A 288,358-nucleotide genomic window follows, 5' to 3' on the forward strand; every position below is an offset into this window, starting at 1 on the left:
GCGGGCCTCAGCAGCCCGAGCGGCTAATCCACTAACACGAGACGGGCAGGGGCTGACGGAGTGGGCAGGCGCCGCCGCCGCCGCCGGCACTGGCCGTCTATTAGTGTCAACTGTGCGTTTTTCAGCCAAGGAATTTCAGGAGATCGCAGAGTCGTTCTCCCCCGAGCTAGCTTGCTTGTAACTTTCTCGGAACTCTATACTGTTTGAAGAAACTTAGATTACACTCAAATGGTGGGGTAACTAGAAGGTGGAGTGGAGAGGGCGTGGATTAGCTAATAAATATATAGTGCTTTAAAACGCATTTCTTACATAGGAAATTTCCCAGAATTTTATTAGAGTTTTAGTTTATCACATCCGCAATGGAATTAAACAAGCAAGCATTGGAGAAGAAACTCAGTCTCAGCTTCTCGTTTAAGTCTGGAAAGGTTCAGTTAATTGTTAACTCCAGGAAATTACTGAGGCTACAAGCCAAACAATTCTTAGAGTGACAATTTACTAGCAACCAAAGTAACATAGCAAGACACTAACAAATATTTTAAAAAAAATATCTGAATGGTCCGAAAAGTGGCAGTTGACCCTAAATAACGAAAAGTGTGAGGTCAACGACATGAGTGCTGAAAGGAACTCGTTAAACTTCGGGTACACGATAAATCAGTCTAATCTAAAAGCCGTAAATTCAACTAAATACCTAGGTATTACAATTACGTACAACTTAAATTGGAATGAACACATAGAAAATGTTATGGGGAAGGCTAACCAAAGGCTGCATTTTATTGGCAGGACACTTGGAAAATGTAACTGACCTACTAAGTAGACTGCCTACACTACGCTTGTCCGCCCTCTCTTAGAATACTGCTGCGTGGTGTCGGATCCTTACGAGATACGACTGACGGAGTACATCGAAAAAGTTCAAAGAAAGGCAGCACGTTTTGTATTATCGCGAAATATGAGAGAGAGTGTCACAGATATGATACAGGATTTGGGCTGGAAATCATAAAGAAAGGCGTTTTTCGTTGCGACGGAATCTTCTCACGAAATTCAAATTACCAGCTTTCTCCTCCGAATGCGAAAATATTTTGTTGACACCGACCTAAACATGGAGGAACGATCACCTCGGTAAAATAGGTGTTCATTCTTTCCGCGCGCTATACGAGATTGGAATAATAGAGAATTGTGAAGGTGGTTCGATGAATCCCCTGCTAGGCACTTAAATGTGATTGGCATAGTATACATGTAGATGTAGATTTTAAAAAGCTAAACGCTTACACAGCATTCTATTAAATGAATTACTTTCTGAGTCACTTAAAGAACTAAATTTCACACATCAGTAAGGCTGAACGTTGTCTCAACAGTTACAGTAATAACAGACTCAGGCATATGCCTAGAACCAGTGGGCGTAGCTGCAGGCATCTGGTGACAGAATAATTACACGTAGCGGTAACAAGGGAAAACTAAGCCATGACATACGTAACGATCGTCAGCCATCAGTTCAAAATAGAGGTTTTACGAGAACAGTATTAAGCTACCTGGAACACATTAAATAAATAAATATAAGCACAGGCTCAGAACAAATGAACACAAAAACATTAACAGGAATCCATTCCAGAAGTGAACAAAATTTAACTACTTAGACTTTAGCAACAATTGTGCTGATTGAGCAACAGACTCAAAATACGTACCAACGGCTCCGACCAGAGTCTTAAGCAATTAGGTAATTAATCCTCCACTGTAAAAATCTTTTGTATGTCCATCCTTTTAGCAGAAGGTCGCTGAGAAGACGGCCGTTTACTATCGTGACAAATATATAAAAACACCTACAGCCCTCCATACGATTTTATTTTATTTTGTCGCTACCGCTGAAGCGTTGAAACTGGTAGCAACAAAATAACATAAATTCATAAGGACGGCTGTAAGTGTTTTTATGTATTTGTCCCGAGTGTAAATATCTGCACCAAATTTGCCCGCACACTTTAATATACAGGGTGTTTCAAAAATGACCGGTATATTTGAAACGGCAATAAAAACTAAACGAGCAACGATAGAAATACACCGTTTGTTGCAATATGCTTGGGACAACAATACATTTTCAGGCGGACAAACTTTCGAAATTACAGTAGTTACAATTTTCAACAATAGATGGCGCTGCAAGTGATGTGAAAGATATAGAAGACAACGCAGTCTGTGGGTGCGCCATTCTGTACGTCGTATTTCTGCTGTAAGCGTGTGCTGTTCACAACGTGCAAGTGTGCTGTAGACAACATGGTTTATTCCTTAGAACAGAGGATTTTTCTGGTGTTGGAATTCCACCGCCTAGAACACAGTGTTGTTGCAACAAGACGAAGTTTTCAACGGAGGTTTAATGTAACCAAAGGACCGAAAAGCGATACAATAAAGGATCTGTTTGAAAAATTTCAACGGACTGGGAACATGACGGATGAACGTGCTGGAAAGGTAGGGCGACCACGTACGGCAACCACAGAGGGCAACGCGCAGCTAGTGCAGCAGGTGATCCGACAGCGGCCTCGGGTTTCCGTTCGCCGTGTTGCAGCTGCGGTCCAAATGACGCCAACGTCCACGTATCGTCTCATGCGCCAGAGTATACACCTCTATCCATACAAAATTCAAACGCGGCAACCCCTCAGCGCCGCTACCATTGCTGCACGAGAGACATTCGCTAACGATATAGTGCACAGGATTGATGACGGCGATATGCATGTGGGCAGCATTTGGTTTACTGACGAAGCTTATTTTTACCTGGACGGCTTCGTCAATAAACAGAACTGGCGCATATGGGGAACCGAAAAGCCCCATGTTGCAGTCCCATCGTCCCTGCATCCACAAAAAGTACTGGTCTGGGCCATTTCTTCCAACGGAATCATTGGCCCATTTTTCAGATCCGAAACGATTACTGCATCGCGCTATCTGGACATTCTTCGTGAATTTGTGGCGGTACAAACTGCCTTAGACGACACTGCGAACACCTCGTGGTTTATGCAAGATGGTGGCCGGCCACATCGCACGGCCGACGTCTTTAATTTCCTGAATGAATATTTCGATGATCGTGTGATTGCTTTGGGCTATCCGAAACATACAGGAGGCGGCGTGGATTGGCCTCCATATTCGCCAGACATGAACCCCTGTGACTTCTTTCTGTGGGGACACTTGAAAGACCAGGTGTACCGCCAGAATCCAGAAACAATTGAACAGCTGAAGCAGTACATCTCATCTGCATGTGAAGCCATTCCGCCAGACACGTTGTAAAAGGTTTCGGGTAATTTCATTCAGGGACTACGCCATATTATTGCTACGCATGGTGGATATGTGGAAAATATCGTACTATAGAGTTTCCCAGACCGCAGCGCCATCTGTTGTTGAAAATTGTAATTACTCTAATTTCGAAAGTTTGTCTGCCTTAAAATGTACTGTTGTCCCAAGCATATTGCAACAAACGGTGTATTTCTATCGCTGCTCGTTTAGTTTTTATTGCCGTTTCAAATATACCGGTCATTTTTGAAACACCCTGTAAATGCCGTGTGGCTAGGGCCTCCCACCGGGTAGACCGTTCGCCTGGTGCAAGTCCATCGAGTTGATACCACTTCAGCGACTTGTGCGTCGGTGGGGATGAAATGATGATGATAAGGACAACACAACACCCAGTTCCTGAGCGGAGAAAATCTCCGACCTAGCCAGGAATACACTTTAATTACTTCACAAGTATCAGGACAAATTTTATAACAGCCCATATAACCACACCCAACTCATTCCCGGACTCTTTCTGTTCCTGACTGTGGCAGACAACGAGAGTGCGATAAGGCTCGTCGGCTTCCCCGTAAGAACAACAATTTCGAAATAAAATTTATCAGTGCTCACCGCTGAACAAAGGTAGTCTCCACAACACCACAATAAGCGCACAAATGAAGCCAATTATCACGATCCAGGTGAGAAGTCACCATCACACTGCCGTATTGCATCCTCCACGGTTTCTCTCAAGACGTGGAGTAGAAGTTTCCGTCCACTATCCCTCAGGCCAACGACCTCTCTCGCTGCGAAGCGCTTCCAAACACCAGGTCATACACGCATGCTCTTTCCGCTCGCCACTCAGTTACGTATCACAAGTACACAGTTACCACATAAGCCTACCAGAGGGCACGCCGTCTCAATGAACGTCTTCCAATCTAGCTTCTCTCTGCTCGTCGCTCACCATGCGTGCACACCTGAGCATCAGCTCACGTTCATCATAAACTCTGGTCGCAACCAAAGGTTTGACCACTGTGAATATACGAGGCAAGCAGTATTTTCGCGCACAGGTAAATCAGACTGCCACGTCACAGCTCACACGTGAAATGCATTGAATGATGTAGTTCAAGATATTTGAGCCAAATGACGGGAAAAATTATGGATAAAACGAGTTTTGTTTGTATCTACATTGAGAAAACCTTGAACTAAACGCGCTTTATTTACGTCTTCTTCGATGTAGACCGATAAGCCGAAACATACAAGCAAAGCAGTACGACAGCACTTCTGCTTGGCATGCTTTCGAGAGGTCCTCGGTTGGTTATCACACTTACGGGGTTTCTGGCCTTGTCTTCAGATTTACATCATTCATATACATTAAATGAATATTCAGAATAAGACCTTGTCTTTCCATTGTCGATTGTCCTGCAATAATGATCACTGTCAAACCAGGGCCGTCAATACCAGTCACGAGGTGACACCCTCGGTGGCTGGCCGCAGAATACGTATTTTTAGTGACAGATACTGAGAGTCATTGGTTTAAGAGCGAACGCTACTGCAGGACAATCGACAACATCAAGGCATGTGGAAAATATACCACATATTAAATTCATGTGTAGAGGGTGGTCCCATGATGATGTTAAACTTTAAGGGATGATGGAGAAGGGTAAATGGTGTGAAGTGAGGTAAGGGTCCATGATATCGTTTTAAGCCCAAATCGTTTTCATACCTCTCGCAGTGGAATACATGTACCGGTACTGTTGTTGCTAATACTGTGGAGCAAGCAACATTCAGAGCTGATAGTATGGAACCCAGTCCACCTTCACTTGGTTTTTAAGATATGCATTTTAGAGCCTATGCTCACTAGACCACCTTCATTGTTTAGGTCCATACACCTTTCTTTCTTTCATTCAGTGGGCCTTGTGCCGCACCAACGATGGGTCGGCCTTGGTGAATGTAAAATAAAGCCTCTCGACATCAACCACTGCTAGCAACAGAGGAAGGTGCAGACTATGTCAAGAAACACTAATGCCACACAATATACTTTGCAAATAAAAGCGAAACGCGTCTGGCGTAATTCTTTTACTTATATTGCAGTCAGCTCAAGACAGATATAATAACTTATTGATTGTGATCCAAAGGCTGCCAAAAATTACTATGTAGCTAGTGATGACACGTATGCATAAAAGGATATTTTCGTCAGTTTTTCTGATCGTTTTTTCATTTGATTAAGAAATTAGTAAGTTGGAAAGAGAGTGTTTTCCGTCAAACGCAAGAAGTTTTTGGGAAGTAGGAAGTTTCTTCGCACTTCGGTGCATCAGAGAAGCATCTTCAGCAGTTAGAAAACACCTACAGCCTATGCAGCCCTCCCAAAAGCTGTGGTAACCAACTAATGTTGGCTGTAAAAGTCAATTCCCTCAGGACTGTTCTCTTTGAGTGTAGAGCTTTGAAATAGTACCCAAGATTAGCGATCGGTCTCCGTTTACTGAACAATACTCAACAGGCTGTTAGCCTCGAGATCTCACGTACCTCTATCTTAGCTGCCATGTCGCAGTTGTTTACCGGACGTCTAAGGCTTAAGGTATTTCTAACCAAACTGACGGGTTCGCCATATAGAGCTACTAAAAGTCTCATTGCTGTCACGTCACAGCAACTGATACATCGTAAATACAATGAGAACTGGCAATGACGACTGTATCTGAATGAACAAAACCTCTCTACCACGGTTAAGTTAATCTTGGGCGTTCTGTTGCTGTACACCATTACCAAACAGATCGTCTGTCCATCGCTCTCGTTTTTTCTTTTTTTTCAGTTTTCTTATTCATATTGTTCCGTGGGTCCTTGTGTGTGGTCTTTCTCTTGTTGACCGTATGCTCTCTGAAGGATCCTTAATAGTTAATTATTTTTAGTAACAGTACTTTTGCCAATAATATCGGTGCTTCCTAATAAATTAAAATCGTGCACCATTCTGTTTCTATTTAGTTGAATATGTTGTCGACTTTCAGTCAAGCAGAGCTATGCTACCTCCTCTGTCCTTATTTTTCATTACTCCTGCCCGCCATCGCAATGGTTAAGCGTGATGCCAAAGCGAATGAAGCCTACAGCTGGTGGTGAGTTTCATGCTTTTGGTAACCTTGACCAAGTCTTCAGTTGACATTTCAGCTGAAGAGAGGGCTATTGCTCTAATTTTCTCAAGATGTCTTGAGTGAAATTTTAATGTAGATTCTCTCTGATACCTTCATCCTCCTTACGTTCCCATCATTAAATACAAGAAATGCATCATAAGTTGCAGTTCGGATAGAATTCGTCAGTAGCACAAGGAAAAACAAGACATGCTTCTTCATAAACAAAGAAGCTGGTCTGTTATTGTTTCTGAGATACGGAACAGAGTCACATATCACCTATAAAGTCAAACAGTATATATATCATAGCCATCTAGTATTATCCTGTTCAAGCTTCCTTTAAAGTAATGCACCGATCAATTCACCGGGTTAGCATAGAAACGTTGCTCAAAATGGGGCGTTGCAGGAAGGTCACTTCAAATATTTACTTATTTTTCAGGCACTTCGGGAGGTGTTTTGTCTTTTAAACTTTGGAAACTTATCATCCAAGAGTCCTACTTTTAACAAAGAATAAACTGGAAATTGACATTTTCGGTCAGTTTCATGAACGTCTGCCCATAAACAGGAACTGTATTACAAACCAGCTAGTTCACAACTCTATTCCCGCAATTCTTTCTACACCATAATGATTGCTCAAGATTCGCCTTTTCTTTAACGTCACTGAGCTTTGGCAAATGGACAGTGTTGCTTGTCAGAACTTCGCTTTCTGGTCTCCTCCCCCAAACAATCCAATCCACAATGGGATTTTCTTTCTAAGTGCATCCAATTTCTCCATGGAATCAGAAACAAGTTGGTTCTTGCATTGTAATATTTTACTGAGGAATGTCTGTTGTCAATTCTGTATGAAATATGATGTCTAATAACCATTCAGAATTTTATACTTATCATTCCTGTCTTCCATTTTCCTTCAGAAACTCAACAACAGGGAGTCTTAAATCGAAAACCCGTTCCAGGAGTATCACTGACTTGACAATTCAGTACTTAAAAACCTGTAGCAACTGACTATGTAATAATGTGTGCAATTTCATAAAATTTACTATTTGCACCTCCAATTCTGTCACGCGTTCCATTCCTACATATTTAACATAAAATGCTTCTTGATGCACAGAATAATAACACCGTAGTAGTTGTCTATCGGTAGTTACAATTTTTAGCTCTTTGACCTTCTACTAAATCTTTAAATTCCTTCTGCCTGGTGTTTCAATCATGTTTCATAGTAAATCTGTGGTACGGTCGATTTTGCGACTGCATAATGGATACTGAAACCTCTCATCCTTCCCCCCTGTGGCTCCCATTCTTTTTGAAGTATTGCGACGGCGTATCGCTAGCAGCCTCTTTTTATATATAAACATCCACTGGACCGGTGAACTTCCTTTTTACCACGAACAAGTAGCTAAACATAAACAGGGCTTCCATCATGATTCTGCTGAACTGAGGAAAGTAGTGACGGCCAAAACAAGCCACATCAAATACGCGGAGAAAGTGTCGCATCGCACTGCTAAACGAAATGTCGCGCCATAACTAGGAGGACCGAGAAAGGCCGAGACGTGCGAAGTAGTGCCGAGACAGGATGAGCGTCAGACGGCACGTGGGCATCTCATTGTGTAACGTGAAATCTTGCATGCTGTGGCCGATTCTGCCTTACATGTCAAAACTATGACCCGAAGTCGTTATTAGTTCTCCCACGGAGAAGGCAGAAGGTGGCGACCCTAGAGACGGCAGTTATCGCTTAAAACTTCAGTTTTCGGTCGTATCGGATTTTTCCACACAAGTTCAACCTTACAGTTAAAACCGCTCAAAACCAAGTGTTTCTACAATAACCGATTACAGGTTTTTTATTTCTAATATAGCCTGTAATAACTGTAGAAATCGAACAAAAACTGAAAAATTTTGACTCACTCGGGTTGAAAATACACAGAAACAAAATATTAAATAGGCGGAAAGCCTCAGTCCAACCACCGTTCCCTCTTTTCTCGAGAACTGATAACTGGTTGACTTCTACAAAAGATTACAGTATTCTCCTGCTGATTATAAGTATTTGGAACTCCGTTCAAAAATCACGTAGGAATTGGGAATGACGCCAACGTTTGGGCGTTACGAACAGTCAGTGCTAAAGGATGAAAACTAAGGTTGAAGAACTCTCTCCTAGGTGTTAATTTATCCGTTTTTAAGGTCTAAAAGCAGATAAAAGTCATATTATGTAGACACGGCCAGCAGGTCAGCTAATAACTGTTTTTATTGTTGACTCTGAACGAATTGATGTTGAGTTCTTCATTTATTACTGTTACTTTAATTTCCTTGCTCTTTTATTATTTCACAGAAATGGCAGACAATCCTTTAACCATCTAAAGCAAATGAAACATTGTACTTCTCTGCTATGTTACATCGTAACAACATTTCCAGACTAGGGTTAGTGACACTGCAACACAACTGATGCCAGAGACGACAGCGAGGAACTAACGTATAGAGCAGATGGTGGCAAGCCTTGCTAGCAGCACGTTCACGCGAACCCTAGGACATGACTCACGGCAACAGCGATGATATTGTCTCAGCAATGATGTACCAATTCTTATATCATGTGTTTGTTGCTCGTTTCTCTCGGAATTGTTATTGAAATATCACTGCTTGCTTCTCTCATTTTCTATAATAACGCAATATTTCAAACCAATTTAAATTTTACAAATAAAAGTTACTCTTTTTTAAAAAACGAATTGTTTGAAAACGAATGCTTTTAGCACTGCTGGGGTGGTTAGTTGATGTTTCGGTTCTTTACTCGGTTATTAGTAAAAAATAAAAAAAACACTTGTTATAAACGAGACCAAACGAATATTGAAAAATACCGCTTATTCAGATCTAACATCTACCTCTACATCTTCATGGATACTCTGCAAACCACATTTAAGTGCCTGGCAGAGGGTTCATCGAACCACCTTTACAATTCTCTATTATTCCAATGTCGTATAGCGCGCGGAAAGAATGAACACACATATCATTCCGTACGAGCTCTGATTTCCCTTCTTTTATCGTGATGATCGTTCCTCCCCATGTAGGTCGCTGTCAACAAAATATTTTCGCAATCGGAGGAGAAAGTTGGTGATTGGAATTTCGTGAGAAGATTCCGTCGCAACGAGAAACGCCTTTCTTTTAATGATGTCCAGCCCAAATCCTGTATCATTTCTGTGACACTCTCTCCCATATTTCGCGATAATGCAAAACGTGCTGCCATTATTTGAACTTTTTCGATGTACTCGGTCAGTCCTATATGGTAAGGATCCCACACCGCGCAGCAGTATTCTAAAAGAGGACGGACAAGCGTAGTGTCTCCTTAATATGTCTGTTACATTTTCTAAGTGTCCTGCCATTAAAACGCAGTCTTTGGTTAGCCTTCCCCATAACATTTTCTATTGTTCCTTCCATTTTAAGTTGTTCGTAATTGTAATACCTAGGTTTTTAGTTGAATTTACGGCCTTTAGATTATCGTGTAATCGCAGTTTAACGAGTTCCTTTTAGCTTTCATGTGGATGACCTCACACTTGTCGTTATTTAGGGTCAATTGCCAATTTTCGCTTCGTACGTATATCATCTCTAAATCGTTTTGCAATTCGTTTTGATCTTCTGGTGACTTTACCACTCGATGAACGACAGCGTCATCTGCAAACAACGGAGGGCGCCTGCTCACATTGTCTCCCAAATCGCTAACATAGATTATGAACAGCAAAGGGCCTATAACACTACCTTGGGGAACGCCAGAAATCACTTATGTTTTATTCGATGACTTTCCGTCAGTTACTACGAACTGTGAAATCTCTGAGAGAAAATCGCAAATCCAGTCACATAACTGAGACAATATTCCATAAGCACGCAATTTCACTACGAGCCGCTTGTGTGGTAGAGTGTCAAAAGCGTTCTGGAAAGCCAGAAATATGAAATCGATACGAAATCCCTTGTCAATAGAACTCAACTCTTAATGTGAATAAATACCTAGTTGTGTTTCAGAGGAGTGATGTTTTCTAAACCAATGTTTACTATGCGTCAATAGACCGTTTTCAAATGGCTCTGAGCACTATGCGACTTAATTCATAATGTTCGAACGCAATATACGAGGGCCGTTCAGAAAGTAACCTCCGGTTGATTTAAAAAAATACACCAAGTTAAATAAAAATATTTTAATATATACATCTTACAACTACATCTTTGCACTATTTTTCTACATAGTCTCCATAGCGATTGAGGCACTTATAGTATCTCTTCACAAGCTTTGAAATTCCTTCTGCATAAAAATCACCCGCTTGTGCCTGGAGCCAGCATGTGACCGCATCTTTGAGCTCTTCGTCGTCATCAAACCGCTGTGACCCGAGCCATTTCTTCAAATGCATGAAGAGGTGATAATCACTTGGCGCCAGGTCTGGGCTGTAAGGTGGATGGTTGATAACGTCCCACTTGAAGGACTCAAGAAGGGCCGCTGTTCTGCGAGCAGAGTGAGGACGGGCGTTATCGTGCAAAAAAACGATACCGGAAGTCAGCATACCACGGCGTTTGTTCTGTATAGCCCGTCGTAACTTTTTTATTGTTTCACAGTACACGTCTTGATTAATGGTCGTACCACGTTCCATGAATTCAACCAACAACACCCCTTTGGCATCCCAAAACACCGTTGCCATCAGTTTTCTGGCAGAAAAATCTTGCGAGGCTTTTCTTGGTTTGGTAGGCGAATTTGAATGTGCCCACATCTTTGATTGTTCTTTTGTCTCAGGGTTCACGTACTTAATCCAGGTTTCGTCACCGGTCACGATTCTGTTTAACAATGGTTCTCCTTCGTCCTCATAACGTGACAGAAAGTCTAATGCAGTGGCCATTCTTTGAGTTTTTTGGTGGTCGGTAAGAATTTTGGGCACCCATCGTGCACAGAACTCACGGTAACCCAATCTTGCTGTCACTATCTCGTACAAGAGAGTCTTAGAAATCTGTGGAAAACCAGTAGAAAACTCCGACATTGAGAAACGTCGATTTTCACGAACTTTTGCATCAACTGTCTGAACGAGTTCGTCAGTCACCAATGATGGTCTACCACTCCTCTCTTCATCATGAACGTTTTCTCGTCCACTTTTAAATAAACGTACCCATTCACGGACAACTTCTTCACTCATAACTCTTGGTCCGTACACGGCACAAAGCTCACGATGAATAGCTGCTGCAGAATATCCTTTGGCTGTAAAAAACCTTATGACAGCACGCACTTCACATTTGGCGGGGTTTTCTATTGCAGCACACATTTCAAACTGCCACAAAAACTAAACTAGCGCAGGTATGACGTTCACTCGACCACGGCTTGATGCCGACTGACCTGTTGAGTGCGTGAACGCACAGATGGCGTCGCTACTCCCCCCACAACCCGCACTGTGACCGATCGGAGGTTACTTTCTGAACCGCCCTCGTATGTTCCACAATACCGGCATCGGTTTCAACAGGTCGGTTTTTCCCATCCCTATGCGCGTCTCAACTCAGTTGAATTGTAAGGACTTTCTTCCAAGCCATATGGTGCTATTATTACTCACCAGCACAAACTAACAAGAAAAGTTATTTTAAATGTACGTTCGAGTTGCAGCAAGACCACGAGCAGACTTGAGAGGTGGCCGTGGCATTTGCCGAGCCACCGCGTCCTTTCGCTGGCGAGCCATCAGCCAGTTGCGGCAGCAGCGGACGCGGCGGCGCGGTCTCCAGCCGCCGAGGCAGCCCGCCGCCCCACGCCCTGCCGCTCCGCCGCTGCGCAAACAGCCCCCGGCGCGGCCGCGGCGGCCTACGAGCGCGCGCCTCGTGCCCACCTGTATCCACCCGGCTAACTCCAACTAAGCGCACTCCATTAAAGGCGCGCGGCACATCCTGCCCTGCCTAAGAGAGTAATTTGGCCTCCTAGCCTTAATTAATTGGTGTTTGCGGCCGACAGTGTTTAACGAACTTGACAGGTTTTCGCGCTTGAGCTGTTACGTGACGAGATGCGCTGGATACTCTAACAACCCTACCACAACAAACGACAAATATTAATGATGATTGTAGTGTTGCCCACGCTGCTGAATATTGCATTTTCGGGCAACAACAAAGTTATATTATGTAGCAGGTACCATTAGAGCACAGTTAATAGTCATTTCTTGAAATAATGGATAAACTAGGCACTCATCTTTTCGTGTTTCCCACGCTGGTCTCGTTGTGAACTCATGGCTCAATCGTCGAAAATCTAGGTGGTGATGAGTCCAAGCTCGGATGCAAAGAGGCCTAGGGGCTATTCTGCGATATTCAAAAGTTTTATAGATTCGATTCACAAATCATTCTTGAAGATTAAACTTTTACAAGTTAGGACAATGGTGGTGTAAAAAAGTAATCAGCACTCCGAATTTAAGTTACACTGCTTTTTTTTATTACTTTTGTTGCAACATCACTTCACAATATAAAAAACTTGAAAATATCTTCCTCACTGTTAAAGTTCACATTTTCATAAACTGACTACAATTCACGTCTTTTCAACATGACGACCAAGACTTGACTCTCTAATAACCGCTTACGCGCCCAAACATCAGAGTTACAAGTACGTCAAAGATCATAGTGACAAAAGAAAGAATATACATAAGAATAATATCATTGCAATATAAACATATCGATGTTTCAAAGTACCTCTACATTAATGAAATCAAATCTGAATGTTGTCTCAGAAATATGTTAACACCTTTACAGAAACACAGTAGGATATTGCTGGTATCGAGTGGTTGAGGTGAGGTGCCGCAATGGTTACGTAATTTAAGTACCATTACAATACGTACGCACATGACCGTAGCTTTCAAAATAAAACGTTATTTGTCTGGCGTACGGGCCAACAGCCATTTTAAATTAGTTATAAAACAGTCTAGAACGCAAAGGCACAATTATTACTAGCCGACCGTGAAAGCTATTCGCTCTGACTCGACCGGCCGGTGGTGAGTATTAAAATTATTTGCCTGCTTTTCTTCTCAAAACTGAATGTACTGTCCTCTGTTATAAAAGACTGAACTGAAATTACTGTTGTTAACAACGTGTCTTAGTGCGCAAATTTACATAAAGACAAAACTAACCCGCCTTAGTTGTGCAAGAAATTAAATCAGAACTGTTCCTCAAAAACCACTACCAAAATCAAACTTTGCACTGTCCAAAAAATTTGAAACACTTAAATTAGCAACACTATGAAATAAACACTGTTCACGGGCCCAATAAAAACATGAATTACAAAGAGAATGCTTAGAATTTGCTCAGTGGAAAAGTAAGAGAACAAACGAAAGAATCAACCAACAAAATATGAAAAGAAACTCACCTGAAGAATTACATCATAATCAGCAGCAACAGCACAGCATGAAGATATCGCAGCTGCTAAAATATGCTAAAATAAATGGCTCTGAGCACTATGGGACTTAACTTCTGAAGTCATCAGTCCCCTAGAACTTAGAACTACTTAAACGTAACTAACCTAAGGACATCACATACATCCATGCCCATGGCAGGATTCGAACCTGCGACCGTAGCAGTCGCGTAGTTCCAGACTGTAGCACCTAGAACGCTCGGCCACCCCGGCCGGCTATACTAAAATAAAACTAAGCTAATGGGAGAAAGACTGGGATAATTTTCTCACACAAAAAGAACCTCTTACTTTAAATGAAAATACTAATCCTTTCATTATAATGACATTCCTGTATTGTAAACTCTTTTTTCACAAGAACATAAAATCAAATACTTAACTTTCTTTAGAAAAGTCTTATAAGAAAATGCTTTTACTATTATGCAGATTGAAATTAATTAAACTGAAATGACCTAAACTTAGGTGGGGTAGTAGACTGTTCTGTTGCAAGAATCGCTAACATTATCAGTACGCGCCAACAAAAATTATCACCTTAAAAACGAATCCATAACGCAAATCCATTATTATCCTCCAATATGCACTATCCTAAAAGTTCTGCCAGCTTACTCCATGACCAATATTCGACTCACTCTGTGCCCGGCAACTGAGCAAAATACATATAACCTCAGAAATACTAATGTCACTGCCGTAACTGGATAATTTTTTAAGAATGTCGTCAGCCTTCAAACTGACTGCTGTTGGCCTGTTTTAGGAAGCGGTGTCTCTTCTCAATACGTGCCGGCTCTGGACGTCGACAGCGTGTTTCTGCAGTGGCTCCTAGTGAAGGTGTAAGCTTGGGCATGTGTGTCTCAGTGGTGTCGGCCGGTTGCTGGGTTCATGTGTATTTGATGTTGTTTTGCAGGTTCAAAATGTTTCAAATGGCTCTGAGCACTATGGGTAGTTTCAACAAACAAACTCTGTCTCGAATTCTTTCAGAAAATCTAAGGAGATTCTGATCTTAGGTGAGACGGCCGCAGCGGCCGAGCGGTTCTAGGCGCTTCAAAATGGTTCAAATGGCTCTGAGCACTATGGGACTTAACATCTGAGGTCATCAGTCCCCTAGAACTTATAACTACTTAAACCTAACTAACCTAAGAACATCACACACATCCATGCCCGAGGCAGGATTCGAACCTGCGACCGTAGCAGTCGCGCGGGTCCAGACTGACGCGCCTAGAACCGCTCGGCCACATCGGCCGGCTCTAGGCACTTCAGCCTCAAACCGCGTGACTGCTACGGTCGCAAGTTCGAATCCTGCCTCGGGCATGGATATGTGTTATGTCCTTAGGCTAGTTTGCTTTAAGTAGTTCTAAGATCTAGGGGACTCATGACCTCAGATGTTAAGTCCCATAGTGCTGTGAGCCATTTGAACCATTTTTTGATAATTTCACAGATGTCACACGCTACTGCTTTGCTTTCGTAAAATTAAATTTCCACTCATTCTGAAACTATCCGCAAATAAATGTCCAATCCATGTATATATGTTCACCTTTCAGCACGTTTCAATCATCACATAATAGTCTTCAGACTTTCAGAACTGTAATATGATACAGGATATAAATTATAAAAATACGTAAAAATAATTTAAAATTAGCTGTATTACTGCAAAACGTATTTTATACCCGTATTGGTGAGCAATGGCTACCGACGGAGCAGGAACTGCTGAAGGACTATAGTCAGGTGTTCGAAAGAATAGTGCAGATATTTATTAAATACTGGCGGCTCCACCTACTGTATAAGTCGAAAGAATTATGTACAAAAATGTAATTACTACTAAATACAAGGTCAAAACTATATAGAACAATTTTATAAAGAAGAAACAGTTGTTAGTGCAGGTACACACTGCCATCTGCACGGAAATCGCCCTGCCGCTATATCTCCGGAACGATATCCACCATCACCAAAGAAACCAACAACATAGTAATTATTTTTCCAGCATGCCCCTACAGGGCAACCTATTTACAACGAATGGGATGTTTATCTGTCACCTCTTTTAAAGTTCTTGGTGTATTTAACCGGCGGTAGCTGCATTAACAAACTGTTTCTTCTTTATAAAACATTTCAACATAATTCTGATGTTCTTTTCCCAGGTACATATTTTTGTTGCGTAACTCTTTCGACCAACACCTAATTGGACTAACGCTGATTTCATGCTGTCAGCTATTTGATTATTGTTATTAAGAAGTTCCTGCTCCGAGTACAGTCATTGTCCACCAATGTGGTTGTTATTATATTTATAGTCCATTTTAAGTTATTTCTACCTATCCCTGTCATTTCTATCCTGTATCATACTAGAATTTTGAAGGCCTCAAGATAATCATGTGATGATCGAGACCTGTCACCTAGTAATATACACTCCTGGAAATTGAAAGAAGAACACCGTGAATTCATTGTCCCAGGAAGGGGAAACTTTATTGACACATTCCTGGGGTCAGATACATCACATGATCACACTGACAGAACCACAGGCACATAGACACAGGCAACAGAGCATGCACAATGTCGGCACTAGTACAGTGTATATCCACCTTTCGCAGCAATGCAGGCTGCTATTCTACCATGGAGACGATCGTAGAGATGCTGGATGTAGTCCTGTGGAACGGCTTGCCATGCCATTTCCACCTGGCGCCTCAGTTGGACCAGCGTTCGTGCTGGACGTGCAGACCGCGTGAGACGACGCTTCATCCAATCCCAAACATGCTCAATGGGGGACAGATCCGGAGATCTTGCTGGCCAGGGTAGTTGACTTACACCTTCTAGAGGACGTTGGGTGGCACGGGATACATGCGGACGTGCATTGTCCTGTTGGAACAGCAAGTTCCCTTGCCGGTCTAGGAATGGTAAAACGATGGGTTCGATGACGGTTTGGATGTACCGTGCACTATTCAGTGTCCCCTCGACGATCACCAGTGGTGTACGGCCAGTGTAGGAGATCGCTCCCCACACCATGATGCCGGGTGTTGGCCCTGTGTGCCTCGGTCGTATGCAGTCCTGATTGTGGCGCTCACCTGCACGGCGCCAAACACGCATACGACCATCATTGGCACCAAGGCAGAAGCGACTCTCATCGCTGAAGACGACACGTCTCCATTCGTCCCTCCATTCACGCCTGTCGCGACACCACTGGAGGCGGGCTGCACGATGTTGGGGCGTGAGCGGAAGACGGCCTAACGGTGTGCGGGACCGTAGCCCAGCTTCATGGAGACGGTTGCGAATGGTCCTCGCCGATACCCCAGGGGCAACAGTGTCCCTAATTTGCTGGGAAGTGGCGGTGCGGTCCCCTACGGCACTGCGTAGGATCCTACGGTCTTGGCGTGCATCCGTGCGTCGCTGCGGTCCGGTCCCAGGTCGACGGGCACGTGCACCTTCCGCCGACCACTGGCGACAACATCGATGTACTGTGGAGGCCTCACGCCCCACGTGTTGAGCAATTCGGCGGTACGTCCACCCGGCCTCCCGCATGCCCACTATACGCCCTCGCTCAAAGTCCGTCAACTGCACATACGGTTCACGTCCACGCTGTCGCGGCATGCTACCAGTGTTAAAGACTGCGATGGAGCTCCGTATGCCACGGCAAACTGGCTGACACTGACGGCGGCGGTGCACAAATGCTGCGCAGCTAGCGCCATTCGACGGCCAACACCGCGGACATTGTGCATGCTCTGTTGCCTGTGTCTATGTGCCTGTGGTTCTGTCAGTGTGATCATGTGATGTATCTGACCCCAGGAATGTGTCAATAAAGTTTCCCCTTCCTGGGACAATGAATTCACGGTGTTCTTATTTCAATATCCAGGAGTGTATATTTGCTGCAGTCTATACGTGTCGGACGAGTTCATTGCAGGCTCTATAGGAAGCTCTTTCTCGCTCATGACAAATTTACTTCTGTAGAAGTCCGTTTTGCTTCAGTCTAGTGGAATTGGTGCATATGTGTTGGGCCATGTTGTTCTCGTTTGAACGGAATTTGCCGTTACGGTACTTTTGTATTCTTTGTCCTGACTCTGTGTGGTGTTGACGAGGCTCTGTGCTGTGTTATGATGTTGAGAGGAAGCTCCATGCTGTTATGCAGATCCTAAAGCGGATGAGGAAGCGGGTCAGATCATTACAACTTATTTGCTATTGAGGAAGTTAGAGTTCGTGGTGAGGCGAGTGTGTCTCATCTCGGTTAAAACCATTCAGCATCTAGATACTGAGTCATGTGTTCGGAATCGGTTGCTAATACGCAACTGTTTGGAAGCTACTTATTGCTTCATACATATCTTCATTGCTTCGTGATAATTTAAGACTCCATCCTCTCCTGAAGTATAGAGATTAGTATTTCATTCAGTTAGAATTATATGTTACGAAGACAATCTTTCTTCTCCTATGTAAAGTTAAATCTCGGCATTGTTTGTTGAAATATTTCTGCAGGCCTGTATAGTTACCCTTTCATATGTAGCGATAATATGTCGCTTGGTAATTAAGATCCCTCTGCTTCATTGTGAAACAAATGTCTTTGCCCATGTTCATAAGTTAAGCTACCGGATATACACATACAACTGCCTGGCTGTCGTACTCAAATTGTCTGCCGGATCCATCATGCAGCCCTGCAGCTAGCACCAGAAGAACCAACAGCATCACAGTACACACTAAGTGTGCCTCAACGGTCGTGGGCTGCCATCAAGTCACCTGCTTCAAACAAATATAAACTTGGCTGCCCATTTAATATGGCCCGACGACTAACAAGCAGCATTCCATTACGCATTCCATTGATGGATACTAGGACTGATATATTTTGTGGGATTCGATCCTGCAACTGTCTGGTTTCCCAACATTACCCTGCCCCCTTCCGGATTTTTATGCCTTGTCTGCTATTGGTGGATACTGACACGGATGGGTTATCTGGTAGTAAGTCCATTGTGTTGTAGGTAGCTGAAACTTTCACATTTCACCTCAGTTGCGTGTTATGTCCTTGGAAAGATTGCAGGAAGGGCTGGACAGATGCGTGCTTGCAATATCAACAACAGAAACAATAAATTGGACAATCAGGAATTAGAGACTGCGAATGGGGTTTTGAAGCATGATAGAATTCCTTAATTGGTTCTCCTCTCCACATTCGGAAGGAGCAGAGGATGGGCCTTCTCCGTGATGGGATAGAGACAACAGGAAATACCACTGCAAGACAAAGTTCAGTTCGATATATTGAGAAGCACTAAACTCAACACACCTAAGCCAATCTGTAGTAGCAGTAGTTTCCATGGCTACTTCCAGCACCCCAGGCGAAAGAGACACGCAGGGCTATTTGCGGCTGTGTACACATGCCTCAGCGATCGCGCCAGGTCAGCAGCAGAACTCGGCTGACGGAGAAGACGGTCTGGTTATGGAGGGCGCATGGGGATTATTGGAGTGGTAACAATTCGGATGTTGTCAATACGTCCAGCGCCGACATTTGCCAGTGATCCATACTGAATGTTCTCAAATATCCAAATAAATATAGGAGCATACCAGCAACCCAAGTGATTACGTACCCCGCCCAACACATACTGAGTATTAGTTCGCTATTCAGCTATGAAAAGAGCGCCGCCACCGGAACTGGCGCCTGCAACCGCGGGCATGAACAGACTAGGCGAACGAACGGAAGTTTTGTTTGTACCTGCCGCTCGGGAGAGCCCTAAGCCGGAAATGCCGATTAGTTCAGGCTACAGGCTACCTCTGCCACGTGCCCAGCACGCCAAACGATATCAGCCTAGGAAACCAGCCACATATATATCAGCATAATTAGAATTAAATATTGCGATTACAGCCCCAATCTGAAGGCATTCGATGATGAGTGAAGTATTGGAAATACTTCCTCCTGATGGCTGTGGCTCTGGAAACATTAATATCTATATTCTTCTTATTCCCTCAAGGCTATCTATACGCTGAAATCGCAATCTCACACGTCAAATTCATATATCCTTTACGATCGGACTTAGCCATTTTCATTGCACATGTCAGATCAATGAACACATTAACTTTAAACCCCAATACAAACTTTATAAGCCTGCTGATCTCAGCGAATCTCTCACACACCCATTACTAAGTATAATACTTCACCAATAACTGATTGGTTGTGGCACCAGAAAATACTGAGTGAATCTCCGCAATTGACGGACAAGCCCGATTTGTTTTTCTTTTGGAGGAGGTAATAGTGTGTCTTAGGAAGAGACACATAATCGTCTTGTAAGCGAAAAGATGTCAAAAACACGATAGCAACGACCATGTTGCTGTCACCCTGCATAAAAAGCAGTATTGTTTCTACAGCCACACACTTATATCGCTAACGATATCCATGTTAACTATACATGCTTTATAAATTAAGGTATGATCTTGTTTCTGAATGAAGTGATCTTCCACACGAATACCACGACACGATGGTAATTTTGGGATGTGTATTAACAGACCGAAAGCGCAGCAGCATGTCACCAGCGGTGTAAGCTCGTAATAAAATCACCCTTATCACCGACTGTAGAAAGTGTTCGGTTAACCTTAGAACGGTCGGGCGAAAAATAGTTTCAAGAATGATCAGGCTGGGTCTGTGGGACCCAATAAATTAAACACTTATAAGAAATGACAAAAGTATCTTACCATAAAATAGCGAATCATCTTGATAGAGTGATGGAATATTACCAAAACTTTCACAGCTTGGGAGGTTTACCAGGTATACACCACCTTCTTCAAGACGAAGATGTGGTTAGTGCAAATTTCTTTCTTAGTTGTAGTTATGAGGCCAGAATCGTAAAAAATCACCACAAGGGTCATGCAGTTACAGTCTAAAAATTACTTCACAGGATGTAAAGAATTCAAATTTGCATCTGCTTGAAGTCGGCAAATTGACTGCACAACAATAGTTGCGCACAGCCCTATGATTTTAAGCATGGGTACAATTGTAGTTGCAAGCATGTGAAGTTGAGGATACTTAGGGCAAGGAGAAATCTTAAAGAAATCACTGAGATCTATGTTATTACTATTCCGTCTTTGACAAGAAAACAGGAACTAACGTTCACTATCATCACAATGCGGTGAGTGGCTTTTCTTGCGACTGAGGTTACAGAACAAATTTAAACTGATAAAGCACATAATTTGTGATACATGTTGCTCACTTCTTGCCATATCACGATGCTACAGGTCGCCAAGTCGATTAGTGAAATTTCCTGATCTAGATGTGTAGCCCATGAAAGCACACTTCTCGTTAAGCTTATTATGCAATGATTCATTGTTAACGTTCATTGCGTAGTTAATCGTCACAGAATCTTAGCGATACCTTAGGCATTGGGAAATCCTACCTTTTTTTAGTTCTAAATAACCTGTATTTTTTGTGTTTTATTTTTTAGTAATAAATATGTAATAAAAACGGTATATAAATTTGCATCGCAGCTATGTGCAAATCGTGGTTTTTCAGTTTTTCTGTAAAAATGAGAAATACACGTTCGTAGATTATCTATTGTTAGAAGTGTTGGGCTCTTATAAAGAATGGGAGAAGTACTGTTTTAATAACAATGTCGACAGTGAATAACGAGAGTAAAAATATGACATAACTGTTGATACAGCATTGTTATGACAATGAAGTACCTGTTGCCGTGTGGTGTTGGCTATTAGACGGTGGGAGTGCACATACAGTGTGCAAGACTTGTCCACATGTGTTCTGCCATTGTTGAACCAATAATGTATCAGTTGGCCATGTGGAGCGGCCTATAACACATTGCGCGTGCGCGTGCAGTGTGCAAGACTTGCCTACACCTCGTCTATCAATGCTGCTCTAAGGCGTGGCCTACTTGATGCTACAAGTGTACATGAAGTATGGAAGATTTTCTTCCCCCCTCCATCCAACATATTATCGCTGTCATCATCGGACATCGATTGTATTCCAGAATGGGACCATCCGTAGTCTGGAAGTATTTACAAAGTGTAGTAACAATGAAGTACAACGCTCCATTTGACTTAAAAGAATTAAACGGCAAAAGCACAACAAACTTGCCTCATCAGACAGGTTCAAAATGGCTCTGAGCACTATGTGACTTAACATCTATGGTCAACAGTCCCCTAGAACTTAGAACTACTTAAACCTAACTAACCTAAGGACAGCACACAATACCCAGTCATCACGAGGCAGAGAAAATCCCTGACCCCGCCGGGAATCGAACCCGGGAACCTGGCCGCAGGAAGCGAGAACGCTACCGCACGACCACGAGCTGCGGACTCTCATCAGACAGGGGTTAGGTGTATGTGCATGTATTTTTATTGGGTGTCTGGGGGCAGCCACCAGTGTACTGAGAAACATTACATCAGTATTTACTTCATTAAAATAAATTTTGGTTTGAGTCTTAAGAGATATGCCTTAAGCCGATTTTTTTAAAAAAATTAGAGTTGTTTTCTCGAAAGGTATCAGATGGTTTGGGACTTCAGCCTAATCGAAAGAACTGATTTAAGATAAGGCCTACTGCCTTTTAAATTTCTGATTTTGGCTTGAGTTTTATGTTACTGGCTTTCAGCCGATTTTAAATTAAATTGGTCTTGCCCTTATGGCATGAGATTGTATGACGTATTCAGCCGGTAATTAACTACCAAAAATTTATGCGGTTTTTTTTTTAATTTTCTTGGCTCTTGTAATATTTGGTCAAATAAATAATTTTGGCCCCTTCCCACAATTTAAACTACCTTTTCTTTCTTGCGGTCTTAGCAGGGCATCTAAAATCGAATGAAAGTTTGGTAACTGTGAAATCGACTTCCATTTGTGAACTGTTTTTCTGCAATTTCTGCCATAGTTAGGCGACCATATGTTACAAATATAGCCAGATGCTATCTAAGCAGATGTTCTCAATGTAACGGCGATTCCACCGTGCGCAATGGCCAAATGATGAGTGGAATGATATATGAACTGCAAATATCTTAAATCAGTGGCTAGCGTTCGCACGGTCTATAACAAAATATTAACTCTTAAAATCCAAAGATGCTGCTAATATCACGTATGGATTCGTGAGACTACATAACTAATCTATCAAGCTGGTGTGAAGCTTCGTGCCGAATCGCTGAAACTAACAAATCACATATAAAAGGAGAGGCTCTCATCAACGCTTCCTTACTAGATGTGGTGAAGCTAGATCTAGATGTGTAACATGTGAAAACATAAACAAAATATCTCTTTTTGTGACGCTATCACAGGTCACATCAAAATCACGAGTTTGGATATTTTGGACACGAAATTAAAAAAAAAAATTAGATCAAGCTAGTCCTTTCAACTGCAGTTGCATGAATGACCCGCTGTTACACATTGATAAGGGATCCCTGTCAATGTTCGATGCACAAAATAGCACCTTCTGAAAGAAGAATCTTGTCGGAATCACTGGGCACTACCACACGCGGCACAGTGAAGAACCTTTTTGAGGCTAATGAGATGCACTTGTCGAAGTTGGTCGATGTTCGTACGGACTAAGCTTTACAGACAGGTTTACTTCCGTCGGTATCTCGTTTCCTACCTACCGGAATTCACAGAAGACGTACCTGACCCACAGCCTGCTGGTTTGTCTCCAGAATGAATTTTCACTCTGCAGCACAGAGTGAGCCGATTTGAAGTTTCCTGGCAGATTAAAATTCTGTGTCGAACCGGGATACGACCCTGAGTCTTTTACCCTCGTGACAAGTGCTCTACCGACTCAGTGTTCCAAGTAAGATCCACGATCAGTGCATTACGTCTCCCAGTATTTCATCTCCCCTTTTCCAGCTTCAACCGCCAAGTTTACTATTCATTGATGTCCCGTTATATTTGTATACTTTTGCAAGGGAGCACCACAGACATCTTCCATGGCGTAGTCTTTCCAGGAGTTTTCATCTTATCCTTGAGTGGCACAGTTAAGTGCAAAACACTGTCAATGGAGGAGCGGTTAGCTATTTTAAGGGCTCTCAAGTGGGGCTGAGATGAATACACAGAAGAATGAAAAGTAATATGATACGAACTAAAAGCCAGGCTTCCAGAGGGCGATATTACTTTGGATAAAAGAGTGCCATAATGCTACGCAGTCTTAGTTGTTAATTTTGGAAGGTTCACAGTTTTTCTTATTGGTTCCACTTAAGGTATATTTTGCTGACACTGACGTGATTACATTTCGCAAGTCAGGACTTCTACAAATGGATATTTCTTGTGGCAAATTGACAAGATATCATAACCGCTACGTGGATTGTTGGTCCGTGTGTGTGTGTGTGTGTGTGTGTGTGTGTGTGAGTAAGTGAAAGAGAGAGAGAGAGAGAGAGAGAGATGTGTACGTCATCGCATCATAAGCCTAACAATAGTGTCAATGGTGTCCTAGAAACATGATGATGATGACAATGTTCTCTTCTGACACTAATATTAGTGGTACTCACACATAGTGTATTAGAGGAAGGTACTAAACTTTTAGTAGGAATGTGCGGTTAGGTGGTAGGGCGTCCACTTATACAGAAGCCCTGCACATTTCGTGCGGACCTCCATTTGCGAGCATCACATCAGGACGAGGCATCCCTGGCGGCCCGTGGAGGCTGACAAGCGAGGGCAGAGTAATAGCGGCCAGCCTTGTTAGAGCCGCCACTCGCAGACAGACGTGATGGCGAGATCCATCGCCGCAGGCTATATTGCCGCCGTCGCCGCCGCCGCACCGCGCCAGCTAGGGAGGTTCCGTGCTGCCTCAATATTTCCGCGTCTGTTATTGCCCTTACATTTTCCAGGAAAGTCATTTCGTCATAAGTTTTAATGCAACTCAGAAGGGGAGCACGAAGTCGGCAGGCTGGCAGGAGATTGAGCTGGGTGTCGCGAGCTGGTGAAGTGTGGGTGGGGAGGGGGGGAGGGGGGGAGTAGCAGAGCAGTGTAGCTGTGTCGGTGGCAGCGTGGGGAAGCAGTGCGCGGCGGTGGCGCCACCTGCAGTAACGGTTCTGACGAAGCACTCTTTATGGGGAGCAACCCACCGCAGAAGATGAACCAGAGGAGCAGGCGACAGCGGCTAAACAGGGAAGAGTAGGGGGCTTCGAAAAGATAGTGGCACGAAATGTGCTGTATCTACGTCACAGACGAGAAGCGCCAGTGTGGATACTACCACTTACTGCTACTACTGCATGCTTTCAGAGAGCACTACTAAGCAGCGTAGAAATTTTAAATCAGGCTCAAACGTTTACGTTTTGTGTATACCTACTTTATTTTTACTGGTTTCTGACTAATTTGATACAATATACGTCTTCGACTGTTCTGCAGAAAATCCTTTAAAGCCAGTACAATTAATTCTGTCCACTGCTCGTTCTACTGTTGAGAAAATGGTTCATTGTTTACGCAGGTATACACCACTAACATGCTTCCTTTTCTAGTAGCACTGTTCATAGTCTATCTGTCTCTTTTATTCCTTCTTTTACCTTCTTTTTTCGTGCTTTCCTCGTCCTGTAACATTTTTATAACACTGTCCTACGTTCTTTCTTTAATTTTTCTTAGACTAAATTCTGCACTAAGTAGGTAATCAGTTCCATTCTAGTCCCCTCCAACTTCAAGAAAACTTTCTGCGTCAAGAATTTCATTGTCAGCGTAGCTTAGGTTTGGTATCATTTCCGTTTTCTAAATTATTCCTGCGCTGAAAATTATTTTCAGTTCCTTCGTGGCTTTCTTCACTTGAAATTAGGTAATAAGTCTATGTAATCGATTTCATTTATCGAAATGTTATTTACTTTACTCAGGGCACAGAAAGAGTACGATTTAAGCAATTAAATATCATGCATATACGCGAGATACGTTATCAGCGACTCAAATGCGTCGCATGAGCTTTGCGATTACAGTCGCTATTTCAAAAACAAATATTTTGCTGAACCTAGAATAAGACATCAGTGCAATGAAGCTGTGTAAGCCTGAAACTTTTCCTCGATGTCTCCCTCATACACAGGTGGGTGCATGGGGTACGGCCTTAGCGGCCGTTTCGTCCAGCACTTAAAAGGAAAGAGTATCGAATAAGTCAAGCAACATAAGATCCAATCACAGCGTGGTACGGGAGAGGAAGTTTCAAATATGATGACTGAATCCGTGCCCGACTGAGTGTACATTCGATAAAATAGAAAATGCGTTCAATAAAATGGGAATATGCAAAATTTCAATGTAATATAATTTTTTTCGCAATACTCTGGATCCATTGAAGTGTTGGTGAGGTACAGGACCATCCGATGGCGAAGTCAAAATAATTTTAATATCCGACAAGGAAATTGACTAAGAAAGTATCAGCATGGCGTGAATCGTTGAAGAAAGGAGATGTTGAGCTCAAATTCGCTTTAAAATCAGGGTGCAGTTAAGGAAGAACTTTCCTTCATGTGAGTACCGAGTGGCGGCATATTAGAGTGGGCCACCTAAGAACCACGGAGACACTCTCGCCTCACCACCTAAGAAACCGCAGGGGAGATCGGTGCAGTCTTCTCTGAGAATCTAATTACAAGAACTACCTTTTTACTCTTGTAAACAGTCAACCAAGCCAATAAAACTAATACAGACACAAACTCCAGCCTAACTCTAATGCGTTTTCATGACAGTGCCATTCGGTTTCTACATTGCTTGTAATAATTAGCGAGGAAGTTGCCACCATCTTTGTTACACATCTAATAACATCTGTTACATTGGAGACAATTCTGTTCAGAATAAGATCGATGAGAATCTGCTCGCGCTGCGAGAGGAATGAATGCGACTTACGCATTCGCCGAAATTACGAGCACACGTCGTCCGCACCGCGAGTTAACTCTAAAGCCTTCTTTGTGCAGGGGGTGCTGGCAGACAGCACACCGCACGCTGATACCACTTGGGTCAGAAAGTCGGGTCAACAGTATCTTCCAACTTCATGTCTTCCTGACATTATTAGTATTTAGCACTTCCTAGAGGCTGGGCGAACATTTTATTCATTTTTGATAAATTTCTCTTCCACACTCAAGAGCCAAATAAAATTGTACACCAGCCTGATACCGTGTAAGGACCCGCGAGCACGCAGAAATGCCGTAACACGATTTGTCATGGCCTCCACTAATGTCTGAATTAGTGCTGGAGGGAACTGACACCATGAATTTTGCAGGACTGCCCATAAATCTGTAAGAGTACGAGGGGCTGAAGAGCTCTTCTGAACAGCATGTTGCAAGGCATCCTAGACATGATCAATAATGTTCATGTATGGCGAGTTTGGTGCTCAGCGGAAGTGTTGAAAGTCAGAAAAGTATTCCTAGAGTCACTCTGTAGTAATTCTGGACATGTGGGATGTCGCATTGTCCTGCTGGAATTGCCCAAGTTCGTCAGAATGCACAATGGACATAAATGGATGCAGCTGATCAGACAGGATGGTACCTGTCACCTGACGTATCTAGACGTATTAGCGGTCCCATATCATTCCAACTGCACATGCCCCACATCATTACAGAGCCTCCACCAGCTTGAACAGTCCTCTGCTGACAACCAGAGTTCATGGATTCATGAGGTTGCCTCCATATCTGAACACGTCCACCGGCTCTATACAATTTGAAACGAGATTCGTCCGTCCAGGAAACATGTCTCCTGTCATCAACAATCCCATGACTTTGTTGACGGGCCCAGGTGAGGCGTAAATCTTCGTGTCATGAAATCATAAAGGGTACACGAGTGGGCTTTCGGCTCCAAAATCCGATATCGATGATGTTTCGTTGAATGGTTCGCACGCTGACACATTTTGGTAGACCAGCACTAAAATCTGGAGTAATTTGCCGACGGGTTCCACTTCTGTCACGTTGAATGATTCTCTTCAGTCGTCGATGGCCCCGTTCTTGCAGAATGTTTATGTGGCCGCCGCGATGTCGCAGACTTGATGTTTTACCGGACGCCTGATATTCATAGTATACTCGTGAAGTGGTCGTATTGGAAAATCCTCACTTCATTGGTACCTTGGAGACGCTTTTTCCCATCGCTCGTGCGCCGACTTTAACATAACGTGTAAACTCACTTAAATCCTGATAACCTGTCATTGTAGTAGCAGTAACCCATCTAACAACTGCGCCAGACACTTTTTGTCTTATACAGGGTGAGTCAGGAGGAAAGTTACATGCTTTGACAAGTGATACTAGTGGTGATTCTGAACAAATCTCCTAATAAACGTATGCCATTTTCTTAACCATTTCCGGTTAAACCAATGAAAACAACTAGGGACGCGAAACTATAGCGTCCTCCTTACTAACGTTATGAATACGCAGTTCGCTTGCGCATGATGCAGTTGTTTACCTTAAGTCTCAGCCCGACAGTGCTTGTCGTAGTACACGGTACTACAGTGTTGTTACGTGAACAACGAAGACAGTTTTGTGTAGTGAAAATGCCACGGATCTTCACACATGCAGAGTATGCTGACATTGTGTTTGTCTATGGTTTATCGAATGTGAATTCCAGAGCTGCTGATAGAGAATACCAACAACGATTTCCTAATCGCATAGTGCCAGATAGCAGGGTGTTTAGCGGGTGTTTTTCGGATTGCGTGAGCTTGGTACGATTCCCAGCTTAAATTTTGTCTCTGAATGCCCCGTACAACAACCTCTTATAGAAGTTGAGAACATACTTCAAGTAGTGGAACGGAACCCTGCTATAGTTCTAGAAGAATTCCTGCCCAAAACACGAGTGATATGCATTGTATACGAGCACGGTCTGTACCCCTTCCATCGGCAGAGTGTACATCAGTATGAAGGAGATGCTGTCGCCCGGCAAGAATCCTGTCAATGTATCATTGCCTATGATCGATTAATTCCACATATTCTGTTCATTGATGAGTCAACATTTACCCACAACGGAATCAAAAACACGCGCAACTTTCACGTATGGACATATGAAAATTTGAACGCTACTGCGGAAACGAATTTTCAACGACCTTCCTCAGTCAACGTGTGATACGGTATTATTGATGACCAAGTCTTTGGTACAGTTGTTTTAGATAACCGTCTTACTGGGACCTTTGCCAACACGAGCTCGTATGTACTTTGAGCATGACGGAGCTCCTACACATTCTGTACGACCAGTGACAGTATTGCAACTCAACGTATGCTGGTCGTTGGATCGATCGCCGAGGAGTCACTGCTTGACTAAAATTGGTATGGTTGCATAGATTATTGATGGTAGACTTCACAGCGAAGGCAGCTATTGGAAGAAGAAGAAGAAATCTGTAATGTAGCAAGGGAAGTTAAAGTCAGGAGACATCTATCTTCTAATGACTGGAGCCTGAGATGATAAATTTGCGTCGGACATACAAGGGGTACGTCGAAGCAAAGAAGAGAGGGATGCAGCAGAGAAAGAGGGCCACCAACTGGAAGAGAACAGCAGCATTAAAAGTAAATCGAAAATTTTATGAACTGGCAGTAATGTGAAAGCATTAAGCCTCGTTAGAGTTAAATGGACACATCATATACTAATATGGTAGATACTAATAACATCGAAATGTCAACTATTAAATGAATGAAAATAACAAATTTCTTTGTAGCGGATTAAATATTAAGTAATAACTGCAGACGAAGTGGGAGCACGGTACTTTATCACTCCGCTAATAATATTTCATTATACGGTTATACGATGATTCAAAAGACAGTGTTACTCAAAATGTGAAATCATGGTTAAGCGAAGGCGAAAATTTTTTGGCGGAAGCATACCGATAGAGTGCACTTCTGACAGATGCTGTCGAGTAACTTGAAGGAAATGAAGTTATTTCTACGAGGCGTTTCGTATTTTCATCCAGTATGGAAAAAAAACTAACATTATTGTAACCATAATGGCCGAAGAACCACAGAATACTTTGACAGGATACAGATACATCAGTTTCTAGAAGAATTAAGTATAGAATTAAAGTAGGACAGTTGAACATTGAGTAACAAGCTATAATGACAAAATGAAGAGATTTCGAGAGAAGAAGGGAGGAAGTACATAATGCAACTTCCTTCATTCGCCGCACCGCATCTGGGCGTAACACCACATGCGGAAGACGCAATATGCTACTGTGCTTGAATATTGCAATAGGTATGGTTACAGATGTATTATAGACTCCCTGTGAATGTCTTGGGAAATATAAGAGAGTAGTTGACCATTGAACATACGCGATCTCCATGAAAGAGAAGAGCAGCCAGGTATTTTTTACGCTTCCGCGATACTAAGACAGAATAAGGTCTTCTTATAGCAGACATGAGAGTATAAACACCGCACTAAATTCCATGATCAAGCTACTTTGTACTAATGGAAAAGAACTACTTATGAGCAATGCAGTTACATTTTCATGTTGAGAAAACTTTGGAGACTGGGACCAGAAAGGTAAGACAGAGGGAGGTAGAAGGTCGAGGACGTGTAACTAGTTAAAGCGGCTACAATACTGTCTGGTGAAATGAGTTATAATAGAGCTTACGACAATAGGAAATCATAGTATTCTTTTTTTTCCATTTTCATCGTCACCGGTCTTCTGACTAATCTGACGTGTTCCACCGATATTTTCCTCTCTTGAGCCAAACTCGCTTAATCCTAGTGTCGCGCCTATCGCCAATGTTCTCTTTTATTTGTCATATACGGTCTGATATATGATTTAAGCTAAAAATTTTGCCCTCTGCGCCTCCCTGTAGTAACATGGAAGTTATCACATGTCCTATCAACTTGTCTCTTCCTATAGCTGTGGCTTAGCAAAGTTTCATTTCTTCTACGAGCCTGCGGAGATCCTTGTCCTATCTTATGAGTCAGTTGTGAGTGCTTTCCTGTCAAACCACAACTCAGTTTCAAAAATGAGAAGGCCCAAGTTTGGCAAATACATGATAGTCGAAGATGAGATGCTTCCCTTTTCGTAGTTTCATCGTATCTGAGTCTTCAATATTTTTGTGTGCAAATATATTTGTAGAACGCATTAACCAATGTATTGCTTTATACCGTACCAGTCCAGAAATTATCTATTCATGTACGGTGGGTGGTTCAAGTTGCTGTACGAACGCTGAGCTTGAACTCCATTGGCATAATTTCAGCCACTCTTCAGTGACGTGTTGCCAGTATTTTGGTGGAAGGTGCAGCGGCTCGTTGCAGCATAATTGCTTTTTCTTTTATTTCTGACTCGCATTATCTTTCTACTCGACTGAGGATATCTTCGCATCAGTGCAAATGTCGACAACATGCCCGGTGTTTCTTGTTTGGAAACACGGTACCTGCTGTCCACCACAGTAACGACCACTTGCCGATTCGCCGTCAAGCTTGCGTACAATGCACCTAGGTTCTGCTTCGGATTTGTTTATCCCGCAGTGTCAGTTGAATTATATGATAGCAGTGATGCAAAGTAGTGTTGTTGTTATTGTTATTCTAGCCTTCAGTTCGAAGACTGGGTTGATACCGTTATTTTTGCTAGTCCGTTCTGTGAAAGCCTCTTCATCTTCGCATAATTACTGCAACCCACATGCATTTCAACTTGCTCATTGTGTTCAAGTCTTGATCTTCCTCTTACAGCTATACTACCCGTACTTCCTACTATCACTAAACTGACATACGATCATGCCTCAGGATTCTTCCTACCAAACGATCCCTTCATTTGATCCTTTTTCCCCTAATTCAGTTCAGTACTTCCTGGTCTGTTATTCGGCCTATCCATCTAATCTACGGATTTTCTCCATAGCACCACACGTTATAGATTATATTCTCTTCTTGTGTGAACTATTTATCACTTCCAAATGAACACTTTTACCTTAAAATGTCAACAAAAGCTCTTTTCTCAGAAATGATTTCCTTGCTGCAGCCAGTGTACGGTTTTGTATCCTTTCTACTTCGGCCATCATTAGCTGTTTCGCATCCTGAGTAGTAAAACTCATTTGCTACTTTATGGGTCTTGGGTCTCATTTATTATTCTGATTCCTTTAGCATCGCCTGTTTTAATTCGACTACATTTCATTTCACAACTTTTCCCTTTGTTGATCTCAAAATCTCTTTTCAAGACAAAATCCATTCCGACGCACTGCTCCTCTAGGCCATTGCCGTAACTGGCAGAATTAGTCTTCACTAAACGCGGATTTCTTACTTCTTGTTCCTGAACTACAATATCCTTTACAGATTTATCCTTGTTTTCTTCACACTTCCCCTCTATCTACAGAATGAATGACCATGCGGATAGGCTACATCCCTGCCTCACTACCTTCCCAACTGTTAAACTTCCTGGCAGATCAAAACTGTGTGCCGGACCGAGACTCGAACTCGGGACCTTTGCCTTTCGCGGCCAAGTCCTCTACCAACTGAGCTACCCAATCACGACTCACGCCCCGTTCCTCACAGCTTTACTTCTGCCAGTATCTCGTCTCCTACCTCCCAAACTTTAAAGAAGCTCTCCTGCGAAACTTGCAGAACTAGCACTCCTGAAAGAAAGGATACTGCGAAGACATGGCTTAGCCACAGCCTGGGGGATGTTTCGAGAATGAAATTTTCACTCAGCAGCAGAGTGTGCGATGATATGAAACTTCCTGGCAGATCAAAACTGTGTGCCGGACCGAGACTCGAACTCGGGACCTTTGCCTTTCGCGGGCAAGTGCTCTACCAACTGAGCTACCCAAGCACGACTCACGCCCTGTCCTCGCAGCTTTACTTCTGCCAGTACCTCGTCTCCTACCGTCCCAACTGTTGTTTCCACCTCATGTCCCTCGACTCTTATAACCGTAGTTTTATAAATGAAATTCTTCCCCTGTATTTTATCCTTGCTACCTTCGAATTCTCTAACCGTTGGTCCAGTCAAAATTGTCAAAAGGTTTCTCAAAATCTGCATGTGCTATCAACGTAGATTTCTTCAGTCTGTCTTTTAGGATAAGCCGTAGGGTCAATTCTACCTCACTTGGTCCTGCATTTCTCAAGAATCCAAACTGAGATTTTTGATATCTTTACTAAAAATAGCCAAATACCTAAATTCACTGAGCAGTAAAACACAGCAACACCACATACGACGCGTATCACAAATTTGTATGCCAAAATCATTAAATGTGAACGGAACATTGATAATAAAGTGCAGGAGAAAAATTTTGATTTTAGTATGCACTTCCGTCTGTGGTGCCTATAGACTGCTGCTGGTTGGATAACAAGGTTTCTGTCTTTGTGGTGCCTTTTTGCTGTATACGTGGTATGATGTAAACTGCCACGCAGCGACAAATTACCAGCCCCAAGATATCAATCTCTCGAGAAACAAGTTTTTCCTAAAACATGTCACTACCGGCACAGTACACAAGACAATTATGCGAATCTCTTCCGAGGCAGTAGAAAATGATGGAGTGAGCATTGGCATGATTAAGAACGTCGTAAACACTAGTATTCCACTTATCACAGACATCTTCAACCTGTCTCTTGTCAGTAGTATATTTCCTACTGATTCGAATGGTTCAAATGGCTCTGAGCACTATGGGACTTAACATCTATGGTCATCAGTCCCCTAGAACTTAGGACTACTTAAACCTAACTAACCTAAGGACAGCACACAACACCCAGTCGTCACGAGGCAGAGAAAATCCCTGACCCCGCCGGGAATCGAACCCGGGAACCCGGGAGTGGGAAGCGAGAACGCTACCGCACGACCACGAGCTGCGGACTATATCCTACTGAGTGGAAGCAAAGTTTAATTCAACCTATACCCAAGACTGACAACCCTAAGTCGCCAGGTGACTAAAGGCCGGTCAGCATACTATCTGCAATATCTAAAGCCCTAGAGTTCATCGTCCATGAACAGCTGACGGATTACCTCAAAACTCATAACATCCATGACAAATATCATTCAGGCTTTCGAAAGCACCATAGTACAGCAACTGCATTAATCAAAGTAACTGATGACATTAAACATGCTATGGACAGACGTGAAGCTACCATTCTATCACTGCTTGACATTCGCAAGGCTTTTGATACAGTTGACTTTGGTATATTACTAATTAAAATGAAACAGCTGAATTTCTCAAACAGCGCAATACACTGGTTCGACAGCTACCTCAAAAACAGAACAAGTCATTTGTGGGTCGGAAAAGTCATCATGGAAAAACGTGCACTCTGGAGTTCCCCAAGGCTCCGTCCTTGGTCCATTACTCTTCTCACTGTACATTAATGATATTTCTTCAGTGATTCACTCCTGCAACTACCATCTATATGCCGACGACATCCAACTGTACATAAGTGCAAGCCCCAAGAACATTGCTGACGCAGTAGCGAGTATGAACGCAGATCTTTGCTCTGTTTCTCGATGGGCACAGAACCTAGGTCTGAAACTAAACCCCAAGAAATCCCAGGTCATACATATATCTCATCCAAAATTAATCAGCCGGTACTTTCGCGAAACAGTCCCTCAAATACTCCTCAATGGTACCCAACTACCATAACAAAAAACAGTAAATGACCTTGGAATAATCTTGGATGAACACCTAAACTGGGAAGAACAAACAGTCACAGCTTGCCGAAAATCGCTCTCCTCCCTCGAAGCAATTCAAAAATTTAGAAAGATATTTCCAACCCATGTTAAACAAAAATTAGTCCAAACACTAGTCTTGCCTAATCTTTACTACTGTGATGTAGTTCAACACGGCACAAATAGTGAAATTTCGAGATGCCTCGAGCTAGCGATGAATGCTTGCGTTAGATACGTGTGGAATATACGGTTGTATAATCATATCAGTCCTTCATACTCCCAGCTAGGTTGGATACGCCCACATAAGGCACGCGATCTCCACACGATGTGCTTACTTCATCGATTTCCTAGCCACTGGTGCCCCCAATACTTATCTTCTCACATTAAACACCTATCATCATTCCACAACCGCAATACCAGATCGGATACGTCTAGCATCTTGGCTGTACCTTTACATAACACAAAATCTTCTCCATCTCAGCCATACGACTATGGAACGCGCTCCCCTGTGATCTGCGTCTTATCCAGAACCACTCAACATTCAAGAGGGAACTCAAAACTTACATATTAGGGACGGTATACCCACCATTGTTGTGCCCCTCTCATCTCTTTCTTTCTCCTCTCCATCATAGCTTCGAATTTTACCATTCTATTTCTCTTCCTCTAACCTAGCTACCTCTTCTATATTTCTTTCACCCCATTCTATCGTCTTATGTGTCTGCTCGATTAGAATAACTCACAAGCTGCAAGAACATAATGAGATAATTCCCAACTAGCTGACATTCATAAAAGAAAATATGTTGACTTTCATATACATAGTCATTACTACTACTATTATTATTATTATTATTGATTGTTATAATTATTTCTTTGATTGTTATAATTATCATTGTACTACTGTTATAATCTCTATTTCTTCTTTCTTTAACATTAATACTGTATAACACGTTATATGTCCTTAATGTTCTGTAGAAACTGTAACTCGTTCAATCTGAGTATGCCTGGTTAGGTGTAAGAGAGGGCTTGAAGGCCCTAGTCTTGCCAGGTGAAATAAATGCATAAATAAATAAATAAATAAATAAATATAGCAGATTATGAAGCTGAGTCTAATGGTTGTGTTGTGGTTTGGCAGGAGACCAACACCGTAATGAGAGGAAGCCGAAAGGCACGCGTTTTAGCTCACGCAGACTGGCGTGAGGTCTGGAACAGGACAAGGAAATTAGACTGTAGAAGAAACTGACGTAGCTGGTGGAATACTTAACTTTAATCCATAAATGGTGAACGTCGCTCTTGACGGTACATGTTTTACAGCATCAATAGTAACTGGTAATGGCGCCTTGCTAGGTCGTAGCAAATGACGTAGCTGAAGGCTATGCTATCGTCTCGGCAAAGGAGAGCGTATTTTGTCAGTGAACCATCGTTAGCAAATTCGGTTGTACAACTGGGGCGAGTCTCTCTAGACCTGCCGTGTGGCGGCGCTCGGTCTGCAATCACTGATAGTGGCGACACGCAAGTCCGACGTATACTAACGGACCGCGGCCGATTTAAAGGCTACCATCTAGCAAGTGTGGTGTCTTGCGCTGACACCACAGGTTGATTAAATGGTCTCCAACACTAAATTATTATAAAAATTTGTTTTGGTTCTTTTTTGTTAGCATATATTATATGTACGATTAGTACTGAGTGACATATGGTTTCTGGGATGAAGATAGTAGTTCTTATTTATTTGATTACAAAGAAAATTTGGTGAATACTCGTTTCCGGTCGAATTTCAATAATTTTCTCTCATTACCACTGGTAATACACCTAAATTCTTGCCATGTTGCCCACTTGACCCCCATTTCTTGCTCCTTCATCTTCATGGCCCCACCTCCCCTTTCGCAGCAATTCACCCTACCCCCTCCCCTTCCCAATCACCCATAATCCCTCGGCCACACTCCCATGCTACAGGCCAATGAGTATGATTATACTGTATCTTCCTTATTATGGCAAGTACACATCTGGTGCTTTGTGTTGTTGTTGTTGTGGTCTTCTGTCCTGAGACTTGTTTGATGCAGCTCACCATACTACTCTATCCTGTGCAAGCTTCTTGATCCCCCAGTACCTACTGCAGCCTACATCCTTCTGAATCTTCTTAGTGTATTCATCTCTTGGTGTCCCTCTAAGATTTTTACCCTCCACGCTGCCCTCCAATACTAAATTGGTGATCTCTTGATGCCTCAGAATATGTCCTACCAACCGATCCCTTCTTCTGGTCAAGTTGTGCCACATTCGTCTCTTCTCCCCAATCCTATTCAATACTTCCTCATTAGTTATGTGATCCACCCAACTAATCTTCAGCATTTTTCTGTAGCACCACATTTCGAAAGCTTCTGTTCACTTCTTGTCCACACTATTTATCGTCCATGTTTCACTTCAATACATGGCTACACTCTATACAAATACTTTATGAAATGACTTCCTGGCACTTAAATCTATACTCGATGTCAACAAATTTCTCTTCTTCAGAAACGCTTTCCTTCCCATTGCCAGTCTACATTTTATATCCTCTCTACTTCGACCATCATCAGTTATTTTGCTCCCCAAATAGCAAAACTCCTTTACTACTTTAAGTGTCTCATTTCCTAACTATCCATTCCGTTCAAATGCCCTTCCAAGTCCTTAGCTATCTCTGACATAATTACAATGTTATCGGCGAACCTCAAATTTTTTATTTCTTCTCCATGGATTTTAATACCAACTCCAAAATATTCTTTTGTTTCCTTCAATGCTTCCTTAATATAGAGATTGAATAACATCGGGGAGAGACTACAACCCTGTCTCACTCCCTTCCCAACCACTGCTTCACTTTCATGTCCCTCGACTCTTACAACTGCCATCTGGTTTCTGTACAAATTGTAAATAGCCTTTCGCTCCCTGTATTTTACCACTGCCACCTTCATGATTTGAAAGAGAGTATTCCAGTCAACATTGTCAAAAGCTTTCTCTAACTCTACAAATGCTAGAAACGTAGCTTATAAGATAAGTCGTAGGGTCAGTATTGCCTCGCACATTCCAACATTTCTACGAAATCCAAACTATTCTTCCCCGAGGTAGGCTTTTACTAGTTTTTCCATTCGTCTGTAAGGAATTCGTGTTAGTATTTTGCATCTGTGACTTATTAAACTGATAGTTCGGCAATGTTCACATCTGTCAACACCTGCTTTCTTTGGGATTGGAATTATTATATTCTTCTTGAAGTCTGAGGGTACTTCGCCTGTCTCAAACATCTTGCTCACCAGATGGTAGAGTTTTTTTCAGGACTGGCTCTCCCAAGGCTGTCAGTAGTTCCAATGGAAAGTTATCTACTCCGGGGGCCTTGTTTCGACTCAGGTCTTTCAGTGCTCTGTCAAACGCTTCACGCAGTATCGTATCTCCCATTTCATCTTCATCTACGTCCTCTTCCATTTCCATAATGTTGTCCTCAAGTACATCGCCCTTGTATAGACCCGCTATATACTCCTTCCACCATTCTGCTTTCCCTTCTTTGCTTAGAACTGGGTTTCCATCTGAGCTCTTGATGTACATACAAGTGGTTCTCTTATCTCCAAAGGTCTCTTTAATTTTCCTGTAGGCAGTATCCATCTTACCCCTAGTGAGATAACCCTTTACCTCCTTACATTTGTCCTCTAGCCATCCCTGCTTAGCCATTTTGAACTTCTTGTCGATCTCATTTTTGAGACGTTTGTAATGCTTTTTGCATGCTTCATTTACTGCATTTTTATATTTTCTCCTTCCTCAATTAAATTAAATGTTTCTTCTGTTACCCAAGGATTTCTTCTAGCCCTCGTTTTTTTACCTACTTGATCCTCTTCTGCCTTCACTACTTCATACCTCAAAGCTACCTATTCTTCTTCTACTGTATTTTTTCCCCCATTCCTGTCAATTGTTCCCTTATGTTCTCCCTGAAACTTTGTACAACCTCTGGTTCTTCCAGTTTATCCAGGTCCCATCTCCTTACATTTCCACCATTTTGCAATTTCTTCAGTTTCAATCTACAGGTCATAACCAATAGATTGTGGTCAGAGTCCACATCTGCCCCTGGAAATCTCTTACAATTTAAAACCTGGTTCCTAAATCTCTGGCTTACCAATATATAATCCATCTGAAACCTGTCAGTAACTCCAGGCTTCTTCCATGTATACATCCTTCTTTTATGATTATTGAACCAAGTGTTAGCTATGATTAAGTTGTGCTCTGTGCAACATTTTACCAGGCGGCTTCCTCTTTCATTTCTTAGTCCCAGTCCATATTAACCTACTACGTTTCTTCTCTCCCTTTTCCTACTACCGAATTCCAGTCACCCATGACTATTAAATTTTCGTCACTCGTCACTATCTGAATAATTTCTTTTATTTCATCATACATTTCTTCAATTTCTTCGTCATTTGCAGGGCTGCTTGGAATATAAACTTGAACTACTGTAGTAGGTGTGGGCTTCGTATCAATCTTGGCCACAATAATGCGTTCACTATGCTGTTTGTAGTAGCTTACCCGCATTCCTATTTTCCTATTCATTATTAAACCTACTCCTGCATTACCCCTATTTGATTTTGTGTTTATAACCCTGTAGTCACCTGACCATATCCCTTTTTCCTCCTGCCACCGAACTTAACTGATTAAAACTATATCTAACTTTCACCTATCCATTTCCCTTTTTAAATTTTCTAAACTACCTGCCAGATTAAGGGATCTGACATACCACGCTCCGATCCGTAGAACGCCAGTTTTCTTTCTCCTGATAACGATATCCTCTTGAGTGGTCCCCGCCCGGAGATCCGAATGGGGGACTATTTTACGTTCGGAATATTTTACCCAAGAGGAAGCCATCATCATTTAATCATACAGTAAAGCTGCATGCCCTCTGGAAAAATTACGGCCTTAGTTTCCCCTTGCTTTCAGCCGTTCGCAGTACCAGCACAGCAAGGTCGTTTGGTTAATGTTACAAGGCCAGATCAGTCAATCATCCAGAATATCGCCCTAGCAACTACTGAAAAGGCTGCTGCCCCTCTTCAGGAACCACACGTTTGTCTGGCCTCTCAACAGATACCCCTCCGTTGTGGTTGCACCTTCGGTACGGCTATCTGTATCGCTGAGGCACGCAAGCCTCCCCACCAACGGCAAGGTCCATGGTTCATGGGGGGAGACTTTGTAAATGTCCACTATGTTCAAATGATTCAAATGTCTCTGAGCGGTATGGGACTTAACATCTGTGGTCATCAGTCCCCTAGAAATTATAACTACTTAAACCTCACTAACCTAAGGACATAACACACATCCATGCCCGAGGCAGGATTCGAACCTGCGACCGTAGCAGTGGCGCGGTTTCGCACTGAAGCGCCAAGAAGCGCTCGGCCACCGTGTCCGTCTGACCACTTTGTCGTTTCATGTCTCTTTGTACGTGGGACATTTTAGAAAAAGCTGCTTTATCTTCACGTAATTTATAAAGCCTCTATGCTTGTAAATTGTCGGAATTGATGAAGGTTTATAATTTCCTATTGCTTTGATATCTTTTAATATCAACGTTGCTGTTCACATTTAATGATTTTTAGGTGCCAGTATGGCATACAACTTTTCAACATTCGGCGTATATGACGTTGCTGTGGTTTATTGTTTAATGATTTTAGGTATTTGACTGTGTTTTGTAAAGATTGTAAAAAGTATTAATTTTATTGTGGACTTGTACGGTTTTTGTATTAACTGTTGTATTCTTGATGGTTGGAGAGCATTTTAATAAATAAAATGTTTTCCTATATCCTGATAGAGTACCATCTTCCCGAGGTTTCCTTAAGGCAGCAGAAGGTGTAAACTGCCATTTATCTGTATGCTCTGTAACTGTTCGTTGCACATTTTTCACACTGTTTTGCATCTTCGCATATGCCATTTGCTACTATGTTACGTAAGTCTTGAAACGATATGTTCTGTACTTTGGCATAAGCTTCAAAATTTGGTAATACTGTAACAACAATGTACCTATAATAATTTTTTTCTTTATGCATTTAGATAAATGTTTCTTTCTGAATTTATGTAAAATAATGTAAATATTATTTTGGATTTTTTTTCCTTTTCGTGTCATGTTAAAGAAACTGTACACAACTTTTGAAATGAATGTTATTATTTATGTTAGATTTCAAGCAATTTGATAAACAAAAGGAAATGTATTTAATGTTAAAACTATTGTAAAATGTGAAAATTGTAATTTAAACACTTGGTCCATACGTAGGTAATGCATTAGGATATGTGTAGTAGAAAACCTGTGGTGAATACCCTACCTGTAGGGGCGCGGGAAAAGGTGGATACAGGCGAGCGCGGGAAAACGCACACTGGTGCGATTCGGCACAACGGGCTCAGTAAAACAGTCAGAGTTGGGCATCGGTCAGAGGAACATGTACTGTACCGAGGAGGCTATCTAGGAAAAGTGGATTCCATTGAGCCTCGGATGGGCCGATTCCGACGACTACTTGGCATGGCTATATTCTCAGGCACAAAACTGGAAAGATTACGACGCCAAGAAGAATGAAAGTGCCGATACTGTGAGAGCCTTAGCCGTGCTTGTATGTGTGCTGTGCTGCCCGCTATCTCGCTGCCCGCCATCCGCCGCACCGACGTGCACAGGTCAAACATTTATTTCATCTTTAGAAGTGTATCTGTGTGGACCAGTGTTGAAACTGTTCTGACTGTTCAATAATAACGTGACTTTTACCAGAATTGCCTTAGCCATCACTTATCCTTATCATTGACCTAGACAGGGTCCTTACCACATATTGTGCAACCCGAGTATCCCGAATTGAAAGTTTACAGTTAGTAATAAATCATCTGCAGACTAATCTATGCTATAAAGACGTTTAAATTCATGTTTGTTAACGCAGATGTTAGTAAAGAACAACAGTGGGATTAAATTGAAAGATAAATTTTGAATTGAGCTAGCAATGTTATTTAATTCATTTGAGACAGAAAGAATGTTAGTCAATTAATCCAGAAGCGTGACAAAAGAATAGTAATCCATAGGTTGATAATTTTGAGTGTTAATTTACCTTCAGGACTTACTAGTTTCAGTATAACAACCATAACAGATTTAGGGCCCCCCCCCCTTTTCTCTTGCCTATTCTTGCACATTTTGAAGTGTACTGATCAGAATTGAACAGTAAAATTAATTTCTATATTAAACCTAAGTATATAAGTATTTTTTCCAATTTTAATAGTGACATTGTATGTGTGTTTTCAAAATTGCTGATTCTAGGGTAATCTATGCCCGATTTCAGTCTGATCAATATACAAAGTGCAGCTCGTAGTAATCATTGCTGTGTGGTGTTGTGTAATTTTAGCTCGTACAAATTAGTACAAAAGAAGAAAACCTTAGTTCAGTAGATTCTTTCTGGTTCTAAATTTTGCTATAAAACGCAACAATACTACGCGTCATTATGCTTGTACATGCTACCACTTGTACAGGGAAAAACTCACTCAATGCCTAATTAGGCAGGCGACCGTATTATTAATCATTGGCGATATCTACTGTGTGTACTTCTTGTCCATGCGAACGCGTAATTATATTTCACATTTGCTTGACGTATCACTGTAGTTACTGACTGAATATAAGTCCGAATTGCTTCCATTAGGTACACGCGGTCAACTTATGTACTAAATCCTTGTTTACAAGGTGAAGCCCGTGAACTTAATACAGTACAGGCTTTATTGAGCTAACGCACGTCCGACAGGGCGGTAGTGTTACAAGTGGCTTCCCGGTGACAGGACATCCAGTTGTTGTCAGTTATAAACTAACGTAAAGACCGAACAGTGGATGTTCAGTGGCACGAACAGTAATAAAGTTTAGCAAAGTAAACTGCAGTGTGAGTCAAGTATAGTAGTGGTGTAATTGGCATTTAATATGGACAGGAACGGGGACAGGATAGATGTGCCAAGCGAAATGGAGAATGCGGCTAGTAGTAGCAGGAGTTTACGCGGCCAGATAACAGATGGCGTTAGCGGAAGACAATTGGCGTACATACAATACCATGAACACGTCAACGAACAGATTGAAATGTCACGATCGCCTCGAACACAGCAAGGGACAAAACAGGAAGAAGAGGGTGACTTTGTAGAGGATAGTGGGTACGTGAACGAATCCACTGACATATTTGATTCACCGCAAATAAAGAAAGAACCGAAAGAAACTTATGAAGTAGGACCGGAACACACGGATTCCGTAGAACAAAACAGTGTAAAAATTTTAAGCATGAATGACTTATTTGAACAATTAACCAAACAAATTGTAGGACAGAATGAGCAACTTCAAAAACAAGTCGGCAATCAGGTTAATCAGCTCAAAACGCACGTTGACGAGCAGCTCAAAACACAGGGCCATCAGATAAAAACACAGAATGAGCAACTTCAAAAACAAGTTAGTAATCAGGTTAATCAGCTTAAAACACAGAATGAGCAGCTCAAAACACACGTTGATGAGCAGCTCAAAACACAGAGTGATCAGATTAAAGCACAGGTTGAAGGACAGGGAATTAAAATTAGTAAACAAATAGAACAAGTAGAACAAAAAGTAGGTAATTTAAGTTCTGTGGTAAATACTCTGAAATTTGAAATTGATACTATTAACAAAAATATGGATACTATGCAGGAGGAAATTGGAAACATTAATAGTAGATTTGATGTTGAAATTCTCAACATCCAAGAGAAAGTAGAACCTCTGGTTGAAACTAAGGTAGACGAAAAAGTTTTCGGTCTTAAGACTGAGATCGTAAATGAATGTCAACACGGAATATCGCAATTGAAAAGGATAGTTGAAGACACTGAAAAAGAATTAGGTGAAAAAGTAACCGGATGTGTTCAAAATTGTACGAAAATTCAAGGAAAAATTTTCGATCTAGAGAGCAAAATTAAAGATAGGCCTGGTGTGATCTGTAATGGCGCACCAATTACGAAGCTGTTAGAAGGCGAGGAACGCTTCGATCCAGCCAAGAAACATAACGGGTGGCATCCGTTAGACTTCATCAAAAATTGCGAGAGAGTATTTCCTGAGCACTTGTCTGATCAGGAAAAGATAAATGTAGTAATTAGCGTCTTAGCAGGTGACGCTAAGCGCTGGGGAATAAATTTAAATACCGAACGAATGACGTTCGAAGAAATTAGGCAAAAATTTACCGAAGAATATTGGTCTTAACAAAAGCAGGACCATTTATGGCGCGAATTTATCATGGCGAAACAGCATGATAACAGGGGCAGGAATTCTTTGAAAGATTTCTGCGAGTATTGGTACCGAAAATTGACACACTTAAGAGGTAGAAGATCGGATTCAGAAATTATCTGGGAGCTGTATAAAAAGCTCCCAGAAGATTCAAAGAGGTATGTAGGAAGCAACCATCGTAGCTTCCAAGCATTTCTGGAAAGGGTCGAAGACGAAGACCATTGGCGCGCAAGTCGTGCCAATTATCAAAGTTTTGGCAACCATAATAACCGACATAATGACGAAAGAAATGACGGCGATGGGTTTCGCGTCAGTATGATACAGAGAGGAAGAGGCAGAGGAAGAGGCAGAGGAAGTTATCCAGGTCGCGGTCGAGAGTACACCGCGCAAAACAATAACGGCGCGGGAAAGTAATTTCCGCGAATGTTGCGGGCCAAACGGAAGCGGACAATACATACCGGCCCCGATTTAAGAAAAGATACCGGACCGACCGCAGTGTAATGAGACAGATTAGAGACAGGCGTGAAACGACGCAACGTGTAGTGGCGAGACAAGCGTCAGGTGCGAGCCAGCATGAGTCATATCGGCCGCACAGCATACTCCAGATTAACGGGCGAGTGGAGCATCAGAGGGCAACGGCCCAGCCTAGCGGAACATCTGTTCAGAGAGAAGCCATTAGCAATACGGCAGCAGTAGGTACGAACGTAGCCGTAAGAGATAATGAAAATTTTACGAGTGATAATTCCGTGGCAAAGGAAACAATAAATGAAACTGTGAGTGCTCAGAGAGGTGCGGTTAGCAGTGTTCGCAATGTGGTAAAGGGCGATAATGAATTAGCAGAAGTAACTGATTGGCGTGTGCAGATCGACGATCTGTACAAGGGCCTAAAGCAATGTGAGTGGGAGGATTTTAAGAAGGAGTATGAGGCGAAGAAATTAGTTGATAGAAAGGGAAATGATAGGGGCGTCAATAAAGTGACGTGGCCCAAATTTGAAAAAGGGAGAATAAATAGCGCCGCGAAAAGTACGCGTGCTGCCGATGAGAGGAAGGTTAATGAGAGGAAGGATTTGGAGGATGAAATCCTCAGCATTGATGAAGAAATAACTTCTGCTAACAATCCGCCAATAGTGCAAGTTGCTACCGAGAGGCACCGTGAAGAAGGGGCAGATGATTACATGAAAGTAATTAAAGTCCACGAGGATTACACCAAATATGAAGTCACAGTAGATGTAAATAAAGCTGATGATGAGGCCGTTTCGCCAAAAGAGGAGATTGAATTAAAATCTAAGCCTGACGACAATACCAAGGAAGAACTTAGTGCCTGTCTCAGAAAAGCCTTTATGTTAGAACCTGATAGCGATCCGGAATGGTCGGATTCTGACGATAGTTCAGATGATGAAAGATACGCTAATACAGACAAAATTGAATATACTAACTTTCCCTATTGTGCAAAAGTAGCGTACTTAAGCGAATCAGATGTGGAGGAAGGGAGTAGTGATGACTCTAGTGAAGATGTATTTTTCGGGGTAAAAGAAATTGAATATACTTTTACTGAAAGAGGGTATGAAAAAATCAGTGAAATCAAAGGGGATGCAGTTAAGTACGATATTGTACCTAACGATGACGAGGTATCAAAACAAAATCCAGATGTTGAGACCGAACAAAGAAAGAAAGAACCACCGGACGACTCAGTGTTTATTTTGCGAAGAATTCAAGTGAGCAAAGACTTTGAACTCCAGAGGCCTAAGAAGCCACCAGACTTAAGTGTCTGTTTTATGAACCATAAAAGACTGCCTTGTTAGTAAAGAGACGAGCAGGGGCAAGATGCTGTATTTGTAGATATTATTAATATTATGCATTACTTGATTGTTACTATAGCTCAGTGTTATCTGAAAATGAATTATTGTTTTGTTGAATTAGAGCCTGGGGCAGATTCATATCGGATTTTGAGAATGTCATGAACACATTACATCATGAAACTACAGGGTTCCCACCGGAAGAAATTTTGTTAGGTAAAAGTAGTAAAAGTTTAATTGAAGAAAAATTAGAGTTTCCACCTTGTACAAGTTTGGGATTGAATCAAAAGAAAGAATTGGTAATAAAAAGGGCAAAGCAAAAAGCCGAATCTAGATCTAGAAGACACGATAAAAATCTAAAAGTTTCAAAATTTAAAGTTGGAGATTATGTTCTTTTAAAAACCCAAGAAAAGTCTAGTGAACTAAACCATGAAATTTCAAAATTTAAATATATCTATAATGGACCATATATAATACAGAACATTCCACTAGAAAATGCTTACTACCTAATCTACCCAAAATCCAAAAGACCTTTAGGTGTAAGAAATATAGTGGATCTGAAACTGTATGTTCCCCGAAACGAGTAATTGTGCTGTATCTTATGCTGAACCCAAATTGTTTCAAATGTAACTATTCTTTGTAAATGTCTGTATACCATTGAAAGTTTACTAATGTAGTTATGTGAGTTTCAGATTACCAATTGTACTGTAACTATAAAAATGTATGGAGGAAAGGACTGAAAGGAAAGGATAAATGCTTTCAGACAGATAACAGATGGAACTGTCAAAAATGAAAATGGGCAGTGTATGAACCAGAATATGAAGGACTGCCAAATACCAATGAGGGCAGATATATAATCGATGGAAAATAGTAAATGTAATCCAGAGGATGTGACAATATGAAGTGACATGGACTGCCCAAATCCACATAATTGGCAGCAAATATGTGTAAATAATTTTCTGAAAATTTTGTGTGTGTGTTTTGATTAATAAGTTAAGAAACGGACTGCTATTCAAAGCGAGCAGCGACAAATTATGTTATAGAGTATAAGAAATATGCATTTGTTTTTGTAGTTAAATGTTTGCATTCCAGAACGTTAAATTATTTCTTTAAGAAATTTGGGGAAAATTGATTAAATTGCTATTTTAGTAATGTTAAAATGGGAAGTTGGACTGTGCAAAAGGCACTTAAGTAAATAACGAGAAATTGATCTTGACATATTAAAATAGTGTGAACCTATATACAGTGAGTGGAAGGAAATATGTAGTGTAAATTTTCTTGAACATTTACGTAAAGATTCAGAACCAGTGTATTATTGTTAAATTTAGTGTTCCCATAAAATTTAGACTTAAGAAAATTTTCTGGAAACAGGGGCATGTGTAACAATAATGTACCTATAATAATTTTTTTCTTTATGCATTTAGATAAATGTTTCTTTCTGAATTTATGTAAAATAATGTAAATATTATTTTGGATTTTTTTTCCTTTTCGTGTCATGTTAAAGAAACTGTACTACGCGTCATTATGCTTGTACATGCTACCACTTGTGCGTAATTATATTTCACATTTGCTTGACGTATCACTGTAGTTACTGACTGAATATAAGTCCGAATTGCTTCCATTAGGTACACGCGGTCAACTTATGTACTAAATCCTTGTTTACAAGGTGAAGCCCGTGAACTTATTACAGTACAGGCTTTATTGAGCTAACGCACGTCCGACAGGGCGGTAGTATTACAATACCAGTGTTATACATGAGTATAAATTTGGTTTTCTGCCCTGTAGGATGGTTTGAAAATGGGTCTCGGCCCGAAACTAGTCATCGAGTGAATAAAAAAATTAAAATTTTGAATTTGGACCGCTTTTTCTTTGCACTGATTAACAGAAGTTGCTGACTTACAGCTACTCCAGCATGCTTGAAGTTCGTTTAAAATTTGTTTAAGAAAACTCAGTCTTACCACTACTTAATCAGTCTGAAGCCCTCCACTGTCCCCAGGACTCTTCCACGTGTATAGCCTTCCCTCATGACTCTTAAACAAAGAATTAGCCACAGCCCGCATCTCGTGGTCGTGCGGTAGCGTTCTCGCTTCCCACGCCCGGGTTCCCGGGTTAGATTCCCGGCGGGGTCAGGGATTTTCTCTGCCTCGTGATGGCTGGGTGTTGTGTGCTGTCCTTAGGTTAGTTAGGTTTAAGTAGTTCTATGTTCTAGGGGTCTTATGACCACAGCAGTTGAGTCCCATAGTGCTCAGAGCCATTTGAGCCAATTAGCCGTAGTTGTTAGCTCACAGGACAAAAAATTAGTCTCCGCAGTGCACACGCACAAATGAGTAGCTAAGCTTTCACAGATGAATCAGTGATCGGGTCACGTGGTCAACGGCGTGCGCACTGCCTTTACGTGAGTGCAAAACAGTATGGATCACTGAGACATTCATGTTATAAGCGGATATTACACGTAAACATGGTGACTTACAAGAACGTGATAGAGGGGCTAAAAGCGGCAGACTTGTTAGGCCTTGCCAATGGCCCCACCGCGTGTGTACAGGTGGATTTGTTGGTGGTTCGCGATAGACTGTTCATTGTATGTACAAGGAGTTGTGTAACACGACGCCAGAAATGTGGTTGGGATTGAATCCTGACTGACAGTGGCCGCAGACGCGTTTCAAGGCTTGTCAATCAGAATCACTTCCAAACCTGACTCCAATTGTTGTTGCAAGCAGTGAATGAAGTTCCCTTCGCAACCATTTAATGAGAGAACATTGCGATAGGATTTTCACAAATAAACATTTGGAGCATGTAACCTAGCAAGAGGTCGTTGGCCACAGAGGCACATAAAGACAGCAGCAGCAGAGTTGATCGGGCTTGAAGAATACTTGACTGTACACTGATCCATCCTTTTACATATCAACTAGCCGGCAAAATCGCCTGGATTGAGCTCCATAGAAATTTGGGACATGTCTGAGCGGCGGGTAAAATGCTAACGCCAACATTTCCACAATTTGGTGGGCCTACGCAATCAAATTCTCAGCTAGTGGATTTACCGGTACGTGACATACCTATGCAACCTTATGGACTCATTTCCTAACCGGATCCAGGCGGTTATCAAGCCCAGCGGCGGAATTACTCGTATTGAATGATGGTTGTAATGATTTTTCTAGATGTGACTACCTTTTCGGCCTGTCAACTTGTAAGAGATCCATGACTAAGGAATTTATAGCTAGCGCACTCGAGCAGATGTAATTTCGATGGATTGCTCACGTGATGCCTGCGATATGTAAGCTGTAAGAGAATATCAGACCAGAGAGCAGTGTAGTATACAGTAGGAACTGTGTAGCAGTAGGAGGTTGTAGTTGCTAGCAGTCGTGTAATTGAAGTTGGCTGGGCCGGTCGTGGCGAGCGATGGCGGAGCCTGAGCGATATAATATAAGGTAAAAGCAGCCTCGCGCATATGTAGTATTGTTATATCAAGTCCCGTTTAAATGTTTAAAAAATCTCTTGATAATAATCTTTTTTATAAAAATTAACTTTTGACAATCATTCATCTCAATTTAAAGAATTTACTAATTTCTCCAATCCATGGTCATCCCGACTATTGTAAAGAAAAATCACTTATTTCCTTTTATACATGACAAATCTATCGGCCAGTATTGCACTGGGCTGTGCCATAAAAATGCATTATAAGAGCAGATATATATGCTATATTCGGTGACTTCATTGAGGTAAGAATTTTCAGTTTATTCAGTATGATCTTTCAAGCCCAGCACTGCTGACGTCCAAAATTTACCAGTTTAAATTCACAGACAATTTTTGAAAGATTATCTATGACTCACATTTTTTTATTAGGAGATTAGTCACATTTTATTGTTTCAAGGTTACGGAAAGCATCTGAATAATTTCTTTTATCTTATCATACATTCGTACAATGTCATCATCATCTGCGGAGGTAGCTCGCATATTAACTTCTACTACTGTGGTGGGTTTTGGCCCCATGAATTTTTTGATTACGATAATGTGTTCGCTATGCTGTTCGTAGTAGCTCACTCACGTTCGAATGTTCTTATTCATTATTAGGCCTACTTTCAATTTAATTCTATTTGGTGTTGTGCTCATAAATCTATGCTGATCAGACTTAATGTCGTGTTCTTCCTGCCACCACCCTTCACTAATTTTCACGGCATTTATCCATTGCCATTTTAATTTCTCTAGTCTTACAACTGAATTAAGGGATCCAGCATTCCATCCTGAGACACGTAGAATGCGTATAGTTTTTCTACTGATTACAATGTGCTCGCGAGTATTCCGCGTCCGGTGATCCGAATCGGGAACAACTTCATCTAGGGAACATTACGAGGGAGTTCTGAAAATTGTAATGCGTCCCAATTTTTATGGAAAAACTGTTAACGCTTTTTCAGTAAGAAAAGCGTTATTAATTTGGAAGACACATTTTCTGCAATCAGATATAAAATTTTATGTTTATTCTCTAGCGGTTTCGATTGTTACAATCATCTTCAAGGAGAAAAACAGTGTACGTTACACTTGGAGACGATTGTAGCAATCGAAACTGGTTGAGAATAAGCATAAAACTGTAAAGATGGTGACAGAAGTATGCTTCCTCCAAATAATTTAATCGTTGTAGACAATCATCTACTAGAAGCTCTATAAATTAGAACGAAGGTCAGCGTTGGTCGTAATATTAATGGTTTATTGATAGCAAAATCGATTTTCAATCACATAGTGATCATCTTCAGTGCTTAAGTTAAAAATTTCACATAGAGATCAGTGAATAAAACAAAAACACCATAAATACACCTGAGTATCAACCAACTGTTGGAAAGAACATACCTCTGGTGTACAAATTAAACTGGTAGGCACTGGTATCAAGTAATTATCAATTACCAAAGCTAAGAAACGATCACAATAACTGAAGCCGCTGTTCACATTCACCTATACAGCAGACCTCGGTGTGATAGGGTCTTGGAACGCCCTCTATGTGCTGTGAATCACGTGAAGACTTAACAATACTTGGTTTCAATGTAATATTTTACGTAAATTAAGAACTTTGTATCTCCGACTTCCTTACGCCAGATGGCGGTTACTGTGCTGTAACAAATTCTATTATATTTGATGTCATGTTATTTGTATATTTTTCTTCTTTACTAGTCCTGTAATCTGATACCATATAATTTTACCAATTGATTTTTATTCTTACATGTTTTTTACGTTGTTTGAAAATAACACGCCAGCGTTTGTTGGCAAGATATGCATTTCCTCCTTTCTTTATTGTATGCGATTCTTAATGTACAAATTTAAATTTGAAATATTTAATTAATGATTTGTAAGTGCACTTTGGTATTTTGTGGTAATTTCTTCCCAAATGAAGTATTGTTAAGTCTTCACGTGACACACACCACACAGAGGGCGTTCCAAGATCCAGTCACACCGAGATCTGCTGTATAGGTGAATGTGAACAACGGCTACAGTTATTGTGATCGTTTCTTAGCTTTGGTAACTGATAATAACTTGATACCAGTGCCTAAGAGTTAAATTTGTACACCACAGGTATGTTCTTTCCAACAGTTGGTTGATACTCATGTGTATTTGTGGTCTTTTGTTTTTAATTCACTGATTGCTATGTGAAATTTTTAACTTCCAGCACTAAAGATGATCACTTGTTGTTGTTGTTGTGGTCATCAGTCCTGAGACTTGTTTGATGCAGCTCTCCATGCTACTCTATCCTGTGCAAGCTTCTTCATCTCCCAGTACCTACTGCAGCCTACATCCTTCTGAATCTTGTTAGTGTATTCATCTCTTGGTGTCCCTCTACGATTTTTACCCTCCACGCTGCGCTCCAATACTACATTGGTGATCCCTCGATGTCTCAGAACATGTCCTACCAACCGATCCCTTCTTCTAGTCAAGTTGTGCCACAAGCTCCTCTTCTCCCCAATTCTATTCAATACCTCCTCATTAGTTATGTAATCTACCCATCTAATCTTCAGCATTCTTCTGTAGCACCACATTTCGAAAGCTTCTATTCTCTTCTTGTCTAAGCTATTTATCGTCCACGTTTCACTTCCATACATGGCTACACTCCATACAAATACTTTCAGAAACGACCTCCTGACATTTAAATCTATACTCGATGTTAACAAAATTCTCTCATTCAGAAACGCTTTCCTTGCCATTGCCAGTCTACATTTTATATCCTCTCTACATCGGTCATCATCAGTTATTTTGCTCCCCAAATAGCAAAACTCCTTTGCTACTTTAAGTGTCTCATTTCCTAATCTAATTCCCTCAGCAACACCCGACTTAATTCGGCTACATTCCACTATCCTCGTTTTGCTTTTGTTGATGTTCATCTTACAGACTCCTTTCAAGACACTGTCCATTCCATTCAACTGCTTTTCCGAGTCTTTTGCTGTCTCTGACAGGATTAGAATGTCATCGGCGAACGTCAAAGTTTTTATTTCTTCTCCATGGATTTTAATACCTGCTCCAACTTTTTTTTTTTTGTTTTCTTGTCTGCTTGCTCAATATACAGATTGAATAACATCGGGGATAGGCTACAACCATGTCTCACTCCCTTCCCAACCACTGCTTCCCTTTCATACCCCTCGACTCTTATAACTGCCATCTGCTTTCTGTACAAATTCTAAACAGCCTTTCGCTCTCTGTATTTCACCACTGCCATCTTCAGAATTCGAAAGAGAGTATTCCAATCAAGATTGTCAAAAGCTTTCTCTAAGTCTACAAATGCTAGAAACGTAGGTTTGCCTTTGCTTAATCTATCGTCTAAGATAAGTCGTAGGGTCAGTATTGCCTCACGTGTTCCAACATTTCTACGGAATCCAAACTGATCTTCCCTTAAGTCGGCTTCTATCAGTTTTTCCATTCGTCTGTAAAGAATTCGCGTTAGTATTTTGCAGCTGCGACTTATTTAACTGATAGTTCGGTAATTTTAACATCTGTCAACACCTGCTTTCTTTGGGATTGGGATCATTATATTCTTCTTGAAGTCTGAGGGTATTTCGCCAGTCTCATACATCTTGCTCACCAGATGGTAGAGTTTTGTCAGCACTGGCTCTCCCAAGGCTGTCACTATGTGATTGAAAATCGATTTTGCTATGAACAAACCATCAATATTACGGCCAATGCGGTCCTTCCTTCTAATTTCACGTTTATGGTCGTTGTGCACACAGCACTCCAGTGAGTCGCCAGTCCACAGCTCTATAAATGTTATTAACTGTTCTTGAAATTTATCTTCATGTCTACATTATCTGCAGATCTCTGCTACTAGATGGCTCCGAACTGTAGCGTATATCGTGATGGTATTAAGTAACTATATCTTTACGTGAGAAACAGTGTACTGTATTCGAGTTTCGAATTTGAAGAGTTTGTACTATGGTGATCTCAGACCATCTAATGATTTAATTAACAATCAATCAGAAAGAGATTTACTTGAGGATGCGTAAGGGCCTGGCCCCGCAGGAGTGTGTGACAAATACGACAGCTACCAGGATACTGTGAGGAAGATAATGCCACTTTAAGCTAGAGGCCACTCGTTATTTAGGCAACGAGCCAGCACACAGACACCTGAGCAGGTGTTAAGAGACTGAGAGGAAGGTCAAATAAGACAAAGGAAATATTCTACTGACACAGAGAATATACGACAACAGAAATAATCTAACATTAAGGCAGTCAAATGGAGCTGAAATTCTCCCGAAGAGAGAGTCCAATCAGGTAACACAGCAGCAATGCACGTGATGGAAAACTTCTTAGTGAACAGTACTGAGGTGACATGGGAAGGCGGTGTGCCACCAGATCAGTTACGACGGATATAAAATGGGCATTTATCAAAATCTGCTTAACGACCACACCCTGCGATACTCTTCGTATGGTCCAGTCTGTAACACGATCTGCAAATTAACGCTCAGCTACCATATGTTCAGTTCCAAACGGCTGTCCAACGTGACTGCGATATAGCGACAACCGCCTATTCCTGTTGTTGTTGTTGTTGTGGTCTTCAGTCCTGAGACTTGTTTGATGCAGCTCTCCATGCTACTCTATCCTGTGCAAGCTTCTTCATCTCCCAGTACTTACTGAAACCTACGTCCTTCTGAATCTGCTTAGTGTATTCATCTCTTGGCCTCCCTCTATGATTTTTACTCTCCACACTGCCCTCCATTGCTAAATTTGTGATTCCTTGATGCCTCAGAACATGTCCTACCAACCGATCCCTTCTTCTTGTCAAGTTGTGCCACAAATTCCTCTTCTCCCCAATTCTATTCAGTACCTCCTCATTAGTTATGTGATCTTCCCATCTAATCTTCAGCATTCTTCTGTAGCTTCTATTCTATTCTTGTCCAAACTATTTTTTGTCCATGTTTCACTTCCATACATGGCTACGCTCCATACAAATACTTTCAGGAACGACTTCCTGACACTTAAATCTATACTCGATGTTAACAAATTTCTCTTCTTCACAAACGCTTTTCTTGCCATTGCCAGCCTACATTTTATACTCTCTGTACTTCAACTACCATCAGTTATTTTGCTCCCCAAACAGCCTATTCCTGCCCAACATAATACAGCGGAACTCCACATTGTCTCCAAATATCAATACAACTCAGTACCACTCACGCTGCGCCTGCCTCTATTTCCAAGTTTTCGGCAACGCGTTTCCTTCTCAACTCAGCAAACCCCAGACCGAAATCAGGAAAAGTCACTCACACAATCGATTGATAGCTGGCAACTTGCCAGAAAACTAGCGTGTATGGTACAACCTCCCCTGCGCAATGTCGAGGAAGTCGAGAAGGGGCCAGTCGACCTAGTCGTGTCTGGCTCCCAGCATTTGGTATTTGCCTGGCACACCTGAGCTGACCTATCTGCTTCCAAACTAAATTCCAGGAGGAGGATCCTGGATAATAAAGTTTACCAGGGATGTCACCAAATGCGCCGTGTATGGGCCCAAAAATCTCGCAAACATTTTGACGTCACCTTGTCAATCCGTCGGGTGTGCCCACGAAAGTTCTTTATCTGAACAAAACTCCCAACAAGCTACGAGACAGGGTGCTTGCCTTTATTATGTCATATCACCTTCGCCAATTGGATTTTGCTACTAGCAACATCCCAGTTATTACGAACGGTCTACACCACAATTTTGACGGACATGAATTCAAGGCAAAGGAAAACATAAATTTAGACAGCGTAATCCGATGGGATTCGTGCTCGACGGTATTACAGGTGAAGCATAACCGTCCCAAATACTCATTCAACTTTGTCTGAGCTTTATGGTGGTAATTAATTAAGGCAGCCTTGCGACTGCGATTTACGCATCCTGCATACAGATGTGTGTAATAGGGAGCAGTTGTGACAAGCTTCATTCTTCTGTAAACGAGCTGTGTTAACAGGCACGGGACTCCACTGTCCATCGCCGAGTTTGAACGTAGGTTCTCTGGTGGAAGTTAGAAAGAGGATGGTGTGGGTGTGTGCACACATGGCTCCTGAAGACAGAATAACTGCATTTATTAGTCAACAGCCATACATTGGTGGTGGGCTCTTTGGACGAGGTTTGCTTGTGCTTGTAGTATTCTTAGTGGCGACGTAGGTAACCACCGGACATTCACATGTCTGTCCGCTGCTGCGACTGAAGCTGCCCCGGAGTAAGTGAAAACTGCTGTGTCAGCTGCGGTGCTAAGATCTTGCTGGGTCGTTCTGTGGTAGCTGGAACCACATTCTATGGGCCTCTGTTTTGGTGGCAGCTGGGGGGGGAGGGGGGGGGGGTTGGGCGCGCTTCGCATGGGACAGTTCATTGTCCTGTATTTGCTACTATCCCCGACTGCAGCTGCCTGGCGTCGGCAGTTCAGGATCCTTGGCTCTGGACCCAGTCAAGGGGTTTGTTGAGGCAGCGTTACAGGACGATGGCGACAGTGCGTTACCATACCCCGAAGGATAACTCCCACGTCAGGCGGCTGCCTGTTTACGGCGTACGACGATAGTCGCAGAGGTGGTGTCGCTCTGGTGCCTCCTATGCTATGACCTGCATTACGAAAGTAACTATTATGATGACGGGGGTGGCAGTCACGACTCTAAACTGGTGGCGACGCTAAGTGACACAGTCTCTGGGTCATTCCAATGCTTCACAATGGATGACAATGACGAGATGGCAGCTGGTCGTTAACTACGGCTTTTGGTTACTGATGTCTTTAATTGTTCTTCTCCAGCGGGCCGATGGAATATTCTTGTGTTGCTGGTCTGGTGTAACTGACCTGGTTACCTGTCTCGACATTGACACCCAGACTTGCGGTGAGCTGCTTCTAGTCATATCCTCTGCTGAGCTGCGACACAGCATTCTCCTTCATGTTGCTTAACTCTGCACTCCACCGATCTACTTACATCATGGTATCATACTACTGAACTGCGCAACAGAATGTAAATCGCATATGTGTTCCCGCTCCCAATATCCCTTCATATTTTAACTGACTTAATCACTTTAATAATTCGACCCTCTACGCCCCCCCCCCCCCCCCTGTACAGAAGGAATGCGTCCCCACAATCTATCTCTTCATCTATTTACACTCGACTCTGTTTACATGGTCTATCAATTGCAGACTTGAACCTTATTTACACAGATCACTTCCTTAAAATATATTGTGGTTTGTCACTAGTGATTGAAACCCATTTCTAACTTTTATACATAACCGTTCGTTATGGTCCTTGAGTACTCTTTGGCTTCACTCATTATACTGCCTCGGTGGGGAGAGAGCCACTCTCATTGTTTCGGACCCTTAGGCTGAATGATGAGAAGAGTGGCACTTGAGCAACTCTTCTCTTGAACAAGAAATACATAACTTCGATCATCGCAAGGCTAACAGAAGTTTCTGACGTTGATGAACCAGTGACGATCAGTTGCTTCTGCTGCTTACTTATGTAGCGTTTTACATGCTCTAGGAGATGTTCCATGGTAACACTCCCATGTTGTGTGGCAATCATCTGATCGACAGAGAGGTGATCAGGCCTTGTCAATAATATCGTTAAAAAACGAAATGTATTTGGGGGGGGGGGGGTGACAATACTGAGGAAGGTAGGTCAGGTATGTAAATTAACGGATGGATCATACTGAAGGCGATAGTTCCTTTTATAGTAGCTGGTAAGCGGGAAGTGGGTTCAGATATCTCACAACTAGTTCCATTGAGTATTGATCCTTGAGCTTGCACAACCGACATTTCTGAGATATGTAATCTCTGTTGCTTGTAACATGTACAAATAACGACCATAGTCTCTGCCACCGTATATAACCATTGCGGTCCAACTCGCTGGAAGTATTCCCCCTCCTCCAACAATAGTTTCTTAAAGCAATCCGCGACCAATTTCTCGGAACGAAGTCATTGGCACTATAAGCACTAACTTCGAAAGGCAGATGGCAATCAGCCCGGTGCAACAGAATAACATCTCTTGTGTAGACATTTACACATGACTGTGTATATCTGGTGCCACTAGTAAGATCTCCTAAGCCTTTAGTCAGACATACTTCCGCAAAGACTGCCATGCTACTGAGGATCCACATGCTGTATAGCACTCGACATGGCAGATTCCACAAGTTGGTGGTATTTGTATGCTAACTTCTAGGTGATTGCCTCATTCCTGGCTCCTGATTGTAGCCAAGCGATAGTACATAGTCATGTAGACAAGTCCCAAAGGCGCTGGCACAACACGCTAGATTTCTTTCAGACACATCAATAATCGTTCCAGTGGTAGTAGAACTGGTGTAAGATGCCTGTGCGTGGCATGCAAATGGATCAAATGGCTCTGAGCACTATGGGACTTAACTTCTGGGACCATCAGTCCCCTAGAACTGAGAACTACTTAAACCTAACTAACCTAAGGACATCACACACATCCATGCACGAGGCAGGATTCGAACCTGCGACCCTAGCAGTCGCGCGGTTTCGGACTGAAGCGCCTAGAACCTCTTCGTCACAGCGGCTGGTGCGTGGCATGCAACAGTGCTTACTGCAACTCCTCATTTTCAATACAATTTTGCGTCCAGAACGCAACAAAACAGTTTGTCGATACAGATATTAAAAAAGTGGACCAACAAATATACCTTTCGACACACAGGCAAGCATGTCATGGAGCTATTTTTACGCTCTCTAGAATTCACACCTATTACGTAATCAGAAACCAAGCAGGCATAACTGAAACATACAACATAGCATTTACTGAACTATTCAAAATATCGTGGTATACATTTTTCATATGAAAAGGAACAATAGAAAACAAGATAGGGCTTTGTTTCAAGTACAGGAACTTAATATTTATTTAACCTGCTACCTTGTCTGATCATGATCCGTACCAAAACCTTTTACTAATAGACACAAAACTCTTACATGTAGTCACATTCGGTGCTGTGGAGGGAAGGATGGAAGGAAGGGAGGAAGATTGGGTTTAACGTCCCGTCAACATCGAGGTCATTAGAAACAGCACAAGTTCGGATCGTGGCAAGGATGGGGAAGGAAATCGACCGTGCCCTTTCAAAAGAACCGTCCCAGCATCTGCTTTGGGCGATTTAGGGAGAGCACACAGAACCTAAATCTGGATGTTCGGACGCGGGTTTCAACTGTCGTCCGCCCGAATGTGAGTCCAGTGTACTAACCACTGCGGGAACTCATTCAGTGTGAATGGTGCAAGCCATGAGCCTTTACACATTTTAATATGGTAAACATAAACGGTACACAGTGTGCCTACAAAAGAAATAGACAGAGCACTAAATTTCAATAGCAGATCAGTACGGCAAACGGCCTAAATGCATACTGTCTGGTCTGGCTCTCAATCAAACGAACCCAAGTGCCTTGGTGAGAGAAATATAAAAATCTGGTTAATGACCAGACGCTGAGATGCTCACCTTAATTCTGCTTTTCTGTTCGGATGTATATGATTTGAAGTGGTTATAAATTTCAAAAATGTTCAAATGTGTGTGAAATCTTATGGGACTTAACTGCTAAGGTCATCAGTCCTTAAGCTTACACACTACATAACCTAAATTATCCTAAGGACAAACACACACACACACCCATGCCCGAGGGAGGACTCGAACCTCCGCCGGGACCAGCTGCACAGTCCATGACTACAGCGCCTTAGACCGCTTATAAATTTCGTTTCTTATTATTTAAATATGAAAATAATTTTATGGAATCTGGTAACTTTGTCTGCAAATGCAAGGGCAGTATAAAATATTTTATGTTAAAATAATGGCTCTGATCACTATGGGACTTAACATCTTAGGTCATCAGTCCCCTAGAACTTAGAACTACATAAACCTAACTAACCTAAGGACATCACACACAGCCATACCCAAGGCAGGATTCGAACCTGCGACCGTAGCAGTCCCGCGGTTCCGGACTGCAGCGCCTAGAACCGCACGGCCATCGCGGCCGGCTTTTAAGTCATCTGGTCATAAACCTGAAAATATGCATACGTAATGTTCGGGTCAGTGTGACCCGACACTAATATGATTACTCTAAAGTCAAATACTTTCTGATTGTGTCTTATTTTACAGTAGTAATGACTTTCATTGTTCATACTTACGCTCAACATTCAACAAATCAACGAAGGCGCTGCGTTTATAATAATGGACTTGTCATTAGAACTTTTCAACTGGTCGAAATATCCATTGTTTTTGCTCAGTTTATGTGCTCTATTGTTTGTGATCAGTCTGAATTGTGACATCATGGCAATTATATCACTGACTGACGCTGAGTTGGAACAAGTAGTAAACAGCTCAACAGACAAAGTTCGAAGATCATGTTAGTAATGCATCTGAAACCGCATGTTCTGATGACACTGACGACAGTCCGCAGGCTGTTCAGAGAAGTGTACAAACCTTTATTTCTAAAAACTTGAACACAGAATGGCAGCTGCAACCACCAACACAACACGGCCGCCTACCTGCTTCTAACGTAATCGGGAGTGCCCCGGGAGTTACCAGGTACGCGAGCAGCAGAATGAGTGATGTATAAAGTTCACTTCAGGTGTTATTTTCTGCAGCGCTTCAGAATGAAACGATAGAGATGTCAAATATTGAGGGTCAACGAGTTTATGGTAAATAATGGACAAACATTGATGATTCCCTTTTTCACTCATACTGTGGACTCCTATTCCTTGCGGGTGTATATCGCTAACGTAGGGAATCTACAAAACGTTTGTGGAATAAGGATACTGCGCGGAAAATATTTAGAGCAACCATGTCCCTAGACATGTTCTGTAAAATACTGCGCGTCATGCGATTTGATAAGAAACCCACAAAAGAGGAAAGACGTTAATCTGATAAACGTACCGCAGTTCGCAGTAGTGGTTAGAGGTCCTTCAAAACTGTATAATCTAGGGGAAAATGTTACTGTCTACAAGCAGCTTGTAGCATTTAGAGGCCGCTGTCCATCCAAGAAGCCAGACGGTGTAGCTGTGCGGTTCTAGGCACGTCAGTCTGGAACCGCGTGACCGCTACGGTGGCAAGTTCGAATCCTGCCTCGGGCATGGATGTATGTGATGTCCTTAGGTTAGTTAGGTTTAAGTAGTTCTAAGTTCTAGGGGACTGATGATCACAGATGTTGAGTCCCATAGTGCTCAGAGCCGTTTGAACCATCCAAGCACTACATCCCAGGCAAACCGGCAAAATATGGTATCAAGACATAGACTCTGTATCACAGCAAATCTTCACATGCACTGAAAGCCCTAAATTATACAGGAAAGGAGAGTGGAGCGGCATCAGAAAACAATCAGGGAACGAGAGTAGTTGCTGAACTTGCCCCTCATTTGAGAGATCATAATGTAAAGTGACAATTTTTTTTAAGTCATACAATTTGCAAGAGCTGCTCCCGAAAGGAAAACTAACAATGTTAGGAAATACACGTAAAAATAAACCAGAGTTTCTACAAAAATTATCAACAAGGAGGTTCATAGATAATGTGGAAATAAGTGACAGGGCTGATAAGAAGCCAAAATATGACTTTAGATTATAATTCAATCAAAGGTGCTGAAGACCCACTAGAACAGCTAATAGTTACCTATACACCCAAACGAAAAACCAATAGATGACCCATGAAAGTTTTCTACAATATTATAGATGTTGCTGCTTATTATGCGTATGTCTTGTGGACTTCGATTGACCCTAACTGGAATGCAAGAAAATTGACTAGAAGGAGAATATTTTTGGAGCAACATGGAAAGTTACTGGTTGCACAGTACATTGCATCAAGGAAGCATTTTCGAAGAACTGAAGACTTTTTGAGAATGGTCAGGAGCGTCCAATACCCTGAAGGAGTGACAGGTGTGGCTAAATCAGTAATAATAAGGAACTCTACTAAACGTGCACGCTGTAAGTTGTGTTGTTCAAGCAATAAGAATATATCGAACATGTTGAATGGAAAGTGTAATAAACATGTATGCATAACACGCCTCACCTATTTGTGTCGCAACTGCAGTGAGTAAGAAGGAAAGAAAGTGATATGGGCAGACGGACAGATGGTTGTTGAGAATGACCTTTCTGTGGAAATGACTGTTGTTCCGAATACAGCCAGCATGAATATTAAAATAATAAATTTTCTTTAGTGAAGTTCTGCGTATTATTATTATTATTATAACAATTATTATTCTCGCTATGATCATTAACAACAATGTCGATGGCTTGAAATTGTACGAAAGATACGTGTGGGTGAAGTTTTTTCACGATATTATTATGTCGGATCATATTGTCCTGAACAGTATGTCTGTATAGCATAAGTGAACAGAACAGCTGGTTAAGGTCTATCCTGTAACATGATCGTCAAATTAACGCTCACCCGCCATCTATTTAATTCCAAACGGCTATCCAACGTAACCGCAATGGCACACAACCGCCTATTCCAGTATCTTCCTCCTAATTACGACCTTTCTTGTCCGATGACGATCGCGCCACGCCCTTCCCAACACACTACACTGGACCTCCAAACTGTCTCCAGACGTAAACACTACTCAACCCCGCTCACGCTGTGAGAGACTGTACAACCGCGTTTTCGGCAGCTCACGGCTTTCTCTCCTCGGTAAATCCCCAGGACAAGATCAGTAAACGGCATTCGATTGACCATCGCCGGAGGATTACCAAAAAAGTAGCGTTAATATACGAGTCTTTTTGTTTGACATGTTCAAGGTGTGGATTTGGATTCTGAGTTTGGCTGGGAAACAAACGCGGATATGTTCAGGTCTGTGGGATCACTAATCGATAAGACTGGCCAGTGTGAAGTGTACAGCCCCCTACGATAAGTCAAGCGAAAGTAGCTAACATATCATTAAATGGAATGTTTCTGAATCAGCATACATTCAGACGAACAAATCAAATACCATCATGTGCTGTGGTAGAAAGTATTCTGGTGTAGGGTTCAGAGCAACGGTGACTGAACGAGAGACGAAGAGATAAAACTGAGGCTGTCAAACTTGACGGGCTACGGGGGAGCATGAGAGTGAACCGCTTGGATCCACTTAGGAATCTATACATAAGGAAAGAGATGCTTTCATTGGAACCAGTCACAGATGGAATTGATACTCGAGAACTGAGATGACATTGATGTGTCTGTCGAACTGAGAAACACTGATGGCTGCAATATTTTCTCAACTGGACTCCGCCAGGGAGAAGAAGCCGAGGGAGGCTGAGGCTAAAGTAAAGGGGAACTGCAGCTCAAACCATGGAAGGGAGGGGTCTGTTGGAAGTAGACTGGCGTTATAAAAGTTTTTGGCATCTGAGAACAGGCAGCTGCTGAAAAATGGACACCCCTGATAAAGCAAAAGTAAGTATATTTAGTCCAACAGGATGCCATCACCATTAAGCCAAACAGTAGAGATGCATCCAATCAGAGAGAACAAAAAATAACAGCAGTAGTTTTACTTCTCTTACAGTTTTTCGCAATACAACACAGCAACGCTATGTTGGCTAATATCACAGTGTCAGATTCAGTAGTCATGCTGACTGTTGCCTAGCAACAACCAAAATAATGTTGCACGAACCACAGGATCGTCAGTTATCTACACATACCCCTCCATTGTAGCTACAGTTACATTACGGCTACCTGTGTCGTTGATACAGACAAGCTACCCGTCCGCAGCTAGGTCCGCGTTCATGGTACACGATTCATGAAAAGGGCACAGCGGTATGGAAAGATCTGTTGAAGAAATATTGGTGAACATGCATCTCGAGTATAGGTTCACTCAATTGAACTGATGGGCGGCTTGACGACACTACGCTGAACTGTATTTGCAACTATGGCAACCATATCACAGTACGTTCACTCGAAGGTTTTTTGTGTTTAAATATTTTTTTGTTTCATTACTCCAAAGAGTAAAGCCAGCTGTGTGCTAGCCGGTCCATTAGAGTCGCATTTTTTCCAGCCTAAAATACAAGCAGGCCAGGAGTAAAAAGGAAGGAAGGAAAATTAGGGTTTGACGTTCCGACGACAACGAGGTCATTAGAGACGGAGCATGAACTCGGCCTCTTTCAAAGATAGGGGAGGAAATCGGACACAGCCTTTAAAGGGAATCATCCCGTCATTTTCCTGGAGCGATGTATGGAAATCAGGATAATCGGATGAGAAATTGAACCGCCAGTGCCCTGAATACTCGTTTAGTGTGCTAACCACTGCGCCATCTCATTCACTGCGCTGCAGACGAGGCAGAGGGAATCGTAATTCGCCATCTGGGACAAGATTATGAGTTTTCTGAAAGTAAGATTAATATTTAGTATGTGTGTGTGTGTTGTTGTTCTGTAGGAGTGTGTTGGTGTGTATGTGTGTGTGTGTGTGTTGTGTGTGCGCGCGCGCGCGCGCGCGCGCGCGCCTGAGTGGGCTTTGAGACGGTGACAAATGATGGAAACCGCATAAAAGTAATTATTACATATTCACCTGTTACAATGTATGCATCGTACAGGCTTTTCCACTCTAACGAAGGTATTTTTTCACAAAGGGAAGTAACTGGTCCAGCAAAACGAATAAATAATAATTACAGCGTTACTGTGTTAGAAACCACTGGAGACCACATACCTAATACTTCAAATTCACAGAAACCGTCTCTTAATAACCTATAAAATCTTGTCGGAGGAGCTCTACTTCACCCACTATAGCAGTGTTCTTAAGCTATATTAGGAAGGATGAAGCACAGTTTTGATCTTCCTATCTGTATCTTGCGAAAATATTAGATATTCGTGAATTTCTCTCGACAGTTTTATCCAGTTTACCTGCCACTGAATTTACGTGTAGTTTGCACTTCATATCCCTTAGCTATGTCAACAACTCACACACAGGGCGCGTCAGGTAAGACCTAACACCCGTTTCATTTCGTGAACGGTTCCAGGTATCGAAACGAGATTTTCGCTAACGGGCAGGTACTTCGGTATGTGATAAGAATCTGGACTCTTGTAACAATCGAGATATTAAAGCAAATATGAGTTTTTAAATTGTATGATATGTACTTTTTTAACGGCATCCGGAAATGTTTCAAAAGACGAGACAGTGACATAATGCCTGATAATGTTGAGGTTCAATTTCTTGAGAAAGGAATCTGAAAAATGTTCTAAAATTGGAATGCAGTGTGGCCACAGTCAGCTATTGCGCTGTAAAAATCGCCAAGAAGAGCTCTCAAGCGAGGCTCTGTCGTTGTATGCAGCAAGGCCGACCAACGCTGCTAAGATGAAACCTCATTTCCTATATGACGTAGATACAGCATTAGCTATAATTTTTGTATATGGAACTGTGACATATGGTAGCTTCTGGCACATCACATGGGGACTTAGGAAAACTATTTCAAATGTGTGTACGTCTCCAAGATTTTTGTAAGCAACTACAGTTTCTTCAGGCAGTTAACTCCGTTGCTGCTTACTTGTCAAATTCGATACAAAATCGCTAGCCATTCATACTTCATAATGATAAATATCCCAATATTCCAAAGAAACTATCGTATTAAATTTCCTTGATTTGAAAAAAAAAGGTAACGTATCTGAACTGTTTTGCCTGCAGATGCTTGAATTCTTCTTATTAGTAAATCACTTCCTGTTGGACAAATTTTTCTATAAATACTACTCGAAATTTTAACTAGGCGAGATACACTTAAAAAAATACAACATTTTATTCAGAATGGCTGAAGCCGTGTCACCTACAAAATATATATTTTTCCTAAAGATACGTAGTTTTATATGTTGCTGAAGTATGTGCTCAAATTGATTACTGTAACTGCTTGGCACATTTGTAATAGCCATTGAAGAGACAGATGAAGAAATGAAGATACACTGAATGATACGTCGTAGCATTCTGTGGCGATTCGACAGCGCATATCGTCTGGCGTATTTGAGGCTTTGTAACAGACCAAATCTCTCAGTGCTTCCCATGGAAAGAAATCAAAAGGCGTGAAGTCAAGAAACCTGGTCAGCTATCGTTCTGCAGCACTCTTCTCTGTCAGACAACTTCCCATTCAGTATCTACATAGTAACTCCGGATGAGTTATCTGGGCAACCGTGCAGGAACCACATACTCTGTCGCTTATCGAGTGGTACCTCTTCTAGAAGAAACCGTACAATGTTCGTAAGAAAATATGGAAACGTATTTGCATTTAACATTCCTGAGATAAAGTAAGGTCACTCAATGGAATTTCCTGTGCACCATAGGTTGACTATTCACGTTCTTGGTTCTAAATGACGAAGCCAACATGGATTTTCTACTGCCCAGTAGGGCATGTACCGTAAATTTACATTACCGCGGTCGGTAAACTTTGCTTCATAGGCAAAGAGCACGAGCTGGATAGAGGTAGTGTCGTTTCGCAACTGATGCAGAGCAAACCAAACATTCTACACGAACTCCTAAATCATTTGCTTCGAGTGTCTGATATAATGACATATGGTAAGGGAGGAATTTATGGCGATGCAAGATGTGAATGACCTTCGTCCGGCTAATCCCACATTCCTGGGTAGTAAGTCTCGTGCCACCATTCGCCGTACAAAAGTAGCATGTCTAACGTCTCCTCATTGGTCTACTTGTCTGCATAGAAGGTCCGAGATGCTACTCCAGGCGGGTGTAAAATGCTAAAGTGATGATTTGGCCCTGTCTGACTACCCCCTGAAGCAGATCATAGGATCTCTTAATGCTCTTTAACATATAAATTACAACCTCAACGTAAATGAATGATTAAGGCTACTAATACTACTAAATTATAAACGTTGTTTCTTTTGATACATTTATTGTAGATTAAAAGCAGCCCTTTATATTACAATTGTCTATATTTGCTAACTAAAAATTGCTGATCAATTTCCCAACTCTGACCCTTTTTATGGCCACGCGATCTAACATAAATAACGCGAAATGACTGACATCATCTACGTACCAAACACTAATAGACACTACTTTCAAAGATGATCTACGGTGGTGTGGAACCTCAGTGGAAGTAAACTAGCGTGATCGCTCGTGTTTAGATTTATAGCCCTAATAAGCTGAAGCAGTTAGCAATATCACCATATGTACTGCGTCAGGTTCGTCGTAGTGATGGTTCTCGTACACGTCTGCGACGGTGGAAGAACTCCAGCCACAAAATAAAACTCTTTCAAGCACTAGGACGGCAGAAGGTGGTCCTCTAACTAATACACTCTAATACTGTCTTATACTGTCTAATACCCGGAGGCGAAGTCCAGAATCGTATAAGTTCACAACAGTACAGTGCCCAGCAAGTCCGCCTGTACAAACAAAGCTGATACTGAGCGACCGTCACACATAGGCGGTCGGAAACGGAAGACCACTTCCTCTCCACCGCTGGCTTCCCAGCAAGACTCGCCTCCCCTCCCTCCTAAATGCAAAAGGCGAATCATATTCTCAATGACCGGGAATATTCTCCCTCTCTACAGATTCTTCAAAAAAATGGTTCAAATTGCTCTGAGCACTATGGGACTTAACTTCTGCGGTCATCAGTCCCCTAGAACTTAGAACTACTTATACCTAACTAACCTAAGGACATCACACACATCCATGCCCGAGGCAGGATTCGAACCTGCGACCGTAGCGGTCGCGCGGCTGCAGACTGCAGCGCCTAGAACCGCTCGGCCACCTCGGTCGGCACAGGTTCTTGCGAACGCCGACCAACAATATTTTAGTCTTTTGTCGTTCAGCGCAGAAAGTTTGCGAGGGAATACCTATACTCGTACAATGGGACGCTTCTGAGTAAAAATCCTTGGAAACAGTCCAGCCTGCATGATTTCCGAGGTGGCGCTTCCTCGTTCCTCTATGCTGCGTCCAAGATTTGCAGAGTTCCCGGTTAGCCTTCCATTCCGGCTACAACACCGGTCGGCCACGAATCTATTGTGCTCCAGCGATCAGGTGCCCCAACGTCCGTCTTGCTACTTCCTGTTCGGGCCTTCCACCCAGGGCTTCAGTTCCGCCTGCCGCTTTAATCTCGACTGGCGTTCCAACCTCTCCTAGTATAGGCAATCATTCATTATGCCGATTTGATAATAAAGACACCCAATCATCTTTCATGCAAAAGCGTTAACAATTATTTACAACGTATACATGAAAATGTCAATCTCTTTAAATATTCATATACACGATGTACAGCCTATCAAAGGATAACTAATTGTGGTTGTAGATCACGGCAAAGCATGTAAATAAGTGCTTGTAAGGTGTGAAGTTATAGCCACCTTACAAACGAATGACGAAGCAAAAGTGACCATTCGACAGACGACTGGGTTCCTGCTAGTTCTGCAATGTAGACAAATAAACAGTCGATATGCTTGATACAGTGACGTAACCTGCAATGAACGTTTCAATAACGCAATAGCCGATTCCGACCTTCTTACCTTTCAGTTTTTCGTCAACATTAACAAACATTATATCGCTGTACTCGTCCCTCGAAGGGCTTCCGTGTGCCATTACAAACGGTATATCATCATATAAAAAAAATCATAGTTGCTTGATTATCTCGATCGATACAGGATTTAAGGCCGGCCGCGGTGGCCGTGTGGTTCTGGCGCTGCAGTCCGGAACCGCGGGACTGCTACGGTCGCAGGTTCGAATCCTGTCTCGGGCATGGGTGTGTGTGATGTCCTTAGGTTAGTTAGGTTTAAGTAGTTCTAAGTTCTAGGGGACTTATGACCTAAGATGTTGAGTCCCATAGTGCTCAGAGCCATTTTTTTTTTATACAGGATCTAAGATTCTACATTCCACACTAATTGTCATGACCCTTAACGCACCATCATTTGCCGAAAACTTCGTTTCGATACTTGATACCGTTCACGAAATAAACTAATCCTGTAAAGGAAATGTTAGAATTCACAGATTTATTAGTAATAAAGTAAAACTATAAGGTTCAATTGCTTTTACTAAGCAGTTACTCGTGTTTAAACTGAAGTGCAACTCGAAACACGAAGAGTACTTTTTGCGTCATTCGCCAGGCAAGCTCACCAGTGACAAACATTTCTTGTCCTACGCGCGGATATTATAGGCCTAGATTTTTTCAAACGGAGCTCATAAGAAAGGAATGTGCTGTATGACTATATCTGTCATCTCAGTCGAACAGCTGGCGAAAATGTATGAATAAAATTTCTTGACTCAGAAAGACATTCATTTTACTGACAGTGCTTCTGTTACGGAGAAGGCCATGATGAAATAGCCCTCCATTCACATCAAAGGAATTTTTTGTAGAGATGAAGTGTACAAATGTTTTAATTTTTATTTTTTTTCAGTCGCTGTCTTAGAATGTGGAGCTACGGATCAGGTTGCTGTGTGTGAAAATTTTGGTATTTATTTAACTGAGGTCTGAAGTGCAGATGCATAACATTGCCTGGAACGAGTTCCAACGTTGAGGAAACAGTGAATAATTTGCGGCATCATTAAGCGTCGCTGGTTATTACAGTCCGTCTGAAGCTGCGTAGGCGGCGGCTAAGCGCAGATCGCTTTACATGCTCCTCCTGGCTGGATTAATCCTAACGACGGCCGCCAGCACTCGGCACAAATCTCTTTCTTCATCCCACGTTGTCTCACAAAGTCAGAGATGAAAAGAATAGGAGCTTTCCCTACTTCACGTCTCACAATGCAACTTCCCCGTTTTAATATTTCCTTCCGCTTTGTTTTGTACATTTTTTATCCACCCTTAAAAATTTCATCTCTCCCAAATCCTGCTCATCTCCTTTATGCCGCGCGTGTCACTGAGCGTTATGGGAGTGTGTGGTGGCTGGCTTCGAGTCGGTCCCGTCCCTTCCCTTCGCTACCGCCGGTGCCGTTGCCGCAGGATTTTCTTGTATATTTCTTTCTGTTCTCTCGTCGGCGCGCGAGCTGGCCAGAGCTCCCGCCCGCGGCACGAGATGGGATGCGCCTTCTCTTTTGATTCAGTGCGCTGGCCGTGTTTGAAAATGCCAAGAACAGGGAGATGGATATCTGGAACAACTTCTGTGGCTCGCCGATAAACTTTCCGTGTGCGCACGTTTCCTCGCATTTCTCAGTATTGTCAAGTTATACACTCAGTGCGTACCGGTGGAAAATGAAACACATTTCCGTCGTCTGAAATAAATTACGGAAACTAATATTGCAAATTTCTTAAATATACTCAGAGCATGTATGCTGATATTCGTGAGGGAATATAGGACATCCTGGTTGTCACTAACTTCTTCTAGTGGCACTGTTAGATGTATGGTCCTTACGAAGTATACTGTGTATATAAATTGCGTAGTACACTGACGGATAAAAAGTCGCAACATCAAAAAATAATAAATGTAGAAATAATGAAATTTCGGGAATTCTTTAAATACGTAGCACTGCAAGAACACACGTTAATGTAGGTATGAGATAATCCATTGTAAATGTGAAATGGTGGTACTTTAATAACCTGTGTACCTGCCAATATGTTGAATGCAAGTGTGCAAACGTGCATGCACTGTATAGTACAGGTGCCGAATGTCAGTTTGTGGGATGCAATTTCATGCCTGCTGCACTTGGTCGGTCAATAAAGGGACGGTTAGTGCTGTTTGTGGATGACGATGGAGTTGTCATCAAATGTGGTCTCATATGTGCTCGATAGGAGACAGATCGATGTGGCTAGCATCACCTCACCACGTCCAGTCTCAAAGTTAACTAACGCTCACGTCCGTTAGAGTGTGTATTTAAGGCAAACTTTATTTGCATCATCATAGTAGTGGTACACGCCTACTAACTTTCGTTTATGTTGCATAACTTCTTCTTGGTGATGTGAATCTCTTCCGTCAGTGTATTTATGTTAAGCAGAATATCTTGAAAATATGTTGGTTTATAATTTTATGGTTCACGTACTATTCGTTGTTGTTAATTCTGTTACAAGTGTTTGAGAACACTGGAGCAACGACGGCGGACTTGCTACAGCAAGGTATGGCGTCTTGGGAAACCAGTTACCATACGCGCTTGTCTGACGGCCATGTCGAGCTGGGAGACGTCTTCGTTGTGAACCGGCCTTTGCTCATTGTTAAAAAGACGTTGATTTGTGACATAAAACAAAAAATTAAAACGTTTTGAATGAATTCAAACCTGTAACAGGCAGTTGCATAATTGTCTTCATTGCGTTAACTTGAAACTACTATGTTCGACCAATGAGAGATACTGTTACAACGCTGAAGATGTGAAAATGTATTATGTAGACAAATAATTCATGTTATTAATGAAAATTTGAAGTGTGTTTGTGACTGACGATTATTACGATGAATGCAGTCTAGATCATTTTACTGAAATGAGGCAGGGGAATTGCTAGTTGAGGGAGTCTGAGTAAAGCGATTTGGAATACCTTTGATCTCAAAGATCTTTAGAAAAGTTGTTTATTTCAGGCGTGATGCCACGGGGTGATAGGTCTACAACTGTTCAGTACAGAGGAAATCGGATAACTATTTTGCATATATATTTCGTCCATCTCAGTTACACTGACACATTGACATACAATTTGCGCTGCAGTGGTTACCGGCTTCGGCTGACACCCCCATTCTCAAGCAACACACCTTGTTTTTAAGCGTCATCAGTCACACGATACGGTACCAACAGGCAAGAAGAGTCTTAGTGCAGAAATTTAAATTGTGGGCAATAAGTACTCTCGTAGATAGTTGTGTATATATCTACTGTTGACAGGTGCAAAAAGCCATTTACAGCAAATCAATAACTCACTATTTAGGTACATATTTTACTTAACCAGATAAGGACCTTTATCCCCACTCTTACATGTAGCATGCTAACAGACACCTTTAATGAGTTAACAAATAAATGCATCTAGTACATCAGTAGCACACAAGAACTATATACCCTTACGTGTCTGTATGTTTTTACGGATGGAGTAGTCGTTAACGAACCGAATGTTACAGGATGTCATCCATGGCGAACTCGAGTAGTCTAGAGTTTTCGCTGTTTTGTTGAAATACATCACAGGAGTAAAGATTTGTTGGAACTTACAGCTGGACGCATTTTTGTTATATTTTTAATTTTTTTCTTGAAGTTCTGCATAGCATATAAGCAATAGAGACAGTTTGTTCTTCGGTGTTTAAATGTTCATCGTTTTCTGTTCCTTGATGACGTGACTGGACACCGTAAAGGACTGTATAAAGAAAGAAGTTTTACTCACGAAAGAGTTCGCTGCTCACGTTTCACCGTGATATGAGGATGCGTTGTGACTGGTTAGAGTAAAGATTAAGACCCAGGATTTGTGCCCCTCGTGGTGTTGAACTAGTTATCATTTACAACTGACACAGCAACAGTAATGTCCTTAGGACTGGCTCTTACACAACTGTGTGCAGTTGTACGTTGCCAGTATATAAGTGGTAGTTACAATAATGAAGCACAGATGAAATATCTTTGATTTTTCTTAAAGTCATCGGCCCACTGAATGTTTTGATGCGACCCGCCATGAGTTACTCTACACTGCCAACTTCTTCATCTCAGAGTAGCACATGCAGCCTATGTCGTCAATTATTTGCTGGATGCATCCTAATGTCTGTCTTCCTGTCTGGGTCCAAGGAAGTTATTCCCTGATGCCTTAACTGATGTCCTGTCATAACGTCCCTTCTTCCTGTTAGTGTTTTCCATATATTGATTTTCTCTCCGATTCTGTGCAAAACCACTTTGTTCCTTACATTATCAGTCCATCTAATTTTAAACATTCGTCTGTAGCACTAGATCTGAAATGCTTAAGTTCTCTCCTGTTCCGGTCCATGTTTCACTACCATACAGTCCTGTGCACCAAACGTACATTCTCTGAAATTTCCCCCTCAAATGAAGACCTATATTTGCTACTAGTAGACTTCTCTTGCCCAGAAATGCCATTTTGCCACGGCTAATATACTTTTGATGTCCTCTTGCTCCTTCAGTCATTGGTTGTTGTGCTGCCTAGGTAGCAGATCTCCAAACTCCACCTACTTCGTGACTATCAACCCTGAAGTTAAGTTCTCGCTGTCCTCATTTCTGCCACTTTTCTTTACTTCCTTCTTTCATCGATTTACTGTCATTAGACTGTTCATTCCATTCAGCAGGTCCTGTAATTCTTCTTCACTTTCTCCTAGAATAGCAGTGTGGTCAGCGAATCTTATCACTGATATCCTTTCACCTTGAATTTTAATTCCGTTCTTCAGCCTTTCATTTTCATCATTACTTATTCCTGGTACAGATTGTACAATAGGAGCGAAACACTACATCCGTGCCTTACATCCTTTTTAATCAGAGCACTTCGTTCTTGGTTCTCCACTCAAATTATTCCCTCTTGAATTTTGTACACTTTCTACATCACCCTTCTCTCCGAACACCTTACCCGTCATAATTTCGAAATTTTTACACCATTTGATATTATCGAACGCTTTTCCAGGCAGACAAATCCTAAGAACCTGTCTTGATTTTTCTTTAGTCTTGCTTCCCTTATGAACCGCAACGTTAGAACCGCCGGTGTCTTTACCTTTCCTAAAGCCAAACATATCGTCTGATAACACATATTCAGTTTCTTTTCCACCCTTCTGTATACCATTCTTGTCTGAAATTTGTATGCATGAGCTGTTAAGCTGTTAGTGTGATAGTTCTCGTACTTTGATATACTGTGAGATAAAATTTGACTAAGAAATGAAACGTGACAAATGCCAGAGAGCGAATCAACAGCAATAACAGCCTCGCTTCAAGCCTGTCCACAGCATGTCTGATGCGACCAGCCACATTGATTTAAGCAGTCGTGTTATGGTGTTGCCAAACAACTGATTCATGTTTATCGTGGGTGCTATAAATTTCATGGTAGCCCATTAGTACAGTGTGAATCAGGGTATGAGATACTGCGGGTAGTGTGCTGATCCGCCTTTAGTTGCCCAGTGATTTTAAGCTATTGTTCATGGGCATCGGTCGGGTTAACCGTCGTTTCCTCTCAGTAGCGTACGTACCACTAACGAGAGAGAGGTGCAAGATGCCTTCGAGAACTGAAATAATATTATTATCGGCTGCGTTCTTCATCTTACCAATGCTCACCCCGTCACTGCGGACCGCCTCAAAAGATATTCTTTTGAATGGTTTCAGTACTCTGCTCGTAGAGACATTTTGAAGAAGAAGACATTTGCTGCAAATCGTTACACACAAACACATGAATAATTTGCAATAAATTAAATTGTCACAGATTCCAAGTTGTTTTCTGCGGCCCTTTCAGAAGATTTTGTAACATTGATTTTAGTTTTATGTGTACTTTGTGGTAGACGCTCAGCTTGTAGTAATTGCGATTTGTCTGTCTCTTGTGTTTCCCTTCTTTCTTGTCCTGACTTTCGGTTCCCACACTCTGTACCCACAAAAGTCGAAGGTAGTTGCGTCCGCCAACATTGATCTAATTTAAATTATATATAGCCTGATGACAGTCAAAAGTGGTAACAAATCCTGACTGAATGGTTTACTTTTCACACGCATCGAAAGCTTAGTTTTGATAACCTTGTCTTATTAATAACTTTAGGTATTCCTCTCTTCTCTTTCTTTCGTTCGCTGTCCCTAAATACAAACATTCACGTATTTCCAGCAGTGTAGAACTTTGTCTTCGATATATTCTACATATTAAGATTTATTTTCAGACCTGTTCTTAGACTCATGTCATTCCTTGTTGAATTTTGTGTGTTCCAGCAGCAAGCTGTAGAACGGAGATCGTTCTGGATAGTTGGTGTTAGAGCTGCACCTGTTTTAGATTGAAATCAGCTGATAGGTACACCTGCTCAAAGGAAGATTCTCTAACTAAGGGCTCACCTTCAAAGGACGACATGTTTCCAAGTAGAGAAGGAATTAGCATATTTATCAAAATACAAGAGGTAGTACAGATAAAGTTAGTGAAATGCTTATAGCTGTTGATTCTAAAATTACTGGTATATGGGAGCAACTCTTAAGTAATTTGACAACTGAGAGGCTTCCTTTACTAGGATACAGATTAGCTTGCTGTTTATCAAGGACTTCCTTGCAGGGTGGGGCAGTGGACATGTACGTAAAAAACAGTATTCCATTTGAGTCCATAGACGTATCACAGCACTTCACTGAACAGATATTTGAATGTTGTGCAGGGGCAGTTAGTGAAACTAAACTTCTAACCGTTGTTGTTTATAGGTCACCTAACTTTAACTTCAGAGCATTTCTGCTCAAGCTAGAGAGGGTTCTTGATTCATGAAATGATAATTAAATGGACACCCTAGCTGCAAGCAGGCGTTGATATACTTCATTGGGGACATGTTGAAAATGTGTGCCCCGACCAGGACTCAAACCCGGGATCTCCTGCTTACATGGCAGACGCTCTATCCATCTGAGCCACCGCGGGCACAGAGGATAGTGCGTCTGCAGAGACTTATCCCTTGCACGCTCCCCGTGAGATCGACATTCCCAACATGTCCACAACAATACATTCGTAGTGCACCTAATAGATGTTTGCCCATCATACTCATTACTCGTGGCAGATTAATCTACCAAGTCCCGTACGAGTTCGGGCATAGCGTGTGCGTTCGCACAAGAAGGTCAAAGGCCGGGAACCCATATTTTAAACTATATATGACGGTAGTATCATCTATTAGGCGCACTATGAATGTAGTGTTGTGGATCTGTTGGGAATGTGGATCTCACGGGGAGCGTGCAAGGGATAAGTCCCTGCAGACGCACTATCCTCTGTGCCCGCGGTGGCTCAGATGGATAGATCGTCTGCCATGTAAGCAGGAGATCCCGGGTTCGAGTCCCGGTCGGGGCACACATTTTCAACATGTCCCCAATGAAGTATATCAACGCCTGCTTGCAGCTAGGGTGTCCATTTAATTATCATTTCATTTCTAGCAAAGCTGCATGGTCATTGACGGTAACTGACTGTTCATTCGAGAACAGATACTACCGTCATATTTAGTTCTTGATTCACTTTATAGGAAGAACTAGTAATTAGTTACAGGAGGTGACTTCAATATAAATTAAGTATATGATGGTGCAAGAAAAAGGATGTTGACAGATCTCCTAAATTCATAATATGATCATATTATGATCTGATGCAGACTATGTTTTTCCAACAATTGTGCAGTGGAACAGTAGCACAGCCCTTGATAATATTTTTATTCATTCTTCGCTACTAGATGGGCATTGTGTTAGTAAAAGGGTAAGTGGTTTTTCAGACCATGAAGCACAAAATTTTAATACTAAAAGGCGTTTTTACCCAACGAAATGTCACATATAATTACAAACTATGCAGGAAGCTTAATCCAACAGCAAGAGAGTTTTGTAAACCTCGCCAAGGAACAAGAGTGTCATGATGTTTATAATGCCGATAAAACAGATGACTAATATAATGCTTTCCTTAACACATTCTAAACGGGGTACTAGCAGTAAAAGGCAGCCCGGGTGGCTGACTAGTGGGATAAGGATATCATGTAGAACAAAGCGGGAATTATATCAAAATGTTAGAATTGGTCACAATCAAGCTACAGTAGCCTATTACAAACAGTACTGTAAGCTACTTCTAAATGTTATTAAAAAGGCAAACAGTATGTGATATGCAAATAGAATAGCTAATTCACAGGATAAAATTAAAACCATATGGCCACTTATGAAGGAAGTGTCTGGTCAGCAGCACAATGTTGATGATATAAAATCAGTTTGTAGTAACAAATTTCTGTCTCAGATAAATCAGATGTATGTACAGCATTTAACTATCATTTTTTGAGCATTGTTGGTGAATTAAATAAAAATTTAGTTTCTTTAGGGAATCATATAACTCTCTTGGCAAATGCCTTTCTGAGACTGATGTCTGAAATACTTCGTGATACAGACAAGGGGGAGATTGAGTCAATAATTAAATCACTGAAGACTTAGGACTCTCATGGATATGATGGCGTGCCTAACAGAATATTAAACTGCTGCACTGCACATGTTAGCCCTGTATTTAGCCATACTTGTAATTTTTCCTTTAGGAATCGTCAGTTTCCTGAACGATTAAAGTACTCAATAGTAAAGCCGCCTTATAAAAAGGGAGAAAGAGATAATGTAGACAAATTTAGATCTATTTCTATCCACCAGTGTTTGCTAAAGTTATTGAAAAGATTGTGTAAATAAGGAAAATCGATAATTTTGTATCACACGATTTGCTATCAAATGTACAATTAGGCTTTAGAAGTCGTTTAACAAATGATAATGTTATATTCTCTTTTCTTTGTGAGATACTCTATGGGTTAAACAAAAGGTTTCGAAGGCTAGGCATATTTTTTGATGGAAAGTAGCTCGCAATTGGTTCATCTCTTACTTTAGCAACAGGCAGCAAAAGGTAACTAGTCTTGAGGATGGCTGTGATGTGAGGTCTAGATGGGGTATGGTCATGTGCGGGGTGCCCCAGGCATCAGTGTTGAGGCCACTCCTGTTAATTATTCATATAAGCGATATGCCCTCTAGTATTATGGGTAATTCTAAAATGTTTCTGTTTGCTGATGACACTAGCTTGGTAGTAGAGGATGTTGTGTACAACATTGCCTTCGTTTCAAATAATGCAATTCATGACATAATTTTGCAGCTTGTAGAAAATAAACTAACGCTAAATCATACTAAGACTCAGTTTTTACAGTTTCTAACACACAATTCAACAAAGCATGTCGTTTTAATTTCACAGAATGGGCACATGATTAGTGGAACTGAACAGTTCAGATTTCGATGTGTTATTTGGTTATATATTTTGGGGTAAATGTTCCCATTCTAAACGGATATTTTTGGCTCAGAAACGTGCGGTTCGGGCAATGAGTGATGTAAGTTCACAAACCTCTTGTCGACCCCTGTTCACGAGTCTGAGTATTCTGACGTTGACCTCTCAATATATATATATATATATATATATATATATATATATATATATATATATATACACTTTACTGTCACTTCTTGTTACCAATATTAGCTTATTCCCAAGAATAAGCAGCTTTCTCTCAGTTAATACTCGAAAGAAATCAAACCAGCATTTGGATCGGACTTACTTAACTCTTGTGCAGGAAGGTGTGCGGTATACTGCTGCATCCATTTTCAGTAAGCTACCACTAAAGTTAAAAAAATCTTTGCAGTAATCCATGCGCTTTCAAATAGAAACTGAAGAGTTTCCTGATGGAGCACTCCTTATATTCTGTTGAGGAGTTCCTTGAATAATTAAGCTGATTCTTGTTGTATTGTTGATTGCGTTTACTTAAAATTATGGCTTTACTTTTTTCGGGTTCATAGCATTTTATTTTTATCTGTTATTACCTTGATGTTGTAATTTCATGTACTGACACGTTCCATGACCTGTGAGATTAACTCCTCAATTTTTTCCTACGGAACTTGACTCGGAAAATAAAATAAAATAAATAAATAAATTATTTTCAATTATCGGATATTCCTTCTCACTTTCTTTGTTTATGGATTTGTGAGATTCATTTACGCCTGTTAAAAATAACTTTGTCTGAATCCTGTTTCAGTTATGGATTTCCCACTATCCTAACCTACATCCAGTTCTAAAGCTAGCGTGTTCCCCTGTCAGATTAAATTGCAGTTCCTGACATGAGAATATTCAGGGCATACTGCCATTTAAGAAAGTATTTTCCGAATATCTTCTCCGCAAACTAGACATATACTCACAAGAAGAAGAAGTGTAAGTAGGCTGTTTATGTTTTCTTATTGGCAACGTTACATAGCGTTCTGTATGAAAATCGCTGGCTGTGCTGTGTGCAGTCTGTGGCTAGTTTGCATTGTTGTCTGCCATTGTAGTGTTGGGCAGCGGCAGCTGGATGTGAACAGCGCGTAGCGTTGCGCAGTTGGAGGTGAGCCGCCAGCAGTGGTGGATGTGGGGAGAGAGATGGCGGAGTTTTGAAATTTGTAAAACTGGATGTCATGAACTACTATATATATTATGATGTTACGGTAAATACATTGTTTGTTCTCTATTAACATCTTTCAATTGCTAACTATGCCTATCAGTAGTTAGTGCCTTCTGTAGTTTGAATCTTTTATTTAGCTGGCAGTAGTGGCGCTCGCTGTATTGCAGTAGCTTGAGTAACGAAGATTTTTGTGAGGTAAGTGATTTGTGAAAGGTACAGGTTAATGTAAGTCAGGGCCATTCCTTTGTAGGGATATCTGAAAGTCAGATTGCGTTGCGCTAAAAAAATATTGTGTGTCATCTAAGCACAGTCATGAATAATTGTTGAAAGGGGACGTTTCATATGTCGACCCTTAGCCGAGAATACCTCACTGGAATCTTCTGATTTTTTCTTGTAGTTTGTGTAATTAGTGTAGATTTTGTTTATTGCTAGCGCGTAATTGTAGAGAGAATCTCCTTTGTAGTTGCAGTCTTTCATTGTTGTACAGTAAAACAGTTGTGGCATGCATGTAGATTTGCACCAAGTATTTCGCAGCTGCGCTTGCAATTAACGAGATATTATTTTCAGTGCTATGTTAATGTGTTCTCTTATTGTTGCTCTTCAAATTGTGTTTTTCTATGCTGTCGTGTGAAATATTGTGACAATAATGGCGTGTGAAAAACGTAACACTAGGCTTCAAAGTAAACTGAGAAATAATAGTGACGACGAGCGTAGCTTATCAGCACCACTGTGTAGTGAATTAACAGACATTAGAAGTACTAATTTGGTAATTGTGCATAGGGAAATGGAGCGGGCGGCAAATAATGGTGTAGACAGTGAAACAGGTAGTGAACAAGGAATCATTATCGATCGATCGGTCGGCAACAGCTCGCCTCAGGAATCCGAAATGACAGAACACAATATTGCAAATACTGTAGACTTAGGTTTTGGGTCCTCACCGTTTTCTCAAATGAGTCAAGACACATTTTCTGCTCGTCAAAATGTGAATGCTTCCGGTGAAAATGCACTGCCAAAAAGCATAGACAAACAGATTCCAGACACTTATACATTATTATTGCAATTAATGCAAAAAATGGAACAAAATCAGAAACAAACACAGCAACAGTTAGACACAATGGAACAAAATCTTCAAAAGTTAGACACAATGGAACAACACCAGAGACATACACAGCAACAGTTAGACACAATGGAACAAAATCTTCGGAAGTTAGACACCACACTTGAACAAACACGTGAAGATTTAACTACTGAGTTACATAACATTGAATCGAAATGTCAAAAAGTCTGTAATGACGGAAATACACAAATTTGTGAGCATTTTCAACCTATTTTTTCGCGGCATGAAAATGCATTGCAGAATCACGAAGCAGCCATAAAAGAACTGCAAACCATTGTTCATGAAAATCATGAGACCTTGTGGGCTAAAATTGACTCAGTTGCATCTATCGATTCGGTTACGCAACTTGCAAAAACTCAGGAAAACTTAAAGGACACAGTAGATTCGATTTCAACATAAATGGACACTCTGAAACTTGGTTCAGAAAAACACACTGAGGAAATGTGTTCACTATCGGAGAAAGTAGAGGAACTTTCGGATCAGGTCACTAACTTATCTACAAAGGTAGATGATGATCTGAATGACACAAGACCAGTAGCGTTCACTGACACAGAAGAGTATGAACAAATTAGAAAATTCAAACAAAATCAAAATCAAATCAATACACAGTACAAAAGAGAAATCCGGGAAGTACAAGATCAGTTGACGCAGGTAATACAAGAATTACATATTTCAGAGGACACTCGCGCTCCAGTACGGGAAGAGGGACATAGAAATACGGAACAACCACAAAATAATAACACAGGACACTTCGGAAATTATGAAAGAAATTGGCAAGGCGCGTTGGATTTTGAGATGGAACCGCCGAAACGAAGTAACAATGAGCGATGTGCGACTCGCTGACACGATGATTTTGACTATAAGCTGTTCATTACTACACGTAAATTCAAAACGTTTAAGAATTCTGCCAACGACATTCATCCACAAGCATGGCTTCATCAATTTTCTCATTGTTTTCCTCCCAACTGGTCATTGGAGCACAGGTTAGAATTTATGTGTGGGTACTTAGAGAATGAACCAGCTGTAAGAATGCGATCGGTCATTCACGATTGCCACAGTGAAGGAGAATTTTACCATGCCTTCCTCTCAGCATATTGGTCTCAAGCCACACAAGACCGAGTAAAACATAGCATCATAATGATGAAACATTTCGAACAATCTGAATTTTCCAGTCTTGTGAAATATTTTGAAGACATGTTGCACAAGAATCAGTACCTGTCAAACCCATACAGCCCCTCAGAACTCATCCGCATTTACTTAATCAAATTACCTGAACATTTACGGCATATTATTTTGGCAGGACGTTGCAAAGACGACATTGAAGCTTTTCAGGGACTCTTACAAGAATTAGAAATTGACACAGATAGTCGCAGGATGCGAAAACAGGAAAACAATCACTACAGGTCACATCTGTCACAATTCCGTGACGACAGAAACAATAACTAGACACGACAATCCTATTCTTACAATGTAAATCGTGACCAAAAGAGACACCACCCGTATGACAACCACTGGCAGAGTAATAGTTACAGAGAAAGATCGCATTTCCGTAGTAATGAATATGACAGAGACAATCATAGAAACAGACAATTTGGCAACCAGAACAATTATTATCACGGAAGACAGAATTACTTCAGATGCAATGGTCCACTATGCAGTGATAATTCAGGGAGAAATTCTCCACCACTTAACCGACAAGAAAGAAACTACAGGAACTACCGACATGACGACAGACGATGTGATCGTAACGACAGACGTGAATTTCATCAGAACTGGCGGGATTTAAATAGGGCTGGACCCTCTCGGCAAGGCGAATTTGTAGACGTTAGGTCTCCTAATCCCAATAACAACGCGCGCCAACAAAGAAACAGACAATGGCTCGCACCGCAGGCAGCTACTTGCGCCCGGTGGCTTAGGGAAAAATAACATTGACGCTAACCTTGAGAAAAATTCCAGTATTCTTTATGGACGAATACCGCATGATAATTGCATTCAAGTTGAAACTCTGTGTACTAAGAAGAGCAAAGGGTTACACCACATCTCACATGTAAAACCGTTTATTGAGAGAGAAACTGTTTTTTAATTTAGTCTTTGCTATAAAATTTTTCACTTCACGTTACTAGTACTCTTTGTCACACTTACAAACTGTTAACATGCAACTATGTTTTAAAGCTAACTAACTATCCAGTCAAGAACATAGGTAACTTAGACAAGTAATTGCGAATGCATTGTTATTGCGAACAGACGACACAGTGTTGTTATTTATACATTCATCCTTGTTAGTTGCACGATTATGTAACGACTATGAGGCTCACATACTTGGAACATATACCGGCACTGCTAATGAGATTTTCATGCAACATTTTGATTTGCTTGAGAGTGGATTCTGGATTTCAAGTACTTTCTGTGAAATACCAGATGACACAGTGGTTAGTTTATGTGACAGCTACACGATTTTATCACGACGCTACTAATGAGTGACAATTTACAATGTTGCTTTTGCGGTGTTTCTGTTTCATATCTGCACAGTTTTTCTGTATTATTCTGGAAAGTAAAACATGTTTTAGTAGTAACTTTTGTGGTATAGCTACAATGAGACAGCCTTTTCCGTAGCACAACAATATGTTACAGCACAGTAATTTCTTCATCACAACAATAAGTGTAATAACTAAGATATCCATACGCAATGCATTTCACTTTTGTTTATCATGAGGTAAGTACATTGACTTCTGCAGAACTTAGCTTTCGGAGGACAATAACTACGACACTTCCACAGAGATTATCTTACAGCAAGACGCACATTTAGCGCTACGGGACACGTATTTGAGTGATTAATTTTGTACTTAAATCATTTATTTTTAAAGATATTTAAAGTACAATGATACAAAGGTTTTCTGTAATACATTTCATTCCATTCTTCTAATCTGTAACACCTGAGGGTATAATTACATTAATCCTCAGGGGGGTGCATGCTTACTTTGTGTACCATGTGTGTGGCAAGCACAAGGAGCCCAAGCTAATATGGTATTTACTTATACAACTTTACACATCGGTACCATATTTCTCTAACACATAAATTACACAGCTATCTGATCATTTAACTGAGAGAGACAAACATGTTTTTTTTACTACATCAGTGACAGATGTTTACGTAATTACACCATTGTATAACTTCACACTTACAAAATTGTATTTTGTCTGTACTTTGTAAACTGTTTATATTTTTTCAGACCCATTGTGATATTATGAGAACTTTGAATGATATATTTGGTATGGGATCACGATTTTTAAAGTACGTTTGAGGCAGATGACACTTTTGACATGAGCAGAGAATTTTTTTTAGGTTTTGAAATTATTGGAGGAAGCTACGACGATTTTGAGAGTTGACTTAGGTGTTATGATGTTATTTTTATGACGACGATGTGTATTATGCTGTTACGGTATGTTTATGATCAATAAGCTGATGCTATATGAGGAATTTGATGTATTTATTATGATGAAATATTGAAGTGTCGTCGCAAGATTGACGTGTCGACAAATATATATATATGTGTGTAATAAGGTAAGGAGTAATGAATAGTGGTTAGGGACTCTGACTTGTGAAAAAGGATGTTGGAAACCAAGAATCGTACTTTAAGAGTTATGAAATGTATGTAAATGCGTGAATGTATCACAATTCCGGCGAAAATATTTTGGGCACTGTTATATTCATAAGATTTTTTTTCTACACATTTGCAACGCAAATTCTCGACCCGTGAAATTTTGTATATGGGACTGTCACTGTAGCGGAAACTGCTGTCTTAAATATTTCTGTAAGAAAGTTAAGTGACCACCTGCATGTAATGCGTCGTGGGCACCCACCTGTGTCAGATGCCTGGAGAACAAGCCATTAGGGTGTGCCTTTTCAGAGGCACAGGTAGAAAAAAAAAGGGAGGCCCTTATCCTCACTATTGACATTCCTTTGTAGAAAGCATCCCAAATACGACACGCTCAAACTTGAAAACATATGATTATACTGTGGAGGTCTTAATTTATGATATTTACTAAAATGCCTAATGAAACGATGAGAAACATTTCATGGCTATTGTCTTGCTAGTTGAGAAAAATGCCATATGGCTTGCTTTATGTACTTTATTTACTCGTTTTGTTTAATACCTATTTCTAGCTGCACTGCAGCATTGGTTAAAATAGAATTTTATAGATGCACTAATATAAATATTTTCTGTCTACAGATCCAGTAAATAATAATTTTGATGTGCTTAAAAAAGAAAAAACGAAGGAGCACAAAAACATTTCACAGGATTTGCATACAGAATTTTCCTTTCAAGTACTTGGTAATTTCTTTTGTAGAATAATTTGTGGTGCACCACTTTAATTACATAGACATTAAGATGTGAATATATATTTCCCTTGTCTGCATTATTGTCTTTAGTGTAATGTTATTTTCTGCTTGAGCTATGTCATGTTTAGATATAAGTTATTTCGTTTGCTGCTGCTGTTTGGCAGTCATAGTGTTACTGAATTTGACTTTGTGTTACTCTTCTAAGCCAGTTTACTACTGATTTATTTTTCTTGTTTGCTGCACATTGCCTTATATTAGTTGTAATATTGCAATTGCTTTGCTAATTTCTATAATGCTGCTTGCTTTGCAAATCTGCATTTTTTTTCATTGCTGTTTGCGTTAATTGTTTTGTGCTGCTGCATTGCCTCGTCCCTTAGTTTAGCATCTGAGCTCAGTAGATTTAAGTTAGCTTAAGAGGGGGTAGCCTATAAGAGAATGAGTTGCGATGAATTTGAAGAAATGCACTGAGAGGTTATACGAGAAAAATACAGAAAGCATGCTTGGATAGGATTTTTTTGGTGGAAGCAAAGGTTGAAATAAGACGAAAGATCTATGGAATGAAGTTTTGGGTTGGACTGCAGTACCAAATGTTACACTGAAAGCGAACCCTGTCCTTTCCTTTTGTGTTATCCCACTATGTGTTTGGGTGCCCTTGTGTATTTATGTTCTTCCTGTCTTTATATGTTTATCTGATAAGACTTATGTTGTAGAATTTTTCCAATACTCAGCTACATGAACTATGATGAGGAATACTGTTACCCTCAAATATAATTTGCATTAATAATCTGTTATGTACTTTGTAAAGATGTTTAGACTTTATTTATTCTGTTTTGTTTTAATGCTCATGTGTGAAGTTGATGTTTCAAAAGTTATTCTGACCTTTTATGTATGTACTTATGTCATAATTCCTGTAACACTGATGTATATGTTATTTCTATTCTTCTGTAAAGCCTGCACTACTACAAATGTTATCTGTATTGTTATGTTCTTTAATGATGTATTTTGTACCTCTGTAATTGTATTCTCATGTTATAAAATCGTAATTGACACCAGTTCATCATATTAGTAACTTGTAAGTTACATTTCACTGCACACGTTTCTGTTGGTCATAGTATATGGACAATATGTGAGAAGTAGGGACTGTTAGTGTTTCCACATGTGTTGATAATTCAGCAAGGGACTGGATAACAGCATTGCTGGTTCTAAGGACAATTCCAAAAACTTTGTGCGTGCACAAGTGGTGGTTTATGGACTTGCTATATTGTCTGCAAGACTTCTAAGGACAATTCCAAAAACTTTGTGCGTGTACAAGTGGTGGTTTATGGACTTGCTATCTTCTCTGCAAGACTCTTCGATGGTGATTGTGCACCTGCACAGTCGCAGCAGATGGCTGCTGGCCATTTCTACAAGGACTACAGTGGGTCTACACCATTGCTGACTCACCAGTACCATTATTTCTACAAGGACTGCAGTGGGTCTGCACCTCTGGTGGCCCATCTATACCATACTCTCTACCAAGACTATAGTGGGTCTACTCTGTGATGACCTACCTACCAATATTCTTCAAAACGTCGAATGACTCTGCTGTGGGTTTGCTCTGTTGTGACCCATTACCTGTCTGCATGTCAAGAGTCAGCACTGTCTTTCCGTTGGAAGGACAACACTACTTCTACAAGACTGCATGGAAATCCAGTACTTCCGTGTGCATTTTCATTTACTGCTCAGACTTTGTGCATAAAATGGTAATTAATACTCTGATGAATGATCAGGACTGTCTTTATGGGACTGTGAGAAAATTTTAGCTTTTGTCCAACATTGTATCAACAAGTGTGTGCATTTGATGTCTTTGTTATTGTAATTATGAAAAATTTTATCAAATCATTATTGGCCACTGCCCAAAACAATTTGTAAATTTTTTTGTGGGGAGCATGGGAGCTATGTAAGTAGGCTGTTTATGTTTTCTTATTGGCAACGTTACATAGCGTTCTGTATGAAAATCGCTAGCTGTGCTGTGTGCAGTCTGTGGCTAGTTTGCATTGTTGTCTGCCATTGTAGTGTTGGGCAGCAGCAGCTGGATGTGAACAGTGCGTAGCGTTGCGCAGTTGGAGGTGAGCCGCCAGCAGTGGTGGATGTGGGGAGAGAGATGGCGGAGTTTTGAAATTTGTAAAACTGGATGTCATGAACTACTATATATATTATGATGTTAAGGTAAATACATTGTTTGTTCTCTATTAACTTCTTTCAGTTGCTAACTATGCCTATCAGTAGTTAGTGCCTTCTGTAGTTTGAATCTTTTATTTAGCTGGCAGTAGTGGCGCTCGCTGTATTGCAGTAGCTTGAGTAACGAAGATTTTTGTGAGGTAAGTGATTTGTGAAAGGTACAGGTTAATGTTAGTCAGGGCCATTCCTTTGTGGGGATATCTGAAAGTCAGATTGCGTTGCGCTAAAAAAATATTGTGTGTCAGTTTAAGCACAGTCATGAATAATTGTTGAAAGGGGACGTTTCAGAAGGTACGCATTACTCACCTTGAGTGGGTGGTACGTCTTTAAAAACTAAACCAGATACTATGATGGTCATTAGGTGCAGGAGCTTAGAGAAGAAACACTAACTACACAGTGAACTGATTCGTTAAGCATCCTAAAAATAAATACACTACTGGCCATTAAAATTGCTACACCAAGAAGAAATGCAGATGATAAACTGGTATTCACTGGACAAATATATTATACTAGAACTGACATGTGATTACATTTTCACCCAATTTGGGTGCATAAGTCCTGAGAAATCAGTACCCAGAACAACAACCTCTGGCCGTAATAACGGCCATGATACGCCAGGGCATTGAGTCAAACACAGCTTGGATGGCGTGTACAGGTACAGCTGTCCATGCAGATTCAACACGATACCACAGTTCATCAAGAGTAGTGACTGGCGTATTGTGACGAGCCAGTTGCTCGGCCACCACTGACCAGACGTTTTAAAATTGTGAGAGATCTGGAGAATGTGCTGGCCAGGCCAGCAGTCGAACCTTTTCTGTATGCAGAAAGACCCGTGCAGGACCTGCAACATACAGTCGCGCATTATCCTGCTGCAATGTAGGGTTACGCAGGGATCCAATGAAGGGCAGACCCACGGGTCGTAACACATCTGAAATGTAACGTCCACTGTTCAAAGTGCCGTCAATGCGAATAAGAGGAGACCGAGACGTGTAACCAGTGGCAACGCATACCATCACGCCGGGTGATACGCCAGTATAGCGATGACAAATCACACTTCCGATGTCGCCAAACACGGATGCGATCATCATGATGCTGTAAACAGAACCTGGATTCATCTGAAAAAATGACGTTTTGCCATTCGTGCACCCAGGTTCGTCGTTGAGTACAGCATCGCACGCGCTCCTGTCTGTGATGAGCGTCAAGAGTAACCGCAGCCATGGTCTACGAGCTGATAGTCCATGCTGCTGTAAACGTCGTAGAACTGTTCGTGCAGATGGTTGTTGTCTTGCAAACGTCCCCATCTGTTGACTTAGGGATCGAGACGTGGCTGCGCGATCCGTTACAGCCATGCGGATAAGATGCCTGTCATCTCGATTGCTAGTGATACGAGGCCGTTGGGATCCAGTACGACGTTCCGTATTACCCTCCTGAACCCACCGATTCCATATTCTGCTAACAGTCATTGGATCTCGACCAACGCGAGCAGCAATGTCGCGATACGATAAACCGCAATCGCGATAGGCTACAATCCGACCTTTATCAAAGTCGGAAACGTGATGGTACGCATTTGTCCTCTTACACGATGCATCACAACAACGTTTCACCAGGCCACGCCGGTCAACTGCTGTTTGTGTATGAGAAATCGGTTGGAAACTTTCCTCATGTCAGCACGTTGTAGGTGTCGCCACCGGCGCCAACCTTGTGTGAATGCTTTGAAAAGTTAATCGTTTGCATATCACAGCGTCTTCTTCCTGTCGGTTAAATTTCGCGTCTGTAGCACGCCTTCTTCGTGGTGTAGCAATTTTAATGGCCAGTAGTGTATGTGCTGCCAATAACAAAATACTATTTGGCAACATGGTCATATAACATGAAGTTTTGGAAACGCTAGGAGCGTGAATACTGTGGAAAGGAGCGCCATTCCGACGAAATTCAATTTCGTCAGTCTATGATCTAATTTTCAAACAGAGTGAAAGTATGCAACTCCTCGATACGTCGCCAGTTTTCTCCGGCTTCCACTGAATAAATGACAGAGTCCGGAGGTGCTACAGGCACTGCCAGCGAGGGGTGATCATTCGGTGTCTTTCAGTGAGGGCTGAGGTTGTTTTGTACTTTTGGAAATGTTTCGTAAATGGAAGGTGAACGTCAGCTTGAAGTGTGCTGTAAATCACTTAGTAAGCACACAACACAACATTTTCTCTTTTTAGCAGAAAATGTCCTTAACGATAGTGATGTACTACTCATCCCACCAAGACTAAATGACAGTGTACTGCCTTCTTGATTTAGCGCCAAAAGATCACTGACTACTCGACTTAGATACGAGAAGAAAATTGGTAAATTACATTAAGAAAAACTGCTCCAGTACTTTGAGGAGAAAGTTAATCCAAACTGAAGATAGGGGTGTTAATCTCAAAGTTTTCAGTGCTTTCAGAAAACGACATTTCCGTTTCTTGAAATCAAATGGGTATGCTTTATAGTAAACATGAAAAAGACGAAAATACTGGAAAATCACACTCTGTGTTATGTTTGCCAGAACCTTTCAGCTAATATTATTTATAAAAAAACAACGTCAAATAAAATTTCTCGGAACGCACAGCTGAACAACGACGTGATGTTCGGACTCTATCGATGTAATCTTTCTCGTTATAGTAGTAACTAAACGTTACTTACTCCCAATTCATTTTAATTGATTCTGGAAGCCAATATGTGTAGGAAATAAAAAATGAACGAAGCCCTCATTTCAGAGGAAAAAAAAACAAGAGAATATTACTCTTCCGTGCCTGCTACACTTTAAAACAGATCACATATTGAATATTTTAAAAATTTATAGTGGGCTACACCGTAATGATCATGGAATCAACTAATGAAAACAGGTATCTAGCGTTAATTCCAGGTAATTAATTTAAAAATGCGCACTTCAGTGTGGCAACAGCAGTTTCTCACAAATATGTATTGAGGCGGGGTGGCTGTCTTGGACTGAACAATAAAAACAAGTTTTACTGGCCCATTATGTCTGGTGGTATCATATCTGTATAAACTTTTGTGTTTCGCCGTCCGCTGTGGTCGAGCGGTTGTAGGCGCTTCAGTCCGGAAACACGCTGCTGCTATGGCCGCAGGTTCGAATCCTGCCTCGGCCATGGATGTTTGTGATGTCCTTAGGTTAATTAGGTTTAAGTAGTTCTAAGTCTAGGGGACTGTTGACCTCAGTTGTTAAATCCCATAGTTCTTAGAGCCATTTGAACCATTTTCTTTAATTTCGGCTGTCAGACCTAATCGAAAATTACGTGTTTAGTGCACAAGAGTTAAACGTACACTGCGTTCAACTACAGTTGAAGAGATGTGAATCTACATTTCAAAGGAATTATCCACATAAGATTTGTCTTTATAATTCAATGTCCATCTTCCTTTGTTGCCATAAGCCTTTCACTAAATCCTTTACAAGAATGTCCCCAAGAGATTATCGTCATCACAAAGCAAGAGAACGAAATAACTCATCTTATTTCGCATAAGAAGTGTTTAAGATATGTAATGTACCATCATTTCTGCCAAAGTCTACAGTATCTTCTCATGGAGACAGTCTCATTGTCACTGGCCGTCGTACTATGCTCGTAGTTCTGTCATTTGAAATGTTTCTCATTAAGCATTTAGGCGTCAAATAGCTTCTGATAAAAGGTGCACACGTGCGTTTATCGCATTACCATAAGACCCTCTTTTTCAATGCATCCCATCTAAAAAATATTTCAATTCTGTCTGGAAGCATACTCTCTACATAGTTACGTGCGATACATCTGTTCTTCGAATTTTCCAAATAATGTTATCGTCACCTATCCATTGCTTCCTCTCTGCCTGATTAAAATCCTGATGGTTAATTAGAGCATATCATGGGCCACTTCCCTAAACAGGCTGTGAGCAGTTTGAATTAGCAGCCGCCTATATCTGATAAAAACTAGGGATTTTTAACGAAAAATTCCATGCCTCTGTGTACCACAGTTAAATAATGAGTCCCTGTCTTGGTTGTCCTTCAGTAAATAGATACTAAAACTTCCATTTAGTAAATCACTCAGGAGATAGTAATTTTTCGTGGTACAATCAAATTTTGTAGATCTTCATTGACAGCAGACCTCTAAGGGAACCGCTGGTTAAAATGAGCACACTACTTCAGTACAGCAAAGTATTAATGCGACATTCACTTACAACAGCAAAAATTAAGCGCTTTATAATATACATATTTAGTCAGCTATGACCCATTTAGGGTCACACTTAGCGTTTGCTAACTTGGAAAGGAAGTGGAATATTCCGCACCGCAATAAGTTGTTCCCATCGTTTCTGTCAACATCTTGAAACTGTGAAGATCCAGACTTATCAAAAAACAGATTAACCAAATATCAAACATTCCTCAAGTCAATGAAAATGATTCGTTTATTACTAAAAATAAAAATAGAGTTTTACACAAAATGTTTTGGTCTTTGTAGGTTTTCTTCATTTTTAGCTTCCAGGATTAGGTAACTATTTTCACAAGGTATGAGGTGATGTCTGCAATCTTGTGTTTTATTTTCTACTGAAAATATCTCTAAAGCATAGGAACTGATACTCCTAGACCTGAGAATAAATCAGACCTACAATTGAAAGTAAATACTGATGGTTAGAGACAGGGTTCCATCTCGGGTGTTATTCACTGCCTTACAAGCATTTTTAATGACTGCATTTTACTGCTTTTCACAGACCATTCTCGAGTTCTGTTGGTATCAAGTTGGTATCAGAACACTGCCAGCATGCACGCAAACACATTTCATAGCTCCCAACATCCACCATCTCAGATGGAAGCATAAACAGCATCGTACCCGATTGTTAGAGACACTGTCGCTTCGAAAGCGAGAGAGCTCTACTGCAAGCACCAGATTAAAATAAAAAGTGGTTATTGCAATGCAGTAAAGGTCACCGGTAGCGCATTAAAGTCACCACTTTCACACTGAAAAATAAAATGTTAAATCAACGACATTTGTTTAAATTTTAAGTCGTAAGAACGCAATACGTTTTTATAGTTTTGAAATTTGTTTGAGGCAACTTGAAGGGAAAATCTCCAGTTGTCACTATGAAAGTAGGGAGGGGTGATGAACTGCAAAAGATGTAGACGCATTTTGTCCACGCAGTTTTGCCAACCTCAAAAATAGAATCCACGTTTTGTTTTTCGAGCAGAGCATTTGGTGCTGTTAGATGTTAGAAGATCAAATAATTCCATGTTTAGTGTAGATGAATTTGAAATTCCGTTGTTATTGTTTGTGCTTATTGCTACAATGTAACTGTGAGCGAAAAAACTACAAACAACGAAACTCGTCTAGCTAGAAGGGGGAAACGAGATGGCGCTGTGGCTGGCCCGCTAGACGGCGCTGCCATAGGTCAAACGGATATCAACTGCGTTCTTTTAAATAGGGACCCCAATTTTTTATTACATCTTCGTGTAGTACGTAAAGAAATATAAATGTTTTAGTTGGACCACTTTTTTCGCTTTGTGATAGATGGGGCTGTAATAGTCACAAAAGTATAAGTACGTGGTATCACGCAACATTCCGCCAGTGCGGACGGTTTTTGCTTCGTGATACATTACCCGTGTTAAAACGGACCGTCTACCAATTGCGGAAAAGATCGATATCGTGTTGATGTATGGCTATTGCGATCAAAATGCCCAACGGGCGTGTGCTATGTATGCTGCTCGGTATCCTGGACGACATCATCCAAGTGTCTGGACCGTTCGCCGGATAGTTACGTTATTTAAGGAAACAGGAAGTGTTCAGCCACATGTGAAACTTGAAACTTCAATCACGACCTGCAACAAATGATGATGCCCAAGTAGGTGTTTTAGCTGCTGTCGCGGCTAATCCGCACAACAGTAGCAGATATATTGCGCGAAAATCGGGAATCTCAAATGCGTTGGTGTTGAGAATACTACATCAATATCGATTGCACCCGTACCATATTTCGATGCACCAGGAATTGCATGGCGATGACTTTGAACGTCGTGTATAGTTCTGCCACTGGGCAGAAGGGAAATTGCGGAACGATGACAGTTCTTTTGCACGCGTTCTATTTAGCGACGGAGCGTCATTAACCAACAGCGGTAACGTAAACCGGCATAATACACGCTATTGGGCGACGGAAAATCAACGATGGCTGCGACATGTGGAGCATTAGCGATATTGGCGGATTAATGTATGGTGCGGCATTATGGGAGGAAGGATAACTGGCCCCCATTTTATCAAAAATGTTCAAATGTGTGTGAAATCTTATGGGACTTAACTGCTAAGGTCATCAGTCAATAAGCTTACACACTACTTAACGTAAATTATCCTAAGGACTAACACGCACACCCATGCCCGAGGGAGGACTCGAAGCTCCGCCGGGACCAGCCGAGCAGTCCATGACTGCAGCGCCAATAGACCGCTCGGCTAATCCCGCGCGCCCTCCATTTCATCGATGGTATCTAAATGGTGCAATGTATGCTGATTTCCTACGTAATGTTCTACCGATGTTACTGCAAGATTTTTCACTGCATGACAGAATGGCGATGTACTTCCAACATGATGGGTGTCCGGCACATACAGGGTGTTTCAAAAATGACCGGTATATTTGAAACGGCAATAAAAACCAAACGAGCAGCGATAGAAATACACCGTTTGTTGCAGTATGCTTGGGACAACAGTACATTTTCAGGCGGACAAACTTTCGAAATTACAGTAGTTACAATTTCAACAACAGATGGCGCTGCAAGTGATGTGAAAGATATAGAAGAGAACGCAGTCTGTGGGTGCGCCATTCTGTACGTCGTCTTTCTGCTGTAAGCGTGTGCTGTTCACAACGTGCAAGTGTGCTGTAGACAACATGGTTTATTCCTTAGAACAGAGGATTATTCTGGTGTTGGAATTCCACCGCCTAGAACACAGTGTTGTTGCAACAAGACGAAGTTTTCAACGGAGGTTTAATGTAACCAAAGGACCGAAAAGCGATACAATAAAGGATCTATTTGAAAAATTTCAACGGACAGGGAACGTGACGGATGAACGTGCTGGAAAGGTAGGGCGACCGTGCACGGCAACCACAGAGGGCAACACGCAGCTAGTGCAGCAGGTGATCCAACAGCGGCCTCGGCTTTCCGTACGCCGTGTTGCAGCTGCGGTCCAAATGACGCCAACGTCCACGTATCGTCTCATGCGCCAGAGTTTACACCTCTATCCATACAAAATTCAAACGCGGCAACCCCTCAGCGCAGCTACCATTGCTGCACGAGAGACATTCGCTAACGATATAGTGCACAGGATTGATGACGGCGATATGCATGTGAGCAGCATTTGGTTTACTGACGAAGCTTATTTTTACCTGGACGGCTTCGTCAATAAACAGAACTGGCGCATATGGGGAACCGAAAAGCCCCATGTTCCAGTCCCATCGTCCCTGCATCCTCAAAAAGTACTGGTCTGGGCCGCCATTTCTTCCAAAGGAATCATTGGCCCATTTTTCAGATCCGAAACGATTACTGCATCACGCTATCTGGACATTCTTCGTGAATTTGTGGCGGTACAAACTGCCTTAGACGACACTGCGAACACCTCGTGGTTTATGCAAGATGGTGCCCGGCCACATCGCACGGCCGACGTCTTTAATTTCCTGAATGAATATTTCGATGATCGTGTGATTGCTTTGGGCTATCCCGAAACATACAGGAGGCGGCGTGGATTGGTCTCCCTATTCGCCAGACATGAACCCCTGTGACTTCTTTCTGTGGGGACACTTGAAAGACCAGGTGTACCGCCAGAATCCAGAAACAATTGAACAGCTGAAGCAGTACATCTCATCTGCATGTGAAGCCATTCCGCCAGACACGTTGTCAAAGGTTTCGGGTAATTTCATTCAGAGACTACGCCATATTATTGCTACGCATGGTGGATATGTGGAAAATATCGTACTATAGAGTTTCCCAGACTGCAGCGCCATCTGTTGTTGAAAATTGTAACTACTGTAATTTCGAAAGTTTGTCCGCCTGAAAATGTACTGTTGTCCCAAGCATATTGCAACAAACGGTGTATTTCTATCGCTGCTCGTTTAGTTTTTATTGCCGTTTCAAATATACCGGTCATTTTTGAAACACCCTGTAGCTCGCACGCCGTTGAAGCGGTATTGAATAGCATATTTCATGACAAGTGGATTGGTCGTCGAAGCACCATACCATGGCCCGCATGTTCACCGAATCTGACGTACCCGGATTACTTTCTGTGGGGAAAGTTGAAGGACGTGTGCTAACGTGATCTAGCGACAACGCCTGACAACATGCTTCAGCGCATTGTCAATGGGTGTTCGAACATTACGGAAGGCGAACTACTCACTGTTGAGAGGAATGTCGTTACACGTATTGCCAAAATCATTGAGGTTGACTGACATCATTTTGAGCGTTTATTTCACTAATGTGGTATTTACAGGTAATCACGCTGTAACAGCATGCGTTCTTAGAAATGTTAAGTTCACAAGGGTACATGTGTCACAACGGAACAACTGAAATATAAGGTTCAAACGTAGCTACGTTCTGTATTGTAATTTAAAAAACTTACCTGTTACCAACTGTTCGTCTAAAATTGTGGCCATATATTTGTGACTATTACAGCGCCATCTATCACAAAACGAAAAAAGTGGTCCAACCGAAAGATTCGTATTTCTTTACGTACTGCACGAATATGTAATAAAACAATGGGGGCTCCTATTTTTAAAAATAACGCAGTTGATATCCGTTTGACCTATGGCAGTGCCATTTAGCGGGCCAGCCACAGCTCCATCTGGTTTCCCCCTTCAAGCTAGACAAGTTTCGTTCTTTGTAGTTTTCTCGTTTGACGCTTATTTCGTGAGATATTTGGCCCAGTCGCGACCAATGGATCACCCTGTATATATGACGATGATCATTTTTATCCCCTGCATGAACCATGGACCTTGCCGTTGGTGGGGAGGCTTGCGTGCCTCCACGATACAGATAGCCGTACCGTAGGTGCAACCACAACGGAGGGGTATCTGTTGAGAGGCCAGAGAAACGTGTGGTTCCTGAAGAGGGGCAGCAGCCTTTTCAGTAGTTGCAGGGGCAACAGTCTGGATGATTGACTGATCTGGCCTTGCAAAACCAAAACGGCCTTGCTGTTGTGGTACTGCGAACGGCTGAAAGCAGGGGAAACTACAGCCGTAATTTTTCCCGAGGGCATGCAGCTTTACTGTATGGTTAAATGATGATGTCGTCCTATTGGGTAAAATATTCCGGAGGTAAAATAGTCCCCCATTCGGATCTCCGGGCGGGGACTAATCAGGAGAACGTCGTTATGAGGAGAAAGAAAATTGGCGTTCTACGGATCGGAGTGTGGAATGGCAGATCCCTTAATCCGGCAGGTAGGTTTGAAAATTTAAAAAGGGAAATGGATAGGTTAAAGTTAGATATAGTGGGAATTAGTGAAGTTCGGTGGCAGGGGGGACAAGACTTTTGGTCAGGTGAATACAGGGTTATAAATACAAAATCAAATAGGGGTAATGCAGGAGTAGGTTTAATAATGAATAGGAAAATAGGAGTGCGGGTAAGCTACTACAAAACAGCATAGTGAACGCATTATTGTGGCCAAGATAGACACGAAGCCCACGCCTACTACAGTAGTACAACGTTATATGCCAACTAGCTCTGCAGATGAAGAAGAAATTGATTAAATATATGATGAGATAAAAGAAATTATTCAGGTAGTGAAGGGAGACGAAATTTTAATAGTCATGGGTGACTGGAATTCGACAGTAGGAAAAGGAAGAGAAGGAAACGTAGTAGGTGAACATGGATTGGGGCTAAGAAATGAAAGAGGAAGCCGCCTGGTAGAATTTTGCACAGAGCATAACTCAATCATAGCTAGCACTTGGTTTAAGAATCATGAAAGAAGGTTGTATACATGGAAGAGTCCTGGAGATAATAGAAGGTTTCAGATAGACTATATAATGGTGAGACAGAGGTTTAGGAACCAGGTTTTAAATTGTAAGACATTTCCAGGGGCAGATGTGGACTCTGACCACACTCTATTGGTCATGAACTGTAGATTAAAACTGGATTTCTCCAAAAAAGGTGGGAATTTAAGGAGATGAGACCTGGATAAACTGAAAGAATCAGAGGTTGTACAGAGTCTCACGGAAAACATAAGGGAACAATTGACAGGAATGGGGGAAAGAAATGGAGTAGAAGAAGAATGGGTAGCTTTGAGGGATGAAATAGTGAAGGCAGCAGAGGATCAAGTATGTAAAAAGACGATGGATAGTAGAAATCCATGGGTAACAGAAGTGATACTGAAATTAATTGATGAAAGGAGAAAATACAAAAATGCAGTAAATGAAGCAGGCAAAAATGAGATCGACAGGAAGTGCAAAATGGCTAAGGATGACGAGGCATATCTCACGAGGGTAAGATAGATACTGCCTACAGGAAAATTAAAGAGACCTTTGGAGAAAAGAGAACCACTTGCATAAATATCAATAGCTCAGATGGAAACCCAGTTCTAAGCAAAAAAGGGAAAGCAGAAAGGTGGAAGGAGTATATAGAGGGTCTATACAGGGGCAATGTTCTTCAGGAAAATACACTCCTGGAAATTGAAATAAGAACACCGTGAATTCATTGTCCCAGGAAGGGGAAACTTTATTGACACATTCCTGGGGTCAGATACATCACATGATCAGACTGACAGAACCACAGGCACATAGACACAGGCAACAGAGCATGCACAATGTCGGCACTAGTACAGTGTGTATCCACCTTTCGCAGCAAGGCAGGCTGCTATTCTCCCATGGAGACGATCGTAGAGATGCTGGATGTAGTCCTGTGGAACGGCTTGCCATGCCATTTCCACCTGGCGCCTCAGTTGGACCAGCGTTCGTGCTGGACGTGCAGACCGCGTGAGACGACGCTTCATCCAGTCCCAAACATGCTCAATGGGGGACAGATCCGGAGATCTTGCTGGCCAGGGTAGTTGACTTGCACCTTCTAGAGCACGTTGGGTGGCACGGGATACATGCGGACGTGCATTGTCCTGTTGGAACAGCAAGTTCCCTTGCCGGTCTAGGAATGGTAGAACGATGGGTTCGATGACGGTTTGGATGTACCGTGCACTATTCAGTGTCCCCTCGACGATCACCAGTGGTGTACGGCCAGTGTAGGAGATCGCTCCCCACACCATGATGCCAGGAGTTGGCCTTGTGTGCCTCGGTCATATGCAGTCCTGATTGTGGCGCTCACCTGCACGGCGCCAAACACGCATACGACCATCATTGGCACCAAGGCAGAAGCGACTCTCATCGCTGAAGACGACACGTCTCCATTCGTCCCTCCATTCACGCCTGTCGCGACACCACTGGAGGCGGGCTGCACGATGTTGGGGCGTGAGCGGAAGACGGCCTAACGGTGTGCGGGACCGTAGCCCAGCTTCATGGAGACGGTTGCGAATGGTCCTCGCCGATACCCCAGGAGCAACAGTGTCCCTAATTTGCTGGGAAGTGGCGGTGCGGTCCCCTACGGCACTGCGTAGGATCCTACGGTCTTGGCGTGCATCCGTGCGTCGCTGCGGTCCGGTCCCAGATCGACGGGCACGTGCACCTTCCGCCGACCACTGGCGACAACATCGATGTACTGTGGACACCTCACGCCCCACGTGTTGAGCAATTCGGCGGTACGTCCACCCGGCCTCCCGCATGCCCACTATACGCCCTCGCTCAAAGTCCGTCAACTGCACATACGGTTCACGTCCACGCTGTCGCGGCATGCTACCAGTGTTAAAGACTGCGCTGGAGCTCCGTATGCCACGGCAAACTGGCTGACACTGACGGCGGCGGTGCACAAAGGCTGCGCAGCCTGCGCCATTCGACGGCCAACACCGTGGTTCCTGGTCTGTCCGCTGTGGCGTGCGTGTGATCATTGCTTGTACAGCCCTCTCGCAGTGTCCGGAGCAAGTATGGTGGGTCTGACACACCGGTGACAATGTGTTCTTTTTTCCATTTCCAGGAGTGTATTATGGAAATGGAAGAGGATGTAGATGAAGATGATATGGGAGATACTATACTGCGTGAAGAGTTCGACAGAGCACTGAAAGACTCGAGTCGAAAAAAGGCCCCAGGAGTAGACAACATTCCATCAGAACTACTGATAGCCTTGGGAGAGCCAGTCCTGACAAAACTCTACCATCTGGCGAGCAAGATGTATGAGACAGGCGAAATTCACTCAGACTTGAAGAAGAATATATTAATTCCAATCCTAAGGTAAGCAGGAGTTGACAGATGTGAAAATTACTGAACTATCAGTTTAATAAGTCACAGCAGCAAAATACTGACGTGAATTCTTTACAGACGAATGGAAAAACTGTTTGATACCGACCTCGGGGAAGATCAGTTTGGATTCCGCAGAAATATTGGGTCACGTGAGGCAATACTAAACCTACGACTTATCTTAGAAGAAAGATTATGGAAAGACAAACCTACGTTTCTAGCATTTGTAGACTTAGAGAAAGCTTTTGACAATGTTGAATACTCTCTTTCAAATTATGTAGGTGCCAGGGATAAAATACAGGGAGCGAAAGGCTATTAACAATTTGTACAGAGAGCAGATGGCAGTTATAAGAGTCGAAGGGCGTGAAAGGGAAGCGGTGGTTGGGAAGGGAGTGAGACCTGGTTGTAGCCTCTCTCCGATGTTAATCAATCTGTATATTGAGCAAACCGTAAAGGAAACAAAAGTATAATTTCGAGTTGGTATTAAAATCCATAGAGAAGAGAAGAAATAATAAGAGCTTTGAAGTTTGCCGATGACATTAAAATTCTGTCAGAGGCAGCAAAGGACTTGGAAGAGCAGTGAAACGGAATGGACAGTGTCTTGAAAGGAGGGTATAAGATGAACGTCAACAAAAGCAAAACTAGGATAATGGAATGTAGTCGAGTTAAGTCGGGTGATGCTGAGGGAATTAGATTCGGAAATGAGCACTTAAAGTAGTAAAGGAGTTTTGCTATTTGTGGAGAAAAATAACTGATGATGGTCGAAGTAGAGAGGATATAAAATGTTCACTGGCAATGGCAAGGAAAGCGTTTCTGAAGAAGAGAAATTTGTTAACATCGAGTATACATTTAAGTGTCAGGAAGTCGTTTCTGAAAGTATTTATATGGAAAGTAGCCATGTATGGAGGTGAAACATGGACGATAAATAGTTTAGACAAGAAGAGAATAGAAGCTTTCGAAATGTGGTGCTACAAAAGAATGCTGAAGATTAGATGGTAGATCACATAATTAATGAGGAGGTATTGAACAGAATTGCGGAGAAGAGGAGTTTGTGGCACAACGTGACTAGAAGAAGGGATCGCTTGGTAGGACATGTTCTGAGGCATCAAGGGATTACCAATTTAGAACTGGAGGGCAGCGTGGAGGGTAAAAATCGTAGAGGGAGACCAAGAGATGAATACACTATCAGATTCAGAAGGATGTAGGCAGCAGTAGGTACTGGGAGATGAAGATGCTTGCAGGGGATAGAGTAGCATGGAGAACTGCATCAAACCAGTCACTCGTAAATGTATGTACACTCGTATATATACATATAACCACCCGTATATATGGTACACACAGACATGATATTTCACCAAAGTGTTCCAGCTATCCCTAAATGAGAAGTAAGAAGACGTAAGGCAAAGTAGAAGTGCACAGACAAAACCGAATACTATGGTGTAGTATTCGACAAATGAATGTCGTATGTCATAACACCACCAGAGCAAGCTAGGATTTTTCGATAGCTACGAGCTTGCAGGACAATTATTTAAAATCCATGTTCAGGCAATATTTGTAAGAGAACGAAATGTAATGCTTACGTGCTGGTTGACTTTTGTTTGTCATTTATCAGCTCACGATATATACTTCAAAAACATGCCAAAACATTTTGAGGTTAAAGTTACTTATGTACTCGGAAATAAATTTTAAATTAGTTTTAGAAATTTATGGTGAAATGGTCAGCCACTTAGTGGGCTTCACAAAGAGGGAAACGCAATAGTTGCTACCAGATTGTTTGCAATGTTTAACCAAGTGCATGAGATTTTCAATAATGTCAAAGATAGTTTTCTAAGTTCAGATTCGATAAATTAGATGTGTCTCACTCATATTGATCACAAATAACAACAGCTTTAGAAAATTATATGTTAAGGCTTGAGGCCCCAACAAATCTGTGTTAGAACATAGAGGAACTCTCAGATACTCTTAACCAACCTGGGTCAATCATCCAAGACCATTTGCAGCAGAGTGGTAAAGTCAATTCTAATATATGCTCTACATTCCACTTATTGCTTCAGTGACACAGTGAAAAAGCGTTTGTTGATCGATGATCACAGGAGATAAAAAGTAGCTCGTCAATGATAATCTAATAAGCAAAAGGCAGTGGTTCTCCCCAAATAAATCGCCACGAAATATAGGTAAGCCAGGTTTATACCACAAAATGGTGGTTTAAGTGTATCATGAGTATTCATGAGGCTCAGCACGTGATACTGAAACCTCAGAAACCTGGACAAACCATGAATGCAAACTCTTTCGGTGAACAACTGAGCCGGCCTTTGGGGCCGTGCGGTTCTAGGCGCTTCAGTCTGGAACCACGTGAGCGCTACGGTCGCAGGTTCGAATCCTGCCTCGGGCATCTATGGGTGTGATGTCCTTCGGTTAGTTAGGTTTAAGTAGTTCTAAGTTCTAGGGGACCGATGACCATAGATGTTAAGTCCCATAGTGCTCAGAGCCATTTTTTGAACAACTGAATCGAGTCAGTCAATCTTTAACTGAAAAGTGCCTATCGTCTGTGAACAGCCCAAAGGTGTTATCCTGCACAATTGTAATGCAAGGTCACATAGAGGAAGACGATCCCTGTAAAAAATTTATGAAATAAGGCCTCATCGGCCATACAGGCTCGATATTGCGCCACCGGATTTCAGTTGATTCTCATCGCTACAACGTTTACTAAGTGGCAAAAAAATGTGAAAGTGTGGATGATGTCCAATACGCTAACTCCAGATATTTTGCTCAAAAACCGTATATCGATCTGACATTGAAAATTTTTAGACTGTGTGGTAAATTGTGGTTGATAAAGAGAGCGATTGGATAATTTATGAAATTTAAAAATTTGTTAACAGTTTATCTGTTTGAAATTAATATAAATAAACGACGTTACCTTCCAGTCTTCCTAATACTGCAGGTTGTCTCAATTTTGAGAGTCAATAAATGACAAACAGGAGACATTTTTATGTTACGGGATGTATCCATTTACTCCACATTTGTAATTTCTATACAGAGGTAGGTTCATAAGCTATAGTAGTCAGTTTGCAGTTAACTGCTTCTCTGCTCCTAAGAATATAGCGTGCCTTCTAATTGTAGTTTTCATATGTTGGTTCAAGATTCAGCATGAACGATAGATTGCTTGTGCTGCTGCGCTAGTATTAGTCTTAGTCTTAGTAAAGGGGAATTTGGTTAGAATTCAGTAAAGGCACGGTTGGGCGATGAAGTCTGGGGCCGCTGGCAGTGTGTGGTAATAGTCGGCAGCCAGTAGGCCAGGCAGAGTAAACATGGCGCGGAGCTGCAACGGCGTATTGCACATACGATTTGTTTGGAATGGAGCAACAGCGAGGCAGGGACCTGCAGCGTTGCTTTGTTATTGTGGTGTATGAGGTGAAGCAGTAGGCCAGAGCTGGCAGTGCGATGTGTACGTGGCTGACGTAGGGGAATTTACTCGTGCCATAGATTCTGTCTCTCTCTGACACTACATCAGAAGCGAGGGGAAAAGCAGTATAAATAATCAGGTACTTTTAGTTTCAGGGGTGCGTGCCAGGTCAGTCGAGAGTCGGGTCGGACCTGTGCTGGTCTATGCTTATAGGGGCCAGTCTGGCAGAGATGTTGTAAATATTCTGTGTAAATCTGTACTTCGTTTCTTTGTACTTGTTCGGGCTGTATTCCACCTCCTGAGACACAACACGGAGCAGGACGGAATGGCCTGGAATGGCAGCAGGATACTTGGAGATTGCAAGGTCTGCCTGAAGAAGAGCAGTGACAACGATCTGTAGCGGGTCCTACATGGGCCACGTTCGCTTTCCACCTGGAGTACTGGGGTCCGGGCGAGGCGTATGTTGCGGGAGGCGCAGCAGCGCTGAAACAGCGTTAGGGACAGCAGCGGGTGTTGCCATCCGGCAAGCACCACTAGCAGCAAGTTGCGCCTGGTTCGAGTCCGCTCCTGTCCTGGGAGCAGCAGCGGCCGAGCGAACAGGCGGCATACCGACATTACGCTCCTGTACACTAGGTGAATAAAGGAATACTTCCGAATACCGCTGTATCACTCTGCACTGCCCCTTCACGCTATTGAACTTGCTTCGCCTCCTGACGAGAAACGGCGATGTGGGCCCCGGCTTCAGCTCTACCAACTGGAGTCCGCCGCTCGTGGTCTCGCAGCAGCGTTCTCGCTTCCCGAGCACGGGGTCCCGGGTTCGATTCCCGGCGGGGTCAGGGATTTTCACCTGCCTCGAGATGACTGGGTGTTTGTGTTGTCCTCATCATTTTCATCATCATCCAGGAAAGTGGCGAAATTGGACTGAGCAAAGGTTGGGAAATTGTACGGGCGCTGATAACCTCGCAGTTGAGCGCCCCACAAACCAAACATCATCATCATCATCATCTACCAACTGGAGTCCCGGGTTCGACCATCGACTGTCCGCAACAGCGCTCACTGACATAATTATATGTTACTGATGGCCATGGAAGAGAGCTCGCCATTTCTACCGTGTAGTAAGGATGGCATGGATAAGACGTAGACTTCTTGCATTTAATTGATACGTTAAAGGAGAAGGGAGTCTTCATCCTGAAGAAATTGGTGGCTTAAGGTACGCTGTAGAACGACAAGATTTTTGAAATGCTGTAGTGGAATACCATTGTGTATTCTCTGTTGATTCATTGTGAATGCGGAACAGCGGTTGGTTAAATATTTACCAACGAAAATCGCCGAAGAGCCGTTCATTTTTGGAAGTTATTTTATTTTGACAAAGAGTTCTGGCATTTCAGTGCGCCATTGTCAGACCCCTATATACACCCGGTGGTCCTAAACTGCCAAAAATTTAAAGGCAACTAGAGGTGATCTAAACAAGCAAACTTCGTGTAGGAATGTATGTGTGGTAATGCCACATTACAACTCTAGCTTGTACAGAAGTATGAATCACAGGAAATTGTTCTGACTTCGTGGATGACGTTTTTCCGCGTTCCCTCTATGGGATTTAATCTTCGATACGGTGCATACTGAATCACCAAACACACCAGCTCCCATAGTTACGGAAGCACCCACCATACGTGCAGCAGTTCGAATCCACTGAGCTCTGACTTAATGAACTAACGACTACAAAGGAAACGGCTCTGACCATGACTGACACTTGCAATGTATTGAGGACACTGCACAGGTGCCGTTGGTGGAAAACTACTGTACAGCAGCGCAACCCGCAGGCTTCGCTAGCATCTGAAAAAACAGGCATTTCCCGCTGTGTTCCCATTTATCCACTTCCTGTGTGTATTGTGAAGTAATAGTCAAAATACTCAGTTTTCTGAAGGATGTGTGCTGGAACTTCTTGAGTTAACGCCAGATATAACCTTTACAGTATGGTTATGTGTTGTGGCGATACCGTCCCTGTATCTTGAATTTCCACAGAAAAAGATTCTGGCCGGCCGTTGTGGCCGAGCCGTTCTACACGCTTCAGTTTGGAACCGCGCGAACGCTACGGTCGCAGGTTCGAATCCTGCCTGGGGCATGGATGTTTGTGGTGTCCTTGAGTTAGTTAGGTTTAAGTAGTTCAAAGTTCTAGGGGACTGATGACCTCAGATGGTGAGTCCCATAGTGCTCACAGCCAGCCAATAAAATTCTGTAATTTATTATTCAGTGGAAAGACGCAAAATAAAGTAGATTTTGGTTAAAATTATTTAGGGTTGGTCGATATCTGTCATTTGCCGCTAGAATGTTGCCACATAGACTGCCTGCTACTGTTCGGTCATAAGTGTCACACAAATGCGGCGGGTAACTTCACAAGTGCTGTTAATGTGTAAACTTGGAGCAGGGAAAAGGGCGCTGCGAGGTACGACGGAAATGTGAGATGCTCTGTCGACAGCTGATTTTAAGTCACCAGTGACTGAACTGCGGCAGACGACGCGTATTGTAACCTTGAGTTTAAACCCTTGTTCGAACATTAGTACAACCTCGTTATGTGAGATGTATCCAAGAAAACGGAGGTTAACGAACTGCAGCAGAGCTAAAATCACAATCACTTTGCGCATAGAGATTAAAGTTAACCTCTACTAGCAAACTCAAGACAGAAAAAAATTAAGTTTAAGCGCTAAAAGCAAACTGTAATTTGTTTCTGTCATTTGTTACTATCCTCACACTGTCTACATAATCTGCCGCGTTACCAGCCGATAAGCAGTCCTCGATGGCACTTTTGCTGATTATAGACGTCACAGGCGAATTCCAAACGACAAAAGAGTAAAAGGAAGAAAAATAATAGCAAATAAAAAAGTCAATACGTAGGGGAAAATGACGCTGCAAAGTACTGCATTAGGAATAAAAAAATACGTTACACTAATTAACTGAACAAAAATAATAATCAAACACTTTTGACCAGATTTAGAAATAAAAACAAATGTCACAACATTTGACGAAATAGTAACTTAAAAACTTCGAGACGCCAGTTTTATGCGCTAACCTTGGCACTACGCCCCGGAACTGAGCAACGTTGTTCTATTTATAGCTGTGGTGTCCAATCGCAACGATGAATTGGGCCTTCAGAACTTCAGTTTCATGCAGTGTCGTGCGAAGCTTATCTAATGTAAGCGGTTATCTATGGTGTATATGACGCTGAATAACGTCTAGTGCGGCAGTATCAAGTAGAACGTGGTTAGTGCTTAGTGTGAAACGTATGTATTTCATTAGCATCGCTGTATGTGTGTGTTGTTTCTGGTAAGATTTTTATGTCTGATGAAATACAGAATAAAAGGGCCAAACTCAGAGTGCAGACACATCAAGAAAGAAACCCACATAAGGGATAGGAACTCAACTGGCCACCTGCCGTGGCAGTTTGGCAGCGGCGAACGGCTCGGGAGTAAAGCTGAGCGCTCTGATGGGAGGAACCCAGTTCCAAGCGTGAAGTGTCAACTATCATGTAATTTTAATCTTACCATAGTTTCTTCATTTTTAAATCGTCTACAGCAGTAATCATACGTAATGCGTAGGTACTGGGTTCTCCAGCTGAGGCCGTCATGTTTGGTTTTAAATTTTCAGAAAACACGTTACGTTATTCGAAAGGATGAGACTGCGGCCTCAGTCCGGATCACAAACAGTTTCGAACCGGGAAACGCCTCGCTAGCTGTTTGGCGCCGATGAGACACCCTCGCGATGTACTCGAGCCTCGCGCTGAAATATGACGTAAGACCCGGGACGCGCCCCGCAGTGCTAGGTCAGCCAGCGTCAATTAGCTGCGCGCGACGCCCGCGTAGGTGCTCTCGACTGCGGTGACGTCATAAGAACGGCGTCAGCAGCTGACCTCAGCGCAGGCGCACATGTCACACGGCGCAGCACGGCGCGCCGTTAATGGCCAATCTCAGCTAACAGCCGCTGGCGGCCTCTGGCGGCGCAAACACCTGCCGTGGGCGCGCTCCATCACACGGCGGCGGCACCTGCTCCACTGGCTGCTGGCTGCCCCGGGACGCTGCGTTGGCACCCCTTCCCTCCCCCCGGCAACCCACCGCCCATACCCTCACCAACATCCTTCCGTAGCACCCGCACCATCACCGGCGCCGTTAGCGCCCCTGGAATGGCCTTCCGAAGTGCTGCGGAACTACCGCCGAATGCAAGCGCGCGACTGTTGCATTTCCTGCGCAGAATGTGCACCGGTCGACTACGAGCCCGGCGGCGTGGCTTATTGATACTTTGGCGCTGCTTCCGACCGGCAACTTCCATGAATAAATTTGTGTTCCGCTCCGGCACGCGGCACTTTACTGCCAATTCCGCGGAGCTCTTATTCCGCGCGGTGGCTACTCGCGCCGAGGTGGAATATATAAGCTTCGCTCTAAATGAAACGTAATAAAACATAAATGCCAAGTTAGAACAAAGGTCTGGTCATTGCACTTGGAACTACTTTGAGACTAGCGGCAAGTAAAGTAAGCGACGTGAAGTGAGCGTTTCACACAAGAGTAATTTCAGGAAAACCATTACAAACCGTCTACATCTGCTTCTACACACCACAAGTGCGTGGAGAAGTGTACCTTTAGTACGACTATTTTTCCACCCTTTCCCTGTTGCATTCACGACTGTCCATAAACCTCCACATGAACTTAAATTTTTCTGATTATACCGTCGTGGTCATTTCATGAGGCGTATAAGGGAGTAAAAAATACGGCATGTTCAGCTGCCGTTCCGGGTCAACCGTAGTATTTTGTCCTCAGATGTCCATATTCTAGTAGCACATTTCGCATCTCAGGACGAAAAAAAAAAAAAAATGTTTACACTTTCAAGCAAGAAGCATTACGTTATAGAGACTCTTTGGGTCAGTTATTTCAGTCACCATCCAGATTCAGATTTTCTTTTCTAAACTAATCTGAATCATACCACACGAATAACGATACGGATTTATTTGAAAAGGCCGCAGAAGACTTCCTTCTCCACCCTTGGCCACAGTCTGAGAGAAATCCATTCAAATATGTGTGGTCGAAACCCTGATAACGGATATATGTTGTCTCGACAGATGGCTATACGGTGATAGTCAAATGCTAATTACGGTTCTAAAATATAAAATCTATCTTGCTATCTAACTGCAGTGAACCTCAAGAATTTGAAATGAGATGCATCATAACCCAGTGGGCACATTGCCCATTTAAGTCGCACTCCTCAGCCAGCATAACAACACAGAATTGCACCAGGCGATATTAATGTCCTTGCTGTGGTTAATTTTTTGCACAAACGACGCTACTACTCTCTCGCCAGTGGAGCGCAATATTGTCGACCCATGCACCATTGTTGTTAGGCGAAGATGTGACTTCCATGACATTCCACTCAACAGGATGTATGTAACCGAAAAGATATAATTAATAAATAATTAAAATGAAAAGAACTCCCTTAACTCGACGTGTGAAAATACTGAAACATCACAACCTTCTTTATCTAGATCAAAAATCGACCTACATTAAGATACGAGCATCCGTTAACTGAATCTAAAGAACGAAAGGGACTAGATGTGAGCAAGTCTTTCGGCCAAGGAAATGACAAAGCATACTCAACGAGTCGTGTATACAATGATATGCAAAAAAGAATCAAGTCGTTAGAGCCGCTGTAGAGGCTAAGAGTTTAATCATGAAACGGTCCTGTATTCAGAAACAGTTGGGAACATCCACACCTTTTTTTCTCAGCAGGCCATGGTGGTGGGATTTAAAGACCTGTTCCGCGAGTACTTCCAAGATCAGGCTGAAGATATCAAATCCCCCGCGTCGGGCTAGCAGATAAGAAACCAGCTCGATACTTCCTTATCATCAACACTCTCAAGAAACTATCAAACTTAATTAGTAAGAGTAAGAAATTTAACGAGTGAAATGCACCAATAGGCCCTAAAACATAACAGCGTCCTTTTCAGGCTAAATATAATCACCAAAGAGAATCAATACCCACCTCCGGCCTTTGCGGCCTGTGAATATGAACGATGCCGTTGTATATGACTTTTTAGGAACGGCGCTCTCGGAAAGTAAGATGGATGATCAATTTCTGGGTCGGGGGATCATCTTAGTGGGGCAGATATGGATCTAAAACACCGTCGCGCAGAATGTGAGTCTAGTGCGACATATCGTTCGGTTCCTCTCAAAAATAGGGCCTTGCGAAGAACTACCTGACAGAAAATTTTCATCTCGTATGAAAGAGGGTTCACTCAGCGTAAAATGCGCAACAAACAAATTAAATCAGTAGAGAAGCTCTTCGTTGAGCTTCACGAGGCTGATAGGCTGACAAAGCCTATAAATGGACTTAAAGAAACACTTCTTTTTATCCAATGGTTGATAATATTTACTTGGAACTTAATATCTAGTTTTAAGGATTGAAGTTTATTATAAATATAACTTATTCTTCATGTCTACCAGCTGTTTAAAAGATCTTAAAAATAAATCTCTTGAGTTTGAAGTGACATTTACACACGACAGTTACCTTCGACGACAATCATTTCGAAAATTCTTTGTACCATATAATTCTTGTTATAATTTTTCTGTTATTTCACGGACTTTATAGACCTTCAATGTAATGAAACATTCTTCTCAATAAGAGCGAACCGGTATTTCAGCTACGTTACATCAACTTTGTTGTTATGTCTGATTACTCGGGTCACTACATCAGCAGCCTCCTCAATAGTTTGAAAACGTTTCCTTCAGACAGATTTATTGAAATATGGAAACAAATAGAAGTCATGTGGGCTCATGTCAATAATTTAGGGTGAATGGTGGAGGCTTTCCTGTCGATAATTCTCCAGCCCTCTGCTTATTGGTTCGGCCATATGCGGTCGTGCGTTATTAAGCAGAACGGCGACCCAGGCTGCGAAAGTGTCGGACCATCTATGACGAATTTTTGACCGCGCAACATTTCGCAGAATGTCTGTTGAGTATTGCCCTGATACAATGGTCTCCTAGAGCCCTCTACCAGTTGCTATCACTCCTTTATAGCCGCATCCCATAATCATCATCAGATGAACTTTGGATTGTTGGTGACGGCATTTTTTTGGCCGAGTGGAACGAGGAGATTCAGGATACCAGGTCAGTTGAAAAAATTCCACAACTTTGCCCACAAAATTTTTCTACGCTGACCTTTTACTTATAGTGCATAATCTCCTTCGGAATACTCTCATCCATAATTGATACATGGCTCCCAACGCCGTTTCTACTTCCGGGATCAGTCACTGTATGACTCTTGCTGGATCGCATGGAACGCCGTCTGCGAAATTTCTTTTACTTCATCTATCGTTGCAAACGCACAAACTCGTTGACATTCTTTCCGGACATGAACGTTGTCGGCAGAAGTCGAATGGCATCCTGAACTAGGGTCGAGCCAGGATAGCTCACGCTTAGGGCACATTCCAGCAAACGCCAACGGCACAACTTTCGAATACCGGTCTGCCACACAGATCTGATGTGCCACGATGTTTCAAATCAGTACCTACTCCGCAACAGAGTGAACATTCATTCTCGTAAGAAGGTTTTACAGCTAGTTACAAAAAAGAGACTCAGTAAATTAAGGGTTTGTTCACAAGTTTACTGGTAAAAGCCCTGCCGTGGAAAGTAGTTCCTGGGAAAGGCATCACAAAGAATGACGCAAGCGTTGTGCGACTCGCATTTTATTCGAAGACTGGAGGAGACAAAATTTAATTAGGCTTCCACATCTAGACATCTCACAAATTTAAGATAAACGAGACAAATTTTAAATACTGTAGACAGAAATGAGCATAAAACATGAATAACTGAATCAGCACTTGAGGATTGCTCTTCAGAATGAGCAACACTTACATTTTCCAAATGGGGTGAGTGGGTGCCACTCAAGATGAGATGACAGGAGGGAATCAGATAGTTACCAAATGCAAGTCCTTTCTCCAGAACTGCCTACTATTCTCAGCCCAAATTTCGAAGAATATCTGAACGCTGGTGCCAATGTGACGAATGATAATGTGCGGAGACATACATAGAAACAACAAAACGTGGCAGAAAATTCACACTCAGGCTATAAAAAATGCCTATTATATGATTCATAATTTGATACTGGTGCCGTTCAGTCTCTCTCCATTTTAGCATCATTCCGCCTCGTCTGGTGCCAGAGGTGCTACGTTGGATTGCACACGCCATTAGTTGGAGGGAAAGCAAGAATGTGTCATGCGGTAAGAGCAGTGCCGGTAAGCGGCTGTTTTAAATGTGCAGACAGAAAGGCAAATCTGAAGCTCAAGTACCCGCAAGGGAGCTCTGCGGTATCCGGCAGCGTTGTGCCCGTTGCCATGGATTAGCACCAGAAATTGACCACAGTAACATTTCGAAAACCAGGACCTCTCCACAATAACTAGGCACTCCTCAGGAGGCTGTTGTTCCCTGACTTTGAGACACAGACATCTGTCGACCAAAAGGTACACTTCTGTGCTACCTAATTCGCTCCCTCCCCGCAAGAAAGAAAATAAGTTTTGACTCCCAGCAAAAGTACCAAGACCACACAAGAAATTTTCATTTAATCGTAAGGTCGAATAGTAGTTTCATGTACTGATAAACTGCAGAAAATGGTTAAGATTACAATTCGGTTCACCAAAATATTGAAAACGAAATAAATTCTTTAATGGTTTTCCTCACTTTGAAGAGGATAGAGGGAATGGGAATGGCACGCGCGCGTGTGTGTGAGTGAGTGAGTACGGAGTGAGGAGTGTGAGGAGGGGAGGGAAACCTGCAAGGTCAGTTGTGTGGGCAACGTTCATTGAGTCTGAGATGGGGAGAAGGCGTTTTGGAACGGGAAGGGACGCCACTTTATACTTACGGCCACTGTGCTTAACTGTAGTAAATATGTAGGTTGTATGTGGCGGTAACTATGTCGAGGTAAAAAGACTTCCACGAGATAGAGCAGCATGGACACTGAGCCGTTACGGTTTCCTTCTTCCAACTCTCCCACCGTGCACTCCAGACAACTAGCGATTCCTCGCCACAGACAGAGGTTTCCGACAAGAGGGCGTGGCTGAATATCCACGTGCAGATCGTTGGTTTCTCTCAGCGACTGTGTGATTTGCGGCATCAAGTCGGACAAGGCTACGCTCGGAGTAACGGGCTGTGTGGGACCGGGCTTTGGTCACTTTTGCCGTTATGATATGGTACAAGGCCTGTTCTCTGACGTTATCTCGAGTGTGCATTATTGTTAAGTGATCTTGGCCCTGTGTGTTCCTTGAGCGCCAAACATTCTTTCATTTGTATGTTGCAGTCATTTTGCACTCGTTTGTATGAACAAAACTACGGAGATGCTGTGCGAAATCAAGGCTACAACATGAAACAATGTCCTGTCGAATTATAGATTACTAGAAGCTGTTGGCATATTTCCAATACTAAAAGCTGATGTAGAAGAAATAAAGGACAAGTACTTGTATAATGCTGAATCATTATCATCTCGTACAGCTTGACGCGGCATGTTGTGAGACTGGCAGGTGAATCAGATCCGGACCGATCCAAGTGGCGGATTGACGACCATGTCGGGTGCTGCGGTACCTGTGTTTTTAGGCTGTTCCCCACACTCGTTTTCGCCGGACTGGTCCCCACTTGGATACATCGACATTTAAAATAAGTTAAGCACAGAACAAAGTGTACGCAGTTTACAGACAGGGGGAGCATACGGCTTCCTTCCCTTAGGTAACTGACAGCTGCGGCGAAGGTAAGGGGTTCCAGGCGAAAAGTTAAATAAAAATGAATTTGCCAGAACTTAAATACAGCAGAGCCCACATTAAAATACGATGTAGACGCTAACAAAATGGATGGGGTGAATTCTGTTGAGTAAGTATTGACTAATATGGAGGTCCGATAAGTAAATACAGGCTGCATGAGGAAGTTCAGGAACATCATAGTGTTACAGAGCCTGTATGATATCTGAGAACGATAGAGAAAACGGATTTTCAGACTGCATTTTCAAACTGTCTACTGGCACCTCCGCAATATACATATGATGCCAAACAATTAATACGAGGATTGCCCTGAAAGTAATGCAGTGCATTTTTTCTTCAACAGTTCGTTATTGAACATAATGAAAATTACACACGCGAAAGAATAGTGTTTTACCTGACCACCCTATTTTTCCACGTAATCTTTAACCCGTTGTATGTCCTTCCTCCAGCTGTGTATGCCCTGTCAGTACCAATCCTTGTCCCGGTGGCGGAGGCAGTGCTTCACTGTGTAAACCACCTCCTCATCATCATCAAAATGTTTTCCACGAATGACACTCTTTAATGGCCGAAACAAATGGAAGTCCAAAGCGGCGTGACAGCCTTCGATGTTCTACCCGCAAATCATAGATCTTCACCGAATCCCCTTCTCATGACCTTCCAAGTTTGCCTATGATGGCGGCAGTTCTCCGTCTGCCAAAGGACTAAAAACTCGTAACCACCATACCCAAGAGGTGCCACATTTATCGACAGTGCTAGAAAATCTGACATAATAGTGGTACCTGTGAGGATCACCTAGTGATTAACTAGCCTGATATAAAATTAACTTAATTCCTTCAAACCCACAACAAAATAAATTACATCCTAGGATTTGAGAACGGGTGTCGTTAAAAACTTGATAACATGAATCTGTGGAGTCACAAAGAGATTTATTAACTAATATCAAGGTCAAAAGAGAACAAACATATAAACAGAAACTTCAGCTGTATAACATTTCATTAACACGAACTCAGGTTGATCGGTAGTATACTTGGGGAACATAACTGGATTTTATGGGTAGATGAGACTGGCTACTGTGAGTGGAAAAATGCCCCTCTGGTCAATTACCCTCTGCGGTATCGTTCCACGGATTGGTCTTTCGCATCAAATTATAATTAAGCATGTAATGGGCACTGAGAGAGACTACCGTGAGTACAAGGCCGCTACAAAAAAAAAACGAAGCCGTAAAAACGATTGATAAGCAGCTGCTGAATTTGTTGAAGCTGCACAATGTTGCCGATGTCGCCGGTGAAAGACGAGATGGTGTTGTCTGCATGCATGTGCTGCTGAAGCTGCTAGGTTCAGTGGCGCGTCGTACTGCGGGAAATGACCCCACGTCTGCCGGTGATTGTCTCATGTCCGCGAAAATAGAAAGTTTCGTCCGGGTGTCAGGACGTGTTTACAACTAACTTCCCTCTCCATAGAAACGGAAGAGCTGTAGCGCCTGTACTCCACGAAGATCGAGAAGCAATTCCACGCCTCTCCTGTTGCTCAAAACGTTCCAAAAAAACAGCCGTTCCTCCCCCTTGTTCTTGAATAAACCTATCATGGCCCAGCAGTGGTTACCGTATCAATCATGTTTTCTGTCAAGGAGCCCCAATCTTCCTCAACCAATCACTGCAGTGCAGTACACCTTCTGTTCTCCAAAAAAAAACAGCACACACTGCCTGGAGATCCTGCAGCCAAACGCCCAGCACATTTCATAAGATGAGGGAAGCTTCCCAGTGAAAACAAAATCCGTATCGTCCAGAAAACGATTTAGTGAGCGCCGATTTGCCAAGGAGCGACGGCATCCAAGAATCGCGACATCCAGAGAAACTCGTCATCCTGTCTCACAAGGTACGCAGTTCTTGTAATAAACACATCAGTCGGGCGCCAGCGCGACGCCACTTTACCCGGACCCACACGCGGGATACGGAGACTAGTCTCCCACACCATGTCCACTCGCTAATAAAGCGTTTAGGCCGGCGCCAGGATGCGCGGCACCGCCAGCTTCTAAAGAAGTGTCATTTCGCATTCAGCCATTGCTTTCCCACCCTTTTGTTTGGCCCCTAGCGGAACAAGGGCATCCGCCAGAATGGCGGCCTATTAACCACTACCCTGCAGGGACCACGGCCATTTTCAGTAACTACAAAGGAATCTGTGAACTCGCTTGCTGCTCGGAAAATGTTCAGAAGCAGGCCCTAATGCAATGTTCACCTACAGTGTCCAAAAATTTAGCCGATTTTAATTCTATTACTGCTACTCAATGAGACGTCCCCTCTCCCCTTTTGTTGCCGTTGTTGATGTTGGGCCGCTACTCCTACAGCTAGGTCAGTGGAATGGAGAGGTGACGCGCAGTGATGGTTGTCCCCATCGGATAACGTGGAACAGCACCTGAAAATCTCTAAAGAAAATTGTTCCTCGCGTAATGTATGAAAGTCCGTTTGCGAGGTCGCACAGTCTTCTCAGCGATGCAAACTGCTGATTTTAATTGTATGTTATGGTTTTATGATTTCTTATGTCCGGTTAGTTATTTATTGCAGTACTGAGTGAATCATTCATCACCGGCGTCGTTTCACACAACTGAAGCGAGGAAAAATTCATTGCAGTTCAGTATCAGTAGTTGTTACGTTGCTGGGGAGAATTGTTCACTACCGCACGACGCAAATCCAGAGATAATCTATAATGCTATCTTGCTTTCTTGGGTCGAGGTATTATTTCGGCAAAACACACCTTTCAATGCTCAAAGTTCGTCATGTCACTCTTTCAATTAAAATGTTCACAGTTAATTAATTTTGATAATCAACTATCACACAGTTCAATGGATGATGGAGCCAACACGTAAGGTTTCCATTACTGACGAATAATTTTATTGTTCCTACTTAGCAATTAGTTTAAAATCATCACACCACACGCACACCGATGGATCAGATCAATTACGATTCTTTTCAATTCGGTGATGGTGACAAATAGACAACTCTTACAACTGGCGTATTTGTATTATCTTCGTATGGTCGTATTAATGTGTCCTACTCTAGGCTAATCTGGTATTGCAGTCTTCGATACTACGTCCTTTCTTCGTTGTGACTGTTCACTTTGATGAAGACTGAGTCCAACAATAATATCTCCCATAATTAAAGTTCATTAACTCGTCGTACACTATCACAATATCACTTCAGTTCAAGTTCTCAAGTCAGAATAACTCAGAACAAAGTTCACGCATCTCTGTCACACAATATTACTTCTTTTTGAAAAGAAACTATCTCGTAGCGTTCCGTTTGTAGTACTATAACAAACGGTGCTCTCTTATGACTTGATAGCAAGCAAGCTAGCAAGCGAGTAACATTTCCATGATCGAGCATTGTAGAAGCATTGAATTTCCCTTTTGACGCGTATACACCTCTCTTTCACAATAAATGTTATCTCTGACCGACATATTACTTTGGACTTAACTTTCGTCGTACTAATTGCCAGTTATTACTGAGATGTTTGATAGCTAATTATAAATAAACTTTCTTTCTTTCTACCTTTATATCATGACATACTCAGTAATTATTGAAATTGGTGTTCATCAAAGCTTTAAGGTGTTATATTATTGTCAGAGTTCTCGTCAGGATAACATTATTCCCTACTTTAAATTATCATGACATTCTTGTTTGGGTTTTCGGGTTTCTTGGGGTGTTACATCAAGTCTTGCAAGTACTGTGAGATCAGTCAGTGGTTTACCCTAACCCTTATAGTCCATCAGATTAATATCAATCAGGGAACATTTTGATACACCAAACGTGAATGAAATTGTATGATAATCACCGAAACAAAATGTAAGGGGAAGTGCCTGACAGATATTACCACAGCAGGGGTATGCCCGGAAGGCTCCGCTGTCTTTCGAACTCATCCTCTGTGCCCAGCGACTAACTGTACTTCTGTCGACAGCAGAGCTCCATAGACTTTGCGCAAGTGTTTGTGAATATTCCCCACAATTTCTTTCTATGCAGTGAGAAACTCGATGACGGCACATTGCTTGTAACGTACATCAGCTACAGACGCCATTTTCAAACTGTCCTGCAGCAACGCTATCTGACAGAACTGATGAAAACTTGGAGTGCTCACTAAGGTGACTTCAGATAATACATACGTACCGTTTCGCATTCATAGCATTGTTTTCGACTGAGATAAAAAATGCTGTGCGTTACTTTATGGGCGATCTTAGTATATAGTTACATCGTGGCACACCATTTCAGAAACACCTGTATTATGAGTTCATGACAATGCACGGTTAAGGAAATATGTGCTGAGATGCATTAATATGTTATGTTATTTTATCATGGAACGTTAGGGATTGTTAACATCAATAGGAGTTTTCGATAGAAAAGTTGAGGTAACTTCCTGGGAATGTAGGATGAGTCAGACACCAACTGGCGAAAGAAACGGGACAAGTCTCGTGGAAGAGCCGATGCATGGACATCCTTAGATGCCGGAGGATTTGATAAGATTTACGAGACGTCGCTAAATCTAGGTATATGTAACTATTAGAGATATTTTCTTTGAATTAGGATTACTGGGGAATTCAGATAAAGTAAAGTGCGCAAAATGTAACATTTACGTATAAAAAGTGATTAGCTAATTGTTAAAAGTATTGAGTGCAAGACGAGCCTGCGTCAGATGCATTTCTCCAGGATGTGATGTTCTGGAAAGCGACTGTGGGACGAGTTACACGATCGGAATGTATGACCAAGAAGAAGTAGATGTATCGGTTGTGTGCAAATAACCAGTGACAACAGAATCAGGTTGCTTTAGAATTTGAGTGTGTTCCACAGACTGGATGATGGTATGGAAGACTTCAGAAATGCCAAAGCTAATAATCTAAAACAAACATTTCAGCAGAGAAATTAACTACATAGATTTGTGTTTACAATGCAGTCAACACAATTTCACAATACGTCTCTAAGGGTAACCGTTCTCCTGCGGAATTGGATCGTGGGTCACTACTCTTGAAATTAGCGAAATGAAGGACCTTCACATGTCAAGCGTTAGAACAGTGCTTAGTCTTGGGAGAACGCTATCGACTATAATGTGGTACTGTCTTTCCATGAATGTGGTGAGATGTTCTCAAAGATTCTATGGATGAATTCTACCACACAGAGATTCTATTTTACCCAAAAAACCAATAGAGCTATATAAATCTATAGCTGGCTAATTCAATAAACCCACTCCATTTCAGATTAGTGTTCCACCGTTGTCTAAAATGCTTTCAACCTATTATACCCTCAAAAAATTGAGGATATGTTAGATGATGGTCAGTTCGCCTTTACGAAAGGTAAAAGCATCAGGTTCAAATGGCTCTGAGCACTATGGGACTTAACATCTATGGTCATCAGTCCCCTAGAACTTGGAATTACTTAAACCTAACTAACCTAAGGAAATCACACAACACCCAGTCATCACGAGGCAGAGAAAATCCCTGACCCCGCCGGGAATCGAACCCGGGAACCCGGGCGTGGGAACCGAGACCGCTACCGCACTACCACGAGCTGCGGACTAAAAGTATCAGATAGGAAGATCTGATGTTGTGGTTGATAATGGAAGCACTACTAAAGAAAAGTCAAGACACGTTCATGGGAATCTGTTAATATTTGGAACTCAGCCTACGACCTGCTTTGATACAGAAGCGTTGACACTTTCTGCAGGACCTGACCATCATTTTGCAGGACAATGCTCATGCACGTACAGTACAAGCTGTTACTGATTTGTTTGACTAATGGGGCTGCTAAGTGCTATACCACTTAATGCACTCACCTGACTTAAGCCCTCGTGAGTTCAACTCGATTTCTAACTTGAAGGAAACACTTCACGGCATTCGCTTTAGAACTGCTAGAAATCAGTCGGGTAATCGACCGTGTCGCTCTAACTGTCAACACAACTGGCACTGCTAAAAGTATCCTACGACATCCACATCGCTGGCTACGCGTTATACACAATGCTGGTGACTACTTTGAAAGTCAATAAAACTTTGACACTTCTATCTATTTTGTACGAGCTGTAAATAAATAGCGGCCAGTATTAAAGTTCCAACCCTCGTATTTTCATTTCCTTGTTGCATTTTTTGTAGTTGTTAAGACAGTAATAATTTTCGAAAATGTTTATTATACAGAAAGTTGATTCTGACTATCAGTGCAATTGTACTGAGTATTTCTATTTTGTTCAATAGTATTATGGACATAACTTTGGGTAAGTAACTAAACGACATTACATATTTTAGACCGGTTCAAGCCGAATGAAGCAGCGGCTCCAGTCCCGTAAACTGAGATGTGGCTGGGAGAGCGGTGTGCTGACCACATGTCCCTCCATATCCGCATCCAGTGATGCCTCTGAGCTGAGGATGACACGGCGGCCGGTCGGTACCGTTGGGGCCTTCATTGCCTGATTGAGCGGAGCTAAGGTGTCTTTCTTTCTTTTCTAGCTGAATAACTTAACAAAAATGTTTCAATTCTGTTTTTTGGTGCCTTTAATGCTTAGAAATTTTGACAGAGTTAAAACACCATATTACTTGTCCAGTTTAGCCGCAAAATCAAAAGGTCCAAAAATTTACTTTTTCTTCAAGACCTTCTGTGATAATTGTCAATCACCCAACCACAATCATAGCACCATGAGACCGTTGTCGACGCCAGTCGAAAAGCAACTTTTGCAAAAATTTTGTGTGAACCTATCGGGCAAATTCAACCAATCAGATCGTTCCTACCCTTAACTATAAGTTCCAGAAACGTGTTACCTCTCCCTATATGTGAGTTTTATGGGTTTTACGGAAGGGGAAAGGATTTTGCAGTCTAGCGGGTGTTACAAATTTTCATTTTTGTTTTTAATGTTCCACCTAGATTTTCATCTGCAACGTCCAAGTGAACTACTTGTAGCCTACACGCCACACAATATAGTCGCTTCAACGAAAGTTGTTTGTTCCTGTGCAACGTGCTGGCATCAAACCACAATGCACCACTGTGAGTAGCCAGTAGTGAACGAGGGACTGGAGTCACGTGTTGGTTACCGGCCTGGAGTATTGGGTCCAGACGGAGGAGGAGGAAGATATTAGTGTGTAACGTCCCGTCGACAACGAGGTCATTAGAGACGGATCAAAAGCTCGGATCATGGAAGGATGGGGAAGGAAATCTACCGTGCCCTTTCAAAGGAACAATCCCGGCATTTGCCTGAAACGATTTAGGGAAATCACAAAAAACCTAAATCAGGATGGCCGGAGACGGAATTGAACCGTTGTCCTCCCGAATGCGAGTCCAGTGTGCTAACTACTGCGCCACCTCACTCAGTAGATCCAGACGGGACACATCCTCTCTCTGGTGTCGGCCTTCAGTAACCAATGACGTGAACCATCACCCTGCAGTTTTTGTTTCTCGGGCTTCGTTCTGACACTAAACTTAACATCTTGTCGTGGCCACGCTGACTGGATTACGGCCTCACAGGTCGGTCTGGGTGCACTCATATGTGTTCTGTGTGAAACAATATAGAGGACTGCAATTTAATTACATCTTTCATTATGAAACTGCCATGCCCTGAAGGCACTCGGACACGGCACGGTAAATCAAGGCTGATGCACCACTTGTCTTAAGTCAATGAGGGTTTTTGATGAACCAAAAACAGATGTTCTGTCTAATTATCTATTCTTGCTTGAAAAGGAACACGTATTGACGAACTTATTGCCTTATGCACTCTTATGTTTGAGGGTGTTGGAAGCCAGCGACGACATCCCAAGGAAGGAAACCTGAGACACATAGCAGAAGGCAGTGGCAAGTTGTAGCGTTTAGGTTACAAGAGGTAAACTGTAAAGGAAGGTGCATGCGACCTGGAAGAAGCTCTTGGCAACTATCCCACGTAAGAGTTTCACTTCAGAGAACTAACTGGTAACTTCATAAACCGTGTAGCCTCTGTTGTAAGGTATCACAGTAGATAATGGAAGCGAATAGACACATCTTATGGTATTTAGCAAGCTTGATAATTGCTCCTGATAAAAGCAACGTCAGTGGATTTACACAGGTTACAGTGGGATGGGAAATGCGTAAAGCTGCTGGAACAGCAGTACCCATTTTCGAGAGAGAGTCTCCACCCACATGACTGGGTTAAATGACGTAAAACCTGGTTATTGCTAAATATATTGAAATATGACATTTAGTTTCCAGCTGAACGTTGTTTCTGCCAAACATGAAGTCCGTTAGTGTAAAGTCCAGCAACATTTCAACCTACAGAGTACGAGAAGGGAAAGGACATTAGCGTTGTGGGCCAAGGGCACAGGGATATTGGCCAACTTCCGTAAATTTCCTCTGGACTGAGGGCCGACTACAGCTGGGGAGAAACAGTACAGCACCACGATGCTTATAAACTCCGGGTTTTCGTATGCAAAATAGTTCTCAGTCAGAAGGCTGCGACTCGAAATCCGTGTCGCTCGGCGCCAACCTTGTGCAAGCTGTAACCTAAGTCTGTTCACTCACTTGAAGTGATGCTCTCAAATATTTGTACCTCTGGATGCTGACAGTGACAGCTAATTATCTTAGCTCTCACTTCACAGACCCAGCCACTCATTTCTGTTCTGGAAACAGTGGAATTATTTGCCTTTTTTTAATGCTCAGAATTAGCCATTAGTGTAGTAATTAGTCTGAATGAAATAAATACGTTTTATTCAGACTCTTGAAATCCGTGAGTATCTTGCAAGTAGCCTTATAGACCCAGCAATCCGCGCCTATTATAGGACCCCTACGACAGTGCTTGGCGGTGATCGCAGCAATCATCTGCTGTCACTGCATTTTGTCTTTCTGCATCTGCCCCAAACTGCTCAGAAAATGCAGACTTACCTGAGCCCCCTTTGAATTCTCATTCGCTTCAAGTCAGGACATGACACAAGGAAGTAATTTCTGGTGTTAGACGCGGGGTAGTTTAATGGTTTTTGAGTCATGTAGGTCCTTCGCATATATCCACCCCGTCTTCATGACTGGACTGACTGACTGTCTCTTAACAGAAACTGTGGTGTTCTGCCCACTCTTCTCTTATAGGATGCCTAAAGGATGCTGCTTTCTCGGATAGCTACACAACAATTCAAGCAAATCATATTAATGTTTCTTATTACCATAAAGTAGATTGACAATACTTAAGTTTGGTTTACAACGGTGTCGCAAGCGATGGACGACATGCAAATAATTAGCGTCTTTCGCTATATGCGATTCCATGCAAGTAATGGATATGGATCACTACTAGCAGGTCTTGTAATGCTCTCTTCTATTCCGGGTCTGCTAATGCCCGTCTTCTGTCCGGGTACGCTAGTGCAGGTCTATTACTGTCCGGCCGAGGCTGGCAGGAGCAGATATTATATTCTCTTCGGCTAGAGTCCGCTCCTGTCGTGGTGCGGTCCTAGTCAGCGAACTATTGGCTGACGTTGTCTCACAACCTTCTCTGCTTTTGAGTTCTTTAACTTCGAGCCATCACTTGTCGTTATGTCGGAACAGAAAAAGCAAATGCACACTAGTGAGAACAGACGGAGCGAGAAGAGCGGAAGAAAGACACAAAGGTCCAGCGCTCGATGTAAAACGACTGCTCACACTGCCCGATCATCCTGTCTTCACAACCGCATGACATTGGGGAGGTCGCGGGAACGGCCAGGCGACAATGTACCACAACGGGGATCATGGTCACGAGAGGACCGCCAGGGTAACGACTTAGCCGCGACGGCGGCAGAGGCAGCACGGTCCACAGGCGGAGATTGCAAGGCGCCATTGCGAATGCCAGCGGCGGCCATGCGGGCTGCGAGCAACGGGCAATGGCACGGAGTAACAAAGCTGAGGGCATGCGACATCGTGGGAGCTGCACAAGTCATGTACCACACTGAAGCGACGGCAATTTCTCGACTCTTGTTGGTACAACTCACCAGTAAGCAATGTAGGTCATGGCCTCGTCTAACACTGCAGTTGCTGTGAGTGGAGCAGCAGCTATTGCGTAGTATTAGTGATCATCTGAAACTCATTTCCCAAACTTTTGATGGTACGAAACGTTTATGAATGTGTAAATAATGTTGGCATACATTTTGAACTAGCGCGTGCGGCGAATCATCCAACACAAATTTATGAAAACCCGTATTCAGGGTCCAGCATGGAGTAAATTCCTCGTGCGTGAATTATCGTCCACATTGGAAGAAGTCAGAAATATTATTCTGTAGAAAACACTGCAACCAATCACAAATTTTCTTAAAATGACTTTGTTATACTATTACTAGTTTCGGGCCTGAGCCCATCGTCGGATGGTAGACCTGCCTTCTTCTAAATTTTGCATTTCTGTCCTAAAATATAACTAAGTTTTTGTGAAGCATAGCTTACAAAAGATTTTTATTTTACACTTTAGTCCTACAATGTAACGAAGTTTTTTGGTTACATAGCATTACACTTATATACTCTCTATACATTACACTTACTTCCTGACTGCCCTCCTTTACATATTGGAAGACATAGGTTTGGTTTTCTTTTACAGTCCGTACTGATATAAGAACTCAATTAAATACAAGATATTGGATATATTTGTTTACATTGGCTGCTGACATGATGTCCCAAAGAATGTTATATGTGTACAGATATGTTACACTTCTGGCGTTACTTCGAAGATACTTCTACATAGTACAGACAATTTTATATACTTAGATATGTAATAATTTAATTTAGAAACCTGCTTGTACTGGCCAATGAAAAACCTTTACCTCTGTCAATCAATTGTTTCTATCGTTTGGAGTATAAAAGTTGTAAGAAATTCTGGATGTAGATTTGGTTTTTTAACTCTGTACTGCAGTCAGTGTGGCTCTTTATGAATGTGCCTGTATATTTGCAATTCCTCTAAGAAATTCATCTGTACTCCTTTTTTGGCAAAATGTATTATTTACAAGTTCTCTTTGACGATTATGTCTGAGTTTCCGTGTTGGTTCAAGTGAGTAGCGACAGCTGACTTATTTAAGTTATTGTGCTAGGGAGCATTCATGTGTTCCCGGAATCGTACATTGAAACTCCTACCATTCTGGCCAATGTAAAATTTGGGGCCCACCACGAATTCCAGGCCTGTGATGTACTTCACTTTTTAAATATAATCTGAGAATAATTTTGTGTTTCATTTTATCACTCGTGCAAAAACGAATTTTGATATTTTTGACATGGAGTAAGTTTGCAGTCTGATATGGCAATTTACCAATAAACGGTGTGCAGACTTATACCACAGAGTTTTGAGAAGCTATTTATGTAAAACTGCTATTTATTTTGGACGTAGAGCTACCTTCGTTACTGTATTTCATTCTGATTCAATTGTGAGGTCTAGTGAAGGTGTAAGACATGTAACCATTATGTGGGCTACTAGTTTGGTTGTTTTCAGTTCTTGTAATTTTTCTTCCGTGTCCAAATACATTTTCTCCATTCTGTTGGGCATTGTCCTATAATTTGCAACTTTCTATTGCTCGGGGTGACATGAAGAGCTGTTCAGTGTGACATCAGTTGTTGTGGGTTTTCTGTTTACTCTAAATTTATGTTCACCTTTATATTTACTAATTGTGAGATCCAAGAAATTTATGTCATTATCAGTGTCATGTTCAAAAGTAAATTTTTATGTTTTGGTGGAGTCCTTTTAGCACTTTTGCAAACTGATCAATTTCTTCTTCTGTTCTGCCAAACAAGATAAGCATGTACCGTACATAGTATTTATAATATATTATAATTTTTTATTTGTTGTCAAATTGGTATTGAAAAAGAATGTTTCTAAGCAGTTTACGTAAATATTGGATAGGCAACTGCCCACTGGAAGACCACCTTCCTGTCCATACAAAGAAAGCTGAAGTAGTTGTTCAAAATGGCTCTGAACACTATGGGACTTAACTTCTGCGGTCATCAATCCCTTACAACTTAGAACTACTTAAACCTCACTAACCTAAGGACATCATACACATCTATGCCCGAGGCAGGATTCGAACCTGCGACGCAGTGGTCGCGCGGTTCCAGACTGTGGCGCCTAGAAGTAGTTGTGAGATGGCATTAAGGTTAGAGGTTCAACAAGCGCATCTACAGTCTACCTAAAATTTTTGTGCTTGTTGAACTTCTAAATTTAGTGTTATCACCTAACAAGTTATCTTTAAAGTAACTCAAGCAGTGTAACATATCTATACACGTATCATGTTCTTAGGAACATCATATCACCAGCCGATGCAAACAAATGCACCCGCTGTCTTGTTTTTAGTTCCGTTCATGAATAAGTGCGGCTTGTAAAAGGGAACCAAAATTCTGACCTCCGTCTTATAGTACGTAAAGGAGACTTTTTCTGGAAATATGTGCAATGTATAGAGCGTATATAAGTGTAAGATTATGCAATCCTAAAAACTTTTAAATTCTGGGATGAAAATGTAAGGCGAAAAATCTTTCGTTAATTATGCATCTCAAAAACTTTGTCATATTTTAGCACAGATGTAAAACTTACAAGACGTCAACGCTACCAACTGACGATGGGCTCAAGTCCGAAACAAGTAAGGTTATAATAAGATCATTTCAAGATGTCTTGCGGCTTTCCTCGTCGAAGGTTCAAGTCCTCCCTCGGGCATGGGTGTGTGTGTTGTCCTTAGCCTAAGTTAAAGTTTGATTAAACAGTGTGCAAACTACAGACCGATGACCTCAGTAGTTTGGTCCCATACGAACTTACCACCACCGCCGCTGCAGTATTGCATACAGTGTAATGTACGAAAATAGTTGTTGTGTTCTCCAACCAATTTAGATATAGTATGTAAGAAATATTTTGTTAGAAAATAAAGCAAGTAAGCGTACTTTGGAAATCTACACTTGTAAAACGTTTTCCAGTAGACAATCGAAGGGGGAATCGATCGCAGAGTGAGAAAGTAAAGTGGATTCACCTCAGTATAAATTACTCGAAGCTGCCCATGCTACAATGTCAGCTTCAGAACTGGTGGGAAGTTTGCCGTTAGCAGGAAAATTAAGGCGAGCAGTATTCATTCGTGGTATCTATGACAAGCACAGACAGATAGTTGTGCTGTGTAATGGACGAAAACATTGCGCTAACTGGGCTGTTGAGTTATCTTTGATGGAGGAACCAGCAGTTATTTGTATTAAAGAAAAATAATTTAATGATTAAAATCACCAGGATAAATTGGGAAAGGTACCATTAAGTATTTCTCTTGTGGGCATGTAAAGCACGATATTTCATAAGTAACGCTGACTGTAAAACGTCTGGCAAATCAGAGGATTTAAAGCGGACTGTTGTCTTGAGACAAGGATTGATACATTTCAATCTGCTCAAACATGTCTACAGTCAGAGACTCCAAAGCGAGTCAAGTGCGAAAGTTACAGTTCACTGCGGTGTAGAGTTCCATGTAAGAAAGTGGAGCCAACTGTATGTTTCATGTGCCATAGACCAGGCCACATGGCCAGAGAATGTACCGACAATAATGAGTTATTTGTGAAAACCATACTATTACAATAAAATTATGTTGAGCCGTGAAAAGTATTTCAAGTCGACTGTGAAAGCAAAAATGAGTTTGTAGATTTGAATTGCCCGTAGAGTACTGAAAGACCGTTAAAACTGCTTCTAGACAATGGAGAACAGATTGGGTTGTTTAATATGAACTATCTGCGAAGCCAGGTCAGGCATAGATCAGAAGAAAGCATAAAAATGAAAGGTATTACATCTCCATCACACATACGGCAGCTTTAGATCTAGGACTTGACTGGAATTAGAAGTGAAATGTAAGTAGGAGAGGAAAGGAATAAGTAGGAAGAGAGCTGGATATTCCCTATGCCACTTTTATTGGTAAGGACTTCCTTACGAAACATGGTACGTAGTAACTGATTGCATTAATAGCTCCCTGTGGATTGGGGGCAGAAGCGATAAAATGTGTACAGAGATAGAAGCTCAAGGCGAAATCACACTGGAGCAGCAGCCTAGAAAGCCACAAACAGATTTTGAAACTACAGAGAGTGAATGCAGTAGAGAGAGTAGTTCTCTGAGTCTCTCAGAGGAAGCAGTAATCGAAATTAAGCCGAAGGAGTGACGAAGTAAACAAGGCAACTGTAGGCAGACGTGCCACCGATGGTAAAATGAAGCTAGGGAGCCCAAGGCAGACTAGATGGCCAAAATTTAGTTAGGTCCTCATGAGGTGAGGGTTTTCAAGATAAAGTATGGATATCAAATCCTAAGAGATGTCATTATGGACAAACAAGTGCAAGAAACTGTGTACCTACCAGAGGCGCTGGAGAGACTGCGAAATAGCTCTTGTTTAATTTGTATGTTAAATACACGAGAGGAAGCTATTTCTATAGCCATGCCTAAACGAAGAAGTTCCGCAGTTCAGTACAAGTGCGATGTAGACAGTGTGTATGGTAGAAAAGGGGCTCTGGTGGCAAAATATCAAGAATAATTTATTAAAAGAGAATTTACTATTTGATCATTTCAATGCCATAGACGAGCAGTCAATATAGAGGGGTGTTCTGCACATAGTCATACATTTCATCTTCCAGAAGATATAGTGACGTGTACGGATACAATATGGTATCAAACAAAATGGATAGCCATCGCAGAGGGATGAGTAATTTACTCTCGCCCAAGCAGAATTCCAAAACCGCAGAAGAGAGCGATATAAAAAAGATAAATGGCGTGTTAGAGGACGATATAATAGTACCCTCAACAAGCCCTTGGAATTTTCCATTAACCATGATCGCAAGAAACATGGTTGCATGTGCGAAAAAGCAATGGGGAGAAGTAGCTGATTACAGGAAAGTAAATGACGTTACTGTCAACAGTCTTCCCACTCCCACTTATTGATGAAATTCTGGACAGGTTAATAAGGCAAAATGGTTTTCAACGCTTGACTTGGAGAAAGGTTTTATTAGATGAAAACGATTGAAAACTGCGGTATTCGGTACACCGTACTCTCATTACGTGTGTAAGAGAATGCCAATGGGATTCCATTCTGAACCATCCACATTGCAAAAGTTGATGAATTTGGGTACTACTGGGTTTACAGGAAGAAAAAATATTTACTTATTTAGTCGATGCAGTAGTTTTCGGTCCATCTCTATGAGACACAATGCCTGTTTGGGCGAGACTATCGAGAAACTAAGGCAAATCAATTCGAAGCTGCAGGTGGATAAATGCGAACTTTTAAGGAAAGAGGTCACATGTCAGATACATATCTTAACCAAAGATGCGTTAAAGTCGGATTCAAACAAGCTGAAAGCAATGGCTGAGTACCCCCAGCAAAATACAATAAAAATCTTCAAGTATTAATTTGGTAATATAGATACTTTCTTAGTGACATAAGTAAGGTGGAAAACCCACTAGGCTACTAGAGTTGCTGAAAAAAAGGGGGCAAATACAATAAGAACACCATGCAAGACAATACGTTCCAAGTGCTTCTCAATACCTGTATATTATAGTACCCAGATGTTTCTAATAAGTTTATAATAACGACTTACGCTAGCCAGGATATGATTGTCACTGTTGTTAGCCTAAGGGAGGTAGCTGTGGACCTTTGGTTGCATACGTGTCCAAAACTCTGAGGAAAGCAGAACTAAGTTATAGAACAGATGATAGAGAGCTGTTTTCCATAGTAAGGCTGTCAAACATTTCAGACTGTATGTGTTCCTTCATAAGTTTACCAATTGTGAGTTGGAAATATTAGTGATATCTCCCCACATTTAATGAAGTTCAGATTGAAATTAGATGTGTATGATTACGATACTGTATACAGAAGAGAAAAAAAATCAGATGGTTGATGCGCTGTCGAAAATAAGGGAAATACAGTTACCTCATTCCAAAAATGGGTCAAGTAAAAGCAAGGAAAAGCGAATTGTTGAGGAAGAAGAGCTGCACGAGATAAATTATAAACAAACATCGTAAATTTTGCAGCGGTTCAATGAGGTACCAATAGGTGGTCATCAAGGAATCGTGAGAGCATACAATTGAATTAAGAAATACCAAACATTGTCCAATACGAAAAAGGATATTGGAGATACCAGAAAATATGTTAGTTGTCATAAAAACAACATAACACAAAATAAACAAAAACTCCATTGGTTACAATGCCAATTGTAGGAGGAGTGTTTAATATGTATGACATTGATATCGTCGGCCCATTGACAGTACCATATACACCAACATTCCAGGATGCTCAAACAAAGTTCATAATAACAAAACTTTTAGGAAAGCAGGACGCAGATACAGTGCATCATATCCTTGTGAAAATATTGATTTTGAGATTAAGGAGAGCCTCGGTATTAGTGAGTGAACATGGCAGCAATGTTTCCTGAGTGACATACTAAATATTTTGCAGACTGTTAAAGACTGGTAGGATAGAGACCTTCTGCTATTGTCCCCAGTCGAATGGACCACTGGAACGATCGCACCGCGCTATAATGGAACTCTTTAGATATATATCAGCAGAGCACAATCAGACTGGGACTATTTCCTCCAATTTGCAATATTTGTGTACAGTACCATACTCCATAGTGCAACGAATTACACACTATAATTATCATTTTTCAGTAGTAAATGTGACACACCGAGTGTATTTCAAACAGAAACTACAGGTGCTACTTACAATTATGATCAGTCCGTATTCAAATAGAAAGAGAAAATGAGACACATTCATCAGCGCACCAATAATTATAACAAACAGTTTAAGGAGACGAGTAATGGAAAATCCAAAACATTTTAAAACGACTAATGAAGTTCCGTTATATGATAAAAGTGTTGGAAGACGCTGAAGCTTGACAGACAGTGGCACGGCCCACACGCTGTAGCAAGAACCATCGACCAAAATGTGGTCATTCATATAAAGAGAAACAAATTTTATATGGTGCATGGCAAAAGGTTAAAAGTGTTATAATAAAATAGGACTTTTCCTTGAAATTGAAATGACTAAACTGACAGGAGTATGTTATCTGATAAGATGTATTTCACCAGTGTAGACCTTTTGATAGTATCAAGGTTTTAGCATAGAGCAGTGCCAGGCTTATACTGTAAGAGTAATGACTAAGTACAAATCCACAAAGTGACACTGAAAAACGTTAGCTGCCTTTATTTAGGTAAACATCAGGAAAATGTTGATTATCATGGATGGTTACAATACTTCCGTTTACAAAGTGTGTGTAAATTCACATCAAAATTTCCTTCAGACATGCATGCATGTCTCAAGAAACGGAAACTGCTCTAACTATTAAAGCTGTGATAAATTCTATAAACGGGCTGTCATTTCGCTTATCCATAATGACAACAGCTGTCTCGTATAATGCTGATATATAGCACCACCGTTCGAACGTGAAGACGCGCAGGATCAAGTCCACTCCTACTAAGACGTAGGGCAAGGGCATCGTATCTTACTATAAATGGTAGACCTGCGCTCACGAAGGAACCGAAAGCCGTCAGTATTCGTCGTGCTATGATCACCGGCATCAGGAGTACTTGGGCAAAGTGCGGAATCCGTGACGTCACGTTGGTGTTAACGTATGTGCCCTACTCGATCATGTCTAATGCCCGTGTATGTTCCCTTTAACGTCCGTCCGGAGTGACTGCCGTAGTCTCTTATAGTTGTACGTTGCTGTGCGACTTAGGTCATTTCTAAAAGCAATCGCTACGTATTCCAAGGTATCCAAGAAGCGCATAGGTGCTACAAATTCGTCCGCAGCTCGTGGTCGTGCGGTAGCGTTCTCGCTTCCCACGCCCGGGTTCCCGGGTTCGATTCCCGGCAGGGTTAGGGATTTTCTCTACCTCGTGATGATTGGGTGTTGTGTGATGTCCTTAGGTTAGTTAGGTTTAAGTAGTTCTAAGTTCTAGGGGACTGATGACGATAGATGTTAAGTCCCATAGTGCTCAGAGCCATTTGAACCATTTTTTGATTGCTACACATTCTTCGGTTAGGCGGACACCAGTATTCATCGCTAGAGACTTTTCCACGTTTATACGCCTGCCAGTGGCCGTTCCACATTTCCGTATCCAATCTAAAGCCACGCTCATATAGTTTTAATTCCGCACTATCTGCACTAGGTCATCCGCATATATCTAGCACGTAAATGTATATCCTAGCAAAGTCAACACTGTCAAGCCGTGCCGAAGGCCACATAGTAATGGGTTGAGGGTCAGTTCATGTAATATGGGACATCCTTGTCTGACCGATCTCGTTACGATTAGAGAATTTGGCGAACGTTCATTAATGGGCACTTTGGAGGAGGCATTGCTGAGCAGCCGCATGACGACAAGGATGAATGGTCGCGGAAACAGCATATGTGTCAGGACTTTTGCAAGATAGATATGGCTTACTCTATCAAAGGCTTGATCAAAATCGATCGACGCTATTGCTGCGCAGAGGCGGGGCGTATTTGCTAGGGTGATCAAATCACGATATGCAAACAGCGCCGTCACGATGTTATTATCTCCTACGAGCGAAGTTTGGTCGAGTGTGATAACTTGGCGCAATACTCTTCGGTGGAGTGCTGCTAATAATCTGGTGAATATTTTTAAGTCGCAGTTAAGGATCATAAGTGGTCGGCAGTCCCGTATCCGTGAACCGCCCGAGGGGTTTGTGTATCGGAATCATCAGCCCTTCTACGAAAACCGGCGGTAAGCGCACGTCTGCAGATAGTAATTGGTGGCTGATCATAGTTCATCGAGGTGCTATCAGATAGCTAGAGGTCCTATAGAATTCCAAAGGGAGACCATCTGGTCCCGGTGATTTGTTCACCTTTCCCTTACCAATGGTCTGCATCACTTACTCTTCTGTAGTTTCCTCTATTTGTATTTCCGCGTGTAGTTCAATGGTGTCGAAAATCGCGTATGTAACTTCGGTAATGGCCACCATATCGGTATCCGTTGCAGTATAAAGCTTAGTGTAACGCTCTACAAAGACTACAAAGGCATTTCAAGTTTGTTGTTGTGATATTAGGTGTCTTCCATCATCCATATCCACGGCATGTAGCAGGCCTCCTCGTTGTCTTTTGCCTTCGTTGATGATTGATGGAAGTTGGGTCAACAACTCCGTGAGTAAGCTCCAATATAAGTATGTTTTCTATCTCCAATCTAAGTCTGTTTTCTCAGTTGGAGTGCTGCTCTCAAATATTTGTACCAAACGACGCTGCTAGTGATTTCTACTTCTGTTAGCTCTCATCCCACAGATTCAGCCACTGACTTCTTTTGTGAAGCTACTTGAATCATTTGTTTCTTCTAAAGCTTAGAATTAGCCATGTGATAAGCAGTCAGTCTGAACGAAAGAAATACACTCCCGGAAATTGAAATAAGAACACCGTGAATTCATTGTCCCAGGAAGGGGAAACTTTATTGACACATTCCTGGGGTCAGATACATCACATGATCACACTGACAGAACCACAGGCACATAGACACAGGCAACAGAGCATGCACAATGTCGGCACTAGTACAGTGTATATCCACCTTTCGCAGCAATGCAGGCTGCTATTCTCCCATGGAGACGATCCTAGAGATGCTGGATGTAGTCCTGTGGAACGGCTTGCCATACCATTTCCACCTGGCGCCTCAGTTGGACCAGCGTTCGTGCTGGACGTGCAGACCGCGTGAGACGACGCTTCATCCAGTCCCAAACATGCTCAATGGGGGACAGATCCGGAGATCTTGCTGGCCAGGGTAGTTGACTTACACCTTCTAGAGCACGTTGGGTGGCACGGGATACATGCGGACGTGCATTGTCCTGTTGGAACAGCAAGTTCCCTTGCCGGTCTAGGAATGGTAGAACGATGGGTTCGATGACGGTTTGGATGTACCGTGCACTATTCAGTGTCCCCTCGACGATCACCAGTGGTGTACGGCCAGTGTAGCAGATCGCTTCCCACACCATGATGCCAGGTGTTGGCCCTGTGTGCCTCGGTCGTATGCAGTCCTGATTGTGGCGCTCACCTGCACGGCGCCAAACACGCATACGACCATCATTGGCACCAAGGCAGAAGCGACTCTCATCGCTGAAGACGACACGTCTCCATTCGTCCCTCCATTCACGCCTGTCGCGACACCACTGGAGGCGGGCTGCACGATGTTGGGGCGTGAGCGGAAGACGGCCTCACGGTGTGCGGGACCGTAGCCCAGCTTCATGGAGACGGTTGCGAATGGTCCTCGCCGATACCCCAGGAGCAACAGTGTCCCTAATTTGCTGGGAAGTGGCGGTGCGGTCCCCTACGGCACTGCGTAGGATCCTACGGTCTTGGCGTGCATCCGTGCGTCGCTGCGGTCCGGTCCCAGGTCGACGGGCACGTGCACCTTCCGCCGACCACTGGCGACAACATCGATGTACTGTGGACACCTCACGCCCCACGTGTTGAGCAATTCGACGGTACGTCCACCCGGCCTCCCGCATGCCCACTATACGCCCTCGCTCAAAGTCCGTCAACTGCACATACGGTTCACGTCCACGCTGTCGCGGCATGCTACCAGTGTTAAAGACTGCGATGGAGCTCCGTATGCCACGGCAAACTGGCTGACACTGACGGCGGCGGTGCACAAATGCTGCGCAGCTAGCGCCATTCGACGGCCAACACCGCGGTTCCTGGTGTGTCCGCTGTGCCGTGCGTGTGATCATTGCTTGTACAGCCCTCTCGCAGTGTCCGGAGCAAGTATGGTGGGTCTGACACACCGGTGTCAATGTGTTCTTTTTTCCATTTCCAGGAGTGTATGTTATATTCAGGCGCTAGAACTCCCTGAGTCTCCTGAAAGTATCCGAACCTCTCGTAGATGCCCTGTGATGGCGTTATTTGGCTGTTGTCCTCGCGGTCACTGAATTTTGTCTTCTTGCATTTGCTCCTAAACGCTCGGAATTGCAGACTGACCTGAACCCCCTTTGTGTTCTCATACGCTTACTCTTTCCTGTGCCAAAACGCGATAAACATTCGTCGGTAAAAAGGAACATCGAAGAAAATGTTCTGTTTGCTTCCGTACCTAATGACAGAGCTCTACCGATTCTGAAAGTCGCTTCCATGCAATTCTTTGAGCAAGTGTAGAGGATAACAATGGAATTGGCGACGTGTTAGAATGCAATTTACAGTGGTTTGGGAATTCTAATTTCCTGTTCAAGCTGTCGTGTGCTCACGAGTATGTTTGTTGCAGGAGGAACGATAACACTAACTTCGCTGTTTGAGTGTGCGAGTTCTATGACCATTGCGTTGCGTTGTGTTGAAGCTTCACAAGAACACGACACATCGGGGAGGGAGGGTGAATTCTTGTCAGTGTATCTCTGTTCGGTTCGCTTGACTGAGTTGTGTTATGCCTACCTTTAAGCACAATAAATGAAAAGTAACGGTGGTCTAACATTCAGTGAAAGACTGCCTTGGTACTATTTGTACCCTAATTATAATAAGAGAATATTATGGTAATAATTGTTTTTCTCACTGACATTCGCCTCAGATGACTGTAATTTTTAGCCTCTCTTCGTTAGCGTACATTGAACTCATACGAACATTCAACTGAAGACAGTTGATTGAATGACCGGTGAGCATTTCCCCTTTGCTCCCATTTCTTTACTATCAACTCCAGCAAATATATGAGTTATGTTAACTCCAAGTACCGCCTTATGTGCTAGTACAGGGGAGTCAAAGTAAGTTTCTGAGTTATGTTTTTAAAATCGTCACAGTCACTTGGATCGTACACGATGGTACATTTTGGAATATGTATTGAGGAGAGGACGTTGATTACCGAATAAATTTTTAGGGTGCTATTTAAAAAGTATTTATGCATGTTTGCAGGTGAGGATTTTCAGCCGCCAAGTAATTGTTACAATTCATGTTGAAACCTTAAGCTGTCCTTTATTTTGCCCAATTCACTACTCATTTTGGTCAAATTACTATTATCAAGTTAAACCTAAAACGAATAAATCTAGTCATTGGTGATTAGACAGTTTACACGGAAATATAATGTTAAATAGTGTATCACTTACTGGGGTAAACGGCTGGAATGTCATACCATAATTCCGAACAAAAGTAATTTACACTTTTGAGTCCACAATAGTGCGTAAAAGCTTTTTACAGTAATAACAGTGTACAATAGTTTTCGTCAAGAAGCATAGTCCATATCGACAGCTAGTAACACACTCACAGGTGTACTTACACCACACATTCGAGGATACAGTCAAAGACAACGCCATATCAGAGACAGCATAGGTCCTTTGGTAACTTTTCATTTTCTACTTCATATCCAGTTATTTGTTTAGGTCTTGGACAACAGATCCTTCACGTTATTTGTAATTTTTATCAGAAAGTACAGAAAAGAAAAATAAATAAATAAAACAATTTAAATTGTCCTACTGTTTTAAAGGTTCTCGCCTCGCTCCCCCCCCCCCCACCCTCACCCCACACATCCTTCTTTGGATATGTGGGATTAAAAGTGTGATAATGTTATAATCTCTATGTTCGAGAAGAATGGATGTTACTGTTAAGATTTATTTTGGTATAGGGTACTGTGTGAAGTTAACTTTCTTGTTACTAGCATTGTACGTGATAGACTACGATACATCATTTTCGTTTCCATCCATTAGCATAACAGCATCCTAGCCTAATAATATGACCTAGCGGACTAATTTTTCGGCAACTACGACGTCTTCTAATATGGAAAATTTGACCAATGTCGGTTTACCTCATGTAAATCTCAATAAATGGATTTCTGTAGTTTTATGTTAGACAGTTACAATGTATTTTTCTGTAAACTGTGTAATCTGTAATGGTTTGAATTATTCGTCTTAGGCTTAGCTTGAAAATGGTCATTTGACAGAAATAAATGATACCTGTCAGTTTCATCATGAATTTTAACAATTTATGAAGGACCTACTGCCGTTATTTCTGCGTAACCAACAAAGTTACAAGAGAGGCAACTATGGTTAGTGTCCATGTGGTAGCTTAACAACATTTGCTTGATGCTCTTTTCACTCGGATTCTGGACTAATGAAAGAGTTTTGGTCTACTCAAGGTAAGAAGGACGCTCTATACGCGAGCACTGACTTCCGCAGTCATAAACTTGAGACTTACTTTCTATTTTTTTTCAAACCGGGAAAGTGCACGGCGGTGGACAACAATGTGGAAAATACGAACCCACAATACATTTTCATACCTAATGCGGTGTGGGAAAACGTGTCGGAACCCAAAACTGCTTCCAGACGTCTCGGACTGGACAAATACAGATCCTTTACGGTTTTGAAGGGAATCTTATAGAATTTTCCTGCAAAATAGTGGCAAGTTCAGGTTGACAGCTACCATGTACACCTCTCTTCAAAGTACAGCACAAAAATTCAGTAGTACTGAGGTTTGGTGACAGTGGTCATTAGGGACGATGTGACAATTCATCCCCGGCTCACATAACCAGCCCTGGGTGATAATAGATGTACCGTAGTATGAGCCTTAGGGAACAAACATACTATGGCGCAGGCCTAAATGGCCACATAATTTTTTACTGTAAAGCGAACTTGCAGAGTAACTATGGTGTGAATGGAGTATAACACTATGGCTGCCTAAATCATCACCGAATCAGCGCCAAGTTTCGCTCTTGAGGCATAAATTCGGCCACAAGTTGGAAACAGTGTTCAATAAGACTTGTTCCGATCAAGTAACATCCTTCTATTGCTTCTTAAGCGATGTTTTATGTTTGCAGCACCGTGTTTTCCCATGTTTTCTCGTTAAGAGCATTTGCATCACTGATCAATGGATTTGGCAATCCAACTCGCCTTGTAATTCCCTGTTTATGGAGCTTCCTCTTATGTTGCATCACAAACGTCTTCAATATCACTCAACACACAGTTTCGCACGCGTTGTAGGCTAGCAGATGATGTTTTTCCACTTTCTCTTGGTGCTGCATAAATCTTCCGTATGTTTCCTAGCGAAACACTTAATATTTGGGCTCCCTTGGTTACGGAAACACCCATCATACGAGCGCCAATAATTTTCCCACGTTCGAATTCACTTCGCTTCGACGTAATATCCTTATCACCAGTCTTCTGACCACGACTGACACTTCCGACGTATTGAGGACTTGGCGTAGTTGCCGTTAGTAGTCAAATACAACAACACAACCTGCAGGCTCGGCTACCGTTTTAATTTATGTTCCAGCCTGCATATCTCAAAGTGTTTCCATGGTTTTGACCAATCCCTGTATATGGATAATCAGCAGACGGCCAATAAACCTCACCCAGAAACTCGGGCGCTGGGTTCAATAATTAAAACAGGTATTTTATTTCCAGCACGGAAGTTGTGCTCGTACTGACGAAACACAGATGTTACATGGAAAAGAGTTTTTGAGGTGTTCTCAGTAATGAGAAACTCCTGAAGAATTTTTCTAGAGCCAAATAACTAATTTTTAAGACACACCGCCAGCAATTTTCCTGTTTCTCTTCAAGCAAGAATGCCACGGAAGGGCTGCAGTAGTTTCGAAGAAAGGACATAGTACTTTCTGCGGAACGGTAATTAGCTTACAAGAACTTCCCCCCGCCTTGCACTACACGTCTCTCGGTCGTTTCCGAGTTAATTAAATTTTTCGCAAGTTCCCTTTATAGGGGTGCCAGGGAGTTGAAACCGTAGAACTCGGCTCGCGAATATTTTCTTTCCGGTTCAAGACACAGATTCATGAGGCGGCATGTCGTCCGTTCCAGCGAGTGAGGGAAAGTGCCTTCATTTCGGTCGGTACAAAATGGAGTTGTTCCGCGAGGCGGCTCCAATTTATTTAGTTGTCATGTACTTTAATATAGGACGTAAGATAAATCCCGGGTCGTCGGGATTTTGCCGCTCGACAGCGGCGCGGAGGCGGGCAGCGACCCAGAAGCAGCGGGGCCACGGGCGCCGGCGGGCGGTCCGCCCGGCCACTGCGCGCAAGACAAACGCCGGCGGATACCAGATAAATCATCTGCGGGGCCCGGCGTCGGCCGGCGCAGCTTACAAGTCAGCCGGCTGCGTTCCGCACAGACCCGCACCGCGCCGCGTCTCCTGCGACAACCCATCTGCGGCTCCTCGCACTACTCCGTAATGAGAAAACTTGCGCCTATCAATTTGGCTTACGATCTGGGTCGCGAGCTGATCGATATTTCATAAGTCTCAGACAATTATTCTTAAGCGGACGCGTCACATACGTCAAATCGTTTGTTCCTAAGGTCAGAATAGTTGGCGCTCCTGAGTTCGCTTATAATCTAAGTCCATCGACAAGTTGGAGAGTACGGGCTGCTATAGGAGGGTAATGGTGTACTTGGGAGATTTAAAACTTACGGGCAGCCAAAACGAGTTCTCAGAGAGACTTCCTTGAGCTTCACATGACTGGGAGAGGTCTATTATTTTATTCTGTCCAGCACTCACGTATGAGTGGAGGAAAGGTGCCTATTATGCAATAGTTCCCTAATATGAGACACCCCAATTGTGCTCATGTTAGAGGCTGCACTCTGGTGGAGAGTTTCTTAAACACGTCTATTGCGTGCCAGACGACGACACTGCGAGTAGGACGCCGTAGTTGAGCCGGACACAGTACGTAGAGGCTGATACAAAATTTCTTGTGTTTGGAGTTTTAGCGACATCGGTGTTAAGACAATATTTCAGCTTAGAGGTGAGTGTATATTACTGCACTCTTTTATTGTTGTTATTTGTGACGGTATTACCTATAATTATTGACAATTAGGTTCATTTTTCAACAAACGTTGTTAACAAGTGCCTGATTCTTTGTGTAACATGGTGAAATTCCTAATATTCGATAGTATGGGGATCCAAATATGCGACAGTGTCGCATATTTGTGAGGGAACATTATTCCCACACAAAGAATCTCAATGTGTTAGATAAAGGACGTGGAAACAATGTTCATATCGTATGTTTGCCACCTCACTCAACGCATAAAATGCAGATACTAGACGTCGGATTCATGGGGCCTTCAAAAACCTACTATGCCCAAGTGATAGAAACGTGGCTGGCAAGTAACCCAGGTCGTGTTATCACCCCGTTATTAATAGCCAGGTTATTTGGGGTAGCTTACAACCGAGCAGCAGCAATGGAAGCATCTGTGAATGCCTTCAGAAAAACAGGTCTCATCACATGCAACAGAAACATCTTTAGGGAACATGAATTTTCAATTCATCGCCATGCTGACCCTCTTCGAGAAAGAGATGCCGAAAACGAAAAGGAAACTACTGATGGTGAAGGTCAAGCTGTCAGCCGGGCAGACATCAGACCTCTCCCACACATCGCAAAACCACCTATTGACAGTCAAATAAGACAAACATCACGTTCGTGCTCTGCTGCGTTACTAACTTCAACTCCTTATGTGAAGCAGTTGCAAGAATCTAAACAGAAGAGGCTGAAGGTAAGAAAGCAGCCAGAAAGTTATTCGGCGAGAAGAGTGGAAAACCTTCAAATCGTAGACCTAAAGCAGAGGAATCGTCTAGTGACTCGGCATACGATGTCCATCTTGATGACAGTGCGGATTCAGGCAGCAGTGATGACGATGACGCAGTGTCTGTTCTGTACTGGGCGCTTTTTTGAAGACAAACTCGGGGAGAAATGGGCACAGCGCACGAAATGTTGTCGCTGGGCTCATGAAGAGCGCGGTATCACAGAAGACAATATTGTTTGCCCCGGATGTCGTAAATATAAACCTAAGTAGTGTGAAATGAGTGAAGGATAACAGAAATGAATGAACATATAAAAATTGTATATTCATATGTCATTATTCTGTAATAAAATAATTATTTAGGAAACCTTGATGTCATTTGTACGAAATGCCTTGTTTGTAAAGATTTAATAACTACTCTGAAAGATTATTTATTATTGCAAATACGATAACTGTATGATAAAATTAAATAATGCAAGATATTATTGCCATAAAAAATACAATTGCACTTACTTTTAGGTCTTTCAAATGGATTTACAAAAGTGTCTCTCATATTAGGCACCTTTCCTCTACTGTATTAAACACTTTACTGTCGGCCGATGTGGCCGAGCGGTTCTAGGCACTTCAGTCGGGAACCGCGCGACCGATACGGTCGCAGGTTCGAATCCTGCCTCAGGCATGGATGTGTGTGATGTTCTTAGGTTAGTTAGGTTTAAGTGTTTCTAAGTTATAGGGGACTGATAACCTCAGATGGTAAGTCCCATAGTGCTCAGAGCCATTTGAACCATTTTGAAAAGCGTAACTACAGGTAAGATGCAACAGAGGGCTCTTACGCGTTTTCAGGGCGGTTATATGAAAACCACGCCATGTGAAATTTGCATGCATACAAAAATTTGTGGAATTTGTGTCCACTATTCCTAGAAACTATCTGCTCACAAAGTCACGGCCTACATGCACTTTGAGAGTCCTCACCCATCGGAAACGCTCCGTACGGTCGTAATGAGGAGTTACGTTGCTATGCCGTGTCGGCGGCGCCTTGCAAATGACTGACAAGAAGAGCACCGCCCATGATCGACATAACGTTCCACGATAAGTCGTCTTGCACGCATATTGCATTAGTTTGTAGTGTTGCTCATGGGGGGGGGGGCGAAAAGAAAAAGAATTGTTATTTTATATTTTTTGAAAAATGTTGAAAAAGTGAATGTTTCGGTGGGCCATGAAGTGTTGGCAGAAGTGCCAACACCTTGTAGTTTGAGGAGACCGAAATGCACGCTAAGCTCACGCAGGATGGCGTGAGGTCTGGAACAGGTCAATGTAATTTAATGTAGCAAATAAAGTACGGAGTTGAAGTAATACTTAACTTTATTCCATAATTGGAGAACATAGGTCTTGATTATACAGGCATCCATAGATAAATATTAACTGATACTGGTAATGGCGCCTTGCTAAGTCGTAGCAACAGACGTAGCTGAAGGCTATGCTAACTATCGTCTCGGCAAATGAGAGCGTATTTGTCAGTGAACCATTGCTCGCTAAGTCGGCTTTACAACTGGGGCGAGTGCTAGTACGTCTCTCTAGACCCGCCGTGTGGTGGCGCTCGGTCTGCAATTACTGACAGTGGCGACACGCGGGTCCGTCGTATACTAGCGGACCGCGGCCGATTTAAAAGCTACCACCTAGCAAGTGTGGTGTCTGGCGGTGACACCACAGGCCACTTGGCAACAGAATGAGGCCAAGGACAAGATGGCAGGTGTCTTTCAAACTCCGGCTTTATCTATGACGGCGAGAATGTGACGCCCATCCACAAAGAGGTAGATGGCCAGTCATAATCATAAATTCTGCACTATGATCGATCTGCTGCCAATACGTGGGTAACCTAACTGCATTAGCCTAACTGCATCGGTATAGGACACTGTCTGGTATACTTTGGCGTGTATGACCGAATGGACCTAATGCACAGTTACCTATCTGCATCCGCAATTTAGTATATGGTACTTTCAAAGTAGTGGAGGGGTGATTAAGCGATGTTACAGATATTGGAACAATCTGTTGTGTCACTGTCTGGCGCTGAAATTACGGAACAACTGGTAATACTGCTAAAATTGATCACTCTGTCAACAGTGGTGCGTATTAAGTATATCGTTCTATATCAACGGTGCCTTTCCCATCCCATCCATCCACTAGTATACTGTTGATTACCACATAATGACTGATCAATAATTCAAGAACAGTCTTAATCGCATTTATTATTGTTATAATACCGCCAACCGGTTTCAACCCGACATAGGGGTCATCTTCTGGGCGTTTACACCATTGGTCGACTGCTGGTGGTGTCACCCCTGTCTACATAATGGCCGTTATGTAGACAAGAGTGACACCAGCAGCAGTCGACCAATGGTGTAAACGTCCAGAAGATGCTCCAATGTCGGGTTGAAACCGGTTGGCATATTATAACAATAATAAATGCGATTAAGACTGTTCTTGAATTATTGATTAATCGTACGAATCGCTGCTTCTCTCCACAACCATGTTGTCCAAAAAACATGATGACTGACTGACACAACTTGGTCGAGATGGAGAGAGCCATGGTGGAACACTGGATATCTGCTGCTTGTCACTGTGGAGCATTGGATTAAATGTAGAGGTGATCTCTTTCACACAGTTGCTTGGAAGCATTCCTGAATCCCGTAGTCTCATCTTACTTCCGTATGCAGCGGTGCTCTCCACATTTTTTTTTTCTTTTTACCAATAAAAAAAAAGTACGCCTTCTTCTTTCTATTAAATCATTCGTGTTGTGAACAGCACCTTCCAACGATGGTCAACATTACAAGAGTAATCATGTACATGACAGAAAAATGAGGAAACAGCGCTCTTCGAAACGGAACGCTGCATGTCCTTGTGGAAGAAGAGGTTAAACTGTTCTAAATTACAATGCCATAAAGTCTTCCAGTTTTTCTTATGTTGCGGTGTCTTCCACATTTTTGTCAATGAGAAACATCGCCTCTGTATTTCATTTTTACCAACCTGTGTTTTGTGGGAGCTGCTTAGTTTACACCATCATATGTTTCTAATTCACACAAACATGACATTTTATCTACAGACACTCCGTTATTTCACACTTCATAACCTCTAATTACAAAGTAGACACCACTTGAATTATAGCTCATTGTAGAACCTCGAAATGATAGTGTTTTTCCCGACATGCTCTCATGTTGTGTAATTTGTCCATCAGGCTGAAAGACATTGCTTAACACAGATTTTTTTCGGATTTTAAATTCTCGCTTTTTCTTTACTTCGATGACGGTTTCGAAATAACAAGGACATTCTGCGATTATCGGTAGTTTTTGCCGCAAACTATTGGAATTTTTTCCCCGATTTCATGCAGGGTAGGCATGTACGGGCCTCTACAGTCTGGTCCTCTGCAATCAGTGGTGATGCAGTAGCTTTTATATTTTTTACTTCATTGGATGTCGCGTTATATCCTGCAGTCAAACGTAAAAAACTATACAGATTTTGCTCATAATACTAAAAGAAAATGGACTGCTGCTATATTCGTGGAAAGGGTACGTCTATTATTGTCGTGATTGTTTTTGCATTGTTAGTAGATGCTCGGTTATAAGAGACGCATTCACATTAAATACAATTTTTACAGTAAATTTTTTTTTCGCCTTCTGGCTGGCACTAGCGGTTGCAGTGTGGGGACTGTACAGTGTATGTGTTGTGCCCCGACCAGGGGGGGCGCGTCGGGTGGCCTGGTGCTGCTACATTTTAGACGAACGAACAAGGTGCACCTGGGATGGCCCTCATTTATCATGTATTGCTTAGTTGGCTTGACATTGATTTGTGTTTGCGAAGGGCCAATGCTTGGACTGTGGCCTCAAGGCGGGGCAGGTGCCACTGGTCCACTGGTGGAATGATGGTATGCCAGTTGACTGAGGACTCTGTTTCGAGATATGATTAGGGAGGGGGGTGGAGGGAGGATGGAGCTGATGTCAGCAGAGGTGGTGGAAGCAGCTGCCTGTTCTCCAAGCAGTGGATGTTTGAAGGAACTTACCTGGAGAGCTCTCGAGAATTTCGTTGTTCCGTGGGGGTCCCGTCTTTCCAATAAATAAGTTTAACAGGTTGCATGAAGCATCCTCTTCTCGTTTTTTGTCTATCTCCGACTTATTGCGCAGACTAGAGATGGTATATCAATACCACCAGAAGAATCTCTTTGTGGACCACCAGTAGCAAGATAGAACAGGCATCTATCCCTACATGCAGTGAGGAGAGGGAGGGATGAGGTACGGTAGGGGGGAGGGGAGGATAAGATTGCCTCTAAGATCGTTAGTTCGTGAGTGGCCATCGTGGAGGACACAGCTATAGCTGCTGTCCCCTCTGCGATCTTTTGGGACTGCGATTTTCCGCAGTACATGTGTTGCATTATGTCCCATTGATTACAAGTGTTGGTTTCTTTCACAACAATTTCGATGTGAAATTAGAACAATGAAGCATTTTCCATCAGCTGTGGTAGTGTGTATTGGCTTCGATTACTTGTGCTGCAGGGTGATTGTCGAGCAACGATGTTTTAATGGTTATTGGGAAGCATACTTACCACAAAATTAATCTGTTGTTTGTGTTCCTTGGGAAGCATACTTACCACCAACTTAGGGGTATCCCAAAGCTTTCGGGAATGCGTTTTACCACTTCTGTCTATCCCAGACGTCTTGTGGTAGTACAGTGAACCAAGTCTACGGAAGCTGATACAACAATAGTTTCTGTTTGTCGTGTGATCAATATTGTGTCGGAACACATTGCATCGCTTCTGTAATATACATTATTGTGACCTAAATCAGCTCATACTTTATTGCGTGATAAAATTTCAAGGATTGTTTTCACATTGTGGTGAGTAACTTTACTATTAGTAACAGATGTTTTTAAATAAAGTAAAAGAAAACACAAAATAAAAACAGAAAACACAACTCACAATTTTTTGCTTGTAATGGTAAACCATACCGGCACACAAAAGGGGAGAGGGAAATACATTATCACCTGTTTTAATACCTCACAAAGGTGCCATGGTGACATGGGTGCCACCATGGTTTTTGGTCCTAAATCTTAAAAATTAAATTATAAAAACTTAATGTAGTCAGTTTATCACTTTTGTAATAGGATAGCAAAAAAATTATCTTCGCTGAGTTGCTACAAAAATGCCCTTGCAAAAGGGTTAAGCACGGTATGTGACCTAAATATGTTCATCTATTTTGTGGCTTAGGAATGATTCCAACACACAGTTTGCTAGCAAAAGTTAGACAACTAGTGTTAATGATTTCAATTACAGCTTCTTATATATTTTGATCTATTGCCTCATACACTCGTTATCAAGTGTATTAGGCCATTCATTATAATAACACAAAAAATTATAAACTGTCAGCAGAGAAAGTAGAAACGTAATGAGGACATGAATAGCCCCATAGATCCGTAGCGTTTTAAGCTGTATAATTTCAGAGATTCACATCATTCGAGTGAGAGGCAGGAACTTACACTTTCAAACAGCCGCAGCTACAGGGTGTTTCAAAAATGACCGGTATATTTGAAACGGCAATAAAAACTAAACGAGCAGCGATAGAAATACACCGTTTGTTGCAATATGCTTGGGACAACAGTACATTTTCAGGCGGACAAACTTTCGAAATCACAGTAGTTACAATTTTCAACAACAGATGGCGCTGCAAGTGATGTGAAAGATATAGAAGACAACGCAGTCTGTGGGTGCGCCATTCTGTACGTCGTCTTTCTGCTGTAAGCGTGTGCTGTTCACAACGTGCAAGTGTGCTGTGTGTCCCTTAGAACAGAGGATTTTTCTAGTGTTGGAATTCCACCGCCTAGAACACAGTGTTGTTGCAACAAAACGAAGTTTTCAACGGAGGTTTAATGTAACCAAAGGACCGAAAAGCGATACAATAAAGGATCTGTTTGAAAAATTTCAACGGACTGGGAACGTGACGGATGAACGTGCTGGAAAGGTAGGGCGACTGCGTACGGCAACCACAGATGGCAACAGCGCAGCTAGTGCAGCAGGTGATCCATCAGCAGCCTCGGGTTTCCGTTCGCCGTGTTGCAGCTGCGGTCCAAATGACGCCAACGTCCACGTATCGTCTCATGCGCCAGAGTTTACACCTCTATCCATACAAAATTCAAACGCGGCAGCCCCTCAGCACCGCTACCATTGCTGCACGAGAGACATTCGGTAACGATATTGTGCACAGGATTGATGACGGCGATATGCATGTGGGCAGCATTTGGTTTACTGGCGAAGCTTATTTTTACCTGGACGGCTTCGTCAATAAACAGAACTGGCGCATATGGGGAACCGAAAAGCCCCATGTTGCAGTCCCATCGTCCCTGCATCCTCAAAAAGTACTGGTCTGGGCCGCCATTTCTTCCAAAGGAATCATTGGCCCATTTTTCAGATCCGAAACGATTACTGCATCTCGCTATCTGGACATTCTTCGTGAATTTGTGGCGGTACAAACTGCCTTCGACGACACTGCGAACACCTCGTGGTTTATGCAAGATGGTGCCCGGCCACATCGCACGGCCGACGTCTTTAATTTCCTGAATGAATATTTCGATGATCGTGTGATTGCTTTGGGCTATCCGAAACATACAGGAGGCGGCGTGAATTGGCCTCCCTATTCGCCAAACATGAACCCCTGTGACTTCTTTCTGTGGGGACACGTGAAAGACCAGGTGTACCGCGAGAATCCAGAAACAATTGAACAGCTGAAGCAGTACATCTCATCTGCATGTGAAGCCATTCCGCCAGACACGTTGTCAAAGGTTTCGGGTAATTTCATTCAGAGACTACGCCATATTATTGCTACGCTTGGTGGATATGTGGAAAATATCGTACTATAGAGTTTCCCAGACCGCAGCGCCATCTGTTGTTGAAAATTGTAACTACTGTAATTTCGAAAGTTTGTCTGCCTGAAAATGTACTGTTGACCCAAGCATATTGCAACAAACGGTGTATTTCTATCGCTGCTCGTTTAGTTTGTATTGCCGTTTCAAATATACCGGTCATTTTTGAAACACCCTGTACACGCGGTTACAATGCAGTGATTTCGATGCTTTTGTTTTGTGTCGTTGGAAGCGCGCCAAGAAATCTCGTCTCAGTGGTAGAGGCTCTACAGTTTTGTGAAGCGTGTGTTCGTGTTTTTCGGAGTGCGTGTGGTCTGTGTGTGTGTGTGTGTGTGTGTGTGTGTGTGTGTGTATGTGTGTGGTGCGTGTGTGTGTGTGTGTGTGTGTGTGTGTGTGTGTGTGTGTGTGTGTGTGTTCTAGTCAATGTGAACATGTACTTTCAAACAAAAAGCCACAGATGAAACAGTATACATGAAATTTCTATCAAATAATACTTTTACTTCCACATCATTGATGAAATGTGACACTATCACAATGAAGTTAGTTTGAATAATTATTTTTTTACTCGCATTTAATAAGTGCTAAATATGAGCAATTTCCCGACAGGTGGCAATGAACTTCAGAACCCGTTATTGACGCCACATGATGTCAGAACTTGCCTTTCCTTATCTAAATTTTTAACACCGACAAAGTAGTTAAATAAGCAACGTTTTGTGTTTGACTACAGCGTTACAACGACGCTCATATCTCTAGCATATGTTGACTCACTGATTTTTGTTACTAAGTGGTAAACACTTCTATAAATTAGTAGGTTTCGAAGGCGAGTGTCAATTTGAATAAAATAATACTGGTTGCTGGGCCACGTCATTATAAAAACTAAAACAGTTATACCACCGACAGTTCGACCATCTATACAGCGACACTCTCCAGTCATGGCCTTAATTGCATACCATCCGGTTGTCAGCTGACTACCGAAATGGATGTGATGTAACTGGGCAGTTCGAAGTAAAGATCATTGTACGGCAGGCTATTGTCTGTGCTACACTGACAGGTTGTCACGAACCAACCACACGAATTTCAAATTGCAGATGTAAATAGTCAGAGAGACAAATATCTTTTCTGTAATCAGAGCATCGAACTATTCCTCCTTTGCTGTTAATGCAATTTGACGCCAAAATCGTTTTGCTCTGCTGGAGAACTGCGTAATACCTTTACTTTATTTGTGAAACTCGTGCCATTTACAGGAACTGCTGGCAACATTAAAACGATCTGTCAAATAATTGAAAAACTTGTTACTCATTTAAACACTTGAACAAACTTGAGACTAATTGTTGTCATGAATAAACAACAGTACGAGCTCCAGTCATTAAAATAATACCAGTTATATTTTTACTGTCCAGCTGACAAAAATATCATCTAGTCACAGTTACGTGACAACATATCATGACGTTACTATGTTCTATGCCACGCAGGTTAGCCGCGTGGTCTCAGGCGACCTGTCACGGTTCGCGCGGCTCCTCCCGTCGGTTGTTCGCGTCCTCCCTCGGGCATGGGTGTGTGGGTTGTCAGTAGCTTAAGTTATTTTAAGTTAGATTACGTAGTGTGTAAGCTTAGGGACGGATGACCCCAGCAGTATGGTCCCATAAGATCATACCACAAATTTCCAAGTTTCAACATGTTCTATACAAGAGAAAGTCAATCATTAAATACAGGGAGCACAGCTACAAACAAATCAGTACATATCAAGAGACACATATTATGTTTCACTATTGTTTACAGATAAGAAACAGGAATGGCTAGATAAAACTAATATTGTCCAAAATTACAATGCTCAGCTTTATTAAGCAACCCACAAAAGGACGACGGATCGCGTTGTTCAGCAGCGGCAGCCGTTGATCTCCTTATCCTCACGTACACTTACAAGAAATGAATTCAAAAAATGGAGAAATTGGGATTTATTGAACTTGTTTCGAAATGCTTTTCGTTTAAACTATAGGTTACTTTATAGAATACATTACTTGTTTTACTCTCGCCATGTAGGATATGTATAACATTCTAGTCCACTAGTACGAATCCCTTTTCATTTACTGATCCTCAGTTTCATTTCCGTTCATTAAACATATAGATAATCTGCACGAATTTAGACAGTCTGTGATCTTGATGTGTCTACAGAAATGTTGACAATAGAAGCAGTATTGATTAACATAACTCTCGTTATAAATTGAATGAGGGAGAAATATATTATATGAAATGACAAGGGATTTGGCTATAGCAGTATACCAGATTTGTCCCGAACATTTAAACTGAAATGTCCACTTAATATTACAGTACGTCATTTTATTTCAAAGTTACAGACTTTAATAAAGTGTGCATTTGTTTCAGAAATAACTCATACTCATCAAATGTAGACCTTATACAGTGAATATTCCTATTAACTTACCATCAGTTCTACTTCTGCAGCTCATACTTCACAATGCTAATCGCTTTAAAATGTAATCACTGCAAAATCGGGGGGGGGGGGTGTATTTTGTATTACTTCTTAATACAGATTTGACTTCTCAGAGTGTTTCATGGTCATTGAGCAACTATGAGCTGTAACGTAAAGCAACCACGCTTTGTAACTGGGCAAAAGAGTTGCAGCCACATTGGCAGACATCGCTGGTAACCAGGCAGGCAGCCACAATCCCTGCACAGATCATACGTGCGGTCCGTCGCACTGACTGGGATTTCCATGGTATCAGTGATCAGCGACTGATCGCTGCGATCTATGAAACACTCGATCGCCCCCTGCGACGGATTGCTGCGATCTGTCACTTGTCCATGAAGACATTTATAGACAGTGGCCGCACGGGATTAGCATAGCGGTCTAATGGTGCTGCAGTCATGGACTGTGCGGCTGGTCCCGGTGGAGGTTCGAGTCCTTCCTCGGGCATGGGTGTGTGTGTTTGTCCTTAGGATAATTTAGGTTAAGTAGTGTGTAAACTTAAGGACTGATGATCTTAGCAGTTAAATCCCATAGGATTTCACACACATTGGAACATTTGAACATAGACAGTGGAGTTTGTCGCTATTAAAAATGGATCAATTGGCTCTGAGCACTATGACACTTAAGAGCTGAGGTCATCAGTCCACTAGAACATAGAACTACTTAAACCGAACTAACCTAAGGACATCACACACAACCATGCCCGAGGCAGGATTCGAACCTGCGACCGTAGCGGTCGCGGGGTTCCAGAGTGAAGCGCCTAGAACCGTTCGGCCTCTCCGGCCGGCTGACGCTTAAGAAAAAAATATAAATAAATAAAAAAACCGGGTATGACAATTACATTATTTCTATAATTATCTTGTACTCTTTTCGTATTTTCTGAGACATTAAACAACTGCAATACTGAGAGACGAAAGAAGAAATGAAGTATTAGAATAGTGTTTTAAATGTGATAACAGGACATATGGATCTGAGAATCACTGAGGCTATAGAAACAAACAACTTTTTTTTCTCGAAACAGTTGTGGCGTACATGCTTGCAATAAGTACAGTTGACCATGTAAATTTGAAAGAGAAAGTAACAAGTTATAACCAGCTTCAGAACTTTGCATATTGGTGTTACCACACATATATTAATTAATTAGCCCTTTCAGATAAAGCAGCCCGTAATCATCAGTTACTTAGTGAGTGCAATACCAGAATTCATTAGTTAAGTCTTTGCACAACTCTAGTATGTTCAACGTACAAAGTTTAATCTTTACGTTAAAAATCCAAAAATCGCAAGCATTATTTAAAAAATTATGGAAACAAAGTATACCACGGGCAAGTCAGTTAATATCTTACGAAAAATGAAGGCGAATTCATTAAAAAGAAAAGAAAAACACACAACAACATCAAATACACGTCAACCCAGCAACCGGCCGACGCCACTGAGACACACGTGCCCAAGCTTACACCGCCACTAGGAGCCACTGCAGAAACACGCTGTCGACCTACAGAGCCGGCAAGTATTAAGAAGAGACGACGCTTCCTAAACAGGGAAGCACCAGTCAGTTTCAAGGCTGACGACATTCTTGAAAGGCACGAGTCTAAAACACAAACATGTTGCTCTCACAGCCATGTCAAAATACACTTCCTAAAACACAGAAACACTAGTCACTTTCAAAGCTGATTTCACTCTTAAGAGGCACGAGGCTAAAACGCACACATATTGCTCCCACAGCCTTTAATTTTAACCGACAACTATATTTATCATAGTCCTTTAGCGCACGGTGAAAATTACTGCATACTTGCATTTAGCAATGGTCGGCGCTTTGTCTTTGCCTTGAATAGAAATATTAATTACTAGTGTAAATATGTCCAGTGCTCGAAAAGAAATACTGCTCAGTTAATTTTACTAGCGGCGTGCCTCTTGCCTTTAGGAAATATGAGCATTAATTACCCAAAAAACGCAAACATTCATGGCACAAAAGGTACCGCGTAATTAAACTGATTACCGGCAAACGGCTTGCCTTACAACACCATAAACCGTGTTAGAGAAATTCAGCAGAGCATTCAATGACCCGATGAGAAGAACTGCATCTATAAAACTTAGGGAACAACGCCAGTGAATGGACGTAGTAAGAGAAACACCTCTAGAAGTGTTAACCATTAGTAACCCGTATCAGTTTGTAACCCAGGCTTAGAACACTTTATCGGAAAGGACGTCATTTAGCATAACGGCTCATAACCACACGTCACTGATGACCAGTTACCCAACTGTCAAGAAATTAGCAGCACGGTTTAAGATGTATGCCTAACCTTTATAAAACTGAAGTTCATACGTGTTGCTGCACCCGTAGGTAAGCAACATGGAATAGTCATGCCTCCCCCCCCCCCGCCCCCACAGACACACACACAGACTTGCTCGATCGACCCCAGACGCACCACTGTCAGCGACAGTCTTCGTGTGTTCCTCTAGCATGCCTTCCCCTTACAAGTAGCATAAAGCCGCTCTTCCCACGTTGCCCTGTCCTCCTCGCTGACTTCACATTACGTGCCTCCATTGGCATCCCGACAAACAGCAACATTCTTTTCGTCCAGCGCATCCGCTGGCCCTCTTAATTTCCTCACTCGTGCACAAGGCGCTCCCTCGTCGCGGAACTCGGAACTCTTTGCGTGAGTACCGTTGCAGCGTCATCAGCCTTATTGGCTTAAGTACAGTGTAAATTAATAGTGACAGAAATGTTGATGCGTTATCTTTTAAAGATATTTTCAGAAAATGAGATAAAATTATATAGTAATGCAATGAACACACGCGCGCCTTTCAGGGAAACAGAATGTAATTGATAAATCGTTATTAAGTCGTTACGTACATGCTCTCGCGTTGCAGCTCTCTTGCACACTTGTTCTCAGAATGTGACTGGTAGGTTCAAAATGGTTCAAATGGCTCTGAGCACTATGGGACTTAACGTCTGAGGTCATCTGTCCCCTAGAACCTAGAACTACTTAAACCTAACTAACCTAAGGACATCACACACATCCATGCCCGAGGCAGGATTCGAACCTGCGACCGTAGCGGTCTCGCGGTGCCAGAGTGTAGCGCCTAGAACCGCTCGGCCACCGTGGCCGGCGACTCGTAGGTAATGGCGTTTTATTGCAGTAAAACTTTTATGCCACTCGGCAGTTCTCATGTGGCTTTTTATTTATGCTGCTGCACCTGGGGCTGTTGGAAATGCTGGCTGGCGAACACACTCGGCCCTTTGCACTGAAACTGCTGGTAGCCACGCTGTTGCTAATTTGTAGCCATCCTCTTTGATCACACTGTTAGTGCGTCTAATTAGCTTCTTTTATTTCACTCTTCTGCCTGACGGCCTCCGACCAAGCGTGCGAGGTTCTTCAAAACCGGTAGATCAGCAACAGTCCTAGTGGTGTACAGCTACAGATGATTTGTTGTATTGCGCAAGTGCCATTTACCGTTCATGCTCCGACGCACGGTTGTTAATCGGTCTCCCGGCTTCACTTACAAAGGCTTCGCGGCATTCACGCATTCTCGTCCAAGTTTTTCCAGGCCTCCACTGTGGAGATCATCTACGGAATCAGTTTGTATACCTCAGCAGATCTCGGTTTTCATGGCCGCTCTCTTTTATTGTTTCATTCATCCGTGGCGCAGCACCCGGCCTGAACGGTCTCTCACGCCTCTCATTATACAAGCAAAGGTTTCATGCATCCTTCTGTGCGTTTTGTCTTCTCTGTGCTTCGTGCCCTAACAGCTCGAGCAAATCCAGTCAGTGACGCTAATAATCTGTAGCATGAATTAAAAGAAATCCGGGCAACATTGATGTAGCAATAAGATCGTACAACAAGCTGGGAAGTGTAGTTAAGAAAGACAGGCAAAGCACTGGAGTGACTACTTCCTGTTTAGCTTACCTGACCGATGTCAGCGGCCCTGTAGGCTAGGTGAGATTTCCACGAAGGACTCCACACAGCTGGTGTCTCTGTAGTCCGATGTGAGGTAGGGCGATCGATTATCACTCGTGAACGCTACATGTGAGTGTGGGAACATTATAAACCAGCTTCAAAACGGACACTACCAGCACTGAGGTCGATCTACGAATTTTCAGGTACCTTGTACGATTCTTGTCATGCAGCAGCATGAAATAAGAGCGTGCCCTGGGAAAATAGCTACAAGTTACAGACAACCCGCTTGCGAAAGATCCCAGTTCAACAGGCTGGGGTGTTCAGCAGCCAACATTTCGGCAGGAACCTGCTTCAGCGGAATAAATAAGAGGTAATAAGATAACTTCTGTTCTGCTGGTAGAGTCTCTGATTCGTGTTCAAAACATCTTCGGTCCTGGATACCAATCCCACCACTGCTCAGATTTTGATTAATGATTACTATTGGCGGCAGAAGACTTCCGGCATAAGAAGGCATCCACATTCTGCCAACGGCCTTGGCAAAGAGGGCGGAGGAGCGGACTGAGATTCAGGGCACTCTCTTGTCCTAGGGCTGGGAAACTGCCCCTAAAGGCGGATGAATCAGCAATTATCAACCGCATGAGGATGCATAAGGCAATGGAAACCACTGCAGTAAAGACAAGTAACGTGTATCCACAGGACATGTGGCCTGTAATTGAAGAAGTGTCATTATGATCTGTTCATTGGCAAAAGATTCCCGAATAGTCCGCCATTCGGATCTCTGGGAGGGGACTGAGAAGAGGGTGATTACCGTGAGAAAAACAGAGATTAATCAATGGAAGAATACCGTTCTACCAGTCGGGGCCTGGAATGTCAGAAGCTTAAACCTCGTAGGGAAACCAGAAAATCTCAAAAAGGAAACCCAAAGACTCAATCAAGATATAGTAGGGGTCAGTGAAGTGAAATGGAAAGATGACAAGGATTCCTGATCAGATGAGAATAGGGTAACATCAAGGGCAGCAGAAAATGGTATAACAGTAGTAGGATTCGTTATGAGTAGGGAGGTAGGGCAGAGAGTGTTTTTCTGTGAACAGTTCAGTGACAGGGTCGTTCTTATCAGAATCGACAGCAAACCAACACCGACTACGATAGTTCAGGTATACATGCCGACGTCGCTAGCTGAAGATGAAGAGATAGACAAAGTATATGAGGATATTGAAAGCGTAATACAGTATGGAAAAGGGGGATGAAAATCTAATAGTCATGTGGGACTGGAATGCAGTTGTAAGAGAAGGAGTAAAAGAATAGATTACAGGACCATAAGGGTTTGGGACAAGGAATGAGAGAGGAGGAAGAGTAACTGAGTTCTGTAACAGGTTTCAGCTAGAAATAGCAAATACCCTGTTCAAGAATAACAAGAGGAGGAGGTATATTTGGGAATGGCCGGGTGATAAGGGAAGATTTCAGTTAATAGATTACATGATGGTGAGACAGAGATTTCGGAATCAGATGCTGGATTGTAAGGCGTACACAGGAGCAGATATAGACTCAGATCACAATTAGTAGTAATGAAGAGTATGCTGAAGTTTAAGACATTAGTCAGGAAGATTCAATACGCAAAGAAGTGGCATACGGAAGTACTAAAGAATGACGAGATACATTTGAAGTTCTCTAAGGCTATAGATAGAGCAATATGGAATAGCTCTGTAGGAGGTACAGTTAAAAATGAATGGACATCTCTAAAAAGGGCCATCACAGATGTTGGAAAGAAAAACATGTGTGCAAAGAAGATAACTGTGAAGAAACCATGACTAATAGAAGAAACACTTCAGTTGATTGGTGAAAGGAGGAAGTACAGAAATGTTCCTGGAAACTCGGGAATACAGAAATACAAGTCGCTGAGGAATGAAATGAAAAGGAAGAGCAGGGCAGCTAAGACGAAATGGCTGCAGGAGAAATGTGAAGACATCGAAAAAGAATTGATTATCGGAAGGACTGACTCAGCATACAGGAAAGTCAAAACAACCTTCGGTAACATTAAAAGCAACTGTGGTAACATTAACAGTGCAACGGGAATTCCACTGTTAAATGCATAGGAGACAGCGGATAGGTGGAAAGAATACATTGAAAACCTCTATGACGGGGAAGACTTGTCTGATCTGATAGAAGAAGAAACAGGAGTCGATTTTGATGAGATAGGGGATTCAGTATTAGAATCAAAACTTAAAAGAGCTTTGAAGGACTTAAGGCCAAATGAGACAGAAGGAATAGATAACATTCCATCAGAATTTCCTGAATCATTGTGGGAAGTGGCAACAAAGCGACTATTCACGTTGGTTTGTAGAATGTGTGAGGCTGGCGATATACCATTTGACTTTCGGAAAAGCATCATCTACACAGTTCTAAAGACGGCATGAGCTGACAAGTGCGAGAATTAACCCACAATCAGCTTAACATCTCTTGCTTACAAGAATAATATACAAAAGAGGGGAAAAGAAAATTGAAGATGCGCTAGAGGACGATCAGTTTGGTTTTAGGAAAAGTAAAGGCACGAGAGTGGTAATTCTGACGTTGCGGTTAATAAGGGAAGCACGACTAAAGAAAAGTCAAGACACGTTCATAGGATTTGTCGACCTGGAGAAAGCGTTCGACAATATAAAATGGTGCAAGATGTTCGAAATTCTGAAAAAAATAGAGAGAGGCGGGCCGTATACAATATGTACAAAAGCCAAAAGGGAATAATAAGAGTGGACCACCAAGACCTAAGTGCTCGTATTGGAAAAGGTGTAAGACATTGTTCAAATGGTTCAAATGGCTCTGAGCACTATGGGACTCAACATCTTAGGTCATAAGTCCCCTAGAACTTAGAACTACCCATGTCCGAGGCAGGATTCGAACCTGCGACCGTAGCAGTCCCGCGGTTCCGGACTGCAGCGCCAGAACCGCACGGCCACCGCGGCCGGCTGTAAGACAAGGATGTAGCCTTTCGCCCCTACTGTTCAATCTGTACACTGAGGAATCAATTATGGAAAAAAAGAAAGCTTCAGGAGTGGAATTAAAGTTCCAGGTGAAAGAATATTAATGACACGATTCGCTGATGATATTTCTATCCTGAGTGAAATTGAAGAAGAATTACATGATCTGCTGATTCGAATGAACAATATAATGAGTACAGAATATAGATTGAAGAAAGACGAAAGTAATGAGAAGTAGGAGAAAAGAGAACAGCGAGAAACTTAACATCCAGATTGATGGTCACGAAGCAGATGAAGTTAGGGACCTCTGATACCTAGGCAGCAAACAACCAATGAAGGACGGAGCAAGGAGGACATCAAAAGCAGACTAGCACTGGCAAAAAGGACATTCACGACTAAGTATGAAATATTGGACTTAATTTGCGGAAGAAATTTCTGAGAATGTGTGTTTGGAGGATAACATGAGCTGTGGAAAAACTGGAAGAGAAGAGGACAGAAGCATTTGAGAAGTGGTGCTACAGACAAATGTTGAAAATTAGGTGGACCGATAGGGTAAGGGAAGAGGAGGCTCTGCGCAGAATCGGAGAGGAAAGAAATATGTGAAAAAATTGATAAGGACAAGGTAAAGGATGGTAGGACATCTGTTAAGACATGGGAGAAAGACTTCCATGGTACTAGAGAGAGCTGTATAGGACAAAAACTAGAGCAAGACTGAGACTGGAATACATTCAGCAAATAATTGAGGACGTAGGTTGCAAGTGCTTCTCTGATATGAAGAGGCTAGCACAAGAGAAGAAACAGTGACGGGCCGCATCAGACAAAACAGAAGACTAATGGAAAAAAAAGATAACTTTCACGGGACTTCAACATCTTGCTGTAAGAAAACACTGCCGTTGGGTACAAGCTGCAGACTGCTATTGCCTACTAATGAGCTGCTAGATTAGCACAAGTGATAACCTACAGCACAGCAACCACATCGCAGGTAGGAATCCTTACTTCGAACTGCCCAGTAACATCCCAGCAGGTGAAACTGCAGTCATCTGAGAATGGAAATAAGACGGTATATAGGGCAGGCCATCCTCAGAATCTAGCTGTTAATCATTCTGAAGACAGCTTCTGAAAAGGCTGTCTAATGTCTTTGGTATAGCATCTGTATTTTTTATGATGTCGCAGATTGGCAGGTGAAATAAATTTTATTTAAGGTGAGAGTTACTCGCTGTTAAGACATATTAGTTACACTAGAGTTATCCAACATCCGCAATCAGTAGAAAACGGGCATATTTGGGAAATCTCTGCGCTCGTTGATGAGGTTGTTACGTGCCACATGCCTCGCACCCCTGGACCAACAGTACACGAGGAGATTAATCCATTCGGACCAGTCGTCAGCGCCGTTTGGTCTCTCACTTACGAGTTGGTAAAGCATCTGAGCAAGCTTTTGGCACCTACAGTCATCAACCACATCCACCACATCTGGAACTCTACGGTTTTCGTTGAGGTAAGTAAAGGTGAACACTAAGTACTTAGGCGAGTGACGTTATAGTGAGTGTAGATGTGGTGCCTTTATTTACGAAAATACCTGCAGTAGTTCAGTTGGAACTTCTAGTTGACGATTTTCTCCCTGGAATCAGCACTGTTTTTAAACAAATCTCAACGACCACTTACTTTCTGTACAGTGCAATATATAGCTAAATGACCAATCGTATGTCTGTGTGTTCACCATTAGCATCAGCTAGTGATAACTTCTTCATAGTTGTTGTTGCAGACATGTAGACAACTAGTTTCAATTTGGATTAACACAAGGAATGCATTTCATCAGTTCATGGACCACATGAACTCCGTATGCCCAAACATCAAATTTACAGTGGACATAGAAATGGAAGTCAAGTTTTTGGAAGTGTTGGGGGAAAGTAAATTGAATGGAAGATTGGGTCATTCTGCGTACAGAAAGCCGGCTCATACATACCTTTGTTTAAATGAGTGCCGTTTCCTCCATCCAGCTCAAAAGCATTCACTCCTGAGAGCGCGAGTAATTTCAGATCATGATCACCTGGGATCTGAAGTGCAATACTTAATAACATCTTGAGGAAAAACGGATAAAAGCACATCATTTTTTAGCAGCATTCGCTGGTAAACCCACCCAGCAAACGGATGAAGTCGAACTCACAGCATTCCTTCCAGTCAGTCCATGCACTGAAGTGACTGAAGTCGTAGGGTAGCGATATGCACACATACATATGGCGTTAGTATCGCGTACAGAAGGTATAAAAGGGCACTGTATTGGAGGAACTACCATCTGGACTCAGTTGATGCACGTGAAAAGATGTCCGTCGTCGTTATGACCGCACTACTTGTATTGAAATACTTTAAACGTACAATAGTAGGTGGAGCTACAGGTATGGAACATTCCATTTCGGAAATCGTTGGGGAATTCAATATACGGAAATGCACATTGTCAAGAGTGTGCCGAGAATACCGAATTTCAGCCATTACCTCTCGCCACGGAAAATTCAGTGGCCGACGGCCTTCATATAGCAACTGAGAGCAGCGGTGTTTGCTTAGATTAGTCAGTGACACCAGACGAACAACACCACGTAGACAACCACAGAAATTATTCGGAACGTAGGACGAATGTATCCGTTAGGACAGTGTGGCGAAAGTTGTCGTTAATGGGCGATGACGGCAGATAACCGACGTGTGCCTCTGCGAACAGGTCGACGTCGCCAGCAACCCCTTTCCTGGGTTCGTGACCGTGTCGGTTGGACGCTAGACGACTGAAAATCCGTGGCCTTCTTAGGCGAGTCCTGACTTCATCTAGTAAGAGCTCACGGTAGGATTCGAGTATGGCGCACACCCCACGAAGGCATGGACCGAAATTGTCAGCAAGGCACTAAGCAATCTGGTGGTGCCTCTATAATGGGGTGGGCTATTTTTATATGTCCTCTGGTCCTACTGAACCGGCCCTTGACTGGAAATGGTTATATTAGGCTACTTGGACACCATTTGTAGCCATTCATGGACTTTATGCTGCCAAACAAAGATGGAAATATGGTGATGATAATGCGCCATGTCACCAGGCTACAAATGTTTGCTACTGGTTTAAAGTATTTTCTGTTCAGTTAGGACAAGTTACTTGGCCACCCAGCGAACATTTATGGCACATAATCGAGAGGTCAGTTTGTGCACAGTATCCTTCACCGACAACACTTCCGCAATTGTGGATTTTATACAGGCAGAATAGCTCAATACTTCTACAGGGGACTTCTAACGACATGTTGAGTCCATACCACTTTGAGTTGCAGCGCTGTACATCGCCAGAGAATATAAGGTCCGACACGATATTAAGCGGTATCCCATGACTTTTTTAACCTCAGTATAGAGTAATAATGGATTCGTGTTGCCTAATTCTGATATTAGACCTGTTTCCCTACCCCCGTTAAAAATTAAGTATTTGCTGCGTCCAGCGAAAGACAGCCTAGATTTGGGAGTAACTTGTGTGTACAATATAGCAGGAGAACTCTTCTTAGACCATTACCCCTGAGTGCAATCACATATTAGCTAGTCACCTACTAACCCCTCCCCCCGCCACATACTTCACATACCGTCGTCAACATTAGCGCTAATTAAATTTTAGACTGAAAAATAATGTTCTCTGAACACTTTATTTTTAAAATGATGAACAATAAATTATATCGAGTTTTTGTGGTTGTTTTATTAAGCCTTGATCTAATGAGACAAGTGGTACCTCTTATTTCTAATAACCTTTCTTTCTCGAATGGTGAAGTAGTTCTCACTGCAATCTTTAACTCCTCCTCAGAAAAGACGTTTAAAGCAGACACTTGTTACAAAACAAGATTATTCTGCATCTTTCGCCACCCTATTGACATTCCCCATGCAAAATCAACCAAGCTAAAATGTCTCCACTAATTATATTTGGAAGTCACTTGACTGCTGGAGTCCTTAGTTTTCAAACCGCAAAAATTGGAAGACAGCACACCGCCAATGCTTGGCATCTGATTACTGCCACTAATAATAAAATAATAATACTAACAATAATAATAATATGTAGGCATTACAACAGTGTAATAACCATTTCAAAGTTGGTTCATATTCGCCAGGAAAGCCTCCGATCACATAACATTTTTAAGTTGCTGTTGTGTTGTGCTGGCAATTACTTCGTTTACTGCTGCAAACCGATTAATGAACCAAAGTCTGATCAATTGGAGAACTGCCTACAACACGCATAAGGCATTTTCATGAGATATTTTGTACATTTGTCATATACATGTCTCAGTTTTACAGTCACAGATGCGTGGTACGAAGTAGAAAGTACATGGTGACAATTATTGAACTGTATGGAAAATAAATTTAAATTAGTTACAAACTACGGCGTGCACACACTTTATTCAACACGTAAACGTCACTACAGATATTCTGATTTACGTTTGATACGTTCGATTTGCGTGCCATCATTGGAGATGATGGGGGGGCAGACGAATAGCGAAATTCTGCATGACCCGCTGAAGTGTCGGAACATCGATGCTGTCGATGACCTCTGAATGGCTGTTTTCAGCTCAACGATGGTTCTGGGTTTATTGCTGCACACCTTGTCTTCTATATAGCCCCACAAAGACGTGACGCATGTGCTCACATCCGGAGAACATGGCGGCCAATCGAGGCCCATGCCAGTAGCCTCTTGGTACCCCTGAGTCAAAGTGCGGACGCCAAAGTGCTCTTCCAGGACATCAAACACCCTCCTTCTTCGATGGGGTTGAGCTCCGTCTTGCATGAACCACATCTAGTCGAAATAAGGGTCACTTTGGATCATGGGAATGAAATCATCTTCCAAAACCTTCACGTACCGTTGGGTAGTCACCGTACCTTTATAAAATATTGCACCGATTAGTCCCTGACTGGAAATTGCACACTGTACAGTCATCTGATGAGGGTGAAGAGACTTCTCGATTGCGAAATGCTGATCCTCACTCCCTCAGATGCCCTAGTTTGCTTATTGACGAAATAGTCCAAATGAATGTTGGCTTTGTCGCTAAACCAAACCATACAGCGCATACTAATTCCCAGAATGTCCCGCGGCCAACTGTGCAGGTTGAGCGTCCTACCGCAAGCCGTTCAGAAATTATGACGATTTTATTTCATTTAGTTCAATTATTGTCACCCTGAATATCTGTTGCGGTGGACTATGTGAGGAAGAATTTCATACATTCGTTTCACACGCTGTAACGTCCACCACACAGTTTCACGCGCTAATGTTAGTTTTGAAATTAAAAAAGTTATTGTTGGTAACCTATGTAATCTGTACTACACTTTTACGAAATAGTAAAAAAATCGTCATGTTTCTTTAAAAATAATATAGTTTCGTGATCGAAACACAACCGAACATTTAGTTTTTACCCCTCAGAAAAGCACATTTTATCCCTCGGGGGTCATTAGCTAGACGTCTAGAACCACTGATTTACAGGAATTTTGAGAAATCAGCGACAGTGGAACGCTGCCTTCCGAAAGGACACAAGATCGACTATAAGAAAACGACAACTGTCTCACACGCATCGATCAAACGAGATTTCGTAATGAAAGATGCAGTAGAAATATGTATGAGCAGTAACTGCTTCATAGCATATTTATTGGCTCATGAAGTTTGTTGTTAGAAATCCACCACGTTTCAAAAGGAGCAATGATGTACATAGATACAGTACCATAAGGAAAAATGACGCTCATTTCACCACACTGTTTTCTTTCGTAAAAACAGCAGTGCACAATGCTGCAACAAAAACTTCTGATCACTTATCCAGTGATATAAAATGAGAGACTGAAAAGCTAAATTTAGAAATAAACTGAGAAAGATTCTACTTGACAGTTCCTTTTTTTCGTAGAACAACGTCTATTATTGTAATATGTGAAAGGTGGTGGGTGGAAACTACTAACTCACATCTGTAAACCATTTTTTAACAAAATACCTTAAAACTTTTTGGTTTGTAACCATATGAACAGATTAATGTGGGAATGTAAAATGATTTCTTACACATTATTAAGTTTTATCGCGCAAAATGATCCATGGATAAGATACTAACTAGATAACTAACCACGGAGAAGGATGTTATATCAGTGACACTTACCGAAGAACGCATGAAACAGAGCGCCTTCAAAGAAATGCAAACCAAAACTCAGACCTTTAAGGGAAACAGGTGATGCTGGAGATGGTCTCCGTTCCCCTTCCGATCCTCAATCGCAGAACATTGTCGGAGCGGGACGTGCGAACCACCGGATTACCGATTTTCTGCAGTTGCTCATGCGAATCCCTCCTACCAAATAGCGTCTTCGCCAACAGAAGTTGGAATTCAAAGAGACGCCGAGCGTCCAATCTGAAACCTGAATGCTACTACAAAGGAAGCAGACTTCACTCCTGGCAAGCAGTCATGTTGTTATGAAGAAGATGGCCTTTACCTTTGGAAGCTTGAGTTTTTGCTCCTATTTGACTTGACCTGAACAACGAGACGATTTTATATAATGATGCAGTCGTGAAAAACTTAGAAGTCGTAGGAATACTTCTTTTGAAGGAGGTAGGGGAGACCGGGGTACATTGACCATAGTGGAGCGATGGTCAGTTGGTATTTCATTAAATTTCCTTTAGAGCGCCACCGACGACGGAGGTTGGTACCAACAACATCGTCGAATTTCTGCAAACACGTCAGTGTATTTAGGCTGCCGAACGAGGAAGGGCACGCATTTTATTTCTTCTTACTGAATGTAAATTTTGCCTCGTAAAAATATTTTGTCGTGTACTGCATGAAACCCTCTTAGGAGAACGATTAAGTCCGTAGCTTAAGGAGTAGGTTGCACAGTATAGAGTGACGAAACTTTCTTGTAAACGAACTAAAATAATTACGGTTTGGCGATGGGTCACAGTGGCTCACACAAATATGGTAATGTTGACCCACATGGCAAAACTGCACCACTGTCTTTTTGTAAGTAATAAAAATTTGATGAGTCCAACTTGGTCGATGCCCAGATCATATCCACTCTACTTTTAAGTAAGCAAATTGTGTCCTGTACTGATTTTGAACCGGTCGCATCCAAGTGTTTGATGTAGTTTCCATTTTGACTTTTAAGTTTCATCGATGCCTTCGAATATAACAGACGGACCTGATGCTAATACTGTTGTACGCGCTTTAATTCCTGAAGCATTTCTGCTGCTCAAGAACACAGTGGTGAGCCTGTGCTGTCAGCTATAACGCCTATTAAGTTACGCATTACATCACCTGAGCTGCAGTGAATCCAAACGCCTGAAGATGACAGGCCATTTGAGAATTCTAAACCAAGAAAAATGTCAGCAAATAAACGAGAAAGACCTTCAGCAATACTGGCAGACACTACAGTTAAGGATGCGTTACATTACGAGCAACAAACTCTCACAGGCAGAAAGGAAAACAGTCTAAAGAGAAATATGGTGGTCTGTGTAGACCCCTATGTTCTAAAAAATCAGGTTGGAGTAAAAAAGCTAAATCACATGATAAAATTCCTCAAATAAAATGCAGAAATTAGGTAGTGTATTAAACCATGTTATCACAGCCGTTCACGTAATGAAGGGATTCAATGTACATGTTTCAAGTGGTGCGCATAACTGTCACGTGGTAAAAATGACGTAAATGACTATTTTATTAATGCCTGAATTATGAAGTCCTATCGATAATTAAAACGAAGACCGCAAAAAATTCTGCACGTACCCTACTGTCAAACTGTTGTTATAAGAATTATAACGCAATTTATGATTATTGTTTTGTCATAAGCATATAGCAACTTATATCAAAACAAACAGTGAGTATTAAAGTCGATACTTTGTAAATTAAATAGCCAATGACGTTAATAAATCAAACGATGAAGTCATATGGGCCCATTTGCACCAATTGCTGAACAAGCTTGACCGTTTTTAGGAGTAGGTTGGCCCAAGGGGTACTATTTTACTAAATATCTTTTATGAGTAGAAAAACAGTGACAGGCCTTAATTTTTTTGTTTTAAAGGTTCTGAAACAATGTTTCAAGATTTCCACATAAAAAATAAACGTAAACGGTTAAAATACAAACTGAAAAAAAATAAACAGAAGAAAGTCGGCCAATCCACCTCGGTCTCACCTACGTTGTCTCAGAAGTCGCAGTTGCTTTGAGGTGGTAGCTAGCCGCTATCACCTTGTCCACACTGTCTACACTGCAGCTGAGGGTGCCATGTCGCTTCCGCCACGATGGTCGAAGGATGAGCACAACTAACTGAGGGCGTGGAGGTCATGGACAGCCCTGCGTGTTGAGCTTCAGCCTTCAGATCGCTGATTCCTGCTTCTGCGCAGCATGTTGTGAACTTGCCATGGAGACAGCAACTTTGTGTAGTATTATAAAACTTGTGCTGTCATAGAGAATAATGTGTAATCCAGTGTAAAATGTGTTTCTATGCACGATCAGTGCCCAACGCTAATATACTGCCACCTGGAAGTGCTGTGGGCGTGGGGCACGATAACGAAAGTGTATCACCGGATACGAGACGAATAGGGAATCTTTCTGTCGACGATACATGTCGCTGTTGAGAAAATCCACTGACTTAAGTGACTGCCAAATTGCTCTGGTCCGGCACCTGCAAACCATCTTCTCGGAAACCGTGTAGCTGCTTGGCTGTTCGCGAACTACTGTCGTTACTATCTACGAAAATTGGGTGAATGGCAGTGAATCCACAAGTAAGTGGCAAGCTGTTGGACGTGCTCGGCTCAGCCGTTATATCGCGTCGATGGTCGTTTCCATATGCGCTGTCATACAGTTGAACGGTTGCTTGAAACATGCGCTGCGCCACAGATGCAGGTTAGTAGCGGCACCTGGGCTTCCAAGGGATCTGTGGTACTAATCGGAGGCGCCATGACAACTGAGGGATACGTAAAAATTATTGTTGACATGCTTGATTCCTTCATACTTGACGTCTTCCCTGGGTGCGGTAGCATCTTTCAGCACGGTAACTATCTCTTTCAGAATGCCGGAATCGGCCTGTGCTGTTTCACGAACATGATAGCGAACATACACTACGTGATCAAAAGTATCCGGACACCCCCAAACATACGTTATTGTTATCAGGTGCACTGTGCTGCTATTATTTCCTGATACTTCACATCAGCGGCCTCACTAAACATTGGACACCGTGACAGAGCAGAAGGGGCGCTTCGCGGAGCTCACAGTCTTCGAACGTGGTCGGGTGATTGTGTGTCATTTGTGTCATACGTATGTACGCGAGATTTCCACACACCTAAACTTCCCTCAGTACACTGTTTCCGATGTGATAGTGAAGTGGAAACGACAGTTGAAGAGGGTCGTAATGTGTAATAGGCAGATATCTATGCAGACCATCACACAGGAATTCCAAACTGCACCAGGATCCACTGCAAGTATTATGACAGTTAGGCGTGAGGTGAGGAAACTGTGATTTCATGGTCGAGCGGCTGCTCATAAGCCACGAATCACGCCCGTAAATGCCAAACGACGCCTCGCTTGGTGTAAGGAGCGTAAACATTGGACGATTGAATAGTGGAAGAACGCTATGTGTAGTGACGAATCACGGTACACAATGTGGCGATCCGATGGTAGGGTGTGGGTATTGCGAAAGCCCGGGGAACGTAATCTGCCAGCGTGCGTAGTGGCAACAGTAAAACTCGGAGGCCGTGGTGTTATAGTGTGGTCGTGTTTTCGGTGGAGGGGCTTGCACCCCATGTTGTCTTGCGTGGCACTATCATAGCACAGGCCTACATTGATATTTTAAGCATCATCTTGCTTTCCACTGTTTAAGAGCAATTCGTTATGGCGATTGAATCTTTCAACACGGTCGAGCCCCTGTTCACAATGCACGGCCTGGGGCGGAGTGGTTTCACGACAATAACATCCCTGTAGTTGACTGGCCTGCACAGAGTCCTGATCTGAATCCTACAGAACACTTTTGGGATGTTTTGGAACACCGACTTCGTACCAGGTCTCACCGACCGACATCGATACATCTCGTCTGTGCAGCATTCCGAGAAGAATGGACAGCCATTCCCCAATAAACATTCCAGCACCTAATTTAACGTATGTCTGCGAGACTGGAAGTTGTCATCAAGGCTAAGGGTGGGCCAGCACTATATTGAATTCCGTCATTGCCGATGGAGGGCTCCATGAACTTGTAAGTTATTTTCAGCCTGGCGTTCGGATACTTTTTAGCACGTAGTTAACGTTGCTGTCGTGGCCGCCAAATGTCCTTGATTTTAAGTTGATGAATCACATCTTAGACGCCATCGGGCGCCATCTACGCGCCCAAACACCAATGGCCCCTCATTTACAGGAATTGCATGAATTGTTTGTAGCTGTCAGCTGACACGCTGATTCATAGACCTACTCAAGACTTGTCTAATCCATGACACACAGAATCCTTGCTGAATTACGTGCCAAACGAAGTCCAACATGCTATTAAGTAGATGATCAATACGTTTTGGTTAATCAGAGACGTTTTTTCCCGATAATACAACCTACGAGGATTATGTTCACAAGCAGTCGGTCAGTATCACTTTGTACTCGGTTGATAACACGCATTAAGGGTATTTTTTCATTATACGCACCGCTTATTTCAAATTGTCGAACTTCTGAATGCTACACTCTTACTACTTCATAATTCTTTATCACTTTCTCATCTGTTTGGCATTCTAGACTGTATATAGTATACCTGACGAGGGGAAAACATCCTGGTGACCGCGTAACTGAGTTAGTAGATCCTCTTAAGGCTAAACTTATCATTTCTATACTAACATGTAAACAGAAGTCGTTGTTTAACTTTATACTAACATATAACGATAAGGTAATTTACAAATACAAGTCGCTGTTTAATGTTTTTACCGAAAATCTTGGAAAGCAGGTGCAGATATCGTGATCATTGGTTCCATAAAACGTACCCATAGAAGTGTATTAGCTGGTTTTTTTTCTCTGCCTATAGTAGTATTTCAGGAAACACGGCATGTAATTTAATACCTCATGTTTTCTGCATGGTCGTAACTGCACCTGTCACTATATGCTGAAAATTTTGTGTCCATGTGTCCAGCTTCAGCACCTCACCAGCTGTCCAGGGCAAATTAAACATTAATGGCTTGCTTTTGCCACATGTTCTTGGAGATATTTACCAACATAGAAATATTATATATATCGCAAACATGTTGAGGTCAGGTGCGGAGCGAGCTTTCTTTGTGGTGGAGTTCGACCAAATCAGTGTGCTAAAGCTGTTCAACGGATGTTTAGAACCAAGTATGTTAAGAAGCCACCAACAAGGAAGGCCATTTACCACTGACACAACAAATTCTTTACGACGGGTTGCTTGTGCCAGGCAAAGAGAAGCGGACGTCCCAGTGTGAGTGAAGTGGATGAGGAGCGCGTACGAGACATTCATGAGGAGTCCAAAGAAATCGGTGCGTCGATCACACCGTGAACTCGAAATGGCTTCAATGACACCATTCAAATTGGAGCTAGTACAGAAGCTCAACGACGACGACAAAGACAAGCGTTTTGAGTTTTGTTCGCAGTAGCAACAGTTGAATGAGGATGGTGTGGTTCACTGTTGATCGCTTAAATTTTAGCGACGAAGCCACTTTTCACACTAATGGGAAAGTGAGCAGGCGTAATTGTCAAATCTGGGGTATAAAGGATCCACACGAATGCACTGAATTTGAGCGTGATTCTCCAAAGGTAAATGTTTTATGTGCCTTGACACGTCGAAAACTGTGCTGCCATTCTTCTTCGCCGATAGCACTGTCACTGGATTTTCCTACTTGGATATGTTGCAGCAACGACTGATGCCTGAAATGCAATCGGACTCTCCGTCCATCTTTCAGCAGGATGGGGCTCCACCCCATTTTCATCGTGAAGTTCGTGGGTACCTGAACACGCAGATGCCGTGCTACAGGACGACACAGTTGTATTATGAAATGGCCTCCTCGATCACCAGATCTAACTCCGTTTAACTTTTTGCTGTGGGAAGATCCGGTGTACGTACCGCCTCTACAACGTGTGTAGCAAAGCTCCGGGAGAGAATACAGTTGACGATGCCATGCTGGGACGGGTGTGGCAAGAATTCGGTTACTGTATTGACGTCTGCCGGGTCACTCCTGGTTCGCATATCGAATGTTTGTAAAAAAAAACATCTGTACAATGGTTAGTTCTTGTGCAGGAAATATGTGTACTTGATGTGTATATATATGAAATCCGGGAACACTTTCAAGTACACATATTTCCTGCACAAGAACTATATATATATATATATATATGGGAAAAATAGGCTACGATTATGTTAATCAACAATGTACAAGTTTTCAGTTAACAGTGGCTGCGGGATAAAGATAATGCTGTACTGCTCAGTCAAAATGTATGATCTCATTTTCTTTCTCGCCGTCTGTTTTAACTATGATTACAGAGCATGTAAAATAAGACAAATTGTTTCTCCCATGTATATATTCTTTTTCCTTAATCATCATTTTTACAAAATTGTACACTCTAAAATGCATCATTTTATCTTCTTTCACGACGTCGGTTTTACAGAAAACAGGATATTTGTATTTCTGATTTACCAGCTTATGACACTTGAGACGTAACGTCTTCTTGTTAAATGAAATTGAATTGATGTAAACTTCTTGCAGGTAAAACTCAGCGACATATAAACAGTACCGATGGGTTGTGTAACTGTGGTACTTAACTTTTGTACCTTAAGCACTGTGTTACGATGTTTTCGATATACATATGATTAGAAATTTTTATCGGTAATAATAGTAGTTCAGCCTTTCTCCATGAAAGAATCCTTTGCTGATTTTTTTGTTTATACAGGATTTCATTGTCGGCAATATCTCAAACTATTTTGAAGATTTGTGAATTTACGATAGCTACGTATATAACCTACCACCATGAACCATGGATCTTGCCTTTGGTGGGGAGGCTTGCGTACCTCAGCGATACAGACGGCCGTACGGTAGGTGCAACCACAACGGAGGGGTATCTGTTGAGAGGCCAGACAAACGTGTGGTTCCTGAAGAGTGGCAGCAGCCTTATCAGTAGCTGCAGGGGCAACACTCTGAATGATTGACTAATCTGGCCTTGTAACACTAACCAAAACGGCTTTGCTGTGCTAGTACTGCGAACGGCTGAAAGCAAGGGGAAAACTACAGCCGTAATATTTACCGAGGGCATGCAGCTTTACTGTATGGCTAAATGATGATGGTGTCCTCTTGGGTAAAATATTCCGGAGGTAAAATACTCCCCCATTCGGATCTCCGGGCGGGGACTACTCAAGAGGACGTCGTTATCAGGAGAAAGAAACCTGGCGTTCTACGGATCGGAGCGTGGAATGTCAGATCCCTTAATCGGCAAGTAGGTTAGAAAACTTGAAAAGGGAAATGGATAGGCTGAAGTTAGATTGGAAATTAGTGAAGTTCAGTGGCAGGAGAACAAGACTTTTGTTCAGGTGAATACAGGGTTATAAATACAAAATCAAATAGGGGTAATTCAGGAGTAGGTTTAATAATGAATAAAAAATAGGAGTGCAAGTAAGCGACTACTAACAGCATAGTGAAGGCATTATTGTGGCTACGATAGACACGAAGCCTATGCCTACTACAGTAGTACAAGTTTATATGCCAACTAGCTCTGCAGATGAAGAGATTGATGAAATGTATGATGAGATAAAAGAAATTATTCAGGTACTGAAGGGAGACGAAAATTTAATAGTCATTGGTGACTGGAATTCGAGAGTAGGAAAAGGGAGAGAAGGAAACATAGTGGGGGAATATGGATTGAGGGAGAGAAATGAAAGAGGAAGCCGTCTGGTAGAATTTTGCACAGAGCATAACTTAATCATAGCTAACACTTGGTTCAAGAATCATAAAACAAGGTTGTATACATGGAAGAATCCTGGAGATACTAGCAGATAACAGATTTATTATATAATGGTAAGAAAAAGATTTAGGAACCGGGTTTTAAATTGTGAGACATTTCCAGGGGCAGATGTGGACTCTGACCACAATCTATTGGTTATGAACTGTAGATTACAACTGAAGAAACTGCAAAAAAGGTGGGAATTTAAGGAGATGGGACCTGGATAAACGGACTAAACCAGAGGTTGTACAGAGTTTCAGGAAGAGCATAATGGGAACAATTGAATGGAATGGGGGAAAGAAATACAGTAGAAGAAGAATGGGTAGCTCTGACAGATGAAGTAGTGAAGGCAGCAGAGGATCAAGTAGGTAAAAAGACGAGGGCTAGTAGAAATTCTTGGGTAACAGAAGAAATATTGAATTTAATTGATAAAAGAAGAAAATATAAAAACGCAGTAAATGAAGCAGGCAAAAGGGAATACAAACGTCTCAAAAATGAGATCGACAGGAAGTTCAAAATGGCTAAGCAGGGACGGCTAGAGGACAAATGTAAGGATGTAGAGACTTATCCGAATAGGGGTAAGATAGATACTGCCTACAGGAAAATTAAAGAGACCTTTGGAGAAAAGAGTGCCACTTGTATGAATATCAAGAGCTCAGATGGAAACCCAGTTCTAATCAAAGAAGGGAAAGCAGGGAGGTGGAAGGAGTATATAGAGGGTCAATACAAGGGCGAAGTACTTGAGGACAATATTATGGAAATGGAAGGGGATGTAGATGAAGATGAAATGGTAGATACAATATTGCGTGAAAAGTTTGACAGAGCACTGAAAAACCTGAGTCGAAACTAGGCCCCGGGAGCAGACAACATTCCATTGTAACTACTGACGGCCTTGGGAGAGCCAGTCCTGATAAAACTCTACCAACTGGTGAGCAAGATGTATGAGACAGGCGAAATACCCTCAGACTTCAGGAATAATGTAATAATTCCAATCCAAAAGAAAGCAGGTGTTGACAGATGTGAAAATTACCGAACAATCAGTTTAATAAGTCACAGCTGCAAAATACTAACGCGAAATCTTTACAGACGAATGGAAAAACTGGTAAAAGCCGACCTCGGGGAAGATCAGTTTGGATTCCGCAGAAATGTTGGAACACGTGAGGCAACACTGACCCTACGACGTATCTTAGAAAATAGATTAAGGAAAGGCAAACCTACATTTCTAGCATTTGTGGACTTAGAGAAAGCTTTTGACAATGTTGACTGGAATACTCTCGATCAAATTCTAAAGGTGGCAGGGGTAATATACAGGGAGCGAAAGGCTATTTAAAATTTGTACAAAAACCAGATGGCAGTTACAAGAGCCGAGGGGCATGAAAGGGAAGCAGTGTTTGGGAAGGGAGTGAGCCGGGTTTGTAGCCTCTCCCCGATGTTATTCAATCTGTATATTGGCCAAGCAGTAAAGGAAACAAAAGAAAAATTCGGAGTAGGTATTAAAATTGATGGAGAAGAAATAAAAACTTTGAGGTTCGCCGATGACATTGTAATTCTGTCAGAGACAGCAAAGGACTTGGAAGACCGAGCGAGGTGGCGCAGTGGTTAGACACTGGACTCGCATTCGGGAGGACGACGGTTCAATCCCGCGTACAGCTATCCTGATTTAGGTTTTCCGTGATATCCCTAAATCATTCCAGGCAAATGCCGGGATGGTTCCTCTGAAAGGGCACGGCCGACTTCCTTCCCTAATCCGATGAGACCGATGACCACGCTGTCTGGTCTCCTTCCCCAACCAACCAACCAACCAACTTGGAAGAGCAGTTGAACGGAATGGACAGTGTCCTGAAAGGAGGAAATAAGATTAACATCAACAAAAGCAAAACGAGGATAATGGAATGTAGTCGAATTAAGTCGGTTGATGCTGAGGGAATTAGATTAGGAAATGAGACGCTTAAAGTAGTAAAGGAGTTTTGCTATTTTGGGAGCAAAATAACTGATAGTGGTCGAAGTAGAGAGTATATAAAATATAGACTGACAATGGCAAGGAAAGCGTTTCTGAAGAAGAAAAATTTGTTAACATCGAGTATAGATTTAAGCGTCAGGAAGTCGTTTCTGAAAGTACTTGTATGAAGTGTAGTCATGTATGGAAGTGAAACATGGACGATAAACAGTTTGGACAAGAGAATAGAAGCTTTCGAAATGTGGTGCTACAGAACAATGCTGAAGATTAGATGGGTAGATCACATAACTAATGAGGAGGTATTGAATAGAATTGGGGAGAATAGGAGTTTGTGGCACAACTTGACAAGAAGAAGGGACCGGTTTGTAGGACATGTTCTGAGGCATCAAAGGATCACAAATTTAGCATTGGAGGGCAGCGTGGAGGGTAAAAATCGGAGAGGGAGACCAAGAGATGAATACACTAATCAGATTCAGAAGGATGTAGGTTGCAGTAAGTACTGGGAGATGAAGAAGCTTGCACAGGATAGAGTAGCATGGAGAGCTGCATCAAACCAGTCTCAGGACTGTAGACAATAACAACAAACAACACGTATATAACCTATACATATGAATAATAGCTGGATATATGTTAATTCAAACTTTGTTTTAAGCATTTAGGGTGACAGACGGAAATGAGTGACATGGTATAAAACGATTCCGTTACACGCTAACCAGAACAGAATACGATATTTTCAGATGTTTGTATGAACTGAGCTAGTTCTGTAGGTTTGTTATGTTTATATTTTATAGTCATTTATTTATTATATCAGATCCAAAGTACAGATTACTTGTTCTGACCTTATAATTATCTTGTTATCCGAAATCTGGGCTATCACATGTCCATAATGAACGGAGAGCTATGATTCTGGATCGTACAATATGCTTTCAAACTGGTACGTATCATATTACTACGGAATACGGATCGTTAGAAACTTTGTAATCTTTCTCATTCTCAGATCGAAACTATGCGAAATACTGTCATTACTGATTCAGTAGCCGGAGAGGTCTTTCTCATACCCTTAGAGCAATGATTACACCCGATTTATCCACTCATTTTAAGCCAATATGACTCCCAATAATAATTTTCTTATTGAGTAATAGTAAACAAGATTCGGTGTCATAGGGAGGGGAGAAGAGGAGATGGGTAGAAATGCTCATACAGAGAGTAAGGAGACGATGGATATCGAGAGCGCGGGAAAGAAGTTTGACAGATAAAGAAGGGCAAATATTTTGGCCGCATGTCCAATTCCGATACCTATTTGGAGATTGCCGGGCATTGCCTGGTTCTCTAGTGTGATTAATAATCCCAGAAATCCAAGTCTCACTGTTTCTCTTACCCGAGCAGAACGTATTTGTCTTTCTGTAAGACGACTCAGTAAGCGCATTATTTTCAAATCAAGATATCTCACAGTTTGACAGAATTTGATACATAAAGAAATGAGTAATTAAACGACGAGATGACAGGTCAACGTATAGCTTCGTGAAAGAAAAAGCCATGTGATATACCATTCTGACATCGTTCGTAGTAAGGATAAAAAAGTACAAAACTTATAGTTTTCCTTATACATGTAAGTAGCAACTATATTCTGAACCATGGAACAAAAATAACATTCAGATCTCAGGTACAGGCAAGTGTGGTAATTTTTTTGAATCTCTTGCAATTGCTAAATACAAGGTTTTGAATGCGTTAAAGAACAACATTTTGGACTTGCAGTACGGCTATATGCAACTCTATTCATAGAAAGAAATTTAAGGCACAAAAAAGAAAAATAATACCTCTCTCCGGGAGCACCCTCAGAATTGCGTTCTAGCTGTGCTGGGAGAAAGGACGGGCTACAACTTTGTTAGCGGCGGCCGAAGGCGATACAGAACTTGGTCCGATATTTTTCTGGCGTCTACTGCAGAGGAGAATCGTGAGGGGCGAAAGGGAGGCCATTTCTTTGCCCGCTTGATGGATGTGTCTCATGTTGTCGCTCTGCCAGAGTCAAGCGACTTCATTTGTCATAATTATGTTATCTCGTGCAATCAATCTTCTTGTTGGCTAGTGGAGCACTGAGATTGAAAAACTCTGAGCTACAATTTATTTCGTTCAGTCTGCACCTCGTCTATTGGTAGATGTTAGTGCAGTTTGTTAATCATTTCCAGGTATAAATATCTCAATACTGACATTAATTTTTTGAAGAGTGATATCGTAGTACTCTCTTTGCATTAGCAGTCTCTTCTTTAAAAAAGATCTTGCCAACGAAACATCTTCGGTAAATCATAGTGGTACTTGACAATATGAACGTTACTACCAAGTAAATACGGGTAATTAACTCTAAACATAGCACAAATCAGACGGTTACATCTTATTGCTTTATTCGTAAATTGTTACGAAGATAGGACCAAAATGATCTTAAGCAAACTGTAGCAGTACTCGATCATATAGCTGATTGACTAATATAAGTAAATCATAAGCATATCAGTAATCCGTTCTAAATATTTTCATGTGATTTTGGTATAGAAATGTATTTCTATTTTAGGCGTATAATCATCGACATTCTACGTCTTGCAGGTCCTTCACTTGCGGCATCACTGCCCATAACCTCCATAAGACTTGGCATACTGCTGAAAGACACATCTTTCCTCTGTAGACATATAAATGAGTCCTGCATGTTCTGTTAATGTTTGCTTTCAAATGCCACATACGAAGATTTGAAATGTTGTAGCCCAAATATGTGCCTTCTGCGCCAGTGCACTCATCGTTGCATATAACAATTCATCATAAGGTGAAGTTGCATTTTGTTAATAGCAGACTGTAATAAAGAACGCGCAAATATATAGTTTAACAAATTTACCATTCATATGACGAAGAAAATTGCTTCTCAGACAGATATTAAATGTTATACAAACGTAAAAAAATCAGGGATTCACGCATAAGATAGCCATTTATAAGAGGGGGTATTTAGTCTCTATTTTTTGACGGCTGTAAGCAATTTAGTCAAAAATTGGGACTGACTAAGTGACCACTCTTGTTGAAGTTTCAGATTGGATTTGTCCCACACATATTATCGGTATTAGTTGGTTTACCGTCTTCATTATTTCTTCTTGTGTATTAAGAATACTGGCATCGTTATTAATAAACGGTTGAGCTTTCAGACGTCTTAGTTATGTGTGAGTACTTCTGTATGTATTGTCGTTTTGGTGTAATGTATGAAACCGAAAATCAGCAAGAAAAAACTCCACCTGTTCGTCTCGATTCAAGCATCTTCACGTGATATCAATAGGGCGAACAGTGAATTGACATTGTCCACAAGTATTTTATAACGGAGTCCACAAAACACTGACCTTAACTTTCTTACTCTAAACTCAACGAATGATTGTATTTTACACGAAACAGTTCCTCTTCATAATTCTGCCTCGCAAGCTGATAATAATTTAATCATCCACACATTTTGAACTTAGAAGAGCTCCCTTCAAAGTCGTACTGGGTCAGTAGATAAAGGTAATCTATCGAGACTTAAATTTGTTTCCTGCGAGATAGTATTACAAACATTAAACTATGCAACCTATAAACAACAGTGTCTGTATTCAGTAATGGTATGTGCTCTAGTATAGTAAGAATTTTCAAATGGTTTGCACTTTCTTATATCTATTACCCAGAGAACAGTATGCAATGCATGCATACCATAAACTGAAGGCGACAAATAAAGTCCGAATTAATTGAATCCCCCCCCCCCCCCACCCATGAACCATTGACTTGCCGTAGGTGGGGAGCCTTGCGTGCCTCAGCGATACAGATAGCCGTACCGTACCGTAGGCCAGACAAACGTGTGGTTCCTGAAGAGGGGCAGCAGCCTTTTCAGTAGTTGTAAGGGCAACAGTCTGGATGATTGACTGATCTGGCATTGTAACAATAACCAAAACGGCCTTGCCGTGCTGCTACTGCGAACGGCTGAAAGCAAGGGGAAACTACGGACGTAATTTTTCCCGAGGGCATGCAGCTCTACTGTACCATTAAATGATGATGGCGTCCTCTTGGGTAAAATATTTCGGAGGTAAAATAGTCCCCCATTCGGATCTCCGGACGGGGACTACTCAAGAGGATGTCGTTATCAGGAGAAAGAAAACTGGCGTTCTACGGATCGGAGCGTGGAATGTCAGAGCCCTTAGTCGGGCAGGTACGTTAGAAAATTTAAAAAGGGAAATGGATAGGTTAAAGTTAGATATAGTGCGAATTAGTGAAGTTCGGTGGCAGGAGGAACAAGGCTACTGGTCAGGTGACTACACGGTTATAAACAAAAAATCAAATAGGGGCAATGCAGGAGTAGGTTTAATAATGAATAGGAAAATAGGAATGCGGGTAAGCTACTACAAACAGCATAGTGAACGCATTATTGTGGCCAAGATAGATACAAAGCCCACACCTACTACAGTAGTACAAGTTTATATGCCAAATCGCTCTGCAGATGACGAAGAAATTGAAGAAATGTATGATGAAATAAAAGAAATTATTCAGGTAGCGAAGGGTGATGAAAATTTAATAGTCATGGGTGACTGGAATTCGAGTGTAGGAAAAGGGAGAGAAGGAAACGTAATAGGTGAATATGGATTGGGGCTAATAAATGAAAGAGGAAGCCGTCTGGTAGAATTTTGCACAGAGCACAACTTAATCATAGCTAACACTTGGTTTAAGAATCATGAAAGCAGGTTGTATACGTGGAAGAACCCTGGAGATACTAAAAGATATCAGATAGATTATATAAAGGTAAGACAGAGATTTAGGTACCAGGTTTTAAATTGTAAGACATTTCCAGGGGCATATGTGGACTCTGACCACAATCTATTGGTTATGAACTGTAGATTACAACTGAAGAAACTGCAGAAAGGTGGGAATTTAAGGAGATGGAACGTGGATAAACTGAAAGAACCAGAGGTTGTACAGAGTTACAGGGAGGGCATAAGGGAACAATTGACAGGAATGGGGGGAAAGAAATACAGTAGAAGAAGAATGGGTAGCTTTGAGGGATGAAGTAGTGAAGGCAGCAGAGGATCAAGTAGGTAAAACGACAAGGGCTAGTAGAAATGTAGAAATCCATGGGTAACAGAAGAAATATTGAATTTAATTGATGAAAGGAGAAAATATAAAAATGCAGTAAATGAAGCAAGCAAGGAAGAATACAAACGTCTCAACAATGAGATCGACAGGAAGTGCAAAATGGCTAAGCAAGGATGTCTAAATTTAAGGATGTAGAGGCTTATCTCACTAGGGGTTAGATAGATACTGCCTACAGGAAAATTAAAGAGACCTTTGGAGATAAGAGTACAACTTGTATGAACATCGAGAGCTCAGATGGAAACCCAGTTCTAAGCAAAGAAGGGAAGGCAGAAAGGTGGAAGGAGTATATAGAGGGTCTATACAAGGGCGATGTACTTGAGGACAATATTATGGAGATGGAAGAGGATGTAGATGAAGATGAAATGGGAGATACGATACCGTGTGAAGAGTTTGACAGAGCAGTGAAAGACTTGAGTCGAAACAAGGCCCCCGGAGTAGACAACATTCCATTGGAACTACTGACGGCCTTGGGAGAGACTGTCCTGACAAAACTATACCATCTGGTGAGCAAGACAGGCGAAATACCCTCAGACTTCAAGAAGAACATAATGATTCCAATCCCAAAAAATGGTTCAAATGGCTCTGAGCACTATGGGACTCAACATCTTAGGTCATAAGTCCCCTAGAACTTAGAACTACTTAAACCTAACTAACCTAAGGACATCACACACACCCATGCCCGAGGCAGGATTCGAACCTGCGACCGTAGCAGTCCCGCGGTTCCGAACTGCAGTGCCAGAACCGCTAGACCACCGCGGCCGGCTCCAATCACAAAGAAAGCAGGTGTTGACAGATGTTAAAATTACCGAACAATCAGATTAATAAGTTACAGCTGCAAAATACTAACGCCAATTCTATACAGACGAATGGAAAAACTAGTAGAAGCCGACCTCGGAGAAGTTCAGTTTGGATTCCGTAGAAATACTGGAACACGTGAGGCAATACTGACCTTACGACTTATCTTAGAATAAAGATTAAGGAAAGGCAAACCTACGTTTCTAGCATTTGTGGACTTAGAGAAAGCTTTCGACAATGTTGACTGGAATACTCTCTTTCAAATTCTAAAATTGGCAGGGGTAAAATACAGGGAGCGAAAGGCTATTTACAATTTGTACAGAAACCAGATGGTAGTTATAAGAGTCGAGGGGTATGAAAGGGAAGCAGTGGTTGGGAAGGGAATAAGACAGGGTTGTAGCCTCTCCCCGAAGTTATTCAATCTGTAAATTGAGCAAGCGGAGAAGGAAACAAAGAGAAATTCGGAGTAGGTATTAAAATTCATGGAGAAGAAATAAAAAGTTTGAGGTTCGCCGATGACATTGTAATTCTGTCAGAGACAGCAAAGTACTTGGAAGAGCAGTTGAATGGAATGGACAGTGTCTTGAAAGGAGGATATAAGATGAACATCAACAAAAGCAAAACGAGGATAACGGAATGTAGGCGAACTAAGTCGGGTGATGCTGAGGGATTTAGATTAGGAAATGAGACACTTAAAGTAGTAAAGGAGTTTTGCTATTTGGGGAGCAAAACACCTGATGATGGTCGAAGTAGAGAGTATATAAAATGTAGACTGGCAATGGCAAGGAAAGCGGTTGTGAAGAAAAGAAATTTGTTAATATCGAGTATAGATTTAAGTGTCAGGAAGTCATTTCTGAAAATATTTGTATGGAGTGTAGCCGTGTATGGAAGTGAAACATGGACGATAAATAGTTTGGACAAGAAGAGAATAGAAGCTTTCGAAATGTGGTGCTACAGAATAATGCTGAAGATTAGATGGGTAGATCACATAACTAATGAGGAAGTATTGAATAGGATTGTGGAGAAGAGAAGTTTGTGACACAACTTGACCAGAAGAAGGGATCGGTTGGTAGGACATGTTCTGAGGCATCAAGGAATCACCAATTTAGCATTGGAGGGCAGCGTGGAGGGTAAAAATCGTAGAGGGAGACCAAGAGATAAATACACTCCTGGAAATTGAAATAAGAACAGCGTGAATTCATTGTCCCAGGAAGGGGAAACTTTATTGACACATTCCTGGCGTCAGATACATCACATGATCACACTGACAGAACCACAGGCACATAGACACAGGCAACACAGCATGCACAATGTCGGCACTAGTACAGTGTATATCCACCTTTCGCAGCAATGCAGGCTGCTATTCTCCCATGGAGACGATCGTAGGGATGCTGGATGTAGTCCTGTGGAACGGCTTGCCATGCCATTTCCACCTGGCGCCTCAGTTGGACCAGCGTTCGTGCTGGACGTGCAGACCGCGTGAGACGACGCTTCATCCAGTCCCAAACATGCTCAATGGGGGACAGATCCGGAGATCTTGCTGGCCAGGGTGGTTGACTTACACCTTCTAGAGCACGTTGGGTGGCACGGGATACATGCGGACGTGCATTGTCCTGTTGGAACAGCAAGTTCCCTTGCCGGTCTAGGAATGGTAGAACGATGGGTTCGATGACGGTTCGGATGTACCGTGCACTATTCAGTGTCCCCTCGACGATCACCAGTGGTGTACGGCCAGTGTAGGAGATCGCTCCCCACACCATGATGCCGGGTGTTGGCCCTGTGTGCCTCGGTCGTATGCAGTCCTGATTGTGGCGCTCACCTGCACGGCGCCAAACACGCATACAACCATCATTGGCACCAAGGCAGAAGCGACTCTCATCGCTGAAGACGACACGTCTCCATTCGTCCCTCCATTCACGCCTGTCGCGACACCACTGGAGGCGGGCTGCACGATGTTGGGGCGTGAGCGGAAGACGGCCTAACGGTGTGCGGGACCGTAGCCCAGCTTCATGGAGACGGTTGCGAATGGTCCTCGCCGATACCCCAGGAGCAACAGTGTCCCTAATTTGCTGGGAAGTGGCGGTGCGGTCCCCTACGGCACTGCGTAGGGTCCTACGGTCTTGGCGTGCATCCGTGCGTCGCTGCGGTCCGGTCCCAGGTCGACGGGCACGTGCACCTTCCGCCGACCACTGGCGACAACATCGATGTACTGTGGAGACCTCACGCCCCACGTGTTGAGCAATTCGGCGGTACGTCCACCCGGCCTCCCGCATGCCCACTATACGCCCTCGCTCAAAGTCCGTCAACTCCACATACGGTTCACGTCCACGCTGTCGCGGCATGCTACCAGTGTTAAAGACTGCGATGGAGCTCCGTATGCCACGGCAAACTGGCTGACACTGACGGCGGCGGTGCACAAATGCTGCGCAGCTAGCGCCATTCGAAGGCCAACACCGCGGTTCCTGGTGTGTCCGCTGTGCCGTGCGTGTGATCATTGCTTGTACAGCCCTCTCGCAATGTCCGGAGCAAGTATGGTGGGTCTGACACACCGGTGTCAATGTGTTCTTTTTTCCATTTCCAGGAGTGTACACTATGCAGATTCAGAAGGATGTAGGTTGCAGTAAGTACTGGGAGATGAAGAAGCTTGCACAGGACAGAGTAGCATGGAGAGCTGCATCAAACCAGTCTCAGGACTGAAGACCATAACAACAACAACAGTATCCATCAGTAATGACAGATGTCATCCATCGGTCTTTCTTTCTTTCGCTTGCGCCATAGTCCCGCAGCTATAGCAGGGTCGGCGTGGTTATAACGGATCTGCAATGTTCGTTTTAGGGATGACTGGATGCCCCCCCTGCCGCCACCCAGTACCCCCCCCCCCCCCTCAGAACTGAATCAGTGTACTCCGCCTGTCAGCGTCTAGTGTAAATCCTGAAAAAGTCGGACGTGTTTCAAATGTCTGAGACGCGTGTAACTGAGGTGGAACGTGGGGACCATCCCGGTATTCACCTAGCGGGATGTAGAAAACAGCCTAAAAACAACATCCAACCTGGCCGGCACACCGGCCTTCGTCATTAATCCGCCAGGCGGATTCTCTCCGGGGCCGGCGAGATTACCCAAGTCCAGGAAGAAGCGCGTTAGCGCTCTCGACTATCCTGGCGGGTAAAGTACAACATCGGTATTTTAGGTAAACTCCAGATCATCCTTGACAGACACTATGGCAACAGTAAGTGCCCGTGCCAAAGAGATCCAGCTGTTCTACGGCGTCATGTTGTATCAGATAACGTTATTCGTTTAGTGTACTGTGTCAAAGGATGATACAGCATTTGCGTTATACACTTTAACAAAGTGCTGTGTAATTGAGCGGACAGTACGTCTGATTAGCATGCAAGGGTCTTCGGTTCGATTTCTGGAACTTCCACGGAGTTCACCGTTAATGGAGGACTAGAAACGATGTACTCAGAATCGTTAGGCAAGTTTGGGTACAGCTTGAATGACAGGTAGTGACAACGAGGACGGGATGGTGGTAACTGCTTTGAGAGCGATATGATAACCATGGGATGGTAGCACGGCCGGTCAGCAGTGACTGCGCTTCAGGGTCCGATCACTACTATATGATGCAGTCATACTTTGAAATGCACATCTTTTTAATCTTTCCTACAGAAGGAGAAACCTCTCCATAATGGAGGAAATGTGCAGGCCAACTTATATCACACAATTTATTAATCACCATTCATTAAATTTCGCCTGTTACAAAATCGTGGTCACGCAGCTAGGAGTACCTTGTGAGCTTAAAATCAAAACATTCGCTTCCATTGAATTAGGGTTTCCTATTATACTTACAACAAGGACAGGGAAGGTTCCTGAAACCAAATGAATCTCGCTCCAGTGTTCTCCGCAGACCTCCCGTGTTTCCACTTCTCGCTCCAGTAATAGATCTAACGACAGAAATCTCCGAAAGTAGTCTCGGCTTAAGAGGTGTGGAAAACATCTCTATGAGATGAACTGTTTGATCAACAAATTCACCGTGAGAAACAGAAGAACCACCATACTTAAATTGACCGATGACTGAAAAAAGAAAAAATGTGTTCAGGGAGAGTCAGAAGTAGAGAAACATAAATCTCTTATGAATGAAATAAACCGAAAGAGCAGGGAAGATTAAGCGAAATGGCTGCAAGACAAATATAAAGAAATTGAAAAAGATATGATTTCGGAAGCAATGACTCAACACAAAGAAATCTAGACAGTCATCGGTGAAACTAAAAGCAAGGGCAGTAACATTAAGAGCGCAATGCGAATTCCACTGTTAAATGCAGAGGAGGAAGCAGATAGATGGAAAAAATACACTGAAGGCCTCTATGAGACACTAGTCTGATGACGTGATAGAAGAAGAAACGTGAGTCTTTAGAGAAGAGATAGGTGATCCAGTATTAGAATCAGAATTTAAAAGATGTTTCGAAGAGATCGAATAAAGCAGAAGGGATAGGTAAAATTACAACAGGATTTCTAAAATCATTGGGGAAAGTGGCAACAGATCGACTATTCGTATTAGTGTGCAGAATCAGCCTGGCGATGTATCATCTGAGTTTCGGAAAGACATCACTCACACAATTCCGAGAAATGTAAGAGCCAGTAAGTGCGAGAATTATCACACAATCAGTTTAAAGCTCATGCACCCAAGTTGCTGAAATGAATAATCTACGGAAGAAACGAAAACAAAACTGAGGAAGTTAGATGACGATCAGTTTGGCTTTACGAAAGATACAGAGGCATTTCTGACGTGATTCGTAACGGAAGCAAGACTGAAGAAAATCCAGACACTTTCATCCGATTTGTCGATCCGTAAAAAGCGTTCGACAATGTTAAATGATACAAAGATGCTCAAAATTCTGAGAAAAGTAGGGGTAAACTCTGGGAAAAGACGGGTAATGTATATGTACACAAGCCAAGATGAAACACTAAGAGTGGATATCCAAGAACGAATTGCTCGCATTAAAGACAGGGATGTAGCCTTTCCTCCCTGGTTTTCAATCTATACACTGGGGAAGAAATGACGGAAATGAAAGAATGGTTAAAGAGTGGGATTAGAATTGTAGGTAACTGATATCAGTGATACGATTAGCTGCTGAAATTACTGTCTTCGGTGAAACCAAAGAAGAATTACTGAGTACAGCATACGTATTGACAGTAAATCTAAGAAAGACGAAAGTAATGAAAAGCAGCGAAAACAAAAACAGCAAGAAACTTAACTTCAAAACTGGTGATAACGAATTAGATGAAGTTAAGAAATTCTGTTACCTACGCAGCGACATAACCGATGACGAACTGAGCAAGGAGAACATAAAAAGCAGACTAGCACTTTCGAAAATGGCATTCCTGACCGAGAGAAGTCTGCTAGTATTAAACATAGGCCTTAATTTAAGGAAGGAATTTCTCTACACCTGGACCACATAATCGCATATAGGAAAACCGGAACAGAGGAGAATCGAAGGATTTGACTTGTGTTGCTACAGAAGAATGTTGAAAATCGGTTGGACTGATAAGGTACGGAATGAGAAGGTCCTCCAGAGAAACGGGAAGGAAAGGAATATATGGAAAACCCTGACAAGAAGGAGGGATAGGATGGTAGGACATCTGTTAAGGCGTTGCAGAATAACTTCCGTATTAATAGAGGGTACTGTAGGGGCTAAAAACTGTAGAGAAAGAGAGAGACTGGAATACATCCAGCAAGTGACTGAGGACGTGGGCTGCAAGGGCTATTCTGACACGAATAAGTTGGCAGAGTAGAGGAATTCGTGGCGGGATGCATCAAACCAATCAGAAGACTGATGACTTAAGGTAAAAAAAAATGAAGAAAAAAGGAAATTGATTGATAGATAAAAGGACAATTATCATTAAGAAAACCTTTAATGTGAAAGTCACAAAACTGTACTGTGATATTTTTTTATTAAGCGATTTGCCTCGATGACCCGCAGATACGGTGACCATTTTTGGAAGCAGGTGAAGATCTTTCCTTTCTACTGGTTCCTCTAACTTGAAGGTCAAGATGTCTTTAAAAAATTAGCTCTTTCTACGATTACTGTGATTCACAAGTTGTTTTTGTATGACCCACATATTTCCTAATTACCCAAATTATCTCCTTGGGATCGTGAAATTATCTGTTCATATTTCCTGTAGATCTTATGCCATGCAGTTTTTATGTATCTGTATATTCAGAAATCAAATTTGATCGCCTTTCTCTTTTCCCATTGTGAACATTGAATTTGAAGTAATATCAATAAGCAAATTTACAAATGCCAAGAATTTCTTTTCTCCGTGAGGCCATGTTATAAATGTGTCATCAACGTTCTGAAAACTACATCTGGGTTTCATTCCGGTGGTCTACTTCTCAAATTACTCAGTTTATAAGTTCGCTACATTCATTTTGTTCTGGTTCTCCATATGAACTCCACCAGTTTGCTCGTGAAATTTGTTGCCTCATTGAATGTAAACGGATGTTACACAATGTTTGGCGACTTTGCCGTGTCCATGCAACGATCAGTTCCAAATGTGTATTACCTTTGTAACGCCGTCGTCAAGGTAGCCCCTACGGGCCGGTAACACATCTAACACGACACAGGACCGAGGCTGCCAATTCCCAAAGGCGTAAGCAATGGTAAACATCGGCTCTTCTGGAAACGTACATTCCGCGTACTACTTCTTGCAGAGGTAGTTCGAGATGGCCTGCAGGAAGTATTACAACACCAACATCAGATTGGCTGGACAATACTATTTAAAGGCTAGTTACAGCACCGGACGTCAGTTCACGCCGAATACCGACCTCAAGGACGTCTCCACGGAAGACCTCTTCGCCATCGGAATAGGACTTGGAATTAAGTGTGTGGGTTACAATGGACTCTTGTATGAAACTTAGAAAGAATGTTTCAAATGGCTCTGAGCACTATGAGACTTAGCTTCTGAGGTCATCAGTCCCCTAGAACTTAGAACTACTGAAACCTAACTAACCTAAGGACATCACACACATCCATGCCCGAGGCAGGATTCGAACCTGCGACCGTAGCTGCCTTTCCAGACAGTAGTGCCTAGAACCGCTCGACCACTTAGGCCGGCGTGAAACTTAGAAGTTATCTTTTGTTGCCTCTAGTAGAAAATTATTACTGGCTTTGTGATTGTGACTTTTCGTCGTTATTCAGTCATTTCCATGTAGACTCACGTAAATAAAAGTTGTGTTGTAAGAAAGTTCGAATGGCCAGTTACAACAGAAATGGAGACGAGTTTGTGCCTGCGTGTGTCTTCATCGTGGTGGAAATAGTGCTTCAGCAGCTGATCCTAAGCGTGCACGTCTTACTACTAGGTTTTGAACAGTTTTGCCAGAAATCTTAGGATACACAGAACGTTTCTTTACAGAACTCTTGGAAATACCAACCGGTTCCGTCGCCCGCGCCGTTTTCCGCTTTCAATGAGGATACTGAAGACTGGGAAACATATGAGAAGCGGATTCTGCAGCATTTTCACATCCACTAGGTTGTCCAAGAAGCTTCTCGTCGTTCCTACTTTTTGTCCTGGAACCAGTCCAAAGTGTATGTTCTCTTGACGAAACTACAACGTCGACCTCCGGATTCCTTGACTGTCTCCTAGATTTATGAGGTTCTCGCAGCTTACTACCGACGACGGTTCCACATATTGGCTGCCCGGGTCGATTTCTACCAGTGTCGCAAGAAGGCAGGTCAAACCTGTCGCCAGCAGGTAGCGGAACTCCAAGGTCTCAGCTGGAAGTGTCAGTTTTCCACAGGGGTCTCCAACGAATCCTATGCCGACGAGATGGTCCGCGACCACCTTATCCAGGCCGCCCATGACGCGGCTTTCCGGCGCGACGCCCTCAGACTCGACGATCCTACTCTGGACCAGATCATTGATTTGGCATTAAGTACGAAGTCTCTACGGCGGCCGACAAGCGGAAGTGGCGCCCCTACCTGACCACGACACCTCAGAGCCAGTCGCATTGCACAGCGTCGGCAGGGAAGCCGCCCTGTCCTGGAGTTCGCACCCTCGGCCTGCTCCGAGAATCCGGCGCGGACCGTCGATGCACAGAGGCCGCCGTGCCCTTGCCAACGCTGCCAGCCCCTCCGGCTACCGTCCTGCCCAGGACGCATTCAGGACCATGCACGGAAGACAGCCCTGACAGGTGGGTATATTGTACAGTGTGTAACCGTAACGGACGTGTCAGCTCGGTCTGCCGCTCTCGGCAGGCTCCTCCTCCTCCTCCTCCTCCTCCTCCGGCCACTGACCGTCAGGAGCCGCTACCAATGGACGTAAACCAGGTGCAGTCTATTGGATCTTCCAAGCTGATGATCAACGTTCACGTCAACGTTCGGCCGCTGCAGATGCAGGTGGATACCGGAGCAGCGGTCTCACTGTTCAACTATTCCTCTTATGCGAAGATTGGGGTGCCCCCAGTGGAGCCCACACCTCGGCGCCTCCTTCCTTATAATAAGCAAGCGATCGCTCTCTTGGGTCAGTTCACGGCTTCCGTCCTGTATAAATCGGTTCTCCGGGAAGATACTTTCCATGTGGTCAACAATGCAGCCATCTCGGACCTCTTTGGGTTGGATGTCTTCCATGCCTTTGGCTTCGCTATCAACGACAACGTTCATCTGATGTCTTCCCAGGTTCTGTTTCTGGCACTCGATACCTTGTGCACGGAACTCCAGAACCTCTTTTCACCCGGCGTCGGCTGTACTCAAGATTTTCAGGCGTCGCTCCAGCTGCAACCGTCTGCACGCCCGAAGTACTTCCGGGCTCGGAAGGTCCCCCTCGCCCTTCAGCATCCCCTTAACGGGAACAGGACAGTCTCACCACGGAGGGATTCGTTAATCTGGTCATTACAGTTCGTAGGTGACACACTTGGTCGTCCTCAAGAGACCAGATGGGCGTCTTCGGGTATGTGGCGACTTCAAGGCTTCGCTAAACCCTCAGCTACAGGTTGAAGACCATCTCCTTCCTCGTCCCGCGGACCTGTTCTCCAAGCTCGCTGGGGGACAATCTTTTCTCGAAGTTCGATCTTCCCAAGGTCTACCTCCAAATACACTCCTGGAAATGGAAAAAAGAACACATTGACACCGGTGTGTCAGACCCACCATACTTGCTCTGGACACTGCGAGAGGGCTGTACAAGCAATGATCACACGCACGGCACAGCGGACACACCAGGAACCGCGGTGTTGGCCGTCGAATGGCGCTAGCTGCGCAGCATTTGTGCACCGCCGCCGTCAGTGTCAGCCAGTTTGCCGTGGCATACGGAGCTCCATCGCAGTCTTTAACACTGGTAGCATGCCGCGACAGCGTGGACGTGAACCGTATGTGCAGTTGACGGACTTTGAGCGAGGGCGTATAGTGGGCATGCGGGAGGCCGGGTGGACGTACCGCCGAATTGCTCAACACGTGGGGCGTGAGGTCTCCACAGTACATCGATGTTGTCGCCAGTGGTCGGCGGAAGGTGGGCGTGCCCGTCGACCTGGGACGGGACCGCAGCGACGCACGGATGCACGCCAAGACCGTAGGATCCTACGCAGTGCCGTAGGGGACCGCACCGCCACTTCCCAGCAAATTAGGGACACTGTTGCTCCTGGGGTATCGGCGAGGACCATTCGCAACCGTCTCCATGAAGCTGGGCTACGGTCCCGCACACCGTTAGGCCGTCTTCCGCTCACGCCCCAACATCGTGCACCCCGCCTCCAGTGGTGTCGCGACAGGCGTGAATGGAGGGACGAATGGAGACGTGTCGTCTTCAGCGATGAGAGTCGCTTCTGCCTTGGTGCCAATGATGGTCGTATGCGTGTTTGACGCCGTGCAGGTGAGCGCCACAATCAGGACTGCATACGACCGAGGCACACAGGGCCAACACCCGGCATCATGGTGTGGGGAGCGATCTCCTACACTGGCCGTACACCACTGGTGATCGTCGAGGGGACACTGAATAGTGCACGGTACATCCAAACCGTCATCGAACCCATCGTTCTACCATTCCTAGACCGGCAAGGGAACTTGCTGTTCCAACAGGACAATGCACGTCCGCATGTATCCCGTGCCACCCAACGTGCTCTAGAAGGTGTAAGTCAACTACCCTGGCCAGCAAGATCTCCGGATCTGTCCCCCATTGAGCATGTTTGGGACTGGATGAAGCGTCGTCTCACGCGGTCTGCACGTCCAGCACGAACGCTGGTCCAACTGAGGCGCCAGGTGGAAATGGCATGGCAAGCCGTTCCACAGGACTACATCCAGCATCTCTACGATCGTCTCCATGGGAGAATAGCAGCCTGCATTGCTGCGAAAGGTGGATATACACTGTACTAGTGCCGACATTGTGCATGCTCTGTTGCCTGTGTCTATGTGCCTGTGGTTCTGTCAGTGTGATCATGTGATGTATCTGACCCCAGGAATGTGTCAATAAAGTTTCCCCTTCCTGGGACAATGAATTCACGGTGTTCTTATTTCAATTCCTAGGAGTGTATGTTTTGATGAGCCTTCTACTCACTTGGGCGTCGTCGACACATCGTTTGAGCTGTTCCAGTTGAACCATCTCATGTATGGCATAGCTAGTGCATGTAACATCCACGAGATAAATTTTAGCTACAGTGCGACGAGAGGAAATTATGCCTGTAAAAAAAATAAACATTATCTATTCGACATATAAAAATTTAGTGAAAACGATGATAAATATTTATATAATATTCTATGATGTAATTGGATATATCGATGTGTATCACACAAAGACAATTGTAAATTCCTTTTATGATCTGCGTTTGTCTTCCTTTCTTTTTTACCTTTTGTTGGTTGGCCTTTGTAGGTTGCGGACGCATATCAAACTGAGGTAAATTGTAATTATTTGTTAACTATTACTTGAGAATAGAGTTCATTATTATTATAAATATGAGTGAATAATCATTTGTAACTTTAATTCCTCTCTCGGTAAGCATTATCTGTGTTAATTATTTCTTTCCGCTGCAACGAGCGCAGCCATTATGATAGCGATTTGTATCGCGTTTTTGTCTGTGTTTTCCTTAGAAACAAATCAAATGTTTGCTTGATGAAGTCTTAATAGCGCACAATGCGAAAATAGAGTTTATAGAGTTTAAAAAGCATTTCAAATACTCACTTATTTGCTCTAAGAATAGAAAGTCTCTATCAATTGTCTGCCGCCTTACGAAACTCTGCAGATATAAATGCCGAAGGTAATACAAATGTGTAAAAATAAATGTGCACCGGTGGTCCCGAAGTCGTCTTAATGAAAATGATTCGAATCCGATTGGTTCTTTAAAAACAGTGCTCATAGTACGATCGTTATAACAAACTTTTCTAGCTGACGCATGGAGCCGAAATTAATTACGCACGAGTTGCGAAGAATATTGTTTCAGGTAACATACGTCAGTGTTGTGCGTGGCTGATATTCGGTGGTTAAATATGATCATTTTGCTGAAGATAACTGTTTGCACCATAATCCATAGTTGTATAGAATCCGTTGTATGAACTGTGATTTAGTGACACTTACACAACTTATAGACAACATTTTAACACGACGTTAACTTGGATTCCTTTAGCAACTTGATCAAATATTTAGCCGGGAGAAAAATTATTTAGTAATTACAACACTTTAACACGACGTTAACTTGGATTTCTTTAGCAACTTGATCAAATCTTAAGCCGGGAGAAAAATTATTTAGTAATTACTCAATGTAATAAAATAAGATTATCGTTTCCATTTACAAACTAGTTAAATACCAAACCACTGAATAACACAGCGAACGCCACACTGGCCCCCAACGTGGGGCCACCAATGCACATTTATTCATTTTAATAATTGAAATTTTGATCTATTACAGGTACGGAGTACCAAAACAAACTATTGATCATTGTTGATTTACTTGTTTCATGAGCATTGACATCTTCCTACTGAACTGTTGTACGAATCTGTATCTGCGCCGGTGCGACAGTAACTTCATATACGCAGTGCAGTCCACCACTCTCAATCAATACAGGTATGTACAATGTTCATGTTCAGTAATTACATACTCAAACAACATAGGCGCCGGTGCGACAGTAACTTCATATACGCAGTGCAGTCCACCACTCTCAATCAATACAGGTATGTACATTGTTCGTGTTCAGTAATTACATACTCAAACAACATACGCTGCGTGTTCATGTTCAGTAATTACATACTCAAACAACATACGCTGCGTGTGCGACTTTAAATTAGAATTTTTTTTTTTTTTTTTAAATGGACTTGTAGTCCGGGGTGATATGTTACAATACAGCATCACCGGTCTATTGCGGTCTAACTGTGTTGGTGAGCCAGTAAATTTCCACTGTGCAGTGACTGCGTCACTGCAATTCACTTTGGAGGTGTGGCGGTGGGACTTGTAGTCCCGTACCACCCTCTGACGGTGATAGTACTACATGAGTCAGGCAGAATTTATTGCCTAACATGGGCAGGTGAAGGTGTGGCGGTGGGACTTGTAGTCCCGTACCGTGGTTGGTCACGAAAATTAGAAACAGTACCTCCAGCTATCAGTAGTAATAATTGAATATTCTGGCTGCGAGAATAATATTTTTAAGTGGTATTTGTGTATATGTGTTAGTTACAAGATTAATTTGTGTCAATTGGTGCTTTTCAGTGATTTATATATCTGTTGTGCTATATTGGTGATACAATGGTAAAAAAAAAAGAAACAAAATAAAGCGAATGAGCATACTGATGCAGAGATGACATCAGAGACTCTGGTAGAACAATCTACCCATATTTCTGTCGAATTATTAGAAAATTTAATTATGAATGATAATTTAGTAGCTGATGTCCCGAGTGATAGTAAAACTGAGGAGTTGCCAAAAGAAACTGACACTCCTGCATTCAACCAGTTAGGAATTAATGACAATATTTGTTCTGGGCAAGGGGCAGAAGTTAGCAATGCTCAAGCTATGTCGACACATGATATGCTAACAGCATTTTTTGAAAAAGTTTACGATTAAAGAGCAGGAGCGTGAAAGACCACGTCAGCAGGAAAAGGAAAATCGTAGACAGGAAAAGCTGATAGAAAAACAGCAACAGGAGTTCAGGGACCAAGAAAAGGAAAAGAAATTTATGGAAAATATAAACAATATTTTTCTAGAAAGCGGTAAAGAAACTGTCCGTAGTATACGAGGGCAGTTCAATAAGTAATGCAACACATTTTTTTTCTCGGCCAATTTTGGTTGAAAAAACCGGAAATTTCTTGTGGAATATTTTCAAACATTCCCGCTTCGTCTCGTATAGTTTCATTGACTTCCGACAGGTGGCAGCGCTGTACGGAGCTGTGAAAATGGCGTCTGTAACGGATGTGCGTTGCAAACAACGGGCAGTGATCGAGTTTCTTTTGGCGAAAAACCAGGGCATCTCAGATATTCATAGGCGCTTGCAGAATGTCTACGGTGATCTGGCAGTGGACAAAAGCACGGTGAGTCGTTGGGCAAAGCGTGTGTCATCATCGCCGCAAGGTCAAGCAAGACTGTCTGATCTCCCGCGTGCGGGCCGGCCGTGCACAGCTGTGACTCCTGCAATGGCGGAGCGTGCGAACACACTCGTTCGAGATGATCGACGGATCACCATCAAACAACTCAGTGCTCAACTTGTCATCTCTGTTGGTAGTGCTGTCACAATTGTTCACCAGTTGGGATATTCAAAGGTTTGTTCCCGCTGGGTCCCTCGTTGTCTAACCGAACACCATAAAGAGCAAAGGAGAACCATCTGTGCGGAATTGCTTGCTCGTCATGTGGCTGAGGGTGACAATTTCTTGTCAAAGATTGTTGCAGGCGATGAAACATGGGGGTCATCACTTCGAACCTGAAACAAAACGGCAATCAATGGAGTGGCGCCACACCCACTCCCCTACCAAGAAAAAGTTTAAAGCCATACCCTCAGCCGGTAAAGTCACGGTTACAGTCTTCTGGGACGCTGAAGGGCTTATTCTGTTCGATGCCCTTCCCCATGGTCGAACGATCAACTCTGAAGTGTATTGTGCTACTCTTCAGAAATTGAAGAAACGACTTCAGGGTGTTCGTAGGCACAAAAATCAGAACGAACTTCTCCTTCTTCATGACAACGCAAGACCTCACACAAGTCTTCGCACCCGAGAGGAGCTCCCAAAACTTGAGTGGACTGTTCTTCCTCATGCACCCTACAGCCCCGATCTCGCACCGTCGGATTTCCATATGTTTGGCCCAATGAAGGGCGCAATCCGTGGGACGCACTACGCGGATGATGAGGAAGTTATTGATGCAGTACGACGTTGGCTCCGACATCGACCAGTGGAATGGTACCGTGCAGGCATACAGGCCCTCATTTCAAGGTGGCGTAAGGCCGTAGCATTGAATGGAGATTACGTTGAAAAATAGTGTTGCGTAGCTAAAAGATTGGGGAATAACCTGGTGTATTTAAATGCTGAATAAAACAACCCCTGTTTCAGAAAAAAAAATGTGTTGCATTACTTATTGAACTGCCCTCGTACATCAAGTGTTGGTCAATCGTGATAATGCTATTACTACCCATTTTAAGCAGGAGATCGATACAGTAAAAACCACTATTGAACCATTAACAAACATTCCAGTTCAGGTCAATAGTCTTCAAACTGAAGTAGATAGACTAGAGAATCAATTCAAAGCCTAGGCTACCGCTGTGTAAACAATGCAAAAGGACATTCTCTCGGATATAAAACTTTGAAAATCTAACAGTATGCAGTAATGACAACACTGGTACTGACAGGCAAAAGATCGCAGATAATCTAACGGCGAATTTTAATGCACCACAAGGAAGACCAAATTTTGGTAATCAACTGATATTACCAGAGCAATATGTAACACCAAGGAACAATAATAGCGGAATAGAATGTACTTGTAATAAAGTAATCACACCACCTGCGAATGATAGCAATTCCATGCACTTAACTACCTTGATGCATGAAGAAAGCCTGATTAAGCATAGACAGTTTCAAATATTTAACGAAGAAGGCAAGAAAAACATACATCCAGTAGTTTTCATTCGAAACTTCAAAAGTGTTCTACCAAAATCATGGTCGGAAGAACAGAAAATACAGTTTGCGGTTTCACATATTTCTGGTGATGCGTCGCTCTGGGCATTAAATGCAGCATAAACTTGCAAGACTTTCCACGACTTTGAGAAGGCGTTCCTTGATCAATTCTGGTCAGCGTGTACTCAAGAGCGACTCCGTAAAGTTGTTTACAATGCAGAAAAGTACAATTCGAATTCAGGTTCCTTAAGAAAGTTCATTGAAAAATATATTAATATGACCCGGTACTGGGATGAGCCAGTAACCACCAGAGACTTATTGCGAGTGTTAAAAGCTAGATTACCCATTCATATTAGAGAAAAATTATTTAATGTTACAGACACCGATCTGAAAGAATTTCTGTCTGTAATTGATTCTCTGGATCTAGTACAAGAAGACGCCAGAAAAAATTCTGACGTGATCAGCAACAATAATAGTCCTAACAGAAAAAATTCATGGAATGGAAATGATGGAAATAGGGGCGAAGGTAGTCTAAAGAAAAATAAAAGTAAAGCTTATAGTAACGGAAAATACAATAATAATTATAGTAGTAGGAATCCATAGAACCAAAATTTTGGTTATACTAATAATAATAACAGTTATCATCAAGAGGCCGAAGAACACCAACAACCGAATGGTAATCAGAGGCAGTACAGCAATGAAAACCCAAAAAATAACAATAGCAACCGAAAGAGACGAAATGACAACAGGTCAGACAGTCCATATAAAGACAAACCTCAAAATATGCGGGGTGACAGTGAATATTGGTGACAGCCAGGGCCAAGTCATTGGCAGCCGCAACAAAATTCTATCAATTCAGGTCAGCCAATAAATTATGTACAGGCTATACCTATATCAAGTAATCAGTATCCACCATGGTGGGATCCAAGCTGGCCTCCTCCGACTGAAAGCTCATAAAATGTTAGAATAGTGGAGGTAACTTCAGAAGCAAAGCAAAACACTCAGATATCAAGAAACTAATTTCGGTCCGCGTGTAGGCCTTCGCCAGGTGACCGAGGCCAACAATGAAGGCAGTAGGTCGACGGAACAAAAATAAACATGATACGGTATCAGGATGGCAACAGTATCGAAGATGAGCTATATCAGGAACATGCTGTCTCTGATAAGCCACAAAGGGAAAATATCGAAGGAAGTGTCACCAGAGCTGTAAATGGTGTAACAACTACTATTATGCTTGACACAGGTGCGAATGTATCAGTTATGAACACGCAGTATTTCAAGAAGGTATCGGAGATAAGGAGATTGCCGATTTTGCCGGTTGCAAATTGTAAGGTTATAGGGGCAATGGGAAAAAAGTCACAGGTGGAAGTTTCCTTGGGAAATGATTGTTATGCACGTTCCTACTATTGGATAACTTAGCAGTACCGATGCTACTGGGTCTTAAGTTCCTTCGGGAAAGGGAAGCTGTAATTGATCTCGCCCGTGCGACATGTGCACTTAAGTACCAACAGCGACCCATAACATTAATGCTGAATCGGGAGTTCACTGCGAACCTTCCGCTGATAAGAAAAACGAATCTTCTGTCAGCAAACAGAAGTTGTTAGTGTTGGATCATAAGCACCCACAGATGTGTCACAAAAATCGAAATAACGATGCACCCAGCAACATGAGTGACATCGTCACAACAATAGAAGAGAAAGTACAGGAGGCAACTTGCGTTAATGCTTCAGAGGCTAGACAATTAACAGAATTATTATCCGGATACCTCGAAGTATTCACTGAACGCCGTGGAATCATAAAAGATTACCAGTATAATATGAAAGTGTATCCGCACAAGACCTATTGCAGAGCATCTTACTCGGTCCCCTGAACTAAGAAAAACGAAGTGAAGATAAAATGAACCAATCAGAAGTGCAAGTGCACTATCCCATAACTGTAAATATAATGTTTATGGTAAAATAATTAGCAGTAATAATATGATAATGTTATGTATGTATTAGTTTATAAGCTTTTATGTCAAGTATTACACTTTAATGTTCTTGAATTATCTGAAAAAGGAGTAGAGAATCCCCATAATAAATGTATTTTTACTCTAAAAGGGATCAATAACTTGATAAACACTTGAGTGTTATTGCATTAGATGTGAGGAATTTTACCTTTCTATACGTAGCATAGAAATGATTAAAACGCTTAAATAATATATTTGATCGTACAATGGATATAACAAAAATATTTTCATAAGATTGAGTCATGTAGTCCCACACGCGTAGCGAGTGTTGGTGGTGTGTGAGCTGTGTTGCTGAAAAAAAAATAGTTAAGTGAAATCTGAATGTGTACTGATATACGTACACGTTTTCATTACGAAGTCATTTAAAATGCTCTTATGAGCAACATTCCGGTTAGATAAACCGAACATGGACATCTGTCTCAAAATCATGATAAATAACAATCCCCATATAAAAAATAGAAATATATTAATATATGTATCTGTAATAAAAATGGAAATGTACTGTTATCTGGACAGTTCAGTAATGATCTTATGGTCAAGATAATGTAGCAGATTCTGGAAGTTTTATATTGTCTCATGTTTATGTGACAGTGTAAAATTTTAAATTTGGTTATTCAGTCATGGTAATGTGAACTTATGTGCAAGTGTACCAGACCTCATTACTTGAAAAGTATCATTTGCATATAGATTGTCTGTTAAGTACCGTGGAAAACTACTGAGAGCAATCAGAACAGTGAAACGTGTTTCGCAGGAACTAGTGGACGCGTGAAGAACTGTGATTTATATTGTGAATAATGATGAACAGTGATAAAAACTGTGATCACGTAACTTTATAAACAAACTTGCAGTGTCAAAGTTAGCAGCAACGCTATGAACGTTGAGTACTGTTGAATGTATTAATAATTAACTTGAACTGATGACCTTTAGTAGTTTGAAACGAAGCGTCTTCGCGTGCCAAATTTAATGTGGCAGACTGTACAGCCTGCCGCGCGGCAAAACAGTAATGCAACGTTGGCTAAGCAGCGCGTCGCGAAAATATTTACATTCCGCTTAAGTAAACGAAGCACACTACGGACACTTGTATGATTAACGGTGCAGTGTTCAAAATGTGCATATTGCGATAAACTTACATGTGAATCACTACATTGTGTTGAACAGTGTCGAAATACAGAACATACTCCAAAAACAGTCTAATTCCATCCGCGTGAATGCGAGTGAAATGGACACTAATAAACTTTTCCACAGGATGAGAATAGTAGTTATCTTGTCAGTGATGCTTATATTTTGACATTTCATGTACCCATTTTAAGCTGAGGGACGTGGAAAAGGAGAAGCAAGACCTGCTGCAGTGCGACTAGTAGCCAGCAGCAGATCCTAACCACGATGCAGCCGACGGCAACCGCCGCCCCACCGACTCGACCGGGGGTGGTCCAGCAGCAGCCACTACCTGTCTGCGTTCCAACGGCTCGACACGGAGGCGGTCTTACGACGTCATTGGCAAATTCTTATGACATTCGATAAATGAGTGACTTTGGAAATTTTATGATATACCACCATGAGAAAACATTCATTATCTCATATGCTTACAACAGAGTCATAAATTTGCATTTTCCACCATATTTTATGACAATCATGTCAAGCCTGACTGTTAAAAGTAGGTGTCTGTATTTTGTTGAAGCCCCTTGGACGGTTTTATTCCCGGTTTTCCGAGTCCAGTGAACCCAAATGGGGAGGATAAGTTAATCCGGGAAGTATCCGCAGCAATTTCCGAGACAATACAGTCACTAAAATCATTTAAAGTACTTGATTCAACTATAATTTTATCATGTCTAAAATAACATTTGCATCTTGAGAGTAGCAAATCTACATGGATTACGTGGACTGATAAAAAAATATACAATAGATAAACTAATTTTTTTCTCAGCCCAAGGGGCATTGTAACATCCACGAGAAAATTTTAGATACAGTGCGACGAGAGGAAATTATGCCCTTAAAAATAATAAACACTATTTATTCGACATATAAAAAAATAGTGAAAACGATGATAAATATTTATATAATATTCTATGATGTAATTGGACATATCGATTGTATCATACAAAGACAATGATAATTGTAAATTCCTTTTATGATCTGCGTTTGTCTTCCTTTCTTTTTTACCTTTTGTTGGTTGGCATTTGTAGGTTGCGGACGCATATCAAACTGAGGTCTGTTAAGAAATTGTAATTATTTGTTAATTATTATTTGAGAATAGAGTTCATTATTATTATAAATATGAGTGAATAATCATTTGTAACTTTAATTCCTCTCTCGGTAAGCATTATCTGTGGTAATTATTTCTTTCCGCTGCAACGAGCGCAGCCATTGATGATAGCGATTTGTATTGCGTTTTTGTCTGTGTTTTCCTTAGAAACAAATCAAATGTTTGCTTGATGAAGTCTAAATAGCGCACAATGCGAAAATAGAGTTTATAGAGTTTAATAAGCATTTCAAATACTCACTTATTTGCTCTAAGAATAGGAAGTCTCTATCAATTGTCTGCCGCCATCTTAACAATTATCTCAGCGGCAAATTCAAATTACGAAACTCCGCAGATATAAATGCCGAAGGTAATACAAATGTGTAAAAATAAATGTGCACCGGTGGTCCCGAACTCATTTTAATGAAAATGATTCGAATCTGATTGGTTCTTTAAAAACAGTGCTCATACCATGATCGTTATAACAAAGTTTTCTAGCTGACCTATGGAGCCGAAATTAATTATGCACGAGTTGCGAAGAATATTGTTTCAGGTAACATACGTCAGTGTTGTGCGCGGCTGATATTCGGTGGTTTTAATGATCATTTTGCTGAAGATAACTATTTCACTCATCATCAATAGTTGTATAAAATCCGTTGTATGAACTGTGATTTAGTGGCGCTTACTTAACTTACAGACAACACTTTAACACAACGATAACTTGGAGTTCTTTAGGAACTTGACCAAATCTTTAGCCGGGAGAAAAATTATATAGTAATTACTCAATGTAATAAAATAAGACTATCATTTTCATTTAAAAATTAGTTAAATACCAAACCACTGAATGAAACAGCAAACACTTGGACAGTCTCACCACGGAGGGATTCGTCAATCTGGTCCATTACAGTTCGTAGGTGACACCCTTGGTCGTCCTCAAGAGACCAGACGTTCGTCTTCGGGTTTGTGACGACTTCAAGGCTTCGCTAAACCCTCAGCTACAGGTTGAAGTCCATCTCCATCCCCGTCTCGCGGACCTGTTCTCCAATTCGCTGGGGGACAATCTTTTTCTGAAGATCGATCTTCCCGAGGTCTACCTCCAAATATGTTTTGATGAGCCTCTTACTCACTTGGCCGTCGTCGACACGTCGTTTGAGCTGTTCCGGTTGAACCATCTCATGTATGGCATAGCTAGTGCACCAGCGATCTTTCAGCGTTACTTGGAACAGCTCTTGCAGGATGCACCCGGATGTATCAACTACCTCGACGACATCGTCGTCACCGGCAGTACCGCGGATGAACATCTGTCATCCGCGACATTTGTTTCTGCGTCTGCGGCCTGCAGGCCTAAAATGCAACTATGCTAAATGCTTCTTTTTTCAACCTGCTATTTCCTACCTGGGTCACATCATTTCCCACGATGCATATCTCCTACCTCCTCCCACATCACAGCTATATCGGCCCTTCCTCGTCTGCGCGACATCCACCAATTGCGGTCTCTCGTGGGTAAAATTGCTAACTATCGGAAGTTCATTCCCTCGCCGCCCACATTGCGGCGCCCCTCCGTCACCTGTGTCGAAAGAACGTGCCTTTTCATTGGTCCCCAGCTTGTGAATTGGCTTTCCAAACCTTAAAGCGGATGTTGCACTCTGCGGAGTGTCTCATGCCATATAACCCCTCTCTTCCTCTTCTCTTGGCTTCGGACGGACGCCTCAGACTATGGTGTTGGAGGTGTCCTTTCGCATCGTCTACCCGATGGATCTGAACGGCTGGTGGCGTACATATCTAAATCTCTTACCGAGGCCCGATCCAAATATTCCCAAATTGAGAAGGAGGCCCTAGCCATCGTGTCTGCCTGTACCAAATTCCTCCCATACCTTTACGGTAAGTCTTTTCACTTAATCACTGACCATAAGCGCCTCGTGGCCTTATTTTCTACATCAGACCAGTTACCCACGGAGACGTCCCACCGCCTGCAGCAGTGGCCACTATTCGTTTCACGTTTTAGGTACACCATCCATCTTCCAGCATGGCAACACTGATGGCTTGTCTCGGCTCTCTTCCTGCCAGGATTCGGCATTCGATTCATCGGATCTCCTAATTTTTCAGCTCAGTGACGCCTTACAGGATGCGTTGGCTGCATTTCCAGTCACAGCTGAGAGGGTGGCCTCAGCGACGACCACCGATCCGCTCCTCCAGCTGGTGCGCCGCTGTGTTCTCCGCAGCTGGCCGATGGTTCCTCCACCTTGCGCCCAGGCTGCCCTCCGAGTCTTCTTCTCCATTTGCTATAAACTGGTGGCCATCAACTGGGTTTTCCTCTGTAGAACATGATGCAATCCACGAGTAATCTTATCAACTTCCCTGCGGTCCCGGATTCTCAACGTCTTACATCAAGGGCACTGGGGTATTGCCCAGACGAAAACCTTCGCAAGTCACCATGTCTTCCTGGTGAGCATGATGGCAGATGTGGAGCGCATGGTTTGGGGTTGTCAGCAGTGTACCCAGGCCCTTCCCGCTCTGCGCCGGTCCTTGCAATTTTGGCCGGCCGCTTCCCTCCCATGGGAACGCATCTATGTGGATTTTGCGGGACCCTTCCTCGGCGCTTACTAGTTGCTCATCACGGATGCCTACTCCGACTTCCCTTTCATTATCCGATGCTCCTCTATCACCACAGATACTACTATCATGGCCCTGTCCAAAATATTTTCCACTGAAGGCCTTCCCGTTACCTTGGTCACTGATAACGGTCCGCAATTTCGTCAAATTCTACCACGATAATGGTATCCACCGTGACTTTACTCCGCCTTTTCATTCACAATCCTATGGCGGGGTGGAGCGCCTTGGTCGCACATTTAAAACTCAGATGCCGAAATACACAAAGGACCGTTCTCTGGAAGACGCTCTTACCTTATTTCTCAGTTTCTGCAGGACCACGCCAGTGGGTGACAGGAGTCCAGCCGAACTGCTCCGAGGTCGCCAGCGTCGGACCCTGCTCCATCTCCTCCTGCCATGGGTGGCACCTCACACCCGGCCTGGCGATTCCAGATATTCATCTGGCTCCACGATGTGGGCGTTCGGTTTCGGATACCGGCCCCGCTGGCTGCCGTGGGTCTCGGGCCCCGTGGTCGACAACTGTTCGAAGTCCGCCTGCACGACTGGGTGGTTTCGCGTCACGCCAACGAACTTCATCCTAGTTTCCTCGACCAGCTTCAGCCCCAAACTCCGGCTTCTCTCTCTCTCCCGTTGCCGGCCCCTTGCGTGAGGAATTTGTTTCTGCCCTCTCGTCCATTAGTGGGGGATCTTGTAGGAAACGGCCAACAGCAACAGGCTGCTAGCCGCGCGCCGCCACCCCCTCCTCCGGCCCTGGGGCAACCCAGGGACCTTCCTCGGGATCCACTTCCCGGCCCCTCTTCGGCCCCGTCACAGCTGAACGACACAAACGTTCCCATGCCGCTTGCCCAGCCTACATCGCCTCACAACCACCACCGCTTCGACGTTCCCTCCGCATCGCACGGAAGACGGTGCCCTACTCACCGGTGGCCGTTTTCCACCGCCTCCTTCAGGACGACTCAGCTGCCGATCGGCCTACGGCACCGGGCTACATTGGTGCTCTTTCTCCCGCGGTCACCCGTGCCACTTCTGCTCTCCCAAGCGGTGAGGGGTGTTACGCCGTCGCCCAGGTAGCCCCTGAGGGCCGGCAACACATCTTACACGACACAGGACTGAGGTTGCCGATTTCCAAAGGCGTAAGCAATGGTAAGCGTTGGCTTATTTGGAGACAGACATTCCGCTTACTACTTCCTGCAGAAGCAGTTCGAGATGGCCTGCAGTACGTATTACTACCCCAACATCGGACTGGCTGATCAATACTATTTAAAGTCTAGAAACAGCACCGGACGTAACTTCACGCCGATTACCGACGTTAAGGACGTTATCACGGAAGACTACGTCTTCGCTATCGGAATAGGAATAGGAATTGGAATTAACTGTATGTGTGTTACCACGGACTCTTGTGGGAAACTTAGAAGTTATCTTTTGTTGCCTCTAGTAGGAAATTCTTACTGGCTTTGTGATTGTGCCTTTTCATTGTTATTCAGTCATTTCCATGTAGACTCACGTAAATAAAAGTTGTGTTGTAAAAACGTTCCAGTTGTCAGTTGCAACAAACTTATTCAAAGCAAGTATTGGTAACACGTCAGAATTGACCTTACCTCTAGTACTCAACTTGACTGATTACAGTTTACTATTTTAAATATATAATAAGTGTTGCATACGAGTGGCCACGTCTTTCGCAAACCATATGTCGTAACCGTAACAACAGGTCTTCGTGGATTGCACGGTACACGAATTTTTTGACTGAAACATCATTGTTACGGGAAGTATGTTCTATCACATTTTCAGATTGGCCCTTCTACAGTCAAATAATAGGATTGAATCAAATAGCATGGTGAATCTGTAGTTTCAGTCTACTTCAGCATATTATATATTCTGGAGAAAACTGTGAATTGCGTGGCAGAGGATACTTAGTGTCAAATATTATGGTTTTCTTCCCATTCCGTTTGATTATGGGGCGTGGTATGAATGACTGCTTAAAAGTCTCTGTACTTACTCTAATTAGTCTAATAATGTCTGGACGGTCTCTGTAAGTGATACACAGGGGTGTGAAGAATTTCATTTAATAGTTCTTCTTCAAACTTGGTAAATAGGCGTTCACTCGAAAACTGGCGTCTGTCTTCGAGCATCTAGCAGTTAAGGCTTCCGCCATTTATGTGACGTTCTCCCATTAGTCAAAGAAACATTCTTTGTAATCGTTCAGTATTCCCTTTCAGTCTTCTTTACTATGGATCCCACACAATTGTACAATACTCTAAAATTGGAGGCCTAAGTGGTTTGTAAGCAGTCTTCTTTGTAGATCGACTGATTTTGCCAATGAACCGTATTCAACCTCCTGTCTTATCTTCGACTTGGTCCAAGTGATCATTTCATATAATATTCCCACAGACAGTTACACCAGTGTTGTATGAGTCGACTGATTCCCGTTCTGAGTCATTGACTTTGCTGTCACAGGATAACATTTTTCTGCATTGTGTGAAGTGTAGTGTTCTATATCTCTGACATTTAAAACACGTTGCCAGTCATTGTACCAGTTTTAAATCTTACCAAGGTCTGCCTCTATACTGTTCAGCTTTTTTCAGACAGTACACCTATGCAGAAAACTGCATCATCTGCAAAAAGTCTAAGGCTATTTTTAATATTGTGTGTCAAGTTTTTAATATACAACATGAATAGCATAGTTCGTAATAGACTAAACTGTGGGACGACTGGAGTTACTTTTTTTATCTATCGATGATTCTCCTTCCTACCAAGATATCCACAATCCAGTCACAAGCTATGTTCGATACCTCACGAAATGGTACCTCTGCCCAAAAAAAAGTTGGTGTGATTGCGAGTCAAATAATTTTCGGGTCAAGAAATTTTACATCTGTCTGGTTAACCTAACCAATTGCTTTCAGGGTGTCATGTGAGGTAAGCATCAGTTGGGTTTCGCATAATCAGTGTTTCCGAAATCAATTCTGGTTGGCTTAGAGGAGCTCATTCATTATGTTTGGCCTCAAAACATGCTCGGGGATTCTACAGGGATTCTACTTCTGCTTCCATTTTTGTAAAGAACGGTGATCCCTGCTTTCTTGCAACCACACAGCGAAGTGCTTTGATCGATGGATTTGCGGAGTATCATGATTAAAACGACCACTGACTCATCAGAAAACTTTGTATGGGATCCGAAAAGTATTCCGTCAGGGCCTGAATCGTTGTTTAACTTTAATTCTAACTAGCGCTAAAAGAGATAGTATTCAATGGGTGTTAGATAAAAACCATAATAAAATGAATCGAGTACTTTGTGTTTAGACAGAATGGGCAACAATCAAGATCATGACACAGAAAAGACTTGCAGCAAATTTTGTAGCTTGGAAATATTATGCAATTAGGAATTAAATAAGGGGAATCATAGCAGAGTCTTTGGAAGTACTGGAAGAGTATCTTCTACCAGAACACGTACAGAATTTCTGTGACGGTCTCGTACTGGCTGTACACAACCTTTAAAAACTACCCATTTGTTGCTTGGTTTTTCTCTGTCTCAACTACTTCCATATTCTTCTTGTACGAGCAGTCTCTACAGCATTTTGATTTATGTTGTGTTCGCTTCGTACCTCTCTGTGGCCAATTAATACCATAAATTTCCCGGTTGCTTGGACGTGGTCGTTGTCCTCTATTGGTTTGTAAGGGAGTTAAGCGAAGTGACTGATATATTTGGCAAAATTGGCCTTTGGCATTTTCGAACAAAGTGATTGCCAAAAGTAGACAATGATTGCACCACATCTATTTACAGAAACCAGAGACCACACTCCATAAAACCTTTTTAATAGCGTCTCGTTCTAGAGACTGATCACCGATCGTTCAGTGAAATGTTACTGACCGTGTGTGCTACCATCAAACGTACGATAGTGTCTAATCAACCAGTTCTCCGATAACGTAACGGCACTCACATAATGCCAGTGAGAAATTGAGAAAATTTTAAAATTGGTGATAGAAATACACGATGAATGTGCCGCACACTGAAATATACACAACTGCTCTGAATCAATGAGAACTACAATACAAGGCCCCTTCAGAAAACAAAACAAGTCTGTAACAGCGATCTGAAGATGAATTTGTAAGAAATTCGTAACGGTAACAATTTGATTTAAATAAATCTTTCTCGTGCAATAGCGATACCAATCGACAATCAGCCTCTGGAGGTCATGCTTTCAATAAGATTTTATATCGATATGACTTTCGTGTATGCCAAGGCAACGTCTGCTACAGCCTCAGAATACTTTTCGGATCCCATACAAAGTTTTCTGATGAGTCAGTTGTCATTTTAATCATGGTACTCCGCAAATCCATCGATTTGTCCAATGAATACCCGTTTATCATCTGCATATCTTCTTGGTGTAGTAATTTTGATGGCCAATAGTGTATTTTTAACACGTATGTAAGGTGCGTCTCACGTAATATGATGAAAGAATAAAATGAAGCGCTATCGTGCAACCCAACTACAAAACCCCTTCTCCAGCTCACACAATTCCGGCATCGGTCCGGCGTCTGCTGAACGCAGCTCCATTTGCGTCTCCCAGTTAGATTCACGCGAACGTTCTTTGCCGGAATTACTGCAAGTCGCCGCAGAGCTAAATTCGCAGTCCGTGTTTGCGGTTCTGTCGACGCAGTATACGGCCGTACCTCGCGGGGCGCCGAGAATTGAACGCCTTGTGAAGTTCGCGAGCTGCTCTGCTGCGGTGGAGTTAGCGGAGCGCCAATAAATGAGACAGCCTCGCAAGCAGCGCTATGAGCATACGCTGCACGCTGCGAGCAGCTCCCCAACACACACACACACACACACACACACACACACACACATACACACACACGTACATGCGCTCCCGCAGAGGTGGCTAATTCTTGTTGTGCTATGTTAGTTGGGAACTGAAAGTCTCCAGGGAACATTAGAACTTTATTAGGTACACTGCAAGATACGTAAAATTTTATGAACTCTAGCATAAAAAGAAATCTGCATTATGTAACACAGTACGATTTGAAGTAGACAAAGACATTGTAATAACGCTTTTTTGTCGAAAACTGACATTTTGAGGCTGTGTGTAAGTGTATGGAATATCTGTTGATCCTCGTAAAGAAGAAAGCCAACCACTGTTGATAATGCAGTTTATTTACACAAATTGTGTCGATACCGATTCCGAACAGACAGGTTTATCTGCATTTCACACCTAGATACACGTTTTATATGTTTACATTAAATTTGTTCTTTATTCTCCCTTGCAGTGAAAGTTCCTTGCGATGGTGGTCTTCTACAGCGTAAAACGATGTTAGAGACGGCTTGTTTAGACATAGCTACACCTAATAAGGATTAAACATTATGTATTGTATGTATTGTATTGTATGTTAACCGGGAACCTAGAAACGACGGAGAGGCTCCGTCCCCGCCGCAGCCGCAGTGGTCCACAACCCCACGACGACTACCGCAGTTCACTTGACCCCTCCGCCGCCCTACACCGAACACAGGGTTATTGTCCGATTCGGTCCCCGGTGGACTCCCCAGGGAACGTCTCACACCAGACGAGTGTAACCCCTATGTTTGCGTGGTAGAGTAACGGTGGTGTACGCGTACATGGAGAACTTGTTTGCGCAGGAATCGCCGACATAATGTAACTCAGGGGGAATAAGGGGAACCAGCCCGCATTCGCCGAGGCAGATGGAAAACCGCCTAAAAACCATCCACAGACTGGCCGGTTCACCGGACCTCGACGCAAATCCGCAAGGCGGATTCGTGCCGGGGACCAGGCGCTCCTTCCCGCCCGGAAAGCCGAGCGTTAGACCGCACGGCCAAATGGGCGGGCTAAACATTATGTAAACAAATATTTACGGTTGATTTGTTGCACTTATAGTTCACTTACGCCGATAATAGCCGACGTCTGAACTTTAACTGCAACAGCACTTCCTTGTAATTGTAGGTTACGTATGACGACAACTTCGGATAAGTAAACTCTTGACTACTACAACTCATGCTTAATATTTGTTTTCATTGTGTTCAGTCATTATTAGGAGTAGTTGAGTTTAAGCAGGGCGTTCTTAGAGGCCGACAGTTCTTTAAGTTTCAGCTTCATCTGTATTCATTCTTGCGAAGTAATATAATCATAGCAATCTTCCTACGCAGACATTTGCTAAATAATTTCACAAGCCTTTTTTTTTTTTTTTTTTTTGATTAGACTGGTTGGCACAACCACTCAAAGAAACTTTCACCACAAACGGGAAATTAATACAGAAACATTAATTTCAACAACAGGAAATGAGTATCTAGAGGTGATCATCCGTCTGAATGTGCACCTGACGGTTGGAAAGTGGTAGCTGCTCTATTTATGTAAATTAATAACATTATGAGTAGTTAAAAACGCATATGCACAGTCACAGCCACAAGAATTTTTTTTTTTTTTTTTTTTTTTTTAGGAGGTTACCGGTAGAGTTTTTCCATGCAAGAGCAACCTCTGGTCCGTTTACCGCCATCGTAGAATCATGGTGGTCTCAAGATGGTCTAAAGCAGACCGAAACAGGTAACCTCCTACAAAAAAGAATTTACTCGCACTGTGCATGTGCATTTTTAAATACACTCCTGGAAATTGAAATAAGAACACCGTGAATTCATTGTCCCAGGAAGGGGAAACTTTATTGACACATTCCTGGGGTCAGATACATCACATGATAACACTGACAGAACCACAGGCACATAGACACAGGCAACAGAGCATGCACAATGTCGGCACTAGTACAGTGTATATCCACCTTTCGCAGCAATGCAGGCTGCTATTCTCCCATGGAGACGATCGTAGAGATGCTGGATGTAGTCCTGTGGAACGGCTTGCCATGCCATTTCCACCTGGCGCCTCAGTTGGACCAGCGTTCGTGCTGGACGTGCAGACCGCGTGAGACGACGCTTCATCCAGTCCCAAACATGCTCAATGGGGGACAGATCCGGAGATCTTGCTGGCCAGGGTAGTTGACTTACACCTTCTAGAGCACGTTGGGTGGCACGGGATACATGCGGACGTGCATTGTCCTGTTGGAACAGCAAGTTCCCTTGCCGGTCTAGGAATGGTAGAACGATGGGTTCGATGACGGTTTGGATGTACCGTGCACTATTCAGTGTCCCCTCGACGATCACCAGTGGTGTACGGCCAGTGTAGGAGATCGCTCCCCACACCATGATGCCGGGTGTTGGCCCTGTGTGCCTCGGTCGTATGCAGTCCTGATTGTGGCGCTCACCTGCACGGCGCCAAACACGCATACGACCATCATTGGCACCAAGGCAGAAGCGACTCTCATCGCTGAAGACGACACGTCTCCATTCGTCCCTCCATTCACGCCTGTCGCGACACCACTGGAGGCGGGCTGCACGATGTTGGGGCGTGAGCGGAAGACGGCCTAACGGTGTGCGGGACCGTAGCCCAGCTTCATGGAGACGGTTGCGAATGGTCCTCGCCGATACCCCAGGAGCAACAGTGTCCCTAATTTGCTGGGAAGTGGCGGTGCGGTCCCCTACGGCACTGCGTAGGATCCTACGGTCTTGGCGTGCATCCGTGCGTCGCTGCGGTCCGGTCCCAGGTCGACGGGCACGTGCACCTTCCGCCGACCACTGGTGACAACATCGATGTACTGTGGAGACATCACGCCCCACGTGTTGAGCAATTCGGCGGTACGTCCACCCGGCCTCCCGCATGCCCACTATACGCCCTCGCTCAAAGTCCGTCAACTGCACATACGGTTCACGTCCACGCTGTCGCGGCATACTACCAGTGTTAAAGACTGCGATGGAGCTCCGTATGCCACGGCAAACTGGCTGACACTGACGGCGGCGGTGCACAAATGCTGCGCAGCTAACGCCATTCGACGGCCAACACCGCGGTTCCTGGTGTGTCCGCTGTGCCGTGCGTGTGATCATTGCTTGTACAGCCCTCTCGCAGTGTCCGGAGCAAGTATGGTGGGTCTGACACACCGGTGTCAATGTGTTCTTTTTTCCATTTCCAGGAGTGTAACAATAAAAGTGCCCCTGTTCTCCACGAGACGAGAAACGTTCTCAAACATTCCATTATCAATAGTGGTTGGTTGCTGTTTTCTTTCTTGCAAGAATCAGCCTCCACACTGTAATGACCTTTGAAAAGAGACTCAAGGACCAGTAGATGATTTCCGATACACTTCTTGCATTGGCAGTAACATAAAGAGGAAGAGGAAGGAACACGACATGTGAACGGTGACATGAAACCAACATACAAAGATCTACCAGAAAAATATGATTAATAATGGTTCTCATTAACTAATCTGGCTCAACACTTACTCTACATCACGAGTCTTTGATAAATTGAGTTTTAGGTGGCTTACGAATAACTACCTCCTGTAGCTGACTGTGATACGTTCTTTCAATAGTTTGTGACAATAAAAGAAAAGAAACCTGGAAGTCGACTCCTCACGTACGGTGCCCAACGCGCCTCAAGCTACATTTCCCCCTTCGACGCACCGATCACGGTCAGAAGTGTCACATGTCCTCACTGTACGAGACACAGCATAGGGTTTGGGAATTAGCGACAGGGCACTAGCGCAATGACTAATGGTTACAACATACCCGTTCTCGACTCCACGCTGCCAAATGACGGGGCTAAAATCTCTTTCATTGACAGGGTTCAAAACTGCTGTCCCCGGGTCGAGTAACACAAACGTGGATCAGAGTTGTCTTTTACGGAAACGTGTATTAATGACGGAATAATGGTGTGCTGAAAATAGCTCAAGATGATAAGAAGGCATTGGATGCATAAAAAAGAGAAAGTCTTAGTAGATGTGTCAGAAAAGAAATGACCAAAAATTCCGGAATAGAAATAAAAAAACTTGTCAGATTATCCAGCAAATGTCTGCAGAACATTTCTATGACTACGTTACTTCGCTGGAACGAATACAGATGAAGTTAAAAATTAAAGAGCTGTCGGCCTGTACCCTGTACGGCAGAAGATGTACCCTAAAATCATCACCCATCATAATGTTTTGTTTTCGCCAGACAGGACTCTCCTTGTGTAGACTGTATGTGAATACTTTGCGACCTCTCCAGGATCGCTCTCCACGCAGGTGAGAAAAGTCACGAGATACCTTCCAATATCGTGTTGGACCTGATTCGTCCCAGTGTAGCGCAGCATCTCGGCGTGGACTGACCTCAAAATTTTATTGGAAGTATACTGCAGAAGTATTGAGTCATCTTGCCTCTGTAGCTGTCCATAATAGGAAAATTGTGGCCAGTGCAGGATTCTGTGCACAAATCGCCCTCTCTATTGTGTCGCATAATGTTTGACGGGATTCATGTCGGGCCATCTGGGTGGGCAAACATTTACTCGAACTGTCCAGAATGTTCTTCAAACTGGTGACATGACGCATTGCCATCCACAAAAGTTACGTAGTTGCTTGCGAACATGAAATCAATGAATGGCAGCAAGTAGCCGAACATCTAGAGGATCCATCCCATTTTGTGTAAACACAGGCTACACCATTATGGAGGCATCGTCAGCTTGGACGCTGCGTTGTTGGCAACTTGGATCCATGGCTTCGGGGGTCTGTGCCACATTCGAAGCCTGCTATCAGATCTTACCAACTGCAATCGGAATTCATCTGTCCAGGCCACGATTTTCCATTTGTCCAGTGTCCAGCCAACAGGACCACGAGCCGAGGAGAGGCGTTTCAGGCGACGTCCTGCTGTTAGCAAAGGCACTCGCGTCGGTCCCCTGCTGCCATAGCCAATTAACCCCAAAGTCACCGTACTATCCTAACAGAAACGTTCGTCGTATGTCACACGTTGATTCCTGTGGTAATTTCATGCAGTTCTGTTTCTCTATTAGCACTGCCAACTCTACGCAAACGCCGCTGCACTCGTTTCTTAAATGAATCCCGTCGGCCACTGCATTTTCCGTGGTCAGCGGTAATGCCTGAAATTTGATATTCACGGCATTCTCTTGACACTGTCGATCTCGTAATATTAAATTCCCTGATGATTTCCAAAACTGAATGTCCCTTGCGACTAGCTCTAAAAAACATTCCCTGTTCGAGGTTGTGAATTTCTGTCATGCGGCCATGATCACGTCGGGAACCTTTCCTCATGAATCGTCCGAGTCCACGTGTCAGCTCCGCCAATGCACTGCCCTCGTATACCGCACGTACACGGTACTGCCGCTATCTGTATATGTGCATATCGCTATCCCACGAGTTTTGTCTACTCAGCGCATGTGTCCACTCTCTTCTATCTGCTCTGGATTTCGTCGCCATCACGCGCACTTTCGGGCATTCAGCCTATGCCAGTTCTACACTACAACCTACTTAATTAAACGAGTTGTTCATACCTCACTATCTAAAATATTCTCTTCCCATTGGTTGTACAAATGTCTGCCTGCAGCTGGTAGTATGATACCACCTGATCGCTCAGGATACTTAAATTCTACTTTCGTGTAATCACGAAACATTATATTTCTCCTCAGGCGGTCGGCGCTCTTTCGGGATTGGTAAATGGGGGCGACGGGCCTCTGGGATACAGGACGACGGTCACAGTCGTATCGCACTGACATTAAAATGCCTGCATGGGTAAAATTTCCAGGCTATATAAAACTCAACCGTAACTTCCAGAGAATTTAGATACAGGCACCTCAATAACAGTAGTGCAAGACGATTTCTATTGCTAAACGCAGAGGATAGAGTGGATCAGTGGAGGACTTGTACCAAGGGGTGGAAGTATATACTAATGTGATAGAAAACAATGAATGTTGATTTGGTGGTCATGGAAATCAAATATGGCAGACAAACTTTTACAGATTGTAATTTATAAAACCAATTGGGTAATGGTCATTAAACTACGATTTCAGTGAGTGAGTGAAATCTTTAGGACTGGAGTTTTACGGTCGAATTTTGAAAAGACTCTCATACAACCAGTGCCGGAAGTATCAGATAAATACGAGAGCTATTGTACGATCAGAGTGACAGAGCAAATCAAATATTGAAGTTGTTGAGCAGAAGCATACACAGAGGAATAGAAAAGAAGATTGAAGACCTTTGATGACGAACAATAGGGCTTTAGGAAAGGCAAAGGCCCCAGAGCAGCAGTTCTGATATCGCGCTTGACAGCAGAAGCAAGACTTAATAAAACTTTCATTGGATTATAAGGCATACACAAAGCGTCAAGCAGTGTAAAGTAGAGCAGGGCGTTCCGGATCAGCAGAAATATTGATATCCGGAACAGGGAATGAATGCTTAAAGATAAGTTCCGAGATTTAAAATGGCGTACGGCGATATCACTGTCGATCCCGACTACTATTTTCTCTGAACACCAAAGAAGAAATAGAAGAAATGATAGAAATGTGAACATTGACAGTAATAGGGTAGCAATTATAAGATATGCAGATGACATACTTATCCCCTTTGAAAGTGCGGAAAAATAGGGGCTATATTGTGAGTCATGAATAGTATAATGAGTACGGAATACTGACTGACAGCCACAAATTTTATACGTAATTGGGGATTGCGTAATAGACGTAGGAATTCTTCTATAATGGAAGCAGATTAACGTATAACAAACGTACCAAGGAGGCTATTGCAAGTAGATTAATAGGACTAAAGGGAGCGTTCCTCACTAAAAGAGTTATATTACCATGAAAAAGCTATTAACTTAAGAAATAAATTTCCAAGAAAAAAGTCTGTTGCACATAGCTGTATGGAAGTGGATCACGGAGAGGAGGAAACCCGGAGATTGATAGAACAAAAGAAAATGAGGTAAGTGTTACAGAATGACATTGAAAATTAACTGGACTAATACGATAATAAATGACGTATTTTTCAGCAGGACGGTCGAGGAAATGAATATGTTTCAGTGCAAACTATAGAAGGGTCAGGATGACAACAAACCTTGTTAACACGACAGGATATAACATCCGTGGTACAGAAGGATAAGGTATAATTCAGACCAAAAAGGAGAAAAAGTGTTGTAGCTGTTTAATCTCGAAGATGAGGGAACGAAATTTTGCAGTAATTTTCTTTCGCGTTCCTTTCCACCACATTGTTTTCATTCCTGTCTTCCACAATATAAAATATAGTTGCTTTGCTGTGTATGCTACTTTGGTATTTGCATGATATACGTACGAAGCCGAGGAAGAAGCGATGACTTTTGAGAGCTCCAATAATGCGTATTGCCTGTCGTGGTCTTTTCGACTGCCCAGTCACGCCACCCTCAGACACCCCTGTGTGACCAAGGTACACAGCACTATCAATACAAATAAATGCATGAAGCACTACAGTTAACTTACAGATAGCCTGCAATTTTAACACCACTGCAAGTCTAACATATGGGTCTATAAGTTACCTTCAGTTGTGAGTTCATTTATTTTACAGTCCACATGGGTATTTAAGGTGAGCTCGTAAGAGATGGAGAGGATCTCCGCAGAATCGACCAGTAAAGGAACTTATGGGTCATGCTGACAGGCAGAAGGAGAATGATGACAGGACATGTGTTAAGACATTAGTGGATACGTACAGCAGAAGACTATTAGAGAGAACTACAGAGGGCGAGAATTCTAGGGGCAGACATGTAATTGAGGGAATGGGGTACAAGTGCAACAGTGAGATGAAGATGTTGGAACAGGAGAAGAATTTGTAGTGGGCAGCATCAAATCAGTCAGAAGACAAGTACACAGGAAGATAATTATATGTCTGCACCATAGAATTAGCTCTACCTTGGTTCCATCCTACAGATTGCGAAGTCCATTGACCCAACTAGTGCTTTTTTTGCATTTTCACGGATAATCATATTAATATTTACTTACAGAGTGTAATTGCTAATAGGTATGAGCTGCACTTTCTCTCATGTTTCGGGAGGTATTTTCAATTTAGTTTTTGGAGTGTGAAGCTGGAGTCTGCTCATCACGTGAATCCAGACAGACGCAAGGCATTGGTCTGCTTCCCATTACAGACAAAATGATTTTTAATAGATATAGCGATCCCATTTGAGTCTAGTGCGACATTCGTTTTGTTGATTTGTATAAACAGGGACACTGAAAACCGTAGAATAACCAGTCCGCCAGCAACGAGTGTGCAGTGCCGCTGCCTGGTGGTAGCGGTCAATGTGGGCCAATATACATTACATCAGGAGCAGCTTGTTAGAGGCGTCGAGCTGAGAGCGGGGCTCAGTATGGCATTACTTAAAAGCCACTGCCAGAGATATCTGAGGCTGCAACCATCACGACAGCGGACCCAGTACTGCGTTCCAGGATGTCGCTCCGAGTGTCACAGGCTGGTAGTGTAGGCTGATGTTGAGACGAGAATGTCTTAGTACATTAACAGCTGAGTACTTATAAGCTGAAGACTATGTTCACTCAGGGCTTAATTATGGCATATACTCTAAACACTTCCAAGGTGGAATGCGAGGAAAGGCTTCCACTATTATATTGAAGCACCAGCTGTGACACCCACCTCGCTCTGCTTTCCAACACCTATCGGTCGTGTTTTGCTTCAAAATAATGACACTCTTGCCTGACTGCGGATGGCTCTGTTGCAACTCGCTTTGGCTCTTTCGTATTTTTTAACAGAGTACCGTCGATATGTACAATATTCTAAAATGTTCCTGGATGCATTTCGTGCTGCCACTACTGCTTTTCCTAATACGATCGGTCATCCCGGTGTTATGCCATGGGGAGGCATAATGTTGCATGGGCATAATGATCTCCAAATTTTCGATCACGGTGTACTCACCAGTTAACGTTATTGTGACATTGCACTCCTTTCGCATGTGCGTCTTTTCGGATGTGCATTCAGGTTCGACTTCACTTTCATGAATGAAAATGTTCGACCGCATCAGATACCGCAGTTGGAGGAACTCCTGGAACGAGAGGGTATTCGCCGAACGGAAACGCCTGCCGGTTTTTCCAACATAGCTCCCATCGCGCACTTATTGGATGCTGTGCGAAGACGTATTGTAGCATGTCCACATGCACCAACAACCATCCAACATCTGTCAGCCCTGCTGGTCTACACCATACCACAAGAATCCGTTGACAGCATTACGGTTACCACGGAAGAACGTTGCAGCGCATGCGTTTGCATGCATGGTGATACAGCGTTTTAAGAACCATGTCGTTTGTAATGTCCAGGAGATCATCATAAATCACTGTGATATCAAAGTCTCTGAATTAAAACTGTCATTTGTGTTCTCCTCATTAGGAATTTGTTCAGTTACCTTCTGTAATATACTGTAGAGCTTCTTTCTATGTGTTTTCCAAGTTCCATTTAGTTACGTTACTTGGCAGGACACATCGAGTGTCGCTTTTCTCCTCAAGGTTTGGCCACCAGTCTACATAATGGGGGGTGGGGGAGGGGCAGAGATGATTTATTCAAAAATATAAACTGATATGGATATGGACATGTCCGAAAGAGCAGGCGCCATATCCATATAAGTACGGTATATAGTTCTGGCAATACCTGCTATGACCTTCTTCTTCTTTGCTGATGCACACATATCCCCCGAACTCCTACGGGACTTGGTAAAAATGTCTTCCACGAGTAATGAGTGTGTTGGGGTGGGACACTACGAATGTAGTGTGTGGACATACAACGTGAGAATGTGGGTCTCGCGGGAGGCGTGCGTGAGACAGTCCGTGCAGTCGTCCTATCCTCTGTGTCCTCGGTGGCTCAGGTGGGTAGAGAGTCTGCCATGTAAGCAGTAGATCCCAGGTTCGAGTCCCGGTGGGGGCACACATTTTCACCTGTCCCCGTTGATATATTTCAACGCCCGTCAACAGCTGAAGGTATTCAATTAAGTCTCATTTATTCAAAAATGTTGACGACTGCAGTGTCCACGTCATCCCGAAGTGACGGTACACTGTGATTTCTAAAATATACTCATCAACGAACTTAAGACACCATGTACAACAACAGTTACAAGTCGACCTGCACTTTTCAACTCAGAGTTTACAAGAAAATATGATAAACAGGAAAAGAGCGTACTCCATGATAACAAGTAAAATGAGTTATTATAATTACCCTCTCACGGAGGTGTAGCTCCTTCCGTCTTTGAAGAGAATAGTGTACGTACACTGATTGAGATGGAAATTGTTACACTATGAACACCTTGACCGAACGTTATCAAATTGATATTCCAGGATTTCCATACCTATGAGATAGGTTAAACAAATTTTCCTTTTGTGTACCCTAATGCATGTGGATTTAAAAGGCAGAGAAATGATAAATGCAGTGGAATGTCATGTACTAAGCCGTCTAAGACCATTTGCAAATGTGTGAAAGATACTAATCTTAGGATGAAGAACGGACTTGCATGAAGTTAATTAAACGTAATAGAAATTACTACAATTTTGTGTAGAAATGTGAACATATAAATTCTATTAAAAATCGTTTCAGATAGAAAATATACCCACCACATTGTAGGCGACAGAACGCTGATGAAAACAGGGCATCACACTAAGGAAACGTCCTCGAATAGTTCTTAGTTTTCCTTTTTCTTTTATTGATGATACTGCGGATTCAATTAAAAACGTGTGGTGCCATACTCACTACAAAATGTTTCCCAATGATTAGCCTATATGTAACGTAGTACATTGGGAATTTAGATGATTTGGAAACAAATTAAAAGCACACATTATTCAGAAGTGACAGAAATATCTAAAATATGTTTCAGAGCTCTGTGCTAACTGAGCTGTTGAAAATTTTCCTTTCCCTTAAAATATTAATTCTCTTCCATAGTTAGGCTAGGATCGAATAAAAAATTAGGGAAACAATACACATCACGTAAATACCTTCGTCTGAATATCTATAATTCTTTCCGTTGCGGAGACATCCTAACGTGAGATCGATTACTTTTTATTTTTGTATAGGTTATCGAAGAAATCAGCGAGTGAGTTGATACGCTATGCATGAAAAGTTAGCATAAAGTGGAAAGCAAGTGGTTCTTGAAATATAATTTTCTTCTGCTCACAGTTCTATTTGAGTTTTCTCAACCATGGTACATAATTTTATACAATACGTTTATTATCACTATTTTATAATTTCATTAATAAATCGTATATTGACACTGCAAAAATATTGGTAACTTTGAGCGTGTCTGGCTGTTAACGTGATTTGTGTTGTCAGTTTCTCACATGTAATAGCATTTTTGTTTTCTACAGCCATTTACTTTATATCTCCTAATGCTTAGTGCTATTAGTCTGTTGTGAATGTTGCAGATCCTTCACTTGGTGACCTAGAGGAATTGATTCCAGAACTGTTTCTAGCTTAGGCTTCTGGTACTTTGACTACGTTAGCTACGGTCAGTGAATGTTGTTCTGTTATTAAAAAATCATGATGAGTTAATTAAACACTATGATTTAAACATATTTTGCATATGATCCATAGGAACTGTGCACTCATCTTTCCGAACAAACGATATTTCAGTGGATTCTGTCTTGTGATAACAACCACTGCTGCAATATCACAGACTTATTCTAAGGGGAATAATTAATGGAAGGTGTTCAGTGAAGGAAATGTTTATTTTGTTCATGGAGGTATGATACGTCTTTGCAACTAGATGAAAGACAGTTCATATTGTGCTTACAAAAGAAATCGTTTCGTTCTCTGTGTGTTGGAATACAGGTCCATTAAATTATTTTAGTTCTCATACTATCTACACTATTAATTTAAGCGATTTCCACGTATGACCCTTGAAGCATCCTCGGTTTGGTTTATTACGAACATGCAAGGAGCCTCCTTTTGTTACTGTTCATATATAATAGACTCCTAGTGCCAGAAATTACGATGAAAAAGACTGAATTAGGAGAAAAAGAACTCTGGAGCATCTTTCAGCAACAGTGGCTCCGACCATCTGATTTCTCTCAACCTGAAAATGGAAAGAAAAGTTTTCATCAAAGAGTGGTCCGCAACTTTTGTGATTCGTTAAGTGTGGCAGAAGTTACTCCAGAGACAATCACTTTTAACTGTGATTGTAGAGCTGCGGCCGTGACGTGGATGAGAGCCAGTCTAACCGAAATCCCTTGTCCTGTATTTTAATTTAGAAAGTTGCGAGTACTTCAAGAGCAGATTGCTTCAGTCAGTGAACTTGATCGAAGTTTCAATGCAAAGGGCGCAAGTAATCTAACTTCAGAAAGAAGTTTTTGATTAAGGCTGCTCTCGCCGTGGAACAGTGACAGAGGTTTACAATAACAAACGTCTCGTTTTCTATGGTATTCAGCGTGGAATTAATAGTTCGATGTCCGTTTTCCACACACACAAAATTTTATAATCGAAAGTGGCAGCCAGAGATCCGAAATATATTGAGTGCGTTTGTTCGCACCTTCAATATGTCAATTTTTCTTTCGTTTGTTTATTCCTAAGGCTTTACTTAAAAGTAATTTTCGAGATATTTTAAGTCAGCCTTAGACAATGTACTCTTTAACTAAATTTGTGAAAGAGACACTGTGATATATTCGAACAGAAATTATGTCACTAGGAGCAACTTTAATTTCTCGTTTTCGCAGTGTTCTATTTGTTAAGACTGCTTATGTCAATGTTCTTACTGTATGTCTTTGTCCGAGCAGCAAACATTGTGAACTGTTCGGTTTAAGCAACGTTATACTTCACATAGTTACTATGCGATCTTGCAGTGACAAGTACGAGAAATCTCTTAAAACAGGAATAAAGTCGGCAACAATAATCTGACGGCAGCACTGAAATAAGTACTTTTGATAAGAACTAATGTACGAAAATCCTTTGTCTTGATTGTACATCATTGTCAATTCCGTATCGAGTCTGGACATCAAAGGAAATTTCAGTGGCTTCTAATAACATTCAAATGAATTTCAACTTACCGCTCAAGGCAATTAAGTCATGACAATAAATTATTCATCTGACGCATTACTACCTCAAATAGAGAAAATACCATGTCAGACGCATATAATAAACGTCTTCTTTCCGACAGTAATAACCTCGACACTGGTGATACTCAAACACCGCTTGATTAATGCAAGTGAACAATAAAGTCAGCGGAAAGTAGGTAAATACAACACGTCATATCTGGTAAAGGCAGCGGAAAGTAGGTAAACCCAAGACTAGCACCTGCCTTTAATATGTAACTATTTGAGCTACGTGTAAAACGTATGTGCTAGTCTTGGGTTTACCTCCTCTCGGCTGACTTTGTCAGATATGACATATTTTTATAATGTGCTGCATTCCTACAAGACGTCAATTTTATAGCACTTATATTAATGTTAAATAAATGTGTAGAATTGTGCATTTATCTTCCTGCACAGTACACAGCAAAATGACGTTAATGGCGTAAGAATAATGTATTTTAAAATGATGTGTAAGCCGAAATATAGATTGTACGGAAGAAAAATACAGTAATTTACAGTCAAAGGGCGGTATATCCTTTAAAAAAGTATCGGAACAGATTTCGTACGTCTAAAATAGTAAACAGTCTTGTCAAAATTTTCATTTCGGGAGTGCTTTTTATTTATTACTTAATACTTTACTGACGACCAGTTAATGACGAGGCCATTTAAGCCCCAGGTGGTACTAGCCGTCGCTTGGGGCAGCAAGCTAAAAGGGGCGCCAGAGGGGTCACAAATATTAGATTTCTGTACAATTAGTAACGGTCACTTGGGACTCCAAGCTTAGATGGAAGCCTGTGGCACTATTGTTTACAGCTGCTGATCACAGTTAGCAACGAAAATTGACACGTATTGAAGTGTATGAGGGAAAACGTCAGCAGTATGCTATGGTGCCAAAATATATCTTCTCCATTCGCTGTATGTAAATCCACCGGCAGTCGCAAGTTATATTAATCACGTAACAAATGATATTATTCTTCTCCTGAAATAATAAACACAGGAAGAACTCTTCCCACTTAATACGTGAAGCTGCTACCATCGTCACTGCCAACGTACGGCGACAGGAGCATCAGAAAGCAGCTCTGCAAGTGGAAGGACGTGTGGAGATTGCAACAAGCGTTGGTGTTTGTAAAGAACAATTCAAAAATTGTGAAACTAGATATTCTGAATACATAGACAACAAATGCGTCCACGAATCCATGACGTATTAAAGCACCCCGCTGGAAAAATCCATGAAAAATGGACGCAGAACCAAAACCTCTTCTACACTGCGGGAGTCTTCAAAACATTCATTGGCCAGGTACATGCCCATTACAGTACCTTACAGCAGAGACGAGAAATCCGGATTACACTGTTATCAATAAACAACAAATTTGAAGTGAAAGTGTGTAAATTCCATGGTTTTGAGTTAGTTATGTTCATTTCAGTATAAAATTATACAAAATCATCATCTTCATAAATATTTAGCTAGTTTTTTAAAAAAATAATCTACATTTTTGTATAAATAACTCAGTAACTAGATATGCATTCATGTTCGAGGATTCAGCATAACAAATTTTAAGTGAATAATTACTTTAATTACGTTATGTGTTATGCATTTATAAATTTCAGTGCCATTATAGAAGTAGAAAAGTAAAATATTAAGAAAAAATGAAGATAATATTGCATGGATGAAAATACTTTGTAAGTCTACTTTGTACCATAACTATGTAAAGGACAAAAGAAAATAAATAAATTGACTGGTCAAAAATGTATATAATGATTATAAATGTTAAATGTCCATATGTACAGTCTATACTATTACATATTTTGTTCAGAGATAAATTCATCAGATGGCCGTTTTCGCTTGGCTTCACATTTATACATATGCTAGGGGACATCCCTTATGATAGTCCAGTAGTAATCTGCTAAAATAGTCGGACTCAACTTTCCGGCATACCTCTTGTCAACTGTGGCAATATCTTGATGAAATCGCTCCCCATGTTTATCACTCACTGCACTACAATCTTTGGGGAAGAAGTCAAGATGAGTATGTAAGAAATGCATTTTCAATGACATGTTGCAACGAAGTTTTTCATAAGATGACAACATGTTATCTACAATCTCCTTGTAATCTATTGCTCGTTTGTTCCCTAAGAACTGTAAACAGAATTTCTTAAAACATTCCCATGCATGCTTCTCATCGCTTAGTATGATTCCATCAAAAATATGGTCTCCCAAAGGCTTTCGAATCTGTGGGCCTACAAATGCCTTCCTTTACTTTGACATCACCTAAGTAAGGGAATTTTGGCCTTAAGTACTTAAACGTGTCAACTTCTTTGTTAATTCCCTTAACAAAGTTTTTCATGAGAACAAGCTTGATGTGTAAGGGGGGCAGCAGAATCTTTTTAGGGACTACAAGAGGTTCACTCTTAATGTTCTTTATACCTGGTTGAAGAGATTTTATGGTGGGACAATCATGTTTACTGTGACCAGATGCACGAGCTCGGTAATTCCATTCACAGAGATAGCAGCAAAATTTAGTGTACCTTAACTGCATACCTATTAGCAGTGCAGCCACTTTCAAGTCACAAAAAAATCTGTCATTGAGAGTCATTATACTTGATGGCTTCTAGTAATATTTTCATGTTTTGATATGACTCTCTCATATGCACACTATGCCCAACTGGAATAGAAGGAAGCTCATTACCAATCTGTAAAAGCGCTGCTTTTAAGCTCAACTTTGACGAATCAATAACAAGTCTCCACTCATCACAGTTGTAATTAATTCTGAGAGCCTTCATTACACCATTTATATCTATACGTGCCACAAACTATCTTGCATATTAAAAGAACGAGTGAATCGTTGATCTCTTCTGCGGTAGAAAGAAACATTTACATTGCTATCCAAGAAATTGCGATGCTGCAATCTTGATGCTAAAATCTCAACCTTAGCTTTCGGGAGCTCTATATCTCTAATGAGATCACTTAACTCATTTTGAGACAATTTTTGTGGATCATCAGTTGATGATATATTTGGAAGAAACTATGGATCTTGTGATATACATGGTTCAGGACATTCAGAATCCCCATCGGAAGCAATCTCGTACTCTGTCAGTGGTTCAGGTATTGGCAATACTTCCCCATGTACAACTGGGCATATGGCAGATGGAATGTTAGGATGGATCACTGGTCACTTCTTCTTCTTAGATATTCCCTTATTCATAGGAGGAACTGTACAAAAGTAGCTGTCACTGACTAGGTCACTTCGCTCACGCCAGATCATACGCACTGCAAAGGGGCTTTTCCATGCATCCAATTCCTGAGGTTACTGGCACATGTGTTTCAGATCACATGTGGAGCCCAAGGTGCATCCTATTCACCTATTTGGACCCAAAATAACATCTGTAAGCTCTTTTAATCAATGGAGTAATTTGCTGTCTTTGTGAAGCAAATGTCACTTCTCCACACACATAGCAAATTGTGTCAGCACTGTTAATACAAACTCGAGACATTTTTGTTTACTTAAATAGCAGTCAATTTGAAGAACTAGTAGTTAATCTGGAAACAAATGTGCAAAAATTGTTACATGCAATAATAAATTAACTAAAGTTGAAGAGGAGGCAGACAAAAAGATGACTAAAATTGGTGTCAAAATGTTTATATCCAAAGTATTGCACACTAGTTGGACAAGGGACAGTAATATAACCCATTGTTACTAGTTATTATTACTCTGACAAACCATTATAGTATTTGATTTTAAACTTAACATAAAAATCTACATATAAATATCTCATCGTAATAAAACAATGAAATCTAGAGCTAATTTTGAATTGTCTTTGTGATATTCGCGATCAGCACATTAGAATTGATAGAAATTGGCTATTACCATTCGATTTACATTTTCATTATTGCACAGTGTAATCATAAAAAGGAAAATAAGGAAATGAAATCGCGCCAATCTCTTTGCTGCATGTCAAGAGTTTTCATGAGCTGCAAGAAAAGAACGGCTAGCAACATATTGTACCCCATGCGGACGGACCACCAGACCCATTGGAAGATGCCAATCTTCGAATGTGCAATAGGAAGCAATGATACTTGGACGCAGAATCATATGGATGATGTTCAAAAGGCTTGTGTTATGCACCTAGACAAATGGGACACAAATCAATATGTGAAAACCATTTATACTTTTTCTTGTTCATGTGACTATCTCCATCGTGAAAGTAAGTGCCGGTAATTAACGATTTCAAAAATATCATGTTGTATTTAAAGAGCCCTTAAATTTTATCTGTTTTTTTTGAGCGCCAAAGTTGTCTTTTCCCTTCAGTTTTTTTTTATTCTTATGAATTTATATTACCCTAGAATATTCTTAACGTTCCAATGACTCGAATTTTTCAGTTCATTCTAAAGGTAGTTCAGTGTTCTTCTAATCATAATTGTTTTACTAGTGTATAGCCTGTGGATGCCCAATATTAAAATGTAGTTACAGGTAATGGCGTGAACGAATAATAAAATATGTCATCAATAACATTTCTTTAAGAAAGTTATTTGCTTAGTGGCCACATATATGTGTTGCGTGAGGCTCAAATGTTTTATCACAGACGTATGGTATTGTTATGGTACTGACTCCTTAAGAGGCTTAGACGTAAAAGCTTGACGTGTGGTTGCATAGTTTGTATGCCTTAATAGCTGTATGACTATCCTAAAAAGTAAATAAATGATTTTAATATTTAAAAAATGGATGATGTTGAGATGGCTTTGTTTTGTGCACTGAGAGAAACGGAACGCGAGTAAATGTGTGACAGACTCAACAGTGAATGTAAACGTTAGAAATAAAATGTTTCGAGAGCATCATATTGGATATTTATACTGATATTGTGATTGAGTGGAAGTACTATTTTTCCTTTTGCTTTTGACTTCCAAATCGCGTTGTTGACAAGCACGTACATGTAACGGCATGAACGTTTCAAGTACTGTGATATGTTATCAATCACTTTCCTTAAAACATTTTTATTTGCTTAGAGACCAAACCGATATTTAGGGTGGGGATCAAATGTTTAATCATAGACATGATGGGGGGTCTTTCTTGTTACTGTACGGTTTCTCATATCTGTATAAGATTTATGAAGTAATAACGGCATTTATATCCTAAAATCTAAAAATATGTTTTTAATAAAAATGGTCTGGTGTCAGAGGATGTGGTTAGAAAACAGTAGGTTATAGTCTAGAGTGCTGGCTGCCTTTTAACATAGCATGTGGAGATTGGCCAGCAAATAAACGTGGCATACATTCCACATTCCAAACATACAAAATAATCAGTCTTCTTTAGAACAGACAAACGCAAGGCTGTACTGTGTAGATAGTGATAATGACAGAGGCTATGATGCGTTGGCTAACCAAGTGGCTAAAGGTTGAAGTTGCTGTCGAAGAGGGATGCTACCAATCAGGCGTGACAGTTATGTATTCTTCTGCTGTTGTGTTGTCATCCTGGAGGGAGGTCGGTCTGCGTGTGATTTTCTGACCTCTTCTTGCAGCCGTCTCTTCTCTGTCGTTCCCGACTGGTGTGCCAGCTCTGAGTTCACCCCGTAGCAGGAATAGCACCTTACAATGAGTGAAATGGGGTTAATCCTGCCTGTAGATGATATACAGTATTAATAATATACAGTTGATGTTCCTGAGGTCTAATGAGTCTTACCTTCATATACGATAATAATGTAGCGAAGTAATGAATTAAAATATATACCAGCTCTGGTGATGGTGTGTGCTCCTTACATTGTGTAAGTTATATGAAAGTTGTGATATTTACTTACTAAACGTTGTTCCCTAAATTTTGTTCGTGGCCCCCAAACAAAGTGCGCTAAGATGGCATAGTCTCCTAGCTACGGATCCATAACGCTACGTATGTGAAACCACTCCGCGTTGCTAGCTCTCTGATGAATGTTTCATAGAGTTCCTGCCATGTCAGATTTGTTATTAACGAGCTTGGGACGACTTCTCACGTCATCGTTCAAAATGGTTCAAATGTCTCTGAGCACTATGGGACTTAACATTTTAGGTCATCAGTCCCCTAGAACTTAGAATTACTTAAACCTAATTAACGTAAGGACATCACACACATCCATGCCCGACGCAGGATTCGAACCTGCGACCGTAGCAGTCCCGCGGTACCGGACTGCAGCGCCTAGAACCGCAAGACCACCGCGGCCGACTCACGTCATCGTCATCAGCCGATATATGTCATGGAGATGTCACATAGTCTTGACAATTCCATACCCTACTAGAGATAATTTCGAGTTTCGTGACAAGTGCACTGGAAGTCACGATGATTTCCTCAGATGGTAGATGATTCAGGTGATTTTTCTATTGCACCTGTTTTCATGCACCACAAAGGGTGTATTCGCTGTCTCAATTAAAGTTGTTGCTATACATTCTCGTTTCAACGGCTTGTTTGATGACAGAATTCCGAGAGGTAGATGTGTAAACCCAGTTACAATTACGTTTGATGACACGCAATTATCATCCCAGGCATTTACCAACGACATGTTTCATCAGAGGAGCCGTTGAACTCAGAATGTGTAACAAGAACATTAACCGAGACTGTGGCTACACACTTAGTGGGGCATGGAAATGGGCACATGATGCTAAAGACAACAGAGATCTCAACTGAACTACACCACAACCAACGAAATCAGCATCAGCATTTTCTGTCACAGGTATCAGTATTACATCTGGTGGCATTGGTAGCATACGGAAGTACCATACTCCCTGACGCCTTCAGAATTAGACAAACTGAAGTACATAACAGTCTACTGAAATGTCTCCTGACGATGAAGTTGGAGGATACCGTGGGGAACTCACACTGACAAATTAGACCTTTCAAGGATTCCGTGAAGCATTTATTCCACTCCTGACGCATAACGTCTTGGCTTTCGCCTCCGGATGTTCGGCTGAGCATTAGGAGAAGAAAGCCTGCAGGCTATACGTAAAGAAATGGCCATGAAACCCTAAAAAGATTGTTTAAAATTTTCTTTCACGAGGGATCCCACTAAGCACTTTTTAAAATATGAAGAAACTTTTGAAGCAGACTTTGCACTTCTTAAAGATTATAAAACTATTCAAGAAAACGGGTGAATATGTACAAAATTATTAGAACATTATTTAGCTTTATTACTTTTCTACATGAACACCAGAAAATTAAATAAAATAATAAAATGGTTCAAATGGCTCTGAGCACTGTGGGACTTAACTGCTGAGGTCATGAGTCCCCTAGAACTTAGAACTACTTAAACCTAACTAACCTAAGGACATCACACACAGCCATGCCCGAGGCAGGATTCGAACCTGCGACCGTAGCGGTCGTGCGGTTCCAGACTGTAGCGCCTAGAACCGCTCGGCCACTCCGGCCGGCTAAATAAAATAATACATCCTGGTCCTGTACCTACAATATCTTGTAGCTCAGGAAGAATATACAAAGAAATTTATGACACTTCATATTAGAATTATGATTCAATAATCAATGCGAAGCTCTCATTTGACTTTCCACTTTTACAGCGCAAAATATGTGGACGAAAATGCACTGTACAGTCACATTAGTATGACAAGCTTTCAAAAGCCTCAACAACCACGATTAGCAGTACGGACCACTGTTTGACGTTCAGGAAAATAGTGAGATTTTGGAACTCCAGTGCTATTGCCAGTTGCGCTAGGTTTCTCGGTTGAGGATCCATGGGGCAATCAGTCTGATCAAGGAAGCCCCACGCATTCTCGATTGGGTCTTAGAGCAGGGAGTTCGGTAGTCTGGTGCGTACGGTAAAGCCATCCTGGTGCGCTTCGAACAACGTACGTACAAGTACAATGTGCGCTGAGTCACACGTTGCATTGTCTTCCTGGTAGATGCTATCTTGCAGAGGAAATACAAAAGGCATATAGGGCTGGAAGTGGTCCCCAAGGAAAGATGAATTCTTGTGTTAGCCAGTCGACATTCCAGAACGACTAGGTACCAGGAAGTGCCATGAAAGCGTTCCCCAAACCATAATGGTACCTCCTCCGGCATGAAGTCTTCAGACGATTGTTGCAGCGTGTTGCTTTCAGACGTTTCACGCCGCACATGCCAACAGACATGCGTCCAGTGGAGCCTAACACGTGATTCATTTGGAAAGGCCTCCAGCTGTGACTCAGTGAACGTCCAGTTGCTGTACTGGCGTGCAAATTCCAGCCATTGTCACCGATGAACAGTAGTCAGTGCAAGGCACCTTCTGTGGAGGTCCAAATGCAGCGACGTTCGCTGAATGGTCGTTGAGGACACACTGTTGATAGTCCCTTAGTTCACATGGGTTGTCAGGTGCTCAACATCTGTACGTCTGTTTGCCTGTACACATCTCTGCAGCTGTCTTCACCCCAGTCATGTATGGCCCGTGGTGCGCCACAGTTTTCTCGGCGCCGCTTTTAGACAGCACCATTTCGTTATGCACAGTTTACTTCAACCACTTGCACAGTTAATAATCTTAGCTGTTTCGGAAATGCGTCCACCCTTGGCCCGAAAGGCAATGATGGTGCCTTTTTAGTGTTAGACAAATCTCTCCATTCATTCCCACATTACAACTACTGCACTGTTGTCCGCGTCTCCCCGACGCGCTTTATATGTTCTTCACTCTGTTAGTGCTTTCACATGCCATCTGTGAGTGGTTGTCGTACGTTGACGTCAGATGTAGGCGGTGATCATACTAATGTGGCTGGACCGTATTGTCGTACATGTAGCAGATATAGGACATGAAATTGATACAGATGAACACGGATTTATATTACGTAAGATTTAGTACCTGTCGCCCACGCAGGGAAACAGCACTAACAATATCGGGGCAGTTATACAGCTGTGCAGCAGTGGGTGGTTGAGTAATCACTGGTACTGTTACCTGACAGCGGACAGAATATAGATTTTGCTGTGCAACACTGAAAATATGCCACACTTCGATACGTCAAGACTGAATAGCGATAAGGTAAAACCTCACGGCGAGCAGTGATGAGCCTGCACAAGTAGTGGTGTGTCAGCAGTAAGGTTCCAGTAAAAGCACTCTCTGAGCTTTCTGTGTCAGTAAATTTCCTACAGTCCACGACAAACATTTTGATAGGTCGCACCGAATGCTAGCAATCAAACGACTATTGCGGACAAGTAATACATGCTTATTCTACCCGGGGACCACGTAAATGCTGTCACATAAACTGTACTGTGCTTACGTGGGCAGCTATAGAAGCAGACTACTTACCTATTAGCTTTGCGTTCACAGTCGGAGCTCTGACTCCTGGTAACCTTAACGATGTCGTTTTAAAATATAAATTGTCAGACTTAGTGTGAATCTTAATGTTTTATATCTCTGCTACATCTTTTAGTTATAATCCGACTCACGTTTTCAGATGATTGCATTTAGAGTCAAAAAATAAATATTTTCTGAAATTGTACCATTTTTACGGTGGTGTCAGCGCCAGACACCACACTTGCTAGGTGGTAGCCTTTAAATCTGCCGCGGTCCGTAGTATACGTCGGACCCGCATGTCGGCACTATCAGTGATTGCATACCAAGCGCCGCCACACGGCAGGTCTAGAGAGACTTCCTAGCACTCGCCCCAGTTGTACAGCCGACTTTTCTAGCGATGGTTCACTGACAAAATATGCTCTCATTTGCCGAGACGATAGTTAGCATAGCCTTCAGCTACGTCATTTGCTACGACCTAGCAAGGCGCCATTACCAGTTACTATTGATGCTGTAAAACATGTACCGTCAAGAGCGATGTTCACCATTTATGGATTAAAGTTAAGTATTCCACAGCTACGTCCTTTTTTGCTAGTTAATTTCCTTGACCTGTTCCAGACCTCACGCCAGCCTGCGTGAGCTAAAACGCGTGCCTTTCGGCTTCCTCTCATACCGGGTTGGCTCACTTGCCAATCCACAACATTTACAGCATATTCACGGTGTAATTGCTATTTGTAAATCGTAATGACTACTAGAAGGAGAGTCAATTTCCGTCACTTTCCTTAAAACACACCCCTACATCTGTCGAAAACCGCCAATATGTTTTGAAAGCATTTAGCGCCTTTCAGTTAAATGAGGAACATGTTCACAGGCACATGCTTTAGGAAGCTGAAATTTTATGATGTAACAGAACACTGCAAGAAACTTTTCCTCCGATCATTTGACAGGTAACTAGTCCGCATCTTTAGTGACTTTATAATAATGCAAAGAAAAATTGATTCGTTTTAAAATAGCCGAAAAACCAAATGACACGATATTCATTTACATCAACAGAGGAAATTTAGGCAAAATGCTTCGTGTTCCCAAATCATTTTCAAACTACTGGAAATATCGCAGTCTTTCAGAAAGCGCTTACTAAAGATTATTATTGTGGCCCACTGATGTCCATCCGAGACCACTGCAAAATTTTCACAATCTACAAAATCTCTCAAATTCTATTCACTGATCACATTTAAAATTTTATCTACAGTAAGGAAAATTACCAGACATTTTGTTCGTAAGCTCTATGAATCTTCTTCCTGTTACTGTTATCCACGTTGTTGTACAGCAAATCCAATTCCTAGGAGAACATATAGATTTTAAAAAACTGTTACTTAAACCAGACGGCAGGGAATCAGTTCCAGCTCATATGCGGTCTTTCGAAATTGTATCTGGAGAACGCACGGGAGTTGTAGAAGACAGGGCGCCGCTAAAAACACATTGCCACATCGATTCCAACCGTAATCAAGAAGGGCAAATGGCACAGTGCGACAACTCTCAATACGTGATTCTGCAAGCCTTGCAGTACAGAGCTATTACATGTAATCTCTGAGGTCAGCCGCTCCACAGCGTCCTAGCAATGGTGTAATGTGCGAAGCAAGGGAAACTGTCAGTAACTAGGAACTACGCTGGGGACCTCACACATTTTCAGATAATGAGCTAAAGCCACATCGCCTCATGCCTTCAGATAATGTCCACGTTAAATACAAATTTTTCAGGAGCTTCCGTCTTAGTTTCTGGCCATCCAGTCTGTACCTCTGACCTTGAAGAAATGATAGTTTCTCTAGTTATATGATAACTTGGTGGGTGAATCATGATGTGCTGCCTGTAGCCTGAGAGAACTCTGCTCCTCCAGGACTGCGACCAGGCGGCTGCAAGCTGCCACCGGGGGCTCGTCACCTCCGTGACTTATGAGAGATGCAGGCGAGCGCAAGTCTTCACCTGGTCAAGGGGTGCTCTAGGTACTGCGAAATATAGCCTTAAGGATGTTGGGCATTGCACGAAAGTACCATCTCCCTGACTGGAAGTGGTACTGCCACGAGCTGTACGTGTTACTGACTTGGGTCCTTTGCTTCCACTCTCAAGTCCCCCTGTCCCCCTCCCCTCTGTGCTAAGATGTAGGCACACGCCTAAGTGTCCGTCCGTCTTCAGTATCGCGCGCTGCACGAGTTGCTGGTGAACCACAGTAGATTCGCGCCTGCAGATTTCTGATCCGGCTATCTGCACGACATGTCTGTTGTGTCCTAGTCTTCGCAGCACCAACGTGCTGCGTCCACATTCCTTGTCGCACACGAATGTGTGGCACTCCTCGCCTTCTGGTACACGGGAGAAGACAATCCATACTGTAAAATCACTGCTAATAAATGTAATTCCAGACAATCACGTGTAACTGACGCTTACAGGCACATGGCAGCTGCAGCTCGTGAGCTCGGCATCCTGCTGCTGTACCGCCACCACCCACCTGCTCAACCTCCACTTAAAACCCTGACCTGAAGGGTGTCTTCTACAGTAATTTTGCTCGGATACAACGAAAGAAAGAGGTAATGTGCTAGTAAGTGAATATGATGTAACACTTAAAGGACTGAAACAAAATAAAGCTTGTAGTCCAGATGAGCTTTCAGCGGAGCTCTGGTAGAATTGTGGAGGAAAATTGACATACGAACTTCCCCAAATCATTGTAAAATACACTCCTGGAAATGGAAAAAAGAACACATTGACACCGGTGTGTCAGACCCACCATACTTGCTCCGGACACTGCGAGAGGGCTGTACAAGCAATGATCACACGCACGGCACAGCGGACACACCAGGAACCGCGGTGTTGGCCGTCGAATGGCGCTAGCTGCGCAGCATTTGTGCACCGCCGCCGTCAGTGTCAGCCAGTTTGCCGTGTCATACGGAGCTCCATCGCAGTCTTTAACACTGGTAGCATGCCGCGACAGCGTGGACGTGAACCGTATGTGCAGTTGACGGACTTTGAGCGAGGGCGTATAGTGGGCATGCGGGAGGCCGGGTGGACGTACCGCCGAATTGCTCAACACGTGGGGCGTGAGGTCTCCACAGTACATCGATGTTGTCGCCAGTGGTCGGCGGAAGGTGCACGTGCCCGTCGACCTGAGACCGAACCGCAGCGACGCACGGATGCACGCCAAGACCGTAGGATCCTACGCAGTGCCGTAGGGGACCGCACCGCCACTTCCCAGCAAATTAGGGACACTGTTGCTCCTGGGGTATCGGCGAGGACCATTCGCAACCGTCTCCATGAAGCTGGGCTACGGTCCCGCACACCGTTAGGCCGTCTTCCGCTCACGCCCCAACATCGTGCAGCCCGCCTCCAGTGGTGTCGCGACAGGCGTGAATGGAAGGACGAATGGAGACGTGTCGTCTTCAGCGATGAGAGTCGCTTCTGCCTTGGTGCCAATGATGGTCGTATGCGTGTTTGGCGCCGTGCAGGTGAGCGCCACAATCAGGACTGCATACGACCGAGGCACACAGGGCCAACACCCGGCATCATGGTGTGGGGAGCGATCTCCTACACTGGCCGTACACCACTGGTGATCGTCGAGGGGACACTGAATAGTGCACGGTACATCCAAACCGTCATCGAACCCATCGTTCTACCATTCCTAGACCGGCAAGGGAACTTGCTGTTCCAACAGGACAATGCACGTCCGCATGTATCCCGTGCCACCCAACGTGCTCTAGAAGGTGTAAGTCAACTACCCTGGCCAGCAAGATCTCCGGATCTGTCCCCCATTGAGCATGTTTGGGACTGGATGAAGCGTCGTCTCACGCGGTCTGCACGTCCAGCACGAACGCTGGTCCAACTGAGGCGCCAGGTGGAAATGGCATGGCAAGCCGTTCCACAGGACTACATCCAGTATCTCTACGATCGTCTCCATGGGAGAATAGCAGCCTGCATTGCTGCGAAAGGTGGATATACGCTGTACTAGTGCCGACATTGTGCATGCTCTGTTGCCTGTGTCTATATGCCTGTGGTTCTGTCAGTGTGATCATGTGATGTATCTGACCCCAGGAATGTGTCAATAAAGTTTCCCCTTCCTGGGACAATGAATTCACGGTGTTCTTATTTCAATTTCCAGGAGTGTAAGTTGCAATTACATGGCCCTTCAAGATTTTTTTTTATAAATCAAGACAATACTCATTCATGACAAAGAGAAACGACAGACTGCGCCTGTTAGAAGTCGCTAAGCATAGTTTTGCAAGCATCATTACTCATACCCATAGCAAAACAAAAAGAAAAACTGAATAAAATGCGAAGTTGAACTAGAACTTGAAGAGCATCAGTTCACTTTTAGATCGAAAATAGGGACCATATAAGCCTTCACTGCATTCAGGAGCATGCTAGATAAGATCAGAATTTAAAAGGTATTAGCATAGCATGTATTGACCTAGAAGAGCTCTTTGGTATTACTAACTAGAAGAAGCTCTTCAAACCCTCGAAGATACAGAGCTAGTCTGGAAAGACGTATCAATGTCAAACGTACTGGTATACAAAAACCAAACAATTAGTTCGAAGAGTAGTGCAGAGCAATGTGAATCCAAAATTAGAAAAAAATGGTAAGACAAAGACGTTCATTATGTTCTTGTTTGTAAAATCTTTTCATCGGAAAGCTTATGTCAATCTTCAATAAAGAAAGTTTTGGAGTTAAGATAAATGAAACCCGCAATCACTGCATAAGATTTGCTCATGATATTCCTGTAATAGATGATAGTAAAAAAATATGCAGTATATGCTTCCTAAATTTTCCAAAATTATGGTATTTTCTAATGTACAGTAGTTAAATATCTACAGAAAGTCCGTTTTCTAAACTAAGCTGGTTGTTTTTATAAAGTAAGATGCAGCTAGTCTGCATATCATTATTTTTGAAAAATATTTACATGCTGTAAATCACCACCTCCGTAAAATAATTATGCAGATGTCTGAACTAGTAAGAAAATAAAAGATCAGTAGGACAACTCATATCTAAATTCCAAAAGTCTTAGCTATAGAAGACATCACATGCAGCATGGAAATCAGAAAAATAATTTCGACAGCTGAACGTGCTTTCAGTGAACGAAGAAATCTACTAGCGTACAAGCCGTTTAGTATAATAGGAAATAAACAGTTTGTCAAGACTTTCATTTGGATTGTACTTCTATATGGCTGTGAAAGCCGATGTCCGTTGAAGAGAAAGTGAGAGCGCTTAGAGATGTTTGAAATTTGGCTTTGTAGAGGCTAACGAGGTCAAGTTGAACAGAGGAAAAATCTAATGCAGATTTTCTTAAGCAGATCAGTGGACAGATATCTGGAAAAGAAAAAAAAAAGTTCTAGGACCTTTATATAGCAACAATAAGTATTTAGTGATACGCTGGAATGTAAAATGGGGAAAATCATGGTGAAGAAATAAAATAATCGAAGGACGACTCGAACCTTCAGCGGGAGGGGCAGCGCGATCTGTGGCTTGGCGCCTCTGACAGCGCGGCCACTCCGCGTTCTTAACCCATTACATAACGCTTGATGTGCTCAATTTCTTTTGTTGGTACTGATAGGAGTACATCAGGTGTTTAGTAACTGGTTAACGGCGTTAAGGATGACCTCTACTTCCAGGAAACACCCTCACTTTTTTAATTATTCTTGACGGTTACAAGACTATGTTGTTGCTTTCAGTGATGATGGTTCAGATGGCTCCAAGCAGTATGGCACTTAACATCTGAGGTCATCAGTCCTCTGGACTTAGAACTACTTAAACCTAACTAACCTAAGGTCATCACACACATCCATGTCCGAGGCAGGATTCGAACCTGCATGGGTAACAGCAACGCGGTTCCGGACTGAAGCGCCTAGAACGGCTCGGCCACAGCGGCCGGCTCAGTGACGATGATTACTAAAATTATTATTATTATTAATATTGTTGTCGTTCTTACTATTAGTGTTTCATGGTGTTAAACGGCGAGGCCGTCAGCGTCCCGGCACGAAATAAGCAGAGATGAGGGTGGTGATACTCTGTTAAAAATAACAGTAATCTTTAAACCCAAGCTGTATCAATGAACAAGAATTTACATAAAAACATTGAAATTTTGAGTTTCATGAAAGAGCAACCATAAAACTCAGATAAAACACATAAGGGTAATAAGATCAAGAGTAAAATACCAGTACAGTGAGGTTAGAAAGATCCAACGTTATTTTGTCGGAGGAACTACTTCGAAACAATGGGCGGCCCAACCACTTTGTGACACATTAAAATCTCACAAAGAATATTTTAGGAAGAAATCGTGACATCACGCAGGACCTTAAAATGCGAGACGCACTGGTATCATCATCAATTAAAATAGAGGTCAGACCTTGTGGGAGACAAAAGTCTGCCACAGGCCGCCATATAAATCTCACTCAATTAAAATTCGTCGTGTCGGCCACTGTATTCCAAATTTGTGATTTACTGGCGGCTTCTGGCGACGTAGGAGAAAACCATGTGTCAAACGGCAATGCCCCAGTCAAAGTATTGTAAGGGCTGCTTCTTCAGCTTGTCGTGATGAGTGGGAGGTAAGTCACGGTGGCACTGAAAGATTCGCTAGTAACTGCTTCCTACTCCTCACCTCCAAGCAACACATGGTTTTTCTGGAAATGCATGTGGTAACAGCCTGCAAGGGGACTGAACAGCGAGCACGAGGTGGAAGTCAGCAGTTTGTTTACCACGATTCCTCTGTTTCTTTGAACCAACTAGAAAGTTATTTCCATTTCCTGCCTTTGCAAGAGAAGAAGGGAATTTTGAACTTCTTGCACGATTCTATAAACCAGGTACATCTGACCAAGTAATATCTTGCCACAGTGCAGTGTCTGCTCTTCCAGCGCTCTCAGGACAGCAAACAATTCCGCATAGTAAACGCCAAAGTGCCTTTCAAGTCCTCTCCTAAGGGTAAATTTGAGGGACTCGACAAAGCAGCTGAGAAAGTCCTCTGCTTAGACCTACCAGTATAAAGAGCAATAAAATCTGGTAGGAAATTTAAATTTACGGAAAATTTCGTTTTCAAAATGCGATTTGATGTACAGTTCTTCCTATACCCGTTCAATTCAAAAAAAAACCTAGCCCTCTTTAGTAGTCAGCGGGACCTCACAGTCTACCCCTGGTCTTAGGATTAAATGCCCTCAACCTCCGATATCTTAAGAATCACAAGGAACGAAATGGACACTTTGCCTACGGACGCTTACATGTCCGAAGATCCATTGGCGGCTGGGTAAGGGGGATGGGTCTCATACTGCTACCTGAATGCTTACATACTGTCGGTGTTTCGATACCTACTGCATTGAGAACTAGCTAATCGTATCAAATGCCGTATACGAAAATACTGTAGCAGTAACATCCGTATGAAACCATATCTCTAATATTTCAATAATGTATGAAAGGTGGTTACACTGAGCCACAGCGCCAAAGATCGCGCCAGAGAGTATTGTTCCGCCGCCTCCACTGGCAGTGCTTATTGAGACGTAGCGGCAAGCAGTTCTTACCGAGAAGTTGTGGTGGACACTGCATGTCGTGAGTCAGAGTGAGATGTGGTAGTGGAGAGTGTTGTTCCATGTTTTTGCAGTGGTTTGATGGGAGAGATAGCAGATGTTGTTCTAATGGAGATATTGTAATGATCAGAGTGCATTTCGTCAATATAAATTAAGGTAACAAACTACTTTTATTTTTCTCTCTCATTATTTCAGTGACCTAAATAATGCATCATTACAGGTTCAGTCAACAAAGCATCTGGCTTGTGTTCTTGTATTAGAGTGTAATTTTGGTTTTCTTGCACAATTATAGTATTTCTAATTTTCTTTTATCACGTCAGTATAATTGGTATTTAAAAATTCTTGTCTTGTTGAAGAAGAACCGTGCCAGATGTGCGTTGAGTCATACTACCACATACAGAACAGCTACACTTGTGCTTTGTTGGTTTCGTAGGTTTTATAGTTGCTGGGGACTTCATTAATTAATTGTATTAACTGAAATTTTCATTTCATTCTTTGTTGTTGTTCTATGCAGTCAGATTGCGTACTAGTACTAGTCAGGGCCAGCCGTTTACGAAACAGCGTAATCGGACATACAGCGACAGAAAATTAAAAAGTATTTGCATTGCATTCATATATCTTTATTTAATTAAGCCCCCATGCACGTGGCGACCCTGCCAGGATCGTCCCTTGGAATTCTTCTGATTGGAAAAATAGTAGACAGTAGTATTGTTGTAGTAATTTGTAGTTTAGTAATTGTAGTTTGTATTGCATGTGTAGATTTGGTGATTGTCATTCTTCTATTGTTCGTTAATCGTGTTTAAAGGAAGCATTTCGTGTGATTGATATTGTTGGTGATAAAGTGTCATTGTGTATAAATTTCATGTAGTGACGAGTTTTGTACATTTAGTAAATGATTACGCGATCAATGAAAAAGGCAAAAATGATGAATAGTGAGAATGACGAAATTGTTAACATGGCGAACTCGCCAACACAGGACAACAGTGTGATGAATAATGAAGTTGAAAACAATTTAATAAGTCGGGAGAATAGTCCGGAATCAATTCAAAACTTTTCACAACTAGAAAATTTTCAGAATTCGAGATTAACGACAGAAGATTCTGGAATAGTATCGAACACAGATAGTCTTACAGCTATGACAAAGGAAGCTGGTTTTGCGGGAAACGTTATGGGCGAAAAGAATTTCGAACCAGTTACTATGGAGCGGTTGATGAGTGCTATATTAAATATGGGATCACAGTTGCGATCTGAAATTAAAACTGATATGGGAACAATGGGATCACAGTTACGATCTGAATTAAAAACAGATAGGGGAACAATGGAAACACGGTTAGACTCACTGGGATCACAGATGGAAACTTTGGCAACACGATTAGAAACTGATATGGAAACAATGGAAACACGGTTAGACTCATGAATAGGGACATGTTTCAAAAATATGAAAGATGAATTAAAGAAAGAAATCAGAGAAGAAGTACAACCGATTTTGAATTCTCACAATAATAGATTAATTGCAGTAGAGATTAGACAAAGGGAACAGGATAAAGAACAGGAAGAAAGAGATCGCGTGATAGTACAGAAATTTTCAGAGTTAAATTTACAACGTGCAAAGGATAAGGAAGAAATATTTGAGAGAATCGAGGAATCCGTACCAAATGACAGATTAAATAACCTAACACAACAATATGAACAGCTAGCTACCAAATGTGTCAATACTGAAACCCGAGTCGCGACACTTACGGAAGACGTAAATAAACAGAAAGAACAATTAGGTGACTTATCGGAAAGAGTTGAGGAAATTTCAGATAAACTGACAAATCTTAGTTTACATGGGGACAGAGATTCGGATGATACAGCACCATTGCCATTTGCAGAAACCGAAGAGTATCAGAACATAAATAAACATGTTGAAAATCAGGGAAAATTTAATGAACGCGTTAAAAGGGAAGTTGAGGCATTACGAAAGCAAGTCAAACAAATTGAAGGCGAAATCGTAGGAAAAGACGGCAAAAGAAATTTAGAATCACAGATAGCAGAAGGGTTTGAAGAAAGTAATTTGTTTCATTTACAGGATGCAACAGGAGAGCGCCAGGCGCGCGAACTTGACAATAATCGACATTCGTACTGGGACAGACGCGGTAGGTCTTTGTCGCCACGAGGCGAAAACTTTGACTATAAACACTTTTTGACTGTTCGGAAATTTAAGATCTTCCGCAATTCTAAGAATGACATACATCCATGTGCATGGTTAGATCAATTTATGTACGCACTCCCACCAAATTGGCCACTAAGTCACAAACTGGAATTTATGTGTGGATATTTAGAAAACGAACCGGCGACGCGGATGCGCGCACTCATTAGAGATTGTAATAATCTGAATGATTTTTATCATGCATTTCTATCGGCATATTGGTCCGAAAACACGCAAGACAGAGTCAAACACAGTCTTATTATGCAGCGTAATTTCAAACAGTCTGAGTTCCGCACGCCAGCGGAATATTTTGAAGACATGATTCGAAAGAATCAGTTCCTTTCCAACCCTTATAGCCCGACTGAATTAATTCGCATTTGTTTAACTAAGCTGCCACAATCCATAAGACAAATTGCGTTAGCCGGAAGATGTAAAGACGACATTGAGACTTTTAAGACTTTGTTGCAAGAACTTGAGTATGACAACGACGACGGGACTTCTTGTAACTTTTTCAGTAACAGTAATTACAATAGATTTTCAGAGAAAAGGGATAGTGATCGGAACGGGCGTTATATGGGTAACTTTGAGAATGACAGACGTAACAGACAGGACAATAGATACCAGCCTTATGACAATAACAGACGTTCTAACAGAAATTACACAGACTATTATAGTAACGGTAATTCGTACCGGAATGATCAATCATACGGAAACAGTAATCGGTATCATCAAGACAGAAATTATTCAAACAGTAATAGAAATTCTTACTACAGAAATAATCAGAGTAGTAGATACAACAATAATTTCAGAAGTGACAGTCGAAATTACACAAGAAGTAGTTATGCAGGCATACAGGAAAACAGAAATTTTAATAACAGACACAACCAAGAATTTGTATCTAACAGACAGGAGGGACCTAATTGGCATCCTCCACGTGACAGAACTTCAGAGAGACAAGTGCAAATCGTAGAAATGGATCCGCGAAATGACGCGAATAATCAAAGAAGTGACGCAAACAATCGACAATGACTAGCAGCTTCGGCTTCTGGCAGCAATATAGACGGTTCAGAGAGTAATGACACTACGGCTTTACACTACGTACGCATGGAAGACATGAGAGACATTTTGTTAGACGAAAAGGATAATAATGTTGACGCATTTTTACATCCTGTTATTGAAGTACGTGTGGGTAAGAATAAGTTCACTGCAGTTTTAGATTCTGGGAGCCCATTGAACGTCATTAGTGAATCAGTTTTTCGTATATGTGAAAGGACTATTGCCTGTCCTGTGTTACCTGTTTCTAAAACTACAATTCGAGGAGCGATTTCTGGAAAAGGTGTAGAAGTTAAACAACAGACCAACCTAAATTTCAATTGTCAAGGATACGAATTTTCTGCTAATTTTATTATTGTTCCATTACTCAGTACACAAATTATATTAGGTATGGAGTTTCTTAACGCACATAAGGCAATTTTGAACTTTAAAGAGGGAAGTGTGAATTTGACTGTTGCCGGAATGCCGAAATGTTTGAAATTTTTCGAGTGTTTAACAAGATCTGTCAGATACAAAATGTTTAAGGTTTCTTACTTCTGATGTTTTCGTTGAGCATTATGACGACAATGTGTTTATTCATGACAATGACAATAGATACAGAGACGCGATGGATGATATAATTAATAGCGAAGAACTGATTAATGAAAAGGTTAAGAAAGCTGAAGTGCCAGATGACGTTGCAAGAGAAGAGCTGCACCAAATTTTGACTTCACATGCTACAGTGTTTAGTCATCACACGGGAACTATACAAGGCTTACAATATTTATTTAAAGTAAAAGAACACACACCATTTCGGGGGAAAACGTACGCTATTCCTTTGGTTTACAGAGACAAGGTTAAGAATGAACTTCAGTACATGTTAGATCAGGGCATTATTGAGCCTGCAGTCAGTCCTTATACTAGCCCATTACACGTTGTTCTTAAAAAGGATGGGTCAATTCGTTTGGTTCTGGATTCCAGACAGATAAATAATATCATCATTCCTGAAACTGACCGCCCACAAAATTTAGATGAACTTCTTCAACATTTCCATGGAATTAAAGTTTTATCCACGATTGACACGCGCGCAAGTTTTTGGCAAATAGAACTCCACCCTGCTTGTAGAAAATATACTGCCTTTTTAGCCTTTGGTAACTGTTACCAGTTTCGGAAATTACCGTTTGGACTTACTGTGTCTTCGGCAGCATTCATTCGTAGCTTAAATGAAATTTTACCTGTTTATCTTCGTGACAATATTACTTCATATGTTGACGATATTCTTATTGCTAAACATTCTTGGAGGGAGCACAACAAAATTTTGGATTCATTATTACGTATTTTTGCAAGAGTTGGCATTACGGTGAACTTAGAAAAATCTGAATTTGGTCGTTCTCAGGTGAAATTTCTCGGTCACATTATTTCTACAGAAGGTATTCTTCCTGATCCAGAGAAACTAGACGCTATTCGTAATTATGCTGTTCCTACTACAAAACGTGATGTTCGTAGTTTCCTTGGTGTCTGTAATTTTCTTAGACGCTTTGTTAGATTGGACAATTTGGCCACACCTCGTTTATGTGAACTATCTGGAAAGAAATCTGATTGGTGTTGGGATGAGGAAGCTCAGTCAGAATTTGAACAACTCCGTGATGCTTTAGTTGCTGCTCCACTTCTTTCACACCCGGATTTATCTAAAGATTTTTGTTTGGCGACGGATTCATCATACAAAGGCCTAGGTGCACATTTATTTCAAGAGATAGAAGAAAACGGCGTTGTAGTCCAGAAAACTATTGCATTTGGAAGTCGTGTTCTCTCTAAATCAGAAAAGAATTATTCGATTACGGAACTTGAAGCTTTGGCGGTTGTTTGGGCTTTTACAAAATTTCGGACATTCTTGTTTGGCAGACATACTAAGGTTTACACCGATCATCGAGCTCTGGAGTTTCTTATGTCGACAAAATTAACTCATGGCAGATTGTCACGATGGGCGTTGTACCTACAGGAATTTGATTTTAGTATTGTTTACATACAGGGTTCTTCAAATATTGTTGCTGATGCTCTATCACGTGCACCTATGGGTTTGAAACAAAGTGCTGAAGAGGACTGCAAGGAAAACAATTATTGTTTGATGTATATTCAAGGTGTTGCGTTTGAGAACTTTATTTCGTCTTCGCTCCAGGACATCGCTAAGGAGCAAAATAAGGATCCAATCTGGAAGGACATTAAGGAGAAGTGGAGGAGAAAGGAAAGCGTAGCGATTAGACAGCATTATTTAGTTCGCAATGACATTCTTTTTAAACGAAAATCGGTCGACAACTCTGTTTGGTTAGTTTGTATTCCTGATGAGTGGGTTAATAAGCTGATTTGGTATACGCATTTCAGTTATGCACACTTTGGTCCCAGAAAATGCTTTCATAAATTACGAGAAAATTGCTACTTCAATAATATGGAAAAACGTATTCGATTTGTTCTTGCCAAATGCAAATTATGTCAAAAGGCTAAGCCGCCAACAGTTTCTCACAGAGCACCGTTGTTTCCTATCATTCCAGCAAAATTAAAGGACATGGCTGCAGTTGATTTGTTCGGTCCAGTGGTTCGTTCTACTAATGGTTTTGCGTACATTTTCGTAGCAGTGGAGTTGACATCAAAATATGTGTGTTTTACACCTTTACGCAAAGCAACAGCTCGTTCAGTATCTAACGCTTTCATCAAACATTTTCTTAAAGAAGTGGGTCATGTTGATAAGGTTATATCAGATAATGGATCACAGTTTCGTTCTAAAATTTGGCTTCGTACTCTACGGCGTCGTAAAATTAAACCAATTTTCATTTCACTTTTTCACCCTCAATCTAACGCTTCAGAGAGATGGATGAAGGAAATCAATAAATTGTGTCGTCTTTATTGTCATCAGAATCACAGAACTTGGGATCAGTATCTTCATATTTTTCAAAATATTCTGAATGAACTTCCTAATGACTCAACTTCTTTACCGCCTATACTGATATTAAAAAACAAAGCACCGACAAATCGCATATCTGAAATCGTTCCTTTTCCGCCTTCACGGAAACATTCTGAAGTTGTGAACCTGGCTTTGCAAAATATTGCATCTGCTGCTGCTAGAAGAGAGAAATCAGCTAAACATCCTGGTCGTTTAAAAATTTTGTCAGTTGGTCAGAAAATGTTATTAAGTCTCATCGTTTGTCTCACAAAGGAAAAGGCTTGTGTCGGAAATTTTTTCTGCTTTATAACGGTCCATATAGAATTCGCAAAATTATTCATGATAACACTGTTGAAGTAGAAACTCTTAAATCACGACGCTCTAAGGGAATACATCATATATCTAACGTTAAAATTTTTGTGGAATGATATACTTTTGAAAAATTTTTGCAGAATGACATACTTTTGAGAAACTAACAGTTGTATGTAAACACACGGAGAATGCAAGGATACCGCGCCGCGTTCCGGCGGCGGCAGATACTCAAAGCAACAGTCAAGTCTGCGCGCCGCACAAGGCAGTGGTTGACCGCAAACAATCACTTCCTACGTCACGCGCCTACAGCTGATCGAGCGCTCAGTGCAAATGCACTGACAGCCGTAAACAAATACACAGTCTTTCTCCGAATAAAATCAGTATAAAGCTATAATGACTTGATGAATTATGTTATTAACATTCAGTATTTTTCAGGATACGGTTCTATAAAATATTTAAGAACTTCAGGTAAATTCTGTGCGTGTCCGACGTTAAGACGACTTGCTATCGAGAAAATTTCAGGAAAAATGTCATTTCGAAGAAGAAAGTAATAAACTAAAAGGTAATTATTAATTGAGTTTATTTTTCAGGTAACATATTTCCACTTAGGTACGTACTTTAGACGTAATTTACTGCTCGCGATTACGTGATTCATACTTTGTGCTAATTACATGTTCAATGAAATTACTTGTGAAGCGACGTGCTTGCGTACGTTAACTGATTTTGACAATGATTATTAATGAACTGGATTGTTACTTGTGTATATTATGCATCGCTTGGCTGCACTGCTTTTTCACTGATGTCATATTTTTAATTATGTGCCTGCTGTGCTTATTTATTTAAATTATAGTTGTCACCTGATTAGTTGTGCTGATATGTATGTAAGTTATACTTTGTGATTTATCTGCTTGCGCCTTCATGTTTACTTATTAAGATTACATATGAACATTTATTTGCTTATGATGATATAATGCTAATGACCTGTTTAGTACATAAGATATATGTTTGCTGCTATGCGTATGGATTGCATATTTATACATCTCTGTTTGTCGTCACAACTACTCTTTAATTTGGTATATAGAAATGCTGATATACTGTGAATGAACATAGAGTTTAGGTTACACTATGGTATTAGTTACAGATTGTTCGCTTGGCAGATCCTCGTTGTAAGAATTGTGCTGCATCCACTTGTTGACATTCTGTTCACTACTGGTATATCTACTCGCTATTGCTTGTTTTGCTTACGCTCAGTGCCTTATATTTTTAAGATAGGAAAATTAACTGCTATAATTCGACGAACGACATTAGTACAAGAAACTTCATAGAAGTCACATGAGCTGGAGATTTTATGAAAGCTGTATAAATGTATGCCAATAGGAAGGAAGCTCACGACATGACATACCAACACAGTTATTACACTGCATATTTCGTGAGCAATTGAAATAGGAAGTGACACTTGACACAAAAAATACTCCACATGTTTGCTTCTGTTTGCCATAATTCTTGAAGTGGTGTACACACTGTGAAATATTAGGATCATTCACACTCCGTAATCGTACTTAATTACTGAGAGTTATTCGAACTAAGTCTGTTAGAGGTCATGTATGCATTCTTTGTTTATAATTCATAATGAGTGGAAGATTTGAGTCAGATGGATTACACAGAGGTTGTGTGTTGACAGTGTGTCTTCGGATTGTATGGGATGTGGAGGTTTGCTTTAGGATTTTATCTGTACTTATTCGAGGAGACTGACTAGAGGAAAGAGTTGTTATGGAAGTGGAATGATACTGGCAATAAGGTTTATATGTATCGACGTATTGAAGAGGTATTATTGAGGTATTGAGATTATATGAAGTTGATTGGAGTTTTGGTGTATAAGAGGTAAAGTAAGTGAGGTGCATTTTTTTTTTTTTTTTTGTTGGTCTATATGGAACAAGGAGGATGAAGATAGCAGACTAGAACACTAAAATGGAAGGAAGATTGTCTACACACACTTTGTTAAATCACTAAGCAGTATGTACTTTTTTTTTTTTTTTTTTTTTTTTTTGGAGAAAGGAAGTTGCATATCTTGGCACACTGACAGTTGTTCAGCAACTGTACATTTTGATCTGGCTTGGCAAACATTGGTCTTGACATGATGACTATGACGTTGACTTTATTATTGACTGTTATACATTGCTGCCACTATTACTTGATACACATGATGAACATGATATTTTGACAGAATTGCATTTAAACAGTTAACACTATTCAATTACACAGTAGTACTTAATGTGGATGAAAGATGAGTAAGTGCGTTTTGTGTGTTTTCCTTTCCTAATCCTACCCACCTATCTCCTAAATATTATTTTATTTGTTTGTCGTGGCTTGCACTGACACTCATAAATATTATAGGTTTACTGATATTTGAGTATTTGTAATAGTAATATGACAATTATCTGATATCATTTGTGTGTTTATTAGAAATTGTATGTTTAGTGTAAGAGCATTGTAAAAGCATTTGTATGTGTATTCAAACTATTGTTCATGCTTGAACTGTCTGAGTAGTGATAGTGAATATTATGAACTGTTACCTGCACTTTTCAACATGATGTGTGACACTTAGAAATGTTTAATTTCTGCTGATGAACAGTGTGATCAGTGATAGTGAATATTATGGACTGTTACTTGTACTTTTTATACATGATTGGTGCCACTAGGACATGTTTAATTTCTGCTGATGAACTGTGTGATCAGTGATAGTGAATATTATGGACTGTTACTTGTACTTTTTCTACATGATTGGTGCCAATAGGACATGTTTACTTTCTGCTAATAAACGCTGATGAACAGTGTGATCAGTGATAGTGAATATTATGGACTGCTGTCTGCACCTACTCAACATTGCTGGGTGCCACTGATGGACTGCTTCTACTGAAATGATGTCACCTGATGGAGTCTGCACCTGTTCCACAATGCTGGGTGCCACTGATGAACTGCTTCTACTGAAATGATGTCACCTGATGGTGTCTGCACCTACTCAACATTGCTGGGTGCCACTGATGGACTGCTTCTACTGAAATGATGTCACCTGATGGAGTCCGCACCTGTTCCACAATGCTGGGTGCCACTGATGAACTGCTTCTACTGAAATGATGTCACCTGATGGTGCCTGCACCTACTCAACATTGCTGGGTGCCACTGATGGACTGCTTCTACTAAAATGATGTCACCTGATGGTGTCTGCACCTACTCAACATTGCTTGGTGCCACTGATGGACTGCTTCTACTAAAATGATGTAACCTGATGGTGTCTGCACCTACTCAACATTGCTGGGTGCCACTGATGGACTGCTTCTACTGAAATGATGTCACCTGATGGAGTCTGCACCTGTTCCACAATGCTGGGTGCCACTGATGGACTGCTTCTACTGAAATGATGTCACCTGATGGTGTCTGCACGTACTCAACATTGCTGGGTGCCGCTGATGGACTGCTTCTACTGAAATGATGCCACCTGTTGGAGTCTGCACCTGTTCCACAATGCTGGGTGCCACTGATGGACTGCTTCTACTGAAATGATGTCACCTGTTGGAGTCTGCACCTGTTCCACAATGCTGGGTGCCACTGATGGACTGCTTCTACTGAAATGATGTCACCTGATGGTGTCTGCACTTACTCAACATTGCTGGGTGCTACTGCTGGAACTGTCAACCACTTGTTATGAAAACATTTTATGTGAATATTTGTATAAACTGATTTTTTGTGTATTACTGTTTGTGAAAAGTTATAAGACTCTTACCTGCTCATATTCGTCATTGCTGATGCTATCGATTGAATTGTTTATCCACATGATATTTGTGTAAACTATTATGTAAAGTCATATGTATGAAAGAATTTGTATTCCTTACTGTATTTTATACAGGGCGTTTCAAAAAGAAAGAGCAGATTTCAAACATTTATTTCTCAAAAACTACAAATGATAGAAACACAATTCAAACGTTTCTTGTCAGAGAAAGGTTCAAAGTTTTTCAATGGTCCGCGCAGAAGTTCCATGCAAATCCGCAGTGGCGCTGGCGTTTGTTTGTAGGAAAATGGCGACGACACCACAGGAACGATCATTTTGTGTGCTGCAATTTGCAAAGTTAGAGTCCATTGTTGGTGTGCAACGTGCATTCCGCCGTCAATTCAACAAACAGCCGCCTCGTCATAAGCAAATTTATGAGTGGCATCACAGATTCGTAGAAGATGGTTGCATCTGCAAGCGAAAAAGCACGGGTCGTCCACGCACATCGGATGAAAATGTCGAGCGTGTCCGTGCAGCTTACGAAAGGAGCCCTAGAAAATCCACGACACGGGCAAGTCACGAACTAAACATGTCTAAAACAACGGTATGGCGCGTTCTGAGTAACCGTCTGCACATGAAGCCGTACAAACTGCAGTTATTGCAAGCATTGCGTCCTGACGACCACAACAAAAGGTTCGAATTTTCAACTGCAATTCTACAGGACATGGAAGAGGACAATTTTGCCGAACGATTAATTTTTTCAGATGAATCAACGTTTCACATTTCTGGTAAAGTTAATCGGCATAACGTACGAATTTGGGCGAGTGAAACTCCGAGGGACGTTATTCAACATGAAAGAGACTCACCAAAGGTTAACGTCTTTTGTGCAATTTCGGTAAACAAAGTTTATGGACCTTTCTTTTTCATGGAGAAAACTATCACAGGAACCATTTACCTGGACATGTTAGAAAACTGGCTATTTCCTCAACTTCAGGAAGATTCAAATCACTTCATCTTCATGCAAGATGGCGCCCCACCACACTTCTCTGAACCTGTACGACGGTACCTAAATAACACCATTCCAGGACGGTGGATTGGAAGAGCAGGAGCACAAGATCAATGTCATCGTCTGTGGCCTCCCAGGTCACCAGACCTTACTCCCTGCGATTTTTATTTGTGGGGGTACATAAAGGACTGTGTTTATGTCCCACCTATGCCCGCTACTCTTCAAGAGGTACGACATCGAATTGTTGCGGCCGTGAATTCGGTAACTAAAGACCAGTTGCGTCGTGTGTGGCAAGAAATGAGATACCGGTTTGATATTTGTCGTGTAACAAATGGTGCTCATATTGAGGTACAGTTTTGATATTTGTTGTGTAACATTTGGTACTCATATTGAGTGAAGGACCGTTGGAATTGTGTTTCTATCATTTGTAGTTTTTGAGAAATAAATGTTTGAAATCTGCTCTTTCTTTTTGAAACGCCCTGTATATTAGGCTATTGTAAGGTCAGTGCAAAGCCAAAATTTTATCTAGTTATATGATATTTACGTATTAATATTATCTTTTATTTTTGTCTGTATTTTTTTGACGAATTTGGTGGTATTTCTCACCACCAATGCTGGCAAAAATACCATCAAATTCTAGCCCGTGGAGGAAGGGCATATGAAAGGTGGCTACACTGAGCCACAGCGCCAAAGATCGCGCCAGAGAGTATTGTTCCGCCGCCTCCACTGGCAGTGCTTATTGAGACGTAGCGGCAAGCAGTTCTTACCGAGAAGTTGTGGTGGACACTGCATGTCGTGAAGTCAGAGTGAGATGTGGTAGTGGAGAGTGTTGTTCCATGTTTTTGCAGTGGTTTGATGGGAGAGATAGCAGATGTTGTTCTAATGGAGATATTGTAATGATCAGAGTGCATTTCGTCAATATAAATTAAGGTAACAAACTACTTTTATTTTTCTCTCTCATTATTTCAGTGACCTAAATAATGCATCATTACAGGTTCAGTCAACAAAGCATCTGGCTTGTGTTCTTGTATTAGAGTGTAATTTTGGTTTTCTTGCACAATTATAGTATTTCTAATTTTCTTTTATCACGTCAGTATAATTGGTATTTAAAAATTCTTGTCTTGTTGAAGAAGAACCGTGCCAGATGTGCGTTGAGTCATACTACCACATACAGAACAGCTACACTTGTGCTTTGTTGGTTTCGTAGGTTTTATAGTTGCTGGGGACTTCATTAATTAATTGTATTAACTGAAATTTTCATTTCATTCTTTGTTGTTGTTCTATGCAGTCAGATTGCGTACTAATACTAGTCAGGGCCAGCCGTTTACGAAACAGCGTAATCGGACATACAGCGACAGAAAATTAAAAAGTATTTGCATTGCATTCATATATCTTTATTTAATTAAGCCCCCATGCATGTAAACTGCGTACTTCATGTTCCTCAAGTCAGGACGGGTACTCTATCGGACAGTAATGTGAAGCGACATCTTTTCTTCGGTTAAATTTGATTGCCGGCAGTCGGTAATTTCGTTCACTGGTATCTAAGGTACTACGTGGCCTAGTCTTGTTTCATCGAAGCATTTTTTAAGTTACGTAATATGGATGAGAAGAGTTCTGTATAGCGTTCGTCGCCCCTTGTACGACGCTTGTGCGCCGGCAGGGCGCTGATGACCTCGATGTTGAGCGCCCATAAACCCCACACACACACACACACACACACACGCATCTCGGTTCTCGCGCGTCAGCGGCGGCGGCAGCAGCGGGCAAGGCGACTCCTTCGCAGCCGCGTCACGACCCACGAGCAGTCTTCCGACTGCTAGCCAAGCCCACCGCGCGAGACTACTTCAGCGAACAGCGCCTAAGCGACGGTCTCCGAAACATTTTGACGACGCGTCGTTCCTCAGGGGCCAACTGAGCTACGTGACTGCTCCATGCAGCCGGCGTTGCGACAGACAAATGCGGCGTGTTGAGACAGGTAACTGCGCAGTCACAAAGATGACTCACCCACCAAAATGACGGAGCACAGTACTAAAGACGTCACCTTGACACACATATCCTACAGGAATGCACAACAATGGATAAACAAAACAGAGACTCGAATCTTTATAAGTTAGAACCTCATACTTGACAACTTAGATCACAAAGGCAAACTTCCCGCCGTTATAGATTCAGAGAAAGTTTCTGATGATGATGGACGACACTCCATGAATTTATGTAGGCAGCTGGTATATATTCGGGGAGCGAAAGGTTATATGCGAGCTAATCAGAAATCAGGTGGCAGATATAAGAGTCGAAGCACATAAAAGGAAGGGAGTAGTGGGATGGTAGGGATAGAACATTGTAGCCTTTCCCCATGTTATTTAATTTGTACGCCGAAGAAGAATTAAAGCAAACCAGTGAGATATTTATTAAGGAAATTAGAGTACAGGAAAAATTAACTGACACTTTGAAGTTAGTCAGTACTTGTATCAGAATGGTTAAGATTTTGGAAGAGAAGCTGAAAAAAATGTATAATACCTAAATAAGAGATTATATAACTTAATAAGTGATTATATCGTAACACGTGAGGCAATACTGACCCTACGAATTAACTTAGAAGCTAGATTAAGGAAAGGCAAACCTACGTTTGTAGCATTTGTAGACTTAGGAAAGCTTTTGACAATGTTGACTGGAATACTCTCTATCAAATTCTGAAGATGGCAGGGGTGAAATACAGGGAGCGAAAGGCTATTTGCAGTTTGTACAGAAACAGATGGCAGTTATAAGAGTCGAGGGACACGACAGGGTTCAAATGGTTCAAATGGCTCTGAGCACTATGGGACTTAACATCTATGGTTATCAGTCCCCTAGAACTTAGAACTACTAAAACCTAACTAACCTAAGGACATCACACAACACCCAGTCATCACGAGGCAGAGAAAATCCCTGACCCCGCCGGGAATCGGACATGACAGGGAATCAGTGGTTGGGAAGGGAGTGAGACAGGGTTGTAGCCTCCCTCCGATGTTATTCAAACTGTATGTTGAGCAAGTAGACAAGAAAACAAAAAACAAATCGAAGTAGGTATTAAAATCCATGGAGAAGAAATAAAAACTTTGAGGTTCGCCGATGACATTGTAATTCTGTCAGAGACAGCAAAGGACTTGGAAGAGCAGTTGAAAGGAATGGACAGTGTCTTGAAGGGAGAATATAAAATGAACATCAACAAAAGCAAAACGAGAATAATGGAATGTATTCCAATTAAGTCAGGTGATGCTGAGGGAATTAGATTAGGAAATGAGACACTTAAAGTAGTAAAGGAGTTTTGCTATTTGGGGAGCAAAATAACTGATGATGGTCGAAGTAGAGAAGATATAAAATGTAGACTGCCAATAGCTAGGAAAGCGTATCTGAAGAAGAGAAATTTGTTAAAATCCAGTACAGATTTAAGTGTCAGGAAATCGTTTCTGAAAGTATTTGTATGGAGTGTAGCCATGTTTGGAAGTGAAACATGGACGATAAATAGTTTAGACAAGAAGAGAATAGAAGCTTTCGAAATGTGGTGCTACAGAAGAATGCTGAAGATTAGATGGGCAGATCACATAACTAATGATGAGGTATTGAACAGGATTGGGGAGAAGAGAAGTTTGTGGCACAACTTGACTAGAAGAGGGATCGATTGGTAGGATATGTTCTGAGGCATCAAGGGATCACAAATTTAGTATTGGAGGAGCGCAGCGTGGAGGGTAAAAATCGTAGAGGGAGACCAAGAGATGAATACACTAAGCAGATTCAGTAGGTACTGGGAGATGTAGAAGCTTGCAGAGGAAACAGTAGCATGGAAAGCTGCATCAAACCAGTTTCAGGACTGAAGATCACAACAACAACAACAACAAGAGATTATAAGCTAAACAATAGTAAAAGGAAAACAAGTGTAATAGAAGGAAGTGATGCTGTGAGAATCGGATAAGGAAATGTGTCACTGAAACTACGACAGTGTATTAATTTTGCTCTTTGGGAAACCAGGCGTGAAACCTCCAACACTCAGTCTGCATAGGCAGATGCCGTTTGTCACCGTATTTCGCCACTAGCAAAATAAATGTAGGGATACCCTACAAGAAACCTACACTACGCTAATGTCTGAGAAAGTATGACTTACATAAATCAATCAAACCTAAAATTAATGAAAAACACCTGTAAAACACTTATTTTATGAGACAGATATTTTTCTTGTTTTTGCACTAGCGAACTCATGTACGACTTCGTTCAAATCCAAAGCTTCAGAAAGCTCATGTTCAATCGACACCGTTGCCAGCCCACTCAGTCGTGCCTGGCGCATTGTTGATCTAAGCTGCGGGGTTTCTGTCAGTTTAAGCTTCGAAAAACTTCGTTCTCCACTTGCCATTGTCACCAGTTGCGCCAGCAAACTTCGTAACGCTACACTTAACGTTGGGCGCGAAGCCACACTTATGAGTTTAAACGTTTCAATTGGCTTTCTACCAGGCTTCACCAACGTTGACACTACTTTAAGTTTACCTTTAAAATTGACAAGACTGATGTCCATAGCCTGTCCGTGACTGAAACTATAACACAGCTTGCAACACTTTCACTTAGAACGTCAGCTGACGTGTCCTCAGTTTCACTAATGTCATACAAAAAATCAAAAAGCTCACTGTGCCCTCTGAGCTGTTGAAATATCTTACCGAGAGCGTATATTATAACATCCACTACTTTAAAATAAAAATCTACTTTGCATTGCAATTCTGGATCTTCATTTTTTGCATCTTCTCCGTCATATTGAAACTATTTCTTCTTCCTTCGCTTTCGTATCTGCCAACTATAAGTGAACTTCCTATATCGAGTTGGGTTGCCAATTCCTTAGCGCGAAGAAGATAATCTTGGAATTTGGTGTCCTTCCTGCAGATTCTGAAATGCGCTGTTATGTTTCCGAATAAGTCAACAGCTTTCGACATATCCGTGGTAATATTTTGTAGGTGTTTGCTGACAACATTGATATGGGGTAATACTTCATACCATATTACCAATGAACAAAGGAACGTAAAATCACGAAGAAGGTTTGCCAAACTACAAGGCTCATGTGCAACCGTTCTGTCTGTAGTTTCGCCCGCTTTTTTCAACTAGGGCATGACAGACCTCCCCTATGCTATAGTTGAGGGGAGTGACTGCATCGATCCTACTTTCCCATCGTGTCGTACTTAGTGACTTCAACGTTAGGGCATATATATGATCATTCAGGACTACCCAGCGCCACATAGACGCAGAAAAGAAATCATAAATTTTTCTCACCAAACAAAGGAATGAAACCGCGTATTCTGATGTCTTCGCAGCACCATTCACAACTATGTCTAAGGAATGACTACTGCGGGGAACATAATATGCCTCACGATTGATATCTGAAAACCTCTTTCGCATCCCTACGTTCTTGCCTTTCATGTTAGAACCGCTATCATAGCCCTGACCCCTCATGTCTTCCAAAGGTATTTTCATTTCTTCTAACTGTTTTAAGACTACCTCTGTAAGTCACAAACCACACATATTTCTTACAGGTAGAAATCCAAGAAAATGTTCACTAATATTTACATCGCACATGTTAAGATAAGTAGAAGTCACATGCACAAATCGCTCTATCATTGTTATTTGCTCAACACTAGAAATTTCTGGTGTACAGTCCGAAATTAAACTATAATACTTAGCAGATCTCAATAAAGCCAATATTTTGCTTTTAATTTTTGATGGAGACTGTGAATTATTTCATTTTGTATGTTTTTACTCAGATAATGACGAGACTAATTTTCACCACGCGTTGTTCTCCTTGCATGTTCGCCGAGAACTGAATCAAATTTACCAAATATTTCGACCAATTATAAGAAATTCCCATTGTTGTGAGTCTGAAGTTCCTCTTAGGGAAGGCACTTTCTAGCCAAAACTTGGTAACTACTATACGGCGTTCTATTACATCTTTCGAATGCCAGGTTTCAGCGTTTAATATCTGCAGGATTCCTGCATCGACAGTATTGCCAGATTTTAATCTTCTGGCGAGCCCCTCCCTCTTTAGGTGTGGTTCTAAGTGGCTATGTAATGTCTCGGGAATGTACCGCCAGTTATTATAACCACCTGAAGTCAATAATATTTTAATTTTCAAAAGAGTTTACAGCTGAAACAAGAAACAGCATTTGAATAAACTGACCATTTTCTCTTACAAATTTCACCATTACACAATCAGTAACTGTTACTAATTTTTAGAGGTAAGGCGACGATATGAATGATGCTTAGGGCAGCGTTCAAATTTCGTTAACTTTTATGGAGGCCCTCTTTAGACTAGCGCTGTCGTAACAAAATCATCTATTTTGTTTGGCCACTTTGTGGAATCTGAATAAAAAACATCGCTGATACTTTGAGCATCAGATATGCACTTGCTGGAATCAGCTAGGACAATTTTACATTCATCAGAGAGCTTGCATACGTCATGTTAACCCTGCAAAGGATACATCTTCATCTACCGGAGGATTACCCTGATTTACGTCTACAACTGCATCTGTGCTTCGATCATTCTGATCAAAATTTTCTATAGGTTGGAAAAACTTATCTAACGAAAATTTCAATTTTTTGTCCACATTTTCTCTTTCCGCTCGTCTTTTCGTTTACTGGCTGCCTGAAAGGCGCTTCCTTGCGTCAGACGTTGCAAGAGTTTGTAATATTCGCGGTAAGTTATAGTCTAATAGTCGCGTTACAGAGAGGAAGTGTTTCCACACAAAACTAATAATACGATTGCATTGTCAGTGGAATGTTCAATTAACAACTTTTAACGCAATCGTTATTGTCTTTACTGCACAGCTTCCAAAAGGAATGATACGGCCGGTGATAGAACTGTCTTTACCTACATCATTTTTGTTCGAAGTTGATAGACAAAAGCAAATTGTGTCTGGCAAACAAAATATGTTTCTAATAAGTACACCGCATACAACTGATCAAAAATTTTTTTCAGGCGACTGTAAACCGCATCGATAGACTTGGAGAATGCGTCGTAATATCTGCGCTGTCTTGTAAGGCAACACAGTTTTTAACATGCATTCCTCCAAGAACACTAACTGAGATGGTAATTAAATTAGATGCCTATGTGGATATGTGTCGTGTCAGACGGCGCTGCAAACAGTCTCATCCAGGTATGTCCTTCGGTTCCTTCTTTCCTCCCGTTTGCGTTATCCGTTTGTTACATCGTTTAATTCAAAACTAAGGCAACACATCAATTAAATAAATATTTGAGCTATCTAACTATTAATTACCAGTAAGCACTGAGTCAAAGAAAACAACAAAATCGTAAGCAATTAAGAAGCCCTAATGCACACCGTCAATTGTTGTCATCAGTTAAAGAGAGAAAATTATGCATTGAACAAAATGGACCGTTTACTGAGCACACAATGAAAACTTACAGTAAACAAAAGAAAGCTGAAGCTGTTAAGGAATGGCAGAAATGAGTTACGCCACTCACTTGGCGCTGAAACCCACTGACACGGCCTAGAAATTATGGACTGTGTAACAGACGAAGTGAAGGAAATCTGGTACGATGGGAGCAGAATAGCGAATTGTTAGTTATTTAGCTAGTTAGTTGTTTTCATGTTCCATGGATCATTTCGCACGATAAATTTTCGTGATCTGGAGCAAGTTAGTTTACATTCATATTGCAAATTAATTTTTACATATATTTGTGCTCTAAACGTCAACATTTAATTATTCTTCTCCCTCTTCCCTCCCCCCACGCAATGAAAACAAGATATACAGACTGAGTTAGCAATTCCTACCCACCACCTTTTACACGTTAAAAACGTAAAATTCTTCTACGGAATAGAAGGAGTTGTCAAGGAGGTGTATTTTCAATTTATTTTCGAATTTTACCTTGTTTAATTTGTACATCTATTTGTACTCTAAACATCACCATGCAATTATTCTTATTACTTTTGTATAACTATGTATACCCTGTATATTACATAGAATTATTAAACGCAATGATAGTGGAAAGAATTACACTGAACTATTTTCACAAACAGTGTCTCGTAATAGGTACTGAATACCATAAGTAGTTCGCCCTCAATATAAACAATAACGCTTGTTTAGTTACGTCACAGGTGCCGTAAATACTGAAAAAATTAGGAAATACATTGCACAGAAATTTAAACACGGCCAGTGGATGTTCTGTTCTCTGTTTCGTAAAGCATCTCATGGAACATGCTTCCGCACACAGTCAAATTTAACGGAAGCGATTTCGTACACGTAACAAATGAGCTACACATTTACAGGTAAAAACGGAGCAGCGGTAACTGCAATACGTTGCAGTACCGAAGGACAGCGCGCCCACCATCTACATAACCTACCATAGGGATACGCAACAGTTCTCAGCCCCCCTCCCCCCCTCCCCCTTTCCACGAAATCTCTTCCGTGCGCACCAGGAGAGATGTTGAATCGAATATTTCCGCGCGGCTGCATGAGAAACGCATTGTGGATTTCGGCAGCAGCCGACCGTGGCTGCCTTTCGCGTTCCCCCCGGGCTCCGCCCACCGCCTTTGGACGGCCACCGCCGCCGCGGCCGCCGCAAGAAGCCCGGGGTCACAGGAGGCGGGGCGCATGATAACGGCCATCGGGCCTGAGTTATGGCAAGTGCCCCATAAACTGCGATAGCCACTGCGCTGCGCTCGGCTTTCTCTCCATAAGCGACCCTAATATTTTTGGTCTATCTTTTTATTGTTTGTCGTTGAGTACTTCATCTCTACGAACAATAAATAATCCTCACAACTACGCCGGCATCTTAATTTGATATGAAATCAGGAACGTTCTATAAATACATTTAGATAATGCATTACTCTTACTGCCTTATCATCTCTGATGTTACGAGTATCCGAACATATTCGCATCTGTGGGCTGACGAGTTCTTACAGTTATCTCGCTGTTCTCATTTTTAATATCAGTAGACGTACAATCCAAAAATAGCTATGTATCCTGGTTGCTTGTCAACACACCACATCTCCCTTTTTTTGACCTTCTCATAATTCTGTTCAATTATGTCGACCTCCAGTAGCTGGAGTGAACCAAACGTCAACTCGTCTAAAGATGAACAATGGAAATCACCCACAAAACTGCCGTCTAATATCCTTGAAATCTTTTTGTTGTGTAGTGAGTAATATGGAACAGAAATACCTGGCCCATGCTAACCAGCATGAACCCTGAAACCATCGAGAAACACAAATCAAGCTTACATCAAACGACTCCAGAAATCCATAGATAGCGGCAGCCGGTTAGATGCAGTGTTTCTTAACTTACGCTATGCATTCGATTCACTAAAACTCACCCGCCTACTAATGAAAGTACGATCGTAAAAGGGATCAAGCAGACTGGATAAAGAATTCCTTGGTAGGGAGAGCGCAGCAGATATAAACGGCAGGCAAATGAAAAGAAAACAGATGGGGAAAAAGTAAATAAACCGTTTATTATTTCAAACGTAATCGTCAAAACTGTTAAACCATTTAACCTTCGACCAGAGAAGACGGCAAATGTCTTCATGGAAAAAGTTTGGGTTTGCCTACGAAACCATGATTGAACCTATGTGTACACATCTTCGTGCGAAGCAAGAACGCCTTTCATCAGAGCTCCAAACGTCTGGGAACCGTGTCGGGAGGGATAGGGTTTGTACAGGGAATGTGTTAAGGCTTCCCTGCCAAATTTCTACAACGTAGTCGAATCAACCTTGGTAACATATGGGCGCGCTCTTTCGTCTACGCTGCAGAAGTTTTGCTGGGAAGCCCTTCCACAAAAACTGTCCCGATCTCTCACAAAGTAGTTTCCGTATTCTTGGAGCCCTGAAGAATGACATTCGTGGCAGTCAGTTTGGTTTGGACGAAGAGGTGTTCGCTTAGGTACAGGCGTGGTTTACCGTGGTTTCTTAGACAACAACAAACAGTTTTTCCATTATTGCGTTGACCATCTCATGACACAGAGGGATGCATTTCTAAGAATTATGAAGATTGAATCTTCCTAACAGAAACTGTGTGCCGGGCCAAGACTCGAATTCGGGACCTTTGCCTTTCGCGGGAAAGTGCTCATCAACTTTAAATTCGCAGCTACATAAAATAAATTAAAAAAATGCTCGCACACGCTGGCCCTTACCACGGTTATAACTGACGACTCTTTTTTTTATTGTAAGGAAGAAATGATTGCCAGCGTATGGATTAGACCTGGCGACTTGTAACACAGTAGCCAGGATGCTAAGGAAGTTTGTTTTATGCTCTGACCACTTTTCTGTGTTACGAAAAAGGCGTCTTTCAGTTATGACAAGCCTAATTAAAGTTTACATACATATCAATAACATACCGAAACTATGAAATAGGATTTGAAACTAATAGTAAAATGATAGGTAATAGAGAAAGAAATGCAAGCAAATCTTGCACGCCATTCATTGTGCATGGCCCATCTGCACACAAATGCCATGTTCCAAGTTGATCAACATTTCGCAGCGTGTGGAGCTTCATGACGACGGTCATCCTCTGCCCGGTACTCCCCAACTTTGAGGGGGGTTATCGAAAGACACTGCGCAAATAGTTCGCAAATAGCTGTCCGTATCGGGGTGTACGCTCGAGTGTACTATGACTGTCCTGGAGAAATTGCCAGTAATCGAGGACCATCTTTTCATCATCTCGAAAGAGGTAGTATATGGAGATGCCTTTAAACCATGTAAGAGCATGTGTCTTCGCAGGCGGGAAATAAGTATCCTCCGGACAAAGGAGAAGCCCTGGCTCAATTGTGCGAGGCGCGATGCGTAGGTAGCAGGCGAGGATCTTCTGCACTAGCAGCTATACCTCTAACACCGATCCACATGCGAAACGGTGTTCGTCAGTATCCACGAGGTGTCAACGTGGGCAAAGGGGGGAATCCGCCATCCCAATAGCATGCAGCCTTTGTCGTGTTACAACTTTCCCGTTCACAACTTGGTCCCACGTGACTAATACCCGCGTGGTGAGGAACGGCTTATGGACCGCTCTCCACATTGGAGGCCATAGGGTGGTCGGGCTTTTCCTCTCAATCACATTGCGTGGGATGGACCTTAGCAGCAACCTGTAAATATCGCTCGCCTTGGGAGTGCGAGTGTTGGGAAGGTCTGGGTGTACGTAACTGTACTCAAGAATAAATTCCGAGAGGTGCGAGAGTGAGGGAGAAATATGCGCAATTGTGACAGGTAACAGAAGAGACGCCGGCAGAAATTCCTCTAATAGACGTCCCGTAAGGGAAGCACCTTGATGGGTCCACAATTTCAGCATTGTGCACAAGTATAACGCTGTAGCTCTCGCTCGTACATTTATAAGTCCCAGTCCACCATCACGCGGAGGGAGGGTGAGTGTTTCGTAGCGGACTTTGAATAGAAGTCCAGTGGTAAGGTAATATCCAAATGCTGCTTGCAGTCTGTGTGCCATCGCTGTCGATATTGGTAGAACCTGAGCCATGTGGATCATCTTAGTCGCCACCTAAAGGTTGAGGTATTGCACACGCTGTAGAAGGTCCATCCCTCGGAGTAGGTTCCGGCGAACTTCTGTGCGTATCGCCTGTAGTAATCGCTTATAGTTCATGGCAGCTGTGCGTCGCACATCCTGTGTGAATGTTATGCCCAAGAAACGTATCTCGTTGACTAGTGGGAGTGGGGCTAAAGCTCCCTCCTGTAGACCTCTCCCAATAGGCATCGCTGCCGACTTGGTCACATTCATGACAATCCGTATCGATTGATCCATTGCATCACCGAGCGTACCTCCTCACCAGATCGGACAAGTAATAGAAGGTCATCAGCGTATATCCTGCAGTGAAAGGTGTAATCCCTCAATGACATGACCGAGAGCCTGTTTTTCAACCCTCCGACAAGTGTTTCTAGTAAAGGATCATGGAGAGCGGGCATTCTTGGCGAACTGACCGTCGGATCGGCAAAGGACCCGCAATCCGTCCATTCACCAGTACACGGGATGCAGCTCTACGGAAAAGGCGCTGAAAGATGTCGAGAAAGTCAGGCGGGAAGCCCATGCGGGTCATAACTGGCAGAAGGAACTTGTGGTGAACTCTGTCGAAGGCGTGGTCGAAATCAACGGAGACCAGAGCAGCTCGAAGGCGACAGGATGTGGCGATGGCTATTAAATCCCTGCATTCGCTGGTTGCCGTTTGCATGTTGGTCACTCCACCCTGTATCGTTTGCTCGAGAGATAGGGTAGTGGCAGAACATTCTTTATGTGGCCGGCGAGTAGTCGGGCGAAGATTTTATAGTCCGAATTGAGCAATGTAATTGGTCTTTAGGCCTCGACCCTCCGACATCTGGATGGCTTGTGTATCGGTATCAGGAGACCTTCGACGAATGTAGGTGACACGTGGAAACCGGGGTTCTTCAGTTCCTGGTACATGGTGATCCATCGGGGCATCATTAGATCGCGGAAAGTCCGATAAAACTCGAGCGGCAGTCCATCTGGTCCGGGCGACTTGTTGAGGGCTCCCTTGTTAAGCGCGTCCTCGATGTCGTCCCGTGTAAGTTCACTTAAAAGCGACGCCGCTGCTTCGTTGTCGAGGGTGTGCGACACGTGCTACAGCATGTCGTGATCGTCCGCTTCCTCCGTAGTCACCTCTTCGTAAAACCGGCGACAGTGGTCTGAAAAGGCTTCTGCAACCGCCGCCTGAGTCATTACGACCCTACCATCGGGGAAAATGAGGTCCGTGATCAGCTGCTGGTGGCGTCGGCGGCTGTCGAGCACGATATGATGCATAGACGGATTTTCTCCTTCCGCTCGGTCTTGACGTCTCGACCGCACGACGACCCCCTCCAAACGTTGCCTCGTAAGAGACAATATTTTACCTTTAATTCGGTGGCTTTCCATTTGTCGGTCTGGTGACGATGGTTGCGTGGCGAGTTCACGGAGCATTGTGTGTTAAAAGTCCAATGTGTGACGATGCCACGGTGCAATGTCTTTCCCATATTGTGTTAGCACACGCCGAAACGCTGGTTTTGTACATTCCATCGCCGGCCGCGGTGGCCTTGCGGTTCTAGGCGCTCCAGTCCGGAGCCGCGCTGCTGCTACGGTCGCAGGTTCGAATCCTGCCGTGGCCATGGGTGTGTGTGATGTCCTTAGGTTAGTTAGGTTTAAGTAGTTCTAAGTTCTAGGGGACTAATGACCACAGCAGTTGAGTCCCATAGTGCTCAGAGCCATTTGAACTATTTTGTACATCCAATCCACCTTGTTAGAGTCGAAGGACATCGGGGAAGACGACGTTCGCAATCCATCCATGTGCTGGATATAATCCGACGGCATTTCGGGTCTTGAAGGTGTGCCACATTCAGCTTCCAAGGTCCACGGCTGCAGCGTCGGCTGCGATAGCGGGTCCGCGTCAGCCGGCGACAGTTGAGAGATTCGACGTTGTATACATTCGGATCTGAGGTGGCCCTCCTCCCCACAACCAGAGCAGGTCTTCGGTTGCCCGTCGTAGATGACGATGGCACGGCAACCGGCGATATTAGGATATGGAGGTACATGTCTTTTAAGTTCTATTCGGACCTGGTCGTCTCCGTTTAGTACAGGATATGTCTCGAATTGCGTCCATTTTTCCACAATATGAGTATGCACCGTGCCGTTGGGGCGCAGGAATACCACGACGTCCTGCGCCGGTAGTTCGAATGGAAGTTCGAAAAGTCGGATCGTGCGGAGTCCCATGCCAGAATAATCGAAGTGCACCGCCCCCCATTGCCATCAGCATGGAGGCCCTGTTGCGACTCCCGAAGGATCAGTTCACATGTTGCGTCGTTGATGAGCTTGACATATACGATGCTACTCACAATGGACAAGTAGACGCCAAGAATGTCGGTCGCCGGATTTTTGCCTCTTCTCGTAGGAATCGTTCGACTTCAAGTGCTTTGGGTCGTGCAGATTCGTTGCGGAACGTAAATTTGAGCGTCGATTTTCTGTATTGGTGCCCCATTGTGATCTATATGCTGAGTACGATGTAAACAAACACGAGCGCTCGCTCCGCGGCAGGAACACAGCGTGCCCTTACCGCAGCACTGCCAAAGGCCAACTGTGACCAACTGAGCTACTCACGCACGACCCACACCCCGTCCTCACAGCTTCACTTCTGCCAGTACCTCCGCTGCAGAGTGAAAATCTCATTCTGGAAACATCCCCCAGGCTGTGGCTAAGTCATATCTCCGCGATATCCTTTCTTTCAGGAGTGCTAGTTTCAAATGGCTCTGAGCACTATTGGACTTAACATGTGAGGTCATCAGTCCCCTAGAACATAGAACTACTTAAACCTAACTAACCTAAGGACATCACACACATCCATGCCCGAGGCAGGATTCGAACCAGCGAACGTAGCAGTCGCGCGGTCCCAAACTCAAGCGTCTAGAACCGCTCGGTCTCCGAGGTCGGCCAGAAGTGCTAGTTCAGCAAGGTTCGCAGGAGAGCTTATGTAGAGTTAGGAAGGTAGGAGATGAGATACTGGCAGGAGTGAAGCTGTGAGAACGGGGCGTGTGTCGTGCTTGGGTGACTCATTTGGTAGAGCACTTGCCCGCGGAAGGCAAAGGTCCCGAGTTCGAGTCTCGGCCCGGCACACAGTTTTAATCTGCCGGAAAGTTTCATGTCAGCGCACACTCCGCTGCAGAGTGAAAATCTCATTCTGGTTATGACGATTACTTCTGAAATAATCAACTGCTTCCTACTTACTTCATTCTTGTTCATTTGAATTCCCCTTATAGATATAACTTAAGGTGTGCGCCAGGGAAGTGTATTGGGGCTCTCGCTGTTTACGTTGAATATTAATGATTGTGCAGGGAATTTAATAAACTGGTGTGTAGAGCTGAAGGACGAAAGCAACTTTGACACGGTGTGTCATTCCCAAGTAGCATAACTTGAGGGAACTTAGAGAACTACATTGAAAGAACTACTACAGTACACAAGGTAACTGAAAGAAATACGCAGCGAGACGAATAGAAATAACATCTTAATTCAAAGGCAATAATTACGATGACCTCACCGTCGCTTATGATGGTCTCTCCGATATTGCGTAAAATGAATACTTGGTGGGGAAAATGCCACATTAGTACTAAATCATCGAAAATTTTACTACTTCACATTTTATTCAAGGACGTCATTATTTGTAGTTTATTAACTAGTTAATTATAATTAAAAGGTCTCGAAAGGTATTTCACATACAAAACAAGTACATAAGTTCGTGTCTTATTCTTAGAATAGCAGATGGACTGGAACTGCGATCTAGTACCGACTGCAATTGTAAATTTTACGACCGTTTAGTAATCTAGGCTGTACTACTAGGCGTGATTACCATGGACGGTAGTGCCATCACTGCTTCACTCTCCCATAAGGCTGCTAACGAATTCTTATACTAAGGGATACTGCCCTCCACCAGTCGTTGTTAAATACTAGATGGTCATTGGTGCATACGGATATGGTGCAATATGTCTTCCCAACGCTACACACACTTGCTCGATGAGATTCAAGTCCAGAGAAGGGGCAAATAAGTCCATTCATCGAATATCCGCTCGTTCCAGGAGTTCCTCCACCGTAGTTTGTTCGAAGGGGTCACGCATTGTAATCCATAACAATGAAGTCTCGGCCGAATGTCCCCCTGAAAAGATAGACATGGGGAACGAGTACAGTGTCCCAACAATGCTGACTGGTGAGCGTACTGTTACGTGTCTGTATGCCCATGTAGAAATATGCTTGCTCACACCACATAACTATTGTTTTATACCATGTTTCTGGGCGCATTACGAACCCTTAAACAGCGTGAGGCGTAAATTCAAATGGTTCAAATGGCTCTGAGCACTGTGGGACTTAACAGCTATGGTCATCAGTCCCCTAGAACTTAGAACTACTTAAACCTAACTAACCTAAGGACAGCACAAAACACCCAGTCATCACGAGGCAGAGAAAATCCCTGACCCCTCCGGGAATCGAACCCGAGAAACCCGGGCGTGGGAAGCGAGAGAGGCGTAAATATTAAATCACCCAGAAACATTGTTAAACATGATAGTTTTGGTGGTCGAAGTCTTTTGCTGGGAGGAGACATAATGTTGTGTGGGCGTACTGACCGCCAAATACACTCCTGGAAATGGAAAAAAGAACACATTGACACCGGTGTGTCAGACCCACCATACTTGCTCCGGACACTGCGAGAGGGCTGTACAAGCAATGATCACACGCACGGCACAGCGGACACACCAGGAACCGCGGTGTTGGCCGTCGAATGGCGCTAGCTGCGCAGCATTTGTGCACCGCCGCCGTCAGTGTCAGCCAGTTTGCCGTGGCATACGGAGCTCCATCGCAGTCTTTAACACTGGTAGCATGCCGCGACAGCGTGGACGTGAACCGTATGTGCAGTTGACGGACTTTGAGCGAGGGCGTATAGTGGGCATGCGGGAGGCCGGGTGGATGTATCGCCGAATTGCTCAACACGTGGGGCGTGAGGTCTCCACAGTACATCGATGTTGTCGCCAGTGGTCGGGGGAAGGTGCACGTGCCCGTCGACCTGGGACCGGACCGCAGCGACGCTCGGATGCACGCCAAGACCGTAGGATCCTACGCAGTGCCGTAGGGGACTGCACCGCCAATTCCCAGCAAATTAGGGACACTGTTGCTCCTGGGGTATCGGCGAGGACCATTCGCAACCGTCTCCATGAAGCTGGGCTACGGTCCCGCACACCGTTAGGCCGTCTTCCGCTCACGCCCCAACATCGTGCAGCCCGCCTCCAGTGGTGTCGCGACAGGCGTGAATGGAGGGACGAATGGAGACGTGTCGTCTTCAGCGATGAGAGTCGCTTCTGCCTTGGTGCCAATGATGGTCGTATGCGTGTTTGGCGCCGTGCAGGTGAGCGCCACAATCAGGACTCCATACGACCGAGGCACACAGGGCCAACACCCGGCCTCATGGTGTGGGGAGCGATCTCCTACACTGGCCGTACACCACTGGTGATCGTCGAGGGGACACTGAATAGTGCACGGTACATCCAAACCGTCATCGAACCCATCGTTCTACCATTCCTAGACCGGCAAGGGAACTTGCTGTTCCAACAGGACAATGCACGTCCGCATGTATCCCGTGCCACCCAACGTGCTCTAGAAGGTGTAAGTCAACTACCCTGGCCAGCAAGATCTCCGGATCTGTCCCCCATTGAGCATGTTTGGGACTGGATGAAGCGTCGTCTCACGCGGTCTGCACGTCCAGCACGAACGCTGGTCCAACTGAGGCGGCAGGTGGAAATGGCATGGCAAGCCGTTCCACAGGACTACATCCAGCATCTCTACGATCGTCTCCATGGGAGAATAGCAGCCTGCATTGCTGCGAAAGGTGGATATACACTGTACTAGTGCCGACATTGTGCATGCTCTGTTGCCTGTGTCTATGTGCCTGTGGTTCTGTCAGTGTGATCATGTGATGTATCTGACCCCAGGAATGTGTCAATAAAGTTTCCCCTTCCTGGGACAATGAATTCACGGTGTTCTTATTTCAATTTCCAGGAGTGTATTTGAACACTGCACACTTACCGATCAACGTTAGTGTGGCACGCTACTCCTTTCTCATGAGCGTCTTTTTAGGGGTGCATTCATTTTTATGGATGTTAATGAGTGACAGCATCCAACAGCGCATGAGGAGTAGCTTTTGGAACGAGAGGGAATTCAGCGAATGGACTGACCCGCCCGTTGCCCCGACCTAAATCCCATCGAACCGTTGTGCAAACGTATTGCTGCCTGTCTACAAACTGTAATGACATCAAGCAGTTGTCAACAGCACTAGGGTGGCGAGGAACGCTCTACCACAAGAATTGCCGGCCGTAATGGCCGTGCGGTTCTAGGCGCTGCAGTCTGGAACCGCGAGACCGCTACGGTCGCAGGTTCGAATCCTGCCTCGGGCATGGATGTGTGTGATGTCCTTAGGTTAGTTAGGTTCAACTAGTTCTAAGTTCTAGGGGACTAATGACCTCAGAAGTTGAGTCCCATACTGCTTAGAGCCATTTGAACGATTTGAACTACAAGAATTCGTTACCAAATTTGTGACTAGGATGGAAGCACGTTACAAAGGGTGCATTTATATCAATGGGTATACCCTACTAAGAACCTAGTACCTCCTTTCACAGGGTCCAGGGAACACATCATGTCGAAGTTACTTTCATCCTTCTGATTTCCTCACCGATATAGTAATGTCAAACGTTTTGCAGATGATGCAGCTGTCTGAAAAAAGCTGCACATATACTGAGTCATATCTTGATAAGATTTCAATGTGGTGGAATGACAGGCATCTTACACTAAATGTAAAATTGTGTACTTCTCAAAACCCAAAAACTTAGTATCCTATGATTACAGCATCAGTGAGTGACAGATGGAATTGCCAAACTAATATAATACCTGGTTGTAACGATTTGTTGAAATCTGACAGGGATGATGACATAGGCTCAGCCGTAGGTAGAGCATGTGACATATCTTCGATATGGTGACCCTCTGTCCATGTCTGCTCCGTTTAAATTCTTTTGTTACTGCGTCATGTTACCCAAACGCCAGAGGTGGCATCCAACATCGCGTTGAGCAGTATTCATAATGATCAGTGTATCTACAACTTGACAGTATGAAAAACTACGTACCCGCCGTTCGCCTGTATGGATCGGCAACCCATCACAAACAGGTTTGTCTATGGACAAGGCATTGCCCTCCCGGACTGCGTCGATCACAAGGACGACAGACTGCAAGACAAGCGTCACCAGAGATCCTCTGTGCCAGGGACCTATTTTCTCCTCTGTGCCATGCGTGCATAATTGTATCGGCACGAATTCTTCGGCGGACCGGCTATAGAGTGCGATGCAAGCCAAAACGTCTGCAGATCGCTCCCCCCACCCCACCCCACCCCACCCCCATCTCTTCCCTGGAGCTCTAGGGGCCATTTCATGCGCAGGCCATTTTATGCGCAGTGGGACATCTTGTAAGTAGGCTGTTTAGGTCTTTTATATTGGTAACGCCACATAGCGCATGTATGAAAATCACTGGGTGTGCTGTGTGCAGTCAGTGGCTGGTTGGCATTGTTGTAATACTTGCCATTGTAGTGTTGGGCAGCTGTATGTTAACAGCGCGTAGCATTGTGCAGTTGGAGGTGAGCCGCCAGCAGTGGTGGATGTGGGCAGTGAGATGGCGGAGTTCTGAGACCGGATGATCTGGACAGAGACAGTAAATTTGTAATATTGGATATCATGTACTGATGTATTTATTATGACATTTGAACACTATTAAGGTAAATACATTGTTTGTTCTCTATCAAAGTCTTTCATTTGCTAACTATGCCTATCAGTAGTTAGTGCCTTCAGTAGTTAGAATATACTATTTAGCTGGCAGTAGTGGCGCTCGCTGTATTGCAGTAGTTCGAGTAACGAAGATTTTTGTGAGGTAAGTGATTTGTGAAACGTATACGTTAATTTAGTCAGGGCCATTCTCTTGTAGGGATTATTGAAAGTCAGATTGCGTTGCGCTAAAAAATATTGTATGTCAGTTTAGTGTTCATCAGAATAGGTAAAGAGCGAAATGTCTGAGTGCGTTCAGTTCTGCTCAGCTGTTTGAAAATCAAATAATGTAAGAGGTTTAGCAGCACAGTAATTAATTATTTTTTCTAAGGGGACGTTTCATATGTCGACCCTTAGCCGAGGATACCTCACTGGAACCTTCTGATTTTTTTCTTGTAGTTTGTGCAATTAGTGCAGCCTTTGTTTATTGCTAGCGCATAATTGTTGAGAGACTTTCCTTTGTAGTTGTAGTTTTTCATTCTTGTACAGTAAAACAGTTGTGGCATGCATGTAGATTTGCAACAAGTATTTCGCAGCTGCGCTTGCAATTAACGAGATATCATTTTCAATGCTACGTTAATGTGTTTTCTTATTTTGCTCTTCAAATTGTGTTTTTTGTGTTGTGGTGTGAAATATTGTGACAATAATAGCGTGTGAAAAACGTAATACTAAGCTCCAAAGTAAACTGAGAAATGACAGTGAAGACGAAAGCAGTGTGTTAGCGCCACCGTATACTGAATTAACTAATGTTCAAATTAGTAATTTGGTAATTGTGCATAGGGAAATGGAGCGGGTTGCAAATAATGGTGTAGGCAGTGAAACAATTAGTGAACAGGGAAGCATTATCGATCGATCGGTCAGCAACAGCTTGCCTCAGGAATCCGAAATGACAGGACTCAATCTTGCAAATACTGTAGATTCAGGTTTTGCGTCCTCGCCGTTTTCTCAAATATGTCAAGACACTGTTTCTGATTTTCAACATTACCGGTTCAAATGCATTGCCGAATAGCACTGAGGAACATGTTTCAGACACCAGTGCATTGCTATTACAATTAATGCAACAAATGGGACAAAAGCTTCAAAAGTTAGACACGATGGAACAAAATCTTCAAAAGTTAGACACAATGGAACAACACCAGAGACAAACACAGCAACAGTTAGACACAATGGAACAAAATCAGAGACAAACACAGCAAATGCTTCGAAAGTTAGACACAATGGAACAAAATCAGAGACAAACACAGCAAAAGCTTTAAAAGTAAGGTACCACACTTGAACAAACACGTGAAGATTTAACTACTGAGTTACATAACATTGAATCGAAATGTCAAAAAGTCTGTAATGACGTAAAAACACAAATTTGTGAGCATTTTCAACCTACTTTTTCGCGTTATGAATATGCATTACAGAATCACGAAGCAGCCATAAAAGAACTGCAAACCATTGTTCATGAAAATCATGAGACCTTGTGGGCTAAAACTGACTCAGTTGCATCTACCGATTCCGTTACGCTACTTGCAAAAACTCATGGAAACTTAAAGGACACAGTAGATACGATTTCAACACAAATGGACACTCTGAAACTTGGTTCAGAAAAACACACTGAGGAAATAAGTACACTATCGGAGTAAGTAGCCGAACTTTCGGATCAGTTCACTAACTTATCTGCAAAGGTAGATGATGATCTGAATGACACAAGACCTGTAACCATCACTGACACAGAAGAGTATGAACAAATTAAGAAATTCAAACAAAATCAGAATCAAATTAATACGCAACACAAAAAAGAAATCTGGGAAGCATAAGATCAGCTGGCACAAGTAATACAAAAATTACATATTTCAGAGGACACTCGCGCTCCAGCACGGGAAGAGGGACTTAGAAATACGGAAAAGCCGCAAAATAGTAACACAGGGCATTTCGGAAATTATGAAAGAAGTTGGCAAGGTGCACTGAATTTTGAGATGGAACCACCGACACGACGTAACAATGACCGTTCTGCGGCTCGCCGACACGTTGATTTTGATTATAAGCTGTTCTTTACTACACGTAAATTCAAAACATTTAAGAATTCTGGCAACGACATTCATCCAGAAGTGTGGCTTCATCAATTCTCTCATTGTTTTCCTCCCAACTTGTCATTAGAGCACAGATTAGAATTTATGTGTGGCTACTTAGAGAATGAAACAGCTGAAAGAATGCGATCGGTCATTCACGATTGTCACAGTGAAGGAGAATTTTATCATGCCTTCCTGTCAGCATATTGGTCTCAAGCTACACAAGACCGAGTAAAACATAGCATCATAATGATGAAACATTTCGAACAATCTGAATTTTCCAGTCTTGTGAAATATTTTGAAGACATGTTGCACAAGAATATGTACCTGTCAAACCCTTACAGCCCCTCAGAACTCATCTGCATTTACTTAATCAAATTGCCTGTACATTTACGACATATTATTTTGGCAGGACGTTGCAAAGACGACATTGAAGCTTTTCAGGGAGTCTTACAAGAATTGGAAATTGACACTGACAATCGCGCGACGCGAAAACAGGAACACAACAATTATAGGTCACATCCATCATAATTCCGCGACGACAGAAATAATAACTGGACACAACAAGGCTATTCTTATAACGCAAATCGTGACCAAAACAGACACCACCCGTATGACAGCCGTTGGCAGAGTAGTATTAGTTACAGAGAAAGATCGCATTTCCGTAGTAAAGAGTATGACAGAGGCAATCATAGAAACAGACAATATGGCAACCAGAACTTTTATTATCAAGGGAGACAGAATAACTTCGTACACAAAGGTCCTCCGCACAGTTACGATTCAGGGAGAAATTCTCCACCACATAACCGACAAGAAAGAAACTATGGAATCTACTGACATGACGACGGATGATATGATCATAACGACAGACCTGAACTGCATCAGAACTGGCGGGATTCAAACAGGGCTGCGCCCTCTCGGCAAGGTGAATTTGTAGAAGTTAGGTCTCCTAATCCCAATAACGATGCACACCAGCAAAGAGATAGCAGACAATGACTCGCACCGCTGGCAGCCACGTGCGCCGGCTGGCTCAGAGAAAAATAGCATAGACACTAACCTTGAAAAAAAATTTGAAAATTCTTTACCGATGTACCATATACCACATGATAATTCTGTTGAAGCTGGAGCTCTGCATAGTAGGAAGAGTAAAGGGTTGCACCACATTTCACATGTAAAACCGTTTATTGAAAGATAATCTGCAATATTTGAAGTTAAATATCCAGTCAAGAACCAAGAGAACTTATTTAAACAGAAATTACGAATGCATTGTTATTGTGAACAGACGACACAGTGTTATTGTGTGTGTACATTCTTGCTTGTTAGTAGCACGATTACGTAACGACTATAAGGCTCACATACTTAGAACATTTACCAGTAATGCTAATGAGATTTTAATGCAACATTTTGGTTTACTTGAAAATACATTCTGGATTTAAAGTACTTTCTGTGAGATGCCAGATGACATAGTGGTTAGTTTATGTGACAGCTACACGAATTTATCACGACGCTACTAATGAGTGACAATTTACAATGTTGGTTTTGTGGTGCTTCGGCTTTATATTTGCACAGTTATTCTGAATTATTCTGGAAAGTAAAACATGTTTTAGTAGTAACTTTTGTGGTATAGCTACAATGAGACAGCCTTTTTCGTAGCACAACAATATGTTAGAGCACAGTACTTTCTTCATCACAGCAATAAGCGTAATAACTAAGATATCTATACGCAAAGCATTTCACTTTTGTTTATCATGAGGTAAGTACATTGACTTCTGCAGAACTTAGCTTTCGGAGGACGATAACTATGACACTTCCATAGAGATTATCTTACAACAAGACGCACAGTTTAGCGCTACTGTACACGTATTTGAGCGATTAATTTTGTGCTTAAAACATTTCATTTAAAGATATTTGAAGTACAATGATACAAAGGTTTTCCGTGATACATTTCATTCCATTGCTGTAACCTGTAACACCTGAGGGTATAATTACATTAATCCTCAGGGGGGTACATGCTTACTTTGTGCACCATGTGTGTGGCAAGCACAAAGAGCCCTAGCTAATTAGTTATTTGCTTATACAACTTTACACATCGGTACCGTATTCCTCGAACACACAAATTACACAGCTATCTGATCACTTAACTGAGAGATAAACTTTTTTTTTATTACATCAGTGACAAATGTTTATGTAATTACACAGTTGGATAACTTCACACTTATGAAACTGTATTTGGTCTGTACTTTGTGAACTGTTCATATTTTTTCGGAACCATTGTGGTACTATGAGAGCTTTGAATGATGTGTATGGTATGGGATCATGATTTTTAAAGTACGTTTGAGGTAGATGACACTATTGAAAAGAGCAGAGAATTCTTTTTAGGTTTTGAAATTATTGCAGAAAGCTACGATGTTTTTGAGATTTTGCTGAGTTTTTATGATATTATTATGATGACGATGTGTATTATGCTGTTGAGTTATGTTTATGATCAACAAGATGATGCTACCATATATGAGGAATGTGATTACATGTTTATATGTATATGAATAATGAATAGAAGTTAGGGACTCTGGTTTGTGAAAAAGATGTTGGAAACCAAGAATCGTACTTGAAGAGTTATGAAATGTGTGTAAATGTGTAATGTATCACAATGCCGAGGAAAATTTTTTGCACACTGTTATATTCATAGGATTTTGTTTCTACACATTTGCAACGCAAATTCTCGGCCTGTGAAATTGTTTATATGAGACTATCACTGTAGCGGAAACTGCTGTCATAAATATTTCGGTAAGAAAGGTAAGTGACCTTGATGTAATGCATTTTGGGCGCCCAGCTGAGAGATAGTTGTCTGACAAAAGAAAGCCATTAGGTGGAGAAAAAAAAGGGGCCACTATCCTCGCTATTGACATTTCTTTGTTGAAAGCATTGGAAATATGACACACTCAAACTTGAAAACATATGAATACACTGTGGAGCTCTTAATTTATGATATTTACTAAAATGCCTAATGAAATTATGAGAAACATTTTACATCTACTGTCTCTGTAGTTGAGAGATTGCTCATTTTGCTTAATATCTAGTTTCTAGCTGAACAGCAGCATTGGTTAATAGATGTACTAATATAGTTATTTTATGCCTACGGATCCAGTAGATAATAATTTTATGATGTATTTCCAAGAAAACGAGGGAAAATAAATAGACATTTCCCTTTACAGGAATTGTATAAATAATTTTTGTACGATCTGGTAACTTGTTTGCTAGAGTAAGTTCTCGTGATGCATCACTCTAGTGTTAAGATCTGACATAGGTATTAGACATGGCCATTTTTACTGTAATTTTTTTTTCTGCTTGAGCTTTGTCATGTTTAGATATAAGTTATTGCATTTGCTGCTGCTGTTTGCCAGGCATAATGTTACTGAATTTGACTTTGTATTACTCTGTTAAGCCAGTTTTACTACGGATTTATTTTTCTTGTTTGCTGTGCATTCCCTTATATTAGTTGTCTGATGGACGTTTCACACGAGCCACATAAGTATTAGCGGAAGAGGGCTCAGTAACGGTAGATTAAGACAGTTATTAATTAAACCATAAGTTTCAAATCCAATTAAATACGAGAAACATCGATTAAAATGAAAAATTATAATATTATTCATGTTATCATATCTGTGGTTGAAGTAACTCAAATCAACATTCAAATGACTGAGACAGTGATCAACCACTAACCATCCCGCTTGATTGCATTAATATCACAATTATTGTATTGAACAGAAGTGGTCTGAACCGCCTGCTTCTGATATAAAATGATACAAAAATGTCTTTTTGTTAATAACATGATGATAGTTTGGCTATCAGACTTCTTTCAGTAACGATTGCGTCTGATAAGAATATCGTAATACCGACGTCATCTTGGTCATAAGGTTGTTAAACAGAGAAACGCGCATTTTATTCCATATGTGCTGGTGTAGCTAGATTTACTGCCAGCCGCTGTTGCTTGCTCGCACAGCTGCACCACGCAGGAAGTCGCTGTTACCTACGACGAACGCGCAGCAGATCTATTACAAATAAACTTGTACGTTCTCAGGTGAGTTGACGATAATATACAGTAGTGGCCACAGTTAGCAGTGGAATATAAAATTGAATCGTTGACGCAGCAAACCTTAATATAATGTCACTTAGGAGAAGGTGTAATTAGATGAATGGCGAACACTAACTTCACTTACGAAGGTTTATTCAGCACTTGCACATACAAGAGCACGGTGCGAACTGAGTCCAGCCAGAACACATACAGTATATATATAGCTACAGAACATTCCACTACAGTGATTCTTAACGTTTTTGGATACTTCTATAATGTATTCGAACCGAATATAGAAATTAAAATCCCACAGTCCAGGATAGCTTTGAACTCACGATCCTCCATGCGGTAATTTAGTATCATAACCACTACAGTACCTTTTTTTTTCATTTTGTTCGTTGTTGATCGTTGAGTTTGGTGGCTGCAGACGTCACATGCCATCCGTTCAAGTTCGTTGTTGATCCTTTCACTCAGTTTTTTTATTACAGAGGCCAACTAGCTCTCTTACCGAACACGCTGAGATACCGTGCCGGCGACCACTGAGCTACTCAGCTTCTTCTGCGACATTGCTCCCTCCTTAAGAGTAGAGCGTCTCGGTGTTACGTCCTCCTAGACCGGGAACGAGTCATCTGTCCTGCATACTCCGATTTCTGATGACTGATTGTCGCCCTGGCGGTGATCTTCTTAAAACTTCTTTTGCCGCTACGCTCTTTGTCACCTTTCCGCTAGTTGCCTGTCACTGAAGCTTCGAATTTATCCTGGGTTGCCGGATCCTTATAGGGCTTCATTCGAAAGACGTGCGCTGTATCTCTGATCTTTTGTTGACTTGTGTCAGGGTCGAAATCTTCAGCTTCGTACTGTCTTACAACCTTATATGGTCCAAAGCAACGCCTGAGGAGCTTCCCAGAGAGAGCAACCTTCCGAACAGGAGTGAAGATGCAGACCAGGTCGCCAGGCTGGTAGACAACAGGGCGGTGGCTCGCGTCAAACCTTCGGCGATCTTTTTCTTGAGCCTGCAGCGTGCAGAGTTGAGCTAACTGCCAAGCTTCCTCAGCTCTGGTTAACACCTGGCCGATGTAGTCGTCGTCCACGTCATCAGGATGTAACTGAAACACCGTATCCATCGTCGTAGTCGCCTCACGCCCATGCGCCAGGAAAAAGGCGTAAATCCTGTGGTGTCTTGTTTGGCGGTGTTGTGGGCAAACGTCATCCCTGTTTCTCTGCTCAGCATTGACGAATATTGATAGCATGTCGGCCAAGGTCTTATTAAGGCGTTCAGTGAGCCCGTTAGTTTGCGGATGGCAGGCTGTCGTCATGTGATGTGTAATGTTGCACCGACGGTTTATCTCTGTCACAAGATTCGATCCGTAATTAACGACCTAGGCGCACTGTGTTTTAATACAATGTCTTCCACGATGAACTTGGCTACCTCGGATGCTTCGGCTGTTTTCACGGCTTCTGTATTGGCTTAGCGTGTCACATAATTAGTGCAATCAATAATCCATTGCCGGCCGAAGTGGCCGTGCGGTTAAAGGCGATGCAGTCTGGAACAGCAAGACCGCTACGGTCGCAGGTTCAAATCCTGCCTTAGGCATGGATGTTTGTGATGTCCTTAGGTTAGTTAGGTTTAACTAGTTCTAAGTTCTAGGGGACTAATGACCTCAGCAGTTGAATCCCATAGTGCTCAGAGCCATTTGAATAATCCATCTATTGCCATTTTCAGACGTTGGAATTATCCGAGGAGGTCAGTCCCAACACGCTGGAAAGGCGTTTCGGCTAGTGGATTTGGTATCAGTCGGCCAGGTGGTTTCTGAGGAACTGCCTTTCTCCTCTGGCACTCTCGACACTGCGACACACAATGACGGACACTCCTAAATAAACCTGGCCAAAAAAATCTCTTGCGGATTGAACGTCTTAATAAATCCTAGATGTCCGGCCTCAGGTGTGTTATGGAATTTCTGTAGAGCATCTAAGTGCATGTGTTTAGGAATCACTGATAGCAACCTCTTTCCAAACGGATCAAAGTTTTTCTTGCAAAGTAATCCATTAACTACCTTAAACTGTTCTTGCACTTCCTCTGACCGATTTAAGGCAAGCATAGTTTGAGATATTTTGGCGTCCTTCTTATGCTCAGCAGAGAGATCCTGAAGTGCAGCGAGACAGTCACTATCTTCATCAAAGTCTTGCACAGGGTTTCTTGAGAGACAGTCGCTATCTTGGTGTTTTCTTCCACTTTTGTACACTATGGTAATGTCATACTCTTGAAGACGTAGTGCCCACCTGGAGAGTCGTCCTGTTGGATCCTTAATACCTCTCATCAACAAAGTGAGTGATGGTCTGCAACAACTGTGAATGGCCTTCCATAGAGATACTGTCGAAATTGCACATGGCCCACATGACAGCAAGACATTCTCTTTCTGTAATTGAGTAGCTTCTCTCGGCTTTCGTTAGTGTCCTAGAAGCATAGGCTATAATCTTCTCTTTTCCATCCGAAATTTGCACCAGAACAGCACCGATCCCATACCCGCTGGCATCTGGCATCTGCGTGTAGTTCTGTAGTTGCTCTCTCACCATACAGATTAAGTGCAGAGTAAGTCGTCAGAGATTTTCGCAGCACATCGAAAGAGTCTTGTTGAGCAGACCCCCGATAAATTTAGCATCAGCTTTTAACAACTCTTGGAGTGGCCTGGCTTTGATACAAAAGTCTTTGATAAAACGACTGTAATAATAACATAATCCGAGGAAGCTTCTCAAATCTCTAATACTTTTAGGAATAGGAAATTCCGTTATAGATTTCATCTTTTCTGGGTCTGGCCGCACACCTTCGTTTGACAGAAGGTGTCCAAGTATTTTGACTTCTTTTGCTCCAAAGAGACACTTTCTGGGATTAAGTTTCAGTCCACCTTGCTGGAGACAAGTCTTTTCATATCTTCATCAAATGTCTCTAAGAACACTACAATGTCATCTAAGTAAAAAAGACACATCTTCCACTTCAGGTACCTTAGAAGATTACCACCATCCATTCAAAAGTTTCTGGTGCATTACACAAATGAAACGGCATTACCTTAAACCCATACAGGCCCGTAGGAGTGACGAATGCAGTTTTCTCGCGATCAGCCTCATCTACTTCGATTTGCCTGTATCCCGAGTACATGGCCATGGTTGAGGAAAACTTAGCCCCCTTCAGACAATCTAGTGTATCGTCAGTAAGTGGAAGGGGGAAAACGTCCTTTTTAGTTATCTTATTAAGCATCCTGTAATCAACAGAAGAGCGCCAACGACCATCCTTGTTCCTGACGAGGAACACTGGTGACGACCATGGGCTCTGCGAAGGCTGAATCATGTCATTCTTCATCATTTTCTCTACCTCGTCGCGAATTATTCGACGTTGCGTTGCTGACACGCGGTATGCTCTCTGGCTTATTGGTGATGGTCTCCAGTGTTAATCTGGTGCTGCATCGTCGATTTGGCTAATTTACTCTTCACCTGTGGAGTGAAGCATTCAGAGAACTCTTGAAGAAAGGCAAGTAGTTTCTTCTGTTGTTCCTTAGTGAGATCTGGTGATAGTCGAGCTAGAAGATCTGTCTCGTAGTGGTAGCGCTAATTTCACCCACAGACTCGGTATGGGAGGTTTCTATGATGCTCAGCTGTTCTTCAATTAACGGCTCAGCATTTGCTACGCACATGCGTCTTGGAAGGATCTGCGGTTCTCGGTGACAGTTAACTATCCACAGTTCACCGACTCCGTTCTTAAACGTGACGATACAGGCTTGGATAACAAAGTTGTTTTTCAGTGGTATGCTTCTCTTACATTCCAATACAAGATCCATGGGTTGATGCATGGCATGGCACGTGACACTTACTTTTCTAGCGCTAACTGCAGGAATGATCAGTTCATCCAGCACACATAGACTCCACACATTCCGATGCGGATCTTCCTGTCCACAGTATCTCATATCGTCTATCATAATCTTCTAGCCACCACAATCTATAATTCCCTGAGAAGCTTTCAAAAAGTCCCATCCGTGAATGGCGTCATGACTACACTCTTGTAAGACGATGAATTCTAACGGCTGTTTATGGCCACTCATACCCACACGAATGGTACATCTTCCTGTAGGTTTTACATATTTCCCATCATCCACCTTCAAAAGAGATGTTTTGTTGTCGATGAACACGGTTTTCTGCAACTGGCGACGGTACTTCTCCGAAATGACTGAATCTGACACTACAGAGTCCACAAGAGCTTGGGCAGGTCGGCCATCCATGAGGATATCGACTTCGTTTCCTATCATTTTTGTAGTGACTGACGGCGGAGAATTTTGCTTTTCTGGGGCCTCACTCCTTTAAATTTCCAGGTTGCGGCGGCTAGGTGATCGGCTGGAGCTTCTAAACGACGATAGAGACCTTGATCGGCATGTTGGGGAACGTCCTCTCCGACGGCTAGCTTGCGCCGATGATGACCAATGATGTCCTGCAGTCACACCTTCTTCCTCATCTTCGTCGTCCCGGAGTTGGCGTCGGCTAAGATCGGTCTGCTGCCTTCTGGCGCGGGCGCCATCAAATATCCGCCGCCTTCTCGACAACAGTGCACCACATGTCCCGGTCGTCCACAGTGGAAACATACTGGTTGGTTATCCTGGGTCCTCTACACGTCAGTCTTCCTTGGTGCCCAAACAGGTTCCTCATGCGGCATTGTAGGAACGTAACTCCGCCTGGGTCTCGATTTTTTCAACCTTTTAAAGGGAAATGAAGAACAGGAGATTCGTTTCAATGTCTGTCCCACTTCCTCCATTATGACCTCTTGAAGCGTCTTGGTTTTTTGCTCACCGCGCAATCCAGGAGCCTTCTGAACTTCCTCTCTCACTATCTGACGAAGAACACTTGTGAAATCAGTTGCTTCGTCCATCACAGACATCGATACGATGATTGGAAGCCGTTTAAACTTCTTGCGTGTAATTCTTTTTTGATGTATTGTTTCGGTATACTGGCACCATTTCATGAAGTCGTCTGCTGTCGAAACCTCCATCAGGTGTAGGGCTTGATACATGTCCTCGGCAACACCCTTCATGAAATGTGCTACCTTATCTTCCTCCTTCCTTCTAGGATCCACTATTTTACACACCTCTAAAACGTCATGAATGTAGGATGCTGTAGTTTCTCCTGGACGCTGTGCCCTGCACTTTAATTTATCTTCAGCCTCGCACTTATGTCGTTGTGTGTCGCCGAAATAGTTGCGCAGTTTCACCTGGAATACTTCCCAGATTGTGAACTTCTCCTAGTTGTCCTCATACCATTGCTTGGCTGTGCCCTCCAAGTAGAAAAATTTATTAGTCAAACACATGGTGTCATCCCATTTGTTAAATTACGCTATACCCTCATATTCCTTCAGCCACTTGTTTGGATCTTGACCATCGTCACCAGAGAACATGGAAGGATGTCCCATGGCCAGCCTTGTGGCCAAGCGGTTCTCGGCGCTTCAGTCCGGAACCGCGTGACTGCTACGGTCACAGGTTCGAATCCTGACTCGGCCATGGATGTGTGTGATGTCCTTAGGTTAGTTTGGTTTAATTAGTTCTAAGTTCTAGGGGACTGATGACCTTGGATGTTATGTCCCATAGTGCTCAGAGCCATTTGAACCATTTGATGTTTCATGTAGTGGCACACAGTTGCTGTCATCGTAACGTCCTCTTCTTCTTTTGTCTCCTGTAGTTTGCGGTCTGGTGAATATGGCTGTAACTCGGGTTTGTCGCCACGTAAACGGTTTCTCTGTCGTGGCCTGATGGGAGCCACTGTATCGTCGATAATGTGCGCTATCACAAGTTCCAATACTCAGCATCTCAACCAGAGTTTCACGTGGGAGAAGGTGTAATTAGATGATCGGCTAACATTAACTTTACTTATTCGGCACTTGGACAAGGAAGAGCGTGAGACTCCCTCCAGCCAGACACAAAGAGTATATATACATCCGTTGAACATTGCAGTACACTGATTCTTGACATTAGTGGACAGTTCTAGAATGTAGTCGAACCGAATATAGAAATTAAAGATGTACAGTCCAGGTGAAGTTTGAATTCACGACCCTCCATGCAACAGTTTAGTATCATAACCACTACACAACGGAGCTACTCAGCTTCTTCTGCGACAATATTTATTCCACCACTTCAGATCAAGTAGAGCATGAGTACGACTCACTCGACAACAGCACTGGGAGACAGCTCTTGACCGATTACAAGTAACGAAGCCTATTTTGTATTGGACCAAGAAATTCTCTGTTCTACTCAAAATATTATATTTACTGTTGCAAGCCTCTGAAGGATATAAACCAATCAAATTTTACTTAATGTGCGTATGCTAATCAGTAGCAAAAGTACAAAAATTTGTAGGTTCTTTGGCGGATACAGTGCACGAAGTTCAGTACTTCGAGGTGTCGCCTGTGGCGACAACATTGGTGGTAACCGACCCGGGCATCGAGACGGTCTGCGCTTGGATGACATAAACAAGTACGTCATTCCATGCTGCTTCATATCTCTGCTAGGGGTCATTAATGGTTAAGGTTAGTGAGTGAGTAACGTGCCACTCTCTTGGCAATTCGTGACGGAAGTTTTCAGTGGGTGAGGGATCTGTATGGCACACATCGAGCACCCACTACATTAAAGTAGGTCAGGCTACCGTGGAATATATAAGATACTCCGTTATAGATGAAAGATGGAGACGTCGAGGCCATCGGCCTCAACACGTCAGAAATATGCGAGGATTGCAACTTTAATAGTGGCAACTATTTATTTATAGCTCGTACAAAATAGATACGTGTTTCAAAGTTTTACTGCCCTTCAAAGTAGTCACCAGCATTGTTTACAACCCGTTGCCGGCGATGTGGAAGTCGTAGAATACTCTTAGCAGTGCCAGTTGTGTTGACAGTTCGAGCGGTGCGGTATATTGCCCGTCGAATTTGTAGCAGTTGATTTTTGGAACACAATCTACTACCAGCTTAGAGACAGAAGTGATGACACTTTCTGCAGGACCTGACCATAATTTGGCAGGAAAATGCTCAAGCACGTACAGTGCAAGCTGTTACTGATTTGTTTGACTGATAGCGCTGCTAAGTGCTGTACCACCTACAGTGAGATCTACTCGATTTTCAAACTGAAGGAAACACTTCAAGGCATTCGCATCAGAATTGCTACAAATTCGTGGGGCAATAAACCGCGCCGCTCTTACTGTCAACACAACTGGCACTGCTGAGAGTATCCTACTACTTCCACATCGCTGGCAACGGATTATACACAATGCTGGTGACCACTTTGAAGGTCAGTAAAACTTTGAAACACGTATTTATTCTGTACGAACTGCAAATAAATACTAGCGACTGTTAAAGTTACCCCCTCGTAGTTGCAGCAGGCGCAGATTAACGGCTTAGCGAACCAGAGGACTCCATTTTGGGTACTCAGTACACTGTACATCATTAGCTCAGGTGTTCCGATCGTATGATGGTGACGAATTCAAACTGGTAACTTTCGTTGTCCTCGGAGTATGAACGCACGTATAGGTCCATCGTGATGCTGTACGAAGATCCAAACACATCTGGAAAGATTACGTGGTGCCACTACTGTGTACGGCATGGTCGCTGGGGACAACACCGTGGCCACTTCCCTCTCTGCTGTGGAAGGCGCAACAACTGAAGACCTGACATTCTAAATGTACTAAGAACATTTTTTTTCTAAATTCATTTTATTCGCTCTAAAGACTTTACATTCATGCGAGTATATTATTCTAAGCGCTCTTCATCGTACGACGTGGGTAATGAGTCATAGCAGTCACAAACAGGTGCCGCTGGTGTCAGCTCAACTGTCTTCTTCACTCTAAATGTGCTTGGCAGTATGAGTTGAATTTCATCAGTTTAACGGGAGAACGTAATTGTTGCCATATTGCTTATCGCACTGCGGAAGTAGCACATGTACCGGGTGATCAAAAAGTCAGTATAAATTTGAAATCTAAATAAACCACGGAATAATGTAGATAGAGGGGTAAAAATTGACACACATGCTTGGAATGAGATGGGGTTTTATTAGAACCCAACACAAACAAAGTATTGCTAGACGCGTGAAAGATCTCTTGCGTGCGTGGTTTGGTGATGGTCGTGTGCTCATCCGCCACTTTCGTCATGCTTGGCCTCACAGGTCCCCAGACCTCAGTCCGTGCGATTATTGGCTTTCGGGTTACCTGAAGTTGCAAGTGTATCGTGATCGACCGACATCTCTAGGGATGCTGAAAGACAACATCCGACGCCAATGCCTCACTATTACTCCGGACATGCTTTACAGTGCTGTTCAGAACATTATTCCTCGACTACAGCTATTGTTGAGGAATGATGGTGGACATGTTGAGCATTTCCTGTAAAGAACATCATCTTTGCTTTGACTTACTTTGTTATGCTAATTATTGCTATTCCGATCAAATGAAGCGCCATCTGTCGGACATTTTTGGAACTTTTGTATATTTTTGGTTCTAATAAAACCCCATGTCATTCCAAGCATGTGTGTCAATTTGTACCTCTCTATATACATTATTCCGTGATTTATTCAGTTTTCAAATTTATACTGACGTTTTGATCAACCGGTCACTTTTTGATCACTTGGGTTGCTTTAAAGATGTTGACGGTAATTTTCTCTTATGCTGTTGAACAAACGGCTGTCTTCACAAACACCTCTGTAATTTATCGCTCCATGTTTGTGCGTTCGTGCGGAACAGACAGCTGTATCAGCGGGAGCGTAGCTGCCGGCTGGATCAGCCAAACCAGACGTCCTCTGCGGACGAACCAGACGAAATGTGTCTCATAATGAACTATCTTCCCTCTGTCCTGTATTGTCCTGCTTTTCGTCATTACCTAGTTTGGCAGTCAGAATTTAAAGCGTGAATAGGTCGTACAACTAGGGCCTGGCAAGCCGAAATTTAGTTCTGTCTTTCAAGGAGGGAGTTGAACCGTTCAGCCAGCTCCGCAACATTCATAAAACGCAGATTCGTTGCTCAAGGTATATGTCAAATGCCTTGGATGGAAAGTGGAACGTAAGGGAGACGTGCATAGCTAGGGAAAAGGACTTTGTTTAAGGCAAGAAAGAAGTTCTGGTTTTGCATACCAAGAAAGAAGATGTTTCTTGGTAGCTGTAAACGTTGAAAATTGATATGGGGTTCTTAATACAAACAGAGAAAGATGAACGGAACTGAAATGATTGGAGATTATGTCCATTTCCATAGTGGTGTCGGGAAGGAGGATATGGTCAGAAGAGATATGACAGCAAGCACAGGAATTATGGGTTGGGAGCAGATAAGAGAAAGAATTATCACTATTGTCTTTTCCAAGTATGGACATCAGTGCACATTACTGGGACTGTTGAAGAACGATGCATGACAATTTCGAGGCGTTGTTCATCCACGTGAAAATAACGGACTTGGCTGTAGTCATGAGCTCTCTTTGACAATCTACAGCTATGAATGTGTTTCAGAGTCTCATGCTCTTTCAGTGAGCTCTTGGCAAACTAATTTAGACATTCTCCACAGGTGGGAAACTACATTAGTTGGAGGCACTCACTGATGTGCTTAAGAAGAAACTTCAAGCACTTGGATCTTCCCAAGACAAATATTTCTTATATCGTACAGCCGACAGGTAAATAACTTAGATAACATGTAGTCTGCCACAATCTTGCAATATCTGTTATGAAGAAACTAGTCTTGCTAAACCTTTAATGTTTATTTCCCGTGTCATACGAGCTATAACTTACATTGTGTGTTGGTACCATTACAGTTGCGATGTTGCTCCATGTTTCAGCAGCTTTTGTCTCGCGTTCATGCCACAAGTGGCAATTTGACATTTCTGTGACTGCTTAATCTACCAGCATGCAAAGGACTGTGACACTTTCGTGTTTTGATCTAGATTGCGTACACACGATAGAAGAACGGTATAAATACAGCCGTGCCGTCGAGCCTGCCATTCACTTGTGAAATATGTCACAACAGTACGTTTTGTAAATTGGCGTTGTTGAAAACTCAAATCATCCAACAGACCGCATTCAAAATAATTTGTGTTTCAAAATTTGTCTTTCAAAATAATTTGTACCTTATTTGTCTTGCCCGTGCACCTAGAAGAAGCGATCAGAATCGTTATGATGTACTTCTTGCTATCCTAAGCAGCATGCAGAGTTCCCAGTACCACTTTAATGGCTAGACATAAACTAGATTGAACAAGCTTTTTAAAAAAATTAATTGCGTTTTTTGGACAGACTTTATGAACTGATTTCTCAAGCGCTGCTAAAACTGAACCTTTAACATTTCTGAATCAGGTCCTGACGAAGAAAACTTCCTCCGAAAGAGCGGGTATCTGGGTGCAATCTAAATGCGGCAACGAGTTTCAATTTGTTTCCGGATACGGTTTTAATTTACGTCGATTAGAGCTCGCAACCGTGCAGTCGTTTATTTTAAATTGATTCTGTCACGCATTCCTTGCGTCTTCAAACAAGTTGTGTCGCGGTTACTCCCACACCTACGTCTACATTTACACAGATACTCCGCAAGTCACCGTACGGTACGTGACGCAGCGTACCATGTAACACTACGAGTCACTTCCTAACCTGTTCCACTTGCAAACAGAGAAAGGGTAAAACGTCTATCTATATGACTCTTTATGAACCCTAATTTCTCTTATTTATCTTCGACATCCTTACGCGCAATGTATGTTAGTGGCAGTTGAATGGTGAGGCAGTCAGCTTCAAATGTCAGTTATGTAAATTTTGTCAATATCGTATCTCGAAAGAAACATCACCTTCCTCCCACCTCCCCCCCCCCCCCCCCCATGGATTCCCATTTCATTCCTGAAGCATGTCCATAACATTTAGGGGATGCCCTAACCTACCAGTTACAAATCTTGCGTCGTGTCTCTGCTTTCCTTCGATGTCTTCCTTCAGTCCGACCTAGTACAGGTCCTCAACACTCGAGCAGTATTCAAGAATAGGTCACACCAACGTTCTGTGTGCGATCTGCTTTGCAGGTGAACCACTCTTTACAAAAATTCAGCCAGTAAACCGAAATAAACCATTCGCCTTCCCTTCGACATTTCTTACACATTCGTTCCATTTCACAACGCTCTGCAACGTTAAGCCCAGATACTCAAAAGGACTTGACTGCGTCAAGCAGCACACTATTAATACAGTACCCTGCTGTGACGGCAGATCCACCGCCTCGAGTGCACTAGGAGGTGCCTTGGAAGCAAAGCCGGTGGGCAAAACAAGTGACACCTGAGGTGTCCCGTGCAACGCGCCAGGTTCTCCGCCACCGCTACACCGCAAGGCAGCAGACTGAAGGTGACTGACCGTAGTCAAAAGCGGATTCAGCTTTTCGCGAACTGATGCCAGCTCCTCCTGCCTCCGCACATAGCGTGCACACATTCTATCCGCCCTTGAAAGATTAACTGAAGAAGTGAACTATAAAGCAGACAATCCTAGATATGCAATTCGCTACACTCCCGATGTGACACTAATGGACGCTGATGCGTCATTAAGGTATGTAGCTGTCTGCTCAGTGAGCAACTACTGTATTACAGAGTGAATGAATTAACACTTACAATAACGCAAGATTAAAATTCTTAAACATGCACGAAATTTAATAAATATTGTGATCTGAATTCTTCTTGTACTTAATCTGCTAGCACATACTACACCTAACGCCTTCGTTAAGCCGGGTTATATATTCCATTTTCGAAGTTTCTACAATTACCATCATAATTTTTCTCGACTTACATCACATGTGTGCCTAGGGCAATGACGTGCCGCATTTTAGCAACTACAAAATTAATAAGGTCCGTATTAATCGGAATTAAAGGTAATTAATTAAACGTTATTAAGTAGGATTATGTTACATCAAGGGAAACCAAACACGATACGCAGTAAGATGATTATCAATATTAAAACGACGAGATTTAGGTCACAGCGTGGTCCTCCAAAATTTCGTCTCAACGTTCAGCAGCGCAATTAATTAGAGCGAATTTAATCTTATTTCTTTTGTTACCGCCTCCTAAGTTGTTGAGAAACACAAACAAACTAAATTCTCAAAAGAACTTTCATTAACTGCTACTGCTTGAAATACGAAAGACGTATAACAGGTACAGGTGGATACAAACTTGCCATTGTACTGTCCCCAGTTATGTCAACTACGAATGCGAGATTGCGAGATTTTTTATTTTTTTTTGCATTCTGGAACTACCAAATTTCATTTCTTACTTGACCACACTATTTGAGACTAACTATAGATATATGAAAATTCCGTGATGACATTCTTTTTCTACTTTTTAAATCAATTTCATTGAAAACGAAGGCAATATACATCTTTAGATGAAATTTTACCCACATTACATTTTAGATTACTGAAAGTTGCTATGTAGCGCAACATGCAGAATCTACATAATTGTTCCATCTGTATGAAAATCAGAGTACAAGACATACAAACTGAAAACAATATTTGTACACCAGCTGGCTCTCTAACTACCCATTAGAGCCAATACATAAATTTAATTATCTTTCGGTATCTTCTTTGCCAGTCTTCTAGTCTTAGTATTGAATACAGTTTATTTACTAGGCACATTTCGTGGACTCTTTCAATTTGGTAATGTATTTAATACACTGTAGCAATGGAGCCTAAGTATTTTCTTGCTTACAGTGTTCCTTAACTGATCTGCACATTTATACTATTCTTAATTTTTATTCTTGATCTCTGAACTTACTTTCCATTTCCGTTCTTCTAAAAAGTCTTTAAAAATATTCAGTCATTCTCCTTAAATTTCTAATATAACGTCCCATCTCAAACTTTCTTTACTATATAGTGCTTCTGCCAACACAAGTGAAATCGTAGCTTTGCTAGAGATTGTTCTCTTGTTATCTTTCGTAAACATTCCTCCATGATTTTTATGTATGTCCGCTCTTCCGTTTTTTCCGCAGCCATCTTTCCCAGATGATTTCCTCTGTCATGTGGATATTACCTTGTCTCTTGCAAGATATCTCATCTCTTTCTTGAAATATTATGTACGTTTCAGTGATAACTTCACTATCTTCTTTAATTTTTTGCTGGCAAACATAAGTAAGATATGATTTCTCTTGTTTATTTAGCCTGACCAATTAGGGTCTTCAGGCCCTCTCTTACATCTCACTGGGAACAACACATATGAAAGATTTCACAAAGACGTCCACAGTAATAATAGGCGTAATAATACGGATAATAGTAACAATAGTAATAGTTGACACGGATAATAATAATAATAATAATAATAATAATAATAATAATAATAATAATAATAATGATAAAGAGTCTGGTGTTTGTCAATTCCCATCTGGCGCGTCCCCAGGTGGCGGACAGTGCAATGCTCTGTAGATATGCCGGATAGGTGGGAAAATGACGACCAGAATCCATGCTGCGACTGACTTGGAGCAAGCGGCAATATGGTCGGAGTCTGTTCACCAGTAGGTGCGGCTGTGAACATGCTCCAGGAACTCACAATCTCTGATTCCACTCAACTAGCAAAGGTAGAGAATTGATGACAAGCAAACACGACTCGTACAAGTAATGACATAATTACCCCAGGTGGACAATCTACCCACTCCAAAGTGGCAACCAAGCATTCAGATTTTGGGGAGCTTGTACTTAAACGAGAAAGCAAATCGGAATGCTCAGGTAAACTTTCATGAAAAACACGCGCATGTAAGGGCATTTTCAATATTCAGACACTTATTCAAGCAGGAAAATTACACATTCTCACAACAGAACTCACGGAATAGAAAATTCAAAATCTCGCCCAGCAAGAAACACGATATACAGATTCAGAAGCGATAAACTACAATAATTACAGAATCTTCAAAAGCGGAACAAACGATCCAATTGCCAAAGGAGCAGCACTGTTCGGAATGGACTTTATTATAGGCAAAAAGTGCTGTAATCAGTAACAAATGGGAAACCCATCAACACACAAGCAAAAATTACACCTTTCTTAATGTACATCCACTAACAAATGGTGATGACAAAAAAAGAGCCTGAGAAAACAGAAAGATTCTGAGATGAAATTGCAACAGAGAAAGCTAGAATTCCTAAAGGTGTGAAAAATCTACTCAGTTACTTTAATCCACACACTGGCAGAGAACACAAAAACACGAAAACGTAGTAAACCATCCAACACACAAATTTACTAGCTGAAATGGCACACGGCTCATTGAATTATGCCAACTAAAAACCTAAAAATTATGTCAATCTCACTTCGGAAACATTTCAGAGAACAAAAAACTTGACGATCGCCCATTCATCATTTGGAAGAATTTCAGATTCATCAGGTTGCAATATCAGATGACTACCAAAAATAAATTCACGATATGCATGTACGCAGATATGCAAATATCGATTCGGATCATTATTTAACCAGAATAAAATTAAATTCACATCCAAGAAGAAATTCAAAAGAAAAACACAGCTGATCCGAAATTTTGATCTACACAAAATCAGAGACTCCCAAGCCACTGAAAAATGGGAAGAACAACACGCAGAAGATTAGGAGCAATTTGAAAGTAAAATCATCAAAACAGCAAAAGGTTACGTCCTCTTCAAAAAAAAAAAACATCCTTGGTAGAATCAAGAATGGGAGAAAGCACCAGAGGAAACAAGAATAGTATTTCAAAATTACAACTGCAACAAATCAGAAGAAACACAGAAGAAATCTTTCGAAATGCGCAAGGAGACTTCAAAGATTTTAAGACAAATTAAACGAAAATATGTCAGTGAGCAACTGTAGTCAATCGAAGAAAACTTCAAAAACTACAATACACTTGACTTCTATAAGACCTTCGTAAACCAAATCAAAGGGTACTCACCAAAAAGCCTTTCCTTTCGGAAACAAGCTGGTAAATTGGCCCTGACAAATAAAGAAAACTGCCAAGTTCTAGCCACATATTTTTCGCTGCTTTTAAATTCTTCAGAACCCAAAGGGAGATTCCCGAAAGTGCAGCCTGAAATACCGCCACAGAACTCGTCACCTCCAACACAAGGAGAATTTTATGTGTACATGAAGAAACTTAAAAGCAATAAAGCATCAGGGGAGGACGGATATATAGCAGTATTAGAAGAATTTATGCCAAAATTCACTCAAAGAAATTGCTCAATTAATCCTGAACATCTGGCAAACCGAACAAATCCTGGATGAATTGAAGATTGGCCTCATTCGTTCACTATATAGAAAGGTAATAAATCGGATGTAAAGGGGACTATAGGGGGATCTTTCCATTATTAGTCACTGTCACTTACAAAATTCTATCAGATTGTTTCTAGAATAGAACACAACAGAAATTAGAATCCAAACTAGCGGAATATCAAGCATGATTCAGACCGAGCAGATCACATCCGGAGAAAATTTTAAAACTCTCAAACAAAATCCTGTAGTAAGCACATTTTGTAAATTTCATAAAAGCATACGACTCCATAGACAGGCCCTCACTATCCAAAATTTTAGAAGAAAGGGTGTTAGCTGCCAAAACACTAGAAATCATAAAAGTAACACTAATTGGCAGGAAATCTAAAGTAAAATTATGGGGAATATCTCAGAAGTCTTCGACTTTCAAACAGGTGTGAGACAAGGTGATGGACTCTCCCCTATTCTCTTCAACGTAGTTTTAGATTGACTTATGGAAGAATAGGAGAAAGACTCAAGAAATCCGACTGGGCGTTGCCAAAAACAACATCTACATACCATATCTTGCATTTTCTGACGGCCTGGTGATACTCACAGAGGATGAGCAGACTGAAGCTGGAAATACTCACAGAATATGCAGAAAGAAGAGATTTACACATTTCATTTGAGAAAACTGAATTCTTTTGTTCAAAAACAAAAATTGCAAGCTTGAAAACAAATAATGGTAAAACGAACAGCGTCACATACTTTAAATATCTTGGCGAATTCATCGAACCGACACGTATTGAAAAAATCTCATAGCAACATCGCCTCCAAAAAATTAAAAAAGGACTAGGGTTAACGCAAAATATATATAACAAAAAATCAATGTCAAGAGGGATAAAAATTAGACACTACAATTCTGTCATAAATGCAGCAATCCTCTACACAACTGAAACACTAACCCTTCACAGAAAACACGAACTTGAAGACATCAAAAAGAAGTGGGAAAGATTATCAGGAAAATTCTAGGAGGAAGACGTACCCAAGACGGTTATAAGCTACAATCAGTTAAAACAACAGTCAAGTTTTCAAACATCGAAATTGACATTAAGAAAAGGTGAATGAAATTCTGTGGCCATCTCAGCCGGCTACCAGAAAACCGATTCGCGAGGAGAATAATAGATTATATAACCTCACTTAAGAATTCCACAACTATGCTAGATGAAACTCGAAAGGACCTACGAAATGCAAACACAAGACCAGCCGACATTCTAGAAAGAGACACCTTCAGACCGAAAGGAGACAAGTAGGAAGTTATATCAGAGAAACCAACACAAAAATAGTACAGACCACAGTGGTCGGATGAGCGTGGACAAGCCTTTTCGGAAAGAATGAAAGCCAATTGGAAGAACGAGAAGAAATCAAATAAATATTGACCGAGTTGTTAGCCTAACGTCTTCCATTTCTGGGGAGAATTCGCCAGTAATAATAATAATTATTATAACAATAGTAATAGTGATTTACATAATGAATTATATGAACTATTTTCAGAATGAGATTTTCACTCTGCAGCGGGATGTGCGCTGATATGAATCTTCCTGGCAGATTAAAACAGTGTGCCGGACCGAGACTCGAACTCGGGACCTTTGCCTCTCGTGGGCTAGTGCGCTATCATCTGAGCTACCCAAGCACTCCTCACGCCCTGTCCTCACAGCTTCACTTGTGCCAGTACCTCATGTCCTACTTTCATAACTTTACAGAAGCTCTCCTGCGAACCTTGCAGAACTACCACTCCGCTTTCATGAAAAAAATGCTCTGAAATTTTTAAAACATTAGGAGATGCTAAATTTGAAAGCTAAAGACCGCAGAATATTTAAAAATTATGGGTGGGGGGAAATTTAAAAAATTTACATGGTGGACATCAGAAAATTTAAAATATTAACGATAGAGGATAGAGGAAAATATCTTTTAGCCAGTCACAATAGAAGGTGATGCTGGCGCGAAAATTTTTACAACTACTCATAGTGAAGTATATATTTTTTTGCCAAAGCCCAGCGTGTTCAAAAGTTCACACAGTGTTCAACAATAAATTTGAAGGGATGTCATTTGACGTCCGACGAGACCATGGGAAAAAAGGGGTGGTGTTGGGTGCGGGGGAGGTATCTTTCCATAGTACTCAAAACGTCTTGAGTTCTGGGTTCGAACTCTGCCAATGCTTCAGTTTTGAATTAAAAGTAATCAATAACGCCGACCGAAAAGTTTTAGCTTAAGAAGTCGCCAACATTCTGCCAACGGCGTTGTCAAAGAAGGTGGAGGAGTAGACAGATGTTGAAGGCACTCACCTGCCCTGGCATGGGAAACTGCCCATAAGAAGGCCGAAGCCTCGGCAACGATTAACGGCATTAGGACGCAGAAGGAAATGGAAAACAGTGCGCTGAAGACATACACTCCTGGAAATTGAAATAAGAACACCGTGAATTCATTGTCCCAGGAAGGGGAAACTTTATTGACACATTCCTGGGGTCAGATACATCACATGATCACACTGACAGAACCACAGGCACATAGACACAGGCAACAGAGCATGCACAATGTCGGCACTAGTACAGTGTATATCCACCTTTCGCAGCAATGCAGGCTGCTATCCTCCCATGGAGACGATCGTAGAGATGCTGGATGTAGTCCTGTGGAACGGCTTGCCATGCCATTTCCACCTGGCGCCTCAGTTGGACCAGCGTTCGTGCTGGACGTGCAGACCGCGTGAGACGACGCTTCATCCAGTCCCAAACATGCTCAATGGGGGACAGATCCGGAGATCTTGCTGGCCAGGGTAGTTAACTTACACCTTCTAGAGCACGTTGGGTGGCACGGGATACATGCGGACGTGCATTGTCCTGTTGGAACAACAAGTTCCCTTGCCGGTCTAGGAATGGTAGAACGATGGGTTCGATGACGGTTTGGATGTACCGTGCACTATTCAGTGTCCCCTCGACGATCACCAGTGGTGTACGGCCAGTGTAGGAGATCGCTCCCCACATAATGATGCCGGGTGTTGGCCCTGTGTGCCTCGGTCGTATGCAGTCCTGATTGTGGCGCTCACCTGCACGGCGCCAAACACGCATACGACCATCATTGGCACCAAGGCAGAAGCGACTCTCATCGCTGAAGACGACACGTCTCCATTCGTCCCTCCATTCACGCCTGTCGCAACACCACTGGAGGCGGGCTGCACGATGTTGGGGCGTGAGCGGAAGACGGCCTAACGGTGTGCGGGACCGTAGCCCAGCTTCATGGAGACGGTTGCGAATGGTCCTCGCCGATACCCCAGGAGCAACAGTGTCCCTATTTAGCTGGGAAGTGGCGGTGCGGTCCCCTACGGCACTGCGTAGGATCCTACGGTCTTGGCGTGCATCCGTGCGTCGCTGCGGTCCGGTCCCAGGTCGACGGGCACGTGCACCTTCCGCCGACCACTGGCGACAACATCGATGTACTGTGGAGACCTCACGCCCCACGTGATGAGCAATTCGGCGGTACGTCCACCCGGCCTCCCGCATGCCCACTATACGCCCTCGCTCAAAGTCCGTCAACTGCACATACGGTTCACGTCCACGCTGTCGCGGCATGCTACCAGTGTTAAAGACTGCGATGGAGCTCCGTATGCCACGGCAAACTGGCTGACACTGACGGCGGCGGTGCACAAATGCTGCGCAGCTAGCGCCATTCGACGGCCAACACCGCGGTTCCTGGTGTGTCCGTTGTGCCGTGCATGTGATCATTGCTTGTACAGCCCTCTCGCAGTGTCCGGAGCAAGTATGGTGGGTCTGACACACCGGTGTCAATGTGTTCTTTTTTCCATTTCCAGGAGTGTGTAATGTGTATCCATAGAACATGTAGTCTGTAATTGAAAAAGTGTGGTGATGGTCTGCGCACTGGCAAAATATTGCATATTAGTTTACCGTTCGTAAATCTGGGAGGAGACTGTCAGGGGGCTGTGACCCTAAGAAAAAGATGGGATAACCAACGAAGAGATAATACTCTACGAAAATGGAATGTCATAAAATTAACGTTGTAGGGAACCCACAATACCTGAAAATTGAAATGCAAAGGCTCAATCTACATTTATTGTAGGGTCAGTGAAGTGAAATGGAGTGACGATAAAGATTTCTGGTCAAACTAAAGCAGGATTTGTGAACAGAAGCAGAAAATGATATAAAGGACTAGGATTTTGGGGAAGAGCAAGATAGGCCGGAAAGTGGGTTTCTGTGAACAGTTCAGTAATAGTGTTGTTCTCATCAGACTTGACAGCAAAAGAACGATGACAACAATAGTTTCGCTATACGTGCCGACGAGATAACTCGGGCAGCTGATGAAGAGACTGAAAAATTATATTATGGTACTGAAGGGGTAATTCAGTACGTAAAGAAAGATAATAACCTAATAATCATGGGGGTGGGGCTGGAACGCGGTTGTGGCGGAAGGAATATGAGAAAGAGTTAACAAGAGAATATAGACTTGCCAGTAAGAATGTGAAAGGAATAATACAATGTGAGTTGTGCAATAAATTTGAGATGGTAATAGCGAATTCTGTGTTCAAGAATCGCAAGACGATAAGTCTCAGAGGTACTGCAAGACTGCAGCAGAAGTACACCATGATTAGACACAAATTTCGAAATACAATATTTGATTGGGAGTGGCTAATAGACATGTGCTG

The sequence above is a fragment of the Schistocerca cancellata genome, chromosome 5, assembly GCF_023864275.1.
Source record: "Schistocerca cancellata isolate TAMUIC-IGC-003103 chromosome 5, iqSchCanc2.1, whole genome shotgun sequence".
Taxonomy (NCBI): Eukaryota; Metazoa; Arthropoda; class Insecta; order Orthoptera; family Acrididae; genus Schistocerca; species Schistocerca cancellata.